Source organism: Pezoporus flaviventris, unplaced genomic scaffold (assembly GCF_033815535.1).
Source record: "Pezoporus flaviventris isolate CSIRO_AGI_PZ_B2104156 unplaced genomic scaffold, CSIRO_AGI_Pfla_v1 ptg000015l, whole genome shotgun sequence".
NCBI classification, from domain to species: Eukaryota; Metazoa; Chordata; class Aves; order Psittaciformes; family Psittacidae; genus Pezoporus; species Pezoporus flaviventris.
Window position 1 is genome coordinate 27,426,182 of NW_026892563.1, and position 278,284 is coordinate 27,704,465.

The window sequence follows — 278,284 nt, forward strand, 5'->3', positions numbered from 1 at the left end:
CAGCTCTTATCTACACATGGAATATAGTGAACCTAATAATGTAGCGAACTTTGGTACTCTTTGTGATGTGTAGGCTTTAAGGATTACAAAGTTTCTTGTTAACACTTTGGAAACACTAGAGAAGGGCTGAACCATCAGTACAAAGGTACGAAATATGAGTGGCAGAGAGTGTAATGGATGGAGAACTCCTGTTTTCAGGTTGCTTTCCTGTATTCTTAGAAGCAAAAGCACTTTTTTTGCATTGAAAATGACCCTATTATTTCAAATTTTTTTTCTAAAACTTATCAACCTCTTGAACCACACCCCCCTTCCTCATCTTTAATAGGGAAAATTCAGGAAATCAGTTTCAGATTCCTGTTTTTCCCCTTAGGTGGACAAGCACCTAATGTAAGGTGGGAGGCTGAGGGGGATAGCCTTGAGTGCCTGGAAGGACAGTCTGTCAGGGCAACGACTAATCGAGGACGGACACACTCTCAGCGTCATGCTGCCGGCATCTGGCGAGCACGCTGGAACTTTATGTCCGATTTTCCATTCCCGCACCGCCATCTTCTGCGGGCCCAAGGTGACGTTTCGAAACAAACCCCCTCTCACAGAAGACTCCTCTCACCCCAGAACCAGCTCACACACACCGTCCGCTCCCTGGGTGCCAAAGGCAGGCGCTCGGCCCGGTGAGGGAGGTGGAAGGGCTGGCCCTCCCTGACACTCACCAAACCCGCAACCCGCTCTGCCACAACTCCGCCAGCGCTGGGGCTGACGCGCTGGTCCACGGGAGAGGGAGGCGGGGCCGCGCTGCCGGAGCATGCGCGCTGCGGCGCTTGCCGCTGGAGTGCGCATGCGGATAGCTCGCGCAGGACCGGCAGTTGCAGCCGTTCCTGCAGCTCTTTCTTTTGCCTGCCACGTACGGGTGGTGGCGGCCGCGCCCGGCCTCCGATTCTGCCGGTGCCGGGGGTGTCCACCGGCGGGACCGCGGAGAAGCCAGAGTAAGAAAACGGGGCTGCTCACCCCGCGCTGTTGTCGGGGGAGCCGCTGCCGCGTGTGCGATAGGCGTCGGGAGGGGTGGCTGCGGGCTGGGGGTGAGCCTTCGCTTCCGCCCCTCGGTTCCAAGGGCAACGCGGTCCCTGGCAGAGAGGCGGGGAGACCCCTTGCTTCCCTCTGGGAGCGTCTGAGGCAGGCTGGAACTGCCGCCTGGGCTTTTCGGCCTGGGGACACGGGGTGAGGGCTGGCAGAGGTCTCCCGTCGCTCCCTCATGTCGCAAGGCTCTTGCATGTCAACCCCTGCTCACCAGGCCTTGTCCCCTTTGGGAGCCAGAGGAACTGCAGACTCCTCGCTTACCGACAGGGAATAGCTATGATTTCTGCTCCCCGCTGAGTCGGTCCTATGCTTTTCAGAACTAGAGAAAACCGTAAGAGCTCTTCTTTCTGCTCCCATCCCCTTTGCCCTTTGTCTTGGGAAAAGTCATCACTTTGGTGAGTGGGGTTTGGGATGCAGTGCTGCTTGGCCCTGTTTCTTGATGCTTCACCTTGTTCTTTTCCCTGTTTTGACAGAGGAGAAAGTGAAGCAGGAATGCCTGTTCTTCCCTTGCTTAAGCAAGGCTGATTTTCTCAGGCTGCAATGCAAAAAGGGTAGTGAAATCCAACATGGTTATGATGTCATGGCTTAAGAAAGGATCATGAAGTGACTGACATAGATTGGACAGTTACCATTTAGATTGGTGTGTGGTGTGAATAGAAAGTGAGCTGAGAGGAAACGATCTGTACCTCCAAAATGTACGTAGTACCTCAGGAAGGCTAGAAAGATGTCAGTGAGATTCTTATTAAAAATAGCCTCTCTGAAACAGGAAAATGATAGTGTATTATTTTTGTTTGTTTGGTGTTTTCCCCTCAATAAAGTAGACACAGTGATTGCTTCTGTCAAAAAGCTCATTTGTGTGTAATCTGGATGTCTTTGCTGGAAAACTCAAGTTATCCATTCATCTGTGTCACAGTGAGGGAAGCAAAGCTTGAGTGCTGTGTAATTTAATAAGTAGAACATTGTACATACTTCCCTGTAACAGTTGCAATGTTTAGAATCTGTCTCTTAAATTCTGAAGCCTTCAAGCAGAATGGAGAACAGCTGGACAAAAGTGCATTTAAATGCAACCTTTTCTTAATTATTGATAGACACAGTGGATTTCTGCAAGTAACACTGGTAAATAAGACATTATAGGTCTGCAAGTGCATTGTAGTAGTAGGTTTCCTTGCACAAAGATACAAGTTATGCATTTGGTCTGTTGAAAGGCCACAGGAGCTCAGGTATGTCCACAGAAATGTGTATCTTTAGGAATTACAGATGAGGTTCAATTCTTACTGTTGTCGGTTTCCAAGTAGCTTACACTGTAATGCTAAAGAAGCAATACCAGTACCCTGCTCGTAATGCTTAAACAACACAAGATGGTGGCTAAACGAACTCTCTAAGTTGAACCACTGTTAGGTACATTATCTATATCCTGTATTTGTGCATTGCAGTAAATTTTACCTGGACCTGTAGTGAGATTTGGCTGAAAGAGGCATCATCCTCATGCATTACTCATTCATAAAAGATGAGTGAGGAAACAGAAGAGTAGTCTCTTCCTGTTCACCTGGTTAGTATGTCACAACAGTCTTGCTCTCTCCCAGCCAGGAGTGAGTACAACTCCTTTTAAAGGTGAACATTTCATACCCAGGATGAGGGGAGCAGCTGCCAGCCTGTGAGAACCAGAGGAGAGGGGCTTTGTTCTCTGGGGTTTGCTTGTCTTGTATGTCATGTATCTATCTTGTATGTCTGTGTCTGACTTGTATGTCATGTATCTTCTATGTCAGGTGTCTGTCCCAGTTTGCTTCCAGTTAAGTTGAAAGAGGAGAGCTGGGAAGGCCAGTTCAATGTGGATGAGAGGAAGAGAGGAACTTACTTTTCTTCTTTGATTTTATATATATATATATGAGACAAGAGTGATGGTATATTGAAAAATGTGGGATCTGAGCATGACATGAATGGTATGGAATAAGGGGTAGATACTGTTGTGGGTTCAGCAGTAGCAGTCATTTTTCTCCTTCTTAGTAGCTGGTGCAGTGCTGTGTTTTTGACTTTTAGCCTGGGAACAAGGCTGGTAGCACCGATGTTCTTAGTTGTTGCTAAGTAATGTTTACTCATTTCTGGAACAACGTTATAGACACTTGGGCCAAAGAGCATGGCATTGAGTGGGTATATCACATCACCTACCATGCACCAGTCTCTGGGAAAATCAAAAACCAGTGAGGCTTACCTGCACAGGATAACGACAGACGCACTTGTGTGATTGCTTTTGCTCAGGGACCCGAATATACTTGGTGGGTAATGTGGGTTGTATACCTCAAGGGGATTTGGTTTTACGGTGAATGATCTAAGAATCATCTCATGGATGAGAGATTAAAATCATGTCATATATGCAAATGAGAGGCAAGAAGAAGAGTGCCAACTAGTGCCTGTTGTTTGGGAGGGAGGAGCACAATTACATTCTCCATTGGACTGTTCTGTTTACTAAATCATTGTCTTATAGTTCTGGATTTGTAGTAAAGAGGTGGATTGCAGAAACTTCATGCAGCTCATCACATTGGCTTTCCAGCAGAAAAAAAACTAAACTGATTTCAGTTTAAAGTGGTTATGTATTTTGGATTGCATTTCCTTTTTGCCCAGTTTGGTGGCTTTTCCTGTGGGAAGGTGGCATTACTAACTCTTTTCCTCTTGTCCTAATTCTGTGCAGACTTTCCTTGAAGACACACTACTTAATGCCACAGATGCTTCACCCTTAAGCTAAGAAATGAACTTCCAGATTTTTGTACTGCTAAATCAATGAAAGTTTATTTTTCTTAACCTGGGGTTTTAAGATGGAGGCCGTACAAATGAGTATTTTGAGACTGCCAAAGAGCATTGTCCTGTAAAGGGACACCTTACTGTTAGGAATTCCTACATGCTATTACAAAATTTAGGAAAAATAAGCTTCTGTTATGGAATTAAAACTCTTGTTCAAGATTTCTGTTTTAGTTAAACTTCAAACTCTATGCTACTCAAAATGTGATTGTTACATTATGGATAAAACAGTGACTTTTTAATCGTGTATATTCATTGCAATGTTCTAAAGTGAAACAATGATGTTAAATGTATAATTCTAAGGAACTGAAATGAAATAATGTTTTTATTTTTACTTTTATGTAGCTTCCTGTTTTCTGGCACTGATAGTGCATGGCGGTTTATCCTAACTCAGTTCTGAAGTGAGGTGGAAAATCTGTCCAATAATCCAGCATCAGTAAGACAGACAAGGTAATAGCAAATGTATGCTTTTGTAAAGGAGGTGAAAGAAAACCTGCGTATAGCTGCTGTTCTGTCTTTTTAATGCTTTCAATTAAAAAAATATCAAAACCAACAAACAAACAACTTCTGCAAAGCCCTATGCTTTTACAACCAACTTAGTGTTAATTAGACTGAGTTGATGTGCCTCCAGTCAATAGTCCTATGTTGCAAAACATGAATAATGTATTAGCAAGCATTAATGATACTATAAACTTCACTGTTTTGTTGTAATGTCTCAGCAACATGGCTGTGTTAATTGTAGGTCCCTTTTCTCTGCAGTGAGGCTGTATCTGCCTACCTCTGTTTTGTCTGGTTAGGAGAATGAGTTTTGTTCAATAGTTGCATGTATCTTTTTTTGGATGCTGTCCTGGGTTCAGCAGTAGCAGTCATTTTTTCTCCTTCTTAGTAGCTGGTGCAGTGCTGTGTTTTGACTTTTGGCCTGGGAACAGGCTGATAACACCGATGTTTTCAGTTGTTGCTAAGTAATGTTTACTCTGACCAAGGACTTTGTGAGTCTCATGCTCTGCCAGGGAGGAGGGGAAGTTGGGAGGAAGCGGAGACAGGACACCTGACCCAAACTAACCAAAGGGGTATTCCATACCACAACACGTCATGCCCAGTATATAAACTGGGGAAATTACCCCGAAGGGCTGGATCACTGGTTGGGTCAGTCTGGGCATTGATCGGCAGGTGGTGAGTGATTGTGTTCTCTTCCCTTGTTATTTCCCTTACCATTATTATTATTGGTGATAGCAGTAGTGGTTTTGTGTTACATGTTAGTTACTAGACTGTTCTTATCTCAACCCGTGGGAGTGAAATTCTTTTGATTCTCCTCCTCATCCCTCCGGGAGCAGGGAGAGGAAGGGGAGGGAGTGAGCGAGTGACTGCGTGATTCTGGGTTGCCGGCTGGGCTTAAACCATGACAGTTCTTTGTGGCACCCAACGTGGGGTGCAAAGGGTTGAGATAATGACACATCTGACCGGCATGTGTCTAATCGTATTTGTGATAAGCATTCATTGTTTCAGAGTAATAGTCACTCATCACAATGGTGATTTATTGACTCTCAAAGTTGTTGCTCTTGATCTTGGAGTTTCAGCATTACAGAAGGTATTTGCTGTTTTAGTGTTTATAGGCTGGGGGGCCTTGGCTAAGGTTCTTGTTTCACTGTACTTTATGGTAATGACTTGTAATACGACAGACTCACTGACCATGAAACTGTTCTGGCTTGCATTCCCAGTGTGGTCATCACCTCTATACTTTGAGAGGTATATAATGGAAATGTTTAGCAATTACACATCTTTTTTCACCTCCTTGGGTGGTCAGCCTGTGAAGGAGACAATCCCTTACGTTCCCAGCCTCCCCACCAGACTATTACAGCATCCTTTGAGAGTTCTGAAGGTTTTGAATGGCCTTTGGGTACCCTGAGACCTGCCTGCTGATTGTGATGGAGATCAGCATGTTGGCACACATACAGAGTGTGTTTTACCCATGACCATTTCATTTGATTTCAACAGTTAAGCAAAGTTGGGTTTGGGTGTTGTCTAGGGTTAGATGACGATACCGGAGGACCAAGAGATTTTCCCCAAGGCTGGGCAGTGATGAGTGGCAGGGTGTGTGGGATACTATGGGCAAGTATCTAGGCCAGTGGGCCCCTCCAGTGCTTTGGAACTTCACTGCTGAACAAGTGCAAAATCCAGAAAAATTAGTAAAACACTTAAATGCAGTGTGTTGTCATCCTGATCATACCAGAGAGGGACAAATCAAGGCAACATGCTGGGGCTTGGCCTAATCTTACAGAGCTCTCTTCAACATTATCCAGCACCTTCAAAGGGAAAAAAATGTCAGTGGATCTGATGGCAAAGCAACAGACAATGCAGCTACTCAAACTCCAAATACAGCAGCTACTCAAACTCTGACTATGACAGATGACGCAGCTACTCCAACTCCAAGCACAGCAACTACACCAACCCCAGCGACAGGTACAGCTCTACTCAAACTCTTGACTATAACAGACAACAGAGCTACTCCAATTCCAAGCACAGCAACTATACCAACCCCAGCAACAAGTACAGCAGCTACTCAAACTCTGACCACAACAAACATTGCAGCTACTCCAGCTCCAAGCACAGCAACTACACCAACCCCAGCAACAAGTACAGCAGCTACTCAAACTCTTGACTACAACAGACAGCGCAGCTAGTTCAATTCCAAGCACAGCCACTATACCAACCCCAGCGACAAGTACAGCAGCTACCCAAACCCTGACAACAGATACTGCAGCCACTCCAACCACAGCGATAATCACTGTAGCTAAACCAGAGGACCAATTTGTGCCAATAACAGTTGCCCCTGTACGCAGGGGGAAGAGCAAAAAAGAGGCAAGAAAGATGAAGAAACAATGCGCTTACTACACAGGACAGCATCTGATCAGGAGTTATTATTATCTGAATCAGAGGAAGAACAGGTGACTTCTCGACTCCAGACCTCAACTGAGCTACAGAATATGCAACAAGATTTTACCTGTCAACCAGGGATGCACATCATCGCCTGGTTGCTCCGATGCTGGCACAGTGGGGCTGACGGTCATAAACTAGAAGGTAGGGAAGCCAAGCAGCTGGGATCACTTGCTAGGGAAGGGGGAACTGACAGAGCAATTGCAAAAGAGAAGCAGTCCCTCAGCCTTTGGAGGCAGCCTTGGCAGCTGTGAAATAAAGGTTTCCATAGAAGGATGATGTTATGAGTTGTTTAGCCAAGTGGACTACTCTAGAGAAAGGCATCCAGTCTCTGAGGGAATCAGCTACTGTAGAGATGATCTGTCACAGGCCAGATGCCGGGAGTGCACCTGTAGATCCAGACGAGGTCGAATGTACATGACCCATGTGGCGGAAATTTACATGGAATGCACCATCATCATATGCCCACGCATTGGCAGCAATAACCTGGAATGACGTAGCACCATCAACAGTGAATGAAATGATTTGTCAACTCCGAGAGTTTGAAGACAATCTCACCCCTTCCATCATTTCAGCTGTGGAAAAACTGTCCCAGAACCTCAAACAATTGAGAGATGATCTGTCTGACCTATCCAGCTCCCCATGTGTACCAGCCCATGTCTCAGCTATTAACAAAAGGTGTCCTACTGCTCGAGAGAGAAGATATAGAAGGTATACACCATGGGCCACCCTATGGTTTTACCTGTGAAATCATGGAGAAGACATGAGGAAGTGGGATGGAAAACCTACCTCAGCTCTGGAGGAATGGGTGTGCGAATTGAGGAGGAGAACAAAGGTCAAGGATGATCATCACATGAAAGCTGTTGCTTCAGTCTCTGGTGAGCAGGTTCCCAGATGGAGTGAAAGAGCTGAATTTACTCCAGCTGATGTGATAAAGAAGACTATTCCCTTTCTACAAGATGTAGGTGTCCAATGTTGTGATCACTATTAGAGGGGCCCTGCCTCCAGCCAGGTGGAGGTTGGGGACAGTCGGATTTACTGGACTGTGTGGATCAGATGGCCTGGCACATCAGTCCCACAGAAGTTTAAGGCTCTAGTAGATAGTGGTGCACAGTGTACCCTGATGCCATCAAGCTGTCAAGGGGTGGAACCCATCTGTATTTCTGGAGTGACAGGAGCATCCCAAGGATTGACTGTACTGGAGGCTGAAATCAGCCTGACTGGGAGGAAGTGGCAAAAGAACCCTATTGTGACTGCTCAGAGGCTCCATGCATCCTTGGCATAGACTGTCTCAGGAGAGGGTACTTCAAAGACCCAGAAGGGTACAGATGAGCTTTCAGTATTGCTGCTTTGGAGACTGAGGAAATTGAGCAGCTGTCCACCTTGCCTGGTCTCTCAGAGGATCCTTCTGTTGTGGGGTTGCTGAAGGTTGAAGAACAGCATAGTGCCAGTCATGACCATAACAGTGCACCAGCGGCAATATCGCACCAACCGAGACTCCCTGATTCCTGTCCATAAGCTGATCCGTAGACTGGAGAGCGAAGGAGTGATCAGCAGGACCCGCTCACCCTTTAATAGCCCCATATGGCCAATGTGAAAGCCTAACAGAGTGTGGAGACTAACAGTAGACTATCGTGGTGGCCTCAATGAAGTCACACCACCATTGAGTGCTGCCGTACCAGACATGCTAGAACTTCAGTATGACCTAGAGTCAAAGACAGCCAAGTGGTATGCTGCAACCGATATTGCCAATGCATTTTTCTCAGTTCCTTTGGCAGCAGAGTGCAGGCCACAGTTTGCTTTTACTTGGAGGGGCATCCAGTACACTTGGAACCGACTGCCCCAGGGGTGGAAACACAGCCCTACCACCTGCTATGGACTGATCCAGACTGCACTGGAACAGGGGCAAGCTCCAGAACACCTGCAATACACTGATGACATTATCATGTGGGGTGATGCAGTGGAAGAAGTTTTTGAGAAAGGGAGGAAAATAATCCACATCCTGCTGAAAGCCGGTTTTGCCATAAAATGGAGTAAGGTCAAGGGACTTGCACAGGAGATTCGATTTTTGGGAATTAAAAAAAATGGCAAGATGGGTATCGCCAGATCCCCACAGATGTGATCAACAAGATAACAGCAATGTCTCCACCAACTAATCAGAAAGAAACGCAAGCTTTCTTAGGCGCTGTGGGGTTCTGGAGAATGCATATCCCAAATTACAGTTTGATTGTAAGCCCTCTCTATCATGTGACCCGGAAGAAGAGTGATTTTAAATGGGGCCCTGAGCAACGACAAGCCTTTGAACAAATTAAATGAGATATAGTTCATGCAGGAGCCCTTGGACCAGTCCAGACTGGGCGAGATGTAAACAGTGTACTGTACACTGCAGCTGGGGATAATGGTCCTACCTGGAGCCTCTGGCAGAAAGCTCCAGGGGAGACTCAAGGTCGACCCCTTGGCTTTTGGAGTTGTGGATACAGAGGATCTGAGGCCAGCTATACCCCAACTGAGAAAGAGATACTGGCAGGCTACGGAGGGGTTCGAGCTGTTTCAGAAGTGGTTGGCACTGAAGCACATCTTCTGGCACCTCGCTTGCCCGTGCAATGTTCAAAGGCAGGGTCTCCTCTACACATCATGCAACTGATGCTACATGGAGTAAGTGGGTTGCACTAGTTACACAACGAACTCGAGTAGGAAATCCCAGTTGTCCAGGAATTCTAGAGTCATCATGGACTGGCCAGAGGGCATAGATTTTGGAATATCACCAGAGGAGGAGGTGATGCTTGCTGGAGAGGCCCCACCATATAATAAACTGTCAGAAAGCGAAAAGCAATATGCCTTGTTTACTAATGGGTCCTGCTGTATTGTGGGAAAGCTTTGGAGATGGAAGGCAGCTGTATGGAGTCCTGGACGACAAGTTGCAGAAACTGCTGAAGGAGAGGATGAATCAAGTCAGTTTGCCGAGGAGAAAGCCATCCAAAGTCAGTTTGACTGAGACCAAAGATGAGGTTAGAGCCAGCTGGGCCTGGACATTGCCAAATGAGAAAAGTAGCCAGTACTTTATCACTATACTGACTCATGGATAGTGGCAAGTGCCCTGTGGGGGTGGTTGCCACAATGGAAGCAGAGCAACTGGCAGTGCAGAGGTAAACCCATCTGGGCTGCTGCACTGTGGCAAGATATCGCTGCCTGGGTGCAGAACCTGATGGTGAAGGTATGCCACATAGATGCTTATGTATCCAAGAACTGGGCCACCGAGGAGCACCAGAACAATCAACAAGTGGATAAAGCTGCTAAGATTGAAGTGGCTCAGGTGGACTTAGATTGGTAATATAAGGGTGAATTATTTTTGGCCCGGTGGGCCCATGACACTTCAGGCCATCAGGGCAGAGATGCAACATACAGATGGGCTCGTGATTGAGGGGTGGACTTAACAATGGACGCTAAGCCTCTTTGGTGTGGAGGATGATGGCTGAAGTACAAATACGGGGGGGAGGCCTGGCATATTGATTATATCACATTCCCACCAACCCACCAAGGCAAGCACCATGTGTTCACCATGGTGGAAGCAACCCCCGAATGGCTGGAAATATATGCTGTGCCCCACACCACTGCCCAGGACATGATCCCTCAGGGACTGGTGTTGAGACCGGTCTTGTTCAACATCTTTGTCAGTGACATGGACAGTGGGATTGAGTGCGCCCTCATCAAGTTTGCCAATGACACCAAGCTGTGTGGTTCGGTTGATATGCTGGAGGAAGGAATGCCATCCAGAGGGACCTTGCCACGCTTGTGAGGTGGGCTGATGCCAGCCTTATGGAGTTTAACCATGCCGAGTGCAAGGTCCTACGCTTGGGTTGGAGCAGTCCCAAGCACAGCTACAGGTTGGGCAGAGAAGAGATTCAGAGCAGCCCTGCGGAGAAAGACTTGGGGGTGTTGGTTGATGAGAAAATGAACATGAGCAGGCAGTGCGTGCTTGCAGCCCAGAAAGCCAGCTGTATCCTGGGCCGCATCAAAAGGAGCGTGAACAGCAGGTCGAATTAGGTGATCCTGCACCCTTACTCTGCTCTTGTGAGACCTCACCTGGAGTATTGTGTGCAGTTCTGGTGTCCTCAACATAAAAAGGACATGGAACTGTTGGAACAAGTCCAGAGAAGCGCCATGAGGATGATCAGGGGACTGGAGCACCTCCCGTATGAAGACAGGATGACAGAGTTGTGTCTGTTCAGCCTGGAGAAGAGAAGGCTGCGTGGAAACCTCATAGCAGCCTTTGAGTATCTGAAGGGGGCCAATAGGGATGCTGGTGAGGAGCTCTTCATTAGAGACTGTAGTGATAGGACAAGGGGTAACGGCTTAAAACTTAAACAAGGGAAGTTTAGATTGGATATAAGGAGGAAATTCTTTCCTGTTAGGGTGGTGAGGCACTGGAATAGGTTGCCCAGTGATGTTGTGAATGCTCCATCCCTGGCAATGTTCAAGACCAGGTTGGACGAGGCCTTGGGTGATATAGTTTAGTGTAAGTTGTCCCTGCCCACAGCAGGGGGGTTGGAACTAGATGATCTTAAGGTCCTTTCCAACACTAACGATTCTATGATTCTATGATCCTAGGCTTGAGAACAGATTTTGTGGCAACACAGCACCCCAGAGAGAACTGAGTCAGACAATGGGACTCATTTCCGGAACAACCTGATAGACACTTGGGCGAAAGAGCATGGCATTGAGTGGGTATATCACATCCCCTACCATGCACCAGCCTCTGGGAAAATTGAACGGTACAATGGGCTGTTAAAAACTACACTGAGAGCAGCAGGTGGTGGGACTTTCAAACACTGGGATACACGTTTACCCAAAGCCACGTGGTTGGTCAACACCAGAGGATCTGCCAACAGGGCTGGCCCAGCCCAGTCAGAACTGTTATGTACTGTAGAGGGGGATGAAGTTCCTGTGGTGCACAGAAAGAATTTGCTGGGGAAGACAGTCTGGGTTATTCCTACTTCAGGTAAAGGCAAGCCCACTGGTGGTATTGCTTTTGCTCAGGGACCTGTATATACTTGGTGAGTAATGTGGGAAGATGGGGAAGTCTCATGTGTACCTCGAGGGGATTTGATTTTAGGGGAAAACAGCTGATGAATTCAATTGTATGCTGTTGCCTGCTATGTAGCGCTTCTGTAGCCCACCAACTAGATGTCTGCAGGTCACCAGTAATTGGCCCTGACTTCGCTCTGACCATCATTCCAGCAAAGAATGAGCTTTGACGAAACCAGACGAGCTCAGCAGTGACCAGATGAGTTCCATGGTGTCATCAGCAGGCAACAGTCCAACACTGCACACCGTCTGACCTGCTCTGAGAGATTGTTAAAAGAGATGAAGCCTGACATCATGGACTGGATGAACTCAGCAGCTTTATAGGGATTTCTCCATGCACTAAGGAATGATATCTCTGTATGTGTGTGTGGACGTATATATGAGACAAGAGTGATGGTACATTGAAAAATGTGGGATCTGAGCATGACGTGAATGGTATGGAATAAGGGGTGGATACTGTCGTGGGTTCAGCAGTAGCAGTCATTTTTCTCCTTCTTAGTAGCTGGTGCAGTGCTGTGTTTTTGACTTTCAGCCTGGGAACAAAGCTGATAGCACTGATGTTTTTAGTTGTTGCTTAGTAATGTTTACTCTGACCAAGGACTTTTCTGGGTCTCATGCTCTGCCAGGGAGGGGAAGCTGGGAGGAAGTGGAGACAGGACACCTGACCCAGACTAGCCAAAGAGGTATTCCATACCACCACAGCACATTGTACCCAGTATATAAACTTGCGAAGTTACCCAGAAGGGCTAGATCCCTGCTCGGGTTGGGCTGGTTATCGGCAGGTGGTGAGCGGTTGTATTCCCTTCCCTTGTTATTTCCCTTACCAATATTATTATTATTGGTGACAGCAGTAGTGGTTTTGTGTTATACCTTAGTTACTGGCTGTTCTTATCTCAACCTGTGGGAGTTACATTCTTTCAGTTCTCCTTCCCATGCAGGGGGGGAGGAAGGGGAGGGAGTGAGTGAGTGGCTCCGTGGTTCTGGGTTGCCAGCTGGGCTTAAACTAGGACACATGCCATTAGGCTAAACAAAGGGATTTGCATGAAATGTTTGCTTTATATTAAGTTCATTATCCAACCCCCCCGAAATTGAATTGCAATCTAGAGATAACATACTTCATCTTTTTAATGCAAAACACACTGCCATTATAACAGCAGAGTTAAATATATACAGGTGCAGCAGTGTATGATGTATTAAAGGCTTTAGCTGAGTGTCTTGTTTCTGTGGTAGGAAAGAAGTAATTCTCAGTGCAGTACTTTAAAAATAGACTGACAAAGCAGTATTCAGTTTTCTCATAAAGCACTATGTTATAACATCGTTAAAGGTAGGCAAGAGGTACCTACATATCTCTACCAAGAATTCTTTTTGCACAAGAGAGTGAACAGCATGTTTGCCTGCACGTGGCTTTGGAAATGCCAGTTTTGATGTGTAGGGCTGCCTGCAGTTAAGATCTCCAATATTTGTGCTTCAGATGTTATGGTAACTGCTTCTTTAATTGCTCCTTATTCCAGGTCTATTGTTTTGGTCCTGTCCAAAACAGTGAAGAAAGAAGCGGACATTTGACTAGCTATCCATGTGTTTGTGGTTTTTTTTTTGTTGTTTTTTTTTTTGTTTTCATTCTTCTGCTCAGTAACTTCTCTGTAGTTTCTGATTTTCTTTTAACATATGGTCTTTGTGTTTTTTAACAAGAGAGATGCCTTATACAAAGTGATAATTTTTAAATTGTCTTACATAAAGCGTTAAAGATGCAACTGAAGTATATACTGTGTGCTGCTTTGGTACAAGATGGCTTTTTTGCACTTCCTTTGGGGTGGTTGTCCACCTCTCTTAAACCACAGAGTGTAAATGACTGTTCAGACTACTTGCATAACAAATCTGTGGCTCTGAGTCTAATGGGTAGCTAATATGTGGTTTATTAAGCAGCTTTTAAAAATCTGAAATCTTTGTTAAAACATCTCAGTCAAAATTTCAAAGAAAGGAAAAATTTTATCATCTTCCTTTCGGGAAAGATGTGTTCTAATCATGCTTATAATATACCGATGTTTAGCTCTTCATTTATTGTTCATGAAATAGTGCATGATTCAACTTCATCCCCTTAGTAAGCTCCCTTACTACCTGTAATCGTTGACATAAAAGATTTTATTATGGCAGTCTTTTCTTAAATGGGAAAAAAAAATGCACCCTTTGCTGGTTATCGTAATTATGGGGAATGTAAAAATAATTTAAAGAGTTGATAATGTAACAGATATAATGTTGCAAGGCTGACATCTTTTGCTGGAATTTCTCTTTTCCCAGGCGAGATGTATGCATATATCTCAAAAGCAAATCCCAGGGATTATTAGTTCCTTTATAGGTGTTTTTCATGGCAGTTTACAGCTGATACCTTACAGAAAAACCCACTCAAGTTTGACATTTGTAGATATCACACACATTTAAAAGCTGTATGACTTTAAAAAAAATCTTTACTCTTAAATTCTGAGCACTGGGAACTGTGGTAACTGTTCATTTGACATGTTGGATCTTAGAGAGGTATTCTTTGCCTTTGAGCTCAGTTAAAGTATTACGCACTTTATTGTTTGAGACATTTTTTCGAGAAAATGTGTCTGAGAGGGGTTCTATGGAGAGCTTCCTAACAGTAATGCTTTCCAAAGATGAAAAGCTTCGTAATTGTCATCAGATACATTTAAATAATGAACAGTTTAGTTTTCTAAAATGCTTTAAATGTTTTATTGTTAACAGGTCTGCAGGTGATAAGGAATTCACCATGAATGGGCAGCTGGATTTAAGTGGGAAGCTGATCATCAAAGCTCAGCTTGGGGAAGATATTAGGAGAATTCCTATTCATAATGAAGATATCACCTATGATGAATTGGTGCTAATGATGCAGAGAGTTTTTAGAGGAAAACTTCTGAGCAATGACGAAGTCACAATAAAATACAAAGATGAAGGTAATACTTGATTGCTGCTGTTAAGGTTTAATTACTTCTCTTGCTCTAGTATAATCTATGGACAGAAACTCTGAAATTCACCTCTTTAGAATTGTCCAAATTCATTGGCAATTGCAAGTGATTTCTTGTGAAATTCTTTGAGTCAGACAGTAGAAGCTGTATTTCTTGTGGTTATGCTGTCTTAACATAGCTGATCTTTCAGAAATAATGGAGGAAATACTATCTGAAATTTCATTTTTTGCTGTTACAGGAAGCTGGTGCAATCACAGTTTTCTGTCTACTTATTCTCTTGTGTTTTCAATGATAAAGTGGATTTGAAGTAGAGGAGGAAATAAACACATACGACTTAAACCAAGCTCTTACAGGTCTTGGAAAACTTCGCTTCTGTAGTAGTAATTCTTAATTACGTTTTTCCCTATCAGTAGAGATTACAAGACACTTTTAACCTGAAATATTTATTAAAAATAATCTTTTGCTTGAATAATGTTTGAATCTGTTGGACATTGGTTGTTGCAAAGAAAATCTTGATCATTAGTGTTAAATGCAACCTTAAGAAGAGCTTCCACAGAATGAAAAGGACCTTGTTTGAGATGTGTAGAAAGAGAATTGTAGATTGGAGGGTTTTCTTCTTGGAATGTCAGAAGGGTGTTTATATGGCTACGCGTGTTTTCCTCATAACGCTTTCCCACTCTCTCCTTTATGCTGCTTAATTTGTGTTCATTTAATCTATTAATAATCTATTGCATATGTTAAACCAGCAGAAAATCTGTCCTGCCAAAGAGAATAGTCTTGTTCTATCTGTAATCTTGTTGAGCAAGTAAAGATGTTAATGTGGATTTGTCTTGACTGAGCATAAAAACTGTCAAATGGGGGCTTGGTGTCTCTTTTGGGTATTAATAGTATTAAAGGTATTCAGTGCTTTATGCATAACCCTTTATATCTTAAGAATAAAGGATCCCATACAGTTCTAATACAGTACCTGTGACTGATGGCAATGTGCGCATTCATTAGGATGCATTGGTATGGGAGTTCCTCTGAAAAACCTGGCACATAAAAATAAATAACTTAAGTGTTGAGGCTTCATGTCAGATTCCTGGTTTGAGAGAAAAGTTTTATTCTGGCTACTTTGACATCTTCATGTCTTCATTCCTATTTGTGTGTAAAGCTGATAGATATTTCCACTGTACATTTTTACACTGGAACTTGACTATCATTCCCGTGTTAAAATTCAGTCTTGCACCTCAGTGTTCTGTGTAAAACCTGATAAAATGTTCTAGTCACTTAAAATTTTCCCTTGGTAGTGTGTGCGTTTCGTATTTTAAAAATTGATTTGGGATTGCCTTGTGCCATGTACCTTCAGCCTCCTCCTGTCTGTACATGAACAGCACAGTTTTGGAGCCAGTTGGAACAGGCATATAGCTTAACTGGCAGCATCATTCTTTCTGGTGTTGGACTTGTAGCTCCACTGTTTCATCCTGTATGTAAACAGACAAGAATGGTGAGTTCTATGAAACTTTCAAAGGGATGTCAGAAGACTCCCTTTTCTAGCCAGTCATGCTTCTATCTTACCTTCTGTGCATAAGTTCCCAGCACACTGATTCTTGGGCTAAAATAATAAACTTTTTTCCTAGTAACTTCAGAATCAAATAAGGAAAATTATTTTTGAGTAATGAAGTAACACTTCTGCCCTACCATGAAGGTCAGTAGTTAAAAGGCTTTGCTTTTAATGTAACTTTTTTTCATGTTCTTTTCAGATGGAGATCTTATAACAATTTTTGATAGCTCAGATCTTTCCTTTGCAATTCAATGCAGTAGGATACTTAAGCTGACATTGTTTGGTAAGTATAGATGCTTGTCTCTTCTTTTAATAATGCTTATCAAAATTCTGGCAGTGGATTTCACTGGAAAGTACTAAAAACTTTCAGCTTTCACCTTAGAAAAATGAAATCAGTAAATTAAAAATACGGTCTTAATACATGATATTAATTTCTGTTTCATATGACATCTGAACTTAGGGAAACTGAAACTATTTCTCTTTATAGGCTTACTTAAAGTATGTTATATGCATGTTATATATCCACACACGCACACACACACACACAGAATCACAGAATCCTAAGGGTTGGAAGGGACCTCAAAAGATCATCTAGTCCAACCCTCCTGCAAGAGCACGGTAACCTAGAGTACATCACACAGGAACTTGTCCAGGCGGTCCTTGAATATCTCCAACGTAGGAGACTCCACAACCCCCCTGGGCAACCTGTTCCAGTGCTCTGTCACTCTCACAGTAAAGAAATTTTTCCTGATGTTCACATGGAACCTCCTGTGCTCCAGTTTACACCCACTGCCCCTTGTCCTATCACTGGACATCCCTGAAAAAAACCTAGCTCCATCATCCTGACACTCACCCTTTACATATTTGTAGACATTGATGAAGTCACCCCTCAGTCTCCTCTTCTCCAAGCTAAAGAGTCCCAGCTCCCTCAGCCTCTCCTCGTAAGAGAGATGTTCCATTCCCTTAATCATCTTTGTACCTCTGCGCTGGACTCTTTCAAGCAATTCCCTGTCCTTCTTGAACTGTGGGGCCCAGAACTGGACACAATATTCCAGATGCGGCCTCACCAAGGCAAAGTAGAGGGGGAGGAGAACCTCTCTTGACCTATTAACCACACCCTTTCTAATGCCCCCTAGGATGCCATTGGCCTTCTTGGCCACAAGGGCACATTGCTGGCTCATGGTCATCCTCCTATCCACCAGGACCCCCAGGTCCCTTTCCCCTTCACTGCTCTCCAGCAGGTCAGCCCCCAACCTGTACTGGTACATGGGGTTGTTCTTCCCCAGATGCAAGACTCTACACTTGCCCTTGTTGAATTTCATCAAGTTCCTCTCCGCCCAACTCTCCAGCCTGTCCAGGTCTCGCTGAATGGCAACACAGCCCTCTGGTGTGTCAGCCACTCCTCCCAGTTTAGTATCATCAGCAGACTTGCTGAGGGTACATTCAGTTCCCTCATCCAGGTTGTTGATGAAAATATTAAACAGCACTGGTCCCAGCACTGACCCCTGAGGGACTCCACTAGTCACAGACCTCCAGCTAGATTCTGCCCCGTTGACCACAACTCTCTGCCTTCTTCTTTCCAACCAGTTCTTGATCCACCTCACTACCTGATCATCAAGCCCACACTTCCTTAGCTTATCTATGAGGATGCTGTGGGAGACGGTATCAAATGCCTTACTGAAATCAAGAAAAACCACATCTACCGCTCTACCATCATCCATCCACCTAGTTACTTGCTCATAGAAGGCTATAAGGTTGGTCAGACATGACTTCCCCTTGGTAAAGCCATGTTGGCTGCTCCTAATGACCCCCTCATCCTTGATATGTCTAGAGATGGTGTCAAGAATAAGTTGTTCCATCACCTTTCCAGGGATAGAGGTAAGGCTGACCGGTCTATAATTACCCGGGTCCTCCTTCTTGCCCTTCTTATAGACTGGTGTGACATTTGCCATCCTCCAATCCTCAGGCACCTCACCTGTTTCACACGACTTACCAAAGATGATGGAGAGTGGCTCAGCAGTAACCTCCACCAGCTCTCTCAGCACCCGCAGGTGTTTTCCATCCGGACCCATCGATTTATAGATGTCCAGATTACTTAACTGATCTCTAACTCAATCCTCATCTACCAAAGCAAACTCCTCCTTTATCCTGACTCCTTCCGGGGCTATAGGAATCTGGGTCCCCCAGGGAGAGTCTGCAGGAGTAAAGACAGAGGCAAAGAAGGCATTCAACACCTCTGCCTTCTTTATATCCTCTGTCTCCAGGGCACCCACCTTATTCAGCAGTGGGCCTATACTGCTTCTTGTGTTAGTTTTATTTGCTGTGTATTTGAAGAAGCCCTTTCTATTGTCCTTGACCCGACTGGCCGGATTAAGTTCCAAGGAGGCCTTAGCTGTCCTAACTGCTTCCCTGCATCCTCTAACAGCTGTCCTGTATTCCTCCCAAGTGGCCAGCCCCTCCTTCCATAATCCATAGATTCTCTTTTTCTGTATGAGTTTGCCCAGCAGTTCCTTGTTTAACCATGCTGGTCTCCTGGCTCCCCTACTTGACTTCTTACTCATTGGGACACTCTGATCCTGAGCTTTGAAGAAGTGGTCCTTGAATGCTGACCAACTATCTTGAGCCCCTTTACTGCCTAGTACCCTTTGCCATGATACTTCCCTTAGCAATTGATTGAAGAGGCCAAAGTTTGCCCTTCGGAAATCCAGAAACGTGGCCTTGCTAGTATTCTATTCCTCCCACACAAGATCCTAAACTTCACCATCTCTTGGTCACTGCAGCCCAGGCTGCCATTGACTGTCACTACTTCAACCAGACCCTCCTTGTTGGTGAGTACCAGATCCAGCAGCACTCCTCTCCTAGTTGGTTTGTCCACCATTTGCATTAAGAAGTTATCATCAATGCACTGGAGGAACCTCCTAGACTGTGAATGACTGGCTGTGTAAGTCTTCCAGCAAATATCCGGGTAGTTAAAATCCCCCATAAGGACCAAGGCATGTAGTCATGAGGCTGCTTTCAGTTGCCTGTAGAAAGCCTCATCAACTCCTTCATCCTGATCAGGAGGTCTATAATAGACCCCCACAACTCTGCCACCTGTACCAGCCTGTCCCTTAATTCGCACCCACAGACTTTCCACTTGGTCCTCATCTGCCCCTGGACAGAACTCAATACATTCTAGTCGCTCTTTCACATAAAGAGCAACTCCACCACCTCGCTTTGCTGATCTGTCTTTCCTAAAAAGGACATAGCCATCCATAACCACATTCCAGTCATGTGAGCTGTCCCACCATGTCTCTGTAATTGCCACCAGGTCATAACCTTTAGACCGCACACAGACTTCTAACTCCTCCTATTTATTCCCCATGCTGTGTGCATTGGTGTACAGGCATTTCAGGGAGCGAACAGAGCACGCTAGTGGCACCCTTGGAAGGCGGGAGGCCTTCTGGTATTCATTCATACTAGAACATTGCCCCACTAGTTCAGACCCAGCTACAACCCCCTTGCACTTCGAATCTAACCTAGAGCTCTGTGAGTGAGCTCTACTAACTCTTGCCCAGGTACACCCTTTTTCCCCTGCAGGACAGGGTTTAAACAACTACCCTTTCCCTCAAATGAAACAATAGATTGAGAGTTCTCCCTAGTCTGCCATTCTTCAAGCCCTAGCGTGTTTCTCTTGGGCTTGTCCCCAACAGGCCCAGTTATCTCCCCTTCCCCCTTCCTACCTAGTTTAAAGCCCTGTCAGTGAGCCCTGCTAACTCCTGCCCCAGAAACCTTCTCCGCCTCTGGGACTGATGAATCTCACCTGCCACCAGCAAACCAGGTGTCTCATATAGCAGCCTATGATTGAAAAACCCAAACCCCTGCCTTTGGCACCAGTCCTGTAGCCATACATTAATCTGCAGTCTCTTCCTATTTATCTCTTCACCTTTGCTTGTAACAGGTATGGAGGCAAACAACACTTGCGCTCCAGACCCTCTAACCAGCTGTCCCAAGGCCCTGAAGTCTCTCTTCATTGCCCTTGCCCTGCTTGTAATAATTTCATCACTGCCAACCATAATACAGACATAGTGTTTTTTTTCTTAATGTTATTTTCCATGTTAACCCCACTCTAGCATTTGTGATGTTTTCTTCACAGGTGCGTGAGAAATCTAAGATGACAGTCATTCTGCAGTGTTACTAGTCCACTGCTAAAAACTAACATTAATTGCTTAAAGCTGAATAGACTTCAATATTTATCTGTCAGCCTTTGTATAAAATAGTCCTTTATTTTCAAGCTACTATTGGTAAATTAGCATATAGTTCCAAGGAATAGCAAGCAGCTATTGGACACTGACCTTATTCATGAACTGCAGCAGTTGTGTTTACCTTAATTCTAAAGGCACTTTCTAAAGGGACAGCTTTCCACAACCAAGTATGATATTTGTATTGGTCAGGGTATGTTCCTGGAAATGAGGAAACAATGCAGAAGACTTTACTCTGCAGTTCTGGTACTGGGGATTATGTTGAACTGAGATAATATTAAAGGAACTGTAAACTCCAGAATGAGTTCAATCTGTGTTGACTAAACTTTAAAGTTTGTCACTTTAAACTCCACGGAGGATGATGATGCTACAAGCAAGTAAAAGTTGGGATTTTTAATTTTTTTTTAACTGGATTTCAAAATATTACTGCAGACTTAAATTTATCTAATTGCTGTTTTGCAGTGAATGGACAACCAAGACCCCTAGAATCTAATCAGGTGAAACACCTGCGTCGAGAGCTGATAGAACTTCGCAATAAAGTCAATCGTTTACTGGACTGTTTAGAACCACCAGCTGAACCAGGCCTTTCCACTAACCTGCCTGACAGTGGTAGGTAGCCTGGCAAAGCATTGTTTGGTTTGATTTGCAGAGTTGGGTGCTGTTTAACAAAGTAAAAAATGGAGTCTTGAATATTGGTTGTGATAATTTGTAGTTGTTGCTTGATGGTTCAGAACATAATTTTTAATGCTTTCTATTTGAGAGACAGAATTTTTATACAAATTACCTGGAGTAAAACACTAAGCTAATTTGGGAATAAAACTAAAGTCTTGAGTTTCTGTGCTGTGTATGAAAAGGCTTTAACTAACACTTTTGAGTCACAACATTTTGAGAGACCTTTGAGCTGAATTAATAGCTTGTTCCTGAATAGTTCTTGCTCCCAGCTTAGCACTCCCAGTGCTTACTCTGGGCTAGCTGTGGTGCTTATCTTGTCATGTTGCTGAGAGAGTTTGATTCACTAAAACAGTAAAAAGTGAATTCAGCGAAAATTATGTCTACTTTCTTTGCCAGGTTAGGAAATTGAATCCACGTATTTTGAGCTCATAGCTGTCTCAGGGTAAGGAGCACAAGTGTGTAGGTAGGGATGGGAAAGGCTTATCGGGAGAGAGCAGAATGGGAAAGGATTCTCCCAGTTACGAGGCGCTGATCTCCTAGCTTAGGGATGTTGTACTGTAAAAACTGTACCTCTGTGTGCTTAGCTACAGATTCTGGGTAATCTGGGCACAGAAAATAATCACACAAAGTCGTGGAGTACAGCATTCTGAGTAAAGAGGCAAATCAAGAACTCCAACCTTTCTTTTAGGAAATGCTGCTTTTGTATTTTAGAGTGTAAACAAAGCTAGCCAGTCTAAACCCTGTCTGCACTTGTTTTTAAGAGAAAAAGTGGCACCTGCTATGTAAGAGGTTTCTGAGTGCTTCACTGCTAGCCGTACAATTGCAAAATGTTAAATTTTACCTGTCAGTTTAGAAAGAATTCAGGGAGAAGGGGACAGAAGAAAAACAGCTTCCTATAATAAACTGGAACCTATACTATAAGTTATCTTAATTTTGAATTCTCTGTAGGCAGGATGTACCACAACAATACGTTTGAAGCAGAAAACTTGTATCTTTGAATTGAGAGTGATACAAGATACTCCGCAGTGTCAGTGTATCTTCAAGTAACTGTGTAATGAAACTTAAACTCTCTGATTCAGCACATTTTGAGATACAACACTGATTCATCACTGTTTTATTAACATAAGAATTTCAAAAGTTAAAATATTCCTCACCCCCCCAAACTATGCAATTCAAAGTTGCTGTAGTACAGTGCATACATATGATTGTATTTCAGATCTTGGGAATTAATAATGGGGCATTTTGTTTTGTAGATGCTGTAGATGGCAGGGAAGAAAAGCCTGCTGCTGCTGACTCTAGTGTTAAGCCATCTACTCAAGTCATAGCAGCAAGCATGTCTGCATTTGATCCGCTGAAGAACCAGGATGAAATCAGCAAGAATGTCATGTCAGCATTTGGCTTGACAGATGATCAGGTGTCAGGTAAGAATATGTCTTACAAAAAGGAAAGCAAAACCTGTTTGTAATCAGTGACTCGAATCTTGATTTGTAACAAAGCATTTTATTTTGGATATATTGAGCTGTCTTCAGTATTTGCTATTTCTTCTCAGAATTCCAAAACTTGGTATGTTAAGGTGTTATAAATGTGTTTGCTCACTTTTGTATAGGAAATGTTGAAATACTGCTTTTGTTTTTAGCAGTGTGCTTTAGCTTGGAGTAGAAAATGGCTTACTTATTTTACTAAAAACATATAAATACTTATTTAAATTTATTGTGTAGACTAATTTAACTGGTATCTGCCAGTGATAAGAAAAGAGTATCCACTGCTCTGCTTTGGGTTTGACCTTACAGTTCATTTTCTTGGCTTGTGTTTTGCTGTGTGGGTCAGTTGGAATGTTTTGTATGACCCTGCCTTTTCTCTGTTCCATTTCAAAAGTAAATAGTGTTCACTTCTTTACTGTTAACAAAAAGGAATGGTATACTTGTCTGAACTGTATTTATTCTTGAAGAGCTGCATGGCTGCTGGCCTTACCTAGTAGTAGAATGCTAAACATAGAAAAACTGATTATACTAAACAATGCAGTCAAGACAGGATAACTGAAGTTAAAAAAGCAATGTAGAATATAATTGGGAGTGATGCAGAATATAGAGAAGTGATTTTTCACAGAATCTGGGGGTCTGGCAAAGTTCAGTGTAGCATTGAAACCTGAAGATAAAACTGCTTTTAGCTAATGGGATGTACTCTCAACTTTAGGGCAAGTAAATTTTATGTGATGTATGAAGTGACAATGCAGGTGGGTAAAGGAATAGCAACTGGAGCTTTTTTCTGCAGTATAGCTGCCTTGGCAAAAGTGTGTGGTGGTAGGAAAGGAACTGCACTGTGTGATTGCAGCTGTGCAGGATCCAAAGTTGTACCCACAGACAGAGTGGCTGTCTTCAAGTTGGAGTACTGGTCTGTGGATCAGGCCTATTGTATGATGTTCCTCCATGGCATGTATTTTGTATTGTCACAACACAGTTATTTCACAAACCAGGTAAAGGTTTGATGTTTTTTGATAACTTACACTGGGTTGTCTCTGAACAATGAAGTGATGGAGTACAGCATTCAGTACAACTAGCGTAAAACTGGAGCTTACTGTTGAAGGAGTGGTTTTGTCTTGTTATAAAGCCTCAGTGTCACTTCATGCTTCAATCACAGCTTCAATGTTTATGTGTCTCCATAAATTTTTCTGATTGAGTGGGCTTGACCATGCTTCAAATGTACAAAGAGCTTCGCAGAGGATTAAGCAGGATATAAGAAATCCCGTTTCTAAAGCTATAATCCTGCAGTTATGTATATAAAGGCAAAACCAGAAGTAGGCAGATTTGATTCCTTTTCTCCCTGATAAGGGTACCATGAAAACACAATTAATGGCTTCTTAAAAGTGAACTTGTAGCAGTTCTAATGCTTGTGCTTAACTTTAGGCATGTATTTTAAAGTAGCATCTCATAGGTAGCATTCATATAGCTAGGAGCTGGGAAGATCTGTGTGGACCACAGTAAAACTCTAGTGCATTTGAACAGTTTCACACAGCCTTTCACCTTTGGTCCAGATGAGAAAGAATAGGTACGTAGGTGCATGTGCTGTCCAAACATAGCAAGTCTTCAGTGGACATATGCAAGGTTAATGCCTGAAGCAGTGGAAGAAGCATGTTATGGAGGGGTTTATCCCGCAGATGGGTCAGGTTTCTTGGAAAGATGAAATCTGAGTTGTCTAAAGACAGGTTGAAAATTCCCCCCCATATATTCACAGGAGAGTTTAGGTTTTGCAAATATATGTGCAGTTCTAGCTTGGGTGTGACTCTCAGATGGAAATCTATGGAAAACTGAAAAAAAGTTAAAAACTTTGCAAAGGAATGGTCTTGTGCCAGAGTTTTTTAATTCAAACTCTGTTAGTTTGAAGTGCTGTACATTGTCCTTGCTCCTCTAGGACCACCCAGTGCCCCTGCAGAAGAGAGATCGGGAACACCGGACAGCATTGCTTCTTCCTCTTCTGCAGCCCACCCACCTGGGGTTCAGACACACCAGCCACCCTACCCTGGCACACAGCCACAGACTGGTCAGGTGGAAGGTAAGGATCATGTTTTCTGCTGTGTAACGCATGAATGATGGTGTCTGAATCTGAGGGATCAGCAGTTATAACTTCGTATTAGCAGCCCAAAGTCAATATCAAACTACAAAATCATCTGTTCCAATCGGCAGAAAAGCTTTTTTCCTGAAGTGCTGTTCAGCATAGAAACAGCAGATGGAGCAACAGCTTTATGTAAAGGTAGGTGATGTGAGGCGAAGAGGATTTTCGTGGTACTGTTTTCTGCTTGTATCTGTGCTTACTTTACTGTAAGTCAGATTTATATAGGCTGCACAATACAGCTGAAGATCGTAGGTCCTGTCATGCTCTGTGTGCTGAATGAAGCTTTTACTCAGCTAAGTTTGTTGGCTTGCCTTCTGTGAATTAAAAATGTTGTTTACTCTTAATTTCTGTCTAACAAACCAGAGCCACTATTTCATTGCTTCTTTATTATGTACAGCTCTGGGCTAGTCAGGTTAAAGCTTGTGACTGTCTCACTGCTTTATAGTTTTTCTGTGTAACCCTTGAGAGCCTCAGCTGGCTCTCCTTTAAGGCTTAAGGTTTTAACTCTGGTGTGCAGATTCCTTTATACTATGCCCTTTTACACTTTTTTTTTTTTCTTCTAAAAATAAACCTGTTCAGAGGTTTGCAATGTTTGGGCATCATTGTTCTACTGATCTTTCTGAAGAGCACTTAGCCTTCAGGTCCGCATAGTTTTGGAGGAAACTGTCTGTGTAATGACTTTGGTATTTCTACCTCAGTATGAAGTACAATGTAAAGTTGTTTCTGTGCTAGTGTAGAAACAAGTTGCAGCCCTTTGATGCTTTCTGTACTGAGATAATGCTGAGACACTTGAGAGGCATTACTGAGGAGGATCACGGTATCCACAGTCACTTGGAATGTGTTGGCTGAAGGGCACTGTAACATTCTGACATTGTTGCAGAGCATTTGAACAATTCTTAGTTACAGATAATATTTAAGCAGGCATGAATGCTGTTGGTTGCAGTAAAGCTTATAAAACACTTATTTTGCTGCTTTCAGCTTTTGTGGTTTTTTTTTCCTTTTTTTTTTTTCCTTGCTTCTGTATAAATTATTCAGGTGATATGAAGAAACATCAAGAGACGTCTTTGTAGCTTAAAGATACAGTTCTTCTGTCAGTAACAAGAAAACTTAATATTAAAAAAATATATGCCCTCAGTTACTGAACTTGCATTTTATGAATTTAGTCTTTTTACTTCCGTACAGTAACGTACGAGGTTTTAACTGTCGATGTTAAACTAGACTGAAACAAATGAAATGCTCTAAAGCACTACCAGCACTAGGTTGGAATCCTGACTGGCTGCTAGCAGCAGGGAAGGGAAAAAATACTTGTTTCAGCAGAACTCACCGTACTTGGGAAAGAAGTTGTCAAGGCTCATGTTTCAGAGTAGATATAATGATTTTCTGAACTTGGGTTGAGGAAAGTAGAGTGCTTTTTTTTTTTTTTTCTGTTTGTATTTTTAAACACTGAACTGTGCTATGCCTTTGCCCAAGTCCTTTTTTATTTTTAGGTAAACGTACAACTGCAATAATTGTGAAGGTTTTGGTCTGCAGCTTATGCAGTCCTTATTATTGCCACTGAATACGTTAAGTATTGATTAGATTCACACTATGAATAAAATAGGTTCGGTTCTTGAAGAGATCAGAAGTCATTATTGCACTTTGTTCATTAGCAATACTAGTGGCAGGGCTTATGCTGTGCCTTTATGTGCATGGTAAATACTGGTCTCTTACCAAAGTTGTGTAATATGTGTGTAATTATCAACCTGAGATTTGATTTTTAATTAACTAAGTTGCTTTTACCCAAAGTGTAAAGACTTTACTTTGAAACAGGGAGTAGCTTTCCATACTTCACTGATAGCACCACAGTCCAGTGGTAATTTGGGGACCTGTGCTGTCCCATGAGAACCAGTGCAGGACCATGGCCCAGACAGATCTTTGGCTAAGTTTTGATGGTCAGGTTTTCAGCAGGATGGTCTGGTTTTCAACAGAACATGTTCTTGTTATAAACTAGTTTTAAAATACTAGTTCACTTCTGAAAAACCCAAAATACCCCAAGCTGTGCTTCTGCCCCATCTTCCCAGTGTTTGCTGAGGAAACTTCAAGAGAAAAAGGAGGCTTACGAAAGGTGGAAGCAAGGACAGGCAGCCTGGGAAAAACACAGGGATGTTGTCTGGGGAGCTAGGGACCAGGTTAGGAAACCTAAGGCCCAGTTAGAATTAAACTTGGCTAAGGATGTGACAGATAACAGGAAGGGATTCTGTAGTTACATTGCAAATAAAAGACAGACTAGTGACAATGTGGGCCTTCTTCGGAAGCTATCAGGAGAACTGGCTACCCTGGATTTGGAGCAGGCTGGGGTTCTTAATGACTTCTTTGCCTCAGTCTTCACTGGCAAATGCTCTGACCACACCACCCAAGCCTAGGAAGGGAGACGCAGGGACTGTGAGAATGAAGGCCATAGGCCTACTATAGGAGAGCATCTGGTTCAAGACCATCTTAAGAACCTGAATGTGCACAAGTCCATGGGACCTGATGAAATCCATCCACAGGTCCTGAAGGAGCCGGCAAATGAAGTTGCTAAGCCATCATATTTGAAAAACCATGGCAGTCAGGTGAAGTTCCTGATGACTGGAAAAAGGGAAATACAACCCCCATTTTCAAGAAGGAGAAAATGGATGACCCAGGGAACTACAGCCCAGTCAGTTTCATGTCCGTGCCTGGCAAAATCTTGGAGCAGATTCTCCTGGAAGGCATGCTAAGGCACATGAAAATCAACAAGGTACTTGGTGACAGCCAGCATGGCTTCACTAAGGGGAAATCCTGCCTGACCAATTTGGTGGCCTTCTATGATGGGGCTGCAGAACTGTTGGACAGGGGTAGTGCAGTTGATGTTACCCACCTAAACTTGTGTAAAGCGTTCGACACTGTCCCGCATGACATCCTTGTCTCTATATTGGAGAGACATCAATTTGATAGATGGACCACTTGGTGGATAAAGAGCTGACTGGATGGCCACACGCAAAGAGTTGTGGCTCGATGTCCAGCTGGAGACCAGTAACGAGTGGTGTTCCTCAGGGATTGGTGTTGGGACCGGTCTTGTTCAACATCTTTGTCAGTGACATGGACAGTGGGATTGAGTGCGCCCTCAGCAAGTTTGCCAATGACACCAAGCTGTGTGGTTTGGTTGATACCCTGGAGGGAAGGAATGCCATCCAGAAGGACCTTGACTCTCTTGTGAGGTGGGCTAATGCCAACCTCATGAAGTTTAACCGTGTCAACTGCAAGCTCCTACACCTGGGTCGGAGCAATCTAAGGCACAGCTACAGGTTGGGAAGAGAAGAAATTCAGAGCAGCCCTGCAGAGAAGGACTTGGGAATGTTGGTCGAGGAGAAGCTTAATATGAGCCAGTGGTGTGAGCTCGCAGCCCAGAAAGCCAACTGTAATCAAAAGGAGCATGACCAGCAGGTCGAAGGAGGTAATCCTGCCCCTCTACTCTGCTCTTGTGAGACCTCACTTGGAGTATGGTGTGCAGTTGTGGTGTCCTCAACATAAAAAGGACATGGAACTGTTGGAACAAGTCCAGAGGAGGGCCATGAGGATGATGAGGGGACTGGAGCACCTCCTGTATGAAGACAGGCTGAGAAAGTTGGGGCTGTTCAGCCTGGAAAAGGCTGTGTGGAGACCTCATAGCAGCCTTCCAGTATCTGAAGGGGGCCTATAGGGATGCTGGGGAAGGACTCTTCATTAGGGACTGTAGTGATAGGACAAGGGGTAACGGGTTAAAACTTAAACAGGGGAAGTTTAGATTGGATGTAAGGAAGAAGTTCTTTAAGGGTGTTGAGGCACTGGAATGAGTTGCCCAAGGAAGTTGTGAATGCTCCATCCCTGGCAGTGTTCAAGACCAGGTTGGACAGAGCCTTGGATGACATGGTTTTAGTGTGAGGTGTCCCTGCCCACAGCAGGGGGGTTGGAACTAGAGAATCTTAAGGTCCTTTCCAACCCTAACTATTTTATGATTCTATGATTCTGTTTTGAGGATACAAGTAAAAAGGTGATGCCCATCATGTGACAATCATTTTGGTTATTCCAGGGATTCTTTTTTTTTTAATGGCATTTTGGCAAATAGATGATACTGAAAAAGACATTTCAGCGTAGTGCTGTCTCATCCTGCATGCCTGTGCTTTTGTACCACTAAATACGCTCACTGAACAGAACCAGTTCTGTACAGATGTGAATGCTTTTTTAGTGTTTGCTGAAATGGGTGCGAAGTTCGTTCTTGTAAGCACTTCATGATCTCTAGGGAAGAGAATATTGTGTGAATACACCTATTTGTCTTTTTTTCTGAATCAGGCTAAAACGGCTGTTTCAGTGCACAGGAACAATGGTAAATGCTGGCAGGTCCTTGACTGCAGTTAAGCGCTGCTTAAGTACAAAACCAGACACTGATGCTGTAGCTCATCTTGGCTTCAGAGTAGAACTCCAGTGAGAGGGGAAAACTCTGTATTTAAGCACCAACTGGATCCCTGACTGCCGTCATGGCTGTAACAATGACGCTGGGACAATTCTCTGGTCCTCACTAAAGCTTCTACCCTGGTGAAGACAGGCAGCCTTCCCAGGTTTGGAAAAGCTCCCTGCTGTGACAGAGTGTTAGAGCAGGGCTGTCTTTCACAGCACTTTACTCGGAGAGTCCAGCAGGTGCCAGTGTGGTCATTGCCTTAGCCTGTAGGTAACCTGAGACAGGCAGCCTCTTGCTGCTTCTCCCAGAACGTCCTCTTCACAGCTGAGTTTAAGCAACAGAAAACATGCTTTCTGAGTCTCTCATTCTTAATTATCAAGCTAACAGGCTTAAATTCTTTCAAGCCTTGTGTTTAGCACTCTCTTCATCACACAATAGCTACATACCAAATAATATTTTGATCACTTTAGTGTGAATGTAAGATACCGTTGATAGGAGTCAATCTGCATATCACCGTTGCTTTCAAGCTGCAAGTAAGGCAGAGGAAAAAAAGAAACACAGAGTTCTTTTAAAGCAGTGTGCATAGGGTCTGGGAGGACTTGGAGCAGAGCTGAGTTGCATTTGTCTTGGTGCAGTTTAGAAGATAGGCTTTACAGTGTATTTATACCCATGCTGCTTTTTGCAGAATGAATAGCAGTAGAGTAATTCTTGAAGTTGCTAGAGTAATGGTGAAGTTTCCATGTCTGCTCCAGCTCAGCGAAGCTTTAATTGTGACAGATAATTGCTTTTGTTCTGTGACTGTTCCTGTTAACTAAATTGAAAAAGGGCAGAAGCATAAAGCCTGAACAAGGCCTATAGGTGAAGTCTGAACCAATATTCTGCCTCTTCTCGCCAAGAAGTTCGGAGCAGTGAGTTTAGGAAAACTTCACACTGAATTGGAATACCCAAGCTTAAGAATGATCTTTATTTCGGCTTTAGGGTGTATGCCCTAGCTCTCTTTACGAAAACCTGGCTTACAGCAAGTCAGATACTGAGAGACCAGTGACTTATCTGGAAGATGTGGTCAGAATAAATAATATACTACTCTGCTTCTAGTGCTTCGATGCAGAAATGGTCTTAAAAATCTAATATAAACAGACAATCCAAGGACATGTTAAACTTTTGAAGTACTTTAATTTACCATGCAAGTTCTGGAGCAGTTATCCAGATGCTCAAAGAGTCCTCCTCTGTTACCCACTAGAGTAGCGCTGATTAAGATGCATGTCTTCTGGCATCTTCTGAACATGTGAAATGGTCTCATGTGCTGAATTAGAACTATTTATTCAGTTGGAGATAGACAAGCAGCATTTAATTTTTAGAACAACATGGTTCAGAAGCTAAAATCTGTAGATGGATTTCAGTTGGTAACTGCTACAGCTAACACTCAGGTGGAACACGTATATTCAAACTTCACCCACCATGTTCAGGTTTCTTGAAAAGACATTTTTACATGTTGTAAGAGAGTTTGTTTCTGTGATTTTGAGTTGTTAGGATGTTGTTCATTGTGTGTTTGTAACATAGCTAGGGTGCTGGCCTTCAACTAAATACGTTTTTAATCCATAGGTCAGATGTATCAGCAGTACCAACAGCCTGGTTACCCTGCCCAGCAGCCGCAGGCTCAGCCTCAGCAGCAGTATGGTATGCAGTACCCAGGTAAGCAGCTTGCTCAGTTCCTGAGCCTGGGGCAGATCAGGATGCTGAGAAGCCACAGTACCCCTGGTTCTGACGGGAACTGGCACAATTCAGAAACCACTAGAAGAGAACACCGTAGCTGTCTATATTTTTTAATACACGTTTGGAGTTGCGGTGTCTATCCTACTTGGTTGTGACCCAGAGCAGACTTCATTATTAATCAGCAGAATGTGTTGTTAGAAAGGTAGGCAAAATTAATCACCTGAAGTATGAACCATTGTCAGGATTAACTTCTGCAGTCTTGGGATTCTGGCAAGTGACTGAAAGATCTTAATTTAGCTAACTTAAATACCATAGGTATATAAAGATGGCCCTTGTTTCTTGCATCTAGAATGATCTTCATGTACAAAATCTAGCAGGTTGAACACTGATTATAGCTGTCATTAACTCCTTAGCTATTATAAGTACTGTAAATTTCTGAGAAACTTTCAGGTGATAGGCTTTTTAGTTGTTGATTTTGCTGATGCCTCAGGTAAAGCTGCCAGTAGACTTTTAGCAGCAGTACTAAAAACTTTTGGTACACTGGTGGTTTATGTACAGTCAAATACGAAATTTTTGAATTTATTTATGAAGAAATTCCATTTCTTCATAAATTCCATTTCTTCTTTTCCATTTATGAAGCAATTCCATTTCTTCTTATGAAGAAATTCCATTTCTTCATAAAGAAATATATTCACTTATTTTGGATAGAAGAACCCTAGAAAACTTGGAACTGAAGGTTTAGGCCCCCACCCTTGTTCCTGTGCACTGTGTGAGAGCAGATTAATTTGGGTCTCTAAATGGTACCTTGTTCCCTGCAGATTTCTTGCCCCCTGCCCCCCCATGTATAATTAGAAGACAGTGACAGACTTTGTGAAGTGTAATTAGGAGGTAGCAAGCCTGTTGGAAGTAGAAGGGTCTGTCTGACGTTCTTTAGACTTAAAAACTGTGAGGGGGTAGTTTCCATCTGGTTTCTAGTCATATTCTACCATCACGCAATCTATTTTTTTTACTGGAGAAGTTCCTGTGAAAGCTGTAGTGCAGGGTGAGATTCTGCATTCTAACCTACGTCATCCTCACCTAAGAATGAAACACCACCATGACTGATCTCAGTGCCTCTGCTTCTCGTAACTTAGTTCTCAGTGAACTTGATCTTTCAGAAACAGCCTTTTTCCTTTGGAGGACGTAGCGACAGCAGCCTTTGGAGATCTTGCCTCAAAGGGTTTCTTGTTTGTTTTGCTGTTGTTCCCCTGAGTATTGTCTCCTTTGAAACCCCTGTTCCCCGAGAATGGGATCTATTCCCAACTCTTGTACATCTACCAGGAACAAAGTGGCAATTTACTCATGATAGTAAAAACAGACCCTTCAGAGGTTTGTCTCATGAGTAAATGTTGATCTGGGTTTCAAGGTGAGTTTATTTACTCCAGTGCATTGTTCAGTCCTTACTCTTTCTGTTCAGGGCTGTGCACTCTTAATAATTTGTGTGTCTGGTGTTTAATGCTGACAGGATTCCAGTCACTGGAGAGGTTTCATTGCAAGTAGCTGCAGGTGTGTTTCATGGTGGATGAAAGTAGCTGTTACTTTGTAAAAGCAGCTGTGTCATTTTGAAGCTTTCAATAAGGGAAATTTCCTCTGGGAAGCTGCTTTTATACATAAAAATCAAATTTGGGACTTGATGGACATGTTTAAATGGAAGTTCTGTGCTGAAGTATTGTGTTCTGCACAGCTTTCTCATATTGAGCTCTAAAGAACTGAAAAACACACATGATTTGATCAAAGGCATGACTTAAATTTACACCCTGACAATTTTTTCATGACAGAATAGTTTTGAGTTTTTATTTGGGGGAAAGGTTGCATTTTGTCTCATTTGCTAATGACAGCTTTTATTTTTCATGTGATGTGATGGTAAAATACTATTTGTTGGGGTTTTAATTTCTTGTCAGTCATGAGAAAACCGTTTTGTAGTGACTGTTTTCAGTGTTGCTGTGCTGCCAGGGTAGGGTCCTGACAACCAGGCAGTGTGCTTATGTGCAAGGCAGGAACAATTGCAGTTGCTTCTTGGTTTGCCCTCCCTGTGCTTCCTGCGTTGTTTTGTGTTTGTCACTGTAAACAAGTGGAAAACAAAAGCTCTTTCTGCTAGTGCCGCGGTTCGCTGCGCTCTCACCACTTTGCTCTTTGCCTTTTCAGCAGGCTACAGCCAGTCGCAGCCCCCCTCGCAGCAAGCCCAGCAGTTCCCGGCCTACACCCAGCCTGCGACCGCGACTGCGGCTCCGGCCCCGGCTGCCGCCGCCTTCCCGAGCCCGGCGCAGCAGGTGCCGCCGGCGGCACCGGCGGCGCAGTTCGCGGGGGGTGGTTACCCGCCGCAGGCATACGGCTCTGCGCCGCCTGCACAGCCCAGCCCTTATGGCGGCGGCGGCCCCGGCTCCCAGGCAGCGGCCGGCACCTACCAGCCGCGGCCCGGCTTCAGCCCCTCGCCCAGTGGGCCCAACCCCTACGCCCGCAGCCGGCCGCCCTTCGGCCCCCAGGGCTATGCCCAGCCTGGACCTGGCTACCGGTAAGGAGGTACTGGCCTGGGCAGCTGTAACTCCATCCTGAGCTACTCCAGGTATTTCAACTGAGGTTCCAAAACTGTAACAAGGCAAAACTGTAGCTGTTAATTCAGTTCTGCTGGGGGAGGGGAATGACCAATCTTTTCTGCTTCAAATTGTACCTGCTTCCTCATTTAATTTGGGGCTGGGTGGTTTTGAGGAAACACTTCCTAAGTGTCTGTAAAGTGATTGACATTCTAGCTTGCCTTTTGTGAAGGACAGGAACAGTAGCCCACTTACCAGGCTTGGTTTTACTAATACCATGATGTACTAAATTAGATTGATTCTGGAGGTAAAACTAGATGTATTATAAATTGTAATGCTCACATGGAAAACTAATAAAACCCCTGAATCTATTAAATGCCTGGTCTTGATTTGAGAGCTGAGAATGCTGAACACCGTAACTGGGCGCATGGTGGATCTGCAGCCACCAAGGTGAAGATCAGGCATGCCCAGGTTGGTAGGGGAAGAGACAAGAGTTTTAGGTGTGTAAATGGAGAAGGGGTTGTCCATAGAGCCTGCTCTTGCAGAGATTATGCAGCAGTAGGTGGTTTTGTTCTGTCTGCTGTTCCTAACTGCCATGTAGCCCTCGTACCAAATGAGTAGGAACCAATGCACATCTTAAAGCCCCATATCAATTTTGCTTTTAACAGGAGCAGGGGAGAACTGCTTTACTGCTTGAAAATTTAGGCCAAATACATATTTTTAAAACAGAACTCTTAAAAATGAACAACTTTCCACAGGTTCTTTGCCGCTCAGAAAAATCTGAGAATGCCATTCTAGTGACTTGATGTGGAGCCAAGAAAAAGCAGATCAAGAGCTGTAGCAGTTTCAGTGGCACATGCGACAGCAGAGGGCAAAGCATTCTCCCAGCTAATATTTTCCATCTTATGGATTCTAGGAATACATAAAACTAAGCAGGAAATCTAAAAACCAAAACTGGAGTAAGCTGCTTGAACTCTCATAAAGACAACTTAGGAATTAAGGAGTGAATAAATTTCCTTCCTTGAGGACCTCCCTGTTCCCCTGTAAGCTGCACCTCCTGCTGTTTATGCTCTCCTCAGCCCTAATGCCTATGGGGCTGGTCACACCAGTCCAGAACAAACTGCTTGCTGAAGTAAACAGCATTTGCCACAGGAGCTAGTATTTCTTTTCATGGAAAACTCTGAAGAAAACCACTTGATTAAAAAATACTTTATTAGGAGTACAGTGTACCTGCAATGTACTTTATAAGGCATTTTCTATAAATGACTATTTCTACTATATATATATCTGGCTGTTCCTGTTCATATTTTTCAAATACTTTAGTAATGTTGTGAATAACACCTTTAGAAAAACCTACATCTCTTTAGTTCATAAATGGTCAAGCAGTACAAGTAGCTTTGGGAGAGGTTTTAATTAACTGTAAGGCAGTTTTAAAGTTAAGTTATCACTATTTCCCCTTTGTCCCCAGTGAACACTTTCTTGTTTTAAATAAACCGATTATGCTGTAACAACAATAGCTTATTATTTTCCCATTTCATCTCTCTTTCCAAGCCCCCTGTATGTACACTTAGCTTTTGAGCCAGGAAGTCTCAGCCTCCAAAAACTACACTCCTACGAAAAGCTGGAGCCTTGAGGGGCATGTTTGTCACTCTCTGTCCATAAGTACCTGCCTGCTTTCAGGTAGCCCAACCACCCATTGCAGTCCAGCTCTGCAGCAAGGGGCTGAATGTGCTCTGCTGCTGGAGCTGGAGCCTTCGAAAAACCCACTAACCTGATGATGCAAAGCTGCATGTAGAGCAATCTCCCTCTTGTGTGCTGGCAGGAGTATAAACTGTTTGTATAACAGGTAAAGAGACAGCGATTCAAGTTTACTGGTTGCAGGATATTAACAATTGTAGTGTCTTCTCTATGACAGATCCATCTGGACAGGGAGCTTATGGCACTTGTGTTGTAGAAGACCAATGGATACTTAAGAACTAAAGCACGTTGTGTTCCATGACCAACTCTGCCATAACTGTGCCTTAAACATTTATTGCAACATTGTGATAAATAATATACACACCGTATCTTTTAAAATACCATATAAACCATACCTCAGGAATAGGGAGCCAGCTTCCCTACACAGTATCCTACAACATGGCCCTAGCCTGGCTGGAATTTATTTTTTAAATCTAAAACCAGGTCTGTAAAACTGGATAACTACATACAGTAAGCAGCCTACGCTATTACACAATTAATGTAGTATTGGCATTAGACTCATATAAACCCTTGCACATCAGCAAACTCAACTGCAGTGCCAGGTGTACTGTGGACATTGCCATCTCTGAGCCCATGCTGGGCAGAGGCGGGTGGGAAGTGGCTAGGCCTTGTTTCCACGTTCACGTAGCATCTACCATTTCCCAGGAATCGATGTTCCACACTCATACCAGCGAACATAGTTAATGTCGGTCTCTCCACCAATTTTTCCAAATTTGACAGGTTCCTGACGGACGGCCCTGAAAAATCCTACAACAGAGAACAGGGTTGGGTTTGCATAGAGCCTTCACAGGACAACTTCCTTTGATTACGCTGTGATGTCCGTGTGCAGCTCAAGTAAGGGCTACACTAGGCCCTGAGCTGTTAGCTTGCGTGCCACACACAGCACTGTGCTGCCCCTGCACGGAGGGCACGCTGGCATTTTCCACCGAACTCCCAACACAAGCAGCAGCCCTTGGGATGTCTGCAGTGCAGGAGAGGTGAAACCTCCCTCCCTTTGAGGACCCAGCACTCACCCATGGGTGGTGCTAGCAGGGCTGGGCCAAGACTCCTGCCTTAGTTTCCCCTTGGCTGCAGCTGCTGGTGGCTTCTCTAAACAAGAGATGGTTCTTCCTCACAAAGTTATAATGATTGAATGGTTCCCACTGCAGCAGCCTTGACACTGCAGTAAACCTAAATAAAACCTGACAGCTCGGGATATTTCACACTATCTCCCCATCCCCAGGTGAAAGAAATGCTACATATTCCAACTGTTCCATATGACAATTCACATGCTTGCCAGTCAAATGGTTAAAGTGAGGCATTAGTGCTGAACTTAACCTGATCATCAGGAATGTGTGTGTGGCTAAAGCATGCACCTGTGCTCACACACACACAAGTGACTGTTCTGCCACTAATACACAACAGTAGTCATCATTCACCCTGCACTTTGGGCAAATGGGTGTAGTTAGTTCCAGTTTGAACAGAGCTCGTCTTGCTGCAGCCAGGGAGGAACCCCACAACAACAATCTGTTCTTTCCTCTGTCCAGTTCATTGACTAGAAGACACGCTATGGCAGAAATAGGGTTTCTGTTGGTTGTTTTGTTGGCTTTTTTGCTTAGGCTTTTTTTTTTTTCTTTGTCTCTACAAAATTAATGTAGCTGATGAATTCACTCAATAAATCCAGTTGCAGAAAACAAATCGGTTTTAAATGTCTGGCGCAGATTCACTTAAATTAAAAAAAAAAAGCTTAAAAGACATTTTAGATTGGATTCAGACAATCCCTTACAACAAAGAAAGCACCTTTACAAATGGGCAACAGTGATGGGGAAAGGAAAAGCAAAGCCCTCTTAAATAAAAAAAAAAACACCCCCCCCCCCCCCCCCCCCCCCAGTAAAAAATCCCATGAGCAAACGCCCTTAAGCTCATTTACCTAACTCTCTTCAGGAAAACTTGTGAGAGATTTTGGCACTTTGGTCTCCCTCATCTAAGTCAGCACATTCCTGTACTTCCATAAGGTGCTTTATAAATCATAGAATCAGCTGAGTGGAAAAGTCCTTTTAGATCATGAAGTCCAACCATTACCCCAGCACTGCCAAGACCACCCACTAAGCCATGTCACTGAGGGCTTCATCAAAATGGTTTTTGAACACTTCCAGGGACAGTGCTTCTGTCACTTACCTGGGCAGCCTGTTCCAATGCCTGATCACCCTCTCGGTGAACAAATTTTTCTAAATATCCAGTCTAAACCTCCCCTGGCACAGCTTGAGGCCATTACCTCTTGTCCTGTCACTTGTTACTTGGGAGAAGAGACCAGCTACCTCCTTGCTATATTCTCTTTTCAGGTAGGCTTAGAGACCGATAAGGTCCCCCCTGAGCCTCCTTTTCTCCAGAATAAAGAAATTCAGATCCTTCAGCAGTTGCTCATAAGACTTGAAGCACTACCTTCAGGATGAAGCACTGCCTTCAGGAAGGTTTGGACAACACACTGATACCATACCAAAAACCGTTCTATCTTCCTTGGTAAAATACTCCCTGACACACTCAGCCATGCACATCAATGCTGCCTGTGTCCGTGCCCCCTCAAGGGCATGGAACCCTTCACAGCAGCATTGCTGCCAGCAAGCAAGGCAGGCACTCAGCTGACAGAAGGACAATCTTACGGTTTAGCCTCAGCAACATGTGAACCATAGCCATAGGCATGGGGCAGGCTGCATTTAGGACATCCAGTCCCATGCTCAGTCAGACCAGGCTGGAATTCTAGGCACTTGGTTCAAATGAGTGCACACAGAATTACTGCAGTGTGAATTATGTTTTCCAGTAATAACCTTTTGGTGTTTAATTAAGACTAAACAAAGCTGTTTAATGCCCAGCTGCTGATTTACTGCACTTTAAATCAACCTTACTAGTTTGAACATAACACTTCATGCCTCTCTGCAAACACAAATTTGTGGTTGGATTTAAGTATGTAACACCAGCTGTGAATAATCTGTTGGCATGTTTGAGACAGGCGGAAGGCTGTTTACTACCTGACAGAACCTGAGTCATAACCGTCTTTTGATAAGTCATTGTTCATCTTCAAAAGCCCCTCAAGCCTGTTCTGCCTGCAAAGCCAGTTCTCCCTTTACATCACCCGCCCTGGCAGTGGGCATTGCATCCACCGCAGGAAAAAGAAACATGCAAACAAAGGAATTGTCAAGGGTTGCTACACAGAGAGGCATAAGGAATTACCGTCTTTGACCGGCAGATCTTCTTGCTGTCCTGTCCTTCCATCTAAGAATGAGTCTACAAACTGACAGTGATCTTCTCCATGGCCCCGCTGGTCTCCTATGTTATAAAATTTTCCTGAAAGCAAACAAGCAGCAATGTTCAGTGAGGGCTATTTCCAACAACCACCGGAGGCCATGGGCTGTGAAATTTGCTCCGTGGGGAAACCAAGGTGAATGCTACGATTCTTTTCCTCCCAGGATCTGTAGCTGTAATTTGAATATTATGTGCATACTCCAAGTACAGTGCTCTTGGCTATAGAGAAAAGTGCCTAATTCATGGCCAAAACCTATACCTGAATGCATTTTTTCCCCACCTTACATTTCATACAGTAAGCAAAATTCTGTTATTACCTAGAACCTCATCCTGATACTACCAAAAATAAGGTGAGTTTTGCTAGTGATTTCAACATAAGGCAGATTTGGTTCCTTTCACAGAGCCCCCAGTACCTTCAAGGATGTTTTTGTGTCACCTCATAAGACACCCAAGCCTGTTTTATAAATCATCACATTTTTACAACATGTATGTGCAAGTGATAGCCTTTAAGGAATATATGACCCCAGTATAGTAACTGCTATCCAGAACATGAAGTGTGCCCTTGTATTTATTTGCAGGATTGCTTAACTTGACTGCAACTGAGTAGAAAACAAGGTCTCAAATGCCACATGGAGCATGTGCTGATATTGTGGGCTGTGCTTACCCTGTTAACAAGAGCACAGTGAAGGAATTCTGACGGAGGTGTTTTTACTTAACTGATTTGGTTTGCTGGACATTAGTAATAACTTAGTTCAGAAGATGGAGGAATTGATGCTACACTCTCTTTCCAAGCCCTGGCAGGAAATACTCTCAGATAAATGTACCTTTTTCTCTAAACTCCTTTCATAGCACTTCTTACTACGTTCAGCCTTTGGCTGTGAGGTTGAAAGGAAATGTGAGAGCCTTTAGATACAGGCTCAGTACTCAAGTGTGAGCTAAGCAGGAAGTCCAGTTAGATGCTGGGCGTCTTGAATCTGCGCCAGTCTGGCCATTTGAGGGATGGTGAGATGGCTTATGTTACTGCTCCCTAAGGTGCAATTAATAAAGTAGCAGACTACCAATAAACGTTCTTTTTCTCATATTATTTTTTTTATCTGATCAGTGCTTTGCCAAGAATCCTCACCTCCAGCTGATGGTGTCTGTGCACACAGTTCTTCCCTAGCTTTAGAAAATTATTTATGACTATCCAGTTCTGGCTGCAGGCATGTTTTTTTCCATAGGAGAACTGGTCAGAGGGAGTTCCTTTCAGCAATTCTTTGGTTTGAATTGCTGCCCAAACCAGCATTTTTTTTTCCATGGCGTTGAAGGTCACACTTAGAATTTTTTTTCCTCCCCTTAATAAATACTTTTTTCTTTAGGTGGCCTGCTTTTCTGAAATGCCTGCACTGACTGCTCTGGAGGACTGTTAAATGAGGTCAGCAGTAGATGCTGGTTTATAGAACAGTCCTGGCATGTGTAGCATAGATCAGTTTTTTCTTCATGAGACTGAATAAACCAGATATTTTTATGGCTAACACAAGAGCCATAACTTTCAGATATGCACACACTCTCCTGGCCCACAGCGTAACCTATGCATAATTCCAACAATTTCTATACATAAATTAGCAGTGTTCTCAGTAAATTTTTACTTCCCAACTCTTTCCATAATAAAGGAACACACTTAAAAATATTTAGCTGACAAATGGCTGGATTTATCTTTCTCATCTGGGGTTAGCAATTCCAGCATAAAGTAAATTTTTCTTTTTTTTTCCAGTGTTCCCATATGGGTGGTCTTAAGAAAATTAGTTACCATCTTTGTTTTATACATTATGAATTCTGCAACTGTAGACATAGAAATATATGCTAAAACCAGTTTGCAGTGATATGGTTGTTGGCTGCCTTGTAGAACAGCATCTGCACAATGCACCCAAAGTTCAAGATCACTGTGCTGCTTAAACAGCAAAGCTCCAGAAGGTATTTTCAGCATATGGTGGAACTGGGGACCTCAGCGCAGCCCCTCACTGCTGGCTGGCACTGGCAGGATTTCATCCTCTGGCCGTGGGGGCATGGTGAGATGAGGTATGACAGCGAAGCACATCTGAACAGAGTCTGGCTTCAAGCTGGAAACTTCCTCACTCACATACAGAGGCCCATGCCATGGCAGTCTCACTTAAGAAATGGGGGGATGGGACAGGACGCTTTCCTTCATCATAAATATTTCAGTTATTTCAACGACTGTTGACAACTGGTCAGCACTGGTTGTAACAACTCAAGGGCAAGAACCAGGCTTAGCAAGTATAACGAATACAATGTGGCTGCCATAATCTTTCTCCAGCAAGTTAAGTCACCACCCTTCCAGCAAGAACAAAAACAATCTGATGAAAATGGGAAAATGGGCTCCTAATACATTGAACTTTTCTTCTAAGAGTGAAGTAGCTTTCACTGCAGTGTTACCTCACTGATTTGGGGCTAAAATTGAGTCCTGCTAGATTAGCACTGCTATTTCCTCTACTGGCTGGTTTTGTGATACGCTGTGCCTCAGTGCCAGTGTTTGTCATTTGATCACGGTTAGTACAGCAACAGCTGAATGAATAATCTCTCTGTTCAAAACAGTTGCTTTTATTCACATAACTGCCAAGGTATTGTTTATGTATGAGGTATTGTACTTGCTTTCCTTCCTTGTCTGCTCATGGGAGCATGGTAGCAGGTTCAAGGCCGTACAGCTTAAAATTGTATTGGCATGGGCTGCCCTACCCTCTCCTGCTCTTTTCTTTCCATGTGTACAGAGAGCAGAGTCCTGCTCCTGTGAAGTGCTGAGCTCCAAGATGGGGCAACTTTGGATTACAAAGTCACAGTTTCTCCTAGTTAATGTAATTCAAAGTAATGAACATACTACCTCTAACTTACACTCAAAAGATATTTCCTGTGCACAGTTACATATACTCCTCCTACTCTGGCTGACATACTATTATTGTTGTGATAGAGTTGTCTATGCAGCTCTGATGAAAGACTGAAGAAAGCCAGGATCTTGGGATGGATTATAAGAAGTTAACATATTTCTAAATATAGGTTGTACAATCTGCATCAGACACAAAGTTCTGCTGAACTATCACCTACCCTGAAAAACACTTTATAGGCTGTCTCCCCAGCTTATACACAGCATATGTCACTTGATTCAGGTCTTAAAGACATCACACTCCAGTGACTTCAGACACTGAACAAAACTTGAGAAGATAAGGCCAGGAGGCTGCTGTTAGTAATTCAACAGAAGGCGGCAGAGTGGTGGAGCGGAGAAGAGAGAGCTTGTAAGCGAAATATGGAATGTGATAACAAAATAAAAATGTCAACACAGGTCAGTAAACCCTTGTTGACCAGAGTTGCAGCTATTTATTTATAAGTAATGAAGTAACCAGATGTTTATCAAATGGGATAGGAATGACTGAGTTCAGTCCTGGTATCAAATGAGGCCCTAATCCTCTAATTAAGAACTACTCCAGGCTACCCTTTAAATACAAATTTGGCACCTTCACTGGCAGAGATGTGATCTATCTCAATTTTCTGTATGACTGCTGGGATACTAACAGGTATTCAGATGAATAAAATCAAATGACTGTCAGAGAGAAGTAACTCTTGAGTCTGAAAATTCAGTATCAAACACATCAATGATTACTGAGCACAACCAATCTACTGTGCTCATTAGTCTGCCTATGGACCTGATTTAACACACATGATCACAATTCAGTAGAGCTTGTCTATATTAAACCTCTTAGTTCTGGAACCATGATATCTTTAAGAAGCATATCATATGGACAACACTGATTTGAATGTCTCTTACCCGTAAGTGAATCACTGAGGTATATCTTGTATCTCAAAGAGTTACACAGCTGCACACCTACAAACTTCTTATACCAAGTCCTCTTTACGTATTGTTTCCCTTTGCATTCTGAATAGGTGTCTGAATTGAATGGGATTTCAGTCCAGATAGCATCCTTTCCCACTGCAGGAGAAGAAAAAAAGAGGCTGAAGTATGATGCTGCACACAAAATTATGTACAACAAATACATTCAAATAAATAGAAATAGAAGCCTTGAGGGAGCAGAATGCACCATGGCACAAGTCACCTGCATTTTGAACATGAAAGATCTGTCAGGGAAGCATCAAAGGCTGCAGATATGACTGATGCAGTGAACTGCTGCTGCTCTCTGTGTGTGGTGCCAGTTTGGAATAAGCTCATACTAGGACCTTTTTAGGGGGACAGTGACTGTGTGTTGGCAAAACTCATTCACAAGGTTTGTGATACAGTCACTGTTTTTCAGTGTGTTCAAGCCAGGACAGTCAACTTGCAGCAAATTGTATATGATTTAGCAAAAATACACATAAAAATTTGTGTCATGAAGTACATGGAAAGTAATGGGTGTCTCAGTGTTTGTCAAAGTGATGCCCATTACAGATGCAAAAAGCAGCCCAATTTGCTTGAGTGATCTCAGCTTTTCTTCAAAACGTCGCACAAAAGACAGCAAGAGCCTCTTCTAAGTGTCCTGAAGCAGAGCTGGATCAAGCTTTCAGAAGTAGAAAACTTTTCTAAAGCACAATGGCAGATAAATAACATCCTCTGAGTTGTGCTCTGTTAACTCACTTAAAAAGCATGGAGTATCTTACTCATTTTACAGAGCTTTCTTTTGCCTTAGCGACAAGGCTGAGAAAATATGACGCTGTCCTTGGCTCATTTGTGTATATTGGTTTGAAGCCATCCCAGCTGCCATGGAAGCACCACATCACGTCGGCTGTGTTCCGCTCAGGTAAACAAGCAGCCTGGCATGAATTCCTTACCAGGGGTATGGGTGGAAGGAGTGAAATAATGTGCGAATGCTTCTTGATTCCATCACTCATTTAACTGGTGTAGGGCAGCCACCCCCCTCGTAAAATTATGCTATCTTATTTCTGACAAGCTTCCTGATCAGAAGACTCTATACTATACATAAAAGGCTTACTTGAAATTGGCTCGTTCACTCTTGGGTCCGCTGGGGGAAGAAAACAAACATTCAATCAGATGCTGTAAAAAGAACTTTCCCAGTGTTTCAATGGAAAAGCATTGGTAAGTGTTTTTCTACAGCTGACCTAAGCTGTAATTTGTGAAACAGAAAGAGTTTTGGAAGAAAAGTTGATTTTTTGTACCAAATTAAATAAAGGGAATATATTTTTATGTGAAACTACAATATCAATGGGCTTTTAGAAATTTCACCTATGGGACAATACCAGTCAAACACAGTTCTAGTAAAAACAAGAGCTTAAACCCATAACCAGCAAAACCCAATTCTACTGCATCTTTTTTAAAATTTCATTTCCAAAACTTAAAATAATAAAAAGGACCCCTCTGTAATACTTGCCACTCAAAAACTTGGCTATGAAAGCCCAAAAGTGAGAAATGGATGTGTGCAATTAAGAAAAAATAAAACTGACTGCATAATTCGTCCAAGCTAAATAGCAGACAGAACATAAGCCTTGTCATTCCTGAAAACTACACTTGGCACAAACATTTTTTTCAGTTTTAACAATTTAGGATTACAAAGAGTGCATTCACAATTTTTAAGTATGTGTGGCATAGTCTGAACTCCTCCCTGACTAATCCCTTGCTCAGCTAGATCTCCCATCATCAGTGGACTAGATGAGGACTAGATCTAGCACTAGATGAGGACTATAATATTACTACACCTGGCTCAAAATGCAGACTGAAAAAAAAGGCTAAATCTATTTTGTGTTTTATACGATCCTTAAGTACTACCAACCCATAAACACTTCTACACAAAAGATGGTATCATGCTTGTATAAAATCAACAAGTCAACTGTAGTTAGCCTTACTGGGATCTGGAACAGAGAAAGCAAAGGCAGTCTCCAATTCTCACCTCTGAGTCAGATAGGACTTAACTTGGGAACCGCCTACGGTCAAAACAGGCTTGTAGACACCTTTTTAACAGTTTCACAGGTGAGTAAACAGGACAGAAGGGGACATACTGGATCATCAGCTTTTCCCAACTGCTATATCTCAATCCTTATTTTAGCCAAAAGACATCACTATTATACAGCAGCCTTATTGAACAGGTAGCAAAGGTGCCCATAAACACACCAGCCCAAAGAAAAACCTTATGTTCCCCATCCAGAAGTCATTAATGAGTTTGATAGATACAAAAAGGTCAGGAATATTAATCTTAAATGACTGAGTCTTCTCTAAGGAATTAGGCTTCTTCATAATGAGCACCAAACTCTCTGTGCTCGTGTTTGTTTCTCCTGCATTCTGGCCATCTTACATCCTTACACAATACAGCCCTGAATGCAGCTGACCTTCCAGACACTACTGTAATATGTTCAGTAGTAAAATGGCAGTCTGGATATAGTGAAGAGCAAGACCAAATGCACAAAATGAAGCAAGAGAGCCTTTCATATATCCCCCAAACTTGAATACTAGAGCCACTGTAAATGACGGTCAGACCTTTGGAAGCTCTCACCTGATTCAGTACTGAAGGCCACAACATTGCTACTTGGACCTTCACCAAGAGGGTTTCTAGGTTTCACGTGGAATTCATAACTGCGGAATAAAATAGAAGAGATGATAATTTTGCAAACCAAGCATTCTTTCAGACTCTGGAGCAAGCAAACTGCCAACACGCACTTCGGTGCTACTTGCTCTGGGAGAGGAACAAAAAGGCCTCATTTCTTGGTCTGAAAACACTGAAATAGTCTTTGTCCTCACTGTATAAGGCCTCTCTGAACACATAATTTACCAGTCCTTTTGATAATTATTTGCACATGTAATATTAACGTTTGATTTAATGCACCACTGGTTTAAGCCGGTCTCCTCTCATGCATGCAGTTTCAGCTCTGGCAAAGGGAGAAGTTCAGGTGAGGTCAGAAATAATCTGATAAGTAGAGATTGAATAAAGCACATCATTGCTATTTATTTGCTTTTTTTTAATGCATAAGAACAAAAACCTCCAATTCAATGCCTCTCAGGCCCATCAACAGTAATAGACTGGGCCAGTAGTGAAACAGCATGTCTTCCAGATAGGAGCTCAGCCAAGGCAAAGATCCAATTACCTGAACATACATTAATAGTAAATATATGACGTAATGAGAGATGTTGTGCAGCACCTCTTTCTTATCTCTTTATAGTCATGTCACACACCAGTCTGTACTATAGATATCTCATAATCTCTTTTATTCATAAGTCAAACACAGTGCTATGAAAAAGGAATAGAATAATGAAGAAAATCCAAGCCAGGCTTCCCTGCTTAAGCTTCTCCCATGTCTTAATACTTTATTATTGGACAGTGGGATTGAGTGCGCCTCAGCAAGTTTGCCGATGACACCATGCTGTGTGGTTCGGTTGATACGCTGGAGGGAAGGAATGCCATCCAGAGGGATCTTGACATGCTTGTGAGGTGGGCTGATGCCAACCTCATGAAGTTTAACCATACCAAGTGCAAGGTCCTACACCTGGGTCGGAGCAATCCCAGGCACAGCTACAGGTTGGGCAGAGAAGAGATTCAGAGCAGCCCTGCGGAGAAGGACTTGGGGGTGCTGGTTGATGAGAAAATGAACATGAGGGGGCAGTGTGTGCTTGCAGCCCAGAAAGCCAACCTTATCCCAGGCTGCACCAAAAGGAGTGTAACCAGCAGGTCGAAGGAGGTGATCCTGCCCCTCTGCTCTCGTGAGACCTCATTTGGAGTACTGTGTGCGGTTCTGGTGTCCTCAACATAAAAAGGACATGGAACTGTTGGAACAAGTCCAGAGAAGGGCCACGAGGATGATCAGGGGACTGGAGCACCTCCTGTATGAAGACAGGCTGAGAAAGTTGTGTCTGTTCAGCCTGGAGAAGAGAAGGCTGCGTGGAGACCTCATAGCAGCCTTCCAGTATCTGAAGGGGATCTATAGGGATGCTGGGGAGGGACTCTTCATTAGGGACTGTGGTGACAGGACAAGGGGTAATGGGTTAAAACTTACACAGGGGAAATTTAGATTGGATATAAGGAGGAAATTCTTTCCTGTAAGGGTGGTGAGGCACTGGAACGGGTTGCCCAGGGAAGCTGTGAATGTTCCATCTCTGGCAGTGTTCAAGGCCAGGTTGGACGCAGCCTTGGGTGATATGGTTTAGTGTGAGGTGTCCCTGCCCACTGCAGGGGGGTTGGAACTTGATGATCTTAAGGTCCTTTCCAACCCTAACTATTCTGTGATTCTATGCTTCTATGATTATAGTCATGGACAGGCAAGATAAGACAGCTTCCTACTGCAGTTCAGCTCTAGGTAAACAGCTATTGACAGACAGTTGCAAAGCTAAAAAATATTACACAGAAGACACCGGACAGGTGAGGCAGAAAAGAGAGTTACAGGGTTGAACACTGGACACAGATAAGATCTTACATGAAGGGCAGACCTGGAAACAGACTGTTTCCCCTTCCTCCCAGCAGCAGACACTAACCCCAACCAACTGTTTCTCAGCTCTCCTGGCTGTAGGCTGGTAGGACCTGGGATTTTCTCACTACTCAGCAATGGCTCAGTGCCTCCCTGTAGGACCTGCATGCCTTCTATGCCAAAGCACCTTGATGAGTAACATGTATACACACCCAGATAACAGTACCCTCTTCACACCCCCGCCAAGAGCTGTAAGCAGTCATCTGTCCAATGCATGCCACCTGTAGAGACTTTTCATGTGCCTTGATTGAGTACATGGTGAACATCTCCTAACACAGTGTTTATACATCAGTGAGAGAGATCCATAGGACATGAGTCATGAGGACAGTAGGCCTGTAAAATGGGGCCCTACTTATAGACTAAACACAGAGCAACGTGAGAATCCCAGAAGTGTGCAATTAAATATCCAGCTCATGACTAGTGAAGGATTCCTTACCAATGAAAACTTGGTAGCTCATGACTATAACAGCATTGTAATGTATTGCTGAAACTGTTTCCAAACAGCAATTTTCTAAAGAAAAAAAACATACCACTCTCTGCACACGGTTGGAAATTTGTAAACTCCATTTCCAAGTCCCTGCAAGAGACAGAATAATTCAATCCAAACTTTGGATTACCTCTCATTGCTTCGTGGCTCCTGCAAAATGTGAACGGATAGCTAATTAACCTCAGTGGACTAATCATGCAGTACCAAGCAACTGTTTTCCATCCACAGTTCTTCTAAGACCATATTTAACTTTCAAATTGCTTACATAAGCAATTGCCTTTATTTCTAGAGTTTTCTTTTAAGGGAAATACTTACAAAATTTGGTATGCTGAACAGATGCATTGTGGATAATGCATGGATATTTCTAAATGAAAGATGGGCTTGTTTTGAGCTTTAAAAAGTCTGTTTGGAGTAATCTTACTATTTATTCAAACGTGCCACAAGACCACTTTGAGCAACTCAGATGATTATTGTGGAAGGGGGACATTAAATAAATAATAAGTTCTAGACACAAAATCTTCTTCATGATCAACTTGTTTAAACAAATACATGTTTTTAAAAATTGGATTTGAGCCATTAATATCCACATGCAGTACAGAAACTATTTTGGTCAAGCAGTATTCTCATCTGGTAAGAAAGGTTGTTACACAGAGCACTGCAGCAGGGCAGTTGGAGATTCCTCCTAAAGAATCACTGAAGCATAAATGAAGATTTGCTAATATGCTGGGTGTTTTAAAGTAATAAAGAGGATACATTTTGGGCAGTGTACAAATTAATGCATGTCTAGAGATAAAAGACTCCAAAGAAGTTTTCCTGCTTCCCACACTTGGGAAAATAATGGTAAGATTGAAATAAAGAACTCTACATACAGAGATTCCAGTTCATGTAAACAAAATTGGAGAAAAGGAAAGTAATAAAGAAATGCCCAAATTTTAGCTTCATGGTTTAGGGGAGCTTCTTATTAATAATTTTAAATATGAATTGTTTTAAACTAAAACTTATAAAATTTTATAGTTTCATGGTGGGTATTTTTACAGATGCCCAGTCATCATGGGCTCCTTTCCTCTGCCAAATTCAATCCTGAAACAATAGCAGTGGCTACAACCGTATGAGAACAACAAACAACCACTTTTGGAGATGAAGAGAAGTAGCTAGTTGAGTGAAAACTGAAAGGGAGAGAAAGGAAAAGTTAGACTGGGGTCACGATTTGATAGAGTTTACAGATCTAACTGTAATGTTAAAGCCATGGTGTGGTTCTCTTCATAAAAAAAAAACATTTAAAGTTTGCCTTTTTGTGTGTCGTGAAATATCTGAAAAATAAAAACAAAATGGTGAAAAAAGGTACCTCCTTCCATATTATGCACTTCTATACAAGCCACAAGGGAGGAGAAAAATGCTTAGAGATTCATGAAACTATGTAGGGCAAAGTTAATAAAAGGAAATAGGAAAGCTGTTTATCCCATGTCTATCTCTTAACTAGACATTCACAGGAACCTGGAGTCTATATTGTATCTTTACATATGTGTGCCTATGATGACAAAAACTCTGCTACCCTCTAACACCTAGAAGATTGATATCTTACAAAGTTTGGAGACTAGGCCTCCCAAATCCTCCCAAACTGCATAAGACAATAAAAGTCCTTGTTCAGATTAAATGGACTTGACTTCTGGTATTAATGTGCAGAGCATATTTTTCCACCATAAGAAATCACTATTCCACATGGAACTTTGGCAGACGCAGCTGCTCCCGTATTTTTCAAAGCATGCAAAAGGAGAAGACTGAAGATTGCAGAACTGAAAATAGATGAAGAGAGATTTTTACCATAGTAGGAGGACTGGAGCAGTTGAGTACAGTCCTGGGATTTCAGGTCATTGCTGGGGAGATGCTGGTGGTTAGATGACAATATCACACAGGGCTGTCTCAATGTATACATTGAGCTTCTCTGTTTCTGCAGTGTGTTTGTATAGCAGCATGATCTGACATAGCAAATAAAACTAGGTTTAAGAAACGGGAGGGAGGGAGTGAAGGAGGGATTGCTGGGCTTTTTTGGGGAGTCTTTCTCCTAATCAAGTTGGAAGAAGGGCGGGAGAAATAGGAAATGCTTACCCATGATCCTGTCATCAACAGCAATTTAGTACAAAAATCTGTTACTACTGTAATAATGAGTACAAAAAACTCCAGCATTTTTCTGCCACTTTGCATTTTTCTGCATTGCAGCTTTCACTGTAGTGCCCATTTCTTAACTGTTAACAAAAGCTAAGCTCTTTGCATCAGTAGATTTTTTTAACTTGCATGTGATTAGCAAAGTTTAGATGCTAACTGCAATACAAACCAATACTAGATAATGGCAATAACAGCATGAACTGTTATTGTGAATTATTTATTCGTATGGTATGAATTATTGTGTATAAGTGCACAAAAAACGTATTCAGTAGAGGGCTGTAGACTTACTTGGTATGGCCTTTGAGTAAATTATAGCAACATTCTCTTTTTTTGTCTCGTACCTTTTGTAAGAAGTATAAAAAAAAATTTTGAAGAAAATCATCTACACACATTATAAAAGCAGTTTGGTACATGCATATATCCTACACATTTCACATGCACTGCACAGTTCTGGTTGGTGGTTGGATTGTTTGCTTTTGTTTTCTGAGGGCCTTGGATTTTATTTTTCTTATAACATTTTTGTTATTTATATTCCTTAACAGACCTCATGGCTGGAAATATACTTTGCCTCGGGACATAATCTAACCCAAAAATCCAAAAGAGACCACTCAAAATTATTTTAAAAAGGAGAAAAGTAGATTTGAAATCACCAAACTGCTTAACCAGGCAAAGGGTCAGTATATAAAGGGAGGTTTTACAAAGCTGTGCAATGCAAGAATCACAGCCCTTTTTTTCCTTATTGATACTTTTTTTTTCTATTAAAAAGCTACACCAGCAGGCTGGTGGGACACATCCTCTAATGGCTAACTGAACTTGGCACATCTCTGACTGCAGTCTTAGTATTTTTCTTTACTACCTTCCAATTACTGCCAACGCAAACATGAATGAGAGCTGTTTTCAAAGCTATTCAGACACTTTTTTGAAGGCTTGTATAGAAATTAGTGCTGCAGATCTTCCTGGACACTAGTGGTATGTGCTATGAACTGAACTGCCATTAAACAAGCCACCAGAATGAAAGAGGAAATGTACACCTAATAAAAAAAGTATTTCAAGATAGGGCAGGGATACAGAAATAAAAACTACATATTTTTTTCAGAAAAAAAACAGGAGAAATAGCATAAAAAGTTAAAATGATATTATAGCAGACAACTGGAAGACTTAAAAAAAACCCCAAAAATATCAATTTTCAGGAGTTATAAAAATCCAAAACTAGTAAAAAAAAGCCCCAACTTAAAATTCCTTTGGAAATGGGAAAATAGAATTGGAAGCAAAAAAAACCAACATCTGCATTTAATATTCTAGCCTAGGAAAGTTCCATGAAAAAAGTGCAGGACAGTGAAACTAATTTCAGTGAAGGAGAGGATGCAGATGAGCACCATTTTATTACTACACAGGAGACAGAGTGAAGAAAACAAAACCCACAGGAAGCCCATTTCTATCTCAGGCCACTCAAGATTTATTACAAACAAGCACTTCAAGGAGGGAAATACTGAAAATTGTGGATAATGACCTTACCTTGAATCACACATGGAAGGTCTTGCTTGACTATTATCACCAGAGAAGTTACTGCAATACTTTCTTTTTAAGGGTAGTTTAATGTAAAACTAAGAATATATAAAGAGCACAGAGTCCCAAGTATGCCAATGAAACCAGGGGTTCCACTGTGAGCAGTGTGAGCAGCATTGTGAGGAAACTCAAAAACAAAAGACCTGTATGACAAATGAGATGAATTATTACAGGTCTTACTCCTCAAATGACTGCTTGGAAGCTAGATTTTAATTGCTCTGACCAAAATGATCATTCTTGTAGCTTTGACTATTTTCCAAGTGGAATAAATAGTATATTTTCCCCCAAACCTGTGACAGAATCTCCATGTGGAGGATGAAAAATTATATTGACAGATTAATTCATAGTGGTGTATCCCTTTCTCCCATTTTGCTTTGCTAAGAAATCAATGGCATTTGTATTAGCATACAAAACCAACTTGGCCTGCATTAAAGAAAATAGGCAAAATTGAGATTTTCAAGATCAGAAGCTACCCATAAAATACTGTGATACAATAATTTATGATGGAAGGGACTTATGAAAGTCATCTGGTCCAGGCCCCTTTTCACGCTTATTTTAAAGCTACATTAGGTTGCTCAGGGTCAATCAACAAGCACAGTAGTTACAGACACTCACTGCTTGAATAACAGTAAAAACTGAGTACCTCAGTGCTTGGTTCAAACTAAGTACAAGAAAGAAGGATGAATGGAATTTAACTATTTCACTCATTTAACGAGTGAAGGACTGATGGAAGAATGAAAATGGCAAAAACTGCAGAAAAAATGGTGTGTGTTTAAGTGTGATATTGAAAAGAGGGCTGAGTGAAATGTGACCTGGATCCACTCTAAAATTCTTAGAAATAGTGTAAAGGTAACAAAAGCTAACTAAATCACAAAGCTGTAACCAACAGCTGTGATTAGGTGATTATTCGATCACAGAAGTGCATCTGTAACAAAAATTCTTAAGCAGAAGATGTTCATAAAGCAAGAAAAAGTTTGCCTTGTCAGGCACCAGTTATATCCAATATATATTCATCCTATAAGGAAAAATCCTTTAATAACTGTGATATTGTCAACTGTCAGGCATGCCTTACTATGAGAGAATGACATGGATACAGCGTGCCTTTTCTTGGGGAAAAAAATATAGGGATCTCAGCACTCCAACAAAATCAAGCCATACAGGAGACTTTAGAACCTTAAAAAAAAAACCCCACCCCCCCCCAAAAAAACCCAACCCCCAAACCCAGCAACAACAACATAAAAAAACCCCAACAAAAGTCCAAGCAGTTTTGTTGCAAAGCAGCTGACTGTACCCCACTTTTAAAGGGTGTATGTCCTTACAGACAGATTTTCAGATCACTACATTCTTCTCACAGTCTTGACGTCTTGCAGTCAAGTCACCAAGAACTTGATGCTAGCATATATATTGTAAGACAATCAAGATGTATGACCAACTGCCATAATATATACAACCTTATTCATTTAAAAGTAATCCTCACAACTTGTATGCCTATGAAAGTGCATTTTCATTTCCATTTTAGCATGGTATGTGTCTGTTAAAACCAAATACTTGATAATTGTACTGAATATCAGAACTCCTTTTTCAGCCAGTACATTTTTAATGGATCTAGTCACCTTTCAGACAGCTAAATGGACACACAGAATACTACATGATAATCCTCTGATTCAGAGAAATTTGCATTCATTTAACGTTTATGTTTGTACTTACTGACAGCTGCAGTCATACATGCAATTTTTCATGAGAGACTGTAAGAGACTCTCATTGCTGCCTCACTAACACTGTCCAAATATCTTAAATGGAAATCTGAGTCTGGCCATTAGCTTCTAATCTTTCAAAGCTGCCTTGTCAAATACCAGCTCAAATGAATATGAATGTCTGGCTTACTGCAGAGCTTCCCAGAGGTGTAGTAGTATGACCAATTTGAAAGAAGAATGTAAAAAGAAAAGTAAACAAACAGCATGATCTAGCAGGCACAGATGCACCGTTTTCCCCTGCTGCTCCTTCTGCCCTCTTCACACTGAGGAGTTGTTTGTCTTGCTTCTCTCTTGCTGGATGTGGGTAATTAACTCTTTAGCTTTTGGGCAAGGCTAACATATCCTACCTGATTTACCTCAACAGGATGATAGACAGTGGGCAAACTGACTGCAGACTATCTTTGTCATGTACTGCTTCTCAAGAACATACATCCAGAGAATTGCAGACTTGAACTATCTTGCTGCTATAGGATCTTTCTGGTTTGAATTTACTCATGGAGACTGAGATACCACATTTACAAACATTTTTATTCATTTTGAAAAGTCTCTGCTTAGGTCTGTCTGTTTTAGATCCACCCTGAACTGTCTTCAGTTCTGGATGCACTGAACCTTCGGAGCAGCATAGGTATTCACACAGCCTCACTGATGGCTTCAGGGAAGCTGGAAAAAATAGACTCAAATTCAGCTTGTCAGCTTCTCCAAAGTGCTTGAAGGCCAAGAAGCTCTTCCCCAGTTAATCCACCTTCTGCTATTGAGCATCTCTCTTTCCATATACTTGCTGGTAGTTTTGCAAATGTTGATCATTTTCCGAAAGGGATTTATTTTCTCTTCTAAGTTTCTTTTCCAGCTCCACCTCTTCTACAGCTCTTTCCTTTAAAGCTAGTTATGGAAAAGTCTGCTTCCCAGTCTTAATCTCCTACTTGATGAATTTGTGGACATTTCAGGGACCCAATTAATTTACCAAGCTGTGTTTTATTGTCTCTTTTAATCCTATTTTCAGTCAATTTTGTCCACAGGTCAATTTTCTTCATTTATTGAGCAATTGGCTCCTGACAGATGGGAGGTTTTATTATGACATTCCTTGCAACACTGATACTGTCTATATGATGCCAGCTGTCTTCATAACTTTCTTATTTTACCCTAATTTAGTGTGCCAACAAACCTGGATTCAGATGGTAACAGCAACCTTTTCCTGTGCTGCTACCGAAGCCCTCAAGGTGTCCTCAAAATTAGGAAACATTTTGAAATGGGAGTTTAATTGAATAGAGCCACTCAGAGAAGGATTTTATGTCCTTTAAATCCTGTGAGACTAAAAATGACATGCACCACAGCCATTTCTGTCAAAGGTTTTCAATTTCAGGAATAGTCTCCTGAATCCAGACAGACTTTCACTGTCTTTCGCTTTTGAGGTTGGGGATGAGAGGAATAACATCTTAAGTCAGTCTCCACCAGTCAGTAGCGATCTCATATCTAGCTTCCAAAATCCTTGCTGCAAAAGACAGCTTTTCTCCACGGTTTCCACTGTCTTTGGTCTGGACTTGTTTACCAAAACCCAACAGTCCTCTCATACAATTGATGGAATTGTTACTAATTAAAGTTAAAAACCATCTCGTCTGCTTTCTCCTTCCTTATGACCCTTCCAATGGTTCTAGCTAGGTCTGCCTGACTTCATCTTGCCTCCTTTCTGAACAAACAGCAATCTAAATATACTTTTCTCTCAATATCAAAGCCTTTTCTTTGCTTCCATGTTTTTTTCTACACTTAACTAAATTCATCCCATTTCTGTTACCATATATGACACAGAGTTTGAGTGTGTAATGGAAGAGAATTTCACTAATAACACACTGTTCTTATCAAAGATTCAACTGTATTATTTTAAAGCATTATTCAGAACTAAAATGAAAACACAAACAGTACAGCCTGGCGTGTTTAGGAGCACCTACAGCATTTTGTGTTCACCACTCCAGAATTACATTGCTTTACAATGTATTTCTTCTAAGCTTTCTCAACTGATTGAGGAAACTGATGCTTGGTCTCCTATTGTATTGCCAACATATCCTAGTTGCCTCTTAACAAGACAGAACAACCTAGCTTCAGTTCACCCTTTCACAAGACACATGCCCTTAAGAAGTAAGACAGATATTCTTGATGCAATACACAGAAATGCTAGCCCTTCTTAAGAGTTTTGGAGTCTGTCAAAGAAACTGGTTTTGGGTATCACAGTTTCCTCTAGCCTTTCTTTTCCACTTCTCTTCTCTTCCCCTTCACTTTCTGCAACAGTTCCTCATTCCTCAAATACATGATCTAAGAAACAACACCCCAGATTAAACCACACATTGCCTAAAAATAGAGGTTCAAGTTGGGTTCTATGCAGAATTTTGTGCTGTGCTTAAACTGCTACCAATTTAAGGACAGTAATAGAAAAGGGCAATTTGTCTGAAACAGAAAAATCCAGTCACCAAAGTCAAATGGATGATTTTACAGGAAGAAAAACATGTCATTCATTAGCTTTCTGATGCAATCAATAAGCAACACAAAGAACGAGTGGTTTCATCTCATCTCTGAATTTTACCACAAAACCAGAAGAATAATTTTTTAAGAGATACTTTTTTTAATAATATTTATTTGGGCTGCATGAGATGCACGCCATCAATTGGAATTCACTGACCCATTTTTAACTTTCCAGGTGTTTCAAGACACTGAAAGAAAACTACATACACAGCACAAATGCATCTTTCATTTCCATGGGCCATGCATAGTCGAACTTTGTACAGTGCCCAACTTGCACTGCAGTATTTGAATGAACATCTCTAAATAAGCAAGCAGGCCAAGTCAGTTGCGCAAAGTATCCTGGAAAGAGACAGCTGTGCATATAAATCTTTATCTTACATATGAGGTTAATATTTCTTGTGTTCACCTTGTTGCTTTATCTGCCAAATTCAAGAGATATGCTGATAAAAAGCAGTACCTTTTCTTACATTGGACTGTTAATCCAATGTCTTTCTGATAGAACAGGTCACTTCTGCAGTTTGTCCAGACCATACTCTTGGAAATTTCCTAAAGATTCCTCAAATGCCTATTATCTGTTAATTTACAAGAAAGCAAACCAAAGCATACCTTTTTCCTATCAGAACAGGAGCAAAACTGATTTGGTCTCATATACGTATGGATTTTCAATTGAATTGGCAGGCAGTTTACAGTCAAAAGTACTTGGATTAACTTAGAAAATTATTTTATTTAGTTACCTTGTGTCAGGTTTTAGGTTTTCCACAGTAGAATGAGTTTGATTTGTAGTGATAATCGATTTCTCCTTTTCACCATCAGTTACTCCATTTTCAGTTGACACAACCTCATACTCTGGAAAAATATAGTACAGAAAAATGTGCTTAAATAACAGCTTACTTGAGCTTCTTCACTGTTCTCTCTTTTCTCATCTGATTTCCACTCCTACTGTCTACTAGGCTGTAAAGACAACTTGGGTGAATCAGTCTGGACATTACTATGCTAAAATTGTTAAGAGAAGGAAAGATCCAATTCCAGATTTCCAATTGCCTAGCCCCTCATACTTCCTTATAATTCAGTTATGGGATGGAAGGTATTCAACCTCTCACCTATGTCCAAAGGTACAGTAGTGACAAAATTCCAAACACAAATAAGTATTCTGCAGTTTGAATAAAAAAATTATCAAAAATAAAAGTAGAGTTTCTAAATGCTTAAAACTCGATTAAGACCTAATCCAGACCTAATGTTTTTAAGATTTCCAAAGGAAACTGCTCAACTAACTTGGACTGTGCACTTAGAGAATCTGCCAGTTTAGAATGAAATAATTTTGCATAAATATATTTCTGTATTTATATGATTTATAGAGTCTAACTACTTTCTTTTCATCTCACTGGGATGTATCATCAAGCACAAGCCATGCGCTAAACAGGGAATTAACAACAGATGTTTGGGAAGAAGGTACCCCTTCAGTCATAGCACTGCTGAGACACAGTCTCTAGCAGCAACCTTTGTCCTATACACCTTTTCCTATATAGCCTCCAAGGGCTGAGTAAACCATGGGAAAAAAAACACCAAACTATGCAAAAGCCTTTATTTTCCCTAGTTAAGCCTCATTTGAGAAATTATGTTTACTAGGAAGCATGGAAGGAAATGTGGATATCCACTGCCTTAGGTGCATCCAGATAGAGTATGAGTAGGAAACTTCACAGGAATTCTATTTTTCTGTGTTCTGCCTGCCCCAGGTCAATATGTCATGTGATTTTTTTATGAATTATTTAATTCATTTAAATGAATAAATGTGAATGGACATGCAAACACGTGCATGCACAGACGCAAAGCACTGTTGAGCACATCTAGTACCTGCATGTTACTCAGTGCGTAAGTCTTGGTGCACAAGTCAACAAACTTTTCTGTGGCAACACAAAGTAGCAGAGAACCAGCAAAATAGTTTTTGCTCCTGACCTTTGCAGCCTTTATGAAAATAAGGATGTAAGCTTGATTACTGTTTGTTTTTAGGAATACCAACACAATGAAACCCCTTGAACATAGCTGAAAGTCAAGCATAGTAACCAGCAAATGACATTTTGTTTCCACAATTCTATCTGAAACAGTGCATTAAAAAAATAAAATAAATAAATGTGATGCCTAAATCAAATAATTGAAAAAACATGTATAAACTACAAAAATAAAAAGAGATGACAGAAAACTTGATTTAAGTCTGTCTAACCAAGTAATGTCATACTGGTGCCAATATGAAGTAATCACTGTTTTCAGAAAATGGGATTCGATGCCTTCTCTTGAATTCACAAAATGTCCTTGGATGAGTCATTAACAGAGCAATTTTTTGAAGTTAAAAAGGAGACAAGCTCAGTAAGTTTATTTGTAAAACACAGAGTTCAAACATTTGTATTACTTATTGAAGTTAAAAAGAATGAAGGTGGTATTGCGGGAAAGCTGTTACATCTAGATAGGAAGATAGCTAGATTGAAAAATAAAGTTTCTCTCATTGAAGGAAAATGAATATTAGTCACATATTCTGCAGAAGATTTTAATCTTTCCTGGTATGGGGAAGGCTATGCCACATGTCTCAGTTATCACAGAATACTCTTACAGAAGAGAGGAAACTTCATGGAAAGTTAACTTTTACAAATGCTGATTACAAATGAACAGAGAAAAGATTCATATTGCATATGAACTGTGCATATTGCTTGCTCTATATTTCACAACACGTATTAGAACAGAAAATGAATAGTATCAGAAGGCAATTAGGTCTTGCTCTCATCATTAGAGATGTGCGCTGACAGTTTTACCAGCTATAACAGAAATGTTTTTATATTTTTGCAATACAAATGGGTGTGTTGCGGTGGGTTCATTAACATGCCCAAGAAAAATGGCAGGTCTACTTCCAAGAAAACATGCAGACTAAATGGTGTTATCTAATCTAATCGAGCTAACGGCTGGTCTGTGGAGGAGACAACAGTAGCAAAAAGGCTTTTACTTGAACGAAAAGAAGCATTGCAGAGCTGCCTGGAAAATGAAGTGTTCACAGAAAGCCTTTACTCAGTCTAATTTTGAGGTCAGCAATATTCCTTCAAAATTCCTTTTCTTCCAGGATGAAGCACATTGTGGAAGACAAGCCAAGTAATCAATCTGTTATATTGTTGGTACTTTTTAATTGCCTACAGTATCTTGTTATTCCCCTTTTAATCCACCAGAAATGCTAAGTTTCTTCCTCTTTCCCAGAAGTAAAAAAATGCAAGTTAATTTCTGTGTTGAGTGTCCTTTTGGTTTTGCGTTTACTACTTTTCAAAAAGAAAGAATAGAGGCTAAACCTAGTAATTATTTCTAGAAAGTCAAGGAAGGACTAATTTGGGGAAGAGAGTGGCCTTGCTTGTGACAGTCACCTAATTATATCCCTTGAGACACGGGGGAGCACAAAATTACAAAATGAAATATATAAAACTTTAGAATCAGTTTTAAGTAGTGTTAAGTTTGATGGCTTTGTAACAGTAGCAATGGAAAATTACTGAGGTGCATGATACACAGAAAAAAACCCCAACAGTAGAGTACAGCTAGAGAACATACTGAGAATTCCTGTACAAGATAAAGCATTATAGTTGACATAGTTTTAAGAAAAACAGTCTAGAAGAACAGGACACAGGGATAAGGAGTATCTGGGAATGGCAGGTGTCCAGGATGGGCTGCAGTTAAACTAACTGATAAGAGGAGGACAGTAGGATTATTATATCTGTGGTGCTAATGAACCAATTAAGCTGGTAGAAGCATCTACTGCGCGTGCTCCAAAGGCTGCCAGAAGCGATGAAGATTGTTGGAAGAAGTAATTGACCCTCAGAGACCACCACCACAATTCTGTACGTATGCGGGGAACTTTCTGGAAAATGATGTAATCCATATGTAGCCTCATGAATATGTATGTATGCCCAGTGACTATATAAGGGCGGCTTGTGTAGCAATACGGAGACACGTTAGGAGGAGCTATCCCCCATGTCTCCTGGCACCCAAATAAAGAATACCTGCTTGTCAGCCTGAAAACTTTGTTGGCAAGTTTGTTCCTGGAGTTTTCTCCGAATCACCCTGCACTTAAATCTCTCATGACATGCATACACAACATCTGAAAAAATCCCACTTAAATGATAAAGTGAATGGCTAAGATCAAGTCTTAGTCCTCACAGTCCTGAGTCTTACCTGTTCTACTCCCCTGTAAAGCAACACAGCCAAATCCACTTGGTCATGGCTGTGATAAGCCAGTGATTTTGCAAATCAAAGTTCTATGTCCAGCATAAAAAAAAAAAAAAAAAAAAAAGCCTGTTTTCCTAACAGACCAGAACAACCATAATTTTCAGTTGTTAATTTGGTAAACTTGTGTTGAGACATAGAAGATGACAGAAAAACTATGAATGGTCATCTTGCATGCTTACCTGTCTATGTACTGATTCCTGCATGACTCACAAGGGTTTATTCTCAATACAAAACATTTCTTTGGAAATGAAAAAAACAGATTATTTTAACATAGAGAACTTGGTGACCCTATGCTGAGTACTGCAAGTATTACACTGGCAGAGTTCTACTGTCTTACTAGATGGATGTAAGGTTTCATTGTGTCTGGCCCACTGATCAACAATATCCTCAAGTCAAGAAAGATGTGTGTCTACATGTGTATGCATTTATGTGATAAAGACTACTGTCACATTCCTAGAACTTCTTGACTAGATCTTACCAGATTCTGTACACAGAGAAGCCAGAGAAGATACTATAGCATCAGGACAGTCATACTACTTAAATATCTTATTGTGCCATCACTGACACCAATGATACAGTTGTGAAAATCTTGCTTTAATCTAGTAGCACTGTCTTACCCACACTGGAGTTTACAGTAGCACAAAATAGAGGCACTGGGACTCCCTTGGGATTAAAATATCTTTTAAATGGTATAAAACCACTGTGAAAGCATAAATAAGCTGGAAATACTGTATTCTGATACAATGGAGGAAAGAAATAAAACCAACCAGTAACAGTGTCATTGTCTGGTTTCTCCCAGTCCAATATGACGAAAGTTGGACAGCCCTCAACAGTCACCACTGTGAGGTTTGTTGGAGGATTTTGCGGAGGACGAGTAGGTTCTTCCTTGCTGTTAGCTTCCTCTTGTGGAAAATGTTCAAGAGAGCTTGTGATTGAGCAAGGCACATCATCATCTTTCTTCATGTACTTGACATGGGGGGCTAAGAGCAACAGGAAAGAGTTGTTATTCAATACAAGGTGTTTTTACAAAATGCCAATGCCACTTTTCACTTCTGGCACAACTTCCATCTTGTGGTATAGATTTTTACTTGGTGCTCCAAGTCAAACATAAATGTTTAAGAATGAAAATCAAATATTCAATATTAAGCTGCTTGTTGGTTTTATTATTCTTGCTATACCTGGAATGTGCCCTTCACCCCCTTCTCATTGACACCACTGATGAATTACCACTCTGAAGTGATTAGTGGCTGATATGCACTGTTTGAAAGAATTAACTTCTGTCATAAAATGAGATAATCAATTATTAATATTCTCTAGTAAAATGACACTACAATTCCATTTGCAGCTTTTGAGTGCTATGCTAACACAAAGATGTAAAGCCCATCATCACTTTGTTTCACCAGAAACAGTAACAAGTATAGTCCAGAGTCATCCCATCATTAAACTTGCAGTTATTAAAGTGACTGTCAAAATCTTAAACATTTTCTGTGGTACAGGACCAAAGCTTGAAACAAACTTTGAGGGAAACCTTGCTCTCAGCATCAAATATAGGAAGACTACTGAAGACAAACACATTAGTTCTAAAATTAGAACTTCTACTGTAAACAATATGCTGTTGGAAGAAAGATAGTCTTCAGAAATGCAGTATCTTTTACGAGACAAAAGAAAAAAACAAAAAAACAAAACCCTGAAAAATCTTTTAGTACAAAAGCACTTCTTCCTGTTGTCTCACCTTGCTAAACTCTCTAGGTTACAACAGCAATAACTTTATCATCTAGTCTACTATATGTTATCGTTTCAGACTATCTGAATATGCACAGCCTGGAATGAGAGGTGAGGTATATATGGGGAGTAGACATCTATTACGGTAAGTTGCACTGGGATTGCTTGCAAGTCCACAGGATGACTTCTGTTTGGTTTGGTGGAATGTGAACAGAGTGCAGTGGTACTACTGCTAGTGTACAGGAAGAGCCACAATGTTTATGGGCAAGACTGCAAAGTAGGAGGTGGTAGCAGAGAAGAAAGCAGAAGTAAAATTTAGTCAAGAATATGCTGATGGTCTGCACTACAGCCCTTTCGCCTGACATTAAAGTGAAAGGGAATCAAATGGTGTTTTGGCCTTTAGATAACCAAACAAGCTAATTTTGATGCAAGATAAGTCAGCCTTCATATATTCCCTCAAATAAAAATACCATATGCATTAAAATCCTACCTTGGTACCTTGGTTTGCCTGAAGAATCTGTTTCTGATGTAGGACTTGAGCTGAAGACAGTTGCATCAACTGTGGGAAACATAGTTATAATTTAATTTGCAATAAATAATACTTTTCAGTGTTAGAACTGTATCATTTCACAGTTCATTTGGCATTTTACATCATGGTAAAGCTGTTCCATAGTAGACCTTTGATGCCAGATCTGTCTTTTCCTTTTGAGGACTCCATTTTGGCTGTGATGCCAGGTAAACACCATACTTACCTGCTAGTATAAATATAGCCATAACCAACCACAGACTTAACGACTGCTGCTGGATTCAGTTTATGCAGTACATGAAAAATACTCTTGACCTTTTAAAAAGGATCTTTTTGCACTGTAGTAGCTGTTCAGCTGGAAGCTTTTTTCATGTTCACAGATTATATAGCACTGTTACATTGGCAAATGAACTTCTCCAAAAATAGCAATGAGGAAATCACAAATTCTGTCTTCAGAGTGTACAACTTCTACAAAATTTGAAGGAAACTGAAGGCAAATACACTGGTGAACAGAAATGTGCTAAAGCAGTCAGGATTCACGATACCAGTATTCTATTAAGTAGCCACTATACTGAACATTACATGTATATATAAATATATATATATAATGAACAACTCAAACATTACAATGGACTTCAACAGACAAATCACAACATGTTCACAAGCATTTCTTCATAAATCAATGTCCTGGGTTCAGCAGTAGCAGTCATGTTTCCCCTTCTTGGTAGCTGGTGCAGTGCTGTGTTTTGACTTCCAGCCTGGGAACAGTGCTGGTGATACCGATGTTTTCGGTTGTTGCTAAGTGATGTTTACCCTGACCAAGTACTTTGTGAGTCTCATGCTCTGCCAGGGAGGAAGGGAAGCCAGGAAGAAGCAGAGACAGGACGCCTGACCCAGACTAGCCAAAGAGGTATTCCATACCACAGCACATCATGCCCGGGGTGAGGGTGTGTGTGTGTGTGTAACTGGGAGTTACCCGGAAGGACAAGGGCTTCTGGGTGGGACTCGTTTCCTGGCAGGTGGTTTTGTATTCTCTTCCCTTGTTATTTTCTCTTATCATTGTTGTCATTTGGTGTTAGCTTTGGTGATTGTTCTTATACATTGGTTGCTGGACTGTTCTTGTCTCAGCCCGTGGGAGTTGCACTCTTTCGATCCTCCTCCCCATCCCTCCGGGAGTGGGGAAGGGAAGAGCCTGGTGGGGGAGGGGGAGGGGGGGGGCCTCGATTGCTCTCAGCCCGGCACCACTCACTGGGAGTGAGTGGACAAGCTGTCTGGCTAGGGTTTAAACCATGACAATCTAGTACCCAGCTTGCTTTACTGAGCACTAAGGTTCACAGTAAGTTCATGATAATTATAAGGAGACAAGATTTTCTGTGTTACTATAAATCCAGGAAAACTAGAAACAGCATAATTCATGACAGTACACCTAGAGCTGCATCTCTTAGCTCAAAAATTTTAAGCATACCCTCCATCAAACCCATTCCTGTATGACACTTTGAGGAGATCTGGTCGAAACTTGTGAAGTTGAAAATTTATGAAGAGCGAATTAACAACTAACCACTATGTTTACTCCATCACATATTTTTTCTTCTTAAATGGTGGCAGTTTGATCAGATGTGGAGCGCTATCAGTCACTGTTGAATAACAATTTGAACTTATGATCTCTGCAAAAAGAAATATCTAGGAAAAGAAGTGCCTTCTCTATTCACTTCACAGGTTTAAAGTAGCTACTGAATGGTATTGAAAGCTTACTAAACACAAATTGATTTCTACGAAGATGGAAGGATCACCATGCTCTCATTTACCAAGGTGTGTATCAGAAGACAGCCAGGTGAACTCAGTTAAGTTAGGAAAGTTGCAAAGTGGCATAAAGAAAATGAAATTCAACCCAGACAGAACACATTAAATATACAATGCATAAATACGGTTTAGGGAAAGGAAGTAAAGGAAAACATGAAAACCTTTACATAAATGAAAAAAAAAAAAAAAAAAGAAGAAAAAATAAAAGAAACCAGAACTGTCTTAATATGCTTACCATAATAGTCTGGGGTTGCAAAAGCTGTTGGTATCTTATATGACGTTCCTATCCTCACAGGTGTTGTTGGTCCAGCGGGTTTAGCTATAGTGACAGAAAGAGGAACTTGTGGCAACTAGATATCTTAAGGTCCTTTCCAGCCCTAACCATCCTATGATTCTATGGTAAAGGATGCATTGATTGTTTTCAAAATAGCTGTAAAAGACAAGAACTACATTCATAAAACATGCACATACCCCCAGATAACCATTGCATGACTGTGAAATCATAATCATAATGTTGTTGCCTTCCCTGCATATATAAGACAGAAGAATGTGGTAACTGAAGTCAGAACTCTGGTGAACCAAGTCTAAACCAACAAAAATCCCTATTATCCATTAATTTCTTTCAAAGTGAAAATTTATTAAAATTCTCATAATAAAGATTCTCTCCTAATTTCCTTATTAAAGACTAAATTTATTAGGATTCTCACTAGAGTCCAGTTTCACAAAGGTTCTGGAACTCTCTTGTTTCCTTTTTTCCATCCAGAAGGCTTTTAATGTTGGCATAGAAACCTGCCCATAATACTCACCCACTGCTTTAGTAAGAAAGATACAAATAAGGAATTAATCACAGTGTTAATGAGAAAAAGAAACAAGACGGAATTATGAAAGGGAAAATCCAAGAACATTGAGGTAAATTTTTCCTGTCAGCATTGTGGAACAATGTCTCCAGGGAACCGGAAGAAACTCAATTATGATAATTAAAACTAAGCTGGATAAAATACTAGTGAACACAGGGAGAAAGGGAAACCTGCCACTGGCCTCACAGGGAAGAACCAGATCATCTAACCAGAATATTCCATCTTGAATGCCTAGGAAGGTATAATACCACATAACCTGACCCCTAGTATATGGAAAAGGTGAAATTTCAAAACACTGGTGAATTAATTTGACACTTAATGTTGAAAATTAGCATATACCCTATTAAAAGCAAAGTAAAATGTATCAAGTCAACATTATTTTTAATGCTACAGCTTAGGACTGATAGTATCTTATGTTCTGTTGTAACAATATCTTATGTTCTATTACTAAGGAAACATCATTGAACAACAGCAAGTATAGACATAACATTTCAATCTTGGCTCTGCTGTTGAGTAAATATACAGCTTGTTTCATCCAGATTGAGGATTCTTGCTTCTAATCTGCTGCAAAAAAAAATATTAAGGAATTATTTAGGCCTTTAGTGCCTTAATAGCATACAAGAACCCAAATGAAACAAACCAAAAAAAGCCAACAAGAAATACAGCAGAATTGAGACCTTTATATTACCAGTGAACTACAGAGAGAAATATGAAGAGGGAAGCATTTCTTATGTTGCCAAGCATAATGAGATAGTAGTTTCTGACTACTTGAAATAATGAGTGCCTAAGAATTCTTACATAGAATCCACAGACAAAACACACATTAGGATACTTAGTATTGGCTTCAGGATAAAATTAAAATAAAATAGGAAATGTGAAGGTTTCAGTGTGCTCTTATACTGATACCAAGAGTAGGAATATTGTAGCATAGGAATGAAGCTAAACTCCGCATGTGAAATAACTCAGCTTGCCCTGCCTACCATGAGGTTAGTTTCCTGAGTGCCTGTTAGCTCGCTATTTGTAGGGGTTAATGGATGTGTTGTATATATGGGACAGAATTTCTTTACAAATAACCAGATGGGAGGATGCATTGAAGCATAATAGTTAATATCTCCCATCTGATATGCACATTAAGTAACTGCAAATGCTGTTAGCAGACACAAAATGTTCTTAAGGTTGATCTTCTTAAAGGATGACTTGCATTATGCTACTTTGCTTTCAGCTTCCTTACTAGGGATGATTTTGACATAACTATGTTAGGAAAATGAAAGGAAAACAGATTTTATGTATGAAAACAAAAGACACAAGACCTGCATGTTCCAGAAGACTAATTTCTGCAGATATCCCAGATTAAAGAAAAATAATCTATACTATAAAATTTTCCTATACCCTGCTAGTCACTTCAGTATTCTTTCATACATAATACGATATTTATGCTGAAAAGGCTGAGATACCTGGCATCCCTGGTTTACCAATCACAGTGTTTGGAGGCAGAGGTTTCCTTCGCATTTGTGTAGGCTTGACAGGAGGAGGCATAGGAGGATGCTGAGGGCCAGGTGACATGGTTACTAAATAACAAGACAATATTATTAATTATTTAACCTCAAATTTCATACAATCACAAACCCATTACAAGTTATATTCTGACTTCTCAAACTATGTTTCATGTCTGATTTAGCATCAGAAGTGGTGAGGTGAGGTTGGAAGCTGTTGTATGAGTTGTATTTTCAGCCTTAAATTCTTTGGGAAGTGTGTGCCATAGAGTGTTAAATCAAGCTTACACTGAAATTACGTAGCTGCTTTGGGATTTTGTACAAGTGTTTCAGCGACTCATTTTCTGTGTAGTTTATTTCTGTCAACAGTATTTTTTTGGCAGACAATAAGATACTTCTTCCCACAATAAATACCATCTCACTGTACTCAGAAACACCTTCAGTATCCTACTCAAAAGATTTCTGATCTTCTGTACTTTCTAGCAGATAAAACTGGCCATGCTCAGCTTGAAGCAAAAGATGTAGCAAAAGGGAAATTGTCATTAAGGACAGTTTATCCTATGCTGTACAAAAGTGAAAAATGAAGAAGTTACTGTCACTTCATGCACTGATATAGATAAAGACCGTTACTAGTAGAAACTCCTGGAGCCCTCAACTAGGTTGTTTCAATGTGCATCTCCAGCCAATATCTATTAAATTTATCTGGCAAAGTCCCTTGACAGTGAGGAGGAAAGGAGAACCTAAACCTGAAAGGAGAACATAAGTCTGAAAGGAGAACCTAAGCCTCTTAATTCATACTTACAAAACATATAATTGCCTATATTTTCCAGGCAATTATGAAGGATTTTATTATACAAAGGAAAGGCAAAGATTTTTCTTCCATTATTCACCTTTGCACTTCTGAAGAACAGGAGATATGTGCAACACATTTATGTAACAAAAGATTCCTTGTACCGTACAGGGGAAAATCCTTAAGAATAATGTAATTCTTATAATGCTGCCAGTGTCAACAAATACACAAGTTGCCTGATACTGAATTACTGGCCACACAGAGTACTTTGGGTCCTACGTATCGGACCTTAGTTTACTCTAAAAAAATAGCATGACTATGGACAAGAAGAGAGCAGATTCAAAGACTCACTGGGAGAGCCTTTTTAGAAATACTTAAAATATACAAACAGGAACATGTCCATCTTTCCATGTTCCCTTTTCCTTTTAGACTTCTGTAGTCACTTATAAACATTTTTTGTTTTTTTTTAAATCCCTCAGATCCAGACAGGAAACAATGCTCTATCTATTTCAGGAAGATGTAATGGTTTTGAAGAGAGCATTTATAGGTTTCATATTCATTCGTAATCCCCAGAGGGAGATGAAAAAAAAAAGCCTAAAGACCTAAAAAAGGATAATGAATTTTTGTATATACTACTACATGGCAGTATCTGATTAATTTTCCCTTTGACCATGGAGGACAGCATTGTCTAAGATACTTAGCGGGTGAAAACATGCAAGTATTTACTCACCAGTGTTTTCTACCTAATCTTCTGAACAACACAACCGCAATAGTTACATGCAAGCCAAAACATCACATTCACTGGACTGTGTCACACTTGAATCTACTACACGGCACTCCGGAAAAACAATAATCCCTACTCTTCCCTTCTACAAATTCCACAATGATTTGGGTAATGGTCTGTAATGATAACAGATCTAATTAATAATGTGTGGAGACTCAGCTTGTAACCTAGGACACACAAGAGTATTTAGGGATTTTGTGATAGTGTAGATTCTTGCAAGGAATGGTAAACTATTGGGATTTATTTAATGTTGGGGATCTTTATGGATTGGGAAGGTATTTCCTTGACTGTGCCCCTCTTCATGAAAGAGGAGTGCATGCAAGTCTCTTAGCACACAAGTGTCTTAACACATCAAGGTTAATTCTTCTGTGCTGTAAACTATCTTTTTAATTTCTTTTAAGTGGTGTAAGTTTGGGTAAAACCAAAAAGACTTTCTTTTCAGTCAATTTTTATGACAGTAAAAAAGCACAGCTAAAGCAAGCCCTATTCTTGGTGATGCATATGAAACAATGGAATTCTCTACCTGAAAGGTTGTTTACATGTTTGTATGTATGTCTGTGTGTATACATGTGGTATACAAAAACTCTACAACTTTTCAGTTGAAACAAATTTTTAAGAAGCTGACTAGGAAAAAGTGAAACAAAGAAAGTCTGTTTTTGAAGGCTTCTTTGTGGAAGCTGTTTGTCAGTAAAAATATATTGATTGTTTTAAAAATATAACAGCAAGACTTGAAAGAAAAAAAAACCTGACAAGCCTGGTACAGCACAGATAAAAAACCCTGTAACTTGTTAGTATAACAACTGCATTGTTGTTTTTTTTTTTTCCAAGCCTAATTTTCCCAACAATCCTGACATGACATCCTTGTCTCTAAATTGGAAAGACATCAATTTGATAGGTGGACCACTCGGTGGATAAAGAACTGGCCGGATGGCTGAACGCAAAGAGTTGTGGTCAATGGCTCAATGTCCAGCTGGAGACCAGTAATGAGTGGTGTCCCTCAGGGATCAGTGTTGGGACCGGTCTTGCTCAACATCTTTGTCAGTGACATGGACAGTGGGATTGAGTGCACCCTCAGCAAGTTTGCCAATGACACCAAGCTGTGTGGTTCGGTTGATATGCTGGAGGGAAGGAATGCCATCCAGAGGGACCTTGACACACTTGTGAGGTGGGCTGATGCCAACCTCAGGAAGTTTAACCATGTCAACTGCAAGGTCCTACACCTGGGTCAGAGCAATCTGAGTCACAGCTACAGGTTGGGCAGAGAAGAGATTCAGAGCAGCCCTGCAGAGAGGGACTTGGGGGTGTTGGTTGATGAGAAAATGAACATGAGCCAGCAGTGTGCACTCACATCCCAGAAAGCCAACTGTATCCTGGGCTGCATCAAAAGGAGCATGACCAGGAGGTCAAAGGAGGTGATCCTGCCCCTCTACTCTGCTCTTGTGAGACCTCACTTCAAGTATTGTGTACAGTTCTGGTGTCCTCAACATAAAAAGGGCATGGAGCTGTTGGAACAAGTCCAGAGAAGGGCCATGAGGATGACGAGGGGGCTGGAGTACCTCACATATGAAGACAGGCTGAGAAAGTTGTGTCTGTTCAGCCTGGAGGAGAGAAGGCTGTGTGGAGACCTCATAGCAGCCTTCGAGTATCTGAAGGGGGCCTGTAAGGATGCTGGGGAGGGACTCTTCATTAGGAGCTGTAGTGATAGGACAAGGGGTAAGGAGTTAAAACTTAAACAGGGGAAATTTAGATTGGATATAAGGAGGAAGTTTTTTCCTGTTAGGGTGTTGACGCACTGGAATGGGTTTCCCAGAGGGGTTGTGAATGTTCCATCCCTGGCAGTGTTCAAGGCCAGGTTGGACAAGGCCTTGGGTGGTATGATTTAGATAAGGTGTCCCTGCTTATGGCAGGGGGGTTGGAACTAGGTGATCTTAAGGTCCTTTCCAACCCTAACTATTCTATGATTCTATGATATTCAACAAAACTTCCTCATAAATGGGAAGACAAATTGGTTATGCATTTACCTTATTCTTCCTTTGCTATGTAGAAACTGTTGATATGAAAAAAGTCAATGCTCACAGTATTCTGGGTGTCATAAGGATATAACACTGTTGGCTGTAGTTTTTAATACATAGTGTATGTTAGTGACTAAGTAGTGACCATGAAATCTTCTTACTTTTATCTTTGTTAGTAGCATCCTGAAGGCAAGAGGTGTATTGGTGAGAATGAATAATAGTTTCTCTTTTTAATGGAGGTGCTTTTTGTGTAGGAATGGTCATGTTTTTATTCTTTCATAACTGTTAAAATTTGCTATATTGTCTTATTTTATTAACCTTACCAGAAATTGCCTTTTCCCAGGTATCAATATATTCCAAAGGTTTTTGTATATCAATGCCAGTTTGTCTGTCAGTATCCTCATGTGTATGTGCATCATCTGGAAAAAAAGGAAATGAAATAACTATCTACAGTTCTGTGTACCAAATTACGGAATACTGATACATTGTGTACGTTCAAACTCTATGTAACACTAAGCGAAAAACTAGCATATAAGACCCACCTATGTTTTACAGATTACTTACTGATATTCGTTATCTTCCTATTCAAGTAAACAGAAAGTGATCTGGGTCTAGAAAGTGTGCGATTAAATTTTTAACGTTACTTGCAAAAAGTCTGCCTAGAAAGAGAACGTTAGTAAGATTAAGAGAGAGCAGATCAGTTAAACCAAGATTGTATGTAGAAAGATGAGTACAGAGAACATTCTATTTTTTCAGCATACAGAATAAAATACCCATTGATACTTGCAAAGGGCAAAGTTCTCCTTCTCCCATATGTAAGATCTTCAGTTTTCCTCCATTTTTAATGACTAGAGCAATTCTGAACCAAACATACACTGCATTTGGAGGGCAAAGTGTACATAAAATCAAGTTTGTATATAAAAGAAAGTTCTACTTAAATGTTACATAAAGACATTTTAAAAATACTGAAGTAAATGGCATTAAAAAGATCAACACAACTATGGCTGGTACAGAACAACTGTCTCTCATAATGATATCTATAGAGCAGTCAAACTGTTAAATTAATACGTTTTCCCTATACAAAATAAGTATATTTACTTTATAAAAACTCTATATATGCTGGAGTGAGAAGATGCATTGCAATTTCATCATGGTGGCAAGGGGGTAGGGGAGGAATACCACTCCTTCCTCTGACATATGACCCCCCCTGAAAATTAATGTTTTAAGAAAACACCAACCAAACCAAACCTCAAATTTAAATTAATTATCAAATTCCAACATGATCTAAACCCTTCAACCACAGATTTCACTGGTTTATAATCTGGTGCTCAGTTTCTTTTGAGATTAAATTGGTATTTTAACACCACAAAGCAAATAATTTTCCAGTTATTTTAGTATTTGGCCATTCTTGCTAAGCATACCTTAGGAATCCAGAGTCCATAGTATGGACACATCAAACGTTTTACTTAAGACTGAAGTAATGAAACCTGTAGTAAGCTGGGAGCAGGATGCAGGTCACCCGATCCCTGTGATCAGAGTTTCCGAGCGCATCATGTGGTTTTATATAACTGCAATTTGTCTTCAGGTAACTAAAGTGGTTTATTAGATCTTCAGATATACTAAGTACCAGAGTACTAATCAGTGTTTCACATTATGGTGTTTGAGGAAGAAGAGGCATGATAAGACCAGCACCAGCTTTAAAAAGAAAAAATTTACCGTGTACACCACAGGTCATAGTCAGAGTATTTAGTTTCATTAGCTTCATCTCACATTAAATGCATCAACAAAATGTAGTAGCACATGGACTAAATCACACTAAATCACCCAAGTATCCGTTACAACTCCAATCTAGCTTAGTCCGATCTTAGTGTCTATAGAAAAGCCTGCTCCTTACAATCTAATTTAGAATCACAATCTTTTCTGAGTTAATGCTGTTCTGTCATTAGTAAAGTAGTAATGAAAAATACATCAAAGTTTCAGGGAAAATGTTCACACCACAACATTTCCCTGTTGACAAAAAAATCTCCCTTTTGAATGATTCATGGACTTTGAAGTTACATAAAAGTTTGTATTTTCACTGAAGGTCCCTCCTCTATCAAGCAGCTTGCTACATCTATCATAATATTTGCCTTATGCTAGCAAACATAATTTGCTTATTATAAGCATTTTGGCTTACCACATTCATCTAAGCTTTTAACAAAACTGAAAATACATGTACTACTTGCATGTGTGTTTGTGTCTTGTTTTACTTCTATCTTTTTTCCTGAAAACATTCATGGGGGTCTGGAGCACCTTAAAACTAACTACTGCATCTTTAATAGCAGGCATACAATTAGAAGGGTGGATCATTTTAAGGGAAGAACTGGAAAAATTGCCTTTGATAAAGCAAATTGAAATACCTTAAATCTCGAGTTTCTCTAGAACTTGGCTTTACAGCCACACTTTCAAAAATAAAAAATAAAAATTAGCACAAAGTTAATGGCTATATGACTATAATGAAACCCAACCTCTCTTTCACAAGGGAAACGGAAATGTTGCTCTAAACAAAGAAGTTTGTTTGCTGGTGGTTGTCTGGAAGCTTAATAGATCAGGAGCAGTTTTTAAATGCTTAAGACTAAATAAAAAAATAACTAAGTTATACACACTAAGAGAAATATGAAAAGCCATCTCAATAAAATGAACTAAATAAAATGGCTAAGGCATGGTTGAAAGCTAGAAGAAATGTTAGTCATGAGGAGGCAATCCCTGCCTTTTTCCCGCAGTCAAGTTTACCATCTGGCACTATAGCTAGCCAGGAGACCAAAAAGCCTGCCAGGAAACCAGTCACAATCCCATGTGCTGCTGCTGGAAAAAAACAAATTCCACTGCTTATCATCTGGGCCTTGCAGCTGCCAAGTGTACTCTGCATGAGGTGAAACGTCTTTGCACAATCAGGAAGAACTGGAGTACATTTAACAGCAGTGCCAGCTCAGCAAGGGACTGGTCTTGAAACAAGTGTCCATGGCTCTTCAGTGAATGTGCTTTTCTTCAGAGAAAGAAAAAAATGAAGTAATGTCTAGAAGTAAGTCTGAAAATATACTGTTCCTTAAAGTCCAATAAAGGCATCTGATCACATTTTAAGGGTTCTGATAAGCTAACCACAGAAAATAAGATATTTTCATAATGGAAGAAATCAATTTCCCTACACGGAAAAATCATCCGGATACCTTAAAATGTTAAAATATTTGTAAGATATCACCCACTGAAAAAGAAGAAAGATTTAGGTTAGTAGAGTTAGTAGAGTTCTCTTTTCCAAGTCTCTTCTGCAGACTCAGGAATTCTGTCTGCAATATGTAATTTCACATTTCTTCAGAGAGATACAGGTGATTTAATTGGTTACCTGAACTCCCTCTTTTTGTGAAAAGTTTTTTATGAGCAGAGAGTCCTGTAGGCTCAGACACTGCATTTGTCACAATACTGTGATGTACCTGCTTTACAGAAGACTTGGGATTCCACTTATGGATCACCAAGGAGAGTAGACTGAGAAACTGTGAAAAGCTGCAGTCCTCTCTCAATGTCATGAACGTATAAAATTCATTGGTGATTTCCTTACACTACTGAGAAGAAAGGTGCAGACTCACAGAGAGCTATGCTATGTCAGGAGGGTTGGAAGAGCAATGGAAAATATTACTTGAAGTATTGTTTTCCAGAAGAATTCTAAAAGGCACTTACTCGCCTTTTAGTATACATGGTATGCACAGCAAGGCAGTAGTCTTGTGATGATCTTTGACATGATCTACCACAATGAAGCTCTAGCTCTTCCTGGCAATTTGCACTACTATAAAGACATGGAAATAATGAGAACTAGTGGGCATCCAACAGGAGCATTTGAAACAAGATTGCTTAAAACAATACCTTAGCAGTCACCCAAAAAAACATTAAGCACAATAAACTACATTTAGGAATTTATGTCTACTATTATGCTTATACTGCTGATTTACTTAGCATGATTTTTTTTTCGTTCTTTTTAATCTACAAATGCCTCTGCAAAGGTTACTACTATATGGGAAAAGGGAAAAGCATAATATACTGTTTAACATAATTGTGTATTTGCGCATGATTTCATAAGGTGCTTTCAAAAGCCACCTACTCCTGGAGACCTGTGTGAGTTCTGCCTGTTTTGGTTATCAGACATTAGAAAGCTCACTTATAAGCAGACTGCCAACAAAATAAAAGAATAAAACTTTCTAACCCACAACTACTGACACAGGTCATTTAATACTGTCTCTGATGTCCTGGAATTTGATGGGCTCATTTTATTTATCAGAAGGACTATGAAAGGTCAAAGAGCACATACCTCCAATGAAGGCGCCCACTCTGTATGTAATACAGAAGAGTATGTCATGTTCTAAACAGGCTATTTCGAATTCAATTTAAATATTCAACTTTAAATATACAACCTCTTTTGAGATTTTGCATTCCTAAAAACATGGTGGGCTTCTCAGAAGTATATACAGGAATGAGTAGTTCAAATCATACTGAATTCAACAACATGTATTAAATTGACAAACATACACTGGAAGAAGTACAGAGAAACATTATATGGATAAAAAAGGAATGTTTACAGTACACATTGCTCAGGTTATCCTAACCTACCTAGCACAGAACAATAATATGGGATAGTAGCACTGTTAGTAGAGGGTGAACAGCCAAAATTTGCTTTGAATATGCATTTTATTTATCTATATTATTTTTTAAGCCTGCATCATTGATGAAGAATCCCCAAATTCTTTATTTAATTAACCTTTGTCTGTATTTAAAAAAAAAGCAATATTTGTATTGATAGAATAAATTAATGCTTTATTAAATAAAATGTATGGATTCATTATAAATTAGCACCGAAAACATTATTTTGATTGGATAAAAAATCAAGTACAATTGACAAAGGATGAATGATTTTTTTCAACAAACAAACCAGTATTCTGAATAAATCTTTGTGGTTAGGGATGTATGTTATCTGTGTGTGTAAGGACATGTAAATTGAAGTGTTAGCTCTCACTCTATCACCCACCAACCTGGAATTTTCTTCATGCTGAAGTATTTAAGTATGAATACTGCACAGTCCAAATACTGCAGTCTGAGTATGAGTATGTTTAACATGAACATACTGTGTGCATAGCTAGTAGCTAGCAAGATAACTGGCCTTAAGGCTTTCTTACCAAGTCTTCTGACTTGGATTTAAGCAACTGGGTAACCCTTTTCAACAAAGTGTTTTCCCGTATTTATGTAAAGTACTCACAAGGAATTAATTTCAGTAATCAAACACAATAAAATATTTTGCAGGATTCAACATGATTTAAGGTTCATGTGTCTTACCGACAAGTTAAAAACCACCCAAAACTTTAGCTCTACCTGTTGTTGGCACAATCCACTTTGGCAGTCCAGGTGCTTTTGTTCTAGCTGGTGCTAGTGTGATACTGCTAAGAACTGTGAGAGAGTTTAAAAAAGAAAATAGGTTCCATGAGAAGAAAACCCAACACACTTTTATGTGATGCCACCAATTCCACATTAGAGAAGGAAAAAAAACACCTGGTTTCTTTCTTTTTTTTTCTGATTTGGAAAAGCTTTACCTCTAATCGAAAGAAAAATACTTTTTTTTTCTTTCCCCAGCAACACTCAAAATTCTACTGAGAATAGGTGAAATTAATTAACTAATTAATTAACTTCCACCCCATCCTAAATTGAATAAACAATTATTACCTGGTCTGGTCTGTGATTTATCAGATGGCTTTGGTCTTGCAGAAGTGAGATGTGTTTTATGGGGTGCTAAAAGAAATAATGTTCAGTTTAAATATTATGTGTCAACAGAACATCAATACTGCAGTGTAATTTGCCAGAAAAGGCCCATGCACCAGTGCGATACAGCAAAATATACGTATGAGAATTGTATGAGTTCCAATCTGAAATGCACACTGAAAATGCTAGTTTTTTTAGTGGTCAGATGACTCCATCATGCAGCCTGACCAGCTACATTCATGTTTAGGCTTAGGAAAAGATATGTAATATTTACAGCCAGTTACCCAACTGTACATGGATATAGAGTTAGCTCTGCAAGGTATCCATGGCCTTAAGACATTTAATTAGGCTCTGTAAAAAACAATCAAACGAAAAACCTCAAAATAAAACACCAAACTAAACCTTCCCTAAATCAAATATTCATATAAAAACATAACACATCAAAAACTGAGAAAACAACTGGAATTATTCAGTGCAGACAATGTGTAAGGCTGCTGAAACATAGTGGCATCATCAAGGTTAAAATCAGAAGTGTTCAGCCTTTTCTTATTGTCACCTTTCACTTGCCAAATGATTTTGATATTGTAGTTGTTACAGAATTTGTATGAATCACACTGAAAGCTGAAAGCATAAGTAGTAATCACTGACATCTTGCGCCAAATTATCAACCTCTGTAAATCAATATTTTAAATGAGTTGAGCTGGCTATTTGATAGTCAAATCTAATAACCACTCTATACCCAACACTTAATGCAGCGTCAGAGAAAATACTTATGCAGGAAAGAACATATTACTCATTTTCGACACTTAAATTTGGTAAAAGCTTTACAGATTTAGATTTACTGTTTTATAAAGAAAAAGGCAAAAGTCAGTTTCATCTATGTTTGCCACACTGTACATCTGAGGATCCAATACACAGCAGTAATGTTTAAAGCTTCGTATCATCTTTGAGGCAATACTGATTACACCTTGATTTTCAGAGCAATGAGTAAAACCCCCACTTGATAAGGAGAAAAGCGAATTTTCATTTTATATATTTGAAATAGTTTAAACGTAATAATGAACAGACCATTAAACGTTAAACTGTTCTGATTTTACTTGAGATCTACAAACTCTCAAGATAACAACTTAAGAAAGTCTTAAAAATTACCTGTACTGAAGTGTGGAATTTCAGTTGCTAAAGCAGTTTTGGACTTGGGTGAAATCTGGTATGTTTCACTGGGAGCTGAAAGTGGAGATATTATTGCTTACCAAATGCAAACTATTTCCTTTTAAACATAAGACACCACAGGGGGAAACGGAAAAACTGTCCTTGTGCTAGAATCAGTGCTAGAAACCTGGCTGAAAATCATGCTTCTATACAAATAGAAGACTTTTCAAGACTGGGAAGATATAGTCGGACAAAAGAAAAAAAGATGACCCAGTAATGCCTTTACATATGACTCCTTAGCTTTGTACATGAAGTACTTATTTCTAGAAAGAATTGTATGAAAGAAGAAATGGCTGGAAAATTAAAACTAGCAACATTTTGTACATGCAGTGGAATGTGACTAACAAGTGAACACAACATGAAGATATATTAAGGTGGTTCTGTTGATTAAAGAGTAAATATAGTCATATAGCAAAGGCAGAGGAACTCAAGTTTTATGAAAAATACACTGACATTACATTCTCATTACCCAAAGTCATTTTGGACCCATCAACAACATGAACTGTTACAAGGTTAATCGATCCCAGGTGTGTTGCTCTTGGAGCTACAAGAAATAGAACATTGCTCTGTGAGAAATGAAATTGAAAATGTTGGATTTCATTAAGGATCTGTGTTCTTTGTTTCCTAAAGAGCTATCACCACATCTACTACAACAATTTTAACAGATGTGAGACAGATACATGTTCTAATTAGGCTGGATGTATTTTAATGATGGCAGCCACACATTGCAACTATTTTGCTGGCCTCCCCCCAACTTCAGTAGAAATGCCCTGAAAGTGGAGTTCTGACAGTCTTTGGTCTTTCTCATTCTGGTTATGTTAATTTGCACTTCCTAAAATTTTTCTAAAAGCTTATAGTAGTGGTTTTATCTTTCTGATATTCTTCCCTTACTCAAATATGATTGAATTTAGTGAAAGATATCTAAGTTACTGGATTAAAAGGAGAGACTGGCAGCCAGAGGCACACACTACATATCTCTTTCTCTTTCAGAAATAAGGCTAAAATAAGGAAGCTGGAAAGAAACCTACTTAGTGGCATAAACAGCAGTAGCTAAATAGTGTCGTTTATTTTTAACAACTTTCTTAACAGCAATTTTGCATATGCATTGTTATAATGATTTCAAAGTCAGAGAATAAACCTATAAATTCTGTTTTCTAAAATTCTTTGCCTAAAGCTAATTTTTTAGTGGCACCAAAACATGGTACTTGTCAGCTATGACATGACTGGATTATAACTATGCATCCCTAAATCTGCTGTAGTTACTACAAAAATAACTGATAAAAAGAAGGTATCTATACTCTTAGCATCTAGCTATCTTGGAGTAAGATTCTGACGCAAGAGTTTCAAAAGTACTTGAGAAATTGAAGCAAATGTATATAGAGTAATAAAATCCCCCCAAAGAAAAGAACACATTGACGCTGGCTACAGCAGCGTATTTTTATTAAAATTAATCTAATTCATAGTATTTTTCAAGGCTACTACCCACTAGTTCAAGACAACCAACCAGCTTCTGCTCCCCATGGAAATAGATGCAATTCATGGGCATTCTCTTTGATATAATTTATTAACATACTCTGATCTGAGCAATGAAGCTAATTTCTGTCCACAAATGAAGGATGTCACATGACTGCAGTACTGAATGACAGAAGACAGTGTAACTAAAGCAGTGCCACAGTAACACTTTTAAAGTTAAAAGCTTTAAATTACCAGGTTTAGTCTGTGGTACCTCTGGCATGAGCAGTGTTTCTTTTGGAGCTGAAAGAAAAGGAAAAAGATTATTACTGTATTTTTCAGGAGTCATGATCCAATGTCATACTTAGCCCACAGAGAATTCATGCCTCAAATGCCTGAAAAAAAGACAATAATAATTCCATGGCTTTCTGGAACCTGAAATAAAGTGGCTATCCAAACCACAGAAAAATCTTAGCGCAGTTCTGTAGGATAAATTGAGTTAGAGGCTAAAATTCTTGCTCTAAAAGAAAAATTTGACCACTGAATTTGGTTGGAGATTTGACAAATACAGTCTTCTGACCAGACATGAGCTGTAGGCTATTTCTGCTTTACTTCTAGGATAGAACTGAAACTCATCTGTATTAAGAAACATGCATGTGTGTAAGCAGAATGAAGTATAAGTGGAATGATGTTTCACAAAGTACCACACTGGAGCATGTTCTCTAGGGATTTCTTCACTGAAAAAATAAGAATACCTGTGTCTTAACATTAAGGAAACTTATTTACCCATTGTTGCCCTTGAATGGTTGCTGGTAGTAGATTTTGTAATAATTGGTTGTGGAGTTGCCTGATGTACTGCTGTTAAGGAGAGAATGTGAAGAATCTTAGAATATTAAACTGTAATAGAAACAAAGTAGAAATGCTACTTTAGAAATGCACTATTTCTAAAACTTTAAAAATGCCCCGAACTAAAGTGTAGCAGAATACTTTAAAAATCAGCTGCCGAAAGATAGTTAACTTCTGTACTTTCCTTCTGTAACAGAAATGGAAAGAGACTCAGCCCCCTGTAACTATTTTAAAGACTTCTTTTCTTTCAGGATAGCACACAATGTCAGTTGTCAATTGTACAAGCACATTGCAAAGGAATTCTGCTGCATTTTATGGATGGAAACTGAAAAAGTGCTTGTAGCGTTGCATCTCTGATGACTAGGAAGTAATCAGGGAGAACATATTCTATCCAGCCACTGAAATTTGTCAGCATCCACGTTATTACATTTTAGTCATCATTTGCTGTATTTAACAGAAAGGAGGAAAACCATTTTCGATGCATGCTAGAAATCGTCCTGTTATTTTTAGTGTAGTTTCGGCATATTTTGGATAAAGTGTAATGCCTTTCTTTGAGCACAAAGCCAGCTGTGAACAATTCCATTAAAAAGAACAAAACCCAAGGCTAAGGGAAGGAATTATTAAACACAAACACACAAAGTTAAAGGAAGGATTCCATTACCAGGTTTGGTGTGTGGCACTCTTGGTTTTTCAGATGTTTTTGGTTTGGTATGAATGAACTGTTTTTCAGTTGGAGCTGAAATAAAAACAAACAGCACCCATAACAATAATTGAAACCCAAGCTTCTTTCATAGCACAGAAGGAACATAAGTACGATCTGATCTATAATAAGGCAAACTATGTAAGAGTAAAGCTGAAAATCAAACAGCTGGAATTCCTGGAAAGAAAGAGAAACAAGTTAAATGGCCACTGACGCAGACTTCATTATATTCAAATTTGTAGCTTAGGACGAAGCAGTGAATCATATAGTCACGGACAGCATACAGTGATGGAAAAGAAATAGACAGTTGCATCTTACATCTTCCACATCTGCCATACATGAGTATCTGAGGACAGGATCTGCTTTTCAGTGGACCCTTAGTATCAGACTTGATTTATGAATTAAACACTTTGTTTTTATGTGGGAACTATTCAATCTGGTCTTCATACTGCTCAGTTAAAATTGTTGCCATGTAGGAATCATTTACTGGAAAAAGTTATCTTGGCACCAGGTAGTCTGATCTACACCAGTGGAAACGATCTTCAAAATATCTGCCTGTGCATTCTTCACCCTCCTAGCTCTGACGAACCATTTTCTACACATGAATATTCCATCAGGTAGCCCCAGATACATATACAATAGAGCACATAAACTTCATAAAGCTATACAGGGATATCAAATGAATATTAACCTAAATAATTCGTGCATACAGGGGATATATGTTGAAATAGGAACACAAAAGTTTTTTTCATTTCCTATTCCTCAGAAAGAAAAGGCATACTTCAAAGATTACTGATTGCCTATTAATACTTCATTAGTGATACCATTTCATTCTCAGAAAATTGTGGTCAGTGTTGGCCTCTGAAACTGGGGATAGAGAACTGATTATTAACAGAGTTTACTCAAGCAATACTCCTGCTGCCCAATACTGCTTGGATTTATTGATCTTTATTTGGTCCACATCTGACACTTAAGAATAAAGAATTCTCAGCTAATGTTTCATATAATTTAGCAAGTTTTCCCAATGTGAATGACTAGAAGTTAGCAGAGAAGATGGTTTTAAGAACTAGTATTTGATTTGGAGGGTCACATATCTGGTCCATTTTGGTATATGTTATGCTATGGCTGATAACTTATAGTTTCCTTGCAGTGAAGCAGAAAAGTATTTTAGGATGGCAGTACCCATACCTCATGTGCAGAAGTTACAGGATTCACTACATACTCTTTAAATAAAGTCTATTTTTATTGCAAAATATGTAAGATTTTAAAGAATTACACCATCCTGACTGGAAAGGCTATGAGATGAGGAAAAGAACCTTCAAAAGTAAATGAGCTCATGCATTATTACCCTTGTCAAGACCAGAGGGCAAACAAGTATCTGGAAGCAGAGCAAAACTTCATCATTAGTTTTTAATGTATATAATGAGAAATCCCTAAGAAGATCTTCTTTAACAAGAATAGAAAATAGATTATTATTTATGAAATACACATTATTACCCAATGTTGCCTTTGTTCTTTCAGAAACGTGAGGAATCGCAGTAGCATCTGGTTCATGGAAGGCTGGAATGATTTCTGTTGGAAGAAATGTTGATAACGCTCAGAATAATAGACTCTCTCTTTCCCTCCCTCCCCTTCAAAAAACACTTCAGCACTATACAATATACAACAGAAAAGGGATGTTTTAAAACAACAATGGGCATTTACCCTCAGAGATTTATAGCTACAGAGAGTTCAGGTGTTTTGTTTGCTTGGGGTTTTATTTCATAGATATTAAAAAAAAAAAAAGAATAATAGTCCTTCGGTGAAATCAGCGATTATCTTATACAGTTCAGTCACATTTATGGTGGGGAATCTCCTAACCCAAATACAACTGAAGGGAATCCTTAGTCTGATCTGGATGAATATATGCATATAAAGGAAAACCACAGCTTTAAGAGGCTTCTCTCACAACAGGTTCAAAATGTGGTGCAAACAACTGAAGTCTGTTGCATGGATACAAGCTGTGGATAACTTTTTATCATTGATTTAAACATACAGGTCACTACCGTTTCTTCTGGTAACATCAACAATATAAAAAAAAAATAATCTTGAATTGTTGCAGTTTCCATCAATGGTATGAGTTAACTGCAGCATTGCAGAAAATTTTTTAAGTTACCCGGATACCCAGGTAATGGCAAATGCACTGTTGATAACTCCCCCCACTACCCTAGCCTAGTGTTCAATTATCTACTGCAGCTTGACAAAAAAATCTGATAATTTACCAGGCTTCCTGTGTGAAGCATCTGGGATGGGATCTGCTTTAGGTTTAAAGGGAGTATGTTGTGGTTCTTGACGAGCTGAAAGAAAAGTCCTGTTTTAAGGGTTTATAGTCTTCAGACATAGACAGGTTTATTTCACAAACACTGCATGCCTTGTGCTTGCAAGGAAAAATAAGATCCTTACGTGAGTCTGAAAAATTGAGTGTCAGATGCATAGAGTAATTTCAAAAGAAAAGAAAATCCTGAATTAAAATGGGTGGAAAATTGATCAAGTAAGCAAAATCTGGAGTCAAGCAACAGAACCTGAAAGAACATAGACAACTACAGTAGACATGTTTCCCTCTGTATGTCAGAGCTCACAACTGCAATACCCATGACATGCTTGTCTCCTACAAGTGTCAAAGAATTACAGTGTGTATGAGAATGAAAGAAACTTACTGTGAAGACAACAAAACAGCTAGGAATCTTTCAATATCTAGAACACAGTAAAATTAAGATGGCATGTGAAAAACAGACTAATAATATATAATTGGTCCAAGGAGCAGCAGGGAAGAAATAATGACCAGCGCAAGGTAACATCTTTACCTGTTGCTGTCCTTTATTGTACAATTGTATACACAGTAGGTGCCAAAACTTCATAAAAACAAGAACATACACAGAATTAGCAATAAGTGCATGCAAAAGGGTGAAAATACTCCCTTTTACATAACTGATTTCAAATTTGAACACATATTTAAATTTATTTTTAAAAATTATTATTTATCGGCAAAATTAGTGAATATATACTCACTCAAAAGGAAGGTTCAACTGATGCTTTCCCAACCATCAGGAGTTACAGAGGTTTCGTGGTTCACTACCAAACTATTAAAATCCCTATTAAGTATATACTTTTAAGGGTCAAATTCTATTACCAAGGCACACAAACATAAAAGTGGTTTGATGTAGATATTTAGAGTCATACACAAAGGACCTCAAATATGTTTTTCTCTAAGAACTTTTGATTGGCACAAAAGATGAAATTTCTTCCAAGAACATTCTTATAATGTTTGCATGTTGTCCACCACGATATGCAGATTATTCATCAGTGACAGCTTTCATGCAGTTGAAAAGCATACACAACTCATCAAAATTCAGCCATTAAAAATACAAATCAGCTCTATCTACCTTTAAAAATGTGATCATTAGAAAACCTATTTGTCTGTAATAAGAAGAGATGTTAATCAACACTTGATTCATTGAGGAAAGACAACCCATAATAAACCCTGGATTTTCAAACGCAACAAAACAACAGTGTATTTACCAGTTTTTGTGTATGTTATGCCTGGACCTGGTGATGCTCTAGGTTTGGAAGAGACTCGCCGATTTTCTTTTGGACCTGTAGATGTGCAAAATTTTGAATATGTTACTGAGAATAACAATTCAATATAAACCTTTTGATTTTCCTGACAAGATTCACTTTCGGCCAAATTTTTTTTTTAGAAAGTATTTCCATTTGAAAGTAATTGCAAAGAGATCTCCTGACAATGCTCATGCAGAGACTAAAGACAAAGTGACAGTGCAGTGTTGGATTAACTCTCCACTCCTTTCAGCTCTATCACACAGAGCTTTCTACAGAGTAAACTGCTGTAGTTCTAACACTTAACCTTGTTGTGTTTCTTAAGCGTTTCATATGCCAAAAATCCATTGCTTATTTTACTCAGCTGTGCATTAGAAAAACCTCCAGCAAAGAAGAAACGTGGAAATTTACCACTAATTTTCAAATGGACAGAAGTATTTTCAAAGTTTTGGCAACAGGAAAGTAGCGTAATTCTACACTTGTAAATAAGTAACTGGAAAATATAAATACTTCTGCCACATTTTGTGGAAATTAAGACACTAATTTTCTGATGTGCAAAGGCTCAAGATGAATGTTGACCCTCATTTCCCTACCATTCCCGACAAGTTATTGACATGTATAATATTTAGTGGATTATCTTGTTCCATGACAGCTATATAGCAAAAAGCAATAACAACAGTAAATCACAGCATACGCTGTGTACTTTCAGAGAACTAGTAGATTTTGACAATTTTCAAACTGATAAAACTTTCATGCAGTAAAGGCAAAATATTGATAAGCTTACTTGCTCTAGTTGGAGGAACACGTGGACTGGGTGATGTTTTAGGTTCAGAAGTCCCATGATGTATATCATTAGGAGCTGAAAGAAAGAAATCCTGTTACACCATGCTAAAATTTTCTGAGGTATCAGTGTCCACTACCACTCATAACAGCTAAAAAAAGAAAAAAAAAAAACAAACCAAAACCTCAAACTGATCAAAAATTTAAATCAAAAATATTATATGGAAGCGATGCAGAAGAGAAGAGCTTTTTTAAATAAAATTGGTCTACAGAGAAAAAAAGATAACTTTCTGAGGCATACTATCAACTAAGCATGTGACAGAATTACTGGTTCTATTTAAGAAGAGGACTTAAAATAACAGAAGAGAACAAGTAGCTTCAAATACAAAGGCACCACTAGATTGTAATGGAGGTTGTACTGGAATGATTCGCAGTACCAGATCAAAATGCTAAAAATGCCTTACTCAAAGAGATCTGACTCAAGGAATCATATGACCCAAACATCACTGAAGCAATTTTTTTTCAGCAATGGAATTGAGGTTTGAGTGAAACAGAATTATTTTTCAGTCCTCTATGAAGGATTAAATATCATCTAGTAAAACTGGAGAGGAAAGGAAGTAGAGAAAGAAAACTTGCAACATGCAGCTCTGCTCACCTAAACTGTATGACTAATGAGAAGAGTGCCACCTCTACTTGTATGACTTCGAACATGCAAGTTAGAATCCTCTTCTGATCTTCCCTCCGCCTCTTACCATTAAATACTGAAGGAAATTGCCCTATGTTATGTGCATAACAACTTGAAAGGAAAGGATCCTCCTCAAATCTTTTGTAGAAAATAAGAAAAGAGACAGAGAATCTTGACTGATAAATTAAGGCTCACACAAAGAAAGGTGACAAATTTTTGCAGGTCTACTCTTAATGATTTCTGTTGAAGAGGAAAGACAACATAACTGTTCAAGTAAGAAAATATCATTACCTACTGTTGACTTTGGTTTCTCAGTTCTAAATGTGATTGGTTCCAGAACTGCATTAGTGTGATAAAAAAAACAAAACAAACAAAAAACAACAAAAGCAAGTATTACCAAGAATAATCAAAACAATGACTACTTCCACAATGATCATACAACCATCCTGCTACAGGCAATGACAGACTGTCACTCCTCTCTGAAGCTCAACACATGTCAGTATCCTCAAAATGGCCTCCAGTTCAAGGCAATAGCTGTAATACAGAACAGGGCCCAAATATCAATCTGAAGCTTTTATAATAAACCACAAAGAAATTGTGGGTGTTTTTTCACCTTCAACTTTGTTCACTTTCCTGACTTATGTCAAGGTTTTGATTCAAGCAACAGGCACAGATTTACTGGGGGGAAAAGGAAACTTAGTTGTCATTTTTCTGCCCATTTCTCCAGCAGCACTATCTAATACTGCATATACTCTGGATACCTGTACTGGGTCTGGTTGGGACAGAGTTTACTTTCTTCCCAGCAGCTCCTGTGGTATTCTGTTTTGGATTCATGAACGTTGATAACACACCAATGTTTTAGCTATTGCTGAATCATGCTTGCTACACCATCAAGGACTTCTTCATTTTTAACTCTACCCCCAAGCAAGTAGACTGGAGATGATAAAGATGCTAGGAGAGGACACAGCAGGGATAGCTGAAACAAACTGACCAAATGAATATTTCACCTCACATAATGTCATGCTTAATAGGAAAACTTTCCAAAGGGCCCATTGCTCCTAGAGTGACACTGGTCTGCTGGTGGGAAGTAGCATGTGGTTACCTTTGTATCACTTTGGTTTTCTCTCTGTCCTTGTTGAATCTGTCTTTATCTTGAACTATGATTTTTATTTTTTTTTCCTCTGCTTTGCTCTTCTGATTCTCTCCAAGGTGGAATGATCAAGGGGCTAGTGGGCTAATGACTTGGGTCAACCCACCACACTATCGAATACAGTTATTCGTGTGAGTTGTGTAACTTTCTTCCTTTATCTTTAATTAGCTCAGGGTTGTATAATGCTCTCTACCAAGCTGTGTAAACAACATTATAGAAAGTATTACACATTCTTAAATCTCTTAACATCATAAGGGAGGTGCAAAAGTGAACTGAAAAGTATAAATGAACAACTGTGCCTGATAAAGAAAAAACAAGTACACAATTGCACAATTTGAGAAATACAGAAAAAATCCTTCCTCTTTGCAATGACGCAACTCCTATCTCACCTTCACTTTTCCCAAACCCAAATTCACACAGAAAAGACCTATTTTCATTGACAACTGCACAGAAAATGCCCACTGTTGCAGTGACTTGGTTGATTATAAATCCCCTGAGTGTATATTCTTCAACATATACACTCAAGGGATACATGTTTATCTGAAGCTCCACAGCAAAGTAAGACACTGTCCTGGGTTCAGCAGTAGCAGTCATGTTTCCCCTTCTTGGTAGCTGGTGCAGTGCTGTGTTTTGACTTCCAGCCTGGGAACAGTGCTGGTGATACCGATGTTTTCGGTTGTTGCTAAGTGATGTTTACCCTGACCAAGTACTTTGTGAGTCTCATGCTCTGCCAGGGAGGAAGGGAAGCCAGGAGGAAGCAGAGACAGGGCGCCTGACCCAGGCTAGCCAAAGAGGTATTCCATACCACAGCACATCATGCCCGGGGTGAGGGTGTGTGTGTGTGTGTGTAACTGGGAGTTACCCGGAAGGACAAGGGCTTCTGGGTGGGACTCGTTTCCTGGCTGGTGGTTTTGTATTCTCTTCCCTTGTTATTTTCTCTTACAATTGTTGTCGTTGGTGGTAGTGGTGGCGATTTGTGCTGTACATTGGTTGCTGGACTGTTCTTGTCTCAGCCCGTGGGAGTTGCACTCTTTCGATCCTCCTCCCCATCCCCCCAGGAGCAGGGAAGGGAAGAGCCCCGGGGGAGGGGGCCTCGATTGCTCTCAGCCCGGCACCACTCACTGGGAGTGAGTGAACAAGCTGTCTGGCTAGGGTTTAAACCATGACAGATCTTTTTGGCGCCCAACGTGGGGCTCGAGGGGTTGAGATAACGACAGATCTGGCCGGATTAATAGCCACTCGTCACAATGCTGATTTATTGGCTCTCAGGGTTGTTCCTCTTGATCTCACAGTTTCAGTATATCGTACCTTACGTCCATCCGGTATTTGCTGTATTAGTGTTTTTCAAGTGTGGGGCTTGGTTTTTGTCTCATTGTACTTTATGGTAATGACTTGCAATACAATAGACTCATTGATCATGAAACTGATCTGGCTTATGTTCCCAGTGTGGTAACCACCTTTATACTTTGGGAGGTATATAATAGAAGTGCTTAGCAATTACACATCTTTTTTCTCCTTCTCAGGTGGTCAACCTGTGAAGGAGACATCCTTTTACCCTCCCGGTCCTCCCCCCAGACCATTTACATTTGAGAGTTTTTAAATTTTTGAATGGCCTTTTAATGCTGTTGAGACTTATTTGCTGATCGTGATGGGGATCACCATGTTGGCACGCATACAGAGTGTGTTTTGCCCACGACTGATTTCAAGAGTTAAGCAGAGTCAGGTTTGGGTCTTGTCTGGGGTCAAACGATGATATAGGAGGACCAAGAGATTTTCCCTGAGGCTGGACAGTCATGAGTGGCAGGGTGTGTGGGATAGTATGGGCAAGTATCTAGGTCAGTGGGCCCCTCCAGTACTTTGGAATTTCACCACCAAACAACTGCAAAATCCAGAAGAAGTAGTAACACACTTAAATGAGGTGTGTGGTCATTCTGGCCATACCAGAGACGGACAAATCATGGCAACGTGCTGGGGCTTGGCCTATGCTTACAGGGCCTTGTTCAACACTATCCAGCACCTTCAAAAGGAAAAAAATGTTGGTGGATCTGAGGGCAAAGCAACAGTCAGTGCAGCTACTCCAGCCCCAAGCACAGCAGCCTCACCACCCCCAGCGACAAGTAGAGTCGCTACTCAAACTTTGGCTGCAGTGAACAGTGCAGCTACCCCAGTGGCAAGTACAGCAGCTGCTCAAACTTCGACTGCAACAGACAGCACGGCGACCTCAGCTCCAAGCAGAGGAGCTACACCACCCCCAGCAACAAGCACAGTCGCTACTCAAACCACAGTGATAATTACTGCAGCCAAACCAGAGGACCAATTCGTACCAATATCGGTTGCCCCTGTACGCAAGAGAAAAAGCAAAAAAGAAGCAAGAAGGGTGAAGCAAGGTGAAGAAACAGTGTATTCACCATCCGGGCTAGCATCTGATCAGGAGTCATCATCACATGATGAAGAAGAAGAAGAGGTGACTTCTCGACCTCGGACCTCAACTGAGCTACGGAATATGCGAAAAGATTTTACCCGTCAACCAGGGGAGCACATCATCACCTGGTTGCTCCGATGCTGGGACAATGGGGCCGATGGTCACAAACTAGAAGGTACAGAAGCCAAGCAGCTGGGATCACTTGCTAGAGAAGGGTGAATTGACAAAGCAATTGCAAGAGAGAAAAAGTCTTTGGTATTGCTGCTTTGGAGACTGAGGAAATTGAGCAGCTGTCCACCTTGCCTGGTCTCTCAGAGGATCCTTCTGTTGTGGGGTTGCTGAAAGTCGAAGAACAGCAAGTGCCAATTGCGACCACAACAGTGCACCGGCGGCAATATTGCACCAACCGAGACTCCCTGATTCCCATCCATCGGCTGATCCGTAGACTGGAGAGTCAGGGAGTGATCAGCAGGACCCGCTCACCCTTTAATAGCCCCATATGGCCAGTGCGAAAGTCTAATGGAGAATGGAGACTAGACTATTGTGGCACCATTGAGTGCTGCCGTACCGGACATGCTAGAACTTCAGTATGAACTAGAGTCAAAGGCAGCCAAGTGGTATGCCACGATTGATATTGCCAGTGCATTTTTCTCAATTCCTTTGGCAGCAGAGTGCAGGCCACAGTTTGCTTTTACTTGGAGGGGTGTCCAGTTCACTTGGAGCCGACTGCCCCAGGGGTGGAAACACAGCCCTACCATCTGCTATGGACTGATCCAGACTGCACTGGAACAGGGGCAAGCTCCAGAACACCTGCAATACATTGATGACATTATTGTGTGGGGCGATACAGCGGAAGAAGTCTTTGAGAAAGGGAGGAAAATAATCCACATCCTGCTGAAAGCTGGTTTTGCCATAAAACGGAGTAAGGTCAAGGGACCTGCACAGGAGAATCAATTTTGGGGAATAAAATGGCAAGATGGGTATTGCCAGATCCCCACAGATGTGATCAACAAGATAACAGCAATGTCTCCACCAACTAATAAGAAAGAAACGCAAGCTTTCTTAGGCGCTGTGGGGTTCTGGAGAATGCACATCCCAAATTACAGTTCGATTGTAAGCCCTCTCTATCATGTGACCCGGAAGAAGAATGATTTTAAATGGGGCCCTGAGCAACAACAAGCCTTTAAGCAAATTAAATGTGAGATAGTTCACGCAGCAGCCCTTGGACCTGTCTGGACCGGGCCAGATGTACTGTACACCACGGCTGGGGAGGATGGTCCTACCTGGAGCCTCTGGCAGAAAGCTCCAGGGGAGACTCAAGGTCGACCCCTCGGCTTTTGGAGTGGGGGATACAAAGGATCTGAGGCCAGCTATACCCCAGCTGAGAAAGAGATACTGGCAGCCTATGAAGGGGTTTGAGCTGCTTTGGAAGTGATTGGCACTGAAGCACAGCTCCTCCTGGCACCTCGCTTGCCCGTGCTGGGCTGGATGTTCAAAGGCAGGATCTCCTCTACACATCATGCAACTGATGCTACATGGAGTAAGTGGGCTGCACTAATTACACAACGAACTCGAATAGGAAATCTCAGTTGTCTGGGCATTCTAGAAGTCATCATGGACTGGCCAGAGGGCAAAGATTTCGGAATGTCACCAGAGGAGGAGGTGATGCGTGCTGAAGAGGCCCCACCATATAATAAACTGTCAGAAAGCGAAAAGCAGTATGCCTTGTTTACTGATGGGTCCTGCCATACTGTGGGAAAGCTTTGGAGATGGAAGGCAGCTGTATGGAGTCCTGGACGACAAGTTGCAGAAACTGCTGAAGGAGAGGGTGAATCGAGTCAGTTTGCCAAGGTGAAAGCCATCCAGCTGGCCCTGGACATTGCTGAACGAGAAAAGTGGCCATAATTTATCTCTATACTGACTCATGGATGGTGGCAAATGCCCTGTGGGGGTGGTTGAAGCAATGGAAAGAGAGCAGCTGGCCATGCAGCGGTAAACCCACCTGGGCTGCTGCACTGTGGAAAGATATTGCTGCCTGGGTGCAGAACATGAAGGTACGTCATGTAGACGCCCATGTACCCAAGAGTCGGGCCACTGAGGAGCACCAGAGCAACCAACAAGTGGATAAAGCGGCTAAGATTGAAGTGGCTCAGATGGACTTAGATTGGCAACACAAAGGTGAATTATTTTTGGCCCGGTGGGTCCATGACACTTCAGGCCATCAGGGCAGAGATACAACATATAGATGGGCTCGTGATCGAGGGGTGGACTTAACAATGGACACTATTGCCCAGGTTATTCATGAGTGTGAAACATGTGCTGCAATTAAACAAGCCAAGCCGTTAAAGCCTCTTTGGTATGGAGGACAATGGCTGAAGTATAACTATGTGGAGGCCTGGCAGATTGACTATATCACACTGCCTACAACCCGCCAGGGCAAGCGCCATGTGCTTACCATGGTGGAAGCAACCATGGTTGCTGGAAACACACTCTGTGTCCCATGCCACTGCCCAGAACACTATCCTGGGCCTTGAGAAACAGATTTTGTGGCGACACGGCACCCCAGAGAGAATCGAGCCGGACAGTGGGACTCACTTCCGGAATAACCTTATAGATATTTGGGCGAAAGAGCATGGCATTGAGTGGGTATATCACATCCCCTACCATGCACCAGCCTCTGGGAAAATCGAACGGTACAATGGGCTGTTAAAAACTACACTGAGAGCAATGGGTGGGGGAACTTTCAAGCACTGGGATACACACTTACCAAAGGCCACCTGGTTGGTCAACACCAGAGGATCTGCCAACAGGGCTGGCCCAGCCCAGTCAGAACTTTTACATATTGTAGAGGGAGACAAAGTTCCCGTGGTGCATATGAAGAATTTGCTGGGGAAGACAGTCTGGGTTATTCGTGCTTCAGGTAAAGGCAAACCCACTGGTGGGATTGCTTTTGCTCAGGGACCTAGATATACTTGGTGGGTAATGCGGGAAGATGGGGAAGCCCGATGTATACCTCAAGGGGATTTGATTTTAGGGGAAAACAGCCAATGAACTTAATTGTATGCTGTTGCCTGCTGTGTAATACTTTTATAGCCCATCAGCTAGATGTCTTCAGGTCACCAGCGACTAGCCCTGACTTCACAGTATCACAGTATCACAGTATGCTAGATATTGGAAGGGACCTCGAAAGATCATCTACTCCAATCCCCCTGCCGGAGCAGGAACACCTAGATAATGTTACACAGGAATGTGTCCAGGCGGGTTTTGAATGTCTCCAGGGAAGGAGACTCCACAACCTCCCTGGGCAGCCTGTTCCAGTGTTCCGTCACCCTCACTGAGAAGAAGTTTCTTCTCAAGTTTAAGTGGAACCTCTTGTGTTCCAGTTTGTACCCATTACCCCTTGTCCTATCATTGTTTGCCACTGAGTAGAGCCTGGCTCCATCCTCATGACACTCCCCCTTTATATATTTATATACACTAATAAGGTCACCCCTCAGTCTCCTCTTCTCCAAACTATAGAGACCCCGCTCCCTCAGTCTTTCCTCATAAGGGAGATGCTCCACTCCCTTAATCATCTTAGTTGCCCTGTGCTGGACTCTCTCCAGCAGCTCCCTGTCCTTCTTGAACTGTGGGGCCCAGAACTGGACACGATATTCCAGATGCGGTCTCACCAGGGCGGAGTAGAGGGGAAGGAGGACCTCTCTCGACCTACTAACCACCCCCCTTCTAATACACCCCAGGATGACATTGGCCTTCTTAGCCACAAGGGCACAGTGTTGGCTCATGGTCATCCTGTCGTCCACTAGGACCCCCAGGTCCCTCTCCCCTACACTGCTCTCTAACAGGTCGTTTCCCAACCTATACTGGAACCTGGGGTTGTTCCTGCCCAGGTGCAGGACTCTACACTTTCCCTTGTTATATTTCATCAAGTTATTCCCTGCCCAACTCTCCAGCCTGTCCAGGTCTCGCTGGATGGCAGCACAGCCTTCTGGCGTGTCAGCCACTCCTCCCAGCTTAGTGTCATCAGCAAACTTGCTGACAGTATACTCAATTCCCTCATCTAAATCATTGATGAATATATTAAATAATACTGGTCACAGTACTGACCCTTGAGGCACTCCACTAGTTACAGGCCTCCAACTAGACTCAGCCCCACAGACTACAACTCTCTGGCTTCTCTCCTTCAGCCAGTTCGCAGTCCACCTCACTACCTGATCATCCAGACCACACTTCCTCAATTTAGCTGTGAGGATGCTGTGGGAGACTGTGTCAAATGCTTTGCTGAAGTCAAGGTAGACCACATCCACCGCTCTGCCGTCATCCATCCACCGTCTTATTTCCTCATAAAAGGCTATGAGATTGGTCAAGCATGATTTACCCTTGGTGAAGCCATGTTGACTGCCCCTCATAACCCTCTTATCCTTGATACGCCTTAAGATGGCACCAAGGATAAGGTGTTCCATCACTTTCCCAGGGATGGAGGTGAGGCTGACTGGTCTGTAGTTACCCGGGTCGTCCTTCTTGCCCTTTTCGAAGACTGGAGTGACATTTGCTTTCCTCCAGTCCTCAGGCACCTCTCCCATTTCCCAAGACTTGGTAAAGATGATGGAGAGTGGTCTAGCAATGACTTCCGCCAGTTCCCTCAGCATCCGCGGGTGCATCCCATCTGGACCCATGGATTTATGGATGTCCAGATTGCTCAACTGGTCTCTAACCCATTCCTCATTGACTAAGGCAAACCGCTCCGTTGACCTGACTTCATCTAAGGTCTCAGGGGTACAGGGCTCTTCAGGACTGCCTGCAGCAGAGTAGACAGAGACAAAGAAGGCATTCAGTAACTCTGCCATCTCTGTATCTTCTGTCACCAGGGCACCCATCCCGTTCATCAGTGGGCCTACATTGCCTCTGGTGTTAGTTTTATCTGCCATGTATTTGAAAAAGCTCTTTTTGCTGTCCTTGACCCTTCTCGCCAGGTTTAATTCTAAGGAGGCCTTAGTCATCCTAGCTGCCTTCCTACATCCTCTAGCAGCAGCCTTATATTCCTCCCAAGTGACTTCCCTCCAACCATCAACCCAACAGAGAATGAACTTTGATAGAGCCGGATGAGTTCCGCAGTAAAGGAACGACCAGCATCAGCAGCAACGATCCAATACTGCACACAGTCTATCCTGCCCTGAAAGATTGTTACAAGAGATGGAACCTGACATCATGGACCGAATGGACTCAGCAACATTATAGGGATTGGTCCATGCACTAAGAAAATGATCTCTTTCTCTTGGTCTGTGTGTATATGGATGTATATATGTGGGAGAGCAATGGTATATTGAAAATGTGGGATCTGAGCATGACGTGAATGGTATGGAATAAGGGGTGGATAATGTCCTGGGTTCAGCAGTAGCAGCCATTTTCTCCTTCTTGGTAGCTGGTGCAGTGCTGTGTTTTGACTTCCAGCCTGGGAACAGTGCTGGTGATACCAATGTTTTTGGTTGTTGCTAAGTGATTTTTACCCTGACCAAGGACTTTGTGAGGCTCATGCTATGCCAGGGAGGAGGGGAGGCCGGGAGGAAGCAGAAACGGGACGCCTGACCCAGACTAGCCAGCTATGTCATGCCCGGGGGGGGGGAGGGGGTGGGGGGTGTAACTGGGAGTTACCCGGAAGGACAAGGGCTTCTGGGTGGGACTCGTTTCCTGGCAGGTGGTTTTGTATTCTCTTCCCTTGTTATTTTCTCTTACAATTGTTGTCATTTGGTGTTAGCTTTGGTGATTGTTCTTATACATTGGTTGCTGGACTGTTCTTGTCTCAACCCGTGGGAGTTGCACTCTTTCGATCCTCCTCCCCACCCTTTTGGGAGCGGGGAAGGGAAGAGCCCGGTGTTGGGGGGGGGGGCCTCGATTGCTCTCAGCCTGGCACCACTCACTGGGAGTGAGTGGACAAGCTGTCTGGCTAGGGTTTAAACCATGACAGACACACATACAAGTTTAATAAGTAAAAGTAACAGTGTACTTACCAGCTTTGGTTTGTGGCACCTCTGAGCCTGGTGATGTTTTAGGTTTGGAGGTAAAATGCTGTGTTTCTTTTGGAACTGAAATTCAAAAAAAGAAAAAAGCAACTATTAAAATCTTTCAAAAACTGAGACTAACAGTGCATAATATTAAAAAAAAAATTACATGCCTCTGGAACCCTCTGGAAACACAAAAAGCTTGTATGAGAAATGAAGAAGTATGAATGTCTGGTACACAGAGAAGTAGTGCTGATGGAGAACTTCTGTAGCAGGGTAACATAAAGCAAGGCCAGTATGGATGAACCAATTTGAAAGATGAAGCATCACAGGACAGAAACTCAGTACAGAGACATGTAGTGAGAGGAAGATTGTTGTGCTTCCATCCACTTTATAGAAGACATTTGTGTAAGAAAAAACAAACAAGACGATTATGAATTGTTAGTGTAAAATCACACACAGCCCCCCTCCCCAACCTAAAGACTAAATTTAATAGCAAAAAATTATGACAGTGGAGCACAATGAAGATGTATTTATGATGATCTGTGTATACTGAGGAAAAAGCTAAATGTGATGGTCTCTGTAGGTAAAGTTGTTACCTATTGCTGGTTTTAGTTGATCAGTTCTAAGTGTTACAGATTTCAGGACTGTATCAGAAACAAAACGTAAAAGCTATTACAAAAATTGAAGTGAGAAACTGCATTTACAATTAGCATTACTTGTTCAATAACTGTATTTTGAATTATGTAATACGTACACAGCCTCATACAAAACCCATTATATTAAATGAAGTCTCTGAGAAAGTAGCGTAAGCTGAAACATAATGTGAATGTAGCTCTCCCATGGGCTTCAATGAGATATCCAGTATATATCACTCCCTTATTCACATGGCTTTTTAAGGACACAAATCTCTTCCCTTTGTGGTGTATTTCAAATGCAATTTATATATACAGTTGGAATCAGAGACTACTTGCTTGTTTACTGGATGCTATATTATTAAAGAGAATTACAGTGTACTGATCATGTATTTCAGTTATAAACTGGTATGTATCTAAAATTAAACTGGGTGTTTAAGGGGCATAAGGATTTAAAGTTTATGCTGCTTTCTTGCATTTCCCTCATTATAAGCAGAGGCATAACAGAAATGGTATCCCTCTCTGTGTCAATTCTTCTGCAGGGGTGACAATAACCAAATCTTTTAAGACAATCACAAGATAAGTGGATAGCGCTGTAAAAAAAGTTCTGTGTATTATAGATTATGAGAGAATAAGGATTTTGACCATTTTCTGCATGAGGAACTCATATCTAATACATAACATCAGATTTCAAAAATATTGCTTTATGTACAATTTACAGATCTTCAGTAAAGTGATTACCATGATTTTTTTCACATTTATCAAAAGATAGCTTACATTGATATTCAATACCCTTGTAATTTTCTGTTGACATTACCTGCACTCACGTTTAATGACACAGTAGAAAAATGCATTTTTTTTGAATACAGCATAAATGATAATCAATGCTAAAAAATATCAATACTTATAAACAAATAGTAGCTATTTACCAAGTAATTTACTTGCTCATGCAGGAAATAATAATGTAATGAAAGTAAGTAATTGTGACTTAAAAAGGAAATGTATTTATTCTAACAAAACAAAGCAGTGTGAGGAAGAACTGTACCACCTAAGTAGCCATAATACACGCTTCAATTGTTAGGTGTTTCCTTTAGTTACCACTGTAATCTGAGTTTATCAACAATATCCTCTTTCTGCTGCCATGAAGTAGCAGAGATTTATTCTTCTGCACGATGAAAAATATCTAGTGAATGCTACAACATCTGAAAACTGCAAGCAAATCACTGAACACACAGCAGAAGAGAACCCCATTATGTTTTAATTTTCTCAGTTACCTAAACAGCTGTTCAAGAAATATATTTCAATCCAATACAAGCTGTATTAGAAATAATCACACAAAGCAGTTTACCATCTTCGGCTTGTGGGATATGAGTTTTGGGTGAAGTTTTAGGTATAGAAGGAATATGCTCAATCTCCGTTGGAGCTGGAAGAGAAAATGTGGGTAATAAGTTGGTTAAATTTCACAGTAATTAGAATCTAGTATCATGTTGAACATAGAAACCTCACACCTGCAACAGAGAAAAAATGGTTCTTCATAGAAAGTAGGAAAGTCAGGTAATACTCTCCATGTGTTTATAGCAATATAAGCCAGAGAGTGGAATTTTAGTCATTTTTGAAGCTTGGGTTTTATTTTTTTAAAATAAAAAGCTGGGACAAGCACAGACAAGCAGAATTATAAGAAAGGTTATCCAGAGCTGCCAGAATAATTTTCTTGAAAAAAAAAAAAGGAAAAAAAGAGAGACATTCCAGCTCTGAAGAGAGCAACATACACAGCTGCCATGGATGTCAAGCAAGAGAATTACCTAGAAGAAAAATGGAGTTTAATGAAACAATCCTAAGGCATAAGGTGATTAACTTCGATGATGCTTTCTGTGATGAAAAAAGCAAATATGACAGCTTGCCAAGGAAACATCATTACCTATTGTTGACCTTGGTGGTTCAGTTCTAAGTGTAATAGGTTCCAAGACTGCACCAGGAACGGTGTGAGAAGGTAAGCATGGAAGAAGTAAAAAAAACCTTTAGAATTACTCCACTGGGAAGTATAAAAGCAGGTGCTAATACTATACCACAGTGACACAGATCTTCAAATTAACTTTTTAAAACCATGGACAATTGAACTTCCTAATAATACAGGTTCAATAAGAAGAACATAATAGCGCAAACTTGATGGCAACAGAAGCAAAAATGTTAATAGAAATCAGTAAATCCTAGAACAAGCAAGGGCAGAGATCACACATCTTAAAGGGAGCAAGGGACTCTTGATATACAAAAACGGAAGATGTCCTCAAACTGAGGTCTGCTAGTCCTTGAAAGCGGCATGCTGACCATGACAAAACAGTTAAAATTTTCCACTAAGGTGACCTTTCTATTTTCAGGTTGCCTCTGAAAAAGCAGTGAGTACTTAAAAAGAAAAAAAATACTTAAGATATTAAAAATGAAAATAAATGTCTGCAAATTGTTTTCTGAAGCAATTTGATTTCCCTTTGTATAAATATTATCCCAAAATAATGAATGACTTCCTTCTCCCTGTTCGAGGAAAAACGAGTTGACATTTTAAACTTTTTTTACTTTCTGCACAAATAGCAAGCCTCAAAATAGAAAATTTCAAAAGAAGTACCCTATCAGATTTAGCTTGAGGGTTATGGTCTTAGCAGATGATTTGGGCTTCAAATGTGTGGACTGTGATTTTGGACACTGGTTTGTAAAAAACAGTATTTAAACTGAAATTAAATGGTGTACCATAGAAAAATCGCATTCGCATTTATCAATAAATAAAGTCTAGGAAATTACTGTCAGCATATATCAATGAATAAACACAGAAAAAAAATGATGCTATGGGTTTGATGCATTGAGTGTTACTGGTTATGGGCAAAACAAGCAGAGGGAGGCTTTGAAGAAAGGGATAATTAAAAAGTTGGATGCTATTCTGCAAGAAAACTAGGTTTGAAAATTTTAACCAAAAGCCAAAGAAAAGAGAGCTGAGAAATGATGCTTAGAAAACATTATTATCTAATGTTGACTTTGGCAAATCAAGGTCATTGGAAGAGTTTTGAAAGTCATTTACGAAGTAGAACTTAAATTTACTGCTTCAAACTGCAGTGATTTGTTGCTAATTAACCAAAACAAATTGATTCCATTTAATCAAATCATTTAAGCACTTTAAGCACAGACTTCAAGCCATCTTTGTCCAGAAAAGTATCATATGTGTAATTAGCTTCATCCAAGTTTCAAGGAGCAAAGCTATACCTCTTAAAACATCTTAAAACACTTCACAGAGTACAATCTGCACAGTAAATGCAAACAGTGACTCAACTTTTTGAATTAGATATAATATTTCAAGAATCACTGCAAAGGACATCTTTGTTCTTAGTCTACATTAAAACATACTTATTAAACACATCACCAAATATATACTCCCCTATCAAAAAAGATAGCTATCATGTATTACCTTATATAAACTTTCCTCCTCACTAAAACTAGAAACACATAATTTTTTTTTCATCAATTGAACACAAGTTTCCATTGATCAAATGAAAAGATGAAATATTTTCCATAAATTTGAGAAATTATCAATACAATGCTCATTTATGTGCAACAAAGCACTTTCCCTTCTGCAGAAATTGTTCAGCAATTTGTACTAGAAATATGATTTTTAGATTATGTTATTTTTATATTTCATAAAGTCTTTACTGTTGCAAAAATTCTTACACTTTCTTCTTCTAATGTAATTGAAGCTTCTAATCAGACATCTTTGAAGTGATACCCTGTCATTTAGAAGGCGGTATCTCCATGCTAGAGGCATGGAAAAATAAAGCACCAAGAGTATATTTCCATTGTTGGGTTTGGACCACATATGAATAAGCAAGATGCCTACAGGAAATGATGTTTTCAACTGCACATATTATCAAACCAGTGAAAAGAAGAATGGCTAAAGATGACTTGCAATCATTACCCTCTGCAGTCTTTGGGCATTCGTATATATAGGGACTCCTAGTAGTGACTGACACCAGAATAGTTGCTGATGGAATAAAGAGGATCTTCTTGAGCAAAGTACAGGCATCTATATTTCTCAACTTCTAGTACGCCTCAGCTGCTCTCATTTCCCAATTAAAATCTACCTCCTCTCCATTATTCAAATGGAAATGCTGAAAAAGTAATATATTTACTGAATGCTTTTAAGCAACAGTAGCTACCCTGTGAGGTTTTTGCTGCTCTTTGAAAATAAAAGGTGCATTTATGCTAAAGGAACACCACTGGCAGAGGAGCTCCACAAGTCTTCATCTTGTTTTCCTGTCAATCTTGTTTGATTCTTTAGGTCTGTAGACCACTAAAAAGAAAGAGTGCCAGAGAAATCCACTGTCTTTGGTAAATCTTTCTATTATTTTTCCTGAATTTCTTCCACAGTATTCTTCCACAATAAAGGTTAGATGTGAAATATTTCAGGCGAAAATCCTAGTGTTCTTCCGCAATAAAGGTTAGATGTGAAATATTTCAGGTGAAAATCCTGAAGAGATTCAAAGTCTCTGTTACTGATAGTCCATTTAAAATATTCACATTTGATGTAGACTTTTCAAGATTAAAAGGTAGAGCGGGAAGGTGGATTTCTCAGAATGATGATGAGAGGAGAATAACATTGGGAGAAAATAAAATTACTTTCAAATCCTTTGAACCTTCTGAAAGTAGAGCATCTAATTATAACTGCCAGACAACATAAGAGGAATTTGACATAAAAGTTACTCTTGAAAGCATTGACCAATTTACCAGATTACTGAGTTATAAGTACTGAGCAGCCAGGTAACCTAGACTTTGAAGGGCAGAAAATAGTAAGACAGACATGCACCAAGTTATCAATCAGGGTTTTCATAGGCTGAGAATGTATGGTTCTCTGGTATGACTGTATTTCTGAAGATGCATGTTCAGAAGTCCCTCCAGGACCTTCATAGTCCTAGTAAGGGAGAGAAGATTGTAAAAGGAAAAACTACATATATGCACCTATCTATCTAACATTATGCTCTCCTTAGTACTGTGCTAAGACTGTGGAAGTTTACAGTCATTAGTAAGTCAGTGATCAAGTATAAATTTGGCACATATTTTTCATTATTTAGATTCGCTGTTAAGGAAAGGTGACACTTGGAGTATTGTGTGCAGTTCTGGGGTCCTCAACATAAAAAGGACATGGAACTGTTGGAACAAGTCCAGAGAAGGGCCACGAGGATGATCAGGGGACTGGAGCACCTCCCGAATGAAGACAGGCTGAGGAATTTGGGGCTGTTCAGCCTGGAGAAGAGAAGGCTGCGTGGAGACCTCATAGCAGCCTTCGAGTATCTGAAGGGGGCCTATAGGGATGCTGGGGAAGGACTCTTCATTAGGGACTGTAGTGATAGGACAAGGGGTAACGGGTTAAAACTTAAACAGGGGAAATTTAGATTGGATGTAAGGAGGAAATTCTTTCCTGTAAGGGTGGTGAGGCACTGGAATAGGTTGCCCAGGGAGGTTGTGAATGCTCCATCCCTGGCAGTGGTCAAGACCAGGTTGGACGAGGCCTTAGGTGATATGATTTAGCGTAAGGTGTCCCTGCCCACGGCAGGGGGGTTGTAACTAGATGATCTTAAGGTTGTTTCCAACCCTAACGATTCTATGATTCTATGATTCTATGATACAAGTTTAGAATTTAAACTGATCTCCCAAGTGGCCCTGAAATACAGAGGAGATCCTTGCTCTTTGACCATTTTGCCACCTATCCAAAAGCAAGGTTATCCCCATCCACTGCATATTTTGTGCCTCAGTAATTTCTGAACAAGAATATAATAATTTTTCCAACCAAAAAAATGCCAAATTCACAAATATTACAGGAAGATCATTACAAGCTTAATTATGATTAAAAAGTGTTTCTTATTATTCCATCTGACCAACCAGTGAAACCACTAATAGGGAAAGAACAAACAAGAGGCATCTGTACAAATACAGAATCATGCCACCTCCTACATAGAAACTCTTTATATAGTCATTCAGTGTGGTAACATCAACATACAGTGTTTATCTTGGCAGTTCAAGGCTGTAAAACAATTTTATACAACAGTTTCCAAATGAGGGTTTTTTTTTGTTTTTTTCTTTTTCTCTGCTGTTTCAGAAAACAACATGCAGGATTTGAATCTATATTCAGACATAGATATCTACAGCACAGTAATTATTCTAGTAATACAATACTGGATTTCCTACAATAAAATTTCGTAGGAACTGTAATCACCATGAAAAACTAATTTTACACACTATTTTGAGACTGTTCCAGGTCATAAGAACCATTTAGTTACAAGCTCCACAAGGAGTTATTTGGTCTGAAGAGAGTAATTCTTTTTATGCACAAAAAAATCTTCAAAGATAATCTGGAAAGAATTTACGAATATTGCCTGATCCCTTCCAGGATTAAGTAATACATTCTTACGATTATGCATTTTTAAGATTTCTAGTTTCATTATAGACCTTGTAGTGCTAGAAATATTTTTGTAACTGCATTCACTTGTTCCTCAGGTCCAGAAAGTGCTGGGCGTCCTTTCTCTCAGATACACATCACAAATCAAACTCAACCCCAGTGCAAAGGTGCAATTTCATTTGCTTTCATAAAATATGCCTTTACTAAATTCCAGAGCAGAAATTACTCACTCTTATTTTCACTGTTTCAGGTATGTCTACATATGCATTAATGATCACTGAATCAGTACAAATCTTATTGATTTAGTAAGGTGCTACAACCATCAACAAAGCAGGAGAATTTGCATTTTGTGGCATCTGTGCTGCACTAAGTTGGAAAACTTGTTATTTTGTAATGAAAAGCAGGAAAACAATTTGTTTCAATGCCAGGCCATGTGACTTGGGGATTTGGGCTGTAAAAGTTAAAATCTTTCTGGCTGTGCTTCAGAATTTTTTGGTTCAATACAAAAATAATACTCTTCAAGGAGCACAGTTCCCTCGGTGCTCATCTTTCTGATGGCTAATGCTGAGTTTCACAGAGAATAAAATTAAACGGAGGTATCTTATTTAAGTGATATAACAAATATTTGTTATGGAAGTCAGGTACCAGGTTTAGTTCGTGGCTTCTTGGGTCTGCCAGATGGTCTACATTTAGATACAGACGGTTTGAGTTTTGCTTCTTTTGGAGCTGAAAGAAATACACTGGATTACAACATTATCCTTTCTACTGTATCACATGAAAATCACATTCTTCATGGCTGAAATGAAGCAACAGAGGGCTACTGGGAACAAATGCAAATGGTGAAATCAGACTTGCTAAGAAGGCTTCTCAAAAATCTTCCTAAGACTTCACTACCAAACAGCAAAACCCCTGCTTGTTCTTTGCTGTAGTAGTCAGTAATAAAATTTAAAATACACAATTGTAGCTTTCAATCACGTCAAAATGTTCCTCTCACTAAGTTAGCAATTCATTATTGCAAGACACCTAACAGGTAAAATAATAATGCTGTTTATTCTTTTGAACTCCAGGTTGATTTTAAGCATTCGAAAGACATATGTAGAAAAGTAAGCAAAAACATCCTGTATTTTCAACACTGTAAAGAAATTACTGGTAGTTAGATGGAAAAACATGGACTGCAAAGAAGAGTGGCCAACAGCTATGAAACCATGTATTACCTAGTGATGTTTTTGGTTTTTCAACAGTCTGAGAAGCTTTAGGCTCCAAAAGTGACAGTTTAGGGGCTAGAAAAGAAAAATTCATGTATGATCAAACAATCAGTAGCCTTATCAGCAGTAAACTTTAGCATTACAAGGGTTCAGGGTATGTGTTTTTAAACCAGCTAGATAAGCATGCAACTACTTCCTGCTCTTACACATAATACTCTTTACTCCTTTTAGGTTTGTTTCCTATGAAATTACACACTGTATGCTTGTGGTTAAGTGTGAGAGTCTGCTTCTGAGGCTTCTTCCCCATATTTACATCCTCAGGGCATTTTCAATCCATTGTTTGATTCAGTCAACAGACAAGGGCTCTGACTGAAGAAAAGACTGCAGTCTATAAGAAATACCAGAGAATCTATACCAAAGAGGAAACCTCTACATGCCAAAATCTTGCTGAGATGAGAACAGAAATATTTTAGTATTGGTCTAGTAATGTACACCATAATATTTATTGATCCAGTACCTGAATCACTAAAGACACAAATTCAGCTCCCTTTAACCCCCAAAAGAAGAAAATTAGTAGAGATACCTATTGTTTGATCAAAAAGCAGAAAAGGAAAAAAATGCATGACATGTTGATAACGTTCCCATGGTCAAAGAATGAATTGCATGTATATGAAATTTTCCCCTTCCCCTATAAGAAAGCTCTCCTATCTCCACTAAAATGGCAATCCTTTCAATTGAGTTCCCTGCAGGAGGACTAACTGATCATGAGTAGTACTTTACTTCAATCAACAAACTTTTGCAACTAGTAAAGGTGCCATCTTTGCCATAGTATGCCTGTGTGAAAGGGCAAGATGGGGACTAGCAAAAGAGATGATAGAAATAATAATCACATATATTTTTTTATATATGTGACATAAAAAAATACTTCTGTGACACCCAGAAGTAGTTTTTTTTCCCTTCAAGTCCTTTTAGAAGGTTAAAAACTAGAGAACTTATTTATATTTTTATCATTGGAACCAAACGAGTAGAAGTGATGAGCTTGACTCTCATTCCTCCTGTCAGACAACATCAAATGACTGATTTTAGAATGCTGAGTTAGTCAAGATGCACAGATCCTGGCCCTTTTAGGAAGTTCTATTTAGATTATTTGTAGTGAATATATCTCTCTGCATACTAACTTACAAAAATAGTGCGCAAAATTACCAGGTTTCACATGCTGCACTTCTGGGGTAGCAGATGGCTTCAGTTTAGAAGGAATAAGCGGTATTTCTTTTGGAGCTGAAAGAAAGAGCTCAGATGGCAATCAAGAATTGTTTAACAAGGGTTTTCCACAACAAACACCACATGCCTTAAGTTTATACTGAAGAAAAGACCACTTAGTATGGAAAGTCAAAGACACCTGATTAAATCAGTGCGGAATGGAGATGATATTGAAATGCCATGCACTGATCAGAAATAGATCCTATGTCTCCAAAACAATGAAACTTTCCACAGTGAAAGCTCTACATATCCCAGACAAAGACAGCACATGCGTGTGCATGAATGTAAAAGGGATAGACAGAACATTTAATAACAGGACGATGGTGTTTTTCATGCAAGAGGCAAGTTTTACTTCTCTGAGGACAGTAAAACCATCCTGAACTATGTTTTCATTCAGAGATATGTCAAGAACAAGTCTAATGACAATGGAAGAACAAAACTCTATAACCAGGAAGAAGAATAATTATGCATGTGAAATGATATACTAGAAGAAATGCTTTCATATGGATGAAATGCTCAAAACAAAGACAGAGCTTTTCACTAGGTGAAAACAACAAGATTACCTAATGTTACCCTTGGCCATTGAAAAGGATGAGAAGTTTTAGGTGTGAAAGATTCCAGAATGGATTCACTTGTTGCTGTCGGAGAAAATGGTAACAGTCATAAGAGAGCAATGAGGTCATAGCGGAAATTCTTCTTTCATAAGCAAAACCAAATTTGTTTCTATAAGAACAACAAATACTTCAACTATGTTTGGACACATCATTTTAGTATGCATTTGACAGAAATTCTGTCTTTTGAACACCACAGAGCTTCCGTGACTATAAATCATCGTATTTGTGAAGCGTAGAAATACTGGATGTTCATTTCCTCCTGCCCTCAGTGCAACTGGTCTAGATCTGAACCACTGCCAAGTAAGATTTTAAGTTGAGCATCTGAAAATTTTGAGGTTTCGTCCGCCACTTAAGGGAGATGGTATGGTGTAAATTGTAGGAATTTAATAAAGAGGACATGTTGAACAATCAATTATCAGATATTAAAAGCAAACAGAATCTGGAGTAGAAAGCTGACAAGCGATATAACTGTGGTTTCAGTCCAAAAGCATTGAGTGTCTGTAACTGTTAACCAATTTCATGCTTCATATCCTTTCAATATCCAATTTCACTCCTTCATATTTATAAGAAGGCTACAGCAGTAGAATGCAGCCTACAGCACACACAGAAGTATTTTCATCAGCATAACTGGACAAAAAATACTGTTTCTTTAATTATCTGTGGCATAGTTTTCAAAATACTGAAGGAGAACTATGTGACTATGAGTTACCATATGCATCGTAAGTGTTAAAAAGCACCAATTTTAAACCACTAACAGAAATCTAAATTCAAATTTCAGGTGTTAGGGTCTTATCCAAATGTGCACTGAAAGCGAGGATTATCAGTGAACTCACTTCAGTGAGTTTAAGAGCATGGTTTGAGCTACTGAATTAAGAACAAGCTAGAGATTATTGTACCTTGTCTAGCATCTGCTATTTCAAGCTTACTAGGTGTCACATGGCTTGAAAGAACAGCTGAATGCCATTGAAAGCTATAAAAATCCCAGGTTACAGTACCTGTGATTACTAGTTCTACACACAGGTTCTTCAGTTTAGAAAAAAAGTAAAATATTACAGGTTATAACATATTTAAATTTGCAGTGAAGAGGTCAACCCACAGTAAGCATGTCTTACCTTGACAATGGAGCAGTACTGTTTAGAGGGGGAGCTGACAAATAGAAGTGTAACCCAATCAAAGCTAGAAATACTTTAGATAGCATGGTCCACATAGTTTAAAGCTTAAGCGCAGAAAAAATAAAGGTAAAAGAACAAAAGTACTTCTAACACCATGCCTGTAAGAATGAAGTGCTCCAAAAAAGGCAGAAAAAAACCCCAACCCTACAAAACTAAAAAGCACTGCAAATATATTTCTGTAAAAAAGACTGCCTTAATTCTCCTCAGTACTTTGCTTTCTGTTAAGATTTGTTAGTGAATTTTAATTTATGAGTACATACACACATAGAAAACAATGGTAAAATAAAGAAAACCAAACTCCACTGCACAGTAAGAAATACTAAGAAGCTTACTATGCTGACATAAATAACAGTATACAAATGTGTATATCCATCAGAGTGTAACAATTAAGCTTGAAAGAAAAAAAAACAAGTAATTTTAAGATTTGTATCACACTTAAGGCATAATAATAATTAGGAAAAAAAAATTACTTCATTTAAGTATTCTCAGAATAGCCCTAGTAGCATTCTGAGAGACAAATGTAAGATCAGAAACACTATCAGATGAGTTTCTCAGCAGTAAACACAAGTTATCATGTAAAAAAGGGTACTTTTTCTATACTGATGGTCATGACTCAAGCAGAAAACTAGTATGGCAGATGATCAAAATATCTGGGATGAACAGAATTACCAAAATTACTATCAAAAGATAGTGGTTTAACTGAAGTGGTTTAACTGAAAAGCTAATACATTACTATTACCCGTAGTTGTTGTTAGCACATGAGGTGTTCTGGAAAGTGGAGACACACATTTTTCCAGGTCAGCTGAACTTGTAACTGCAGAAAAAGGTAAATAACCTTGAGAGATAGATTCATATTGGTGCAGACACAGGGGGGAGGAGGGGTACCAGGTGCGGGGGAGGAGGGCGAAAGCTGGAGGAGAGATCAGAAAAAGATTGCTTTACATTGATGTGCAAGATGGCAACACCACTATACTACAGTTTCAGAAGATTTCCAACTTGAAAATAAATGAACAAACCCCTAAAGTTTTGAAAAAGTCACACGTCCCTAACAGACACAACAGGACTCCCAATTGATCTGTGTATGTCTAACATCAAAAACACTGCGATTTGACTTCACCTGAAAAAGAGACCTACATATTTATATTACATGCAAATATGAATTTCTACAACCAGCTATTCCTAATACCAACACTTTGCTTGTTTCAGCTGAACAGATATTAGTAGTTTGAGTTAGAGGTTTTACTATATTACTACACATTATGTCATTAAAAATAAATTGTGGTATTTTATATAATAGACATAACATAAATTGACATAGATTTTGTAACATAGTGAAGAGCTAGGAAGTGACACAGAAAATTCAAAACAATACTACTGAAACATTGACTGTCAGGTTTAGGATAATTTTCCTTCACGTATTTTGCACATTAAAATCTTGGCTGTGAATACAAATTTAATCTTAGATATATATGAACCCAGTAAGAAAAGTTCCAAGGTGAAATAATAACATAACTTGGACAAAAATCTTAGTAACAGAGAAAACTGCAAAGTAAAGTGCATAGTATGACTAACAAGATATTTCCCAGGGTAAAACGTCCCAGTCAAGAGTATGTTTTCATAACTGATAATGACACTATATAACTGGTGGACCTTATAGCTGAAAGATTAAAACCACCCAAACCAATATTGATTCCTGTGGGTTTCATATTTGATCCTATGACACAGAATATCATCATGTAGCTATATAGCCTAACTACCAACACTGCAGACAACACCAAGCAACCAGAGCAAACAGCATGTAACTGTAACATCCTTGACACACAAACAAATTCTAAGCTATGGAAGAAACAAATACAATTTTCCAGACTCTATTTTTGATATTTCTGCAGATGCAGGCATTTGGGATGGGAAAGTAATATGATCAGAGTCCAGTGAAGCTGGAAAACAAAACAAAACAAAGAACTGTTTTCGGCAGCATCTGAACCTACAGACTGAACTAATTTCAGGCCACTACTAAGGAACTAGGGACTTGAGTCAGGAAAAAATCTCTGGTGCAGATAGAATGGATTTTCTAATGTCAATGTGCAAAGATGCACTGGTGATTTAAATGATAAAGAAGCTGTTGCAAGAAACATGAAGAGATAATCAAAGACATAAGACACCATAATGAAAAAATATGAAAAAAGAACATAAAAAGTAACTAAAAAAAGGGGGGAAATGCAAAGAAAGATTGCTTATGCCTTGCAGCACAAGATGTTACATAAAAAACATAGTTTGAAAACATTATTTAAAAATAGAAATAACAGAGATGTACAATTTCTGAACACAGAAAATATTCTCTTGCAGAAGAGAAGGCAGAAGGATCATAAAAGGATTAATATATGTAAAGAACCCCAGCATCATGGGAAAAGACCCTAAAGTACATGACATACAGATAACAAAAATATAATATTTTTCCAGTGCCATAAAAACACCCTTCAGAATCAGTTTCTGCTTCTTAGGTGGAGACACCAAGAAACACTGACAGCACATCTCTACGATCCAACTGTGTCTCAGTGGGAAGGATACATTAATAAAGAAGGATACATTAATACAGTTCATTACAATACTAACTTGCACTTGACTTCAAGTCTGGGGACTTACCAGCCTGCCCATATCATGCTTTTATTACCTCATGGGCCAAAAATTACTGCCAAGCCGCATAACTGGTCTTGCACACCTGCCAGTGTGAAAGCAGCTATCGCCACGAGCATCTCCACCCATTGCCATCAACTGCCATAGCCAATGCTTAAGTAAATACAGCTTTTCTGTGAACAGCAGTTTCAACCATACACTTATGCTTCACCCTTACACAGGCCAAAGAAAAACAATGGTTTGGCTAAAAGCACAGCAATAGCTCCTGAGAGAGCACTTCCCATCTGCACTGTGACCAGTTCTGCAAGAAATGCAGCATGGCCAGGCACCAAAGGCTGCCGGTGTTTCAGAGAAACATGCTGTGATTCACCAGAAGCTGAAAAGAGGCATCGTCCTTACAACCTTACATCCCTGATGTGACCCCAAAACCAGCAGTAGAGCAGAGCGCTCCCACTCCCAGGTACTGGCAACATAAAGGTGTGGGCAGATGACAATGGGCTGCCTTCAAAGTCAGCAGTGAAGCAACCAGTGGCTGCACCCTTGGACCTGCAAACACTGGTGGGCAGCTGAACCACAGAGCTGTCCTCTTGTGCCAACCCAGATCAGCACAGCCAGGATTTGCACCTTAAGAACGCTGTCGTATTTGAATGTGTCAGAGAAAGGAAGGTCTGCTACCAAAACAAATGAAGCAGGGCAATGGCAGACAAAGGCAAGGTGCAGTAATGTGTTCTCTACGCAAGCTGCCATTCAGTCCCCACAGAAAATGCTTGTCAGAAATGGAGAAGCGTGGGATGAAACAACAGAATCACAGAACAAGTGAGGTGAGCGCTTTGGCAAGCCAAGCTGCACCAAGTCTTCGTACTCTCCATGGAAGATGAGACGGATGCCAGGTGTTTTGAGGTGGGAGGCATGATAGGAAGAGACAAAGGGGAAAATGGAAAAAGAAGGGGGTTTGCTAGTTACCCATCACAGTTGGATGCGTTGTCAAGGAGGAAGGAGTGGTGGACTTCAGCCTGGGTCTTCGAGTAGCTAAGATCAAACACAGAAACCACCTTCAGGTCCTCACACAGGATGCTGTTGCATGGTTGGTATCAAGACAGAGCTATAAACAAGGAAATGCGGACCTGCTTGGAGCAGGCTTCCATGTCACGGCATCACTCCTGTAGTGTGCATGATGCCATGTTTCAACTGGCATAGGTAGCCTGAGGCAACAGAGTAAACCTAGAAGTGGAATCTCAGAAAAAGCAGCAGAAAAGCTTACAGGTGGAGCAATTTCTAATCAGGAGCCATAAAGGAACAACCGCATCATTGACCCACTCTTTTGGACACCAAAAAATCTGAACTGGCTCACTGCTGCAGAGAAAAGCATTGCCAAAGTAATCAGCGGAGGAAAGGAACCACTGACACTGACTATTTACCCTTCACAGTCCGTGTGGTTTTCAATGAAGCAGACGAGGTGGATTTCAGCTCCGGTCTCTGGGTTGCTGCAGTCAGACACAGAAACGACCTTGAGACACTCACACGGTTTTGCCACAGCAGCACAAGCAGCACTAGTTCACAGCACCCCAAAGGTCCATATTTAGGTTAACACACCCCTTCTCCTTGGAGTACCTTGTGACTCAGTGATCAAATCAGCAGGTAATTGTCTTGCTGTGGTTGCAACTAGCACAATACTGTTAAACTCAGTAGCTAAATGACTCTCCATCATCAGAAAAATGTCTAAATGTCTACTTTACCAACACACGTCTGACACTTTCCCAAAAGATGTTACAAGACCAGTTGTTGCAGACTGAACGTGGAGCAAAGAGACCTACTTTTGGACTCAGAATTCAAGATGACACGTCATGCGTTCATCTCAAATGCAAGGAAATACGAATTCTAAATTCTTCCATATTCCAGCTCTAAAGAATAAAATGCACATTATCATTTGAACACTCAGTCATAACTCCAGCTCTCTTTGAAGCTCAATAACTTCACCACAATTTTTTTCCTTACTGTTCTTGTCACTAATATTATTATTTTTTCAAAGAACAGACTGTGTAAGTCCTCACCATTCCCCTGAAAGGCTTCATCTTTCCCCATGTCATATAAAAGTTCCCATTCTTTCTTTAGGTTAGTCACTGAATCATAGAATCAGCTATGTTGGAAAAGACCTCTAAGATCATCAGGTCCAAAAATAACATGCCTATTCATCAAGCTTGAACTTCATTGTGGAATGAAACAGGGAAAAATTGTTTATGTCCTATAAGTAAACTATGAGACAGCTATACCACATCAATAGCAAGACTAAGAGGTAATAACACTATGCTGCTTATACATTGGAATTTTTCATTCTAGAAAGAATTTTCAAAATAAAAACTACATCTACAGACACACAGGAATTTAATGACAAATACTTTTCCCCCTCTGTCCCTGCAAAAAGTGATGGAAAAAAGCATAGGTTCAAACATCAGACTCACATCATTAGCATGTCAAGTGTTTTCACAAGCCAAAGTGCATTAACAAACCTAGTATTGCTCAAAGCAGATGAAAGTTTTGTCAAGTGATAGCAGGGGAAAAGAAACAAATATGAAATACCATATTTACCCTCCAATGTTCTTTGACTTGCAAGGTAAAGAGAGGTAGATTTCAGCTTTGGTCTCTGGGTAACTAAGATTAAACCAGAAAACTGCCTTCAGATATTACAGATGAACATTCCTTTTTCAAAGCAGTGTCAGTACAGAGTTTTAAATGAACGAAGCCCATATTCCATTCAGCTTTTACATAAATATCTGCATTCATTACAGCATTATTCTTTTTTTAAATGAGGGTGACCTAGCTGAGTTAGTGTAGAATACAGACAGTTAGCCTTTTAGTGAACTAGACCTATAAAACAGAAGATTACAGAGGGGGATTGAGAAGCTTAACAGTTATCTCATTGTCATTATTTATAGAAATGACTGACCACTAACACATTTGGCATTGCCACTAAAAGGGGGAAAAGGAAAATTCAAAAGTTATTGATTAAAATAATGCTTTTCATATATAAGTATTGCCAAAAAGAAATCATGCTGGAATATTGTTTACCCTTTACTGTCTTCCTGGTTTCCAGTGAAGAAAAAGATGTGGGCTCCAGTACTGGTCTTGGAAGAGCTAAGGTTAGAGACGGAAACTATCTTGAGATGTTACAGCAGTCTCTCTATAACAGCATCACTTTAATCGCATCCAGAAAAATCAGTATTTAAATTGTGGCTTATCAAGTATACTTTTCCTACCAAATAAATCATACAGCAATTTTTTGTCACTCCCTATAACCAAAAACCCCAACCACTAGTTGAACACTGTTCCTAGAAGACAATAATGGCAGTCATGATGTTCCAGAGCTGCATTTTAACTGCAGTAAATAACAGATCCACCAACTAATTTTCAGGCATCAAATATTTTCAAACTATTAATTGAGAAGTGGTCAACAAATATGTAACCAGAATCCCTGCCTGCTTCAAAGATACGGGCAAGTTTTTGAAATGACCACCTTATTTTAAATCTGAAAAAAACCCTAACCCCAAACTAAAACCCAGCAATTAACTAGCTCTGATTACTATACTTTTCACTATCCTAAAAAATCTGAACTTTGAGGTTAAAGTAACATATGCCTGGAAGAAACAATAGCTTCTCTGCAGAAAGATGCATACAGATGAACTTTAGGATTTTCATCAAGAGCTGAGCCAAATACTAGAAGAAATACTTGTTCCTTCTTAACCAAAATCTGTATGCATCTTTAATGGAACAACAGGAAAATGATCTTTTTACATGTTGGTATGAAATACTGGTCTTTTAGCACTTTGTACCAAAAATCCTTTATAGCTTCTGACCAAGGAGCGGTAGACACGAAGTAGTTCTTTAACAGGCTTGCCATTTAGACTCAGAAGCAAATGTGTTAACAGAAGAAAAAAAGCAAGCAAGTGGCAATGTGATGAAAACTAAAATGTAATCCCACATTGCTCACCCATCAATTTTTGTCTATAGTTTCCAAAAGGATGAAATGTAGACTTGAAGACTAATCATTGTGTAGCTAAATTATAATATGAAAGTCATAATGAAATAAGCAGTCTCTGCATAAGTGATAACACTGTGGTTTTAAAAGAAAAAAGTAAGTCTCGGTTGAAAGTGGTTTTCATTACTTGAATAACCACATCAGTTTTTTAGGTTCTGTAGAGCACAATATTAATCAGTCTTCAAGAGGCAGAGTTCAAACAGGCTTGAAGAACTTTTGCAAGTAAACATTTGCTAGAAACAGTGAACAAATGACCAACTAAACAATAGATTCTTAAGGGAGATCATTAAGTTCATTCAAGGACCCACTCCAGGGGAAATAACATATAAGCAAGTATTTCATTGCAGGCTTCACTGGGTGGCTGAGCAGCCTCACCCTCCTTTAGTTGAAAGGTTCTTCTATTTGCTCTCTTTTCTTCCTTCCCCTTCCTTCCTCCCTAACATGCACATGCAAAACTAAATCCCAGAATTCCTTAGGTTATTCCAAGGAAGTCCTTTAAGTACAAACAACATAACATTCTAATGGTTCCCATCTCACACATACGTTAATTAAACATTATTGTCATATCTAATTACATTTTTAACTCTCCTTCAAATCTGGGACTTATTTTTGCATGTTTACTTTGAATTCCAGACTAGATCACACACTATTTTCTCAATTCTCCCAAACACTGAAAGTGTTGGGAAACTGATCCCTCTGGTTTGAAAAGAGAGCAGTGTAACTTTCTTTATTGGCAAAGCATGAGAATGAATAATTGAACTTGGATGTGCTATTATACAAATACATAGAAAACCATCACCGAAACTTTCTGTTAAGGCACTTGATTGTAAGTTATTGATCAGTATGAAAGATGCATAATCATAAATACTTACTAAAAACTCTGAAGAATAAATGCATAAAACTTCAAACATCTCCATTTATTGAATTTAAGAATATTTACTTGAATCGAAAAGCTTTGCCATTAACCCACAACTATAGGCAGTTGGACAGTTACTTAAAGTTTCCTGCAAAATACCCCTTTAGCCCACTTTTTACTGCAAAGGAGCTCTAGCAGCAACTTGAAACAGACTTTGGATGGAATTATTATTGAAAAGAAATTAAATATTTCTTCATATAGAGTCAGTAAAAGCAGATCTGTAAGCACTAATAAAATTGTATTTGTTCAGTGTCATTTTATAAGACATTGGTAAATTTTAGCTTATTTTCTGAAGACAGGAAGAAGAATAATACTAAAGAATAAATGTTGGCAAGGAAGAACAAGAAAATTATATAATTTAGATTATGATATATCAATAAGTGTAATTTAAATGTAAAAAAATACCATCTTCCAACCAGTTTAATTTTACTGGAGTCTGATATAACAGGTATCAAAAGTGTGTTTGAAAAGCATCTCGTCTACCATAGATGCACCAGCTCAAGATCAAGTCGCAAATATTTTCCTTAATTGCAATGCTGTGCAGTTTAGTTTAAATATGTGCACACATGTGATAAGCAAGCTTTTATTTCTTTTAGTCTTGGACATATGCTGTTGCATTTACTGGCAGCAAAATGTCTACCTTAAATAACTGCTTTAAATATATTCAAATGAAAGGACTTAAGGGTGCATTTTCCAGTATTTTGAAGCCTACATATTCACTGTTACTGATCCTGTTATTTCTATGGGACATACTCAACACTATCAACCATTAGAACAGTTTCATTGAGGGGTTTAAACAAAACTTATATTAGCTTTCACTCTCACCCATATGCAGTATTGCAACGTAAAAAATGAGAACACTACTAGATTTAATAAGACACATCAAAGCCTATTATCATCAAGGACAGCAATATAGACTTGTAAATGTATTAAGAATGATGACCAAAATTAGAAGAGAGTATTTAGTCTGGTATTCAAGAGAGCAAATTAATTATGACAGTTCTGTAATTATTCTGATTAATTTCAAACTTAACTAACAATATACCATAAGTAAGATGAAATCTCTGTGAGAATTTCTATTTTAAAATAACATTTTCAAGTATTACCAGGTACAACTGGTGGCATTTCTTGGATGCTAGATGTTTCAGCTCTTGAAGAAATGGGTTGCTTTTCATCAAAAGCTGAAAGTAAACCTGGAGTTAAAATGTGAACTGACTTCAGAGCCACAGGATTTTGACAGCAGCTGTTGGAGAGTTCAAGACAACACCTATGTGAGATCAAGCAAGATGTCAGCAGCTTTAAGGATGAGCTGTGAAATGCGGTGTCAAATAAACAACATAAACACTGAAACTGGTGTGAAATGAAGTAGGGTCAATTCTTCTATCTCATGCTAGGTAGAATTCTCAATGTTTTGGGAGGGGAGTTTGGTTGTTTTTTTGTGTGTTTATTTGGGTTTTGGTTTGTTTTTTTTAAGTACTTATGCTTAGAAAAAAAAATGCAACTACCAGAAGAAAATTAAAGGCAACATATGTTAGCAGAGGTCTTTTTGTAGACTATTTAGTCAGTGTGGTTAGTTATTTTTCAGCTTTGATTAGACAGAAATGGCCAAGTTGTGGATGGACAGACAAACAAGACTAACATCAAGTAGTTTTCAAAGCAACGTACCTGAATGAATCTTAGCATTATCCACAGCTAATGGAAGTGATGGCAAGGGATGGAAAAGCTAATGGAATTACATGCTATTTACCCATCATGCTCCCTCTGGTTTCCACGGAGGGATGAGATGTGAATTTCAGGCCTGGTCCCTGAGTAGCTAAGATCAAATAAGAAAACAATCTTGAAACAATGAGTGAGATTGGTCTTTAGATAAGATAACCTTTGGCCCTTTATTGACAGGTCCAAAAGATCTAAATTTATATTAGATTTCTTGTATAGATAACTCTAACAGATATTTGTAGTAGCCTGCTCCATTCTTTGTCTTAGGGGTTGGTGGTTTTGGGGTTTCTTTGGATACATGACAACTAATTTTGCCACATTTACTACAAGGCCAGCTGGCTGCATGTGATTTCAGAATTCTGTTCAATAGCAGCAGCTGCCAGGAACCCCCTTGCCCCCACACTCTAGTTTACATGTTCCAGATAAGTCTTTTAAATAAGGAGCTGCAAATGTTTAATGCTGTTTTGATACAGCATATGCCTTCACATTATAAATTAGGCATAAGTTATGAATCAGGGCTTACTTCAACCTGAACCTCACCCCCCCACCCCCCCCCCCACCCCCCCCACCCCCCCTTTATGCACATGAAGTTGGAAATTGTATACATCCAGCATGGACAAAAGCCTGTACATGACTTCTTTAGGCAAAGAGACAGAGTAAATTAACAGCTCAAATAAAAAGAAGCATTGTTTTTCTGCACACAAAAGCCCACTATTTGACATCAAAGGTAGAAACTTTATAATTTAGTTTCTAAACACATTTGATACAATGTGGGATTACACATTAAATCCAGCTGGCCTGCATTTTGGAAAGTCATGTGGGAAGAGTTCACTGTGTTAAAAAAAAGCAGGTGGTATCAACCTAAAAGAATATCACAGAATAAGTGAAACAGCGTAACTGAGGAGGGCATCAAGCATGTTGGATGCTGAAGAGAGTTCCATCAAATGAACATTTACAGTGCAAAAACTTGAAACAGTATGAACTTGTATTAAAATTTTCAGCTTTAGAAAGACATGATTCCATTCACACAAAGACAGAAAATACATCAGAATCACAAAAAACTTGATCACACTATATATGTGTTCTGTAAAACATGAAGTGTTGAGATGCTTTAGAATTTTTCCTAAAGTCTGAAACAAAAGAGGCTGAAGAGTAAGTTTTCACAACCAGAAGTCATTAAAAGAAAATATATTGGTGTTTGTCTGAGAAATTATCATATTAGACATCCAGAAAACATAATAATTTACCAAGTTCCACTTTACTTGGTTGCAAAGGTATTTGAACAGTTATTGTAAAAAAAACCCTAACCAAACAAATACCATGTTCAGCTTGAACCTGTCAAATCACCCTTTATCACAATAATTATTTATGTAATCATAATTTTGAAGTATAGGATTTTAGGGAAATTACACTACACAAATAGGGTATTATGAGTGAAATAGTACTGTCATTTATTTATTTGAATAAAGTACCACCATTTATTTATTTGAATAACTACCCACTGATGGCTGCTGGTAGTTACATTTAATTCAGGGAATCTGTTGATATGGCACTTTTGCAAAATCATAGACTCATAGAATCATAGAATTGTTAGGGTTGGAAATCAGGATAAATGACTTGGGGCAGGGCTAAATATTGATGTAAATCAGTAATTATATTATGAGTAAATTCACATTGAAGCAAATTACACATAAACAATTATAATCTGAGTCATCTCTTAAAACTTTCAGAAAAATCATAATTTGTGTATAATATAGAATTACAAAAAAAAAAAAAAGCTATAATACTCCATTATTCTGTCATGAGAATCCTAAAAGCCAACTGTTTCAATGTTGTAATCCCAAATGCAGCAATGTATCACCTTCCTCCTGTAATAATATTAACCCCAAGGTAAAGAAATGTAAATTAACAATACAACCAAAAGCAGGACATTCCTTGTGAGAATTCCTAACACTAATAAAATTACATTTTCAAGAAACATCATTACCAGATTTTGTTGATAGCATTTCTGGGATAGCAAATGTTGTGGTTCTTGAAGAAATAAGCTGTGTTTCATCAGAAGCTGAAAAAAGAATCTGAGTTTTAAAACTTGCAGCGGCATCAAAGCCACTAAAATACTATGCAGAAGCTGTTCTGTAAAAAGAAACGATACAAATAAAAATCCAGACAGAAAATGGATTAAGAGTCAGCTGTAGGATGATTGATAGAACAGCAAACAAACTGACATCTCCTATGGCATGGATACAACACGAGTTTGATCAGAGTGGTATTCTCGCAGCTGTTACATTTCCAAGACACAGAATTTGTATCTTTTGGAAGATCTTGGGTAGAGAAAATTTCAAATATGAACTAAATCTACGTAAGTTGCCTACAGTAATACAAGAGTATGTTCCTCAGTTAGTCAGAGTAGAGTGTTTTCAACTTCCTTAATAAAAAGAAATAATTGACATGAAAGTACTGCAAAAGAAACTCAAGAGACACATTTTGCTTAAAGATAATGACTTCTGGTCTTACCTCACTGCCACAAAGCTACTTTGGTATAAACAGGATTACTGACAAAGACCACCCTTTGGTGGAAAATGGTTTAAAAATAACTTGATGTTTTTATGACAATATTTTAATGAAAATAAACACAACAAAATTCAGATTCTATCAGATAACTAAGACCACCATTAGAAAAATTATGCAGCCAGCATGAAAGAAACATGCTCTGTTTCTACAGGCAGTGGTATATAAAAAACTGGAGTAGGTGCTCTTGATGTTAAGAATCTATGTGGCCTCATTTTTACGTCAAGAGAGTTATTGATGTGGTAGTTCTGAGAGAACATGCCATAGAGAGCAGTAGTGCCACACTGACTAGCTGCTAAAAGTTTTCCATATAGTGAAGATGTTTTGACTGAAATGACCTTGGACAAAATTAAGTTCTCAGCTCTAAAAGGATACAAAAATATTGCATTCATACAGAGGCAGGATAAATGTTAGTACCAACCATGGAGTATTAACACAGCTGGGTCATGTTTGTGTTCAGTATGAATACTGCGATAGACAAAAGCTAAGACTTTACTAAATTTATTTGTGATGAGAAATAAAAGGACCACTGACCAAAGTTTAACAAGTAAGACTAGGGAAAACATGCATAGTGTATATATGCATGTTGTAATGAGGTGTTCTCCAGATGACAAAAAACATTAATGATCATTTACCCAATTACACTTCAATGTTGTCAGGTGTAATAGGTTTGAAAGGTGCTTGAATATTTACTGTAATAGAGACATATTTTCATCTGTTAGGATTTTAGATCACATCGCCTTTCACAAATACGTTGCTAACAAATTCACTTTTTCTGTAGCTGTGTTTCCTAATTCGCACTTAAGCAATACAGGACCACATGCAAGAAGATATCCATTAAGGAAGTTTTGGACTTATTAAAATAAAAAAACATCAGCACTGAGATGGTATGTACAACTTGAAAGGACCAAAAAATAAACATCTATTTTATACCAAAGAATTCAAGGTCTGATAAACCACTGCTTTGTGCCTTCGGCAGCTACTCAGCCCTGCACACAGTGAATAACCAACCAAACTGATTTCAGAGGAATTTATCCACGTATTCTACTAATAATACATCAACAAAATAAGAGTACGAAAGTGCAAGTGAGTTTAAAACCCAGGCTGGAAATAATATTACATTATTTACAGTATTATTCTAGTTTGAACATTCTGATCAGCGAAGTATAGACTTGCTATTCTTGAAGTTATTTTGCAGTTTATACCTTAAGTGTGCACTTTTTAACATGCACACTTAAATGATGAACCATCACAACATGACATCATCTGCAACCATAGACTTGAAGGTTAAGTGTCTGAAGAGTAAAGAACTGAAAAAACATAAAAACATATTCTGCAAAATTTTATAAAAAGAGGTTAATGTACAAAGATGTGTAAACACACACATATGATGCACAAAATGAAATAGAATGTCATGAGTAGAATGGAAAAACCTTTTGACAGTTAATAGGAATGTAGGACTGAAAATGCGCAAAACCACTGCATAAAGGGAGGCAAAGGGAAAGCAAATTTTCTAGATGATGATACTGAAACAATTCCAATTATAAAACCTGGCACAATTAAAACAATATAGAAAGGGATCCAGACATCACCAGAGAGCAAAGGGGAAGGCAATACCCTTACACCAGTAACTTTATGAGTTTTATTATAATAACAAGTGTCCAATTTCTCCACCATGAAAACAAGAAAGTTAAGAAAAGTCCCTTAAGTGATGCAAAGCAAGGAATGTAACTTCCCTGGAAAACACCATGAAACATGTGACACATCTAAGATGATAGGAAAGGAAATCAAGCATCTACAGACAGACGCGTCACAATAACATTGCAAGAAACTCAATATTCATTGCAATTTTAACTTGCATCCAATTTTAAGTCTGGGGGCTTACCAGCCTGCCCATATCATGCTTTTATTACCTCATGGGCCAAAAATTACTGCCAAGCCGCATAACTGGTCTTGCACACCTGCCAGTGTGAAAGCAGCTATCGCCACGAGCATCTCCACCCATTGCCATCAACTGCCATAGCCAATGCTTAAGTAAATACAGCTTTTCTGTGAACAGCAGTTTCAACCATACACTTATGCTTCACCCTTACACAGGCCAAAGAAAAACAATGGTTTGGCTAAAAGCACAGCAATAGCTCCTGAGAGAGCACTTCCCATCTGCACTGTGACCAGTTCTGCAAGAAATGCAGCATGGCCAGGCACCAAAGGCTGCCGGTGTTTCAGAGAAACATGCTGTGATTCACCAGAAGCTGAAAAGAGGCATCGTCCTTACAACCTTACATCCCTGATGTGACCCCAAAACCAGCAGTAGAGCAGAGCGCTCCCACTCCCAGGTACTGGCAACATAAAGGTGTGGGCAGATGACAATGGGCTGCCTTCAAAGTCAGCAGTGAAGCAACCAGTGGCTGCACCCTTGGACCTGCAAACACTGGTGGGCAGCTGAACCACAGAGCTGTCCTCTTGTGCCAACCCAGATCAGCACAGCCAGGATTTGCACCTTAAGAACGCTGTCGTATTTGAATGTGTCAGAGAAAGGAAGGTCTGCTACCAAAACAAATGAAGCAGGGCAATGGCAGACAAAGGCAAGGTGCAGTAATGTGTTCTCTACGCAAGCTGCCATTCAGTCCCCACAGAAAATGCTTGTCAGAAATGGAGAAGCGTGGGATGAAACAACAGAATCACAGAACAAGTGAGGTGAGCGCTTTGGCAAGCCAAGCTGCACCAAGTCTTCGTACTCTCCATGGAAGATGAGACGGATGCCAGGTGTTTTGAGGTGGGAGGCATGATAGGAAGAGACAAAGGGGAAAATGGAAAAAGAAGGGGGTTTGCTAGTTACCCATCACAGTTGGATGCGTTGTCAAGGAGGAAGGAGTGGTGGACTTCAGCCTGGGTCTTCGAGTAGCTAAGATCAAACACAGAAACCACCTTCAGGTCCTCACACAGGATGCTGTTGCATGGTTGGTATCAAGACAGAGCTATAAACAAGGAAATGCGGACCTGCTTGGAGCAGGCTTCCATGTCACGGCATCACTCCTGTAGTGTGCATGATGCCATGTTTCAACTGGCATAGGTAGCCTGAGGCAACAGAGTAAACCTAGAAGTGGAATCTCAGAAAAAGCAGCAGAAAAGCTTACAGGTGGAGCAATTTCTAATCAGGAGCCATAAAGGAACAACCGCATCATTGACCCACTCTTTTGGACACCAAAAAATCTGAACTGGCTCACTGCTGCAGAGAAAAGCATTGCCAAAGTAATCAGCGGAGGAAAGGAACCACTGACACTGACTATTTACCCTTCACAGTCCGTGTGGTTTTCAATGAAGCAGACGAGGTGGATTTCAGCTCCGGTCTCTGGGTTGCTGCAGTCAGACACAGAAACGACCTTGAGACACTCACACGGTTTTGCCACAGCAGCACAAGCAGCACTAGTTCACAGCACCCCAAAGGTCCATATTTAGGTTAACACACCCCTTCTCCTTGGAGTACCTTGTGACTCAGTGATCAAATCAGCAGGTAATTGTCTTGCTGTGGTTGCAACTAGCACAATACTGTTAAACTCAGTAGCTAAATGACTCTCCATCATCAGAAAAATGTCTAAATGTCTACTTTACCAACACACGTCTGACACTTTCCCAAAAGATGTTACAAGACCAGTTGTTGCAGACTGAACGTGGAGCAAAGAGACCTACTTTTGGACTCAGAATTCAAGATGACACGTCATGCGTTCATCTCAAATGCAAGGAAATACGAATTCTAAATTCTTCCATATTCCAGCTCTAAAGAATAAAATGCACATTATCATTTGAACACTCAGTCATAACTCCAGCTCTCTTTGAAGCTCAATAACTTCACCACAATTTTTTTCCTTACTGTTCTTGTCACTAATATTATTATTTTTTCAAAGAACAGACTGTGTAAGTCCTCACCATTCCCCTGAAAGGCTTCATCTTTCCCCATGTCATATAAAAGTTCCCATTCTTTCTTTAGGTTAGTCACTGAATCATAGAATCAGCTATGTTGGAAAAGACCTCTAAGATCATCAGGTCCAAAAATAACATGCCTATTCATCAAGCTTGAACTTCATTGTGGAATGAAACAGGGAAAAATTGTTTATGTCCTATAAGTAAACTATGAGACAGCTATACCACATCAATAGCAAGACTAAGAGGTAATAACACTATGCTGCTTATACATTGGAATTTTTCATTCTAGAAAGAATTTTCAAAATAAAAACTACATCTACAGACACACAGGAATTTAATGACAAATACTTTTCCCCCTCTGTCCCTGCAAAAAGTGATGGAAAAAAGCATAGGTTCAAACATCAGACTCACATCATTAGCATGTCAAGTGTTTTCACAAGCCAAAGTGCATTAACAAACCTAGTATTGCTCAAAGCAGATGAAAGTTTTGTCAAGTGATAGCAGGGGAAAAGAAACAAATATGAAATACCATATTTACCCTCCAATGTTCTTTGACTTGCAAGGTAAAGAGAGGTAGATTTCAGCTTTGGTCTCTGGGTAACTAAGATTAAACCAGAAAACTGCCTTCAGATATTACAGATGAACATTCCTTTTTCAAAGCAGTGTCAGTACAGAGTTTTAAATGAACGAAGCCCATATTCCATTCAGCTTTTACATAAATATCTGCATTCATTACAGCATTATTCTTTTTTTAAATGAGGGTGACCTAGCTGAGTTAGTGTAGAATACAGACAGTTAGCCTTTTAGTGAACTAGACCTATAAAACAGAAGATTACAGAGGGGGATTGAGAAGCTTAACAGTTATCTCATTGTCATTATTTATAGAAATGACTGACCACTAACACATTTGGCATTGCCACTAAAAGGGGGAAAAGGAAAATTCAAAAGTTATTGATTAAAATAATGCTTTTCATATATAAGTATTGCCAAAAAGAAATCATGCTGGAATATTGTTTACCCTTTACTGTCTTCCTGGTTTCCAGTGAAGAAAAAGATGTGGGCTCCAGTACTGGTCTTGGAAGAGCTAAGGTTAGAGACGGAAACTATCTTGAGATGTTACAGCAGTCTCTCTATAACAGCATCACTTTAATCGCATCCAGAAAAATCAGTATTTAAATTGTGGCTTATCAAGTATACTTTTCCTACCAAATAAATCATACAGCAATTTTTTGTCACTCCCTATAACCAAAAACCCCAACCACTAGTTGAACACTGTTCCTAGAAGACAATAATGGCAGTCATGATGTTCCAGAGCTGCATTTTAACTGCAGTAAATAACAGATCCACCAACTAATTTTCAGGCATCAAATATTTTCAAACTATTAATTGAGAAGTGGTCAACAAATATGTAACCAGAATCCCTGCCTGCTTCAAAGATACGGGCAAGTTTTTGAAATGACCACCTTATTTTATTTTTCTGATCTCTTCTACATTACCCTCTTCTAGCAACATTTAATGATTCACTAACCAAATCAATAACTGCCATTTCCTGTGATTAAAAATTCATGAGGTATTCTTAAGAACAGCAGCTAAATCTGTTTCCACCTATGGAGAAGCTTTTGTATCCAATATAAAAGAACCTGATATGCATAAAAGTAGCAGATTTGACATGTTAGCACTTAACCACTTCGAATAACAGGCCTCCATAAACATACAATCCTTCATGAAAAAAAAACCAACAACCCCACAAGACAATCTGTCCTATTGCTTACAAACATAAGAAAAAAAAAATCTTATCATTCCAGCATTTCATTCTCAGTATCTCAAATGTTGTAGCAGATGTAACTGCTATCTCTTCAGTTACGCTTTTATACAGAGCAACTTAGAGTAAACTCTCCGTTTAGGAAAGCATCACTGTGACTTTGAGAGACCGACTAGATGTCAGAACTACAGTGAAGAGAGATATCATTACCAGCTGAGATTGGTGACATTTCTGGCATGCTAGATGTTGTGGATTTTGAAGAAAAAGCCTTCCTTTCACCTAAATCCAAAAGGAATCTTGTATTAAAAGGCTTAATTGCCTCAGATCTACTATGGATAGCACAGGACTCAGCAGACAAATGCTGCATTGGTAAAACTGAAGTACAGGGAAATTTGCTTGCAAATCAGCTAGGCATTACTGGTCTTATGAACCGTTAGGGGGTGTGGACTCAACGTGGAAACCATGTGACTGAATTATTCAAACTAAAGAGGATCATAGAATGGTTACAGTTGGAAGGGACCATAAAGATCATCTAGTTCCAACCCCCCTGTCATGAGCAGAGACACCTTTCACTAGACCAGGCTGCTCCAAGCCCCATCCAACCTGGCCTTGAACATTGCCAGCGATAGGTCAGCCACAACTTCTCTGGGCAACCTGTTTCAGTGCCTCACCAACCCTCACAGTGAAGAACTTCTTCCTAATATCTAACATAGGAAAAATATCTTATTACTAGGAAAGAAATCTTATCACTACTTACTTATTTTAACATAATAAGAATTATAAGTTGTAAGAAAACACCTTTTGATCCAGAAAACAGTCAGTGGGTCAGCCAATGTAAAAGCTAGTCAAAACAACCTTTTCACAAGATTACACAAAACCAACCTGTTGAGTGCTTAATTCCCTCTCACAGTTAAGTTCTCCCAGCATAAAAAATACCCCAACTAAACCAAACAACAACCCCCCTTCCCCCACCCCCCCCAAAGAAAACCAAACCCAAACCCCAAACTGAGAAAGGCAGGTACATGGCTGGGAACCTCAATAATGAGAAAACCAAACCCAAGAAACTAAAGGGAACCCACATCTATGACCCCAGTCTTCCATCTACAAAGATGAAGGATGAGTGCAGATGAGATCCTGGTTAGTGGCAGCAGTAAGTGGGGAGGAGGCCCAGTTAGAATTTCTAAGGCCCGGTTAGAATTACTAAGGCCCAGCTAGAATTAAACTTTGCTAGGGATGTGAAAGATAACAGGAAGGGGGGGTTGGAACTAAATGATCTTAAGGTCCTTTCCAACCCTAGCTATTCTATGATTCTATGAATTACATTGCAAATAAAAGACAGACTAAGGACAATGTGGGCCCCCTCCGGAAGCTATAGAGAGAACTGGCTACCCTGGATTTGGAGAAGGCTGAGGTTCCTAATGACTTCTTTGCCTCAGTCTTTACTGGCAAAGGCTCTGACCACACCACCCAGGTCTTGGAAGGGAGATGAAGGGACTGTGAGAATGAAGACCCTAGGCCCACTGTAGAAGAGCATCAGGCTCGAGACCATCTTAAGAACCTGAACATGCACAAGTCCATGGGACCTGGTGAAATCCATCCACGGGTCCTGAAGGAGCTGGCAAATGAAGTTGCTAAGCCGCTGGCCATCATATTTGAAAAATCATGGCAGTCAGGTGAAGTTCCCAACAACTGGAAAAAGGGAAATATAACCCCCATTTTCAAGAAGGGAAAAATGGATGACCTGGGGAATTACAGACCAGTCAGTCTCACCTCTGTGCCTGGCAAAATCTTGGAGCAGATTCTCCTGGATGGCATGCTAAGGCACATGAAAATCAACAAGGTGCTTGGTGACAGCCAGCATGGCTTCACTATCTGAAGGAGGACTATAAGGATGCTGGGGAGGGACTATTCATTAGGGACTGTAGTGACAGGTAATGGGTTAAAACTTAAACAGGGGAAGTTTAGATTGAATATAAGGAAGAAGTTCTTTACTGTAAGGGTGGTGAGGCAGTGGAATGAGTTGCTCAAGGAAGTTGTGAATGCTCCATCCCTGGTGGTGTTCAAGGCCAGGCTGGACAGAGCCTTGGGTAACATGGTTTAGTGTGAGGTGTCCCCACCCATGGCAGGGGGTTGGAACTAGATAATCTTAACGTCCTTTCCAACCATAACTAATCTATAATTCAATGAATTAGTGGGATGGTGATAACTAAAGCAACACAAAGCTTCCAAAACCAGCAGCAAGGATAAAAAAAAGGGGGGGGAGGGAAGGGGGGGAGAAAAAAATTTGCAACTAAATAAAGTCATCTTATCAATTTTATCCAGTGCTGTTTCTAATAAGTGAGGTTCTGTAGTAATTTTGGGCATGGATATTTCCAACTCAGTATATCTCCAGCTGCAGGGTGTGAAAAGGGGTAAGTAAATACCCCTGAGAAATAACTTTATGTAAATAAATTCAGAAGGAAGATGAGAAATTTTACCCTTGACTGCTCTGCAGAGTATTTTTAAAAATTGCTGTTTATTTATTTATGAACTCAAACTTCTTTTTCCAAGTATTTTCAATACCTTCACTAACTAGTTAGCTGAAGATAATAGTCTAGTTTTTGCAAGTGTGCAAATGTTCACAAAAATTTTGATAAACAATGCATATATAGTTTTACATGTACTTAAATAGCACCTGAAAAAACAGCTGTACAACTTACTGTACCACTTAAAACACATCTTTCCAGGAAGTTAAGAATTCTTCAAAAAATTTAGGAAAAAAATGTGATCTGGGGAGGTTAAAGTCTCTTGGTACCACTTCATTAACTCAACTCTCAATTTCTGTCCCAGGTATCCCATGTAACAAAATGAACGAAGTTGATTTGAAAATCATTGCCTGGGAATAAGATGCAGTGTAGCAGGTTTGAACTCTTGAAAACTGTACTGCAATGCCAAGAACCAGTAGGTTATACAGCAGAGGACTTAATAAACTATAGTTGCATTACTCAGAGTAAAGTGTTGGGCAAGGAACTGCTTTCCTTCCCCCTTCACCACCTCCTACCCCTTCCTCATTACCCTCATCTCTTCTGCACATACTTGTTCATATTCAAGCTTAAAAAAATTAAGCATCCTCACATCTCAAAGGTTACAGAAAAAAACAACTACCTATCTCCAAAGCTGAAATCTAAAGTATACCTTAGTCAGAAAAGGTCTGGACTGAGATATGTTTACTTTCTTATTTCAAGACAATACATCAGAAAAATCACAGCAAAAATGTGTATGGGCATTGAAAAACAGACAGAAAGAAGGAGAATGAAAACAATTTCATCAGTAAAAAAACTGTAACCGTCTTAAGCTTTGAAAATTTTAAATCTTTTCCTGACACATCCATTTTATCAATACTATAGTCTTTGTTTAAACTTGTTCTGTGAGGATGCTGTTACAGGACTTGAAAAACTAACACATGGGGCAACACACATTGCAAGCAAGAAGGAATAACTGTCTGAAATCATAAACATGGAAGTAGCACCAACCAACCAAACAGAAGGGTATGTTTCTGAAATAATAGCACTATAATTTACCAGTGCCTCGTATTTCTGAAGCTGTAAAAGTTTGGGGAGTAGAAGTAACATGAAGAAAGTCACGTGAAGCTGGAAAACAAAACCAAAAATAATGTTGTATCGTTTTGAAGTGGTAAGAACCATCATCCAACAGCACCATATTATTTTATGAGCTGAAGAAACTTCTAGGTAATATTTAGCACATTGTGTTCTGCAGAAAAATAAGACTCTGAAATGTACAATAACCAAGTAAGTATGACTTGAAAAAAGTTCCAAAACCATACATAAATGCACAGATACATAAGGCAACGAATTACCAAACTGTCAGCAGAATCACACAAAAAGAAGCTGAACTATAGAGTTAAAAAGAAAAATATAAAGCTGCTCAAAAAAGAACAAATTACAAAAAATAGTAGCAAATTGGGACTGCATGGAATTTTTTTCTAGAATTCCAAGAATCAAGAAGGAAGACATATTGGTGCTGAAACTGGGAAAGGATGACAAAGCAGGAACTGTACCAAATGAAACATACAATATGTCTGTTGTCAAACATGAGAATGGCTGATAGTTGCAATCAAGCCCTCCTTTATTAATGGATTTTCTTCAAAAATTAATTTCTTCCAAAAACGTATTCGTCAGGCATGTTAATGAAGTGAAATCTTTCCAACTGGCTCTCATCTTACTTTGTTTTTTTTTCTTCTTTTGGATAACTGTCAGTGGCCCCAGGTAAATAACTAGCTATTACAAACTCATCTATAAAATAAAAGAAACCCGTCACAGAAATTATCAAAGGACCAAGTAGTCAGTGTCTGAATCTTCAATGACATGTTTTCATAGTGCTAGTTTTGAAATCTGGGAACTTACAGTTGTGCCTATGCTTACATAAAAAGGCTAAACACAGAGCTACATTTTTAAAAGATGTTGGAATTTCTGCAGTTTCCATTCATTTTTTAGGACTGAGTACTTCAGCAAATCAGGATATTACACTTATGAAACTCAGGTGTGGACAGGCCTATTTAAATTTAGTATTTACTGTAAGCCCAATTGAATTTTAAAGCTAAGAATTACAGGCTGTAGCCAAACTACATGTAAAATCCTCCAAACTACTAGTTCAGTTTGTCATATAAAATGTTATAAACAAACCTGCTATTTGATACAGCACTTTCATACCTTCAGTTACTCTTCATTTGCTGAACAAACTGTCAAACTGAACAAACTGTTTAATGAGAGGCACTGTCTCTGAAAATTCCTATCTGCCAAGAGGATTAATCTTATGAAAAATTGTTACCAGATCTGGTTGGTTGCACTTCTGTGGTATAAGATGTTCTGGATCCTGAAGAAATAGGCTGTGTTTCCTCAAAAGCTGAAAAAAGAATCTGAGTTTAAAATGCTGAGACCTGTGATTTAATGGATTAACATCAAGAAGCTTAGTGAAGGCTGTTCAACTTCAGATGATGCTAATGCAAAGCTAAGCAAGATGGTAGATGGCCTGAGACACAAGACAATTGTGTCATGGCAAGAAGACATGACGGCTGGCAATACAGACTTCGGACCCTGAAATTTGACTTTCACATGCCTGAAGGAATTCTTATCAGCAAGGAATTTTATCTTATTAAATTTTCTGGGATCAGTGGCAGCTATACAAAAAGAAATAAGCTAACAGTGAGATACGACAACACTGTATTTAAAGCTGTCTTTAAATCAGTAACAAATATGTTTTTCAGCTGGTCACACAGACACAAGAATGGTGAATAAGCAGCTCTCTGCGAGTGTTGGTAGTCAAGATTCTAAAGCAGATCTCAAAATTACCATTTGCAGATCTACGTGATGCTAAGAAAATTGAAAAAAAGTCACAGAACTAATCTGCTGATTACCCATCTCCATCTCTCTGGTTTGTGAAGAAGGTAGAGATACGGATTTCAAGGCTGGACTCTGAGTAGCTAAAAGCAAACATGAAAAAAAAAATATCATGATATCAAGACAGTGGTACAAAAATCTTATTTTTAACTGTAATGAGGAATTTTTTGTTTGGTTTGAAGGTCTCTTCTTTCTACTAATTTTTACCCTAATCAAGCTTTGACATATATTATCTTATAAAGCTGAATCCATATTACTTAAGAGGTTTCTCTTCTCAGAGGAGCAGCTCCAACCCCAACTCTCCAATCAAAACACATTTGATCTTCACAGCAGTCACAGGTCTGCATAAACTGTTTACTGTTATACTATGTATAACTATTTTAAAAGGAGATGTAATGGGAAAAGATAAAAATAGAGTACAATGAAGTCAGTGAAACAATCATGAAAGTAAACAGCATCCTTTACCAGTTATGTTGTAATGACAACTATTACAAAAACCTTACGGTTATTTCAGTTTGAAGTATGGATAACCTGAAGTGTACTTTAACGAAAACAATGAATCAAGGCAGAATTGGGCATTCTTATCTAAAGACTATCATGAATGTGTTTCCACCATGTGCCAGTTTTGCACTACTGTCCTGCTTCTAAGAACCAGATCCTATTCAAATGTGTGTACAGGTCAGTAAGTACCATTCTTTCCCGTAAACTTATTTGCACCAGTCACTTATGCTTATTTAGGTTATGATATATTTGAAAGAGAAAATTTCCATCTTTGTTTTTAGTAGGTCTTTATCTAGATGAGTTTTCCTGAAAAGCAGTTATACCGGAATTTTAAAAACAAACTTCTCTGAATGCTTGGGATTGAGAAAAACATTCTCAGCTAGGTGTAGGTTTCATTTCTAACACAGGCAATATAAATATAACCCAAAACATGAACAGACTTTTATATTTTGTATTTTATATTGGATCTGCTTTCCTATTTACTTTCAATACAGCTTATCACATTAACAAATATGATCTCAGTTTACTACCCTGGTATAGCTGGACTCAGCAGTTGGACCAGATGATCATTGTAGGTCCTTCCAACTGAAACTATTCTTTTCTGTATTTATAGAAAAAAAAAATACCAACTAAAGCTGTATGATTCACAGCTTTTGGCAAAAGCTTCCATTGATGCATTTATATCCAGTAAGAACTATGAAAGATCTCCCAAAGACATAAGAGCATTAAAGGCATGTTAACAAAGTTATCTTTTCAAAAAAAGACTGAATTCAAAATACAGCGACCACACAGATAGTTTATAAAACAAAGGAGATGTCTCCCTCTGGTACAATCAAGATAGAAAAATAGAGGAAAAAAAAGCCATGAGGGGAACTAGGGCAGAATACAGGTCACACACGCTTAAACTTCAGAAATTAAATTTTGCTTTCTTTCCTGATTTTGTGACAGCAGGTCATCAAGGCGTGAAGAGGCAGAGTGCAGAGAAATCTAATCCATATGAACCTCACCTTTGCTCTCACAAAATATTTTTGACTTCAGTACTGATTTCATGGGCAGCACAGATGCTCCAGCTGACCCAATGGCTGGGCCCAGCTTCACATAATTAAATAACACTTTTGCTAAGTGAAACAATTTGGCAAAAATGGAAGACATGAAAACAAAACCAGAATAAATACTTGAAAGAAACATGTACTGTGACTCAGCTATTACTATTTTACTTTTATCCCTGAGACAAACACAGATTAGGTTATTGTGCCCCTGTAGAAAGCAAAAATGCTTCTCATCCCTAATAATCTTCAGGTTTTCAGCCACATTATAGCAAATAGGTCTTTAAATCATTGTATCTCTCTCTCTCTTTCTCCAGTGCTGCCTCTAACTGGATTTGACCAAACTTCTTTCACCACAGTGAAAACAAATATGTATCTCCATCCCCACAAACGTATCTGGAAAAGAGCCATTAAAAATTGTAGTAAATTAAAAAAAAAGATAGTTAAAAGGATTTTCACATTCTTGAGAATTTGTTTCAAATACTCATTTCAAGAAATAAGGGAAGTAAGGGTTCCTGGAAATTATTTTAAAATTCGGCAGACTGCAGTAAGTAAAAGTATGCTGCCTAAATAAAGCAGCACTACTACATAATAACTTCTTGACTAATGTTGAATGAAATATAAGTCCACACTGATTCAAGGTCACTTGTTAACTAGTGTAATAGCTATTTATATAGATAGCAGCAACAAGCAGTTTCAGTAGAATGAGACATTTAGGACTAACACAATGACTCAGTGTAGAGAAATAGAGGTCTGTTATGTAAGCACAGGTCTTGAGAAGGGGAGACATAGGAAACAGCAAAGAAGAGTACAAGCGTGGGATAATAAGAGATGGGGAGTAGGAATTGGAGACCCAATGCCATAAACAACTCGGTGATGATGTATTATAAAAACTGCACACCTGAAGCTGGACAAAATTTACTTTGAGTTAACAACAAGAACAGAGAAATAGCATCTAACATACACAAAAGGCACCATATATGCTAAAATCAGATGTAAGTTGTCTCTCAGCAGAGGGGAGAGAGAGGGAGAAATCATCAACATGAATGTCATATTCCTCCCAGCACAGGACTCCAGATGCTTATAACTTGCTGAAATATCACCACTCACCACCGACACAAGCATGAATGCGCCAAGCTTAGGACCCAGAGATAGTGAGTGGAAGGGTGAGCAAAACACCAGGAAAAAGGGTAGAAGCTAAGAAGGTTTTCTATTACTGTTTTAACTACGTTACTGCTATTATTGAGGCTTTCTGTATGGAAGGACTCCACCTGCATTAATATTCTTTGTTTTACTCTAAGAATCAAATCTAAACTAATGATGATTGTTGAACTATATAGTCCATTAAGGCGTGTTCCCTCTTTGCCCATATGAAGATTTTGACCCTAACATTTTGACTCTAACACAGGTAAAACTATTTTGAAAATGTGAGCAGTGCCATACTTTCTCAAACATCAGGCGTTTCCAAAGTGTTCTGAAGTTCATCACCAAACAACTGATGAGAAATAAGCAGATTTATGTATATTTAAACTGCAACATCTTCTACAAATTATGGCACTATTTAAACAGAACATACAAGTATTTGGCAAACTGCATGAAAATCCACAGAACTCACGTTCACTGCAACAACACTCCAACTGTGAAATGCAGTCTCAGAAGCTCATGGTGTACAGTACTTCTAAGAACATTACAAAACTAAGAGTACAGATTTTAGCTAAATATAAACTGCCGTCATCAGACTGTAGATAAAAGTTATCCCATATTCTCACAAGATTTTGTTTGGTTGGTTGGTTTTTAAAATGAAGCATTAATCTGGAGAATCCTGTCATAAAAATAAAGCAAAACCAGGCTTATAATGAAAGAAGAAATTTGCAAATTCTGTGAAGAAAAAGCTAAAGCCTACCACATTTTATAGACAGAATATTATTGCAGCTGAAGAATTAAAACCTACTGACCACAGAATCAAAAAATTAGATAATTTTCTGCTGACATTTACAAAGAAAGCAATTACCGAGCTCTGTCAGTGGACTTTTTGGAGCATCAGAGATTCTGGATCCAGAAGGAAGAGGCTGTATTTCATTAGAAGCTATAATAAAAGAAATAATCAAGACTTTAATTGATTAAGAACATTACAAGGCACAGCATGGATCTATACTTTGGCTTATAGACCACTCACTCCTGAACCCAATGATATTTAATAAAAAAAGAAAAAAAAAATTAGTTCCAACCTAGGAAAAAAATATCCACACAGCTTTCTCATTTAAAAGGATGTGTGGAATTACAGAAAGAAATCATCTTTCCCCTAATAGTAATATTAAGATCCATCAATCACAGGGATTTAGTAATGAACATCCATCACTAACTATGATCACTTAGTTTGAAATTAATCACTGACCCGTCTTGATTAAATTTTGTATTTTAATCTTTAAAAGTATGGCAGAAAACCAAGCAAGGTTCATTATCCTTAAAAAGAAATTGATCAAAGTTATAAAATTTGATTGGCCGATGACTGAGCTTCAGGAATTACTGAAAATCCACTTGTGACTGTAAAGGAAAAAAGACAAGAGAATATGTAATTAACATGAATCAATAGGATTAAGTAAAAATACATTTATTGAGAAGCATTAGCAGTCCTCTTCATGGGAAGATCTGTATTTCAGTCCTGCAAATGCTGATGATCTTTTCCTTTATCGTATATCATCCTGTGTGTATGTCATCTGGGCCTTAAAGAAATCTAAGCAAAGTTTAAAAAAAAAAAAAAATACAACCTCAAGTTTAGATTTGTGTTCAGAATTTTACACCATTTGGGGGTTAAAATACAGGCAACAAAATCAACATTGGAGAATTTAGAATTCTGAATGCAAAGAAGTAAGTAGATGCTGGTTGAAATCCCAGAACTACTACTTCAATCAGAAATCTCTCATTCTGAGACACTCTGAAAAAAATCAGTAAAGTTCTTTTTTCCTCCAGGAACAAATACAATTATATCATGTCACATGCAATACAAAACTTTACTTTTGCATCACTATTGATGCTACCTAGATGAACCTGTCAACAGAAGAAAAACAAGGAGGTAATTATTTCAGTTTAATCACTGAAGTTAATTTTACTGATGGAAATTTTATGTGATGTCAATCATACAGACCACATAGACAGAAAACATTGAATCACCTCATCAAATCTGCTAGTAATAATCGTACGTATAACAGCCACAGTTCAGCCAGAGCTAGATGCATCCTAATTTACATTTCATGTGTGAATTGCTGGAAACACAAAGGGAACCAGAAATCACTAATTAGGACTTCTTTTGGAGCAATAAAAAGGGAGTGTAGCAAGTAGCAGAAAAGGTGTGCTGAGGGGAAAAAAGCATTTAATACACAAACAAGGTAAAAAGCAGCAAAACTAGTTACCCAGTATGTTTTGAGTTTGCACCAATTTGGGTTTAGGCGTTGATTTAAATTCCTCAAGTCCATGTTTTTTCTCAGCCTGAGCTAGAAGAAAGAAGCTTTATTTACTTTAGAATCCCTTTAAACTTTTCTTTACCTACTGGTGACCAGCAGCATCAATATAGCAAAAAGTTTCAGTATTCATTAAGTTTAATAAAAGACCATTTTAATTTTAAAACACAATAGAAGAGAGTTTTGTTTATTCCAGCATGGTCTCCATGCTTTTTCCACAATCTACTGAGCATGGTTTAAGCAAGAACTGATCACGTAGGTTTATAAGGTTCTTCTTGCATTTCCTAAAGAGAACATACCATTTTCCACATTATGCATAGTTACATAAATGCCACTACAGCTACAAGTGTTACACTATTTTCTGCTTTTCAATGCCACAAAAGCTGGAATCTCCACAGGTGCTGCCTTGTTGGGATCAAATTCAGTTTCTACTACATCAGTTACAGTGCTGTTACTTTCCAGTGGAAGGCGTTTTTTGTTCTAGAGTGAAGTTAAAGGAATTTATCCTTATGAAGCAGTGGATGAAAATTCATCCAGAAAAGCTCCACAGTTAACAAACCTCAGAAGTACTTCAAAAGCTAGCATTTCTTATTGGTGAAATGCAACCATAAAAAAAATAAACAAACCAACAACAGGAACAAAACAAAAACCTCAACAAAAAAAGCTAATACAGAAAGTTAGAACTCATTATTCTTTGGGCTCTTTTTAGGGGTCAGATGGCTTACACTCATATGTGTATGTCTCTTGTCAGCTAAGTTAGCTGAGCAAGCTGAACAAAAAATAGCATGCCTACAATTGGGATAAAAGAAAGCAAGGTCTCCTGTGGTCTGCACAGGACATTGAGGGATGATATGAAATAACATCAGACATTTTTGTAAAAAAAGATACAAGAGGCAGAAAGTTTAGGATTTAAATGTAAAGAAAGAAATGCCTCTATTGTCACAGCATGGAATACAGCAAGAATGATTTCAGAAAACATTTCTTAAACAATTTTTCCTCTAACTTCTCTTAACCTTCTCATTCATGTTCCTCTATTCCTCCACAACTAGAATTAAGATATTCTGAGGGAATCAATAATCTCACTCCTTCCCATACCCCACATGAACACAAGAAGAAGCCTTCAGGAGCCAGAAGGACAATAGAAGGAGCAGAACTTGGGGAAACATGTCAACAAATGAATTATTGCCACTAAACATTAACTCTAGATAATTTTTCATTTCAAGCCTATTCTCTATTTGACAAAGGTATTTTGATAGATTTCTGATATAATCTGTTACATAAAGAAATAACTTGCTCTTTTATAATTTTTTTTTTAATTTAAAACAGTTCTTCCATGTCCTAGACAGCTGTGCTGTTATTTCTAGCTGTTATTTTATTTCAGTTTCCCTGTGAAGTGCTGTTATTTCTAGCTGTTATTTTATTTCAGTTTCCCTGTGAAGTTAATGAAAGGGCTCACAATTCAACTGAGAGAAAAAAAAAGCAGTGGTAGTTTGAGTTATATTAGACAGCATTTTAAAGATTGAAGGGGGGTGGGGAAGCATTTTGAATTTGTGCTGTTGTGTTAAGGATAAATTTGTCCTAAGCGGAAAATATCATAACAAGTCTGGAAAAAACAAAGCATGAAAGAGCTCACTAACCAGTCTTTCCATGGAAGTGCATGCCAAGGGAGGGGAGGCCTGAAATTAAGAAAATGATGGGATGCCTGGCTGACAAATACACCAAAACCAGTTACTGAACTATGTCACACCACAAAACACTCCCTTTGACAAAGGCCCAGTGGAATAGAGGCCCAGCTCACTGAACATTTCAGCTTGTTGAAATAATTCAAGCTCCTTTCTTCCCTTCTTGCCTGACTGATGACACAATGGCTGCTACAGCACATGGCTCCTTTTAAATCAGTGTTCCATTGTCAATTCTGGCACAAGTTCTTAAAACTTTCATAGCAAATAATTGCTATGCCTTAACTTTCAAATAGTGAAGCCTGGATGAAATATAATGAAGTAGATCCTATTGCTAAACTCAATTAATTGTGCCCATGTATCACCCTGTCCTTCAAACACAACCCTTGCAAAATGCTGGTGCTCAGATCTCTCACTCAAAGTCTGGCTCAAATGCTTAAGTATTCAAGTTATTTTTGCATATGCAATGACCAGACTGAAATGACACTTGAAGAACTTACTTTGTCTTTTAAATGATTTACTTTTACTTCTCTATTTCCTGCCCCCTTTTTTTTTTCTCTTTAACTGAAATATTGTAACCACAATGAACACATTCTTTAATGTAAATAGTGTCATACTCTTACATCAGCACTGTGATCAAGAAAGAATGACTGAAAGGAATGGTTACCACAGCAAAAGATACGGAAGTAAAATCACAGAGGAAGCATGGAGAGGAAGATGAAAATTATTCTAAACATTTCAGTAAACAAATAATGGTATAGTAGCTGTAAGAATATATTAAATTTCAACAAATGCTTCTATATCGCTTGGCACTAAAAAGACTCTGCTTGCTCAATTATCATGCAAAATGAAACACACCAGCAACTTAAAAAACATATAATTCTGTGTTTATGGTTAGAAATACTGCATGCCAGGTACATAAACATCATTATAGAACACAAAGGAACTGGAATGGACTGATTCTCTCTTCCCCAGGTGATGTATCATTTCTGGCATCACATTTCACAGCATTTACCTGATTAACCAGTAAATTCCAGCACAAGGATGAATTATTTTGGTTAGATGAATGCATTCTTGAGGATTACAATTTTGCAGGAGAGCCAATTATAAATTATCTTTCATTTCTAATTTTCACAAAATGGCAAATTCTGTGAAATGTATTTGTAGATTGCAGTTACTCAGACAAGGCAATTAATTCAGTAAAATAACTGCAGAATCTAAGTCTACAAGAGACCACAAACTATAAATCAAAAAAATTTGAACAAAAAAAATTATTTACAGTTTTTTAAAAAGTATTCACATTTTCAAATGTGAGGCAGTCTGTTTGTTACACAAATGCTAAACTTGTCATGTTCAGAGCTCCCTTTGAGAATAAATTCCTTTGGGCGCATCTTTGTTTTCCTCTTAATAATTAGGATGAACAGAAAAGAGCTATTCATATGAAGGTTCTGCAGCAAGTAATTGATGGTTAAAACTAGAATTTAGCAAACACATATCTACTGAATGAAAAATAAAATTCCACAAACATTTTCAGAGAGAAAAAAAAAGATGGTTTGTTTAGTCTAAAAGATGGTTGCCAATCATTACATGAGTTTGCTGCATTATTTCATCCCACACTTCTTTTACTCCCAAATATTCTTTGGGAGGGTTTTTGTCTACTTGTTTGCTTTAATTAAAGACTGAGTTGGTCTCACGACATAAAGTATCGTATCTTTGATATACATATGGAATAAAAATATCCACAGTCATGTTTAAGGGCAGTATCTGTGTGAATTGTGTGATATCAAAAGAATAATGTGCTACACAATTTCAACCAGCCAGGAAATACTTTCTGTATGGAATAGCATAATGCCAGCAAGACAACATAATATGACTAAGCTAATCCAAAGCACACCATCACTATATTGTTTCCACAAATTCCTTTTTATTTTTAAGACTTGCCACTGTTTAAGCCTTCTTTCTCCCTTTCAGCAAAGAAGTTGACAGAAGTCAACTACTGTCTCTAATGACAGCAAAATCAAGACAGCAAGCATAATGAAGTCTCAATTATAGGATAAAAGCCAAACGACAAAAAATGAAGGTAGGTATATGACTACTGAAGCAATTTTAGATGTGGGTTGATAAAGAAGATAGTGAGTCTCTCTTCATCATTTGACACAAAATAATTGAGTTCTGTCCAATCTTTTTCTCAGATCACAAATGTTAAGCCATAGGGCTATACTTGTCTTATGACTTGATAAAGTAGTCTATGTTGCACTTACTTGTTCCCTAAGCAAAGGAAGCCAGTAGATCATGTGAGTTTTAAAACATCACTTCGTGTTTTTTAACAGTATAAGAAATTAGCATCTGAGTAAGTCCTTTTAAATAAATGATATTTTTTCAGCCACAAGTAGATGATAAAAGACTTCAGTCTTCAAAATATACAAGGTAAGATACATTTCACAGTCATATAACCTTGAATATGAGTCTAGAACCAAATTTTATATCCCTTTCCCATATATGTGAACAGCTTCCACTTACATTAATAAGACCAGTAAGTCCACAAAGACAGTGTGGTCAAGATTAATGTGATCAAAACTGAACTTAAATGGATCATCATGTTGTTATCCTCTAAGCCTCTGAGCTTGATACAGTGATCATTCCATCTTAAGGTCACGCATGCATTTTGCATAATCATACTATTATCTCTAATTTGCTTCTTCACATATTTCATGGAAGTTAGAAGTTCAAGGCGCATCACCAGAAAACTCATTTTGCCATGCTTCACAATTTCAAGGTATCCAGCACCCCACAACGATACGGTTGTAAGTTTTTTATAAACCTAACAACTTTCCCCTCAAATTCAGATTTTATTCAGACTTTTATCTACACCTGCCACTCATGGTTACTAATTCAGCCACATTATCCTCCTGTTTTCCCATTACCGCCTTTAACCGCAGATTGAGCAACACAAAGATGAAGTTAATTTTAGCTAATATATTTGGAAAAAATATTCCACAGTTTCTAAAAACAGAATTTTCATTACCTGGGAGAGACTCTGGAGAGATTTCTTGAACTGCTGGTGTTTTGGATTCAGCAGGCCACACTCGAGTTTCATTCTTAGCTAAAGGACAAAATGTAAGAGAGTAATTGCAAATCTGCTCTATTCTACTACAGATTTATTTTTATCCTACTTCAGTTTGCCAAAGTAAAATGAAATGGACAAATGTGGAAAGCTGAATACCTTTAGGAATCAATGAACTTCCACTGTAAGCTCAGTACAAACATCTATCTAGGTATGTTAAACACGTGCTTTTTTGAATTTGTTTTGTTCATTAAATGATTCCTTAAAAATAAAATTTACAGCATGGAAATTAATGCCTTATGAATCATTACTTTCATAGTGCAAAATAGTCCTCAGGGTTTTTCATTTTCTAGCATTTCAAGCATTAACAGCAAAAATGCTTTTCAAAAGTCAAAGATGCAATATAGCTCTAAGCATTATAAAAGAATAGTCTAATAAATTTTCAAATACAATGGAAATTTCATACTAGTCATGTCCTTATTTTCAGTTACATTACTTCTAAAAATTACAGTAGTATGACAATAGCCTTCTATTTCAACAGATAGAAAGATATTTCAGCAGTGGATATAAGAAAATTAATTAATTTTGACTTGAATAATACACTTGTGGGGTTTTTTTTCCACTGAGGACTAACGCAATACACTTTGTATAGTAAGATTTTTACTAGTTTTTATAGAAAAAAAAAAACAACAAAAAAGCCTTTGAGAATTCAATCAGTATGATATTCTTTGATGCATTATTTTGACTTTTCTAAATAATACAGAATTAGAGTAGTTGCAGCGTGTCAGCAAACTATAATTAGTCATAACTCCGCACACAGATAAGTCTTATTGCATTTTATTGTAGACATACATCATTCCCAGACATCAGTGAAAGGTATCTGTATAGATTTGGATAGTATGTCTTCTTGTCAATTATATTATACATTTAAACTCTTTCTCAGAGTACTTTTGCTTTACAAGCAATGATGCTTCCATGTTTTACACTCCTTTGAAATCCAGTAGTTATTTGTGTGTATACCAATGTACTTCACATTCTCTATTAAGGAACACATAGTAAGTAGAACAGAACAAAACATCACCTCTCTGCTCTGGTTATTTTCACAAAGGTGTCTGTGTAAACTACCATAAAAAGTAGCTCCAAACTGGCATTGCACCAGCTATCTATTTTAGACATATCTGAGCATTCAAATTTAGAAGTCCAAGTTCTACAGTCAGCCTGCTGAAGAAGCTTGACATCTCTAGGTCAACTGAAGTTACCTTTGTCTTTTTTCCTGTCTTTTGCTCATTGTCACATTCTCCCATTTTTACTGTGCATACTTCTTATGACCTTATACCTTCTACCTTCTTATACTGTATGACCTATCTGAAAAAACAGTATTGTTTTCCTGCATAATATTATTTCTACTTCTTACTCAAACACATTCAAATATTTTCCTACTATCTAACTCTACCCTCACATGTACACTGTATCTTAACAGGAACAAGCACTGCTGTTTAATTACTGCAAGGCAAGCCAGCCTGAGAATATGCCATGGCCATCAATGGAGTAACAGAATAAATTAAACAAAGCAGAAATAAGAAAGGAAAAAAAAAAGAATAAAATCTGATGCAGTTGTTTGTAGTTCAAATCAAGTATTAAGCCAAGCCAAAAGTCACCAGCTCCAGAACTCTAGTCTGTGAAAGAAGTACTGTGAAAACGTTAGAGGTGACCTTATAAGTGTCTATAAATATATAAAAGGGGAATGTCACGAGGATGGAGCCAGGCTCTACTCAGTGGCAAACAATGATAGGACAAGGGGTAATGGGTACAAACTGGAACACAAGAGGTTCCACTTAAACTTGAGAAGAAACTTCTCAGTGAGGGTGACGGAACACTGGAACAGGCTGCCCAGGGAGGTTGTGGAGTCTCCTTCCCTGGAGACATTCAAAACCCGCCTGGACACATTCCTGTGTAACATTATCTAGGTGTTCCTGCTCCGGCAGGGGGATTGGAGTAGATGATCTTTCGAGGTCCCTTCCAATCTCTAGCATACTGTGATACTGTGATACTGTGATACTGGAGGCATTATTAAGGTTTGTGATGATAGTCGAATGCTAGTTTGCAGATCTTAAACAAAAGCCTCAATTAATCTTGTTCCTGTGGTTTTCAGGCATATTCAAAAGATCCACATGAAACCTGTACTGGAATGTTCTAATTTCTGGTTACCATTTTTCATTGATTTTTCATTGATTTAATTACAGATAATAAATAAGACTCTCTTCATGAAACAATTTCTCACATACACTCAAGCCAGGACTCATATAATTAAAATTCACTGAAAATCCAGTCTTTCAAATTGACACACAGACTTTCATTTTTAAAGACATATATTGAAAGATATAACCTAGGAAAAAAAAAAAAAAAGAAAAAGCATAGACTGTAAAACAAAACAAACCCCCTGAATTCCATAAAAATAACTAGATTACTCTTCTCCATGTATCAAAGCTACTTCAAATGGCTGTGAAATACCTTAAAACCCCATTGAGATGTTTTAAAATAAGTAGATTTCTATGAATTTTTATAAGTGCAAGCTAATCATTAATTAGACAAGTAGAAAAAAATAAGGTAAAGGAGGAAAAAGAAGGACTTTTCTTTTTGCACATATGATCTCACTTTGTTACACTTCTGATACTGCTCATGAACAATACAAGCTTAGTTCATTTCTGCTTACCCATTTTTTTTGTGGATGCTTGATGTATGTCATCTATTGGCAGGAGAGGGGGAAGTTTTTGCTGAGTTTCATTGAGACCCGGAACAATGAGATGCACTACACAGAAAGATGAGTGTCATTAATTCCAGAAGGGATGAAAAATACAGTCTACCCTCTGAGATAGGTGAGCAAGTACTACTGAACCACTGGGAGTTTAGTCTGATTATCTGACACATTAGTTAGTCTTATTCAGTAATTATCAATCCTATTTGGTGCTATTTCCTCTTTATATCACTCTTTGTATTACCATTTCACAATTAATCAGAAATGAAAACATTCAGTCGTGGAGTTCTGCTGTATAACAAATGCTTGGACATTCTGTCTGGTGGGCCTGGAGGATGCAACACTAAATATGGTTAGTGAGTATCTCAGTCATAGAAATATGTTAAAACTCTCACAAAGCAAACTTAAGCCAAAGTTATGCAGCTCTATAAAGTATGTCCATATGTACAAAGGACTAAACACCTTCCTGAATCCAGGAATAAATTGGTCATGAGGGACATGATGCTGTGAGCCTTTCCTATCTACTTCAGACAGACCAGTAGTTCACCACGCTAAGCACAATGATAGTCCTTTCCCTATGATAGTCTTTTCCCTATTTTTTCCCTGGTTTTCCCTATCTGTTCTTATAGGTCAAACACAAACAGAAAGCATGAAAATGAATGCCTTCATAGAAACAGTTATGGCCGAGATCTAACGTTAAGCTCTAGTTACAAGGAAAGTTACAATACACACAACTATAACCTAATATATCAGAGGTTTGCCTGTATGTATACTACCTTAAAACCAAAAAGAAATAAAAAGAACCCCTCATCTCAGTAAGATCTTTGCCACAGAACTTTATTGAATTATGAAAGAAGTTCTTGGCTTAATCAATGATAATATCTTCTTTTAAATACTATGATAATAACATGATTCTATTTCTCTTAGGCTACATCATCCTTGAACCATAGGTACCAGCTGCAAAATACCCTTTGATATGCAAGAAAAGAACTATCAAGATCAAGAAAACTGAAAGTATTTACACAGTTCTAATTTTCAGCCAAAGATGAGAAAAATAATAAAAATATCTTCTAGTCACCTAATATTGCTCCTGGGAGCGAAGAATTACCTGAAGTCTTTGACTGCGTCCGGTTTTGAATAACTGTGGAGACAACAGAGGGATATTAGAAGATAAATTTTAAAAACCAAAAAACAAGAAACAAAACCATACATGAGACAAGCTTCAACATTCCAAAAATCTTCTTTCAACATAATAACTGGAGATGAGGACACCATCCTAATCTTGTCTGTATTTACACTGAGTTCAAGGGACTTCAAACTGCTTTTCCTCTACATCACCTCTTAACTGTGCATCTCTCTCTCCCTTAGTGTATCAGGTTTATATCCTTGCTGAAGAATGACATTCTATGCTTATATTAATATAGGGCCAGCTCCAGGCCATCTTATTACCCTGCTATTCACAAGCCTTCAAAAAAAAAAAGTATGTATGCCAATACAGTCATATTTTACTTGTAATACTGTATTTTGCTTTCACTCCACCCTCCAGTGTTTTCCTTTTCCTGAACTGTCAACTACCTTCAAAGACAATTTGCTTAATTTTATTAGTTAAAATTATTCTCTATACAGTTTCTGTTACCAAGTTTTAATTGCAGTTTAGCTTCTACTAGCTATATTTCAGTACTTAATTTTCAAAGATTACTACTATGCTACCTCTCCCTACTAGAGAAACAAGCATTTCTAAAGGACAGTATGTGTAAGTCTACTGTAGATATCTCCACTGACCAGGGAAAGGAGAAGAAGGGAGTCTAAGTCGAAGACTTAGCTGAAGATACCCACAAAAATGTTGATAGCATGAATCTTATCCATACTGCTGCCCTTCACACCTGACTATCAATTTATGCATATCTGGGAGATCAACATACCTGGACAATCCAGTCGAAAAATCAGCACTGATCTGTGTCCTTTTAATGACTCAATTAAGTCATTGTTTATAATGCAATGTAGTAGCTCACTTTATTAACACAGTTAGGTAATAGCTTAATAGTACTTGCAATTAAAATACATGGTAGTTTGTAATGTTCCACCTATTCTAAAAGGAAACTTTCATGACATTCACATCCAAGTCAGAGGTTCAGAGGTTTGGTTTATTTTTTATTTTAATGTTAAGTTACTCTTGCACAGTGTAAGAATCAAATAAATAAAAAAAGGCATACAAATTTACCTTGTTTGATTATTGTGACAGGGACCAACCTCTTATTATCACGCAGTTTAAGCTGAGAGGAAAGAAGAAAAAAAGCCTTGGGATAACTGCCAGAATTGAACTTTCTTAGCAATAAAAACAGAGGGCTTCAATCCAATACCATGACTGCCCCAAGTTAACACTGGATATGGCCCTCGCCCTGGCCACTATTGCTTCAATTCCCATGGGCTAGTATAGTAATACAGCATTTTTATCTCCTTCTTTTTCAGCTTAAGACATTTTGCTTCACAAAACCAGTGTTTGGCAGCTTAGGAATCCTGAATCCTTTTTTCTTTTGAGAATCTCTTGAGCACTCACTGGGGAATAGACCAGAAGACTTTGAAATGCTGAAATTTTAACTACAACAAAACATCTGAAACATACGCATATACAAATTTGGTCACAGGATATATATATATTCTCAGTAATATATATTTAGAACACAAACTATTCCAGAAACAGGTGCACATTTGTAAACTATCAGCAGTCTTGGGTGCTTAAAGGAGATTAACTCAAAGTAATTTTATTTGGTGAAATTATTTCCAAAGTATAATTGGCCAGCCACCCATATTCTCACATCTTTATGCTAAATACTCGGACTTTCCTGCTGCTCACTTGTCTTTAACCCAGATTACCTTTTGCTTAAGTGTGGATCTTTTCCAGCGTTTAATACCACAAACATAAGAAACACATGAATGGACCCCACATTTATTAAAAGTAAGAAAACAGCTGATCCCAAAGATTATATATCACTATTCACTACCACCCATGGGCACTGGGAACAACTTCTGAAAGCTTAGTAATACACTTGGGCGATGAGAAGAGGTAGACTGTTAATGACAGCAATACAAAACTAATAAATACAATTAAAGTGGATTTTTTTTTTTTCCAGTTCTATCTGAGTTACAAGAATGAAAGGAACTCAGACAATTACCCTTCTGTGTTAAATGTACACCACTAATGTCTGAATCAGTTAATGTTCATTTTGGATTTCATGACATCTGGTCTATTTCATGTGAAAGAACACTTCCACGAAAATTAAGCATTTGAAGACAAAGCTTTAATTATTTACCTAAGGTTTACTACTTTTGCTCTATTCTAAATATATACATATATATAAAAAGCTTTAAAAGCAATGGCTGGGTACACATCAGACACATTGCAAAGTCTAAGAAGCTGGAAAAAAGCAAATCTCAGCAAGTAGGATGGCCCTTTCCTCAGGGAAATGGAGCGAGGCTGCTTGTTCTGTGGAAGGCATTACTCTCTGCTGCCTAGTAACGGTTTCACATTGGCATGAACATGATATGAAATTAACTGGAGGTTTCAATCATTGACATTAATGAAGGATAAAAAATAATCTTCCTTTTACATTAGTTACTTTCCCTTTATTTCTTAACCTTTGTTTATTAACCTTGTTTATATTTCTATTGTGCCTTCAAATGAAAAAAAATCTGCAGCAGATGATCAGCTTTAGAAGTAACCCTGCTTTTCATATGACTGAGAAGAGGGATGAAATGCATTTATCAGAAGGAGGTGTTCATTTTACTGTATTTATCATCAGAAGCCCTACAACCAATATACAAATCAAATCAAAGAAACAGCTCTCAAGCTGTAGTGACATGAAATCCATTTCCACAGCTGATATTATTACACTGCTCACTTGCACGAATCTGAAAGTGTTGCTTTTGAAATCTACCAATGTTTCATCAATCCTCTCCTTTTGGTCTGGAAAAAAGTGTCTATTTTAGATATTTCTATGTCTAATAGAATCTACTACTTGGACAAACAATTTCAGAAACATCAGAATGTCATTTGTAGGAATAACACTATTATATATTATACAATTACATTATTTTCCAAACAGACAACATAAAGCATATAGGTATTAGGAACAGTAGTTATTAAAATTAGTGTGGCATCTCCACGAATGAAGAAAGATGGTAAGTAAGGTATTTATTAATTTCAGAGGAAAATTAGGGTTGTAAATTATATCATAAATCAGGCACCTTAACTTCTGACCATAATCCTATGGTATAATATAAAGGACTGAAGTTCTCAGACATGCTCTCAAACGGCATATGGCAACATTACTTTAAGAGATACTTGTTCTTTCTGCCTCTCATATCCAAATATCCACAAATAACTGTCATACACATAAGAGAATCCTCAAGGAAGCATTACGATCAATCTGGATTGATTAAGTTTTCGAAGGGCGGGCACGTTTTCTTCTAGAGTTTTACAACTGATAGAAGCTGTGAGTCCTGCTTTTTGGCTGGGGAAAAAATAAATATATATATCCAAGAGGACCCCACCTTTCAAACTGCCATTATGAAATTACAGAAACCTAATCAGACAGAAGAGGAAATAAATTTCTACTGCATTTTCCCCACCCTACCACCACCCATTATTTATGGGAAAAAGAATGACCAACTCTAGAACTCTCCTTTTCTTCCCTCCTCTCACTAGTTGGAGCTTACACAGCCCCAGGAGCTTAGTCAAACTTAAAGGATGAACCTGCCAAAAGAAACACAAGCTGATATGTGACTAATGTTGAAAGGGCAGAATGACTAGATAGATCTGTAATGTTGCTTTAATAAACACCCTTTAAAAATGTCTCTTCACAGAGAAGAGTTCGGACCATGCTGATAGGAGCCAGTTGTGTCTCTGGAGCAAAATAAGGCACAAACAAAGCTTGGCCTAAATAGCACTCATGCTGGCTTTGCACTTATGATGTGATTGCATCCCCGAAACATACCCCACCTAATACCTTTGAAGCTGAAATAATAACGTAACTTAAGAGCTTGCCAGTATCTGCTTCCCAGCCTCAGTTTTGTGGCTTTTTGTACCACTAAAGTGAGAAGGATAAGAGATTTTTTAGAATAATCTATGAAATGTTTTCGTATTTCTGTGGAGGCTGATAAAACAGTACTGCTCTGGAGCTAAGCCCTGTGAAGCTAACTAAAAAGACTAGATGTTGGCTCTAGTCCTCCTCTCATGCTTGAGCTGTGCAAATATTTGGAAAACGGTTTTAGCTTACTTTCTCAGGACTTCTCTTGCATAAATAGAATCCCTACTTCCACAGAAGCAGCATAACAGAGTCAGCATCCTGGCACACAGGGTTTGCTAAGAAGAGTAAAGTAACTCAGCTTGCACTCTGTATGTCAGAATGAATTTACCTGGCCTTGGGATGTTGTGTGTAACTTTAAATATGCTAATGGGACCAATGGGAACAACAGTAAGGTTGAGTTTATCACCAACATAATGAGATGAGCACCTTCTTGAATAAATAATCAATTGGCTTCATATTACTTACAGATAAAAGAGGTTGTCTTGAATGTGAGACACAACTGTGCTTCCAATAATCTAAGCATTATGCTGCTCTAACTCTGTATGTAATGCTATAATCAAAGTATTACTGTCCTAAATGAATACCTAATTATTTCTACAGGAAAATGCATGTAATGGACTGTGATTTGATTCATGAAGGAATTACAGGTTTGGTAATTAAAGACCATTGAAAATATTGCACAATATGAAGAAAGAATAGTGAGAAACCATACAGGACCAGTGCCTACCAAGAATGTATTTGGAAAATTAGGCAGAAGAGAACTGTGAAGAATGGATTGTTCCCTCATAACAATCATTACTCATGAGTCAATCCTTTAAAATGTCTGAAGTAACAAGGATTTCTAAAACTTTCCTCGGGAAGTTATCCCATAGTCTAGTCAGGGACAGTACCTTAAAAAAAAAGCAAAACCACAACAAAAAAACAAAACAAAGCAAAACACAGAAGATTAGCTGCTGAAATTTTCACTCTGATGAAAAATTAAGCAAAGGAAATAAGAAGAAATTTTAACCTCATAGTAGAGGTGGTAACGCTCGAAAGTTATGAATAAAATGTCTCTTTTTCACTGTATTAAAACTAGTCCACTAACAGGTTCAGCTGACATACAAATGCTACATTTCTGCTTCGGCTCTTGGAAGCGAAAAGTATCTGCGTGTGTGAATCCACAAACATATGAAAACGCACCCATGATTGCTTGACAGCTGTTCTGGCAAATACCAGATGGGGGGGGGGGGGGGGGAAGCAAACAAAAAAGGTGGAAATTAATAAATATTGGTATTTATGTATTTATTTACAATAATCTTGGAATGCTGTGATGAAACAGTTAAAAATTCTACTTTGCCACTTGCAAGGATTTAATGAACTGCCTACCAATTTTGATAAGCACATTAAATTGCCCCTTCCAGCTTCCTCTGGTTCTACAGTTTCCTCACACGTAAGAACCACTAGTGAATCCAGTAGGATGACTAAGGATTTCAGAAAATCTGAGTATTCACAAGATTACTCTATGAAATAAAAGCACTACCTTATCACAAAATGAACTGACCGCCACAAATACCAAAGGTTAACAAACCTGACTAGCACAAAGAGATAAGCAAATTTTTATGTTTAGAATTCACACACAGAACACCATCAGTACCATGTTCGTTAAACCAGAATCAGTTTATGTCATCATCTCAGCTGAAGTTCCCAATCATTTAATCAATTCACATATATAAACACTTCTTCATAGAGTTACCTAGTTTCAGATTTAATAGTTTTTTTTTTTTTTTATATTGGCAATCTGTGGCCAAAATGTCTTTCTCACTTTAACAGAGAAGCAAACATTTCACCATACAAAATATAAACATGGTATAAAATAAAAAGACTGTTTCTCATACCTGTGTCTGGGAATTAGGTACCAACTTGTACACATTCTGGAGCTGTCCATTTACCTTTTTGCCTGATTTAACAGAAAGATAATTACATAGAATTATTTTTGTTTTGTCCAAAGCAAAGTAAACCAAATGTATTCACCTTTTTCAATAGCTAGGAAAGTTAGGAGGCTTAAATACTATGTATAAAAACACACTGTGTAACAGTTTATTTGGTCTCATCTCCAGATTAATCAAATCACCTGCAAAACCTCCTTTTAACATTTTTACAGAGAGAAAATTAAATGTATTCTTCTTATTCTACAGCAGGAAGTAGAAGAACTGAAGTCATCATTGGGCCCTACTAAGAACTCAGAGGTGCCTTCTTGAATAAATTTAACGTAACCACAACATTAATACGCAAGGAAGAAACTTGAAAGGGGAATTTCTGCATCCCATCTCTCAGGCTGGTACTAGGACTGGCTAAAGGCAGCATGTTTTAAAGTCTCCAATAGTCTTGTGCTCTTTAAGTGCTCTTCTAAAAGAAATACAGATTTACCACTGGTAGCACAGCACAAGCGTATCACTTCGCTTTGGGTCTGACATGATTTCCTTTATCTCAGAATATAAACAAAGTGACCCAGGGATTTAATACCTGAAATTTTTCTCTTATGTTTTTTTTCCTAGCTTCTTAGTATTAGAAACTTCTTGTAATGCAGATGCAGGAGAAACCTCCCAGCACCTCTTATATTCTAACATGATACTTCACACTTCATCTACATCTTCCACCTTTACACCTTACTGCTCCTTTTGTGAACAGGCATGTAAAGACGAGTCAAGTTAAACATTACCATATTTCTTCATACTTCCATCCAAAACAGATAAACATTAGGAACAAATCAACTATAAAGAAATATCAATTGAAACACATTTAAGTTGGCAAGCTATCCTGAAAAATCAATCTTTCAAAGTGCTTGATACTTCTCAGGAACTATTTGCTTAACCACAAGGCAAAGCTGACAAATGTTTCACACTGATTTAATGAGAAAATCATGCTGAGATGGTCAGAAATAAGACACTTTCATCTCCTTTGATAATTTTTGGTTAAGTAAATGTAGAACCTTTGCCATGTCTTTTATGTCTTCCTTGAATAATGAATTAAAACCAGATTTTCCTCCCAATTCCTCCCAACATGTTTAGTATATAACAAAAATTTGGTCTGTGGAGTCAATAAATACAAGAACATGCAAGAGGAATTTCAGTTTATAGTCATTTATATATTCTACAGTAAAGAAAGAAAATCTATAGTGATGGATGTGTGTTTTAGTTTGAAATGCTTCTTAATATATAAAAAAAAACTTGAATTGCTACATGACAGTAGTTAAAACAGGCTAAAAATTGGACATTTTTGCTGACAGGTAAGCTCCTATGCAGAAAGATGGCTACAAATGAATAATAAATGTTCACTCTTTGTTTACTGCCTGCAGCTTATCTACCTACTATGCCCTGACAATATGAAAGGCTTGAATCTGAAAGTGCTTACAACTTTCTGATTAGAAGATAATTTATCAGTAGAACAGAATGCAGATAATACAGGGTAATAGTAAGCTCCTTGGATTTAGGTGCTTCAGAAGCATCCGCCAAATACACAAGTCTACATTCTAGTAAAAAGAAATCTCATTTCATAGAATATGAACTCTTACCAGAAAGTATCTTTCAACCAAACTCTATCTGTCTCCATAACTTACAAGAACCATTCTTCTAGCCTATTAAAAATGTATAGTCTATAAAAAATAGCATTTAGAAATACATTCCATACAAACAGGTCTGTTGATGACAGTGGACATTTCAATTATTCTTGAACACTGCATTAAACTATAAACACAATGCACTCTTCACTGCCTCCTGCTCAAATATAGTCTAGCACTTGATGTACAGATTGCTTTAAAATGTTTAAATGTAGGAAAAAAAGCCATTTAGTAAGCCCTCTTTAGAGCTATACAGCAGTTCCTTCTTGTGAGGCAGGTATGGGAAAAGACTATCATGCTTCTCCACATTAAGTTCATGGTTTAACAATGGCATTATTCTGGACTGCAAAAATGACTCTATGAGTACTGAGCAGGTACTTAAAAGTTATAGCTTTCTAGTTCATGAAGAAGGCTTGAAAAGTTCTTTATTAGGGAGTATGAGGGCTTTTGCAATGTTACAAGCTCTTATCCCTTCTCCTCAAGTATATCGAGCTGTGTAACTTGCCTACAACTTGAAAATGGAAACTTCATATGCATAACGGTCTCATGAGAATTCCCATTTTTCACATTTTGAGTCAAGCTAGAAGTACCAAGAACAGGTGTTCGCAGCATCTTCTGACCAACATCCTGCTCATAAACACCTTTATGTAAATGTCTGAGGAAAATGAATGAAATCAGACAGCGTCTGTTAAGACAGCTCTTCCTCTTGTTAAAAGGGGGAAGCTGCCTATTTCCTTCAGCAGTACATGATGGGGTTAATTTGGTGTCAGTTTGCCTGCATTGTCTTGGGACTTTGGAGAAAAAGCTTAAAATATGACTGAGAGAACAGCCAGAGATGCTGTACACAGCTTCTGTGAAAACCCAAATAAAAACATGCATGACAATGCATGTTTCAAACTCAATTTATGTAATTCTCTGACTGAAAATTATCTTCAAATACAACTTTCCAGCAAGGCAATAAAGAGCCCAATCTGCTGCAGATAGTCTACTATTTGCAATGAGTAGAGAACAACTCTTCGAAGAGTAGCTGGCAGTTTTTCAAACACAAAATATTTCTAGTTATACCAGTTTCTAAAGAATTTATTAGGGACATAAGGAATAGCATTTAAACCTGATCAGTAGCTTACTCTACTGCAGTAGAGGAAAAAATACTGTCAAACTAAGTAGCTGTTTGATTAATTAATGTCAAATACTTACTAGACAGAACTGTCTTATGATTGGAAGTCTTGCTCCAAATACTATCTTCTAGATTGTCTTTAACTCCAAATTCATAAAGTGTGTTTGGCTTCAGATTGTCCACCACTGTCTCTGTAACTGGGCAAAGCTGAAAAACCCATTTCTTGTCTTTACCCTTTTCTCTGTACCGAACTGTATAGAACCTGCTCAACAGAAAAATAAAATAAAAAATAGTATTCTGCACAAAGAAATGTATTACAACCATTTTTGTTAGGAATTACTAGAAAAGTTTCTACCCACCATTGTTCTTGTTCTTTCTGGACCCTTATTGTTATCAAATATCAGAAAAGCCAGTATACCTTCCCTGCAAAAGCAGTACCAGCCCTGTCATCTTCTAGATATATGTATGTTCCCCATGATACAGGCCCCAACAATATGACTGTTATACAAAGAGCAAAAGAACAGTCTCCTTATTAACAACCAACCATGTGTGTGAGGTTCTGACCACAAACTGCAAGCTCATTTTGCAAGCAGTTCCTTTGATTCTGACATAACGCAGAACTAGTTAACCGAATCATGAGTCAAGGACAGTAAGGAAGCCTCAACCAGGTTCTCAAATTCTTCTATATTCACCCAGGGGAAAGTGTTCCCCTCAGAATTAGTCCAAAAATGTACTAAAGGGAAAGCCAGTAATAGTTGGCATTTATATTATAAATGTGATCTCATTCTGTGATTCCGTTATGTACTGCCCACACTTCAAACAAGAAAGTAAACCGCAACATTACTTTCAGCAGTTTAAATTAGTAACATGATGAATTGCTAACAGATTATGAAAATAAAAATATTTTTATAGAAATTTCCCAATTCAGTCAAGCAGCATCTCTCTAAAAATGTATGACTGCAATGTTAACCAGTAAATAACAACACGACATAAATGGTGAGAATTATGGCACAAGAGCTCCACTGCTTACTAGCATCTCACTTTCCATATATGTGCTGAATCACTGCCAGAGTGGGGCAGAAAAAAATCTCAGAGAAGTTTCACAACTTTTTAATCCAAATATTACTGAGATGTTTTACACATAACTTTAATAAAGCATATCTATTGTCCATATCCATCTTATATTTACATCAGCTAAAAAAAAAGAATGAATTCCATCCAATTGCATTTTTCCACACATCAATAGAGCAAATTAAGGCCATAAATCAAACACAACTCTAAACAACCAGATACATGCCCAGTAATCGTTCAGGAGCAAAAAGAAGAAGGGATTTGGCTTGTGAGATTTAAGCCAGATATTATATAGGGAAATACATGTAGGGAAAGGGAGGCACTTTAAGAGAACAACAAAAATGTCTTGTAATCAACTCAAAAGTTATCAAAGGTCCAGATTAAAATGACTTTATGGACCAAACATAATACTGCCAATGCATAAAGCTGCTTTTGCCAAAGCTACAGAAATGCACCTCCAGACTAGCACGTATGTGGAAAATGACTGTCAAGGACACGAAAATTCCTCCTTCATTATTAAAACACAACCTAAGACAAGTGCCAATCATGGAAAATAATTTCAAACACAAAGTTTCACTTTGTTTACATATTTTATCTCATAATAGTCAAATTTGTTTTCTTGGCACCAAAAATACAGGTTCTCCTGGTTTAGTTGCTACAATTCAGCTCATTCAGGTATTTTACCAGGTTATGAAATTAATATTTATCTTGCTTACATAATGCTTTTCATCAGCTCTACTACTTTGCATTCAAAGCAAGCCATAGTTTAACCCAAAAGTTGGAAAGGAAAGAAATATGACAAGTAGTAACTCTTCTCTCTCATCTTATTAATTCCTGGGCTACCAAGTAAAAATTTGCATCCTTATTTCAGGGGGCTGTGATCTACTCACATTTCAGGTGCCTATGTATCAGTTGGACTGACAAAGAATCTTTAAGAAGAAATTATTACTAGCATCAAAATGAAAATTTCTTCTCCTTTATCCTCTTAATCTGTTCATACATAATCACACAGACATTAACAGACAAGAAAAACTTACTTGAAATCTCTGTCACTATCTTGCAAAGGATGTAACATTAATAAGCAAATCCATCTGCAATATAAATGCATCTTGCTGGACCTCATACAGTCTCTTGGCAAGGGGTTTAGAATTGGCAGACAGATCTATCATGAAAATGTGAATCATGAGTAGAAAAAATTTCCTTCTCAGCTTGCCCAAAAGAGGAAATTTTGTTTTCATTTTCATCCTTAGATTTTCCTACCTGTTCTAGTTGAATGTGATAGAAATAAAGTGATTGTATGTGATGGAAAGAAACCAGTGTACTGATCCATTGTGGTTATTGAACAGTCTAAATTAATACGTGCATCTGAAATTATGAGGAAAAAAACCTGACCAAAAACGTGCCCATAATGGATAGGCTTTTAAGTGGCTTCTCCCACTTGCTTCTACTGTTAAAAATATTATATTACACTGTGTCCACACCTGCAGCCTCCTTCTCCCTGTTTGTTGGGTTTTTGTTTTTTTTTTTAAATTAAATAACTGAATTTAATTAATGAATTAAAATATGGAGAACACCTGCATTCCAAAAAATATCTTTCATTACAAATCAAAACTATTAAAAATCTGACAAGATGTGCCACACTATGACATTAGAAATAGAAACATATAGCATAGAAGAAATGTGCTCTCAACTCCCAAGATTTCCAAGACCATAAAAACTTCACCAAGGGTGTAATTATTTCAATGGAAGCTTGTCACCAACACTAAACACACTGACTGTGGTGACAGAATTTCCTTAACAATTTCAATAAAAGCAACCAAATGCAGTTCCATTTACCAACTTGTAAGTCACAATTGTTTGAGTATTAATAATATCCAAATTGTAAACAACATGCACTTTTGGGGAAATGCAGTCATTTGTTTATAGAGTATGAATACAGAAATGCCAAGTTTTGTCATCAAAGAATAACAATTCATTGTTAACCTGACCAACAAGCTGCCAAATAAAGCTCAATTTCAGTGCCTGCCTGAGAACATTCTAGTGATTAAATTCTGTTATCATTTTAATTTCTTCCTTTTACAAACCTTCCTTTCAGAAAAAGATACAACATCAACCAATCAATATATATAACTGAAAACATGAAAAAGTAATAAAATCCAGTTACTGCTCACATATTGCTACTAAGAGAAGCAAAATTGTATGATGGATAAGAAAAACATTAAGTTTTCATGACACTGCCTTGATAAGAATTCCACCGCAATTTTTCCAATTTAACCAAATCTCTTCCTAGCCAGATTCCCAGAAAATGCTTGTACATGCAAATATTTGTGCACAAAAATTAGATACTGGAAATCTTATAAGGCAGATGGTTTTATGAGAGTTCCAGAGTAGTACAGTTTATATAAATATCATGAGTTTATTTGGAACCATATCCAAACCAAAACTCCAAACAATTTAATCATGACGATTTTAGTCACACATAACAGAAAACAAACAATGAAGCCTTGGAGATATAAGAACATTCCTTTTCTGTGTTTTTTTGTTGCCATAGATAAAAGATTATAAAACTTATTTCACTTTAGTGCAGAGGAATGTAATCAGACATACACACGTACATATTTATTTCTTTATAGTTCATTAGAAGACTTCATTAGAAGCACAGTATCCATTTAGTGTTAGAAAGTACTAAAAGAAATTGTTCCAACTATGATTCTTCATATACTGAGTGTTTCACAAATTGGCATACGAAATTAATTATACCATTTCCTTTTTATTGCCAAGTTTACTTTAAAGTAACGTATAAAAAGATGGAAAGAATTACATCACTGATGGTTACCAGTTAAGTCTCTAAAGCACTAATTTAGTTTTCACTGTTACATGATCTCTAACATTCACTTTTTTCACTTCTATTTTTTAGTAGAACAACTGAAATGAATAGTTAGAGGTTCTGAAGAATAAGATGCTGGCCACCAACAAATCTTCCCATGTTTAAACAAGCTTTTAGCATGTACTCCCACAGCAGTAATTCAAAAGCATCTGAAACTCAGTTATCTGCTGCAGTAGGTTTTCCTTAAGGAATTCTGGTAAGTTTAAAATACGTTTTCTATGACATTTGCAACAGATATTGTGATTAATCTGGCAGCTGCACAGTGACAAAGATTTGTGGACAGGCACAAAAGGAGATGTGTGTACATACCTTTCTGAATTTAGGGTTTAAAAAGCCCTACTTGTGTGCTGTGCAACATAAAGATTAAATATGGATTCTTCTGTCTTCCATCTCTTTTTTTCTTACTTTTTTTTTTTTTTTAAAGCCTCGGATATAAATTAAGTAAACCATAAAATCCATACTCCTTGCAAATATTAGGACATGAGGACGTTTAAATCATGGGCAAATAAATTTAAACAATATAAATGCAAATTTGTCAAAGTTCTTAACTGAGATGTATTTCATGAAAAAACAAACTTCTTGGTTTTAAATTTCTATTTCATATTTATTTGGAAGCATGCTTTTTTTCTTCTATACAATCTACTTGATAGAGTAAAATATAGTCTTCTCTCAACAAAACCTGGTTTTGTCGTGCATGGAAAAAATACCTTGTGCTCCTTCCCTCAACTCTCTCTCCTAAAGACCTGAAAGTCTGCTTCTTCAACACCCTGCTCTGTTTTGGCATCTGTAGAATTACTCTAACCTAAGCAAAGCCCCCCAAAAGTTTATGCAGCAGTCTATACTCTCTTTTTCAGACCTACATGGACTGTAAGCAGCCACAGTATGTTTATTATGAAAGTTCTGTCCACTATTGGCTGTTTGAACATTGAAAGAAAGAGAAGAAAGAATTTTACCTACTGCCTCGGAAATAAAAAAAAAAAGAGGAATGTGACTGTGCAGCAGGTTATTAACTACCTCATACTGGCATCAGAAAATAGAAGACATGGAGAAAGCTAACTCCACATTGGTGGAGCCTTTCTGGTATTACATAATTTTCATCAGCTACATAAAACTAACCACTTGAGGTTTTCTGTTGGTCTTTTTGTTTTGTTCTGTGTTCTAGTGCTAAGGCTCTGGCCAAGGATTATAGCCACTTCAAGGAAGTTTTAAAATTTCACACAAACAGCAGTGATTATCTTTGCTTCCACAAAGAATTAGGGTTTGGAGTTATTTTCAGCAAATACATAGCACTCTCTTGGCTTATGCCCTTAATCTCTAGAGAGTTAAGCAACCAAAGAATGGTTTGTCAGGAAATGGGATGGGAACCTTTTCTTCATTGGAGATTTGTGTAAAATACTTCATAGGTACAGAATAATACAGAAATTATGTGTTACTTACTTATCCAATAATTAAGCAATAATTTGACTGAAGCAATAAAATATACCATTGCTTTTTGAGAACATGGCACCTTTCACTCAAAACTTATTTCCTCACAAAACCAGATCTTCTAAGGAATACCCCACTGAGGTCAGATTCTCACTAGACAAAATCTTGGCCAGCATATCCATGCTGTTCCATGTGGTTTGAATCATCTGAGTCAGCAACATATTCAACTAGCTTACATTATGCAAGATTTGTACAGAAGCTTAATGTCCATCCAGAGATGGTAGAACTTGAGGCTGAGAACAGTGACTCCATTGCAGGTCCTGAAGAATTACAAATCTAAAACTTGGTGAGATATTAACTGAAATAAGTGGTCATACATGCCACATACTGCCAATGTCAAAGATTACAGGTCATGGCTGTACAGCAGTCTTAAAGATGATTAACAGTACATTTCAACAGGTCTCAGTAAGGAGAACCTGCCAGATGAAAAAGGACCAAGTGGACTGCCTCTGCAATAGATACAAATGTTGATGAATCTGTTATCTGACTTCAAGTCTTGAGCTTTTCTTACCATAATCTACATTTGACATAGAGTTGAATGGTATCAATGGGAGTTTCATTATATATGTCCTGGGTTCAGCAGTAGCAGTCATTTTTCTCCTTCTTAGTACCTGGTGCAGTGCTGTGTTCTGACTTTCGGCCTGGGAACAGACCGGATAACACTGATGTTTTAGTCTGGCCAAGGACTTTCTGAGCCTCATGCTCTGCCAGGGAGGAGGAGAAGCTGGGAGGAAGTAGAGAGAGGACACCTGACCCAAACAGACCAAAGAGGTATTCCATACCACAGCACGTCATGCCCAGGACGTAACAGAGAGTTATCCGGAAGGGCCAGGGCACTGAGGTGTTGAAGGAGGTATCAGTCAGTGCTTGGTCAGGCTGGGGGGAGGGGGGGGGGGGGGACACACGACACGTTATTGGTCGGCTGGTGGTGAGGTGTTGTATTCTCTTCCCTTGTTATTTCCTTTATCATTAGTATTATTGGTGGTAGCAGTAGTGATTTGTGTTATACCTTAGTTACTAAACTGTTCTTATCTCAACCTGTGGGAGTTGCATTCTTTTCAATTCTCCTCTCCTTCCCTCTGGGAGTAGGGGGAAGGCAAGAAGGGGGGGGGGAGGGGGGTGTGTGAGTGAACAAGCTGCCTGGCTGGTTTTAAACCATGACAATACCAAAGTAAGCAGATTCATGTCTAAATTGACAGATAGAAATTAGGAAAGAAAATCAGAAAGATGGAAAAAAAAAAAAGTGTTCTCAGAACACTTATTAGAAAAATAAAAGATGATAGTTGCAAACCAGATGTAGATGCATTCCAAACATGGGTGCACGAAGTTTCTTGGTTTTACAAAACACTGCCGAGTTGAATGGAGCTTCACATAACATAAATGAAGAAAAAAAAATCTCTTCTGTCATAAAAGGAAGAATACAAAGAACACCAAATGACAGAGCAGGGAAACATCTGTATTAACTATTTCAATAATGGAAGCTGATGAATTTTACTCATCTGCCAAGACTTGCCTAAAATGTAATGGTGTGCTGAGAAGCTACTCAGCACTATGACTTCTCTTGAAACTGCTACTTGGCAAGTCTTCCTGACCTTCACACCTATTGTACCACTCATTAAATAAATTACAGCAACACAAAAAATATTATAGTAGAAGAGATCTTCTTATAATTAAAATAGAAAATTAATGAAAGCTGTACTGTATCAGCACCGGGAAAGCAGTGTCGTGATAAGACCAAATAACAGGAAACAAAAGTCAAATAGCATTAAAACACGGCATAGTAGAACAAAAGATTTACTTTATTTCTACTTGGCCAACATTAAACCAATAAATTACCTATGGTTTAACAAAGTTTCTTTCAATTGACTCAGACACAAACAAAAGTAGAGCCAAGGGTATTGGTTTAAGAAGAACAAAGATCTAGTGTGAAATAGCAAGATTTGTACTTCAACATTTAGCTGTCTGAATAAATTTGCACTCAATTTGAAACTTATTTAAGTAAATGAGAAAACTTACTTCATGTTCAGAATATTGCTTCCAACTTTTTATTTTCCACTGTCAAACTTTTTTCAGCCATACCACATAAGTACACCGATTTAAATTATGATCATAATAAAAAAAGGTTTTCAGTTATGTTACCTGTCACTAGCACAGTTAGTAGTTGCTGTCCAGTCACGCTGAGGGTTGACTAGGATGCCCCAGGAGAGAAACACAGAGGTTGGGGTGAGAGTGCCAACTACCAGCTGCAGAGGCTTTTGATTCTTGGTCCGACCTACATAAGAAACATATAGTTCCAACTAAAAGTTAGTTTCTTTCTCCTGCATTATGTAGGGTAAAGTTTTTGCAGTATGCTTAACATAAGAATTAGATATATGTAGAGTAGGTTTGAAGCTCTGGCTGTCTTGGACTGCATCACAGAAAGCATTGCACAGAGTTTAGGGCATCAGGAAGTCTCTCTGAATGCGACAGAAACAGTAACTTCTTGGCAGGATTCTTAGTAGCACTGAAATTACTTCCACAGATAAGTCATGCTTTCTAAAGCATTCTTCATCAAGGGTTAAATTGAACCTACAAAAATTATTTTCCTTTTCAGTCTAGGCAGATCAGAGTTAGTATCTGGATCTAGGGGCATTTTTTGTTTTAGCCACCTACTACACTGAAAATGTTCAGCTTTTGCGTGATACTTAACTTTACCTTTGATTTGTATGAGCTAGCACAACTCTCATACAGAGAAAGAGCTTTCTTTAAAGAAAGTTTAAAAGCTAACATTTGAAAATGAAGAAATTATCTAGAGCAACCATTTTGAACCTGTAGCTTGTGGACTGCTACAAGCCCAAGGAGAACCTTTGGTGTTTGGAAGATGATTAATTAAAGGAAATCCCTATATTCTTCACAACACGTTACATATCTCAAAAATCTAAAGTATCTGTATCACCTCAAAATCTACAGGTGACCACAAATTCCCTAAAAGTTTATAAGCCACTGATCTAAGGGTCATATTTTTTACTATTGTGAAACAGATCTGACTTTCTTTTCATGCCTTTTGAACCCTAGTAGCTTTTCATTTAACAAGCCCCAGTGAAAGTCTGATTTATACTTTCAACCAATGTGTAAGTGTGCATTTAGAAATGTTAACCATGGGGGTTTTTACTTTATATTGATGATGAGTATGTTGACACCCCTCCCCAAACAAAACCAAAAAAAGCACTCTGTACCATTTGAAATACTGTGGAACATATGATATTTCCAGAAGAGCAAATGCCCAAAGAATTTTCTTGTTTTCTGGACTAGTTCCTACACTGTTTCTCCATTTTTAAAGAAAAAGTAAAACCCAACAGCTTGGTCATTCAGCAAACTGCCTGGCAAATCTGCTATCTATAGCAAAATCCCTTTCTTGATCACTTGCTGAGAAAACATGGAAAATATGTGAAGTTTAAGGAAAAAAAACCCAAGCTCTCATATAACTTGAAATCACACTGGCTTTTGGGAGGACCTATATATGATTTTGATTAAGACTTATTACGCCATTAGTTCCCACTTAGACACTGCAATGATCTATACACCGTAAAACCAGGAATTACCTTGGTGATCATCTATGCTGATCTGTATGAATACAAAACATACAACTGCTCTGTATTAATCACAGTATGCACTAGAGTGTCTCTTCCAGAAATGCAACCAGTTTTCATTTTTAAATTTAAAATTGCAGCAACTCAGAACCTACCACAATTATTGGTGATTTTCATAGTGTAACTATTCTCATTACTAAAAAGACCTGCCATATATGTAGCTAGCATTAAAGCAACAGCTGTTCTTACATCTTTGTCTGCTGGAGTGAAAAGTCAATTATCTGAATCCTGTTCCACAGGATTTGCTTTTTTTGCGTTTTTTTTTTTATATATGTGTATGCATATATACATATGCACATGTATATGTATATGTATATATATACATATATATATGTTGCATCTGAAAACTAATTCACCTTTCAAAATCTTTCCAGACGTACAGTTTTACATCTGGCCAAGAGCAAGAAATTAATTCCAAGCAGTTATCGGGAACTAGAAAAAGGCCAAACCCCATGCAATGAGCAGGGACATCTTCAATTAGATCAGGTTGCTCAGGGCCCTATCCAACCTTACCTTGAATATTTCCAGGGCTGGGGCATTTACAGCCTCTGGGTAGACTCTTCCAGTGTTTCACCACCCCCACAGTAAAAAAAAATTCTTCCTTATATCTAGGCTGAATCTCCACTCTTTAAGTTTAAAAGCATTACCCCCTTGTCCTACTAAAACAGGCCCTGCTAAATACTATATAGTATACACGTATCAGTTTATTCTTCAGAACAGTCCAGTGATCCTGAAAATCATCTCCATATTAAATTAAGGAATTAAAATCTAACAACAATATTAATGACATGATTGAGCTAATGCAGAAAGTCATGGGAACAGATGAGAATCAAATCCAGATTTCTACTTTGCTATGTACAGTTTAAACTAGAAACATCCCACTTTCCTTAACCCAATGCATCAGCAAACTTAGTGGTAATACTGACTTACAGATATATACAGATACATACATATATATACAGATATATATATGTGTATATATATACACATATATATGTATATACACACACACAAACACACACACACAGACACACACACGGTACCATTTTCCAATGAGAAAAAAAGAGCATCAACATGTACATGAATGAAGAAATCCTTACTGGTACCTTATAGAATCATAGAATCATAGAATAGTTAGCGTTGGAAAGGACCTTAAGATCAACAAGTTCCAACCCCCCTGCCACGGGCAGGGACACCTCATGCTAAAGCATATCACCCTTAGCAAGACTAGCTTCAGTACACTAGATTACTGTATGCAAAACTTTTACTTTTTTTCCATGCACTTGTGACCTCTTTAGACATCAGAAATTAGCATTCTAAATTCAGTTTTCATTTGTAATAACTTTTTACAAGAACAATCTTTAGGTACCTCTTCATATTTTGACCACCACATTTTTGACCAATTACTGACTAGGAAATACTGTCCTACATTTTATCTTCCTGCTTATGGAATTTGTGCATCCCAGTCAAGCATCTACAGTTACTAATATCTTTTCAGAGAAACCCAGTAAAAGATTCTGTTTTTCTTCAACTACCTTAAGAAAGATATGCAGTAATGGTAAAATACCTGAACAAGATTTCTTGTTACTTGAAACACGTGATGGTCTTACTGAAACCAAATAGCGTGGCTCAGCATCTGTAAATGAAGAAAGCATCAATTAGTACAGATGTGCTATTTATTTAAGAAAGGGATTAACCTATAATTAATAAGTCCAATATTCAGTCAATGCTTGACACATTATCCAATCTTTGTGATTTCCAGGCATGTTTGCTTTAAGCTTATTGGCCAATCATTCAGAAATACTCTAGCATTAGGAAAAATAATACACCCATGCAGAAAATATTTGGCAATTCTTTTTGACTGTAACACAACAAACAGGTGAACATGGCAGGACATACATGTAACACTTCAACTCAAATATTAAGTGGAAAGTGAATGGGAATGAAAACCTGGACAAAGAGGAAGACATCACAGAATCACAGAACGGTTTGTGTTGGAAAGGACCTTAAGATCATCTAGTTCCAATCCTCTGCCCTGGGAAGGGACACCTCACCCTAAACCATGTTGCCCAAGGCTCTCTCCAACCTGGCCTTGAAGACTGTCACAGGTGGAGCATTTGCCACTTCTTTGAACAACCTGTTCCAGTGCCTCACCACCAGCACAGTAAAATGATACCAAAATAGAAAAGCAAAACATGTAAAGTAATAAGAGGGCAAAGCCTAAAGAGTACAACCAGAGATATCTACTCTCCTGACAGGAGCTGGAGGAACTTCTCCTACAATATTTTCTATGCTCTGTTTCAAGCCATGCACCTTAGATTTCATGTTGTAAGGCTGGAAGTAAGCAGACTCTCATAAAGAGCTGCCCGATTGTAAAAAGAATAAACAATATTTTAGGTGTGCATACACCAATAGACCAATACTAAATAATTCAAGATTTGCATGATAGTCTGGTCACAGGAAACACCACAATGTCATATAAGTTTAGCACAGTCTCCAAATCAGTTACTGTCTTATTTTATAATTAGGTTTACATACTTCTTCCAGGGTCAATTTAGGAGATTAATTAGACTATTAGGTGCTTTGACAGTTTTGAATAGTCTTTATGAAAGCAAAATTATTACTAACAGTTAAGAGCAAGGGACTTATATTTGTGTAAAACCCACAAAGGGCTGTGACTTTGACTGAAATTTCTGGGTAATGTTACACTAGAAATAATGATGCATGTAATAGGACAGCAACAATTTAAGTGATTTTCTTATTCAATAAATTAATCTCAGAGACAAATTGCATTTTTCAGACTTTCTGACATTTACACTTCTTTTAATTTTACCCCCTATTCATTTTCTCCCAGGAAAAATAAACCTTTGCGAAATTGTTTTTAAATTAATTAAAATAATAATTTAAATTATTATATTTATCTTAACTCCAGTCCAAATGTATTTGTACCACTTCCCATAAGAGGTTCAATTGCTTCACTTCAAAAAGGTAACAGAAATGACTGTTTTACACAGCAGGGAAAAAAAAAAAAAAAAGCCAAAGCAAAACCAGCCCTACCAAAGAAGAATTTTTGCATTTAAATTCATTCCCATGGAAATGGCCTCAGTTTCTTTAAAAGTACACAAGAACTGCAGCCATTCTAAAGGATGCAGAGTCATCACTAGCTGGGTGTCAGTGTGAATCAGCTTGGAAAATTTCTGGCAATACTAGTCTTCATAGGAAATAATGAAATTAAGTGAACTGAATTTTATATGAACTCTTAATACATTTCAGAGACACTGAATGCAGTTTGGATAACCTGAGGACATTGTGGTAAGAGGCCATAACCTCAGATGCATTCCCGTTTCTGGCAATGAAAGGCACATAACTTCACCCTGCAGCTTAAAATAGGAAATATTTTGATTAAAACAATGTTGAGATGGTGATTTTAGTTTGGGGAATTCATCTTTAGAAAGATCTTATGCTTGACATCAGATGTCAGAGATTTTTGCCCTTCTGAACTGTTTAAAACCCAGCTCTATTCTCACTGAAGAAAGAGCAACACTAAAAGCTGTAAGAGCTTCCAAAGATATATCCATGGGCAGAATTTGGCGCACCATAGATTCATCAAAACTACTTTAGCTACATTTTTTCTTCTAAGAAAATTCCTCTGTAAAATTCCTATATCTAGTTTAGACACATATATTTTCATCTGTATCTATGGATGAGATACTGAATTTCCTGTCTATCTCAGTGTAACAGATACCTTGAAGTCTACCAATTAAACAGAACCACTGAGAAATCATTCAAATTTTTTATTAAATTCAGAAGCCCACTAGGTTTTCACACTGTTTGGTCTTCTTGCTAAGAAATGTATGCACTGATCATCACCACAAAATGGAAATCACTGGATGCTACCACAACTCAGTTAATTTTCAGGGGCTTAAAATATTGCCTTATCCATGTATTAAACTTTATCAAGCTGCAAGAACTGTTTTCCTGTGTTCCTTTATGATGCCTATATATATGCATAATCCTCTCTATGCATCCATGTCTATAAGAAGCAGGAATCTTGGGGAGAGGTAATATAGAAGGAGAAAAAGGAAATGCTGTTAAATACTGAAACCTAAATAAAATCATAATTTAGCTTGTGCTACTTCCTCTTAATGCTTAAGATAAATTAAACTGACTGCTGAAATAAAAGATAGGCAGCAGAAAGGTGACCATTCCGACCCATAAAAATATGAGGTTCTGACTGTGTGTCATTATGATTCACAGAATATATCAACTATTTACACTGGCTTTGGAAATCTTAGCGGTTCCTTGCTCCTTAGCACGTTCTTGAAGGCCTGTTACTGTAAGACTAACCTGCTACTGCCTAGTCCCCTTTATTAAGGCTGGAATGACAAATGTAATGGATAACAACTCTTTCAGCTGGCACACAACTATTGCTGCAGATCAGAAATAAAGACCATATAGTGACAATCTTCAATTCTTTAGCTATGAAGTACTACAGGGTGAGGAAGTTGACGAGGCCTTCTACAGGCAGCTGAGAGCGGCCTCACAGTCACAGGCCATGGTTGTCGTGGGGGATTTTAACTTCCCTGATGTTTGCTGGAAGGACCACTCAGCAACCCAGCCACAGTCCAGGAGTTCCTCCAGTGTATGGATGATAACTTCCTCCTGCAAATGGTGGATGAGCCAACCAGGAGAGGAGCGCTGCTGGATCTCATCCTCACTAACAAGGAGGATCCAGTCGAAGCAGTAAGGGTTGAGGGCTGCCTTGGTTGCAGCGACCACGAGATGGTGGAATTCAGGATCTTGTGTGGTAGGACCAGTAGAATAGCAAGTAGAATTGCAACCCTGGACTTTAGCAGGGCAAACTTTGGCCTTTTCAAGCAATTGCTAGGGGAAATCCCATGGGCAAGGCTGCTTGAAGGTAAAGGGGCCCAAGATAGTTGGTTGGCATTCAAGGATTGCTTTTTCCGAGCTCAAGATCAGAGCATCCCGGCACATAGGAAGTCAAGGAAGAGGGCCAGGAGACCTGCATGGCTAAATAGGGAATTGCTGGGTATGCTCAAGTGGAAGAGGAGAGTTTACAGGTGATGGAAGGAGGGGCTGGCCACTTGGGAGGAATATAAGGCTGCTGCTAGAGGATGTAGGAAGGCAGCTAGGAGGACTAAGGCCTCCTTAGAATTAAATCTGGCGAGAGGGGTCAAGGACAGCAGAAAGAGCTTTTTCAAATACATGGCAGATAAAATTAACACCAGAGGCAATGTAGGCCCACTTATGAACGGGATGGGTGCCCTGGTGACAGAAGATACAGAGATGGCAGAGTTACTGAATGCCTTCTTTGTCTCTGTCTACTCTGCCGGAGGCAGTCCTGAAGAGTCCTTTACCCCTGAGACCTCAGATGAAGTCAGGTCAATGGAGCGGTTTGCCTTAGTCGATAAGGAATGGGTTAGAGACCAGTTGAGCAATCTGGACATCCATAAATCCATGGGTCCAGATGGGATGCACCCGCGGATGCTGAGGGAACTGGCGGAAGTCATTGCTAGACCACTCTCCATCATCTTTACCAAGTCTTGGGAAACGGGAGAGGTGCCTGAGGACTGGAGGAAAGCAAATGTCACTCCAGTCTTCAAAAAGGGCAAGAAGGATGACCTGGGTAACTATAGACCAGTCAGCCTCACCTCCATCCCTGGGAAAGTGATGGAACACCTTATCCTTGGTGCCATCTTAAGGCATATCAAGGATAAGAGGGTTATGAGGGGCAGTCAACATGGCTTCACCAAGGGGAAGTCATGCTTGACCAATCTCATAGCCTTTTATGAGGAAATAAGACGGTGGATGGATGATGGCAGAGCGGTGGATGTGGTCTACCTTGACTTCAGCAAAGCATTTGACACAGTCTCCCACAGCATCCTCACAGCTAAATTGAGGAAGTGTGGTCTGGATGATCAGGTAGTGAGGTGGACTGTGAACTGGCTGAAGGAGAGAAGCCAGAGAGTTGTAGTCTATGGGGGCGGAGTCTAGTTGGAGGCCTGTATCTAGTGGAGTGCCTCAAGGGTCAGTACTGGGACCGGTATTATTTAATATATTCATCAACGATTTAGATGAGGGAATTGAGTGTACTATCAGCAAGTTTGCTGATGACACTAAGCTGGGAGGAGTGGCTGACACGCCAGAAGGCTGTGCTGCCATCCAGCGAGACCTGGACACGTTGGAGAGTTGGGCAGGGAATAACTTGATGAAATATAACAAGGGAAAGTGTAGAGTCCTGCACCTGGGCAGGAACAACCCCAGGTTCCAGTATAGGCTGTGAAACGACCTGTTAGAGAGCAGTGTAGGGGAGAGGGACCTGGGGGTCCTAGTGGACGACAGGATGACCATGAGCCAACACTGTGCCCTTGTGGCTAAGAAAGCCAATGTCATCCTGGGGTGTATTAGAAGGGGGGTGGTTAGTAGGTCGAGAGAGGTCCTCCTTCCCCTCTACTCTGCCCTGGTGAGACCGCATCTGGAATACTGTGTCCAGTTCTGGGCCCCTCAGTTCAAGAAGGACAGGGACCTGCTGGAGAGAGTCCAGCGCAGGGCAATGAAGATGATTAAGGGAGGGCAGCATCTCCCTTATGAGGAAAGACCGAGGGAGCTGGGTCTCTATAGTTTGGAGGAGACTGAGGGGTGACCTTATTAGTTTATATAAATATATAAAGGGGGAGTGTCATGAGGATGGAGCCAGGCTCTACTCAGTGGCAAACAATGATAGGACAAGGGGTAATGGGTACAAACTGGAACACAAGAGGTTCCACTTAAACTTGAGAAGAAACTTCTTCTCAGTGAGGGTGACGGAACACTGTAACAGGCTGCCCAGGGAGGTTGTGGAGTCTCCTTCCCTGGAGACATTCAAAACCCGCCTGGACGCATTCCTGTGTAACATTATCTAGGTGTTCCTGCTCCGGCAGGGGGATTGGACAAGATGATCTTTCGAGGTCCCTTCCAATATCTAGCATACTGTGATACTGTGATACTGTGATACTACAGGAAAATGCCCAGATTTACCAGAAAAGTGCTAGTCTACAAATCCATGACTTAGTGCTATAATTCCTCAAACATAGGTTTTTTTGACAATTCAATGAGAAGGGCCAATACAACATGGGAATTGCTTTTCCAAGTTTAAATACTCGCAGCTGACTAAAGCAATGCTACTTTGGACCAAAGAACAACACTCCTGCAGGAACACAGACCTAACCAAATGATCTTCGAAGCAGAAGGGAAGACTAGTCACACCCTGAGGCACTAGTAATTGTAATGCAATAGTATTTCTTTCTATAGCAGTTGATACATGCAGCAGACACATGTATTTGCATTCAGTATATATTCTTACACCCTTTCGGCCCACTTCTTAAAAATATGAGAAGCATTTAGTCATCTTGTTTTAGCTTTTAAACATCAAGGCTACTACAGCTCAATGAACTGTCACCAATTAGATGAAATATTTTTCTGCACTCCGTCAATATTCAGTATTTTTTTCACCTGGACAGAGTAAAACACACACTACATGTTCACACAGGTATGTCTACAACTTAACCACAGAAGAAACATTCCAAAGACTGCAAAGTTGCACAGAAGTAAGCCAGTATTCTGGTGTCATTATAAAAGAAAAGAAGACTAAGATTCTGTAATGTTAATTATAAAAACTTATTAAAAAATACTTTTATTACCCACCTTAACAGCTTCAGGTGGCAACCAGAACATAACAAAAATACATATCATTGACACATCAACTTAATATAGGAGAACTTACTTCCATAGGCAATGAACTAGGCTATCAAATGAGCAGCAGAAGGCAACTAATCTGCACTGCAAAATGCTAGCAATTTCTGCTTATATTCAACCATACTATTTTAATTCATTTTAATTTAGTTCAGCTAACACAGAAATGCAACTAAAAGCAAAAGAACAATGGACTACTGAAATTAGAATAAATTTTAAAGGAAGATGTTTTCTCCTTCCTTTAGAATTCAATAGACCATCAGCTTCAGAAATCAAAACAAAGGATTTTTTATCTTCAGGCTACAATTCCCTAATCTGAATTTAGGATTGCTAAAGACTCACTGCAGGATGCTGTTAAGGGCAAAGGCCAATGGTGGAGAAAGTGAAGTATCAAAATTATTGTAGTGTAACAAGCATGGGAAAAGATACAGAAGGAGGACATAAGGGGCTGTTGTGAATTAACATGCTGCTGGTCAGCACACTTAGCTAGCTGAAAGTGCAGCTGCTGACCTCCTCCAGATCCTCCAGTCCACTAGGCTCAACTAACATTACCAATAAGAATCTGGGGTTTTGGTAAGTTATTAGGAAACAAAATATTTCTGAATTAATGTTCACATTATTTGGCATCTTGAAAACCATGCGGTTAGTACACCTGCACATTCCTGGTAATTGGTTTGTTATAAGAAACTGCGCAGCAAGGTGTTTTAGCTAAGCACTGCTCTAGCACACATCCCTAAAATACAGTTTTAGAAACGTTTTCAGTGTGGCACTAGAATTCTTGTATATATATATATATACACACACATATATATATGTGTGTATATATATATATCTGCAAAATTCACCCATCACTTATTATGGTTATTATAAAGCAGGATTGCCAATACATTCTCTTCTTACGCTGTACAATCTGGTTCAGGTAAAGGACAGGCAAAAGCATGGTCAAACTCTGAACTGGTTTTAGGAACAGAAAAGGAAATCAGTTTTATTTACTGTTACCCTATTGCTGTTCATTCTCACAAAATTTTCCCTTCTACACCCAACTTTTGGGATTTCTCCAACAGTATCAATAAATTCAATGAGGCTGACTTGCAATCTTCCTAACCAAGCTAGAAAAAAACTAGCAGAAATTTGTCAAGGAAATACTTTTTCTTTATGAGTCATGCAGACTGAACAGATTTAGATAAAGGTTTACATCAAGCTCACAATTTTGGATGGGTTTATTCACTTTATTTATAACTCCAGCTGAATTTACACTTTGATACATTTTGACACACTCTGAATACCTTCCACAATCAATAATAATGTTGCTTACTGTCATGTAAAGTCATAAAGTACATTAATCAGAAGACACATCTTGTATCCTGGTAGAGGATATACTTCTTTGAACCAAACTTTGATGCTGCTTCATAATTGTCATTTACCCTTCACTGTGATTTGAATTCATCTATCTAGCAGTGCACGAAGCTGTTCAAGAGTTTCTTGCCAGCAAGAGCTCATTACAAGTTCAGGAAATCCAACAGAATCTTTTTCTGTTTGTCCATGCCCTCTGCATGCAGTTCCCAATTCATGGATAATGTTACACAATTGCTGGCTCAGTTATTCTATTAGTTGCAAAAGAAACAAAAAGCAAATATTTTAAGGTAAGAATCACTGCAACGAGGTGCTGAACATTTTAATGGATGAAACATAGGCAGATGTCACACTTCTTACAAAGCCATATATGTCTGCTGGAAATCCTAGAAAATATCACTTCCTTACTAATTTATTTTGAAAAATTTGCCCATATACACATGTAATGTCATAAATTCATAAATCTGCTGATTTCAAGTTTATTGTTAACAAGGTCAGAAGAGGTGTGTGACCCACCAGAAATACATGACAATGAATTTTATCTTAACAGTGACAGCGTTGGGAATATGAAAATCATGGGCTTTAGATATATCTGGTTTTGTGTATATTATGTCATCTCTTAAAAAATATAAGTTAGGCATTGCTTCATTCCCCATACTCCAGTTCCAAATGGGGACAGTTATCTCAAGCAAAATACCGATTATGCTGCTCCATTAACAAAACCAGGCATGCAGAGCTAAATCAAGCAAATGTCTGCAATGCACTTCATTCTGCTATGTGAATCTACGCTGTTAGAAAGGACATAGGACATTTTAAAGGATTGATGCATTTTAGGGAAGGAATCATGACTTACATGCAAAGTCTGTATTTTTTCTTACATTGGCTAACTACTAAATTATTAATGAAATAACGTTTTTTCTTTGAGTAGGTTCTACAGTTGACTGCGTATCTGTACCATTTTCACTTACAAATCTTCATGGAATAGACAATTTTAATCCTAACAGGGGATCCACTTTTGTCAAGATACAGAGATTCTCCTGAAGCAAGTCACTCTCTTATGAGGTTGTAGTCTAAAGCAACGTTTCTTAATCCAATGGGAAAACATACCTTTTAGTAACAAACAAATGTTAAATCCTAAAAATTGGATAAGCCAAAGCATGAGAGGATCAAGGAGTTCTCAGGGTGAATGTGAGTATTTCTGTATAAATCTAGCTGATCTGATTGTGGAAAAATGTGTGGAACCCACTGAAGACCTTTTGCAAAGTGACCATTGGTATTTGAATCACCAGAGTATCTATAACATGGAATTTAACATGGAATATAACACAATTTTTAGTGTGAAATTTCGAAAATACATTGGTTTAATATGAAGATATCACAGTAGGCCAACCTTATCACATATGAAATGTTCTCGGAGTACAAAGATAATGCAAGATTTTTCAGCAATAGGGTCTAGGGGTTTTGTATCTTTGGAAAGAATCTGGAGAGCATTTCTATTGCTCTTATACAATACCTTGTTTTTCTAACATCCTCATGAAGTGTATGCTGAGTCAAGTTCTCTGGCAACCAGAATAAAACCTAACCATTGTTCCTTAAACTACAAACCATCCTGCAATTCCCCCAGATTGTGTCAGCAAGGCAGTCACTGAAACTGGGGGAAGGGTAGGGGGGGATGTGCTAGCAGCCACCACTGTCTTCACCTCTGGCACCAAAGTCACTCTAACACAGAGTGTCCTGGGTTCAGCAGTAGCAGTCATTTTTCTCATTCTTAGTAGCGGGTGCAGCGCTGTGTTTTGACTTTTGGCCTGGGAACAGACCTGATAACACTGTTCTAGTCTGGCCAAGGACTTTGTGAGCCTCATGCTCTGCCAGGGAGGAGGGGAAGCCGGGAGGATGCGGAGACAGGACACCTGACCCAAACAGACCAAAGAAGTATTCCATACCACATGCCCAGGACGTAACAGAGAGATATCCGGAAGGGCCAGGGCACTGTGGTGTTGGACAAGGTATCGGTTGGTGCTTGGTCAGGCTGGGGGGGTTGAGTTATCGGTCGGCTGGTAATGAGGTGTTGCATTCTTTCCCCTTGTTATTTCCCTTATCATTATTATTACTGGTGGTAGCAGTAGTGATTTGTGTTATACCTTAGTTACTAAACTGTTCTTATCTCAACCTGTGGGAGTTGCATTCTTTTCGATTCTCCTCTCCTTCCCTCCAGGAGTAGGGGGAGGGCAAGAAAGGGGGGAGTGAGCGAACAAGCTGTCTGGCTGGGTTAAAACCATGACACAGAGCCAAAAGCAAACAGATGTTCTTGGTTTAGCTCATATTCTTTGCACACCTGGCAAGTACAGTAAAAGCTGCATTTTAATGTGGTGTTTAATATTAATGAAATGGGAAAGATGATGCACTCATTGTTAAACAAACAGAAAGAAACCCTGAGCAACAAGTCAATAAAAACAACAATTAAGAAGCCCAAAGGTTTATATTCTTACTCTCCCTCCGTAAGTCATGACAATAGCATGCAAAGCAAATATGCCTTACCAAGTTCTGTTACGTAGTTTTTTCCTTCTGAAGGTAAAGGAATGTACTGATTAGAAAAGAAACTGCTTCCATAACCCAGGACAAAACCTTCTAGTCTGGTGTTTTGACTTGCTCGAAGATACCTCATGCAAATGGTGTCATCTGTTGCATTGATCTGAACTTTTAGACTCTGCCTTTTCACTGGGGAAGAAGTGAAAAAGAGAGAAGATCAGAATGTATTATCTTGTAATCATATAATTAGTAACGGACTATGACAATATAATAATATAGGTCTGTTTAATTTGCTAGTTGCAAGAGACTGAACAATTGCTTAAACATGGATTCTTCTGGAAGCTCAGTGTATTTTAAAAAAAGAAGCTAATAGTCATGCAAAATCGTGGTTTCCAATACTTTCATTAGCTTAGTATTATCATTAGGTGCAACATATTTTACAACTGCAGTAGAAAAGGAGAAGTGCATGAAGTAACTGGAAAAAAAATACAAGTATTTTTTCCTTTAAATCTTTAAATGCGAGACTTACAGTAAACCTAGCCAGTCACAGGAGCCATAGGTAAAAAAAATTTCAAGTTTTTTTCTTGTTAGTAAAAACCATAGATTTTTAACATAAAGCTAATCACACAGCCAAATTAGGGAAGAGGATAAGTAGTAACTATATCTAAATTAAAATGCTACAATTTTTTTTTTTCCTCCCACATTGGGCTGAAATGTAATTTTCTAGTTGGAATTACAGCAGGACACCTCACTAGCATATATAGGTTACTCAAAATTACCAAGAAACCTTTTTTCTTAGAACAACACAGAATGACTTCATAACAGACTAAACAATTTTTTTTAGGCTACAAGAAGGTGTTTTGTCTTGCCTTGGTGGGGTGAGGGAGGATGGTATTTTCATTCCTTGTACATACAATTTTAATATTACCTTGTCTCCTGGGTTTGGCAGTTGTCACTGTTAAGCTTATCATATTTTCAGAATATGAGAAACTGTTAAATGTCAATGATAAAAGAAGTAATGACTTTCCCCAAAACTTATGACACTAGCACTAGAATTATATGTTTTGGGTTATTATTTCCCTTCTCATTCTCAAAATACAGATTTTTATTCCCAACAGATTTTCAAGCATCTCTCCAATCATGAGAGCTGAAATTAAGTTTTCAGAAAAAAAACAGAAATTTGCACAAAATCATTTTACTTCAGGAGCTAAATCCTGAAGAAGAACAATGAGATGTATGATCTGTCATTACTTAACAAGGAGAGTGATGTTGAACTTCTTTGTCATTCCTGTCCCTCACTCTAAACCCTTCTTTCCTTTTTTTTTCTCTCTCTGTAATTGCATACTGATATTCAAAATTTCTCTAGACAAGTACATATTCACTGTCTGGTATCACCCCATAACCTCTCTTGTTTTCTTTTGGAGAAATTATAATGACAGGAGTTGCCAAGAGGCCACAATCCCCGGTTTGTGAAAGTGATTTAGTAGTACTGTTGATCGCCTGCAGTTGGCTGCATGCCAAATATAAAGATCCACGCCAAACATTTTATGCCTCTTCCCTTTATAGAAAGAAGCATACAAGTAAAACTGATGGAAAACACGTGCCTCTGAGGAGATCCGTCTTTTATCTAAAGACTGATCAAGCAAAAGCACTCAGCCAGGAAAAAGTCACGGTTTTCCAAAGGCAAATCTGCCAGGTTCCAGAAGACTGAAAGACTTCTATAAAACTCAACTCTCTGACATTTTCAGCAATACAATACCATCACAGGGAAAGGTGTGGCAGTTGCCTTGTTATCTGGGAGACATCCTCACTTCTTTTATATTCAGTATATGGAGCTGCTGTGGGTATGCAACTTTGGATATCAAGAAGTTTCCAAATAGCAAAAAAACAGGAAGCCCAAGACTTCAAAACCCCTTAATATACTTCATAAAGATGCCTAGTAAAAAGTGTTCCATGCCAAAAAAGTTTAAGATATTATTCTTGATTGACAGTGAACTAGATTTGTTAAAATTACATAGTCTGCAAAACTCCAACCTAACTTTGGAGAGATGAGTATAAATGAAAAGATGGTCTCCTGGTTCCACTGAATATACATGTCTAAGAACAGAGCAAGACTTACAGTACTCGATTCAAATATGATAATTCTATTCCTGTATTAAAACTCTTAAAACTGGATTTTTGAAAAAATATTTAAATTTAGAAAAAATTCAAGAGTTTGTTTTTGTTTTGCTTGGGGTTTTTTAACACAATTGTTGCTATATACCTCAGTTTTACTTTACATTAATTTGAAGACTTAATTCTAATTCAAGATTGAATTCAAGTGGGTTTGATTCCAATTAGATTGATACTGTGTTTTATTCATAAGTAGTCAATTCAAATTACAAGATGTCTTGATGTTTTTTAAGCCGTGAATTAAGCTCTCCGTGAATTTTCTGAAACCAGAAATGGGATTTAAATGGGATCCCAATACAGCAATAGCTTTGAGGTAGGATACTTTAGATCTTTTCTTTGTAGCTAGCATATCAAAAACACAAGACAGCTTTTAAACTCGAAGCCAGTTCTAGCAGAATAAAAATAGGAATAATGTATTTTTAAGAATAGAGAATAAGGCAAAAGAAAAGGAGATTAACTTCAAATATAAAACATAAATCCTTGTCCTCCCCAACTTGTCTTGACATGGCAGTTTTTTTTCCTCTACTTCGCTGTTAAGTACAGGATGTTTTCAGTGGATTTGTGGCCTGGATGGCCAAAAATAGTGCAGGGTCCCCTACAGTTCTTAGGAAAAAAAGATCATATAGTCACAGAATCATCAAGGTTGGAAAGACCTATAGATTGTATATAAGGAAAAAGTTCTTTACAGTAGCGGTGTTGAGGCAGTGGAATGGGTTGCCCAGGGAAGCTATGAATGCTTCATCCCTGGCTTTGCTCAAGGCTAGCTTGGACAGCGCCTTGGGTGACATGGTTTAGTGTGAGGTGTCCCTGCCCATGGCAGGGGGGGTGGAACTAGATGATCTTAAGGTCCTTTCCAACCCTAACTATTCTATGATTCTATGAATTAGTGGGATGGTGATAACTAAAGCAACATAAAGCTTCCAAAAACAACAGCAAGGATAAAAAGGGGGAAAAAAAAAAAAAAGAAAAAAATAATTACAACTAAATAAAGTCATCTTATCAATTTTATCCAGTGCTGTTTCTAATAAGGAAGGATCTGTAGTAATTTTGGGCATGGATATTTCCAACTCGGTATATCTCCAGCTGCATTGGTGTTATAGTGGTTAGCATAGGTGCTTACGGCCACACACCCTGCCACTCACGACTGTCCAGCCTTGGGGAAAATCTCTTGGTACTCCTGTATCGTCGTCTAACCCTAGACAAGACCCAAACCTGACTGATTAACTTTCGAGATCAGACAAAATAGTAGTGGGTAAAACACACTCTGTATGTGTGCCAACATGGTGATCCCCATCACAATCAGCAGGCAGGTCTCAAGGGTACCCAAAGGCCATTCAAAACCTTCTGAACTCTCAAAGGATGCTGTACATGGTCTGGGGGGGGGGGGGGGGGGGGGTTGGGGGTGCACTGGGAAGGTAAAGGAATGTCTCCTTCACAGGTTGACCATCCGAGGAGGGGAAAAAAGATGTGTAATTGCTAAACACTTCTGTTATATACCTCCTGAAGTACAGAGGTGGTGACCACAATGGGAACGCAAGCCAAATATGAGACAAGAGTGATGGCATATTTAAAATGTGAGATGTCAGCATGACATGAATGGTATGGAATAAGGGGTGGATACTGTCCCGGGTTAAGCAGTAGTAGTCATTTTTCTCCTTCTTAGTAGCTGGTGCAGTGCTGTGTTTTTGACTTTCAGTCTGGGAACAACGCTGATAACACCAATGTTTTTAGTTGCTGCTTAGTAATGTTTACTCTGACCAAGGACTTTCTGATTCTCATGCTCTGCCAGGGAAGGAAGAGGGGAAGCCAGGAGGAAGGAGAAACAGGACACCTGACCCAAACTGACCAAGGAGGTATTCCATACCACAAGCACGTCATGCCCACTATATAAAATGGGGGTAGTTACCCAGAAGGGTTAGATCACTGCTCGGGTAGGGCTGGGTATCAGTGGTGAGCAGTTGTATTCTCTTCCCTTGTTATTTCCTTTATCATTAATATTATTGGTGGCAGCAGTAGTGGTTTGTGTTATACCTTGGTTACTGGGCTGTTCTTATCTCAACCCGTGGGAGTTACATTCTTTCGATTCTCCTCCCCATCCTTCCAGGAGCGGGGGAGGAGGAAGTGGGGGAGGAGTGAGAGAGCAGCTGTGTGGTTCTGGGTTGCCGGCTGGGCTTAAACCATGACACCAAGGTAAGAGAGGCCATTACGCTGAATCACCTTCTCTCTTCTACCACTAGTGCTACAACAAAGGTTCTCTATTGAAGTTAGAAGAATCCAAGTTTACTGGGAATCATAGCTGTTGAGTGAGAGCACTTGGGATCCAGAGAGTGAAAGGCTACATAGGAGACAAAACCAAAGAACAATGAGGACAGAAGGAAGCCAGCAAGCACAGGAAGTGCTGTCTGTTGTGGCAGACCTACCACTGCACAGTAGTGGACTCTTTGTAGGGAATACAAACTGTCTATGGATTCTTTGCATGGAATAACATCTCTCCCCAAATCAGGTCAGTGTGCTACATAGTCACAAATCCAGATCTTCATCCTGTCAAAAGATCAGTACTCCAACATCTTCCCAGAAGCCCTTGCACTCTTATAGCACCCCACTTTTGTGCCCACGTACACACAGTATACTTCTTAGCAACACGCTATAAAAATACAAACACAAAAGGATGTGAATCAACCCTCTTTTTTTTACAGATGAGTACATTATAAATAAATAGTTCTTAAAAAATAAAAAAAACAGTTAAAATGTTCCAGACTCAAGGAGGTCACATGATCACATGAGTTCAAAGGAGACCTGGACCCTTATCAACAAATTCAAGCATTTCCCAAGTCTAAAAGGAAAAGACAGTTTTGTGCAGGAGACTGTAACTCCACTATGTTGGTCTGAATTAAAAACAAACAAAAAAGCTCCAATGAAAACATAAGAAATTGCAACTCATGTTAAGACCTATGAGGAAGGCCCACATGGTCTCTCATAATTGCTGGAGCAATCAAGAGGAGTACACAGTAGCAGAGGGGCCTCTGCAGCCAGATGAGGAGACCTCCACTCTGTGTACTCCAAAGACACTGCCAGTCTAGTCAAGACAAGGCCAGCCTAAAGCAGTACAAATGTAAAGGACTTTGCATCAATTAGTTTGGTAAATGGGGACTGCTCTCAGAAACACATTGGTAAAACAGATTTTGCTTGTGTTCTGAACAACTAACAGGGAAAGCAGGTATTCCCATTCTGAGTAATATCTCTATCTTGGCCACAATTCAGACAAACATTCATTAAATATGATTGAAAGGGCAAGGGAAGTCACAGGAATTCAGCTGTCATTATTCTGTGATAAGAATGCATTTGATTTTGAGAAAATAACTTTGTCATATTATCATTTTATGAAAGAGTCGAATGATAAACTAAACACCTAACTCCAACATAAAGAGATTCTGAAAATACCTTACAAACAGAAAAGAACAATTGCAAGCACAGAGCGAGGCAAGGGTAAACCTTCCTAATGCATATTCACTTTTATTAGCTTTTGACACGTGTTACTGAAACTCTGGTCTTAAGTATTTGCATTTGTAGCATAATTCTCACACATTGAGGCTGTCTCCAAATGCAAGTCTCTGGGACCTGTAGGTACCTCTGAAAAACAATCTTTCCCTTCATGCTTGCCAACAGGAATTCCACACTGATCTGCAAGCATTCTCCTCAAAAAAAGTCAGTTGATGACCAAAAGCAGCAGGACAAATGGCGCACAGCATACCTGAACTAAAAGCACTACACTGAGTTCATTAGATCACTTGCGGTATTAGAATCACTCTAAGGAAAGCACTCTTACAAGGGGAAAGGCTGTTAAAGACAGCTTAATGAATCAGCTGCGTCATAACGGAACCAGCCACCAATAACTCTTCAGAAAGAACAGCTACAAATGGATTGAAGAATCCAGCTGGGAGCATCACAGTTTGACACTTGTTCAAGCTTTGGATCCACCAGGGATTAGGTGAAGTATCTTCTCCTTATCACTTTAATCATGGAGTAACAGAGGAAGAGAAAGGAGAATTCATAACCACTGCTACCATCTCTGATTCTTACTAGCTACTTCTAAGCAATGATTCATATTTAGCTACAAGGCAAACAGAGAAGTCCAGTTTTTAATTTCTACTTTCACACCGAAAGTTCAGTCAAAGCCCTTTGGTTTAGGTCTAACATCCCCAAAGAAATCACCATCGCAAAGCATACTGAAGAGGCGAACCAGTAATTACTAAGAAGAGTTTTTTTTATTCCTTTGATACTTAATAAGTGAAAATAACTAAGATGAAAAGAAATGGTTCACTGGGCTAGTTGCATTAAAGCACTATTCGTTCTGTAATTCATTGTTGGGGACAGCAGTATTCCCAACCTATACAAGCAAATAAAACCACCTGAAAGTTCACTTCCCAAAAGAACAAATAACAGAATTTTGTTTCAGTAATAGAGATTTAAAGCCTTTGAAATTCTGTGTCCAGTGTGCCACTGTATCATTACAGCATTGTTGGTAACTATAGACGTAAAGTTAAAATGGCCAGCTGATTTTCCTCTGTTTCAAGGAACATGAGAGAACTTGGGTGATGAAGTGACTGGAATGTGGATTAACTGTTTCTTTTCTGTTTCTAACCAAACCCCAAAATATATCTTGGCTCTGTCAAATAAAGTATCTTCAGCTGAAGAGCACTCTATTTCTTTCTTCAACTTCAGAAGATATGTCAACAGCTGGCTGATAATGTATCAGCTAGTAATTATCACATTCAGTAGCAACCCTGAGGTGTTGGTATAGCAACAAATTTAAAGAATGAAGCACAAATGAAAAAGACACCACGTTTTGTCCTGAAATAAATTCATCTTGGCAACTTAAATTTAGAGCTATCTCCTCATATGCTTCACTGAAGGCTCAGCAAAACCAATACTGGGACAAAGTATTCCTTTCACTTATTCTGTGATTCTACTGATGTGCTTTAAGTGTGTATGGTACCATATGATCAGATACTGTCCTACTTTTTGTTTTTACCCATAGAGTGAAAAGCCTTGAACTCTGCCCACAAGACTAGAGGGTGAATACAGCTGTACTGTATTACAGTAAATTTGGCTTTGTCACCAGAATTCCTTTTGCCTTACATTGAAATTGCTTGTTTTTCACCATTTCAAAGATTTTTAGAGGGCATGAAGGCAAGAGCCAGCATTGCCTCGCAGAGTGCTAGATAAATTAAGTGTGCCCTAAGAAAATTTATTAGCAACATCTATTTGGGAACACCACTTCTCAACATTCAAATCATTCACAGCAGCACTTTCATTTTCCAAATCCAGTGCCATTGTACCACCAGCCAAAATTTCAATGATAATCTAACACTACACAACTTTTATTTTTGCTATTTCATATTTTTGTATTTACTTTGGCTCCCAAACATGGAGAAATGTTGGTTGTTTGGCTCAAAACCAAATACAGCTTAAAATGTGAAACATTTATAAACAGTTCTGTTTCTCTGCAGTAGAATAAACAAGACGCACTTCTAAGACAGCCACAGTCACAAAATAATTTAGGGTGGAAGGGACTTCTGTGAAACATTTAGCTCAACCCGCTGCTTGAAGCAGACCTAATCAGATCAGGTTGCTCAGGGTCATGTCTAGCTAAGTCTTGAAAACCTCTAAGGACAGAGAATCTGTAATGCCTTTAGGTAACCTGTTCCAGTATTTCTCATCTTTGTGGTATAAAAATCAAATTACCATGTTCCAAATAGTGCCCAGTGTCATATTGCTGTGCACTTCTGTTGAAAATCTGCCTCCATGTATCCTGCTGTCAGGTAGCTGTAGTCAATATCAGATCATCTTTCTCATCACAGATTACATAAAACACCAACTAGCTACAAAATACACATTAATAAGTACTCTGAATGAAGAAAATAGGTGCCATATAGACCATATCCTTAAAAAGGGTAACAAAGAATACCTTATTAAGACAGCATAACCTAAAAGTATTGCACAGTTTTGTCATTTACAGCTGAAATTTCCCGATTAAACCTTTATTTTTCAAAATATTTGTATGCCTACACTGTGTACACAAGTCTAACATTACTTCAGAAAAACAGGCTGTCAACATGCAGCAGTTAACTGGCAAAACACATACATGCACATCTATCTACAAAAGTAGCCTAACTCATAAGCTTTCAACTTACACTCACAGGATCTCTTTGCTCAGACAGCTTCCAAAAAAGATGGAACAAAAGAAATGTTACTCTAACCTATGGACCAACATTTGCTACGCTGAGGTCCACTGACACATTTTTAGAGATCAGCAGAGAAGTTTCAGCAGTACAACTGCTGGTCCAGTCCCAACACTCCTTAAGTTGGGTTTCTCTGCCCCCAGGCTATTGATTCTGTTAATTTCAAAGCCATTCTGTTGGTTCAAGGAATCAACTGAGGAGCAGAAGCAATTGTTTCATATTGAAATGCTTCTTTTTTCACTTATAACTGCACTGTTTAATATAGAAATGGTAGATTCTTCTCATTTTGACTATGGCCCTTGATAGACAAAGCTTGCTATTTTGAGGCTTATTATCAAGGTTTATTACTTTATCAATAACCTGAAACTAGTAATTGATTCTGCATTATTAAGTTTTGAAGTCAGCACTTCTTTTCAACTCCCGCTGTAACTGAGTCGATGTCATAGCATGGTTAAGCACAACCTGTCCTATAAGTTGCAGTAATTTAAGAGAACAAAAGATATCATCAAAGAAAGATCTAGACAACATAAATTCAATCTATCTTCTGATGTCTAGTAAGAGAACTGGATATCTCTATGGAGGATCTATGTGTTAAAGAGGTAGCCACTTATGTCAGGAAATACAGAATTTCAATTACATCTTTGTGGAAAATGAACCAGAACAAGCTGTCACATGTTAACTTCAAGGCCAACAAAACCCCAAAACTCTTTTCATGTAACCCTCCATACCATATTTTCTAAGTTCTCTTGATGCCAAAATTCTTTCAGCCAGTACAACAGAAACACTTGGCCCATTTACTTCTGAACTACAGTTCAGAACTGAATTAATATGCTGTAGCTTGCTATTAAGTTAGGATCAATAAGGACAAGGCAGATATAAAGATGTAGTTGCCAGAAATTCTATGTATCTACCTAAAGTGATGTACAAAAAAGTATTCATTACTTTGCTGTCATCTCTCTCATCTGTTTTCAGATCATTCAAGCACTTCTTTCTGTGTTCTACTTCCATCCTTTTCACTCTCTCTCTCTCAAGGCTCCTTCCACATGTTGGCCTAATTTTTTTTTTTATTTATTGGACTAAGTACAGTAGCTATCTATTTTTAGGATACAAAGCTGAAATTTTTTACATATTTAAACTCAGCATCCCACTTCAGTGATTCAACCACCATTTCCAGCTTCAATTCTGCAGCTCATTTCCTGTCATTTATTAAAATACTGAACAAAATTGAAAATAAGCAAGAAAACTGCTGTTTGAGAATAACCAAGTCTACAGCTCTGATGATAAAGAGAACAGGAGTTCTTTGGACAGAGTTTGAACGAACTGTCCCTGGCTGCTGTCATAAGATATTACTTTCTCTTTAATCTTAGAAAATTCCACTCCTTTCTTTACTCAGTCATTTAACAGCTAAAATTTGAACTTAAATGAAGTCCTATTTAATGAATTTAAATAAAATTCAACATTGAGCAACATTTTTGAAGGATAGAGACAGAACAAAGCCTATCCATTATTTTTAATGCATAACACCCCCTGAAACTCCTTCAAGTTGAACTATTTTTTATAGATGCTTCTTTTCAAATCAATAGCACCCAAACAAAAAAAAAAAAAAAGGGGCATTATTTTTCCATGAGAAAGAAATCTTGTTAATAAAAGGAACCTCAACCCTTATTTTAATTTAAATTATGGCCACTTATTTGCATGAGGACAAAGCTAGCTTATAATTACAATCTCCAGGGCATTGTTCCCTTGGCTTCATTCTCAGAGCTAATTGTTGTTGTTTTCTTCTAGGCTGGTCTGGAATGTCTTTTTCTGGGCTGATGCAGCTCTACCTGAATAGAGCTGATGACACAGCAACTGCAACTTGCCCAAAAGAGCTGTTCTTTCTGATTGTGCTTCTTTCTCCTGTCCAAGGAAATAGGTCCAAGGCAACTCCACCCAGGCTGCACTATGAAAAAAACTGTAACTTGGTCAAAGAACCTAACACATTCTGCTTAAAGATATACAATAAAGGCACGTAGAAGACTCTGGGGAACAAGAAAATTCTCCCAAGTTTTCTAGGCCTAACTCCCTTTTAAGCTTTCAAAGAGCATCATGTAACACAAACACCAAAAGAGAAATGTGGTCTTCAGACATGGCTGCATACAGGGTAGTCATATTTTAAGGATGATCAGCTGAATAAAAGCATGGATTTTGTTTAACAACAGCTCCTCAATAGGGAATCCTCAACAAGATACTAAGGACTTAAGCAGGTGAGGAATTCAGATGCTGTTGGTCTGGCTCTGCCCACAGGTAACAAATATATTGAAGTGATCAGCATTAAAGACTGTGGACCTTAAAGCTACAAGTTTCTTAAGAATATGTTCACTAACAGGCAGTGCCTAACACTACTCCCATTACGTATTCAATGGCAGGCAGTGTTCAGCATCACCACTCCCTCAATCCACTTCTCATCTATAAATATCAATGCATTTTTGAAGAATCAAAAAATCAAAGGTATAATGAAAAACAGTGTCTGGAACTACAATTGCAACTGCTTCTGAGAGAAGAGTGAACAAATTTTCCAAGGCCAGACTGCGTCTGGCCAATCCTGCTGACTTTTGTAATGCAATTACTGGCTTTGCATACAAGGGAAAAGCGGTGAATATAATTTACTCGGACTTTGACACTATCTCCACAGATATCTTTCCAGCCAAACTGGTGACATGGAGACTGGATGGGCAGATGACAAGACAAATGGAAAACTGGGCTGAAAGAACAGCAGTTAGTAGTTAAAAGTCTGAAGTCCCCATTGATAAGTCTTTCTGGTTCTTGAGCAATTTCCACAGTAATTCCTAAACTCATTTTGGTGAGGGAGAATGTTTTGTGATTTGTGTACACTTGAGAAAAACTTTGTCAAATAAAAGAAGATGAGTTGTACAGTATGATCTGCTTTCAAGTTGAAGGGAAACAAACTATATCGAGACACCCATTCAGAAATAGGTACCCATCAAGCTACCTTCTGCAACTGGCAAGATGGACACTGCCGCACACTTCACACACCAGTGAGTTTGAATGGTTTGTTTCCCTGTCAAGATTTAATATTAAAATAAACACACCCGTACCCATCTTGTGAGAACCACAGTTCAGTCTGTGGTTTAGTTCACAAGCTCTCAGAAGATCAAATAAAAAGTATCTAAAATAACATATCCTTGAACAGAAACAAGTATTTCATCAGAAGGTAACACAATAATCTATTTCTTGCAGAAACATCTAGAAACAGAAAAAAACAATCTGCCTGTCACATTGACATTTATATACAGGCACCATGCCCATGGCAGCACAAGACATTTATCAATTTTTAAATATACACAAGCTTATAAGAAAGTACTTAGTACCTTACTACTGTCTAATGGGATTTATTTTCTATTTTGAATCCCCCATTACACTATGTATAGTTGAAATAATACACAACAAAAGATAAAAACTGAACAGGATCATCCCTTCTCCAAAGTCATGATGGTTTTTTACTTCCAACATTGTAACCATTTTATGATCACACAAAGTAGCCAAGTTCTCTGTTCAAAATCACCTTCTAACATCCAAGACATACAGGACTTCAAATAGTGCAAAGGATCAATAGCTTTGGATGTGCACCTGGCAACTGTACTTGCAATATTCTGTGATTTAACTTTGGAGTATGTTCCCCATTTTTCAGAGGCAGACAACTGATAAAGCAATTAAATATCTGACGCATACATAAGAATTTTTAGGCGTTGCTGTATATTATGTGCTAAACTCAGAATAAGCAAACTTAATCAGTTAACAAAACCAGTAGTCACATATGAAACGCTGTTATGCTTTGAGAACTGCAATTTGGGCTTGTCAATGTATTTAAGTCTACCAATAAAGATTTTAACCAGCTTTTCCTATTTAGTTTAGAAAGCTAGAGACACAAACAAAAACAAAAAGCAAAAAAAAAAAGAGAATTGCTCAGTGTTTTCAACAGAACACTCAAAATAAAGTGGTTTCACCTAGTTCTTGGTCTCCAAACTGAACATCCTCACATATGTCGACGACACTACCTGAAGACAGACTAGTCCTATAAGGGTTGATTCCAACTGCATATAGTTTTTCCAGATGGAAAATGTATCTCATCTTGTACCATTAGATGAGATGGATCTCAAGACTGATGACCTGGCTTATTAAGAAAAAAAAAGTAACCAATTAAGAAAAATCACAGGTGACCCTTTTCATCTTCTATATTGCCCCACATTGTGAACTTGAAGAGATCAAAGGGAAGCTTCCACAGTTCACGCAAATGTCTGAAAAAGGAAGCAACAGACTTCCAGGAAGTCTTCAGTTAAAGAGTGTGAAAAAAGAAACCACTAAGATAACTACTTGATGATTTTTGGAAGCAATATCAAATTCCAAAATTTGGCAGAAATTCTTTGTTTCAGCACTGTGAACAACGTGTGAAGCAGAGGCATTGTCCACTTGTCTTCAGAAAGCTGAAAGATGGAATTGTTTTAAAACAATGGATTAGAGGAAAAAAAGGGAAAAAAATACATTTATAGTAAGTATACAATATGTAAAATAATAGCTAAGTGTATGATTAAGGGATCACCAAGACCAATCGCAAATACTCTTGCCACTAAAGGTGTTTCATCTGTTCTCTCATCTATTTCCTTCCTACCCAGGATATGGCAGACAATACAGAGTTTATGTTTTCTGACTAGATATCCAAATTCTACATCCATTACATCACCTGCTCCATTTCAGCACATTGTCTTTTATCTACAGAGCTGAAAGCAAGCAGTGGGGAATAATCTCAATTTCTAACCCACCTTTTTAGGTCCATATTTACTTTTTTAAGAATTCTCCATCCAGTGTTTTATTAAAAGAAAACAAAAAATGCCAATAAAGAAAACTATCAGCTGCATAAAAGTAAGGCTTATGTTAATTCTGGGGCATGTGCACCTATATACAGACCCATTGGCTAGGCAATCTGTGTACAACTGACTTCTCATATTTACTTTTACTTCACTCAGGCATGTGTTCAATTGCTCATGGAGAATTTATGGTATGTAGAAAATTATGTTTCTCTCATCACTAATCTTGTAACTCAGTGTGCAGTGAGAAGATTAATTCCAAAGGAATGTTCTTTGACATATTAAGTACATCAACACTGCTGAACATGTTTAGAGTTTTAAAATGAGATCATCTTTCCTGTGCCAGTTTTGTTTGACAACTGACAAACTTTTTAACACTACAAAAGCAAATTACTGAGGAAAAACAAAACAAACAAACAAAAAACACCCCCCCCCAAAAAAAAAAAACCACAACAAAAAATCCAAACAAACAAAAAAAACCCAAAAACAACAAACCACCCCAAATAACCTAGGAAAGCCAGGTCTTCACAATGCCCAAGATTTCTACACTGAAATAGGGCATAAATAAGAGTATCAATTTCCTTTCTATGGTGGAGCATCTGTAATTTTTCTCCAGCCTTAATACTATAAACAACCTTCCATTCCCTTCAAATGAATATACTAATAGCATCTGATGTTCATTGCTAAATTCTGTAAATACTTCCAAGTGGAACAGAACATAATAAACATCTGTTACATTATTGAGAAACTTCACTTTCTAAGAATTCACTACTGCACACTAACAACATACTAACATTTCTACCAACTGCTATTTGACCATGTTACTAGAACTGAGAGAGTATAGGGGGATTGATAAAAGCTTGGTAAGACTAAAACAAATAAATTACCAAAAATGAATCCCACAGTGATTTTGTGTGCATACGCATGCCTCTGCGTGCTAGACAGTCTTTATGAAATTACTCTCATAACTTGCTTACTTGCGTGCAAGTTTAGTTTAAGTATAAATCTTTCATTGGAGCAAAAATCACAAAACCTGTCTGAATCCAAAACAAGTTCTTTAGCCTAAAAACTTTATATAGTTTCCATCTTTTTTAAAAAATCTTCTTTATGATGTTTATACAAGACTTGATAAGCAGACAACATAAATTACCTGCTACACCATCACCAACTGAGTCACAGCAGATTTACCACCTACTAAGGAGCACTGAATAATCAACACCAACAGGGAAGCATTTTTATTAGACTTGCCAGATTTTGCCTTCAGTGTTTCTTCCTGCTTTTTGTTTTAATTATGAGGAAAAGATGCAGTATTTATGCTTGTCATAGCATTGCTAAAGCTGGTTTTACTCAGGAAGGGAGCAAATAACAGGCTACCAATGTGGAGCAAGTTCATAGTCGTGTTCATAACAGTAAATAGCTGTTAACAAACTTTATGACAAAGGAAGGAGACCTATGGATTCAAGCTGAATGCACAACCCCCTCACTTTTAACTAAGACAGCTTTTCACCAAACTAAGAGAATCCACAGTTCTCAAAACGGACTGCAGCCATTTCTCTACCTATGAAGCTATGCTTCAACATACACTGTGCTATAAATAAAAACTCTGCCCTGCCATTTAATCCAGCCACTTCAGTGTTTGTGTGAGCCAGAGATAATGGAACTCAGCCAAAATTTCCAGGTCAGATAATACAGTTTTCTTCCTATTATTTCTGTCCCAAAGCTCAATTTCTTACCACCTTTCATTTCTTCATTTTCAGCATATGCGTGTGTACAGACAAGAAAAGTGATAAATGGTAAGGTCTGAAGTCCTGCATTTTCTTGCTGTACATTTTTCTTGTTCATATGTAGGTTTGAACTGTAGTAATGAGGGAGTCAAGACTGCCAGAAAATACTTTCACTTCACAGAAAACAACCTGCTGGGACATTCCAAGTTCATATATTTTTATTTTTGAAACAAACACTGCTTTATGTGCTTTTAATTACTCCAGACTTTTACATCATAGAAAGAAAAATTAAAATGAATAATTAATATAAAACAGAGGCAAGCAGCTGACAGAGGGAAAAAAGTTTTTTCCCCATGCAAGTTTAAAAATTTTATCCCATATACACTGCCAGTCCTTTAAAATTGGCCGGGTTTCCAAAGCATTAATTATGTAAAGCCGTATCAAGCAGTCTGTGGCCATTTATAGATTCACAAACTAATGGCACAACTGCTGGCAGCAGGAAAGAATATTACAATCTCTTACTGCTTTATTGAATCATGCTTTTCCTAAGCAGATTTCAAGAATAATGCAAAAACTCAGATCTACACAAAAATGCAGAAATAGCCCTATTAAAATAATTCCCTCACACTTTAAGAATCCATTTTGCCATTGAATCTCCAGCTTGAAATGACAGCACTGAATTACAATCCCTTACTAAGTATGGCAGTAACGCTCTAGTGTTAGCACACTACACAGATAAATAAATATAAGTAAAACCACATGCAGAGGCTTAGGTACTTCATTATGTGGGGGTTTACTGAAGTGGATTTATTCACTTGGAGCCCTGCAGTCTTGACATATTTGTTGAAGGTAAACAGGATTTGTGCAAAAAAAAAAAAAAAACAAATGGCTACAATTACCCTAAGAAAACATGGTAGATTCACTTGCGCACACAAAGAGTTGTCATCAATGGCTCAATGTCCAGCTGGAGACCAGTAACAAATGGTGTCCCTCAGGGATCGGTGTTGGGACCTGTCTTGTTCAACATCTTCATCGCTGACATGGACAGTGGGATTGAGTGCGCCCTCAGCAAGTTTGCCAATGATACCAAGCTGTGTGGTTTGGTTGATACACTGGAGGGAAGGAATGCCATCCAGAGGGACCTTGACACACTTGTGAGGTGGGCTGATGCCAACCTCATGAAGTTTAACCATGCCAAGTGCAAGGTCCTACACCTGGGTTGGAGCAATCCAAGCACAGCTACAGGTTGGGCAGAGATTCAGAGCAGCCCTGCGGAGAAGGACTTGGGGGTGTTGGTCAATGAGAAACTGAACATGAGCCAGCAGTGTGCACTCACAGTCTAGAAAGCCAACCGTATCCTGGGCTGCATCAAAAGGAGCGTGAACAGCATGTTGAAGGAGGTGATCCGGCCCCTCTACTCTGCTCTTGTGAGACCTCACTTGGAGTATTGTGTGCAGTTCTGGTGTCCTCAACATAAAAAGGGCATGGAACTGTTGGAACAAGTCCAGAGAAGGGCCACAAGAATGATCAGGGGACTGGAGCACCTCCCGTATGAAGACAGGCTGAGAAAGTTGTGTCTGTTCAGCCTGGAGAAGAGAAGGCTGCGTGGAGACCTCATAGCAGCCTTCCAGTATCTGAAGGGGGCCTATAGGGATGCTGGGGAGGGACTCTTCATTAGGGACTGTAGTGATAGGACAAGGGGTAAAGGGTTAAAACTTAAACAGGGGAAGTTTAGATTGGATATAAGGAGGAAATTCTTTCCTGTTAGAGTGGTGAGGCACTGGAATGGTTTGCCCAGGGAGGTTGTGAATGCTCCATCCCTGGCAGTGCTCAAGACCAGGCTGGATGAGGCCTTGGGTGATATGATTTAGCATGAGGTGTCCCTGCCCATGGCAGGGGGGTTGGAACTAGATGATCTTAAGGCCCTTTCCAACCCTAACTATTCTATGATTCTATGATTTATTCTCCCTCCAGAAACACTCTAAATAATATTAACTCATTATGGAATGATGGATCTCAGCAACTTGAAAGTATTTTACAAAACAGAGGTTACATTTTGTCTACCAATCTCTGAAAAAGTATAGCAAATGCTCCCTCCAGAGTGGGAGAAAATTATCTGCCTACTAATAAAAAGTGGAGACTTAGGGTTGATTTGGCCAGACTATAGTGGCATATGACTGGTATGTTTTGAGGAACAGCTGTGCTGGGGAAGTTGGCCCAGCCCTTGCCTAAACAAAGGCCACACATTCATGATGCTGCCAGTTATTTTCATTAACACTATCCTCACAACAAAATAAGACAAATATATTTCAAAAAGGAAACTTGTATTACACACATGCTGGCCTTTCTTGTAGAAAAGCCAGTTTTTAACTACAGGCAGTTAAATTATGACTGTCAGGTGAGTTCAGGTGGCATCCAGCCTTCTTCCAGTTGCCCTTTTCCCTACTTGGGACTGGGCTGTTTTGCTAATGCCACCTATTTTAGGCCACTGCCTTTCCAGAACACTAATACCCACCTCTCTTCACACCAAGATTTAATGTGACATTGATGCACAGTCCATGCCAACGAGTAAGTCTCGGATGATGTCCCGCAAAAGGCAGTAGTCAAGAATACTCCACAACAACAATCTTATACTGCTTACCAACAATTCAGGTCTGCACTTGAATTTCCTGAAGGAAAAGAAATCCACTAGGAGCTGTATAAACAGTTTTGACTGTGGCAGGTCACTGCTAGCCATTTTTTCCCTTGGAGCACACAGAGCTTTCTGTTTGCACATGCAATGCACAGTACGCACCTGGTGAGTCCAAGTATTCCAAAGAAGCCTCAGACCCATTAATCATTCACAGTACCAACAGTCAATAGCTATACAGACTATACTATCCATATACAGTAGGTCTGGCCAAATAGTAGCAGCAGGATTTACCCCAGGATTTCTCCCCTCAGGCAAATTATGTAGCTCGTCTGTTGTAATGGCTAGGTACAAAAGATTATATGGAAAAGAACTGAAAATTTTCAGAGAGAAATACTTGGGAACATTAAAATTAAAATGAAGAGGCTTAAGGCTATACATATTACCCATCAGTGAGATCATTTGAGAGGCATTTGTATGCTATGGAATGTAATTCTGGCAGAATCCACCATATGTATCATAACACTGCCAAACCACTGCCTGTGCCAGTATAAAAATTGAATTCTGGTATTACAGATTATCTTTGAACTCTGAAGTCTGACACTCAATACTGAGTTTTCATATTTTTTTGAGCAATCCTAGGACACAACTGTCTGTATGATAAATTAACTTTGATTAAATGAGCTGCTATAATGGCAACATTCTTATGGGTTTTTTTAATTTTCAGCGAAGAATAAGCCAAATTTGCCATGACATATCTACTGACTGAAATCCTTTGCCTCTCTATTATACCAGCTAGAAGGATCCTTTTGAAATTTCTTATAGGACTTTACTGTCATTTTTATGCCATTAAACATAAAAGAAGTATTTTGCACAAATCAAATTAACTTTGCACTTCTCTTTCTAGACACTAAAAAAAAAATTAACTTCAATAACTGGACCTGCTTCATTAGAATATGTTTTTTGAAGGTTAATGCATTGTGTAATTTGAAAAATAGTTCCCAGAAAGATGTTCCATAAACCATGGAGAAAGTAACATATAAACCACATGTCATTTCACTCCTTTTGTGATATTCTGATATGCCAGCTTTATTCTATGTTAAAAAAACTCTCCAACATTCAGGACACTTTTTCCTGTCTTATGATTTCTACCCTGCTATTCTACAGCTACCAAAGGGGTGCTTCTGGGGAGCTGGGGGACAGCACACTAAAGTTTAAAGACTAAGGTTTGGCTGTTGCAGTATAGCAACTGAGATAGACTGAAATAACTATATTGTTTTAACTGCTCGACTCCAGTAAGTGAAAACACATGCCGAGTTTAACCTCCGCCTAAGAAGAAGTATTACACAACATAGCATAGCCAGCAAATTTAGCTGAGAATATAATTAGCCTATTCCTTTCACAAAAGTCAACAAAAGTTTGGAAGTATACTGTAAATACAGCATTCACTCTCAAAGAGATGTCAGTTATAATTACCATAAGTACAAATCTTAACTAGTAGTTACCTACAGTATTTTCTAACATTCCTGTATACTTACCAAAGAAACCAAAAAACCTTATTATTTTTCCCACTTATCCCCACAATTGACAACTATAGAAACAAGAAAGTTTGGATCTGGTTTTCCCTACATGAGTCTGTAAATCAGGCTCTTTCATGTGCTTCCATAAGGAATGTTTCCCTAAGAAGGCAGCTACTAGGAATAAGGTGAATTAAGGTTTCCTGAGCTCTTCCTGGAAAGCAGAACAGGATAGGCCTGAGTTCTGGAAAGTAGAACAAGGATGTACCCTAAATGCAATCCACTTGATGATTAATTCAAATAGAAAAACAGAGAGATCAAAGGTGGGGGGAACAATGGATTGGGGGGGGGGGGGGGGGAACAGGGACAACACCAAAAAAAGGAAAAAAATATAAAAGGACAGCGTTCAGACTCTTAAAGGCAAGTTTATATCAACCCCAAATTTTCTCCACTCTAACAAAGAAAAACAGAACATGAAGATACACAAAAGCTATCAGAAAGAGATTATAGTGAAAAAAAAAGTGCATTTCTAGGTACATCTGGAAAGTCAAGTGGCAAAATCAAAAACATCAAATGCTGTTACCAAACACTAAGAATTTGTTCCACAACTGTTGCTTTCAACAACATTTGTATCAGGTCTGGCTGGAAAGATGCCAGTGAAACACCGTGTACAATCTAGTGGATTTTGTCCTGTAACATGTTTATTCTTGGTCTCTGCATTGCTCTTTCATCTGTCCCTAAGATTCAGGATGGTCTGTTTACCAGCTCCTTCTCTAAAGACAAGACTTTTTTGTTTGTCCTCAATTCCTGTCTAGAAAGACAATGATGCATTCTTCAAGGATGAAACATTTCAGTTATGCAGAACCATAAAAAATTAGAGAAAGTATGACAAGTTACAATTCTGACACCTATGCATTGCAATTGTTTCCACACCTCATTAAAATATTTCATGTTTGACAGTGCTGAACTGAAGTATTATATGTTGGATGGCACAAGCATAGTGGCATAATGGAAGAGACAAAAATAAGTACAAAATGTCCAAGTCTCTCTCCCTTCTGATGAAAAAGAAAAAAGCTTTAGAAGCTGACATAGTCAAAGGGACAGTGGCTCCATTACTTGATAAAAGACCATCCCTAATCTTACCATCATCTCCTGCCCTGTTCTTCTGTGACTCTTCACGATCTCCATAGGCCCCAACTACTGAATTTTCTTAGCAGCTGATCCCTCAGAGACTCATGAAACACAATATAATTAGAAAAAGGCACTGTCTGCACAGTAAAACACAATACCCACCAAGCTCCCTTTCCAATTCCATTGCTTTTATTTGTAACTGTAAAATCTTAATGTAGAGAGTCAGAATTATGACACAGCTTGCAACTGCTTCAACACTTGTCATTTACTATAGTAAATGTGACAACTGCAAGAGAAAGGGTGTTCACCTGCATTTAGGGCGCTACACTAGAACCAGATGTAAGTAAAGACCTATTTTCTATGCAAACAAAATTATTATAATGCAGGATATATAGAAGCAGCATAAAGTTCCCACTGGATATTTTAACTGATATTTCCACGATTTTGACTCCTTGAGTGTTGATAGTGCTTCCAAATTATTCCCCCAACAGTGCCCTAATTTTTGAAGTCGAAATAATTAAAGAATTGAATTTGTTAATAAGAACACTCTTTTGAGAATACCAATAACATTTTCTTTGTCATTCTAGTCAAACACACACTTGTGGAAGTGAAAGTATAAAAACACACAGGAAAAGGGAAACCATGTGTCCTCCAGCCTCCTGAACAGCATTATTTGCACACAATCTCTCACACAGCTCTGGAAGTTACTGACATCCAAAGGGTGTGCTGGCTCTGCTCCTTTGCAGCTGTAGGAGGCAAGATGTTCTTTCCACCTCGGATCACTTAAAGGAAATCCCAGTCCACAAGACCAGTGATCAGTGTGTTTCACCTCCTGGAGAGAAGACTTGAGAGAACTCCAAAGTGCTAGTAAGAAGAATAAGATTTACATCGATAACCTGTTCACAGGAATACCTGTACCACCAAAAAAATTTGTCTAGATTGTTCTCCCTTAAGTTATAAAATTGATTCCATGGTTCCCATCAGAGCAGGAGTCACCCTCGAACCTTAGTTACATAGTTTATGACTTAAAGAGTACAGGAATTCACTAGAATTAAAGTTTGCTTAGCAGGGCAGAGTAGCCCTCTTAACAGAATACTACCACTACATATCCTCATTTTAAAAATACTTTAAGATACAAATATGCTCTTTTGCTTGTGAAAAACATCTGTACTCCATTTCAAACAAGAGACTGTTGACAGAAAGACAGTCCTCTGAACATTTCCAGGTAACAGCTAGGTACCAGTATATTTGCTTTTTCAATGCAGAGCAATGTAAATAATACCCTTAGAGGCAACTGCAAACAAAAGAATTAGACTGGTGTTTCAACAATGCAAAGTGGGAATCTTTAAAAAGCTATTTCACTGAAAACAAATGAATTTTCCACCTGCAGCTTTCTGTAGGTTTCTGCATTTGGCAAACAGAACTTCACTTCTGCAATGTTATTTTAGGACGTGAAAAGATGCATCCCAGAGTTACTCCTCTACTGACTGCAGTGGATCAATAGCTTTGTCTGAATTTCACACTTAACATAAATTTACAGCCACTATTCTATGGCAGATGAGCACTAGAGAAGCTCCTCCTTCAAAGCAGGCAATACATAGAATCATAGAAAAGTTAAGGTTGGAAAGGACCTTAAGATCATCAAGTTCCAACCGCCCTGCCATGGGCAGGGACGCCTCACACTAAACCATCTCACCCAAGGCTCTGTCCAACCTGGCCTTGAGCACCGCCAGGGATGGAATATTTACAGCTTCCCTGAGCAACCCATTCCAGTGCCTCACCACCCTTAACAGTAAAGAACTTCCTCCTTATATCCAATCTAAACTTCCCCTGTTTAAGTTTTAACCCATTACCCTTGTCAGTCAACTTTCAGTTGATTTTTGTACAAGGTTTCTCTTTGTCCTATGAAAACTGCTACAATAGTTTACTCACAGGCTGCTTTTTTTTTTTTTTTTTTGTAAAACTAAGGTTTTACAGTCTGCTTGACTTGAAAAACTGCATATCTGACTACACATTGCCCCATTGCAGAAAACTCCACACTGGCTCAAGAAGAGGAGGTTAAAAGAAAGCCACCTCCAAAAGAACATCACCAGAGGGGTGGGAGGAGGGGGGATGAAAAAAAAAGTAATCTTTAAAAAAAAAAAAGTCTCCTGAGGAGGGGCGAGGGGGAAAAAAATCACCTCTTCTCCTGAAAACACTTTTAGGTTCCACATCTATGAACCAGAATCTCCTAGGAAGCCCTTAAACTGCTGATCTCTTAATAAATGTTCTCATAAGGAACTAAATCACAGCTCCCTTTCTAAATGTTACTGGTTTCAGGAGACTGCAGATGTAAAATGCATTATTGTAAAATGCATTATAAAGCACAATGGACTCAGGCAAGCGCTTCTACAAAGTGAGAGCAATGCGTGCAGTACAGAAACAGTTGTGAAAGTGCTGTTTTAATGCCAAAGTACTACAATCTAGATACACAAATATTCTTTTCATTTTAAGCTGTGACTATTGTTCCTGCAGTAATAAAATACATGTCAATGTGACATTAGCAAGGAAAAGAACAGACCCCTGCCAGATTTGCAAATCTACTGTACTTCCAGACTCCAGCAGAAAGGAATAGTTAAAGAAATATTCACACAGGTTTGGAGGGTGGAAATTTCAATAAATGCATACAACCTGACCTACAAAAGTCAATTTCTACTGAATTGTTAAGGATGGATATAAAGGTAAAGCATAAAAGTTATTTCAAGACAGAACTGAAATTTTCCAACAATAACACAGGATGCTTCTAAGTCACATTTTCTTTAAGATCTTAAACCACAAACCTGCACGATGCTGTCTACATCCTTACAAAATCATTAAATACAGTTACTTTGTTTCATGGTAACCTCTCAGTAAAGTCACAAGATACCTGAAGACATTTCAGCTTGTTTTATTAAAGGTCTTTACTCTCTTGTACCTGCACCCCATCCTGTCGACTGTTCTTTCATCTTTTCCATTATTTTTTATCATTCTTAACATGCTGAAAGTAAACTTCCATGCCAAAACACAAGCATTAAAAAGAAAAAAAAAAGCCCCACAACAGCAAAACAAACAAAACCCCAGAAAGTTGTCATAGCTACTTGCCTCTTGGCAGTTTCTGAGCATTTCCCAGGTTTAGTGCAATATATCCACAGAAAAGGAGAAAAACCGATCTTGCCATCATAGTCACAAACCCAGCCTTGCACTGGGAATGATTGTGACAGGTAACACACAGAAGTACTGCAGCTGCATTTAAGTGAACTGTTCTCTCTGTGGCAAGAGGCAGGAACACTTTGACACGAGCTTAGTTTACACAGTGGGAGGAGACAGGATGACATCACTTACTCCCACTGCAAAAGGAGAATTAGCATTAAAAAAAAAAAAAAAAGGAAAAAAGGATTATCAGGCTCCTCCTACAATAATCTTCTGGGGTTTGTTACAAGGTCCTTCCACCACTCAGAGTAAGAGATTACCATTTTATGTTTTAAATTTCAAGCAAATAAAACCAGGGATATCAAAACTTCTATTAACTGAAAACTGATGTGCGAGACATTTTCACTGTTTTATCCAAGAAAGCTGGACTTGAAATACAAAAATAACACTTGCAGTACTCAGAAAACTGTTTGCCATATTGAACTCAGTATTTCTGCAATCTCGAGACTTTGCTTAAGGTTAGTTTGAGCTAGACATGGCTTTCATCCAGGCAAAACAATTACTACTTCCACTTGACACAACATCATAAACTTATAAATATCTGTGTTTAAAAAAAACAAATGTCATTTTTTCATTTGTATCTGATTTGGCAATTAAAAAATATTTTATATTTTCCCCTTTCATAAGAGTCTGGTGAGACAATGAGCACAGTGCCCATGTGAAAGCAAAAAGGCAATGCATCTCCTTACAGAGGCTGGATCCTCTCGCCAGTTACATAACTGCAAATGAGTAAGAAATTCCATTATTCCATTTAAAGCTGTTTCACTCAAATGAGTTGACCAAGCACAGAATTTGGTCCTATCCACAACTGGGAATGTGGGAATAAAGGGGTGAAGCAGAAGAAATAGGTTGCAACAGAATAAGGAAGAATTTAGACTTAGTATCTGGAAAACATTCCCAAAGAGATTACATCTATTCAGTGTGTACTCCCCAACAAACACCAAACCACCACGAAAAACCACATCAACAACCAAACCCAAACATATTCTCTGCTTGTAATATGCAAAGCTCTTCAGCATGTATGGTCTGTTGCCCCTCCCCACTTGCCTGGGACCTGACATCATCCTACTTTCATACAGTGTTCTGTAAGCAGAGAGAAGTCACAGTATTAGTGCCTGCTCTGGGTAGAAACAAAGTAATTTCAAAAAAAAGTTAATATATTAAAGCATACAGGAGTGTTTCTTAAAAAACAGATTAATACTTTATTTAAAAGACCCCATGTACTCTATACTTCAGAAAGAGCTTCAAAACAGAAGCTGAGTAATGGTCCTAGAAAAAACAACCAAGGAATTTCAAGGTCTTCTAATCAATATGGAGAACACACAGCTATAACAAAACCATTTTGACAATGGAAATGTTTTCCAGCCTGATCACACCCTCTTAATTCTGACATATGGGAACCTTTTTTTGATTCATTAACTGAAAGCTGGGAATAACAAGTTGGAAGTCAATATTATTGACAGACCACAAAAAGATCCCCAAACACTATTACCTTAAAGGTCTTTGGGAGGATTCACATCCTGAATGTGAACACTATGAACAGATACATGCAACAGGTACAATGTTTAGAAGGCCATACAGTTGGACAGGAGTCTCCCAAAACACTGACCACACATAATGGCAAAAGAGTTTCAAACGACAGAAAGCTGGATGCACAGAGCAAATGTGACATTCTTCTTTCCATGGTGAAATACTGTTTTCAAAAATGCCCCAGAAAGCACACTCTATTTTTTCCTGTTCAAAATTAAAAATAAGAAATTAAGCATTTGAAGGAGCAGTCTCTCAGGAGAAGTAATGGGAAAAAAACACTTCTTGGTTACACACAGCTGTCTTTGTATTATTGTAAAGTGGACTCTTGGTTTGTCTTATGGCAAATTCACTCTCCTTTTAAAGAGCATACAAAAAGCATATACAAAGGCCAACTTTATTCAGAAAAACCTCTGTGAAACATATTAATCATTTATTAAGAGATAGTAATATTCCCATTACTGCTTTCAGAACCACTTGCTTTTCTGCTGCCAGGTACACCTTTCCTCTCCCTCCCGTGCATTTTCCAAACACTTCTTTGGTACACCATAGAGACATGTAGCCTTCTCCTTGAAATCCTGGCAGACTATCCAGGTCCCTTTCCCTCTGAATATTCCTGTAGAAAAAAGCTCTGCTCAGCCCAGCATTAAAAAATCCACATCGTGATGCATTTCACATTCTGTCTTATCAAGCATATGCTTCATCAGAGGCAATTACGGCTTGATAAGCAGAAACAAGTGCAAAGACTCAAAAAAGTTTTAATATAAAATTCTGTTACGCTTTTCCAGTATACTCTCAGCACAGAATCATAGAACCATAGAATATTTAGGGCTCAAAAGGACCTTAAGATCATCTAACTCTGCCGCATCTTTGTCATCAGTGATTTCCTCCACTTATTTTCTTACAGGACTGACTTTTCTTAGGAAACCTGTTACACAAAAAAGAAAAAACAAACCAGCTTCTGCTTTCCTTCTTCCTAAAGCCTTCTGCTATTCACTGGATACTGACTACTGCAAACATGGGAGCAGAGGGAGCTTCTGGGATTTCAAGCACTATCCTACACTACTGGATGCTTCTGTAATGCTGTTCAGGTTTTAGATTTCTCCTTTTGATGAAGGGACGCTCCACAAACTCCATTTAACTAGAGACAGCATTTGGTTTCAGTTCACACAAATAAAATCTGTACATCACACTTCACAGCAGAAATCATCCAACCCAGAAGTTCCTCAGGTTTCTTTCATCCATTCAAAACTGGAATTATACTACTCAGCTGTCATGGTTTAAGCCCAGCCATAAATCAGACCACACAGTCTCTGTCTCACTCCCCCCCCCGTTCTCACCTGCCCCCTCCCAGATGGATGGGGAGGAGAATTGAAAGAATGTAAATCCCACAGGTTGAAATAAGAACAGTCCAGTAACTAAGGTAGAACACAAACCACTGCTGCTGCCACCAATAATAATAATAATAAGGGAAATAACAAGGGAAGAGAATACAACCGCTCACCACCCGCTGACCAATACCCTGCCCAACCCTGGCAGTGATCTAGCCCTTCTGAGTAACCGCCCCCAGTTCTCATCTTGGGCATGACGTGCTGTGGTATGGAATACCTCTTTGGCTAGTTTGGGTCAGGTGTCCTGTCTCTGCTTCCTTTCGGCTTCCCCTCCTCCCTGACAGAGCATGAGACTGAGAAAGTCCTTGGTCAGATTAAACATGGCTTAGCAACAGCTGAATACATTGGTGTTATCAATGCTGTTCCCAGGCTGAAAATCAAAACCACAGCACTACACCAGGTACGAAGAAGGAGAAAAACGGCTGCTACTGCTGAACCCAGGACACCATCCTTTGTCCCATCACAGAAGGAAAAGATGAAATAAAGAAGATTCAGTTAATGACAGGTTTGTGTTAGTTTACTTTTACCTTAAAAGGCAAGAAAAACAGGGCAAGTGCAGTTATGAAAAATCTCAAACAGATAAAATTTGAAGTCAAAACCTCTCATGTCCCTAAATCCTCCAATTCAGCACTAAATTAATGCTTAAGTAACAAAGTCAAGTACTCAAAAGCTTACTTCTTTATCTCAACTTCAACAGAACCTCTCTGGGGTAGATCTCAAAAACAGAGACTCCAACAAGATAGTATCACAGCAAGTCTGGGAGCAGAACTGTGTTTTTACAGTTCTATTTTAATAATTATCAGGCCAAAAAGTGCAGTGAAAACAAGAGTATGGGAAGGCAAATAAAATGTCAGAGGGGTCTGGGGGGAGAACAGCACATTTTGTTTCCAAATACAAATATGCTTTTGTTGAGATCTGGGCTCAGTTCTAATTCACCTGTCATTCCTGATTATTTTGACAAGCAAAAGCCAAGGTGACTCAACTCCTTACTGTTCTAATTTAAAGCAGGAAGAATGTGTAAAGCATAATCTTAAAAACCAAAATCCTATTTTCACTCTTAAAAGCATAAAAATGCTCTATGGAACTCTAAGAGTAAGGACATACTTGCAGTACACTTGGTCTGTCTTTCTTCACAGCACTGCTGATTGGTACTCTACCTTTCACCAGTGCTGACATTTATTTGAGAAATGCCGTTGCTTAAAAATGTAAATGTTAATAATAATTATCATTCTTTTGTGTGTGGCTCAGTTATTGGACTCTTTTTCTTGTAAATCTCAGGGGATCTCCTCTGAAGGCCTTCAGGAAAAGACAGATGCCAAAGAACATTCTTTCAGATGTGTTGCTTAACAAAGAAAAGGAAGAAAAAAGAAAATCTTAACTCTATTTTCTGAAAGTCTGCAATTGCTTCTTCTTTCTCACACTCCCACTGTCAATTCGATAAGCAAACATTTGAACTCTCATGCTATCAAAAACACATGGTCACATACTAATCTATTAGTCTAAAGGTAAGGCATATTTCATTTGACACAATAAAAATGACAGACAATGTCAGTGCATTCCAATATCCTGATCCCAAGCTGAGTTCCAGATCTCCAGATGAATGGGATCAGAGACAAATTGAAAGAAATCAGTCAAATGGATGCTCAGAACAGCTTTTTTTTGAGACATTTTGTTACATAGTTTGTCACACTGTTCCAGTACTCACTCCTCTGACACCTGTGATTTCAGACAGTGACATCTTTATTAATGGACTGTACATCTCATCAAAGTTCTCCTGACTGAACAAATATCATCCCTCAGCCTGTCTTCACAGGGCAAGTGAAGACCACCTTGGCTGCCCTTCACTGGGCTTGCTCCAGTTCATTCACTTCTGTCCTGTATTTGGGGGTGGGGTGAGAGAACAATATTAGACACAACCTAAGCATGTGGTGCAGCAAGTGGCAAGTAGCAAGGGACAATTACATCCTCCACCACTGGCCAAGCTCCTGTTCAAGCGGGACACTTCTGACCTGCCTCGCTCCTAGGGCCCGTTGCTGGCTCCTGTGCAGCCTTTTGTCCACCAAGATCCCCAAGTTCTTTTCAGCAGAGCTGCTCCCCAGCCCATCAAACCCCAGCCTGTATCATTGCAGGGGTTATTCCCACACAGATACAGGACTTTGCAGTTGTCCTTATTGAATTTCAAGAGATTCCTGTCAGCCCATTCCTCCAGCCTGCCTAGGTCCCTCAAGAATAGCCCTGCCCTCAAGCATATCAAGTGGTCACCTCAATTGTGTGTCACCTGAAAACTTGGAAGAGTCCACACTGTTACCTTCTCCTCCTATAGCAAAACCCTAGCCTGTCATTTGAAGCAATACATAACTACTCAATACTGAATACACTTCCATCTGCAGAAAAATACCTTAATCTTTTCTATCATCAAAACATCTGTGCCACATGAGATAACTAACACAGATGATAGAGACTCCCTATGACTGGATTACTCTGCAACATTCCTTCAAACATGTTCTGTCTATGTCTCCCCTGCCATCATACCTATAAATACTTATCACTGTCTGTTTAAACAGAATCTGATTAAGCTGAAATGCAGGCAGAGGCAATGAGTAAAACATAGCAAGGCATGTGACAGGAATGAGTCTCCAAGACAGCAATTATACAAATCAAAAATATCTTAGTATGTATCAGTTTTCCTGGGATTAGAATTAATTTAGGATATCCAAAATTATCCTGGATTAATTTAAGCACTGGTTCTATCTTAGATAGATTCCTTTGGAAGATAGGCTTCATAACCCACTCTGTACTAAGCCTCAGTCTTTCAATATTCCATTACAGTCTTCCACTGAAGAAGTCTGAGTCTCCTGGTCTCTTTCAGTGCCTCTCCAGAGTATGCTCTGATTTGTGAAAATACTTTAAAATCACAGTCCAGATTCGAGAACTCAGATGTGAAGTCTGGAGTCTCTTACTACACGCTAGGATAGGAAACAGAATGTTTGTTTTTACATTTAGAACATGAATGTTGATGCCAATGGTAATTTTATCGTGAAGAGGTGTCTATCTTTAGCACAGATCAGCAGGAGTATCCATCTCGGAAGATAACAATGAAGCATTAATGAATGACTGCTCTGATGTTTCTCAAGTTATAGTATAGCCGATTTGTACATGAATGAATACATCTCTCTGTTACAGATTTAGTTTATTTCAAATTACTGCCAATCCAACACTCCGCATCAGCGATTCCACTTTTCGGCACTAGGGCGCATCCTCGAGACAATTTTTAGCCACCCAAGCGTCTTCCACCCTCTGCTGAGCCGAAACCACCCCTCGAATCAACACAATAATTAATTACACGAAAATCTTTGAAGAGACCAAAGCTGAGTGGGAAAATAGTTCTCTCAGTGCCTGTCACCACAATTCGGCACAGAAAAAAAAACAAACCAAAACAAAAACAAAACATCAAACCAAAACGTCAGAGTTGAACTCAAATTTGCCTCACTACAGCTGGGGCACAGAACTAAATGTAAATGCCCATTCCAGGGACAGCAGGTGCATCCTTGAGCTGTGCTTATTTTCCTCTCCCCTACATCAACCATTCTGAACAGAAAGCAAGGGGAAGTCCTAAAAGTAACTAGAGCAAATATTAAAAAGCAAAACCTTGTTAACTGCCATGAAGAGTAGTGAAGTCATCTCAAAGTTAGGTGGAGGAAGACAACCACATTCTTAGTTTTATTAAAGGATACTTATTTTCTTGGCATAAGAAAATTATTTCTTTGGCTAGGATATGGATATATGGTCAATGCATGTAAAGATAGGAGGGAAATAGTTCATGTTTGTTCCCCTCTCCTTATGAGTCATTTTGGCCTAAAACACATCTTCCAGAAACTTTTTGGCTGCATTTCATTATGTTAGTTTAAAATCAACACCAGCAGGCTTATCTGTTTCAGAGTACTGTGCATAACTTTGAAGTGTGACTGCTTGTAACAATTTAAACACGTAAAAGACACTATAAACTCTACACTTCATTTTAAGCTGATAAAGGCAGCTAATGATCAACCTAATTACATTATTCTGAAGTACATAGCAAAATTATTGAAAATAATTTATAATGTACATATTCATACCTTTAGTTGTCCTAATTATCTACTGTACACAGGGACAAAATAAAAAGAAGGTATTTTATATGAATATTAAACTATTTAAAGCTAACTAAATCCAAGATTAAAGAATAAACTCTGCATGCAGACATTCTCCTTTAAAACCAAATTATTTGCATACTGATCTTAGAGCAAATATTTTACAACTATAAGTCTAATCAAAGCAACTCTAAAACATTGCAGCCCACATAATGACAAAGCGTATTATGTGCAGAAGAAAGGGATTACATTTCACTTCACAACTGAACAGCAACTTCAGAGGTAGTTTCCTGTTTCCAGCAGGTAGCTCTGAAATGTCTGAAGATTATTTTTTTTAATGTCATAGAATCATAGACTAGTTTGGGTTGGAAAGGATCTTAAGATCATTTAGTTCCAATCCCCCAGCCATGTGCAGGGACACCTCACACTAGACCATGTCACTCAAGACTCCATCCCACCTTGCCTTGAACACTGCCAGGGATGGAGCTTTTAAATATTTAATGTCAGGAACAGAAGAAAAAAATGCATCATACATAACATTCTTGGTTTATATTATTTCAGGAGAGAAGGGGAATTACATAATACTAGTCTTAACCTGGTCCCATGGACCAAATGGCCACTAGTGGCTACAGTGGGTTTACATACACATGTGGACCTTACCTTCCAGTTCAGTTCTATCTGAAAATAGTTCCAGTTGTGCTATCCAAGACATCCCCATGACATCAACAAAAATGTAAGTGGGGGTGATCAGGAGATTCTCTTTCAAGACATTGTCGTGATCTCAAATAAGGTATGAATGTACATATGTAAAATAGAAACCAGACTTAACGTGAAAAGTAAATACTGCTATAGAGAACAGTCCTCCCATAATTCACCAATCTAACATACTATCAACAGCTAAAGAAAATTCCCTTCCACTGAATGAAAAAGTACCACATTAGACTCTACAACGCAAGATAGTTATAACATCACACATTCTAGAAGAAACCCCGTTTGCTCACTGTGTAACACTGTTTAATCCTTTGTTATGCTATTATTGTCAGATGCCAGGAAAAAGGGTTCTTAATTCATCTCTTAGCATCAGTGAACTCACCAAGTTTAAACTTAACACTTTTTGCTTGACTTTGAAAACCAATGAACTGAATTTACCAGTTTTCCTTCAAAAATTCTTAGTGTTTGGGAGACAGAGTTTGGAAAGTGTCTCATAATGCAGAGTGCATGGAAACTGAATTCTGAGCTGCTTGCTTTTATAAAAAGCTTGTAAGATTGTTTTTTTTTTCCCATATAAAACTGGATTCTGTTTTGTGCAGTAAGATATGTAGAATGTCTTGAACCTACCTGCTTGTGCCTCAGCATCTTGAAATCAACTATCAAGGAACATAAATAGGTATCCAAAGTGCAGGTAGTGCAAAGTTCAAGAGCTCAGTGAGTCTGTAAAAGCTGGGAACTGCAACAGATACATGGACACAATCTGGAGTACAGGCAGGGTTAATATTACATTTTGTAAGTCTCGGTTTTTGTGCAAGTTGGGTTTTTTTTTAAGAGCTGCTACTACTGTTCATCAAATACTATCAGCATCGATGTTTCTACTATGCCAAACACAGGCAAACAGACAGAAACAAGCACCAGAACTCAGAGCTCATTTCAAAGCCATTTCTCTCAAAATTACTCTTTCTATTTTCAAGTGAGAGGTCAACTGGACAGTTTTGGAACATTCCTGAATTAAACTCAAAGTGCCAAATGACCCTCAATTATGAACTGCTGTTTAGTCACAAGACAAATACATTACTACTTCAACAACTAGTATTCTGCCAGTTTGCATCAATCATAAAATGTAAGGATATTCTCCAAGACAAGAGACTTCTCCAAACCATTAACCTTTGGTACCACAGCAGATAAGGTTACTGAGAGCTTGGAGCATCCTGCATGTTTCAGTGTATGTTTGACAACTGTCTGCAGTTGCTATCAGTTCATCACAGACATGTTTGCAGAGGACCCTGAGCTGCTCTCAAATTAAAACAAAACACTGTAAAAACAAGTCTTCTGGATAAGATGACTTCTCATGAAATCCTCATTGCCAAGGTACAAAAAGCCACATAATCACTGCATATACAATTATTCCATAACACGAAAATGAGAAATTTGGAACACTTCATAGATGCCCAATTCCATTTATTCCAAATAAAAAACAAACAACTTAATAAATTTACATCAATATAAAAAAACCCACACAAGCTGGGTTTTATTTGTTTTTTTAAATAAGCTCTGTATGTGCTACACCAATGAAAGAGCACAAGTACTTAATGATGAGAAATAGTAGTTGAAGACATATGGACTAAACATTAACATATGCCTATTCACCACTGCACTGATTTTCAATTTTTATTTTTTTATATCATAAATAAGAGAGAACATGAAGCCAGTTCTGGGGTTTGATTCATTCAAGTGCTATCTTTTCCATCCCACATTACAAAGAGCTTGCTATACCATGTCCAGTGGACTGGAAAAACATTCTCACTTTTTACTTTAGTCCTAAACCAGATCTACACCCCCCTTCATTCACAGCAACATACCTATGAATCTGGAATAATATTTTGATATCTCGTAACCCATTGTTATCTTCACAAGCAGGCATTAAAATGTTTTTGAAAAAAAAGAGCCTTAAAAATAAGTAAAAATCTTGGAAGAGAGGACATTTCATACTTTGAATCTGATAGAAGATGAATCATCAAAATTTAGGAACAAAAGAATATCATTTGGAAAGAAAACTCTTCGAGGACAGAAAAGGATTACAATACTTTTCTTACCTTAATTGGATAAGAAAGAAACAAGACAGGTGTGCAGAATAATTGGTATTCACAGAAATTATGGTTTGTCAGAAGCAAATGGATCCCATTCTCATCATATTCCAAAATCACTTATCATAAAGCCATGTATGTGCTTCCTTATGGATGCAAGTTGCCCATGCCAACTCAGAAAAGCACTCAAAACTTCAAATACTACTGGGATATGTCTGGCCTTTGGACAGTATCAGAAGAGAAAACAGCTGAACAGCTTGCATTCCCCTGTATAACTTGCATCAACTCTGGTAATACCAGGAGATTATGAAAAATTTGGAACATAAAAGGCCATCAAAAACTGTCAGCAAAGAGAACTCCAGGAATGGTACAACATGTTACAGACCTAAATTATTAACATCAATTTTGGCACTGTACAGAATTACCACCCAGTCTCGACGACAGGGATCATTTAATCAACAGAAATAAACTTGTGATCTACTATACATGTATACAAGTACACCTCTTGTAACAGCCTTTCCTGTAAGAGCTATTTTGTCATCTGTCACCTCCCCTAAAAATTTGCCTTCAATTTATAAAATGAGTCCAAGTATTTTCAGGGAAAACCCCACAGCACCAGTGGTATCATTAAACGATATGTAAGCTGTACAAACACGGAGTTAATCTACTGAATCAACTCAATCACTCAATTTGTTGGCACACCCATAGTGAACCAGTGACAAGGAAACGTGCTACAGGTGTAGTGTGGTCCAAAAAAAAAAAGGGAAAAATAGCAGAAAGGGAGAAAAGCAGCTTCTTGATACTATCAGTGTATGCAGAAACCAAAACTAGCTCAGTAGCTCAGTCCTGGTTCAGAGGCTTCTCTCTTACTTCTCTGCCACCCTCCCCCCTTTTCATTTTTTCTTCTGTAGAAGAACTGAAAAAAGTCAAACATGACATGGACTTTAGTTCGCAGAAATTCCTCAGGCATTGGTTATACATTTCCACAGATGTTAGATGTTTTCACATGGAAATTACAGTGCCAGACATTATTTTCTCAGAAAAACAGTTTTAAGCTCTTTTGATCAGAAGAGATTTAGCTCAGTTTCATATGAGTCAGGGCAAACAGTTTCTAGATGGCCCTCTGGGAACAGCATTTGGATGTGAAAAGACCAAAGTGCTTCAAGCAACATGACAATAGAAAAACTGGAGGTATCTCCTGTAGTACGAAAGTAGCGGAAGGGAAAGGTGCGAAGAAATGCATGAGGACTATAGGGATTTTCCAGAAGAGCATGTGAGAAAGCAGCCAATAAACTGACAAAGCATAAAACACCACTTACTTCCCAAACAGCATTTAGTCTCTATGGTACAAAAAGGAGTTTTCTAGCTTTCAAAACAACTAACAAAGCTGCCAACTGTTACTCAACGCATAATCAAGCTGGGGTGTGGGAGAGGAGAGACACAGTAAAAGCTTTCATCTTTTACAGTACTGACAGCAAAGTTAAAAGTAAAGTTCTCTCCTGCAGGGCTGTGCATCGCTGGATGAGTGTTAAAATCAGTGCATAAAAATGTGCATGAAACAAGTGCCTTGAGGTCTTGGTAGCACAATCTTTCAAAGGAAAGACTATAAATGGGGTAGAAAGCCAGGAAGTGTCTGTGTTTTAGCTTTCTAGTAACTGGACAAAAGAAACACAATACCTGACTGAATGATGTGATGTTCATACCAGCACACTTACATCAATGGTGGAAGAAGTTTCTCAACAAATACATTTAAAGGAGGTGGATGGTTTGTTATTAACACTGGGCATGCCTGGGTTTGGTCAAATTATTATTCATTATAAATTAGTTTCTGAATTAATCTGAAGAGAGAACTACCAAAAAGTATTTCCTGGATATTTTTAAATGCTACATATTTTTATACCATTTATTCTTTAAAGTCTTTGCATATGGGATTACACCTTTACACACATAAAACCAGAAGTATGCCATTAAAAGCCTTAGGCAGCTTTTTTCAAGCAAAAGAACGAATGATCAGATTGCCTATTAACTTAAAATGGAGAAAAACTATTTAAAATAAATAAATTATTCTGTCAAAGGTTAACTATGTCCTTTCTCTCCTTTCACAGAAAGGCCTGGTACTATACGAGACCAAAGAAAACCTGATAACGAAGACCAAAACCAGGGACCAAGTACTGCAGAACCCATATGAAGAATACCGTTTCTTGCAACTCCTAGCTGATCATAACATCATACATTCAAAATTCCACTTAAACTCTACAAAGTTGAGAGCTGGCCAAAATAAATCTTCACATGCTCTTTGGCAAATCTCCTGATTTGAACAGCACCATCACTTAGTGGCCTTTAGCACTCGTGCTATTTGCCACCACCAGGACTCTTATTTTGTACAAACTTCGTTGTTATGGTTCAGTATTCAGAATATCAGAAAAGCCACAATCCTGATCATTACCTTTTAAAAATTTTCCTTGTAAACATACAAAGGACTTGAGGTTTTAAATAAGTCCAGTTATAATACAGGCTGCAAAAACACAGCAATTGACAGATGTTCCTGCAAGCAGTTTACAGGTTGAAAGCCTCAGTATGTAGCCCCCTCCAGTTCTGCAGGAGGATCAGTAAAAAGGATGTATGTATTCAGTGGCTTGCAGCTTTTGAGGGATGATCTTATTCTGCACCACCTTTTTTGCAACAACAAGAAAACCATTGATAATGAGCATTTCACAAGTTAAAATGCAAAAGGAACTCTTTTATCCAGGTGGTTAGGTGATACCACATTCATCTTTTTCATTCATCTTCTTTCCTTATCTAAAAGCAAAGGAAAAATTCCATTTAGACACCGGTGTATCCCCTACATGCTGTATTCACAGCATTAATTTTATGCTTGCTCTACTTTATTGACATTATGGCAACAGAAGGTTTGTCCAGTTGTGAAATTTTTGCTACTTCCTTTTTTAATACTGTGATGAAAAAGTTTTTAAACATTTTAGAATATTGACCTTGCAAGTTGCCAAGAGTCAAAATTATCTGAACAAACTTCAATAAAGATTCTCCTGGTTTAGAATATAATGTTTAATTCCATCTGCCTTCATCCAATGAACAACTGTGTGTACAACTATACTTCGAATCCCGTGTTCAGTTATGGGCCCCTCCCTACAAGAGAGAAATTGAGGTGCTGGAGTGGGTCCATAGGAGGGCAACAAAGCTGGTGAAGAGTCTGGAGCACAAGTCTGATGGGGAACAGCTGAGGGAACTGTGGTGGTTTAGTCTGGAGAAGGCTTGGAGGGACCTTATTGCTCTCTACAACTATCTGACAAGAGGTTGTAGTAAGATGTGTGTCAGTCTTCTTGTAAGTAACAAGTGATAGGACAAGAGGTAACTGCCTCAGGCTTTGCCAGGGAATGTTTAGACTGGCTATTAGGAAAAATTTCTTCACCAAAAGGGTGATCAGGCATTGGAACAGGCTGCCCAGGGAAGTGGAAGGAGTTCAAAAAAAGTGTAGATGAGGCCCTCAGTGACAAGGCTCAGTGGTGGATTTAGCAGTCCTGGGGTAAGAGTTGGACTTGATGATCTTAAAGGTCTTTTCCAAACCTAGTTGATGCTATGACTCTGTGATTCAAGGCCAGACTATAAAAATTCACACGAGTTCAGCCAGTTTTCAATTCACCTCACTATCCACTTATCTAACCCTTGTGAGGTTGTCTATGAGGATTTCATGTGAGACAGTGTCAAAAGCCTTACTCAAGTTAAAGTAAACATTCACTGCTCTTCCCTCATCTACCAAGCTGGTCACCTCATTGTAGAAGGCTATCAGGTTGATTAAGCATGATTTCTCCTCTGTAAATCTACATTGCATACTCCTAATATTCTTCTTGTCCTTCACAGTCTGGAAATGATTTCCAAGATTACTTCCTCCACTATCTTCTTTTGGACTGAGAGGGGGCCAACTAGACTTCTGCTCCCCAGATTGTCCTTCTTGCCTTTCTTGAAGACAGGAGTGGCACATTCTTTCTTTTGATCATCAGGAACCTCTCCTGATCACCACAGCCTTTCAAAGATATGCAGAAGTGGTCTTGCATCTTCATCAGCCAGCTTGCTGGGTTCATTTTGTGATGCTCCATGGACTTACATACATTCAGTTTCAGTGTTCCCTAACCCCATTCTCTTCCACTGAGATTAAGTCTTCCTTAGAAAGAAGAAAAAAGACCACCATTTGGGATTCAAACAGTACCTGTACAGGACCTTGCCATTCAAAAATCTTTCATTAAAGGCAATTTTAGAAAATTTAGATTATGTTACTAACATAATTTAACACAATTAGTATTGGTGTCCAGATCAGAAAGGTCACACAAGTTGTACCACTGCTTTTGGCTTTTACTCAAAATTGAAAATGGCTTGCAATACACAAGAGGTAGGACTACAGGATGAAACAGTCTCTTGTCTTAGAGACCATATGACTACATAACAACTGTGATATTGTTTATCCATTTTCTGCAAAACACTCCTGAAATCCAGGATATATTGTGACTAAGCTAGACAAATGCCAGAAATTCTTACATGAGATTATATGGACACATGACTCTTATGCAGGCCCCTTACAGCAATCAGAATGATGGGAAAATTTTAAAAACAAACAAATAAAAAACAATCTTGAGGAAATCTGAAAACAATGGCAGCAAGACAGGGATACTAGACTGTTTGCCAGGAAAATTTATTTATTTATACACACCCATTATGACATCAGCTGTTGTGCTGCAAGTCACTATTGATGAGCTTTGAGAACGGTGGTTTTGTCATTGACTGAGATGATTGCAAGCTTTAAAACGTCTTTCTAATGTTAAACTGGTACTCAGTAGCTCTAAAATCCACACATAAGAAAAACATCAATGAAGTCATGAACCTTACCAAGTTTACAGAGTGATTCAACCATCTGCAATTTTGTAAGGCAAAGATTTTAAATACCAACACCTGCTTTTGGAGGCAGAAACTTGGTACTGCAGAGAAAGACTAGCAGCTATTCTAAGAAAGAAAAGAATATATAAACAGCAAACATTATGCACTTGTAAAGCAACAACAAATTCTGTGGACAAACCTATCTAGCAGTTAAAAATAATCATTAGAAAAAATAATCAGTAGTAAAATAATATGCTTCTTGAGATTAAATAGTTAGCACTTGTTTAGAAAGAAAACTAAGCTACAGGTATACAGCAGGTATGGCTGTTAGCATTTTCTTCAGAGAATCTTTACATCCAAGTAACCATAGAGAAAGAATAAATGGCAAATACTCAAGACTTTTAAAAGACCTAGGCACTTACTAAAGGGAAGGCAGACAACTAAGTTCTTTGAAAAGAAAGTACTACAGTAGTTGCTTGTTTCAAAACACCAGCAAGAAAAACTTATTTTTTACTTTAACAGCTGAAAAATCCCCAAATTAAATTCATGGCTGGGTAGTACAAGTTGCTCTAGTAATAGTCAAACACAGCACAATCGGCACCCTACATTCCATCTCACTGGCACATCACTATCACTCTCATTTCCTGAAGTCTTCCTCTACCATAAAGTATCAAATTCATCCTTGCAACCTTTTTAACTTTTCAAATGAAGTTGGAGCTCTCACATTTGTGCTGTGAAAGGCACCATAGCTCTATTGCTGTTGCCAAACTACGTATGTGCTTACTGGCTGGCTCACTTCTAGGCGTGCCAGGTATCTACTCATCGGGCTAAGTAATATAGGTAATTGCTTAGTTCATGTTGATGCCTATTTTTTTTTGCAAAAGCATTAAATCAGAGTCTTTTCTTGCCTCAGTAGCTGCTTATTTTCACATAAGCCACTTATTCAGAGACTATGAAATATTTTTATTTGTAAACAATAACTAGAAGTGGAAAATGTATATGTAATGTATATGGACAAATTACCTCTCGAATGAGCTTCTGATGCATGGATAGCCTCCACAACTTGCTAAAGTTATAAAGTAGGTATGCTTTATTCAGCGCTGAGACGCATGGGGGATAGCTCCTCCAAAGGCACCTCAGCGTCATTTCCCTCCACATTTATTCTCTAAAGTTATACATATGCATGAGGTTGCACAACATGCCTATACATATTCATGTCCTATCCCCGCTTCGTATTATGAGCTAAAAGATCCTTTGTGCTTGCGCAGTGCCTCCTGGTGGTCATGGGCGAGGGTCTCAAGATGAAGTAAACGACTCTTCCTCTAGCCTGAACTTCTCACCTCTAGTCATTATGCATGCTCCCTGGAGGCTTGGTCATTGTCCAAACCACAGAGCCAATTTCAGCCAGCTTGGGTGTCCAAAGGACTGGAACCAAGTCATGGTCCCTACCTCTTAACAATAGCCATGTCCTTACATCTTGTTCTAGCATACACAGCGAGTATGATAAGTATGAATAATCAGTTAAATTGTCAGGCAAGCGGCTTAACCTACCCCCTTGTACACCTCAAGTACCATAAGCATGAACGAGCAGTAACATTGTCAGGCAAGCAGTTTAACCTACTCCCCTGTACATCAGTTAACCCTTCGCATCACTTCAAATAATTTTACCTTTCAGCACCAGTTTGGTTTTTAAGTAAATGAATCAACCCAAAATAAAATCCCACTGGGAATAGGAATATTTTATCAGTCTTAAATGATCAGTAACAGGGGTTAAAAAACATAATGCAGAAAAATACTCAGGAATTCCATTTGAGAAGTGGAGAAAAGAAAAAAAGAAAAATATTTTTAAAAAATTGCACTAGCAGACATAGTGTATTAATTACTCCTGATATAAGACAAGAAAAATGCTTCTTCCTTCACTTTTTTCTAATACATTATGAAACATCAGATCTAGTGCTATGGTTATTTTTCCATCAAAACATCCCGTTGCTCATCATCTGTGCATCTTTTCTTTTGAAGAGGTTATGCCAGTGACCAGCAGAAGCAAAAGCAAGGGGGACAAAGGCCTTCTACATCTCCAGGGAGAGCCTCAAATCAGCTTTTCAAGCTTTTCTAACCTTAGTCATCAGGTTTAAGTGATAAACCCCCACACTCAATAATTTCTTGAACTAATTATCAGGGGAAAGAGTGACATAAAAGACAAAAAAAACCTTCTTGAGCAAAATCAGCCAAAAAAACATAAGCATACTCCTGAAATGGCTAAATCATGAGCATCATTTATATATCCTACAAGATAGCCCAACCAGAGGCAAACACCGAATTTCAAATTATTGTTGAAAAATATTATTGCTATAGTTCTGTATTTCATGGCTCATTATCAAATGCTTACAAAAGCTACTTCACAGGCAATTTATTTAACATACCTCATTAACTACATGCCTGCTTAGGATTTTTGATTGACACTGTTACCCACCCTGAGGCCACGCAATTGTGACAAAATAAGGTAATTATAAAGTACAGGAAAGCACGTCTAATCTGTTGCCTCAGATGAAATGCATGCTTCTCCATAACAAATTTCAAAGTATAGTAAGATCCCAGCACTACATTATGGGCAAATTAAAAGTAAATTTGGAAAGTGATAATACATAATATAAATGAAAATACTTTTGCGTGCAACAAAATATCATACGTATGCACAGTATAATTTCTTGTGTACATGGAGGTAATAACAGCACAATTCTCAGATAAATGGACAGGACACTAGACAGGAATTTTGCTACACAAAAAGGTAAAATACTCAGCATTAGCTTGCAAAGCCAAGAAATTAGTATCTACGAGTCCTCAGCACCCTTTATCTATCTAACTTGCATGATAGCCATGATTAGGTACCACTATTCTCACAGGAGTCCTGCAAACAAGCTCAAGAGGAACATGCTACCTTCTTGTAACTCCCCAGATAGTACAAGACACATAACAAAGCTTCCCAACTATTTTTAATCAAACTTCTGGAGAACAATCAGAAGTTGGTTTTCCCAGCTGTCAATGGGAAAACCTGGCCTGTAAAAATGCTGTGCTAGACACAATAGCATGATGCCATTTCTATGATGCATGATATTAACAGTTGGTAAAGAGTTTTCTAATGATTTTTGACAGATTTTATATTAGAAAATGTCATCAGTCCCACAAAAACACTCCCATGCCCCATCTCTCTGGTGTGCAAAATGTCAAAAAGGAGAAAACAGAGAAGATGGTTCTTACCATTTTAAGCCTTCCCTACAGGCTGCCAAACAATCAAAAAAGTCCATTTAAAATCTTTCCAGATTTTTTCTGAAAGCAGAGAAATGCTGTGGTTTTAACTGTCCACTACAGCTTCATCACTTTCTTCTTCCCTCAAATATATTAAAGATACATATATTTCCAATTGTGAGTTACATCAGAGTGATTCATGTCAACAACTCAGGGGTCCTAGTGATCATTACACTTTGTGTGGAGATGGAATCCCTTGTGATCATTGTGCTATGTGCAAAGGGTATGATAAGTGTCCCTGTCAATACCACAGTGAGGAGGAAGAAGAAACAAGGGAATAATTCCCCTGGGTCAGCCGCAATATCCTGCAAAGAAATGTTTTGTTCATTGTTTAAATTGCATGAATGTTCTTAGAAAAGGAGGAGGTAGGTAACTTAGAGATATGTCCTGTTACAGAAAGTTGTGAAATCTGTGCGCTGAACAAATAAACACATAAGGAGTGGAATTTATGGGGGCTAAGATGGTGGTTAGACTTGTGATAGACATAATATTTCTTCACCTGGAGACAAGACCCAACAACAGGTGGAGAAGCCCAGGAAAAGAAGACAACAGGATTGGCTGAAGCAGCCTGGGAAAAGAAGACAACAGGATTGGCTGAAGAAGCCCAGGAAAAGAAGACAACCGGATTGGCTGAAACCCAAGAAGCCTGGGAAACCAAAAAGTATAAGAGACTATCCCCAGAAGTTCCCCGTGTGCGTCTCGGGCGGAGCGGAGACTCCCCGGTGCACCCAGTGCTGCTTGCTTATTGTCTCTCGATAATAATTATAATAAAAATCAATTAAAACAGATATTGGCTAGGTTTTTATAACACAATGAGACATCTATTTTCTAACCAGCTTTAAAAATGCAACCTGTATAGACAGAAAGGAAGCAGTGTCTTATTAGGCGGGAATTAAAGAAAGATTGTCTCTTCTTACAAGATACAGAAACAGCAGTCAGTCTTCCCCAGAAAAAAACAGCCTCAATAAAAGAAAGCAGCACCACCAGTAAAATCTTATGCAGTCAGAAAGTAAAGTGATGCCTGTCCAAGCTCATGAACGTTTATTTCAGCATTATGTTATATAAATTCTATTAAAAAATAAATTATAATTTTTCCTACATTTTCAATGAATGCTGTATTACCACAAGAGAATGATTTTGTCAAGCCTGCTAGTAAATTCCATTACCTTAGTTGTGATCATAAAGCCACAAGATGTTTTTTTCAGATGGTCATTTCATTACATGTGCTCTTCTTTCTTATCTTAGGCTAAAGTCATTTGGCATTGCAACAATAAAAGTCAAGGAATTTTAGCTTACTGGAAATTATTCTAACAATTCTATTTTTTATTAACATACGTAGAGCTAATCATCAGTCTTTTAGCTGCTTGCACAATCCTTTAACCTGTGGCTTACTCATGCACAGTGCATATAATACAAGAGAATCATAAACATCATCATCCTGGTACAAAGAGTTGTCAAAAGCAAGGAAACTCATTTTAGAGCATCTGTTTATCTTCTTGACTCAAATGAATGTCTCAAATGATTAATGCCTAAAAGATGAGAAGGTTTTTTTAAAAAAAAAAACAAAACACACACACACAAAAAAAAAACCAAACCAACAACAAAACACCACAAATTTCTACATTAGGCTGGGATTTTTTTTTTTTAATTATTAATTCTTTTCTAGCGCATACCTCTGGCACACCTACCTCTTCTACAAAGCAGATGAAAACCAAGGGAAGAATACTGAATAATGTCCATCTTAATAAATCCTAAAAGAAGCAACAAAAAGTAATTACATAGTTGGAGAAGTAACAAAATTACATAGCTGGAAAGTCCAGCCATGCTTATCTGCTTGAAAGGTGCAGGCACTTCACAGATAATACTTTTGAAGTCCAAATACCAAAACAATCTTCATTACACAGACTAAAATACTGCTGAAGCTTGACAGAAAAGCAGAGGATAAGAAAATTCACTTTGTTTTGCTGACATGGCTGCTTGCTTATCTGACCAGACTGTGAACAAATCTTGTTTAGTCTAGCATCAAACTCATCCTCTTGCCAGCTTGCGCTCAAGCAGTTGACCCCGATGCAATCTAAAAATAGTATCCACTGTTAGACGTAACACTCAAAAAAAAAAATAAAGCATGCTGAAATGAAAAAAAAACACCACCACAACCAAAAAAATTTCAATAATTAACATCTGAGTAACATTCAAATAGTTTCCCACCCATATGAAAAAAAAAATCTGTTCAAGTTCAAGCCTACAGAAAGCTGCACTCTTTAAAGAAAATGCTGAAAAGGAACTAGTCGTTGACAAGGGCCCACATTTTCACTGCATTCTGTGGACTGCAGTTCTGGTGTGCAAAAGGACCTTAACCCATGTGAAGATTTGCACAGAGACTAGACTGGCAAATAAGGAAGATGAAGTTATTTGACCTTACATAGAAGTGATCACTGAGTCTAGTGTTTCTGTCTCAGAAGCTTGGGCTCCTTTTGGGTGAGCGCAGATATGAAGGAGTTTTGTTTCTTTCAAAATTTACTTTCAGGGCTGGTAACTACAAATACTTCAGAAATGCATAACCAGTAAGATACTGAGACAGCCTCTTCAGAAAATATGAAAAAAGATATTTATTTTCTGTTCAGTAACACTGCAGTAACACTGACAAATTTGGGAAACCTGTGTTTTCATAGAATACATTTAAAGTAAAGTGAGTAAATTTATCTTATTTCTGAGTAAAGCAGATTCACAGAAGACATTTTGTCTCCTTTTGCCCACCCAGTTTAGGGATCTGTTGGTTTGGTTTTTATGCCGATTGTTAAGTTGAATAAAACCAACAATTCTACAGCTTTCATACTTCTCAAGTAATACATATGACAGAAAAGAAACAGTTTATAATAAATTAACAATTTTTATTATCTATTTACATTATTTTTTTTAAGGTGGAAATGTATTTTGCTTTGGGAAACTTGCTAGTGTGGCTCATTTAAAGAGCGCATGATATTAGAAAAATTGCATTGAAAGTCCACAGCAGTGGAACTATATGCATCAATTCAAAACACCACAACTTTTAGTCTGCCCTTTGTGGAGATAACAGCAGTTGTGTAAATCAGTGCCACTTCCACACTGAAACATTCATATCTTAGAGAGCAGAGAGCAGGGGAACTATCTATCCTGACTAGAGAAAATTTTCAGGCATAAAGTTATCTGTAGGAATAGTCTAAACAACTAAAAAGAAATGGTAAGCTTTTTGGCCCCAGTATTCAGGACAAAGTCAAAATGTTCAGGGAGAAATTAAACCATGGGGAACCACATTTGCCAAAAAAAAAATGGGCACCACTTCACAGATTTTACATGCTTATCCAGAAAATTACATTTGTCTTCAAAGATACCGCGTGCAAGAATGACGATGTATGTTTAAAAATCCCAAATAAATACATTAATTTGTCCATGCATATAAAATAAGTATGCCAATAACCCCTTTCATAGGTTTATTTCCCTCCAGCTCTAGGCTTGCATCAATAGGGCTTCTCTCCTTTTAGCTTGTCTCAACTTCCAACAGTTTTGTCTGCAATAACCACATGTAATAAACCATAAGCACACATATCTAGATATAAACTACAATTTGATGATCAGAATATTGTTTGAATTATTTAATTTGAATCATTAATGCTAATTGCATCTAACTGCACATGGCTATTCTCTCTTTAAATACAGGTAGTAGGATCTCAGCTCTTTTTCCTCATCACTGCTGCAGCAACTGGCATGGCCTACAAATCACAGTGGAGAATACCCAGAAGTTTTTCACACCAGTGCTGTTAGTAGAAAGCTACAATCTTCATTAATATTTCCTGACAGTACCAACAGCTTCAGTCCTGAACTAATAAGGGTCAATTACTAGAATAAACCCACAATTCAGAAATTATAACACAGCATAATTCCATTGCTATCCAACTTCCACATGGGAAAAGAAAGAACTTTTTGGCAAAGACCAAGTACTTTACAGAGTAAAAGTCTCATCATTTACTTTCCCCCTTTCAACTCTAGGCAGTTACCAAGCCTGCTATGCTTGGACAATTGCCTGGTGGTTTACTCAGCCTGAGGCAAGCAGAGTTGCTTCAGAGCTCGTTCAGATACACTTGTGATACCACAGTCATTGCTCATTTTCTTCATAATGCACAACTGCCTTTTTCTTCAGTTACTTATTTTAGGTTTTTATGCTTACTGAATCTTTTTCTCTGTCTTCTTTCAGGTGTTCAACTAAAGGAGAATATATGAAAATCATTTTTTTTTCTGCTCTGGCAGACTCAGGTATTTGTTATAGCTCTTGTTCCAAAATGTCCTAATGTGGACAGCGCATTTACTTGAAGGAGAATACAAGTTTATGTCACATTCTGCTGAATTAGACTGAGCAGTTTTTCAATGATTTATACTTTTTCCATTATTACAAGGTTTCAGCAGTCCAAAAGTTTTCCTAACCCACCTGTTCTTTAAATAAATATGCCCTCAGCAGAAGAAAACAAGTCTGAAGTCAGGCCCAGATCGAGGGTAAAATGTACACCATTTAAAGTCACTTCCTTAAAGAGATGTCAGAGTCTTTATTTAGGGGAATATGCCTATACCTCCATTTCTGCTTTCAGCTTTCTGTTACAATTATTTTATTTTTGGGGCATACAGAATAATTTCCACTCATAAATTAAACATTTCCACATTACAAACATTTTACTTTTCACTCTCAAAAACTTTTCATTTCATTCCTGAATAATTTTAAGCGGATGAGTGTTACCAAATTCCAAAAAAAACCCCAAGATGCTCCCCTCCAACTTCTCCCATTATAATTGTCAAGGGAAAACATAGGTGTGAGTCTTTTGGTAGGTTTTTGCCTTTAGATAAAACAGTAATGAGTGCCGAAAACATCCATAATTCATAGAAATAGCTGACATTTTTGTCTGACTTGGCTCTATATAGGACTGGGACAGATTCATTACAAGAAAAAAAAGGAACAAAAATACTCCCAAGAAGTTTCATTTTCAGGTATTTCTTTCTGGAGCAAGTGCAGGAATTGTGTTGCTCTGCTGTCTGATGTAAAGGGTTCTTAAAGCCACTATAGCCCTTCACTTAGAACTTCTGAGTATTCAATACACTTTTGTTTCTAAGCTGATAATGCATTTAAGTGATTTACAACAACAAAAAAGCAATTCTCAGTTCTGTAAGTGGTTAATTTTTGGTAGTCAAAGCCTCTTTAACTGTTCTGTGAACTAGAGTGAAATCTTCTAGCCACAGAGCAGGGAAGTAGTTCTACTGGTGCAGTCTTGAGAGAATTACTAAAATCATAATATTATATGTCAAATCTGAACATTCATATATGTAGAGACATTGTTCTCACAGGAGAATGGATATTTTGGTACATGAACTCTGAATAATCCCAAAAGATACAGCAAGGCCATGAGAGGCCTGAGGAAGCTTAAGCAAGAAGATAAGAAGAAGCTGGAATTCACCGAGTTATGAAACCATGGACTGCTTGTGGAGACAGCGTTCTCACGGGAGAATGCATAAACTCTGAATAATCCTGAAAGATATAGCAAGGCCATGAAAGGCCTGAAGAAGCTTAAGCAAGCAAGATAAGAAGCTGGAATTCACTGAGTTAATGAGAACTGTGGACTGTTGGCAAGCTTTTGAGGTCAAGTTCTCACACCTGTGCTTAACCAATTATATGTTAGTCACTAAGGGTCTTCAAGACATGTATCCAATCATAATATGCCAGATCACTGTAACTGCATGTAAGAAATAGTATATAAGGAGTTAAGGCTTTGTAATAAATCTGGCAATCGCTTGATCACATTGGTCGTCTCCATGTTGTCCGTGACTCCCGCGTCAACAACTGCTGGCAAGCTTTCAGGGTCAAGTTCTCATAAATGTGCCTGACCAATTATATGTTAGTTACTAGGGGTCTTAAGGACATATATCCAATCATAATGTGCAAAATCAGTGTGAGCAAATGTAAGCAACAGTATAAGATGCTTTGTAATAAACGGCTGTAGTCTGATCACATTGATCTCTGACTGAGTCCATTCCGTGGCAAATGGCACCTGAACAGGGACCCTCTATATTTTCACATTGAAACTGAAGAAATATTTTCACATTGAAACTGAAGAAATTGAAATGCGGGAAATCGGCTGGATACGATATGGCAGGACCAGGATCGGGAGGTAGACACCTCGAAATGGAGCCTTGTGAGCCCGGAAGATATAGAGCCTTGTGAGCCCGGAAGACATGGAGCCTTGTGAGCCTGGAAGACACTGCACAGTACAAACAAGGTAACAGCCGACGCAGGTGGAAGAGGAATTAAAAAAAAAAACAAACCAAAAAAACCGGGGTAATCAAATGAACAAAGAAGAAACAGCAATACTTAAACTCTTCCAACATATCCTCTCTATGAGAGGGATAGAGTATGATGAAGCTATGCTAAAAAGATTGTTGCTCTGGAGTAAGGAGGAGTTAATCCAGGGGGTTGGCGAAGCCTTTGAGCTTGGGAAAAAATCGCTAAGGAAGAAGCCTCCGTTTTATGGCTGTCTTCAGCCCTTCTGAAGGTGAAGGGAGCAACCTTTAAAGAGACAGACTTAAATTTAATGTTGAAATGGTCGAAGACACGCTATTCAGAGACTGATGAGTCTACCGTATTTGAGGTCTCTTTGTGGAATGGGGCAGGAGTTAAATTGTGGGATGCAACCACAAAAGGCAATGACACTATGAAAAATTTGTTAGTCATTTGGAGAACTATTTTAGTGACATTAAAGTCAAAAAGTGAAATCGTGGAGCACAGTGTCCCCCCCACCCACCCCCTCCCCAAACCTCTGCCGGTTGCTGCCACGGCTGCGAAGACTGAGGACAGAGATGAAGATGATCCTTTTGACTCAGGCCCTATTGACCCCAAGAAGGAGCCTGTGCACATCCATCGGACTGCTGTTATTGCTGCTCCTGAGGTTCTGATGCCTGATAATTCTGATGCTGACCTGGATGGTCCTTTTGACCCAGGGCCTATTGATCCAGTAAAGGAGCCTGATTTATATCGCCCAGATCCTCATGATAAATGGGCAGCTGTAGAGGAAGAAGCGAGATGGGTGGGGAAGCAGATGTATTGTGTGCTTTCCCAGTGATATATGTGCCGGATCAAGACCCATGGTGGGAAGGTCTCTCCTATGCTCTTATCAGGGGTATCGGGCAGACTGTGGTGGACCGTGGACTTGGGACCCCATATACAACTCATTTGATACAGTCTCTCTGTGATACTCATGTACTAGAAGTTGGCAAATGTAAGTATGTCCATGTTTCTATCGACCCTTGGAGACCTTTATCGATATTGCTGGCCACTTCTTCTGACGTAGGCTGGCCACCTGTGTCGGAATGAGTGTGCATTTTGGTCAGTATAAAAGCCCAAGCCTCATGGGACGTGGGGCAGGCAGAGCCTCTGCAGGGACTCCCGCTAAGGTTGAGCCTGCCACCTTGCACTGCAATGATGCTTCTCAGAGCTGGTTTCCTGATAGTCTTCACAGGGTCCTTGTGCCACATTCTGTACGTGGGACTGTGTAGTGGGAGTAATGATTGTCTGGATTTTGTGTTTCAAATACTGTAGTTGTGTGGAGTGTGTTTGTGGGATCCCATATGTGTGTGTGTGTGTGTGTGTGTGTGTGTTGAGGGCAGATGGTGTTCTGTGTATTTTTTGTTGTTGGGTTCATGTAAAAGTTTTTAACAGGTAGCAGTTTAACATTTTGGGCAAGAAAGTGTTAATGTAAAAGTGCAGTTGTCGGCAGGTATTTATGGTTGCTGCTGAAGCAGGCAGGCAGCTGTAGCTGCTGTTGAAGCAGGCAGGCAGCTGTAGCTGCTGCCGAGCAGGCAGGCATCTATAGCCATCCCAGATCTTGATGTGAGGGATGGCCTCCCCTGTTATCAGAGAGCCATCCAGGAGAAAAAGGGCAGGCCAAGCAGCCTGTGATTGGCATATGTAGGAGATATGATCTAGTCCAAATCCCCTGCTCAAGTAGGGTCATCTAAAGCAGGTATTGATAGTAGATAAAAAAACAAAAACAAACAAAATCCCCCCCAAATAATAATAAAAAAAAGTTTTTAGTAAAACAAAAAAGGGGGAATGATAGGGGAGACCCCAAATGCATGAATCAATAAAGCACTGTTTGTCTTAAATTTTCTAACATTATCCAGTTCTGATTTACACACGGGCACAAATGTCCCCCCAGTGATTAGGCATTTTTCTACACTAACCCATGTAGGCCCAGATCTGATACCAGGGAAAGAACCCTTTATGGTAATGGTAAAGTCTTTGGAAAATCATAACTGGGAAGGTCCTTTTAGGTTAATAATTTAGGGAAGAGGCTATGCTTGTGTCTCTACAGAACGAGGACCCCGATGGATCCCAGCATGATGTACCCGTCCATTCATACGGGCGACGACTGCCAATGAAGATAGATGCCGATTCATCGCTGGTTTGAAGTTAACCCGTGGGAACTGGTCAAAGTTAACCAGTCTCTTTTTGGAGAATCAGTCAGCAGAAAGCGTATCCATGCGGGAGCATATTGCAACTGGACTTTCCAGCCACTAGGACTGCAAACATTTAAGCCTGGAAAGGGTATCACTGGACAACAGGGTTGCTTTTAGACATTGATTCTGTGAGGCACACCTTCAGGAAGATGGGGGACTGAATTGGTTGAACAAAGTGTTTTCTGGCTTGAGCATTACAGAATGGCTTTACTTAATCATTTTGTTAGCACTTTTAGATATTCTAGTCTGTGTGCCTTAGTCTTTTTAGGTATTCTAACCTGTGTGCCTTGTTTGGATTAATCATTCTGTTAGTCTTTTTAGGTATTTTTAATTTGTGTGCTGTGCTTACAACAACTTATTGATACACCTATAGGGACTGTCTTTTAGTAAAACTAAAAGGGGGAGATGTGGAGAGACAGTGTTCTTACAGGAGAATGGATATTTGGTACATGAACTCTGAATAATCCCAAAAGATACAGCAAGGCCATGAGAGGCCCAAGGAAGCTTAAGCAAGCAAGATAAGAAGAAGCTGGAATTCACCGAGTTATGAAACTATGGACTGCTGGCAAGCTTTCAGGGTCAAGTTCTCATAAATGTGCCTGACCAATTATATGTTAGTTACTAGGGGTCTTAAGGACATATATCCAATCATAATGTGCCAAATCAGTGTGAGCAAATGTAAGCAACAGTATATAAAGAGTTGATGCTTTGTAATAAACGGCTGTAGTCTGATCACATTGATCTCTGACTGAGCCCATTCTGCGGCACATATGAATTAATTAAACTATTAGGATTCTAGGAATATACAGGCCCTTTCAATGAATTTGAACACGTTTTGAGAAACACCATTCACAGTTTTTCTTTAAAACAGATCACACAAACCCAGCTGAGAACAACATCCCAATCATGCCCACCAGCAAAGTGCTGCTTTAACTCTGCAATCATGACTCTTCAGCCAGCACCACCTTGGTTCACAGTCAGTATTATGTGCAATTTCCCAAAGAACTACTACTACAAGTGGAAAGATCACCAATTCCCGGAGGCACTTGCAATGCGCCTCACAGACCACACCCTCACTGAGTGCATTCACAACTTCTACAAACACTATCTCCCCTCATAGCGCACAGAAATACTAATCCCCAAATAGCCAACACCCACATGAACTTTTAAACTGTCTTTTTAAAAACAGCACATTTACTACTAAGTTTTTACCTTGCCTATTTCTAATGACTGAAAAGAAAATACTGAATTAAACCAGAATGCAAGAAACATGACAAATAGGAATTACATTAAATGGATTACAGATTTAAATATGTAAGGTAAAGCTGAACACTATTGATATCAAGTGAAAATATTTAATACTTCAATGTCTATTTTAACCTGTTTAGAGAATGTTACCTGTAGAAGTCTGTCTATCTTTTTTCCCCAAGTTAAATATCCAGATATGTGTCTCTTCAAAAAAGCCTGCAAATAGGAACAACACGGGTTGGTTGTATTTTTTACGGGGAAAGAAAGTAATTAATTTACCATATGCATCTATCTGTCCTTCAGCTTGTACTGCTCAAAATACACATATGTCGGCTTGTGAAAAAACCAAGCAAACATCAATGCAATAAAGTGTGCTGATGACCTGGTTACACAAATCAACAAAAAAAAGAAAAAAAAAAAAAAAAGAGGGCTGAATGAGTCAAAATCATTATGAAAGAGTAAACAAAACAAAGAACATGACTGTGCTACTGTATAAAGCCAGCATATAACTGACACAACTGTGGACAGTTCCGATCCCTACACCACACCCCAAACTGAATAAAAGGGAGACGGTAGAACCAGCCAAAACTTTTCAGCACAAACAGGCACTGAAGGTTCTTACACTAGACATATAAATCACTAGTGGAATAGAAAAAATGAATGGGAAGCAATTGTTTCCTATTTCCCCAAACGCAAGGCCAGAAAGCATTAAGTAACAAAGGAAGAAACTGATCTTACTCTCGAAATACTTTTCAATAAACATGTGGGATTCAATCACATAGGATGTATATAGCAGTTTCTCTCTGTCACTCCTTCCATCTTAACTCTTTCCCCCTGCGCCAACACACTCCAGCCTTGTCCTCCCCGCTCGGGGTTCCCTCCATTGCCTTGTTTTGCAGGTTTGGGTTTTTTCTCCTCCCTCTCCTCTACCTGGCTAGCATGCTCTGATCTTCTTTAAATAGGTTTTCCCAGAAGCACCCCACCGGTGGCCACGGGGTCCGGCCATGCCCCACAGTCAGGAGCCGGCTGTGACCGGAGGGCACACCCTCCCCAAACCCCCTTTCCTCCCCACTGCTATGCACAAGAGGCAAAATGCAGGCGTGTCCCTGGCAGGGGGTTGCCTCCTCCCTAATGAAATGAGATCTTCGGTTATGGAGTTTCCTTAAGATTGTGGCCTCAAAAGTACAGTGAAACAAGAAACTTAGCCCAGGCCCCCCAGCTGATAAACACTAAGACAGCAAATACCGGCTGTAAGTAAGGTATGACATGCTGAAACTCTGAGATCAAGAGCAACAACTGTGAGAGCCAATAAATCAGCATGGTGACAAGTGACTATGAATCTGAAACAATGAATGCTTATCACAAATACCATCAGACACACTGGTCAGATGTGTCTTTATCTCTACCCTTGGTGCCCCACGTTGGGTGCCAAAAGGAACTGTCATGGTTTAAGCCCAGCTGGTAATTCAGAACCATGCAGCCTCTCTCTCACTCCTCCCCCCACTTCCGGAGGGATGGGGAGGAGAATCGAAAGAATGTAATTCCCACGTGTTGAGGTAAGAGCATTCCAGTAACTAAGGTATAACACAAACCACTACTGCTGCCACCAATAATAATAAAGATAAGGGAAATAACAAGGGAAGAGAATACGACCGCTCACCACCTGCCAACCGATACCCAGCCTGACTCCAGCTCAGGCTGGGGGGCCAGGGCTAAGTTTCTTGTTTCACTGTACTTTACGGTAGTGACATGTAATACAATAGACTCATTGATCATGAAACTGGTCTGGCCTGCGTTCCCAGTGTAGTCATCACCTCTATACTTTGGGAGGTATATAATAGAAGTGTATAGCAATTACACATCTTTTTTCCCCTCTGTGGGTGGTCAGCCTATGAGTGAGACATTCCCACACACCCTAGTGGCAAGTACAGCAGCTACTCAGACTCTGCCTACTACAGATAATGTAGCTACTCCAACTCCAAGCACAGCAGCTACACCAGCCCCTGCAACACGTACAGCAGCTACTCAAACTCCAACCGCAGCAGACAGGGCAGTTCGAACTCCAGTTCGAAGCACAGCAGCTACACCAGCCCCAGTGACAAGTACAGCAGCATCGTTTGAGAGTTCTGAAGGTTTTGAATGGCCTTTGGGTATCCTTGGGACCTGCCTGCTGATTGTGATGGGGATCAGCATGTTGGCACACATACAGAGTGTGTTTTACCCACCACCATTTTGTCTGATCTCGAAAGTTAAGTGGAGTTGTGTTTGGGCTTTGTCTAGGATTACACAACAATCTAGGAGGACCAAGAGATTTCCCCTGAGGCTGGACAGTCATGAGTGGCAGGGTGTGTGGGACAGTATGGGCAAGTACCTAGTCCACTGGGCCCCTCCAGTGCTTTGAAAGCATTGGGGATGGAAGGCAGCTGTATGAAGTCCCCAGTGACAAGTTACAGAAACTGCTGAAGGGGAGGGTGAATTATTTTGAGCCTGGTGGGCCCATGACACCACAGGTCATCAAGGCAGAGATGCAACATATAGTTGGACTTGTGATCGAGGGGTGGACTTAGCAATGGACACTATTGCCCAGGTTATTCACGAGTGTGAAACGTGCTGCAATTAAGCAAGCCAAGCGTTTAAAGCCTCTTTGGTATGGAGGACAATGGCTGAAGCATAAATATGAGGAGGCCTGGCAGATCGACTACATCACACTCTCTCTCCTGCTCTGAGAGACTGTTACAAGAGATAGAGCCCAATATCATGGAACGGATGGAAAAAGCAGCCTTATAGGTATTGGTCCATGCACTAAGGAATGATCTCTCTCTGTCTCTCTCTGTAGATGTATATATATGAATATATATGAGATAAGAGTGATGGCATATTGAAAATGTGGGATCTGAACATGACATTAATGGTATGGAATAAAGGGTGGATACTGTCCTGGGTTCAGCAGAAGCAGTCATTTTTCTCTTTCTTAGTAGCTGGTGCAGCGCTGTGGTTTTGACTTTTGGGCTGGGAACAGCGCTGATAACACCAATGTTTTTAGTTACTGGTCAGAATGTTTAGTCTGACCAAGGACTTTCTGAGTCTCATGCTCTGTCAGGGAGGAGGGGAAGCCGGGAGGAAGCAGAGACAAGACACCTGACCCAAACTAACCAAAGAGGTATTCCATACCACAGCACGTCATGCCCACTATATAAACTGGGGGCAGTTACCCGGAAGGGTTAGATCACTGCTCAGTCGGGCTGGGTATCAGTCGAGGGGTGGTGAGCGGTCGTATTCTTTTCCCTTGTTATTTCCCTTATCATTATTACTATTGGTGGCAGCAGTAGTAGTTTGTGCTATACCTTAGTTACTGGACTGTTCTTATCTCAACCCATGGAAGTTACATTCTTTTGATTCTCCTCCCCATCCCTCTGGGAGCAGTGGGGGAGGAAGTGGGGGGGAGTGAGAGAGCGGCGGCGTGGTTCTGAATTACTGGCTGGGCTTAAACCACAACAAAAGGATAGTAGAAAGTAGTTTAAACAAAAGCAATACTTCACAGAAGAGATTCACGGAAAAGTAGTAACGGAAACTTAAACATAATGCAGAGCCTACTGTTACCTACACAGGAAGGTCTTTACAGGAGGGGAATATAAGCAAAGCAATTTTTCATTCCAAAATGAAAAAAAAAGCCCCTGTTCAATAACCAGAAAAACAATGTGCACCAATAACAAAAGAGCAGGGTATACTACATGCTTGTTATAAATAGCAGAGACTTTTTAGAAGACATCACAATTTCTTATTCAGATGCATAGGAAAATCTTACTTGAGACTAGTGACAAGGACACTTGCCAGAAGTGGGAGACAAACAGAAGTAATTTTTAATCAGACTGAGATTATGGGCTAATCAAAAATACCTCACCTTATAATTGTACTTCAAAGTCATTAATGAATCATGAATTTTGCTCATCTATGCAGCAGACACTTTAAAGAGTAGAATAAAAACTTGAAGATGCCTACCAGCACCTCACACAGTATCTCCTTTCTAAACTTTTACATTAAAATCCTTTTTATTGCATAAAGGGAATTTGATTCTAGAGAAGAATACAGTCTTATATACAGCGTTATTAACAGATTTCACGTGCATAACCTTAGATTGATCAAACTACTAAGAACACACCAACTCTGTATGTAAATTACTGCTAAGTACTGTTTACTATTCGTGACTTACTTACATTTTTATAGACAATCTATTTTGTGACAGCTGGAAGAATCAAGGGAAGAAAAAAACCTCACCTCCAGAAAAAAAAAAAAAATCCACACAACAAAAACAAAAACAAAAACACCCAAACCAAAATGCATTCATGAACTAAACAAGAGGCAGACCTCACAGCAATCCATTAAAAATAGAAGAGGAAATGGCAACAGTATATGACTGTAAAGAGATTTCACATGGAAAATTATCTCTGCTCACTTCTATTTAAACAGGGTTTTTTAAATAACAAGGAAAAGAAGAAAAATGTACTACCCTGCTCCCCATCTGCAATACCCAAGAAAATAATATTTTTAAAATTACTGTTAGGATTTAATCATTAAAGAAATTTTGAAACTGACAAAAGCTGCCACATTGGTAGGATTTTTACAGTGCATTTAGAGCCGTCAGACACAGAAGTCAAGTTGCACGGTAGGATTTTTACAAGAAGCTTGTAAGCATCCTTAGAGATTAACTGAATACATTATGTTGTAGATGAGTTTTGTACCTAACAGTGTTAGCTTACACACTCAATCATAAAGTAATAATCCTGATAATCTAAAGGCCATATTGCTTCTAATGTCAAAGGTAGTTGGTACCTACAACAAAATATAACCTGTGGCTCTTGATTCTTTCTCAGCATCTGGAAACCAGATGCTAACCTCAGAGAAGAATGTAGGCAGAAAAGCAGTGCAGGTCATTTCACACTGGGAGAGAGATCTATTTTAATGAAACATCAATTACTAGGGAGTCTGGAGACTCTTTCAATCTGACACCACGACCAAAGACCAAAAAGACAAGTTCTTGGAGAACACCGAAGTTGTAAAACAGAGTAGACTATGTCAGACAGAGTGAAAGTATCTGAGGTTCATATACACATTTTAAAAGGAAACGAATTCTTGAAGACCTAGGCCATAAATAATCTAACTGCAAAGAATATCTACTAATGCTACAAAGAATCATTGCATTTTTTCTCACAAAATGTACAAATACGTATTCAATCTAAGCAATGAATCAATACCAGCTTTTACTTCAGAACATCTAAACTCGAAATAGATTTGTTGTCAATAAATAATGTTTGTAAACATAACATGTGGCCTTACCACAGCAGACAGCACTATCCAAAAAGCAAAAGTTGGAACTGACACATGAAGTAACAGAAAAACAGAACAAAAGGGAAGCCTTTCCCCAAAGAAAAATTAAGCATAAGAAAAACTGTGTTAATTTCAACAAAACCAGATGCAGAAGTTTCAGGATGATAAGAGGTACAAATGTGAAACTCAACAAGACACCAAAAAAAATTATCAGCTGTTGTTTGTATCAGATAAGGAGAACACATCCACCCATCTCTCTTTTTGAAATGAAGATAAAAACATTATGTAGTCAAAGAGCAAATCAACTAAGCAGAAATTCCTCAGGAAAAATTTAATTGTACCTTTCCATCAGAGTCTGTTTTGTATTCATACTTAGAGTGACTGGTAAAAGTCGATACCCACAACAATCAGCTTAACCTAGTCTGGAATTACAAACATATTATTGTTCTCATTATTGCATGGGGTTTGCATTATACAATCTGTACAAAGGAATAAGGCAGCTCAGAAAAGCTGTCTTAACATAGCTTTCAACTCTTAAAGTTCTGCTATCCCCAAACATATTCTTCAATTCACTGATCCAGGATTTACAGATTACATTCTTTCTTTCTACCTTCCTGGTAACACAAGCCTTTGGAAGGTAAAGAAGAAAATTTTCAGTTTGGTTTTATGTGAAGAGACACTTTTAGGAATTCAAGATTATGGCTTGATATATGTAGTCTTCTATGGCTTTTTAATGAAGGATTGCAGCCAATAGAAAACTAAGACAGCAACCTAAACATATTAATACAATTTTTTTCTAACTTTATAGGTGATATTTATTATTGCTGTTTTAGTCTAAAGACTAAAAATTGGTCTGCATACCAAAATATCTTAACAGCTTGCTAACACCCTCCTCAAAATCTGGGGTGGTGCAAAGGGACAATACATGGTCTTTTCAACTCATGACTGAGATTTATCTGTTCAGTGCACTGTAACTACATAAGCTATCCTGAGCAGTACAAAAATAAACGAAAAAACATGGTCCCTGCCACCTGTCATTACAATCCACCAATGTTGATAACTCAGTTCATTTCTAAATTTAAACTTATTACACTTCCTACTTGGAACATAAACACTAGCTGAACAGTTTTTTCAACATGTAATTAGCTAAGTCTGCAGACAAAGTCAATGTATTTTACAATAAAGATTTCACTTACTGAATCAGAGAGATAAAATACCCTGCTTGACTCATATCTTTCTGCAGGAAAGTAAGTCGAAGTGAAGCATTCAAAAGTTTGGGGTTTTTGGTTCGGTTTGGTTTGGTTTTGTTTGGTTGGGGATTTTTGTTGTTTGTGGGGTTGTTGGTTTTTTTGTTTGTTTTTGGTGGGTTTTTTTGGTTTTGACAGCATTCCAGACTTTTAAAGTCTAGTTTAAAGAAAGAAAAAAAAGAAAAAAACCCTAAAACACACACACAAAAAAAATACCCCCTTCACTTTCCCCAACACCCCCCCCCAAAAGAACCCAAAAAAATCCAAAAGCCATCTTCACTGTGCCAAAAGAGATTCTAGACTTGCCAAAACCATCTCTTTTGCACTATTTCCTGCAGAATTTCTACACTGTCCTAATTCAGGATTAAAATAATTCTCAGAAGACAGAAAATGTGCTGTTTGGGCCATTTAAGAGCAGCTATAAAACAATAGACAATATACTTTATTAGCTAAACTACAGATAGATCACATATAACCATGTTTCAGTCCTTGGCCATGCACTTCATTTGAAAGGTCTGTTGAATTATATTATGCAGGACTGGTGGAATCTGTTGGAGTACATGGATTATCTTCTTTTTCCATTAATATGTTTTGCTGAATATGACATTTGCATGAAGATACATATGCATGAAGATGCACACTTGAGAAGATACAGCAGAGAAGCTGATACAGAAAGAATAAATGCAGTGTTAATAAAAGCACTTCCAGAATATCTCATCACAGCACTACCTGTTTTACAGGCAAGCCAAGTTTAAGGCCCAAACCAGTTCAGCTCTTGATTACTTCGTAAAAGCCGCCAACAAAGATACCAGCACCATTAGAAGTAGTTATTTATGCAGTTTGAAAGATTGCTCTCTGGGAGTAGAAATGATGCACACAGACATTACACAGATTATGAAATAAGCATCAGTAGGCAGTTTTAGATCTAAATTGGTATTTGCATGCAGTTACACGTATATTCATTGCTATTACAAGGCTGAATCAATTTAAACACTCCAAGGTGTAGTAAAGCAAACATTAATAGTTTATGGAAGTTCACCATTATTTGGTGAACCAGTAACTGAGGAGGCTGAATTATTCCAGTCTTTTAATTTATAGTGCTTAATTGTATGAACATTTCTGTATTCTCCAGTGAATCTGCTGTCCATATCACACCTCATTTGCTCTCATTAAAATGGATGTAGTTAACAATGTATGAATGAACTAAATTATTTTAACATTGTCTCCAAATCAGTGCACAAGCACTTGTGCACAAACACAATACATAATGCAACTTCTACATGCGAAAAGGGAAAAACTCCACTATTGCTGCTCAGGTTAGCTTGTAGAAAGCTGCAAGTCTCTCAAAGGTTAAAGTCATTGAGGTCTTCAAAAGTCAACAATTCTGACTATTGCTGGAACCACATTACACTGTATCAGAAGAGTATAATACAGCCCTATCTGGGATGTAAAGTAGCTACTATAAAGAGAGCAAAGTGAATGGAAGCTTGCCATTAGGTGGTGAGCTGACAAATCTCAGAAGTCAGACGTTCCACTTTGGACTGATCTCTCATCTTTCTTAAGGCTGCTACTTATTCTTTCAGGACTTTTTTCTATTAGTTCAGCATGTCAAGAGAACAAAGTTTAGAGCAGTAAGAAATGGCCATCAGGCCTTGGAACCTTGAGTCCTTCCCAAAAGAAACAAGACCTCTATGTTATTTTTTGATTGCTTTTATAATGAAATAACTATGCAACTTTAAAACAATACTCAAATATATACCTTATAATTAAGAAAGCAAAAACAAAAAGAGTAAGTTCTTCATTAGTTCAATCAGCACTCTAAGGGACTGGCTGTGGTGACAAGGGCAGTGTCCAAAAAAAGATACGCTATATGCATAAATCCCTCTGCCTCCAATTCATCTCCTACCCAAAATATCACAGTATTTCCCAACCACTGTACATCACCATATCATAATTTAATGGGAAATCGATTTATTACCTAAAAATGAGCAAAACGGTTTTGAAGATATTGGAAAGCAAGTTGGAAAAACAGAAAAAGATGTCACACCTTACTCCATTTAGAGCAGACATTAAAAACTCCAATCTACAAAGCATGGCAAATGTTATTACTCCAATGTGGCAATTTTTTACTGTCAACATCTATCATTTCCTTTGCCACAGTATGGCCCCAATTCTACTATTCATATATTACAGCCAAAAATATTACAACAGCCATGGTTTCATAGCTTTATTACCTGAGGTTGAGTAAAGTATTCCAAAATTCACCCTCAAAATCACAGACTGAAATAACATACTGAGTCCATAAAATAACAACTTTAAATCCAGCCAAAAGCACCGACCTGTAATAGAAAGAGGCAAAAAATATCTCTACTTCTACCATTTTTTTTTCCTTCATCCTTCCTTGTACTTCTAAACCCTGGACAGAAGTCATTCATTAAAATGAACTTTCTTTACTTGCAGCTTTGTCAACATCTTGGTCAGATGACAGTAATATACTGCTTTACAGACTGTTTTGCTTGGTTATAAGGGAATCCAAACGTAGGCATAGCTTACATTTGGAGTAAATTTAGCTCTGATTACTTAATAAGGAAAGAACAGAGAAAACCGAGTCCTTTCTCGTCATAGTTTATGCATTACCCCAAGCATCATATACCATCTGTAGGTGAGAAGTATCAATGCTGTCGCATCTTTGATGTCCAAAAACTTTCTTTCAAGAGAAAGCAGCTGGTAAATTCAGCTTGGGTGTATTAAAGCCATGAGGGTGCCAACGTGCAGGATATTCTCAGAAGCAAGACAAAGCTCAGTAAATGCATTAAGAAGAATCTTAAGATGACTTGGCTCTTTTACTATCTTCACTATCAACAACTGGGACACGCCAAAGACATTAGATTAATCATCTGTACTATATTTGTACAAAATGAATTCCCAGAGAACAGATGTTTTCTGTATTTGGCACGAGCTTTCTCAGCTGAACTAGCCAGATTATGCATCAACAGACAAGCTGAAAGTGTTGTTAGAAAAGCATAGAAACAAGCAGGGTCCTTAGGTGTTCCTTACCTTTCCTGCTACTAATCCTTACAGGGTTTTTTAGCCTATTGTATTTTAAAAAGCAAAGTAACACAAAGCTAAAGAAATAAACAAAACCCCAAACAATACAACAAAAACTCCACCAAAAAAAGAAAAAAGTAAAAAACACGAAACAAGTTAACTGGGCAAGATTTGTTTTCTCAGCAGTTCACAAAGTTAGTTTTCCCATCTCTACTGAGGGTACAAAGCAAAATGTAAATCAGAACTCTCAACAGTCACTAGAACAACAGAAAACGGTTTTCCCATCATCACGCAACAGCATGTCCCCACATCAAAATTTCATCATACCACAGGTATGCCACTATGTTGCATTCCTGTTGAAGTGCCTCCTGCAGACACTTCTTATCAGTTACAGATTCCGGAAGCATGTTAAAGGCATTGAAAATCTATTCAAGTTGGTCAAAGGGATCTTGCTCTGTTCTGCTGCTGTACCATACTCTTGAAAAAAAGCATGTTACATCATCATAAGGGTAGCAACAGCTGCATTTGCACAGCTGTTCCCATGTTAATGAAGCAAGATGACAGAAAAAGTAAAATCATGACCAACTTTTCAAAGATTTCCATTAGTTGAATCACTGCTGCTGGCTCTGCCTCAAAGCATTGTGCCAAATGTAGAAAGTGACCTAGAAATTACTGCACCAAAAATATTGTAATGCTGCCCATACAAAACCTCCCTGCAGTGTATACTAGATCAATTGTTCAATTTTAGGGTCATTTTATAAACATTATAAAACAACTTCAGCTCTTTAAACCAATCCATTATAATGTTGTCTTGAGTATTATTAAAAGAAGGCAGTCTGGCAGTTCTGTGGTCATTTTTAGATTCTTGCAATCACCTTCGCTAACCTTATCATGTTGTTGCTAATAAATGTAAGCGATCATCTTTCAAATTTCATCCAAGAAAGAAACCACAAATCATTCTGAAACATCAATGATATCCAGTAATATAATCCTATGCCATGCCAGTATCAAATATCCCTGTGTTCTGACAGAATATATGAGCTAGATAGTTAGCTCTTTTTGCCAAAAAGAATAAAGAAACTGAATTCTGTTAGTTAGAGAGGATGAACTAAGTAAAGCAGTTACATCAGAGAAACACATACACAAAAGAGCTGGAGACTGCCACTAGATTGGATAGAGGATGGAAAACAGATGACTAATAAACAACCAACGACAACATCAGATATTAAAACTGTCAACCAAGATATCACCTCCTTTTACAGAGTTCCAGTCAAACTTGACTATTAACAAACATATCTCTAGTGCCTCCTGCCAACTGGAAAACAAGAATGATGGAGCACAACTTAATTTGCCTGGCACTCTATGAAAATCATTCCATTCACAAAGTTTCCTGGAGCAGCAAGCACATGCTCAAGAAAACCCTCGAAAGGTTAAAGATGCTGAATCCCGCCCAACTACATCATTTTACAGATAGTAAGATTTCTTTCTACTATATATGTAAGCAAGCTTATTACACTATCACCAACAAGCACTTCATAGTAATTTGCCATGACCTGAGGAGGTCAGAAGAACACATCAGGACTGATGAGTTTTGCTTGGCTTCAAACCCAGCACATTCACACACAAAGTACAATTTAACAAGATTCCCATTAGGTCAGGATACATGTGCTATAAACAGATTTAATTAAGTTTTAATCACCTTAGAGCCTTTATTGTGCCTCAATATTAAGAATAACATGTATAGAAATAGCTCTCACATCCCACTGGGAAAATATGTATTTAGGGATACATCTCAGGGATTTCATCATTCTTTATATAGAAAAATCTGCTGAAAAAACAGCTGCAGAAATTACAAGAATCAGTCTATCCTGTGTGTGGAGAAGCAGCCCTTCAACAGTTGATTACTTTAAGGTAATCCTTATTACGAAGCCCCAGTATTGTACTTCCTCCAACTGCAAAGGAATCTTGCTATTACAGTACCATATTACTTTCAGCTTAACTTTTTGAAACAGATTGGACTCCCTAGCAATGAAAGCTCATGCAATATTCCTGTTAAAGAACTTACAACAAGATGAAAACATTGTTGATCTTGGATCTAAACCTGTTTTTTCAGAAAACAGTTTAGGTTTAATTCTTTCTAGTGGTATTTGAAACATCAATAATCTCATTTCAAACCACAGTGTAGAAATTCAAGAAATTTTCCCTCTTGCAGAATCATTACTACTTATGATTTAGAGTGTATATTAAAGCTATTCCAGTCATATTTCCTATTTTGGCTTCCATATTTCACCCTCTTGTATTACAAGCTGTGCTGTAGGGATTTTCCTGTTTTTTTTCTTAGTGAAGCTGAGCAAGAAATAGATTCCTTAGGTAAAGATGGATAAAAATATTATGCAATCAATGTCATAGTTGCCTGAAATTGAGAGAAGAAAATAAAGGTCTAAGACGTCTTTTTTATTAAAACTGCATTTTTATGTAATTAATACATGTTCAGAACATTAAACCAGGAAGTAGCCTGTATATACTGAATATTCTATCACTGTGCATTAATATTGATTATGTATATTCCAACCACATAATTATATCCTTACTTTTAATCCAAAATTTTCTGTTTGTGTTTGCCACCTAAAAACTAACTGTAGTGCCTTTCAGTTCCAAGAACCTTGCAAAGAACATATGGACCTCTATGTCCAGCAGCATATAGCTCCTCAGGATACTTCTCACCAACTGTCCCAGTTTGGAATTGGTGCTGGCTTATCTATGTAAGTTATAAAGTACATCAGGACAAATTATACATTTTCTTTCTCATTCACAAATATTAGAAGCTCCTTCTAAGCAATATCACTGCCTTACAAGGAAAGTATTATTCACATCAGATTCTGGAATTGGGAAGAGAGTGGGGGCGGGGGGGAACCCAAACCAACCAAAAAGAGGTTGAAGTACATTGCTCCCTTATAGCTTGGGAGCAATGGCACAATGGCACAAGCCTTAACTTACTTAGATTAAGTTAGAATATGTGAATTGGACCTTTCATGCCTTTAGCAAACCAGGTATTCTGGAAGCAAGACAATCTCCCAGAAGACAACCTTGTTCTCTTCCTTGTTCTAATGCAGAAAGAGCCCAGAAGAGAAACCATCATTATTTTCATGGGAAACACAGGACATACCACTTTTTCCTGTCTAAAACAACAGAAAGCCTCTTCTCTAAAGTCTCTCAGTCATTCTACCCCCACAGAAAGTTCCTTTCAGGGATGGTGAAAATGGCGAGATCTGAGCTTTTGAGCAAGGTTGAATCAGAATCCATAGATGTAGAAAAAAAAAAATAAACAACAAACACTTCTCCTAACAAATATTAAATTTGGTGTACATAATATGTCTGTTGCACTTGCTCTCCTTTCTCTCTCATCAACCTTGTGGTCTTCTGTTATCAGGTACTATATAGCTACTGACCACCATTAAAATGTCCTAAGTATTAAAAGGCTGAAGCCTGGACACTAGACTCTTCCCTAAATTGAATGCTGTTCTCTACAATAAAACAATGCTAAAATTCTATGATTCTAAAATATAGAATGTGAAGAGTTACTCAGATTAGGATTCTAGAAAGCCTCTTTTCTGTATTTATACAAACTCTATTCCATATACATGTCTCCTGGATTATTACTAACTGGCTCAGCAACATTTTACAGTATTTCTTTAGAGGAAGCTACCACACAACCTATCTCGTCATGTCACTAGATATGATCTTCAACAAACTAACCTCAAATTTAGCTGTATTTTGAGTGAGAGGTTGAATCAGATGGCTTCATCAAGGCCACTAGCATAGGTCCATCAAGGTCTAACATAAATTATCGTATGTTTCAGCATCTACATGCAAAAGAGTCAGAAGGCAGCAGTGGCAATTTCAGAGTACAAATAGTAGTAATAAGTAGTATTATCAGCTGTTCAAGTAAAGCCATGTTCAAACTAGCAGTTACTTGCATGCCTCTAGCGGATAAGAGTATTTCTCATAGATTACATAGCTAATTTAGCTCATACAAAATCACAGAATTTTGCCAATAAGTAGAAAAACAAGGCCTTGACAGTTTATTCATTAACTTTCTGCCCACTTTCACAACTGTTAACTATAATGAAGTATTTGGACTGTCACCTTTCTGGAACAGGGAAGTGTGCTTAAGTGTACTATATCTTTTTTTCAGGATAAACATGAAATGCAATTTGAGACAAAAGTGAAATTTATCACTATTTACTGTCAGTTAAATGGAATTTATCAAATGGTTTGGTGTCCCTTCAGATCTTTATCTACAGTTAGCAATGCTTATAGTATTTGACATCTATGACCCAAAGCTAAGAACTATCATACAACATTTGTTTCAGAACTTCTAGCAGCCCAGTGTGGAAATGGCAGATAGAATTAACTGCACAATATTTAAAAGGTTTGATCAGTGACAATTTGTTAAAACCCACCTCTTTCATCAATGTATTTAGTAACTCAGCTGCCCAAACTACCAAAGAGAAACACATTTATGGTGTTTGTTTTAAACATTCTTACGAAATATCTAAGGCAGAGGCTTAAGGATTTAGTCTATTTACAAAGATTACCATGCTATAAACAAATTAACATTTGCATCCAGCATGATTTCTTCAGTAGTTTATAGTCTAAGTCTCTGTTTTAGGAAGTATGTTTCCTCAAATTCAATTGCACACTTTGCATTCATTATGGTTGTCCTAACATTCCCTAGAAACCAACACATATAACAATACTGAACTAAAGAGCAACCTGGATTTAATGGCATGAGTTCAAGTTTGCTTATTAACTAGATTTTGAGTGTTTTATTTAAACAGAGTCGTTGTATAGGAGTACGGTATATACTAGACAACTTTCATCATGGCTGTCAACTTTATTAGGTACACAAGGCTATTAAACAGGGAGTTCACCTCTGACTTTAAAACTGTGTTTTCCACATGACAAAATAACTTCTCAAGATTGTCACAAAATGGATAAACAGAAACGAAGAGGAAAAAAACAAACCCATACCAACTTCTTTATTAACAAAAGTGCTATATGCACTTTTATAACTAAGTACACAATTCTAAGTGAAAATAATGTGGATCATGTTCATTCAGTATTCTATTGTTAAAGAGTCGAAAGCACACTGGGGAAAACCCAACATCCCTTAGGATGTTGACTCAAATGTAAAGACATGAATGGAGGAACAGATGAGTAGAATACATAGCAATGACTAAACCAATAAACAGCAGCTGTTTTACAGGAAAGTAAAACTTTCATAAACCTAACACTAAATTGAAGCCATTCAGGCACAGCACTTACCCCAGTTAGTCGTCCCTTCTATATAAAGAGCACTTTCCAGAAAATGGGCAGGGCAGTGACCCCTTCAGCTGTTCATACTGTAATGGAATAGAAGCTATGGGAAACTAACAAAACAAAGTAATTCTAGATGACACCTTTCAAAGATTCGACAACAAAAATTTGCAAGCTGCTAGTTGTACATATAGAAGCAAAAGCACAAATAAACATGAGAAAAACAGAGGGATGTACAGCCCTATAAACAAAGCTGATGAGATGCTCAACTTCAGAAATCATACCTCAATTATCCAGTAAAGAAGGAGACACAAAGCAGCTTAGGGATGTTACATGTTACAGACAATCCATTATCAAGACAAGCTGAATAAATGTTGGCATACTCTACCAAATGGAGAACATACATCACTGAGTTCAGCAGTCCTATCAAATTTCCTTGCAAGAACTGTATGTAAACAGGAAAGAACAGCACATTCTGCTTATTTCCTTCACCAGCCAGAATAGCAAAAATGTTCTCTTAGGAGCAGAATCTCTCCTTTTCATGCCAAAACCTTTCAGTTCTTTTAAGCTCTGTCATGCATTCATTTTATACTGCTGTTCTTTATTTCTATTATATTAATTTTATTTCATACTCCGGGAAACACTTGTCTTGGGTCCTCACAGTATAACAAGAACAAGTTTTGTATTTATAGTTTAGTTTTACAAGTTTTGCCAGACAACCAATTTTTGAGGCCAAACACAGACACTAGAACAGTAATATCAGAGAGATTTTATAGACTCTTTACAAATATTGTTATCCCTACATGCAATCATTAATGAGTTTAATTCTCATTAGGTAAAATAGTAACCTGAAGCACAAGATGTATTAAATTAGAACCTAAAGATAAACTACAGTCAACATTAGGACTACCAAAAGGAACACTCAGGTAACTCTTCTGCTAAGAAAAGGATTTGGGAAACACATTTTCTGAAAAACACTACTGTTTTGGTCTTCCCACACCCTTTGGTATCTGCGTATTAATAGTATTATATTCACAGTGCTCATACAGAAAACAGTTTATTGGTACATGCATAAGTAAAACCACTTAAGATTCCACATTCTGTGATGCGATCAGTGTCTTTAAAGCAATTAGTTTGTGACGGAAATATGTACGTCAGGTCATACAGAACTGGCATGAGGAAGACTGCATCTAAGAAAGCAGCATGATCATACAAGCTTTTATAAGCAAGCTTCTCTCAGAAACACCATGAAAATTGCAAAGAATAGTAAGGCACTCAGTTAATATTAAACTGCAGAAAATAAGCTTGAATATTCAAATAATAATTTTAAAATAATTTCATAGGATGTTATCTACTGTTCCTTATATGGTGTGACAGCGAATGACCCAGATTAATCTCTGTTGAAGCAGCTTCTCTAGAGTATGCAGTTCTGCACTGATGCTTTTCAGGTCACTCCCTCCAATTTATTGTTTTTGCATTTTTAAAAAGAAAGCCCAGCACATTCCAACAACCATCATAGCATTAGCAAGAATATTACAAGTCACTGCAGCTGAAGTGCCAGTCCTCCAATGTTCTTGTTTTTTCTTTCCAGTCTCTCTGAATGATGTTTCCAGTAAAATCTCACACAGAGAAAAACGGAGCTCATCAGACAAGTCATACATGCCTCTTTCACAATTCTGAAATTGTTCTGTCTGTGACTGCATTACTGAAGTGATAAGGCAATTTTTCAGACTAAACTGAATATACCGTCTGTAGTATTTAGAAGATGCAGTCTGCAAAATAAAATCCAGACAAGTTTCCTTGGTGGAATTCATCTAAGAAACTGCCTTCATAAAATATACTTGAAAATAGCCTGTACCTGTAATAATTAAAGAGAGATCACATACCTATGTTTCAGTTATGGCAGGAATGACATTATTCTGGGAGAAAAACAAAAAGGAAAAAGTTTAAATAGTTCTCATCAAAGCTTTCTTAACATTGCACTAACTAAAAAGAAGCCTTATTCATATATAAATATTATTTTTGTTAGACTGTTAGTACAAAACAAATGCCATCTTCAAGGCCTAACATTATCAAAAAAGTATCACATATTAAGTAAGGTCCTGTAACTGCTATTAGTTGATACTTCTCATTCTGAGTTGATTCAAATCAATTTTAGCAAGAGCATTACTTTTAAAAATCTCTGCTGCATGCAGAAAGACACACTAAATGGCAGCCTTCAAAAGCCACCATGGCTGTACTGTAACTGCAGTTCTATTGGTAATTTTTTAGAGCTGTTGCCTAATACCAGGCCCATGATCCATGATATTTGGGTAATAACATGATCTATAGGCCTATGCAGTCTGCTAAAAGGAAAAGCTAGGGAGTTTTCTTCTCTCTATTTTCTCTATATAATTGAGTATAGAAAGCCGGCCTACACTTCTGATTTAAGCCTTCTGCCAGTTTCTGGTATTTACATTGAAGAAAAAAGTTTTACTGTGCTGCGTACTTTACCATGCCTCCACAAAATCCCTGCTAAGCACTTTTGCAGTCCCAAAATAACAAAAAGGCTACAAAATTCCATTACATTATCGAATACAGATCCTCAACTGTTTTCCCCCTAAACTCAGTCCCTAATTCAGAAAGGCTTTAGATGTTTTGCAAAAATGTATATTTTATCCTCATTAACAAATGGCTCAAAAACTGTTTCTGGTCATTTTCAGGATTGGTTCTGATCAGTGGAGAGTTGTTGTAATCAATAAATCAATTTTCCCCTTTGAGCTGGAGACACTTTTCTACCACAGTGCAGCTCAGGCATCTGTATTTTAACTTACGCCACAACTCTACCCACATTCCAGCTCTCATTTTATTTATTAAAACTATTTTCATGTATTCTATTCACAAAGCAGGATTACCTTTCCTCCAGATTCTAGCACAACTACTACAAGACTAGGTGATTCTACCATCAATGGTCTATTTCACCATGGCGTTAGTTTCATGTCACCTAGAAAATGATAACACTCAGGAAAGAAGACTTCAATCTATTACACTTTTAACTTTAATTTTTTTTTTACTGAGAATATTCACAGATCTTGAGGCCCTGGGTGTTTAGCCTCACACAGACCCAAACATAGACTCCTACAACTCCTACCTCACACTTCCCTGGTCTATAAGCACACTAGGATTGCTGGTATGCCAGTGACCCTTATTTTAAATAGTATTTCCAGCATAAAATGTGTAATATAAATGTGTTATGGAATGTTAAATTAGGACAATGAAGACTGAAAGTTCTCACAGTACCTGATCTAAACCCCTGTGAAACACTACTCAGCTCTTTACCAGAGACTCTGGTATAGTCCCCCTGATATTTTCATTGAAGTGGTAATACATAAGCAACATCATCCAGGCAGTAGCCTCCAAGTGCCTTGTCTCCCTCAGAGTAGCTGAACCCAGAAGCTGGTCACTCCAGATAACTGTTTTTTCAGTTTTGTCATTGAAAATAAAACGAACAACATGACAGCAACAACTTGCCTTTTTCATTAAAACAACTCTGTACCAACATAAAAAACACAAAAAAACAAGCCCACATAAAACTCACAGCTTTCTCACACTTAATATGTTGGTATGTGTGATGCGAACCACAGACAAGATCAGTGGCTGCCCTCATGGCCTGGGATGGTAGGCAGCCGCAAGTGCTGCACTGGCAGGGCAATGTGTGCTCCAAGGGCAGGGGCGAGGGTGGGGTCGTTGCCTGTGGAGAAGCAGACAGGGTGGCCATTTCCCAGGTGAGCGGGAACGCCCGCAGCATGGCTGCAGCATACACTGCCGAAGGGAGCGGGTGTGCTCTGTAGGGCCAGTTGCCTTAGTAAAATACGAAAATAATGCCATCAGTCTCAGCTCTGTAACAAGTTTTCCTTGGTCTGCCATAATTTTGTCTGAGCTTTTCTCCATTAAGTGATTGCCCACTGCCCCACTGCCATCTTGCAGTGGGAGCACCGCAGGGAGCACCACTTCCCCTTCTGCCCTTGGCCTATGCCTGTGCCCATTCCTGATTCAGCTTTCCATCAGGCAGGCCTGAGCTTTTCCTGTTCTCCCTGATGATTTTGACAGACATCTTCCTTACAGCTTGAACAGGCTTGGGTGGGGTTAATAAATATGAGAACCAGGGTGAGCTTTTTAACACCTTGTGTAACTGATGTCCCTCAGCTCATAGCTGGCTGCTGGAAGGAATCCATCTGACAGCCTGAATTTGTTTTGAGATGTGTATGTCCGTGAAGTGGCAACTACCATCACTGATATTCTTTAGGCACCATGGGGAGAAGAAAGAGAAGCACTCTTGGTGGCAGCAAGTGGGTTTTTATGCGGTGACGCAAGATGGCTGCACTAGCGTATGCTGGGAAGAAGGTGATCATGGTGCACAGGTGAGTACAGGGTATGCTGGTGCTGGTTTTTTGTCCTTAGGGGAGTAATACTTACTTTTTTGATTGGTACCATATTTTCCTGGTTTCAGGATTACCAAACTGTTCCCTAGCCTCTCTCTGTTAGAAACAGGGGAGAGTGGACTCAGTCTGGAAAATGGGTGAGGAGTTGCATTTTTTCTATGTTGCATATCATGTTATACAGTATAACTATGGACGCCAGTTTCTGTTGATGTTATAATTCTAACAGAAAAATATTTTTGAGTATTGCATCAGTGCGATATGATTGCTTATGATATGCTTGGGAAATTCTGTACCTACTTGTTTTATTCCATATAGCTGAGTATTATTTATATTAAACTTCCTGAATTTCCCTTACTTTGAAATGCTTTTTTACTTTTTGCTTCAAGTGGTAAAAAGCCAAACTGTTTTTACTTCTTGCAGTTGCTGTTCTCTGCATTCTTTTTAAGAGGAAAGGTAATTTCCATTATGTTCCTTGTGGATGGAAACCAGGCTGAGCATGAGACCTGTGCATGTTGCTTAATAGCTGCTTGGGGTGGAGCAGAGCCTGGGGGATTGGAAAACCCAACTATATTGTATGAGAGGTGAAGGGAGGTGAAGGGAGAAAGAAAAACAAAAAGAAAGAATAAAAAGCAGAGGTAGGGATAGAGGGAGACTTATCATACTGCTAGAGTGTGGTCTGGGGAAAGAGAAACAAAACTGAGACCAGGTATTGTAAAAAGAGTTAAGTGACAAAACAGAAAGATGTGCCCTATGTGCCACCTCATAGGGGAGTTGCTTTCTCATCACCTACTTGAGAGGCCTCTTTTCTTTTTAAGGTGTATTTGCAGGCTGTATTTGAAATTTGAATGCATACATGTGCTTTTATGGTTGAAATGTAAAGGCATATTCTCACTGTACATATAAAAAAGAAACTATATAGATTTTTTAAAACTCTTATTTTTCTTTTCCACCTGTATGCTACCATTTCTAATGCCTGCCTGTAAAATATTTATCCATTTTATAAAATGCAGGTCCAATAGAAACTTCTATGAGAGTCTTTGAAAATAGGCTGTTACTTTATGATATAGATTGCAAATCTCAGTTGGAAGACTAGTTCTTTGCTTGAATGCCTAAACAGGTAGTGTTTAAAAAAATTGAATATACTGCTGTTTATATATCTCACAGTGTTTAGAGAGTCTGACTTCAGTCTTATGCAGGTCACTGGCATACCTGAGCTAATTTCTATGCTTTACTTTTAGACATACAGAGTTTTAAGAGTGATTGAGGGTTTAAGAATCTTTACAAAAGTGTAGAGAATAAAGAGAACATTATTTTTTTTCTAAATATTAATAGTATCTTCTATTCATATTCAAATTATTTACAGTATTTTATGTATTCTAAAGTAGATAAATATCTAAAAAAATAACTTCTACAGATATTTTAACATATTTAAATTTTATATTAAAATCAGTTTTATTCTAGCAGCTTCTGTGGAGAGTTAATGGTCTAAAATTTTATGACAATTCACAATATATAAAACCATTTCAAGTTGATTTCTGTAATGGAAATTAAGATCATATGGAAGTAATAAAGATTTTATTTGGTTACTGTAGAGGTAAGGTGAAAGATTTGTGCTGTTCTATAAAGATAATTTCTAGTACATTCAAAAGCTTCAGTGGCAATGTTTAAATTACAGGAAATTCTGTTCAGCATCCCATGTGGTATGGCCTCTGGCAAAAGAACTCCAGGCACAAATCAGTAATGATATTCTAGGATCATTTTGGTATTTCCATGCCACCAGATTACCGTATCAGTATTTTGCTTACAATTATTACCTTACCCAGCAAAAAGTAATGAATTTCCTGGCTTTATCTTGCTACCCTGTTATATTGTAACAAGATGCTTTTGACCAACTGCAAAGGTAGGTGCATGAAAGTTGCCATGCTGAGCTTAGCACTATGTCAGGAAAAAGTCCAGCCTGAATTCCTGAAAGCCAGCCACACTTTCAGAGAAGTTAAAGTGAATATCAAATTTGTGCTTTTAAATATCAAAACACTTGTCTCTGTGGGTTTGGTGGGTTGTTTTTCTTTTTGTCTGTTTGTTTCTTTTTGTTGTTTTGTTTGTTTGCTTTGGTTTCGGTTGTGGTTTTTTTACTATTGTTTTGTTTTCTTACCTGAGCTGTAGATCACTTATATTCTTGAACATGTCTTTTCTTTTATGTATCTCTTTCTGCTATATATGTTTCCAAATGGCAAACCAATGACTGCATGGTGTCTGTGTCCTGGGTTCAGCAGTAGCAGTTATGCTACTGCTGAACCCAGGACAGTCTGGTACAGTGTAACGGCCTTTGCTCTTGCATATATTGAGTTAAATTCTGCATATGCAGCTCTTTGAGAGCCCAAACTCTTATGATGCAAACTTAATAACCTTTCTGCCTATAGCATAATATTTATAATTAGTTTCATTGTGTTTAATATACATAGTTTTTGTCCACTGGGAAGAACAGACATGGATGTCATTTGCAATCTTCAGAATAGGAGGAATACTTCACAAATGTGCTTTGCCTGCCAAGTGTTAGAATTTTGAACATGCATTATATTTTCACAAAAAAAAAAAAAACAAACAGAATTTACTACAATACCATGATATCACTGGGACTTTGAAACTGTGTTTAGTATTAATAAAAAACCTGTAGTTTATCAGAGGCTTCACAGCTGCCTACATTGCCCAAATGTTAACACTTAGAATCATAGAATCGTTAGGGTTGGAAAGGACCTTAAGATCACCCAGTACCAACCCCCCTGCCATGGGCAGGGACACCTCACACTAAATCATATCACCCAAGGCTGCGTCCAACCTGGCCTTGAACGCTGCCAGGGATGGAGCATTCACAGCCTCCCTGGGCAACCTATTCCAGTGCCTCACCACCCTAACAGGAAAGAACTTCTGTCTTATATCCAATCTAAACTTCCCCTGTTTAAGTTTTAACCCGTTACCCCTTGTCCTATCACTACAGTCCCTAATGAAGAGTCCCTTCCCAGCATTCCTGTAGCCCCCACTCAGATACTGGAAGGCTGCTATGAGGTCTCCACACAGCCTTCTCTTCTCCAGGCTGAACAGACACAACTTTCTCAGCCTGTCTTCATGTGGGAGGTGCTTCAGTCCCCTGATCATCCTCGTGGCCCTTCTCTGGACTTGTTCCAACAGTTCCATGTCCTTTTTATGTTGAGGACACCAGAACTGCACACAATACTCCAGGTGAGGTCTCACAAGAGCAGAGTAGAGGGGCAGGATCACCTCCTTCGACCTGCTGGTCATGCTCCTTTTGATGCAGCCCAGGATACGGTTGGCTTTCTGGGCTGCAAGGGCACACTGCCAGCTCATGTTCATTTTCTCATCGACCAGCACCCCCAAGTCCTTCTCCGCAGGGCTGCTCTGAATCTCTTCTCTTCCCAACCTGTAGCTGTGCCTCAGATTGCTCCGACCCAGGTGTAGAACCTTGCACTTGTCATGGTTAAACCTCATGAAGTTGGCATCAGCCCACCTCACAAGTGTGTCAAGGTCCCTTTGGATGGCATTCCTTCCCTCCAGCGTATCAACCAAACCACATAGCTTGGTGTCATCTGCAAACTTGCTGAGGGCGCACTCAATCCCACTGTCCACCTCAGCGACGAAGATGTTACACAAGACAGGTCCCAACACCGATCCCTGAGGGACACCACTCGTTACTGGTCTCCAGCTGGACATCGAGCCATTGACCAAAACTCTTTGCGTGTGGCCATCCAGCCAGTTCTTTATCCACCGAGTGGATCCATCCATCAAATTGATGTCTCTCCAATTTAGAGACAAGGATGTCATGTGGGACAGTGTTGAATGCTTTGCACAAGTCCAGGTAGATGACATCAACTGCTCTACCCCTGTCCATCAGTTCTGTAGCCCCATCATAGAAGGCCACCAAATTGGTTAGGCAGGATTTCCCCTTAGTGAAGCCATGCTGGCTGTCACCAAGCACTTTGTTGATTTTCATGCGCCTTAGCATGCCTTCCAGGAGAATCTGCTCCAAGATTTTGCCAGGCACAGAGGTGAGACTGACCAGTCTGTAATACCCTGGGTCATCCATTTTCCCCTTCTTGAAAATGGGGGTTATATTTCCCTTTTTCCAGTCATCAGGAACTTCACCTGACTGCCATGATTTCTCAAATATGATGGCCAGCGGCTTCGCAGCTTCATTTGCCAGCTCCTTCAGGACCCGCAGATGGATCTCATCAGGACCCATGGACTTGTGCATGTTCAGATTTTTAAGATGGTCTTGAACCAGATCCTCTCCTACAGTGGGCGCAACGTCTTCATTCTCACAGTCCCTGCATCTGCCTTCCAAGACTTGGGTGGTTTGGTCAGACCCTTTGGCAGTGAAGACTGAAGCAAAGAAGTCATTTAGAACCTCAGCCTTCTCCAAATCCTGTGTAGCCAGTTCTCCTGAGAGCTTCCTGAGGGGGCCTACATTCTCCCTAGTCTGTTTTTTATTTGCTATGTACCTGTAGAATCCCTTCCTGTTATCTTTAATACCTCTAGCTAAGTTTAATTCTAACTGAGCCTTAGCTTTCCTAACCTGGTCCCTAGCTTCTCGGACAACATCTCTGTACTCTTCCCATGCCGCCTGTCCTTGCTTCCCCTTATTATAAGCCTCTTTTTTTCATTTGAATTTTCCTCAGGAGCTCCTTATCCATCCAAAGAGGTCTCCTGGCCCTCCTGCTGCACTTCCTTCTGGTTGGGATGCAACACTCCTGAGCTTGCAGCAGGTGATCCTTGAATATCAACCAACAGTCTTGGGCCCCTCTGCCCTCTAGGGCTGTATCTCATGGAACCTTCCGAAGCAGGTTCCTGAAGAGGCCAAAGTCTGCTCTTTTGAAGTCTAGGGCAGTGAGCTTGCTGCACGCTCTTCTCACTGTCCTGAGGATCTCAAATTCGACCATCTCGTGATCGCTGCATCCAAGGCTGCCCTGGAGCATCACATTTCCAACAAGCACTTCCCTGTTGGTGAGCACGAGGTCAAGAACGGCACCTCTCCGTGTCGGCTCCTCTGTTACTTGCAGAAGGAAGTTGTCTTCCACACAACCGAGGAACCTCCTGGATTGCTTGTGCTGGGCCGTACCGTCCTTCCGACAGATGTCAGGGTGGTTGAAGTCACCCATGAGAACAAGGGTCTGAGAGCGTGAGGCTTTACCTATCTGTCTATAGAGTGCTTCATTCGCAGGTTCTCCTTGATGAGGCGGTCTGTAACAGATGCCCACAGTAATGTCTCCCATAGCTATATTCCCTTTAACCCTGAGCCACAAACTCTCTGTGGACTGCTCACCTGTCCCCAGACAGAGTTGCATACTCTCCAGCCTATCCCTAACATAAAGGGCAACTCCCCCTGCCCGCCTGCCAGGCCTGTCCTTCCTAAAGGGCCTGTAACCTTCTATTCCAACACTGCAGTCGTAGGAGCCATCCCACCATGTTTCTGTGATGCTATTATATCATACCCCCGTAGACGTGCCCACATCTCTAATTCCTCTTGTTCGTTCCCCATGCTACGGGCATTTGTATAGAGGCATCTGAGCTGAGCTCCAACTGAAGCTGACTCATTGGCTGGAGCAGCTGGGATATCTCTACATTGCTCCAGGAATTTATTATAGGTTCTGGCAACTGACTGGGTGTGTTGGAATGGAATGATGCCCCCCTCCCCCAACACATCTAGTTTAAAGCCTCCTTGACCAGTCTGGCAAGCCTCCTACCAAAACTGCTCTTCCCCTTCTTTAGAGCAGCTCCACCAGCCCCCACTAGACCTGGCCTACAAACTTGGGTCTCGTATTCAAGACACCCAAACCCCTGACTATGACACCACCCTTTTAACCAGTTATTAACCTGGCTAATCCTCCTAGCTTTTTTAAGGTCCTCCCCTGTACCCTGGAGAATTGATGAAAAGACAATCTGAGCTCCAGAGCCCCTAACCACCTCCCCCAGGGCTCTGTAGTCCTTCTTTATGTTCCCCAGGCTACTACTATCTATGTCCCTAGCACCCACATGTATCACCAGGAGTGGGTAATAATCCGTGGGACTTACCAGAGCAGGCAGCCTCTCTGCCACATCCCTGATCCGTGCCCCCGGTAGGCAACACACCTCCCTTGAGACAGGGTCTGGCTGGCAGACAAGTGCTTCTGTCCCTTTCAGTGTAGAGTCCCCTACTACTACAACTCGCCGCTTTTTCCTGGCAGCACCAGTAGAGATCTTCTTTAGCAGTGCATCAGCCGGCTGTTTCTGGCTCGAGTGCGTTTCCTCATTAGCCCCCTGAAGGACAGCAAAGCGGTTCTACGTGGAGACAGGGGATTTAGGGGGAAGCCCCTCGCTTTTGGTTTTCCTTTTCCTTCTTTTTTTTTTGTTGTTTGTTTTTTTGTCAGTAATTCACAGCTTCTCGGGTTAACGGCCTCCTTCTTTCCTTCATGAGGTAGAGGTGAAGCTCGAGGCCCCTGCACAGTTTGGGCCTGGAGCAACCATTCCTGCTTCCTCTCAGCTTCCCTGACATCTCGCAGTCTATTAACAGCATCCCGCAGCTCAGCCACCTGCGGCAGGAGCACCTCCGCCAGGGAGCACCGAGTGCAGCCCTGCCCACTGTGCACCCTCCCCTCACCAAACCAGTGCAGGCACTCTCTACACTCAAGAGCTCTGCACTGCAGCCTCCTCTCTCATCGGCTCTGTCTGGGTGCCTACGCTAGCCACCGCCGAAGCAGCCAGAGCAGAGTTCCCGGACCGGGCCCTGATCATAAGACGAGTGCTCACCGTCCCGCTTGCTTGCCTGCCTGCCTGCCCGCCCGAACTGCCGCGCGAACTGCCTCGACCCCCTCTGTTTAACTGCCTCAACGCGCTCTGTTCGCTGCGCTCCCTGGGGCAGGTTTTTACCCAGTCAGGGCTGGTGCCGCTGCTTCAGGCTCCGCCCCCTGTGAGTCAGCTGCTCGCTCTCGTCAGCTGAGCTGCAGGCTCCCGGGCAGGTCCTGTCGAGGACTTGAGGCTCCCTCGGTGTCTCTTGTCGCTCTGAGTTCAGGCTCCTGGACGCTGATCTCCCCCCCCACTCCGGTGTTGAAGGCGTCCTCTCTCGAGCTACTCACCTCAACACTTACACTGGCAGAAGCAAGCAATGCACAAATTTGCAAATTGCAGATGATTTATGGTTAATGAAGTACATTTTTGAGCAGAACAGTTAATGAAATCTGTGTTTTGGATTTGTTATGAGTTAACTTACAGCTATTTTGTTGGAAAGATTATTATAAAGCTTTTCAGCTGTGAATCACAGCTACAGGCAAACAACATAACGGAGCTTGCAGATGTCTGTAAATGATGATTCATTGTGTATGGGCTCAAGTAACCAATTTTGTATTTCTTTGAACTTGCTCCTGTGCAGACTAAAAAGACTTCCCAAATGGGTGCAAGCAGTTAAAATGTCCCATAAGGAAAAATGGGCTATGTAGCTTAACAACTCCAGCAATGAAGCTAATGCCCTTATCTGCAATTCTGAGAAAATTTCAGGGCTGAGCATTTTCAGAGAGATACTTATGCAGTTTCAGAGAGATACGCATGCAGATGTATACATATGGCCTACATAGTTTGACTATATCTACGCACTATATGTCTGAGAGCTAGTTGGATGCTTGAGTGTGAAAGTTTGCTCATTACTTGTCAAACTTGATGGTAAAACTCCAAAGCAAGAGGAGATTTGAGACCAGTCCCACTTTGCTGTGACTTTCAACATGCTGCTAATCTGTTGGTTTTCCCTTATAATATGAGGAAACCATCACCACTGTAAATGCGCTCTGGCATATCTCTGTGGCCTCCTGCTGGATGCTTTTCCTTCTACATCGTATGGCCATGTAATGGCCTTTTCATTTGCATTGTGGTTTTCAACCAGTTTGTTACATGTGTTAGTTTGTATTACAGTTCTGTTAGGGGATAAACCTTAGCCCATCTAATTCACTGCAGGTTTTAGGAGGCCTCTTTTACTGACATGAATGCTTATGTTTTCACTGCCCTGTTTCTTCACTGTGATTTTACTGCTGAATAGTGTTTCATTTAAAAAATAATTTTATAAGATAGTGAGGTAACTGTTATAGTATATTACTTTTCTGTGTCATGGCATGATAAAGAATTCCCATAATGTCTTAGAGTAAATCTACAGCCTTTCTTAACTTAGTAATGTCTTGCTGTAATCCTGAAGAATCCTGAGAGCACCAAAAACAGGAGTATGTCTTTATAAGCCTCATTTATTTTCTGAAGTGTTCTATTAGATTCTTTTTCTTGATCTAGAAAATGTATTTATTTCATGGAAACAAACATTGTGTTTACTGATCATTCCAAGTTATGTTCTGATTTTAAACAGATAAAAATATGACCTGGGAAATAACATAAACGTCTAAGAAGTTAGGCTTCTTAATTATATTTTTTTTCTCCCTGCTTCTTTGTTTTTAGGAATCCGTATAGACAAGCTACCCCCAGATAGGTTTGGCAGAGAATGATGACTAGACTAAATGCTAGTTTGATCCGAATAGTTTTCTGGCCCTACAATGGTAAATGAACATTGGGTTGAAGATTCCTCTCTCTCTGTTTGTTGTGTCCATTTAGATCTTTGTGTGAAGGAAACAGACTATGATATTGGCTTAGGAGATTTATGGAAAGCTGTGTAACTTCAAAGGCAATTTTAAAAAAAACTAGTCACTTTCAGAAAGTCAAACAATAATGTTTATCCAAAAGTGTTTGGAAGTACAATCCTCGTTTGATGAACGGCTAACCACCAGTAGAGGCAGCTGAAGACATTTCTTTGAGAAGCTCAGATTGTCACTCAGTGAAAACGAGTATCTTTGTTGCAAAACAGTAGGTAACACAGCAAGACTCTTGTGGTTTCCAAATTAATATTCACAGGGTCATAGCAAGTCTGATCAAAGAAATCTGAAAAATTATATGTTCTCTCTGCTTCTTACAATGCAGTGACATAATGACATACTCAAGATACATGCTTACCCTTAATGCTGCATGGAAATCCAGATGAAACAAAAATTGGGGATTAGTTTCTGTTCTTCATGAATACGGTCTTGTATTAATAGTTATATAGCCAATTGAATTGGTGTGAGATAAGAAAGAAAGGAACAGAAGGGAAGAAACCTGCAAAAAGTTCCTTTTCCAGTATTGAAATGAAGGAGCAATACTGGCCCTTAAAGCCTGGGGTAAATATCCTAAAGAAAAACATATTTATTTTATTCAGTTTCAAACGTTTTAGGAACATACTCCTTTATTGTATTAAAGAGAATACTTGAAAACTCAGTCCAAATACAGTAAAATACACAAGTATTAGGCAGTATTATTGGAGACAGATATCTTTAAAGACATATAAGGACAAATATGGTTAATAATTTTCTTTGTAAAATTACATTGTGCTAGTAAGTTTATTTTAAAAAATTGAAAGACCTAGGTTAGGGCTTTTGGATATTTGACCATCATTTATTTTGCTGTTACAATTTCCCTGTGCTCTTGCATATCTCATCAGCGTTGCCTTGTTTTACATAACAATTGCTTTTTCCTTTTGGGCAAAACCCAACAGAACTCTGTTCAGCTTCTGCCTTACTTCACAGATGTTACCCCTGGAGAACTGGTTTTTATATTTAATTATGTTTATATTCTAGTCTTACTGTCTTTTTCTCTACAGCAGGTAGTTTTGAAATAAGTTAGTAGAATGGCATGAATGTAATAAAGCAGAATATAACTTTGTGCTGTAGACCCAGCAGTTGTTCTCTGTCTACCTAATAACAGCTTCCTGGGCAGTTAACAGCATTTGGCTGTCTTTCATCACCTGAAGCTTTTGCTCTGCCAACTTGAGGTCCGAGTGTCAGGATGTAGGTCTTGGTATTGTAAGGTGTAGATCATGCATGTAAATGCATACCTTCTTATGAAGAACTAGTTTACAGTTGGTGTAATGACTGTATCTGCTGGCCATACATAGTGTATCTGTCATTATTCTTGGATTTGTAAACGTACCTAAAATGAGGAACAAATAATTATTTGAAGTTTACTTACTAATACTTATTCTTGGCAGACAATTTTATTACCTATAACTAGACTTCTTGAAGTTTTATAAATCTTCTTTATTTTCTAAACTAATGCTCTGCCTAGCACCAGTTTAGGCTAACAATTGTGATATAGAATTTGGACAAATTAATAATTAAGTCAGTTCAGAACTTCTGAAATTCAGATTGTTCCTGGAAGTAAGCTTTGCTTCCTTACTGACTTGCCCCACTGGCATCAGGTTACCTTTAAATTTCAGATATAATTAGGAAAGACATTATTGTCAGTTCTTCCCGACTTCATTACTTTTCAGCCTCATAGTAAACTTCCAATCCAAACTTGCTCAAAGTAGTAGAATCCTTGGTTTACAATTGAGTTCAATATTCTGGTTATGAGAAAGAATAACAAACTTGTAATAAGTTGTTTTTATTTTTCTCTCACCTTCAGTGTTGCCAGTACATTGTGTGTGCTTTTACTTCATGCACTTCCTTTAATAAAAGAGCTAATGAAATACAAAAATATAAGAGTCTTCATTCTTTGCTGAGTTTGGAATAAGCAAGTCACGCATGCCTGTGATGGTTAGCAAAGATGGGTATGATTCACTTCAACTTTTACTTCTCTTAGGGTCCTCTTCTTACTTTTATTCTTCTTTTACTTAATTTTTTATTTTTATTTAAAGTTTATTTTTATATATATTTATAAATATAATATATAATAAATATAGTATATTTTATATTTGTAAACTTTATTTAATTTTTTTATTTAAATTTGTATTTTTTATTCTTTTATTCTTACTTTTATTTAGAGAGACAAAATGGGAATGTTTCTCTGCTTTTCAGTCCTTTTGACTTTTGCCCGGTATGCTTTCGTAGGAAATCCTGTCCTGGTATGTTCTGCTTCTGCCTGCCTGACTCACAGCATGCCCTGACAGACAGTGGTGTGCTGTGAAAAGCTTAGAAATGCCATTCTGCAAATTTCAGTTTCGTGATTGGCTCCAGGATTTAAAATAAGCTGCATCTAAGGTTGTAATTATTTTTTTTTTCAGTCCTGTTATAACCGAGTGACTTTCCAAATATAGGTGTCTCAACTTGGAATTAGGAAAGTTGCTTTTTATTCTGTATGACTGGCAACCAGTAAAGAAATGCTTTATTAACATGGGTTAAATAAAAGATCTGTTTAACTGTCTAATCCATGATAATTAAAATGGGCCATTGTAGGTGCTGATGCAGTAACTTTTTCTAACAATGTATCTCTAATTGACACCTTTTGTCTTAATGTATTTGTACATAGTATTTCCCTCTACAAATGCAAACAGGACTGCTCTTGTATTTATGGTTAGTTCTCCCATAGAAGGCTGTAAATCATAGGGTTCATAACTAATAAATACTTTGAGTCTCCTTATGGAAGCATTTTTGGTTCTGATATCCACAGCAAGCTGTAAAGTACAGCTGACAGTGCTAATGTTTGTTTATGGGAAGATCATTTACAGATTAATCTGATTCCCTCTACTCAGCCCTTAAATTAATAAATTGGAGGTCTTGCTACATATACAGGCCAAAGATGTTGCAAGTACTTGAAGGGAAACATTTTCAGCAATATTTTTACATTATTTGAACCTAGTAGGCCCTCTTTAAATAAATATTTAGCAAAACTATAATGGCTAACCATGTATTGATAATAAAATGTATTTAAGTACTACCTATATCTCTATACTGATATTTCACGGATTTATAAGGAAATTAAAAGCAGAACTTCTTATTAGAGGACCTTGCAGAAATCCATTCCAAAATGGTTTAACAGTAATCAGCTTATGTAAAATTGGGCTTAGTTACAACAGAAGAATAGAGGAAGGAAGAGTATCTGGCCAAGTATACTTGGCCATGTATGTATCTGGAAAACTGTCTTGCACTAAACCTGACTGGTTTGGACAAAGGCAGTAAATGACTATCCCATCTGGTATAGTTTTAAAGAAAAGCAAGCCCTGTCTTTTCTGAGCGGCTGTACTCTTGTACTCAGTGGCAGGCACAAAAGGAAAATAAGCAAACAAATTCAGTACTGGCAGGATTTTGGAAGAAGTAATGGAGATTCCAACATCTGCAGTATTTATTGAACCTGTTGAGAATTTGTATACCGCACTTGTGTTGTCCTTTCACCTTCCCTGTCTTCTACTACAGCCCTTTGTGTTCATTTGCCCCGACAAGTTGTTCACAGAAAGATGGCTGTGTATGATCAAATCAGAAGAAGCAGTATAAAGTACTTTCATTAGAAGACAATATGATAACGGTAAATTGAGAAGATTTACCTTAGTAAAGCTTTACGTTTTTTGCACTAGCTGAGAAAGCCATTGTAATTAGGACATTTTAAGTCCTTGGTTTAAGCCAGTGAAACCTTTGTGCTTATATTGAACATATTATCAAGTGTTAAGTGTAGTTACAAAGACCAGTAGCCAATACTTGTGTTCTAACTATAATATTTAAGAAGGTTGATTTTATGTGATGGTAGTACCAGACTGGGCAAGTCTCACCTTGGTGCTGGCAAGATCATGGAGCAGATCCTTCTGAAAGCTACGCTAAGACATATAGAAAATGAGGAGGTGATTGGTGACAGCCAACACGGTTTCACTGAGGGCAAATCTTGCCTCCTATGATGGGACAGCATTGGTGATTAAGAAGGAGCAACTCAGCAAGTTTACTGACGACACCAAGCTGTGTAGTGCTGTCAACACACTGCAGGGAAGGGCTGCCATCCAGAGGGACCTTGACATGCTTGAGAAGTGGGCCAACACAAGCTTCATGAAGTTCCACAAGGCCAAGTGCAAGGTCCTGCACCTTTATCAGCACAATCCCAAGCACAGCGACAAGCTGGGTGGAGAATGGTCACCATTCAAGTCATAAAGTTTTGTAACTTATAACCCGTAACACTATCACAGACCAATGAGCCAAATAAGAGAATTAGCTACCTAGCCAGCAGTGAGAGTGCTCATCCCTCCTCCTCTGTCAGGGTGCAGGCATCCCCTGTATTGCACCAGGAAGCATGAAAGCCTTAGCAGTCCAGCTGCTGTTGCATCTGTTTCAAAAGCTTTTGGGGTACCTGTTTTTTATACCCTCCAGCTTGGAGACTTGGCCTATACAGTTCAAGTAAGCGTGGATTCGGAGGAAACTGCCAGACAAAAAACAGTGCCTGACAGAGGCAGCAGTTTGCTGCTGATCATGGCTGCATAATGGCCCTTTTGCTCCTTCTGCACTTGTATTGGTCATGTGCCAGGAAAGAATGTTTGTGGGGCACCTAACACCACTGCTGTCCTTGCATTCAAAGCCTGGAAGGAAGCTGAACTGAATGGGCTGGGCTTGGCCAGGGCTTTCCAGAGTGTCCCCACACTCCTTCTCCAGCCCAAACCTGCCCTGCCTCTTTTGGGTCAGAGATGCTTCTTATTTTCTTCCCTTTGTTTCTTCAACATGAATATACAGGAATGTAATGACCAAGTATAAAAAAAACAAGGGCACAACATATGTAACTATATAACTTTTGTACCTGCAACTGGGGGCAAGGGTATGAAATTTTACTTTTGATACCAGCAATTGTCTATCAACAAGGATGGCTTCAGGTATTGCTAATGTTTCTTAGCACAGGTTGACTCTAGCAGTAGGATTGTCACTGAGAGACTGCTAGTATGTTGTTTCTGGCTTAATAGCTTGTCCATGTGAGAAAGACCAAGTTCTAAGGTTAAGTCAGATCCTGACTTCGTTAACTGAAGACTAACTGGACATCACTATACCTGATAGGTGGATTTTACACATTTTATAAGGTTACTGTCAGACCCACAGTCTGATTAAGCAGTTTTGAAGCAGACTAATAGATTGGCAAACCCACACTGTAGCCCTAAGCAGAAGGTGAGGTCTGAAAACTAAAAATGACATTTTTTAATATGGTGGGGGAGCTGTTTGGTCCAGCTTTTCAAATAGCAGTAACTCCTTCAGTGTCTCATAGTAACTATTATCTTCAGTCACTCTTTTATGGCTTCAGTCAGACCTTCGATTCATGGGTTTTTATTGGGATGATAAGAGGCTGCCTGATTAATCTGATTGGTGATTGGGACAATTATTTAAAGTAGAATTTCTAGGTAGGATTAGAGAATAGATGCATAATCTGTCTCTTAATAAGGTCTGCTTAACAACTTTCTGCAGTTTATAATAATATGTAAGCTCAGAAAATGTATGAAGTCTTCTTTCAGTATCCATGTCTTTCCAGAAAGATTGCACGATTTGAGCATGGGGATATTGCAGTTTGTTAAATGAACTATGAAGGGCTGACCCTGTAGGAAAAAAATTTGTTCTGGCTACACAGACCAAAGACCAAAACATTCGGAATGTACAAACTGGGTCAGCCTAACTTAGAGGGGGTTTGTTTGTCTTTTTCTTACTTACTAAAAGCATTTTTATGGAGAGTCTTCATTGACAGAAAAGGCTGCTCTTGTGAAAGTGTTGGCTGCTTGGAACTTGATCTGGAAAGCCAGCTGACACACTTACAAGCAGGTTTCTGTTTTAACAGCTGTAAGACTTATATCTCTTGCAGCAGAAAAAAATAGTCAAGTGTAGGTTCATCAATATGGTTTCTACTAATCATGCTAACAGCCACATAGGAAATTGTCGTGGTTTAAAACTAGGCAGAGGGCTCGTTCACTCACTCCCCCCCCCTTCTTGCTCTCCCCCTACTCCCGGAGGGACGGAGAGGAGAATCGAAACAAATGCAGCTCCCATGGGTTGAGTAAGAACAGTTTAGTAACTAAGGTATAACATGAATCACTACTGCTACCACCAATAATAACAGTGATAAAGGAAATAACAAGGGAAGAGAATACAACATCTCACCACCAGCTGACCGATAACTCGCCCCCCCCCAGCCCAACCAAGCTCTGACCGATGCCTCCTCCAACGCCGCAGTCCCAGCCCTTCCGGGTAACTCTCAGTTACATCCTGGGCATGACGTGCTGTGGTATGGAATACCTCTTTGGCTAGCTTGGGTCAGGTGTCCTGTCTCTGCTTCCTCCCGGCTTCCCCTCCTCTCTGGCAGAGCATGAGGCTCACAAAGTCCTTGGCCAAACCAAAACATCATTGTTTTCAGCTCTGTTCCCGAGCTGAAAGTCAAAACACTGCACTGCACCAGCTACCAAGGAGGAGAAAAATGACTGCTACTGCTAAACCCAGGACAGAAATTTATTTGAAGATTCACTTGAGGCATACTTACGTATATGAGTAATACTGTGACATAGTTAACTTGGCTTACTTTTAAAAGTATTTCAAGCCTAAAGTCAGGTGAACACTGATAGTCTGTTACATCTACACTTGGAATTGCACAAAAAACTTCGGAGTACGACTGTGATCCGTTGGGTCCATTCTGGATGTATTGCGTCCTCCCCAGATAAGGAGAGTAAGGTGTCATTGCTCTGAGCTGACTGTTGAGACCTTTGACTCGTAAGGCATCTTACCAGAGTCACCATTGTGAAAAATCACTCTGGCTAAGTGAAACAACACCTCAATATTGTAGTTGTGTTACTTAAAGCCTTTGCAAAGGCCATCTGTATGGAAAAGCTGTTTGCAAGCTAAAATGTCCTAAGAGGATGCTTAAACATTTGAAATATCTTGAGTTGGCCAGGAATGGACTACAGCCAGTGGGCCTCTTGGTCCCAGTTCTGTGAAGGGGTGGCAGATAGCTAAATACATGGGTGTGCACATGAATGGTGCTGTATAGGAAAAAAAGAAAAATAAAAAAAAATTTGCTGGGATCTACTGATACCAAGGGAATTTTGAGATGCATTCAGCATGGTTTTATCCAAACTCAGAAGCTACAGTCATTTCCTTCCTTGTCTCATGGAAGTAAATCAGGTTAATATGATATCTGGCTGTTCAAAAGGAATTACATAACGTCTATTCCTAGTGTTTTTTAAGAAAACTTGGTATTAACTGCTTGAACTGGTACAGAGCTCTAAAATTTACTTTATAACTTTCCTGCACCCATTCTTAAGAATAACTCTATGGAAGGGACAATTAACTTTGGAACTAAACATGACCAGGTACTCAATCGTTATTATCTGTAGGAGTCTGTGATATTTCCCTTTGGTTGCTTTAAAAATGACCAGGAATCACATCTTCAGGTATTTGGGAATGTGTTTGGGAACAGTGTAGTTCCACATCAAATCAAAGTCTTCTGACAAGCTCTGTGTTTTTAGCCATGTCTCCTGTCACTAACAATTAGAGGCATCTGGATAAGAACAGAATGGAACTGAAGGTGCACATGAGTTTAAAATAATTGTGGGTAACCTTTTAATCACAAGTTTATTTCAGAGAGAGCAAGTAGTGCATGTTAAGAAATAACATTTGGTGCCTTGTGGGTGATAAAAGTGCTTTAGAATTATCCATGAGACCTGCTTCAGTTTAACTTAACAGGTAACAGTTTGGAGTGTAACATACTTGTATTTTGATGTATTAACTGAGGTGGATTTCAAAGCCAGTAAGCTATAAGATCATGTATGTTGACAGAATACTTGTGTGCATGCACAGTCAGGTGAATGACAATTAGCATTCATATTGAACATGCACAGACTTGATACACACAGAGGGGTGCATGTTAGAAAGTTTGGCTGCTTGAGCTGGGGCATAGCTTTACTGACAAAGATGTTCCTCTTAGTAATTTTTTACTGGAGATTATGGGCATGTGCTCCCACTTTTATCATTGCTAGATAAGTTCCAGCTGCAGATTTCTTTCTGTGACTTTTAAGAAACAAGTGAGAAATATTACAGCTTGGCATTCAAGGTCCTCTGCTGTAATTTTAGGGCTGTTTAATATGCATCCACTTGTAAACTGATCTAGTAAAAAGTCATTAAGCAGGAAGAGTAATGAATTCCAGAACATTGTTCCAACTATCTTAGCAAAACCCCCTCAATGTTTTACTTGGTGAGGAAGAAGCAAGAAATAGCAGGTGGGTTGCCAAACACTCCCAGATGATGCCAGCTCTGACTAATATTAGTACTTCTTATCTTCCTAAAATGCCCAATTGTCTTCACAATTGTTTTGTCTGTAACTGTAGCCATTTAAGTATGTATTCATAAACTTTGGAGGTCATGAAACAAGCAAGTGGAAACTTTGAGAAATGGAAATAGGATTATATAGAGGGGACTGTGTTTCAGTATGGAGATCACTTCTCATGGACGCTGTGCAGTATGCTGAAGAGCTTCATTTTGGTAACTAATGACAAGTCAAATACAACCCTATTAGATGAAGTCTGATGGAAGCATGGTGAAAGGAACTTTTTTAGTTGTGTTAGTGGGAAAATAGACAGCTCTGGGAGGTGCCCTCACCTTCCTCCCAGGTGGGTATCTTGTTAACAATCTGATAGCAAACTGTTTAAAAGGCAGCATGCAGTTGAGGACTCATAGTAAGCCAGTGCAAATGCTGTGGGCTGTGGGCTTGCAAGCAGCTCAGCAAACAGCCTTTCTTGCTTTCTTGTGTTTCTCTAGCAGGTCTATGGCTGTGGCATGAAGTCAGTAACTTCCTAGCGTTGTGAGGGCTATGAAGGGACTTGAGGATTGTGGACTAATTATGGTCCAAGATTTGTTTTCCTTCTGACACATGGATCCTAAATAAAAACAGAGCTTTTTCCTCAATATTATTAGCAGTACAGGACAGTAAGACAGGAAGAAGCAACTCTTTGGTAGATTGAGATAGAAGAATCTTCTTTACTTGCTTATCCCTGTCTTATAGTGCTTTAGTGGGTGACTGTTTAGTAGGTGCTCTAGAAACATTTAAGATAAAGATGAGATTCTAAAGTCTTCTTAGAAACCTTTGCTTGTATGAGTGTATTCAGAACTGTAGTCATAGTGGCAGTTTTTCTGAAGTGTGTGTGGTGAGGTTAGTTGCAATGGGCTAATAACAACTTGGAGTTTCCATTCATGTACCATTTAATTTTCCTTTCCAACTTAGTGAGTGTTCACTTTTTACCCCAGAGTGTAAAATTAGTTAAAACAGTATTGATATAAATGTCACTATGCCTGTGATGCTTGCTGATAAATCTGCATTAAACTTCTAAAACACACAGTAGTATAGAGCAATACTATACAAATCATGATTCTTCCCCATAGCTTCTTCATGAGTAACAAAAAAGCAGGCACTAATTGCTTCTGTTCATTCATTCGTTCATGGAGATACACTGAGACACATAGCATCTTCCTAGCTCTTCCCCATCTGTCTTGAATAACTAGGTGCTGTTGTAGACAAATTACAGTTAATCTCTCTGTATACAGTGCATAGCACTTTGGCATGTAATACAAAGCATTAAATATGCTTCATGGCAGGCCATGAAGGCTTAACGTAAGTCTGTGAAATGCATATACACTATATTCTGAATCTGAAGAGCAAAACAGTTTAAAAACATGATCATGTTAAGCCTTATGCCTATTCAGAGATTTTGGTTTTGTTGTAGTTTTACCAACTTTAGGTTTCCTTTTAGGGCTGAGTAGTTTATTTCAGTATCCCATTCTTACAAGGGGTTTATTTTACTTCCTTAAAGAGTACTGGGGCTTTCTTAGAACAAAACAGTTGCTGGCTTTTGGTAAAACTTAACCATTGAATGGAGTTTTTTGCCTAAAGTTTGGGATTATTAATTTGCTAAACTGTACTGCACGTTTTAGTTTCATAAATTTCAGTTAAGGATAATGATACTAAATACACTTTTTTCACGCATTTAAGATCTATTCTAACCCTTCTGGGGTACATATGATTTTTGTTCATGGCCTACATGTCTCCAGTTTTCACATTACTTTCATGTCCTGAATAGTTCTTTAAAGATAAACAAATTTCTTGTATTTCATGCATATTTGTTCCTGTTATCATACGGTTTTTGTAGGTGTCTCCTGTTACTTCTTTTGGTTTAAGTATCAACAGTAATAATAACTGTTTAATTATAAACAGTAATATTAACATGAGATGTTGAATGAAGAATAGAATAATACTGCAGCTGGATTGGAACACATCTTCTGGTTTTACTAAAGAAAAAAACGGCTTAAATTTCTATTACTGTTAAGTGTAAAAAAGAAAAAAAGCTGAACCTCCTTTAATGGAAAACTGGGCTTCTCAGATGAGAAAATGTTGGACAGTGTGATTATTATTTTGTTTTGTCAAAATGAAAACTTCTGAGAAAAAAACTTGTTTTGAAAGGATCTGTCCCAATGATATTAGTCTTTTGACATTAAACTGTGTAGTGTAAAATGGCCATCTGCTTTGTGAGATTTTCATTCAAGATGTCTCATGCCTATATTTCCTTCTGGATTTTCAGTTCATTTTGAGGCAGACATTTTTGGGGGTTTTGCTTTTTTTGTCAAAGAAGCTCATGAACAGAATGACAGGCTTATTTGTGGTTTATAGTATCAAATTTTGAATGACCTCTTGTCTGATCTCTGCTGTCTGTTTACATAGTGTTTTTATATCCCAAAAGGCTACTATGGAATCTCTTCTATCACTGGAACCAGTGTTCATCCCCAATTTTGACATATGGATATTCTTGTTCATTTACTCCCTCTTGAACCTTTCTGGATGTTACCTGCACTTTCTGTTTGGTGTCTGTTTTCTGAGGTTCTGCTATTGGCCAGTCTCTGTCCTTCTCTAGTTCTTGCAGAATATTTTCCACTTTCTTTCCTCACTGCTTCAGCAAGAATTAGTTTTTTATGTTTTCCTTCCTTGTGTTCCCTTCAAAACAGCTTGAATTCTTTTGAGGTCTGCCAATATCTGGTTATCACAGAGAATACGCAGACTTTATGAACATTCTTTTTTAAGACAGTCAATGTCTTTTTACGTAAATAGTGGCCTGTATTTCATGCGCAGGATGTCCTTGTGGATAGGAGATGAAATATGGAATATCTTCCTATCATCTATTTATGAGTGTTATGGCTGTCTATACAGAGCTGTATCAACTGGACAGAACTAATTTGTCTTCTGTCTTTCTGTATACCCAGCACTACTGGTTGTGACTGCTTGTTCCAATCTGTTGTCTTCCCTTAGTGTTGCTGAAACAACTCTCAAAGTTTCCCATGAAGTTTTCCAGGTAAAAATTTAAAAGTGGCGTTTCACTCTTCTCCTTGTTTTATCTTTTGCTTTTAATACTGTCAGCATAGTATTCCTGAAATGTTGCATTCATTTTCTTGGCTGATGACTGTGTTGTTTGAGTTTCTACATCTCTAATCACTCTTCAATCAAAGGATTGTGTTTTCCTCCAATTTGTGTCACTTTCCAATACAAATTCAGCTTCCTCCTCTCATAACAAGTCATAGATTTACCTTTAAACCAGAGATCTGTGTCCTTGTCAGTATTGAAATCTTACCCCATTACTTCATTAGTTTTTCACGAGTGGGCCACAGAAACATGTGTAAACCTGAGGTCTTTCATCCACTGCCTCTCTGACCGATGGCACACATTCACTTTCACATTTAAGGTATTTTTCTTTCTTTAGTGAAAACCTTTTGCCAGGACCTTACATCTAGGTTTCATCTGTCATCTGTCCTTTATATACCCAGTCGCTGAAGACAGACTGAGAAAATTGGATGCGTTCAACCTGGAGAAGAAATGGCTGTGTGGAGACCTCATAGCAGCCTTCCAGTACCTCAAGGGGGCCTACAAGGATGCCGGAGAGGAACTCTTCATGAGGGATTGCAGCGATAGAACAAGGGGTAATGGGTTTAAACTTAAACAGGGGAAGTTCAGGTTAGATATAAGGAAGAAGTTCTTTACTGTGAGGGTGGTGAGGCCCTGGAAAAGATTTTCCAAAGAAGTGGTAAATACTCCATCCCTGGCAGTGCTCAAGGCCAGGATGGACAGAGCCTTGGGCGACATGGTCTAGTGTGAGGTGTCCCTGCCCATGGCAGGAGGGCTGGAACTAGATAATCTTAAGGTCCTTTCCAACCCAAACCATTCTGTGATTCTATACAGTTTTCCTAATTCAGTTGTACAGATCTGCTCTTCTTTAGGCTCTCATTATTTTGTCTTGGTTACTAGAACATTCGTTTTTACAGACTCTGAGAGATGGGAATCTTTGTGCTTATATTAATGCAAAATGCAGCTTTGAAAACAATTCCTGGGGACACTGTTTGATCCCATTACCCTTTTATTAGTGTCCTTCCTTTGCTTCCATGCTATAGTCATACCCAGGCTGCTTGTCTCCACCTTCATAGCCCTTTCTAGCTAGTTCTTGTGTTTTACTTAATTTTTAAAGTTTGTTTCCTCCTTTGGGAGTGAACTAGCCTAAAAATACAGTGATATAAACATAGTTATATTACTATTTTAGAAAGTACACCTAATAACTATGCTAGTGAAACTTTTAAAACTAGACTTGACTTAGGACAATGTGGATTTGTGGAGGTGGAGGGAAACACAGGGAAACAGGCAGCACTGGTCAGTGTGATTTCATTAGCTGTCTGACCTGAGATTCAAGACAACCTGACAAGTCTTGTTGGTTGCTGACTGGGTGTTTTGAATTAATCGTACATGCTTTTAAGTGGGTGCCTGGTTACGTTTTGGACCTTTGTGATAGGCAAATATATGTTTAGTTTTTGTTGTATAGGTGATTAATACATTTCCAACAGAAAAATTCCTAGCCATAACTTTCATTTTCACAACATTGAGAACTGGCTTCAGGTTTCCAGTATGCTTTAATGCAAAGCACAAGCTTGGTCCTGAGTTACTTTTTTTCTTTTTTTTTTTTAGTACATCTGACCTGGGTTAGCCATGACTCTTACTGGAACAGCAGTGCTAACAGATGTTATCACTTGTGTAATTTCCAAAGACAGCCACGGTGACTGACACTTTCAAATAATAAAAACAAAGCCAGTCATGCTAAGATATTAGCCATCTTAAAACTGAACGTAACACAGCTATGTAGAAGGAAGAGAGGTTTTCTTTAAGTATGCTCACATAATCTAATGGGAAGTTACTACAGCAATAATTTACTTTGGGGACAATAATTGTGTTTGCTGTCAGACTTATGGAATATCATAATAACAAGTTGTTTTCAGTAGTCATTCCTGTTTATCAAGCATAAATAATGAAAGCATATTCTTTTTCTACATACAAGACACCTTACACTTTTATAGCTGTGAATATACTTCTGAAAGTAGATTTTTCTGACATAGTGATTATCTCTTAGGACTCAAAGTAACCAGGGATCTGTGTTTGTATCTGTGAAGGTTTTGCTGGCTTTTACTGCTAGGTCCATATTTTACTGAAGTATTGCCCAGATTTGATTGATGAAATGTGACGTTTCTGTTGTTTTCTGCTGATTTTTTGATGCTGGCAATTGTCAGCCAATATTCCAGATTAAATAGTCCATTTCTGTATTTATTTGTCTGTACCTGGTGTGGTACGTCAATCAGAAAGTAGTTTGGCTTCCAAAACACTATTCTAGCTTAAAAAAGAAACTGATCCTGTTCAGAGCAGACAGGATTTTTTTTCAACGCTAACCAAGATTTGTTTTGGCTGCATCACTTTGGCTGTATAACTTATTAAGCCATAGCACTTCTCTCTCAAGGCCACCACCTCAAGACTTTAATGTGAATGAAATTCCAGTGTTATAGCTCACATTTTATTTCCTACCCACAAGGAAGAGAATGATTTAATTATAGAATGGTTTGGGTTGGAAGGGACCTTAAAGGTCATCTATTTCCAACCCCCCTGCCATTGGCAGAAATAGCTCTCTTTCCCTGCTTCTCATTGTGGGACAAACAATCTGTAGTTCATTGTGTGTAAAGCACCATGATCAAAGAAAATTCAATTTGAAAAGAATAAACCTTGCAGAAGGCTTATTATTCTGGAGTACTGCAGCAACTGGACTTGAGATTTCTGTGAAGTTGCTTTCTTAACATCTGTAGGACAGGGTAAAGAGAGTAGTACATCCAAATGGCATGCCTAAGAAAGGAAACTGTCCTTTCTGTTTATTTACCTTTAAAGCCTGTCTGCTAAAGTTCTGAGCATTCAGATACTCCTGTGATAGGTGTATTATAAGTAATACCTTTTTACATTTCTAGTAAAAATTGAATGTGTCCTCACCATCTTCAAATTTATCCAAATGCTAATGTTCTACAGAAGCATAAAAGACCAAATAAACAACAGATTTGGAAAGTTGATGACATTACCGATATTTAATGAAAAGGGTGAGTTTTGTGTTTAGTAAGGCCCATTCCTCCTGAGCAATGTTTTTCTGAAGTATGTGTGGGTTTGAGTAGTCCTTTGTTTCTTCCGGATGATGTTAGTTATTACTTAATTTTCACCTGCTCACAAGACAAGTTTTTAAACCTGACTGAAAAATAGTAGTTTAACTATGAAGCTCAAGTTGGTTTGGGTTAATTGACACAACTAAGATTATTATTTTCATTTATCTGGTCACTGCTTCTCTATCTATGACAGCTTGGGTGACATCTTCAAAAGATACAACAAGAAGGAATGTAGAAAAGAAGATCTCAAACTGAGTGGTATCAAGATTAATTCAATTTCTTGTTAAACCTTTACTTTTTATGTGAGAATATCAGGGTTACTCAGGACTGAGCATGAGATGTTTTTAAGCTTTGGTTTAACTGAAAGGGTTTAGAAATGTATGGTATTTATTGGAGGGAGCAGTTGTCCTCTCCTTTTTAAGGAGTAGTGAAGTGAGGGCCGAGATTTCCCTGACTTTTGTCTAATACCACAGCTTGGGCATGAGGAACTCAAAATTGTGGTGTCTGCAAAAAACGTTTCCTACCTCACAACAGGAATGAACTTCCTAGTATTTTTTTTTTTAGCTGTATTCTTTTTTTAGCTGTCCTACTGCTACTGAGGAGGCTTATCTTTACAAATTACCACATGCAGAGGAGATTCCCTCGTGAAATGTCATTTGAAGTGACATTATGTATTTACTTGACAGCACTTCTTTCAATTCTGCTGTCACAGGTGAATGCATTGAGTAACTTATCCACATGAAGTTTCACAGGCAAATCAGGTTTATTTTCAATTAAATATTTTCATGTTATAAAAGAGTATGTATAGTCCATGTGCTCATTTGTGTACACTGAGCAGTAGTGCTTGATGGGCTTTTTGCACAGGTAGGACAAATTAAGTAGAATTCTGTCCCAGAAATAGAAAAACAAAGGTGATTAAGTAATGGTGATAGAAATGTTACGAGGCTTGAAAGAATGAAAATATTGCAAAGAAATGGGAATACAGCTTTCTGGAGCTGGGCAACATAGAGGAGTGTATGTAGTCTGTAGCTGTTGTAGGAAGATAGGTAATGACTTTGCATGTCTTCACATTGCAAAGACTTTTAGTCAGACATGAGTTAAGACTTCATGTCATTTTACTTTTTACCAAGTTAAATAACCTTTGGAGTTCAATACCATGAAATACTTGGTGCCAAAAGTTTCTTACAGAAAAACTGCTCTGGAGCAGGTGGTATTGCCAAATGAGCAGGTAGGATAGGGAGTTGAAGTTTTGACTCCTATGAAAGCATGATTTCATAAGAAATTATTAAATATATAGTAGTTTTTTATAATTACATACAAAAAAAATTATTAAAAGGTATTTTAATATGTAGTTAATATGTAAATATTGCTAGTGGTACTTACGTAATGCAGTATATTTGGCACTTTGCACTGGAAAAGACTTTTCAGCCCTGTGGCCGAGAACGTGGAGCTCCCTTAACCAGCACTGCGTACCTTCTCTGCCCTGTGCTGCGGGGTCGAGGCACGGAGCAGCCCCGCGGGCGGGGGCCCGCCTCGGCCACGCCTGGCGCTCCTCGGCCTCGTCCGCCCTCTGGCGGCTGGAGCGCGGCACCGCAGGGAATTTGCGGCGGGCTCGGCCCTAGGGCGAGCCCGGCTGCCGGGGGCTTGGTCCAGCCGGGCCCAACCCCCAAGGGTGAGTTTCCTCGTGGGCAACCTCCGCCGTTGCTTGGCTGTGAGGGGTGGCAGCTGTCCGGCCGCCGCCACCTGCCCTCGATGGGGAAGGTTCCTGCAGGCTGAGATGACCAGGACACTACAGCTTTTGGTTCAGGCTTGGCCATTCTAGGCACCTCTGTGTCGATGTCTGATTCTGAGGACACCATGTTACTGCTCCAGCTTTGTGTGCATGTTGTTTCTGTTTCAAAGATAATTGAAGCAGCAGTAATGAGGTGTGTGCTCAAGTGTCTCCAACACACAGTCTGGATTAGACATTAGGAAAAGGCGCCTCACTGAGACTGTGGTCCGTCACTGGAGCATGTTTCCCCAGGGAGGCAGGCACAGCACCAAGCCTGTCAGAGTTCAAGAAGCATCTGGATGATGCTCTTAGACAGATGGTTTAGTTCTAGGTAGTCTTGTGAGGAGCTGGGATTTGGACTTGATGACACTTATGGGTCACTTCCAACTTGAGCTATTTAGTGTTTCTATTCCTAGTTGAAATCAAACGTGTTTCACCTTTCATAGCAGAATCGGGAGGAGCACAATTAATGTAGGAGAGGTAACTTAGAGAAAGTTCTGGTGTTGAATGTGACTGGGGTAACCGCAAATGAAGAGAGGTCCAGATAAACTGCAAGGTAAATTTGTTTTGCATGGCTGCCAGGTGTACATTTGTTCTAACAAACAACTTTTTACCCGATAGGCAGGCATATACATGTGTGACACTGCTCAATGTAGAATATGATGAGAAGGCAAGAAGTAATTGGAACAGAAACTGCCAGAAACAAACCAGTGGCCAATAATAGAGCAAAAATACACACATACATTAATACCAGAATTCTCAACTACTTGTCATTCCAGCCTTTCTTGGCTTAAATCTTAGGTTGGGAGAGAAAAACCAAGTTTGAAAAAACTTGTTTTTTTCAAAAAGAAAAACCAAGACCTCGGTTTAACCTATCATGCTAGGAGTCATTCCACAGGAGTTTCCTCCTTAAGATTTTCTGTCACTCACGGGAATGTCACAGGTGGGCAAGGGATTCTCCTGAGTAGTTACAGTTCATTTAGGACTTTATAGGTCAAAACTGCTAAGCATGTTGCACTGGCACTACATCTGACAATGCTGTGGTAAAGCAGTGCTGCCCTTCTTTTGACTTGTGTGAAAGTTACAGTGGTTTGAGCTCCCATGCTGTTTACACCTTGGTTAAATATCTTTTTTGAAATACATAGGATGCACTGCTCACCTTCATACATCAATATGAAGAGTGTTTCTTGGTTCTGTCCTTGCAATCTGTCAAACATACTGTCCTTGACTAGCTTGCAGTTAAGGTGAGCCTTACTCACTGAAAAGCTTCAGTGAAATCAAAGCAGGGATTCCCTTCAGTTCTATTTTGTTAAGTTTGGGGTTTTTGTGGTGTTTGTTGTTGGGTTTTTCTTAACCAGAATAAATGAAATTGGATCAATGCAGTGTCAATACCAGCACAAAGGGAATAATTTAATGAATGCAGGCAAAGTGAGAGTGATGGGTAATTCAGCTAATTTTGAGGAAGAAAACAGGAAATAGCAAAGGCAGACACTTTTTTTTTTTTTGATAGGGTGAACATGTTTGAGGTAACTTGTTTTATGGGCTGGCAGAAATGCTACATCTGGTTGGGCTTAATACACTTCAAGAAGTTGCAGGGAGAAAACATACTGCTTTCTGAGTGTGTGTTGAATGCTTTTTTTCCTTTTTTTCTTAACTACTATGACAAAATGAAGCTCAGCGAGTATGAGGGAAAGACTCTTCATCTTATTGTGGAAGATGTTAGAGCTTTGAGTCTGCAGAAGGCAGAAGCTGGGTCAATAAACCTTGGAAAAGAATTTGAAGCAAACTTAGCAGTCTTGGAGCAGAGAGAAGGTGGTGAGAACGGTGGTGGTTTTGAGAATTACAACAGCATCTCTACATTCTAGGGAGGACAGTCAGAAGGATGAAACTGCAGGGAACAAAAAGAGATGAGTCTTTTAAGAGAGGTAGCAGGAGTGGGACTTCGTCCCTTTATTACCATACTTTCAGTGACATGTATTTCTGAAGTCTCAGTCCCTGTGTGCAACTGGAAACTGTGAAGAAATTTCCCAGTACTTGAACATCTTCAAGTGGCCAGAACCAGGGCTGATTTGTGTATTCTTCACATGATGTTTTAACTCAACAAAATAGGTTGTTTGGTTTTGTCCTGAAAGCCTGTGCTTTTAATCCCTAATTTGGGGGGGGTTGGATTAAGATCTGAATCATGAGGTTTCTTTTCTGTCTGGTGCTTTGTTGCTGCAATGACAGGTGACTTGGTGAGTTGGGTCAGAGGCTTTGTTTGCTGAGCCTGGCTGAGTACCTGGCATCCCAGTAGGCAAGAGTGTATCACGCTGTGGGGGCACTGTGTTCCCACTCAGGTGGAGACAGTACCCATTTTGGAGGTGGATGCACACTCTCTGTTAGTAAGCCCCAGATGTTACACTTTGCTGTTCTGAAACTTCGTGCAGTCTCTCTGTTTGGGTGAGAGCTGCAGTCTGGCAATGGTACAGCACCACTTTGTCCAGAAGGGCCAGGTATTTCTGCACTGGGCTTTGTTGTGTAGTACAGGCCTAGTGAATAGTCCAGTGAATAAGAGCCCTTTTATTGCCCTTGAATATGTAAAAATATGATCTGAGCCTCATAAAAATGTCTTGGGTTAATAAAAAACAGTGAAGCTTAAAGACAGGAGTCATTTTTCAATTACAAGAAAGGTGTAATAGAGTCCTTTGCCATACTAGGATTTCCTGTTCTTTCAACTACAATGTGACAGCAAAATTTCTTGGTTGTTCGGGTTTTTTTTCATGTTGTGGGTTTATTTAATAATTTTTTTATATTTGTGTGTGTCAGTTACAAGAACAATTTGGCTGCCAGCATTTTGAGAAAAACCAGAAGAAATGTAACCAGTATGAGGCTGTGGAGCAATGACTGCCCTGGTGTGTAATTATGTAGGAGCTAAATGCTGCTTCTGTGTTGATATTGGCCCTGAATGACCAACAGACATGTAGAACTTCTTGGAAAGTAAAGTAAACCTCCCAGTTTTCATGGAAAGTAGATCTATAGGTCAGCAAGGCATTATCTCAAGTGCTACTTCAAACACATCCTTTTGAAATAATAACAAGTTTAAGCTCTACGTTACTTGATCAGGGGCTTATACATTGCCAGGCTGCCATGTAGGCTTCCTAGGCTATTCTGTAATGGAAGTTACTGAACTTCAGTTTCTCGCGCATCAGAAAATGACCCAGGCTGATGACAGGAGATGTTCCTTGTAATAGATCTTTTTGTCCAGCCACTAAATGATGGTCACTCAGACTGAGAAGGAAAAGGTTAGTGGTCAGTCTGAACTAGAAGCTCAGCTTTGCTTGAAAAGGATAAAACTCTCTCAATTGTTCTTACTTGTATGGCCATCAGACACATACCTTCCACTCTCAGCTGCCTATCAAAGCCTATTGGTGGGCGCAGCTTTGAGAACTGGTGGAAAGCACAAACCCTTCACGCCCACCCCCCCCCCCAAAAAGAAAAAAAAAAATAGGTGCTAAAAGAAAACAGAAAAAGCAGCAGTAGGACACTGCTGAAAGCTGAGAACATGTTACAGTCAACAAATCACATATCCCATCTTCTCGGGCTAGGAGACAGTTATGACTCAAGTTCTCATGCCAGCGTTTGCGTTTCAGTAAATCCTTGCAGTTTATACTTGTTTAGGTTAACTGACATCAGTTGTTCAAATCCAGTATGCCAGCACTCGTTTCCCATAAACACACTGTCATACTCTGCTATAATTAGCTCAGTGGCTACAGGGTTTTTTTACCCTACATGTTCATTTGATCCTCTTCAAATGCAGTAATTTAGTTTGACTGCATGCAGCCCCACAACTAGGATGAATAGTCCTTGCTGCTCTTAAAAGGAAAAGCATCGTGAGGAGGAGGCTTCCAACTAATGGAAAATATATACTATAGTAATCCTAAAGTTGCCTTTCTTCTAACAGATTAGAGTAGCATATAAAGAACAGGGAAACTCCCATTTTGCTGTGATCTGAACATCTCTTTGAATATATACATTTGCTCTTTACAGCTTTCCCTCTTCTAGGCAGCAAAATGGGATTATTGGAAGAAAATTATGAAGACACTCCTTTTTTGGTATCCCAATTAAAAAAAAAATGTATATATGGACCAAGAATTAATCACTACATTTAAAAAGAAGTAAGTTTGAACTTTGCATGTCTGCTCTGGAATCTCAGGACATGTTTTCTGCAAGATCTGAAGCATCATTCAATAAAATAACATGGGGAGTAGGCAGAGTAGGGAGAATATAAATTTATTGTTTGCAACAAACCAGTTGTTACTTCAATAGAGGACTGAAAGATACATGTTTTTCTCTGTAATCTACATTGTTCTAAGATACTATAAGTACATGATAGTTTTCTGGAGAGGTGTTGAATTAATTGTTCGCCTAGTCTTTTTGAGGACCATGGCATGTCTTCAAGGTGGTCTACTAATAGGGGAGTGGGTGATAGTAACAGTTGTTAGGAACTTTCTTCTATCCACTCTTCCCCTCAAGTGTGGATTGTGGTGTGACATAAATGAATTAAATGAACACTGAATTAAAATGAATTAAATCTCCTAATTTCTCTGGGAAACTCTCATATCTAATATAGCAATTTTTAAAATTTTTCTTGAAAGGTGTCACTGAAGTGGAGTTTCCCATAGTAATTTAGAGATAGCAGTCTAGGGGTAACAATCTGGCCTGTGGTCTGTCTGTAAGGCAGTACATATTGACTACTTCCTTGAACTTTTCATTCCCTGATGCACCCATACTTATGCTACTTCCTAGCTAAAATAATATGCTGGTTCTTTGAAGTGCAGGTACCGCACCTAAAGGCACTTCTGGGGCAAAATAATAACACTCAAAAATATAAGACTTTTTATTATAATTATTGCTTATAGAAGTATAAAAGTAAATTTCTTGGAGAAGAATGAGCAAACAAACATTGCAGTTTCTCAGTTAAATATCAGGCCAGAAATTCCAGCAGAGATAACGGTGTGCTGTAGGTTATCTGCTTAAATACACTTGACAGCGAAGAAGTAGAAGCAGCATTAGAAAGGCAGGTGAGTGTTTCTCTCTGGTCCAAAATGTAGAGTTCAGATAGTGAAGCATTACATTAATGAATTATGCTCTGTATATACTCACATAAAAAATTTCTCTGAGAGTACGCTTTGAAATTGTTTGAGTTTGTTAGTTGTAAAGTCATTCTTCTCAGCTACCACAAATTTTTATTTGGCCCAAAGTAATAGAATAGATTCAAACATCATCATGTCAGCAGAGTTGCACTCATTTAACTTCTTTCGTCAAGGTTACCCAGTTCAAAAGACTAAACTGATGAAATATGTGCTCACCAGAAAGGAGGAGTCTCTTTCACTTCAGTTACTTTATTTACTCTTTTTAGCTTATATTAATGATTGATTTTTTAATGATTTAATTTTTTTTAATTTATTTTAGACAGAAAAAGTTTCTATCAATGAAACCAAAATACTGTCAGTACTGTTAGGTACCATGAAATATTTTACTATCAGAAAAACTGATCCATATTTGTCCTATTACCCTCCTAGTAGCCAAGAATAGTAATTCCTGGATGCTAGTCTGGCAGACTAGTATGTGTTACATCAAACAGTCTTTACATAGAAATCTTTTAAGCCTTCTGAACTATCTTTGCTTTTTAGTTTGTTGCCTTTTCTTGTTCACTTTGTCCAAAAAGTGAAAGGGGAGAGAGAAGCACAAAAAGTGAAAATATTTCTACACAGAACTCCAAGAGAAGGCTCGAGTTAACAAGCCTTCTGTAAAAATAGGGAAGCTATAGTATAGCCACTCCAAAAAGAAACAAACCCCAAAAAACCAAAAAACCCACAAAGCCAATGTTTGCTTTCAGTTTTGTTTTACTGTGCTATTGAAAGAAATCTCATATGCTTCACCAGCAATCATAAGGTGTTGCTGGAAAAGCATCAGGTGATTAACTAATATTCAGATCAGTTGCATACCAGCATGTGTCTTTCAGTTTCACAGTTGCTTAGTCAGATTGCAGTCTATTTTTATCCAAGGTTTGTCGCCAAATGGGATAAAGGGGCTCATCTGACTGACAGGAAAGTTTTAGTTTTTCCAGGCCTGTCAGGAAAGCATTCTTGTAATAAGGGGAAACCTTACAATATGCCATTTCCCAAACACAGGGCTGGCAGGAGATAAGACTCTTAAATAAATGGATCAGCTCAGCTCTCTTTACTCAGAAGCTGTGCAGAAATGGTGAACCATCTGCTCTCCTGATTGTCCTTAAAGGGTAAATGAAAATTGAAGAGAAGTTTGGCCAGGTTTGATGTGGGTTTGTGGGAATGACTCAGAGTTCCCGGTACCTCCAGTAGCTCCTGGTTTATCTTTTGCTAGAGTAGTCCAAGCTTGTGGTGTTTTGTGGTCCTTTTCAAGCAAACTTTGTCCCTTTACCTCTTTTTCAGGAGTCTGTCTAGTTTCAGCAAGCTTGTAATTGCATTTAAACATGTGTCAAATGGCTGGCGCTTCTTTTGTCCTTCTCCTGGGGAGGCACACTGCATCAGTCCACCAGCTGACAAAGAGAAGCTATTCATTTTGATGAGAGACAGGAAACCTGTCAGGACTGACAAGGAAGGTTATCTGAAAGCAAGGCTCAAATTAAGGAGCCTTACCTTCTGTCTGTGCCACAAATACACAGAAGAATCTAAAGGATAAAGGATGTGGATTAAAATCTTAAATGGTTAAGTGCCAAGCAAATCCTAAACTGGGTTAAGTCTTTCTAGCAGGCAGAGACTGACATGACAGCATCTGGGTCTGTGAAATTCTGGTCCTTTTGAAATTCTTGAGTAACTGTTACACATTGCACTTAGTTTCAGAGAAAGCATCCCTTGAAACCTTATCATTAATTCACCCAGCGTTTGCCCTATGGTTCAGCAGCTGTGTAATCAGAAACATACAAAAAAACAGAAGTGAATGGAGAAGTTGTTACAGAGACCTAGGTGTTTGAACTAGGGCCTGGAGCTTGGTCATTTTGAAGTGATGCAAACTGTCCTCTGTTGTATAGGGCAACGTTTGGCCCTGGAGGTTTAGTGACTTAGTGGTCACCAGTGCTTTATTTTAGTATGTGTTTATTTGGCAGAGAAAGGATAAAAGCTCAAAGAAACCTTGAAAGTCTTATAGATGCATGAAAATTTGCCCTGGGGAGCCCTGCCAGACAGTGCATCCAGACACGGGTTGTAAGACAGGGAGCTAGTATGACTGGTGTATGAAAAGACAAAATATGATTTGTAGGATGATGCTTCTTAGCAGATCTTTGATTTAACAAATCTCTCTCAGTTATTTCTAGCTCTTAGTTGAGTGTTAATCATACTGATAGAACAGTCAAGGGAGGAATAGTAGAAAGGCTTTGGTTTGTGCTCCCATGCCTTTGATCTGTAGCATTTAAAGTATTATGTGGGGTAATGAAATGAGAATGCTTTTTGATTGTGAGGCTACAAAACAACAGGTGCGGATTTGTCAAGGAAACTTGAGAGATTTCTCTGATGTGATTTGTGCTTCTGGTCATTGCATGATATGAAAGTAGCTGCATTCAGCCTTAGCCAAAAAAACACTACTTGCTCCAGGATAAAAATAGAGCTTTAAAGAGGGCAAACAAATTATCTTCTGGCTCTTCCAGTCTCCAATTATTCAGAGAAGCTTCCATATGTCACTAACAAAGATAAGATGTATTAAAGAGCCAGTAAATTCTGCTATGCAAAAAGTCATTACCACATAAATTGAGAAGAGGAAAATCAGACGATATTTCTTTACCTGTTGCTATTAACTTTAATAGTAGCTGCTTGCATGTTTCATACAATACTACTACTAATAATAATAATAATAATATAGCCTTTCTAACTCATGGGGAGAATTTGGAGCATGGGAGAGCAAGCTGATAAACAAACCAAGTAACGGCACTCAGTATTCTGGAATAAAAAAGGATAATGTTCAAATGAACTCACTGAAGTATGGATGCCGATTACTACAGGCTTCCTTGTTGAGATGCTAAATGTGAAATATTTTATAGTAGAGCTGTCATAGCAGTGGTGGTCTAAGAATATAAGCAAGGTAAAGCTTGTAGGGAGGGAGAATATTGTTACACCTGCTGCTTCAGGGTGGGGAGGGAAGGGGGAGCAGCAGATGAGATTTCTATTTGAAAGCCATAAATCATCCTGTTCTCTGGAAAATGCTATTGCTGGAAACATGGTAGATCATATTTTAATTTCTGATAGTGGGTGGTGGTAGTATTTGGCATCCAGCTGTCCTCACTCCTCACATAGACTATTTGTACTAGTTGTGGGGAAAGAGAAGAGTATTCTGACCTTCTTTGATCTCTCTACTGAGAAAGCCAACAAAACTTACAGTGATGGTGGTGGATTTTGTGTGAGTGCGAGAGGTACAAACACCTGTTTATTTTCCATAATGTAATAAGTCACCAGATGGTAAAGGTTTTTATCCAAGCTGCTCTAGCTGGATTTGTACCAGTAACTTGGAGGTGAAAGGTGCCATAAGGTACTGTTAATCCCCAAAGCATTCATTATTCCTAAAATAATTTTCAACACCTTTTAGTGTTCGCATCTCTCTTTCATGGATGTCCATGCTTATTTATGCGGACAATGTTCAGATGAAGTGTAACTTAGAGTAGTTGGGTTCATGTTCTTTTTATGTGAGTGTTCCTGAGATTCAGTGCCAACTAGAAAATTAGTTGTCCTTGGATAGCAAGCTGGGGGCTTCTGTGAAATGAGTTGGTCATCTCATTGCAGTCTCCCGTGGATATGGACTGCCGCTAGCAGCCTCTCCAGAGAGGCAAACTGCAGTTGTGATAACATGGGAAGCATCCTGGTGGATAATACTAATTACTATAAAAATGTTTTACTGTGAATAATGGCCAGTGCTTATTGGCAGTGCTGGCAAGAATCTGCCAGATTGGGTTGAGACTGTTCTGAGACTCTGGGAACAGGGTTTATTTAAGATACAGGATTGGACCTTGGTGACTGCTTGGGTGGGTGGCAGTTTTGGAGAGATGCTAAGGAAAAGATCAGCATTGAAGGAGTTCACTCAGACCACAAGATTTTGAGACTGGCCAGTGATCAACTCTGGAGCAACAGGACACATTCAGGGATTTAATGGCTTGATGTTCTTCAGGCTACTAAATGTCCAGAGGGGGAAATTCAGCCAGCTTTCTGCAGAAATCATCCTGGATGCAATGCACTAGCTCTAGAATGGGGCTGAAGCATGTTTAATTTGATTGTAATGAGGAAATATTTTTAACATGGCTGCATCACCACTGAAACAGCTTCTACTTCAGCAGATACTGCAGTGGTAGCTGCAAAACACTAGTGTTTGAATTAAGACTGTTTGGCTGAACAACTCTGTCTTCTGGGGAATGTTTTATATTATAAAAGCATAGTCATAAATACCATTTATGTGTAAAGAAACAGAACCAGAAGCTTTTAATCTTAAGAAACACCTTGCAGCAGGTATTTTAGAAATATGTCAGTATCTGAGTTGACATTAAAGTTGTTTATTAAAAGCTTATTAAAAGATAGGCCTAAGCATTCCAGTATGATTTTAAGAAATAATTACAAAGCAAAAAAATTGTCAGAGCTTATGCTGACACTTTGAATAGAACTGCATTTATTCAGTCTTCCTTTAAGAAACAAGGGCTGTACGAGTAGTTACTGTCTTGTGCAGGACAGCCAGTCATAGAAGCAGTCTCTGTAGTAAGCTATGAGGAGAGCTGTCCTCAGACCCTGAAACCAGAGAACACTTTTGTCTTTGTAGTTCTGTTTGCTCAGGAGAGACTGGAAAATGTCAGTTTTGCAGCTGCTGGTTCACAGTTACCGTCCTTGGCAGTGAGCAGTGCCCAGCACCCTTCCAGCCTGCCCTGTCTGGAGAAGCAGCACAGCACTGTAAGTTTGCCAAGTGCAAGTACCCACAAACATATAGCACCCACCAAAGCTAGCACACCACTTCCCAGCCAAACTGAACTGGGGAAGCAGGCTTGGCCTCCATACTCAAGGGAGGGCGTAGATAAGGGGTCTTGTTGAGAGGACACCCATTGTCAGTGTTGGTGCAATGAGGTAGATGCTGACTGTCCTGTGGGATCACCCTCTCCAGTCCAGCAGTTGCCAGCTGCTCCAGCAGTTGCCGCCACCAGTCTGGTTTTCCAGAGCTCTGTAGCTGATCAAGAGAATGAATCATCACTGATCAAGCTATTGCTTACATTGCCCTGTGTGCTCCCCTGCTACAGGCCTGGAGCCAGCTTTGCTGTACAGACTTAGCTCAGCACTGGAAGCAGCTCGAGTGGCCTCAGAGTCCATGTAGAATAGCTTACCCAAGAAGGCAAATTACCCTGCACTGAACTTCTGTGCGCTGTCCTGCACAGGATTTTTACCTGGATCATGGGCCTGAATCCAAGCTAAGCTAGTAGTCTTCACTTTTAGTGTGGTGGTGACTGCTTGTGGTTCGCATATTTTATGGCAGCTTTACTGAGCTGACAGTTGCTTGGCAGGCTGCGATTGATTCTGGCTCTCTTGCTGATGCTCAGGAGAACCACTTATGTCCATAAGGTATTTTGGAGACAGCTGCAAATGAGATTTAGTCAGTTTGAGTCAACCAAACACCTTGTAACTGAAGTAGGTTGATACATCTCTTCTTACTTCTTGGGATGGAGAATGCGACTCCACACATGACTATTTGGTCACCTTTTGGTACCATAAAAAGTGGACAAAGTATAGTATCTCTTCCTCACATCAACAAGTGCAGAGTGTCAACCA

At 39.0% G+C, this 278,284-nt stretch overlaps 2 protein-coding genes across 7 annotated transcripts; one reads left to right on the forward strand and one right to left on the reverse strand.

Moving 5' to 3' along the window:
* Positions 1–829: 829 nt before the first annotated feature.
* TFG (trafficking from ER to golgi regulator) lies at positions 830–34,002 on the forward strand. 6 transcript variants are annotated; one of them, XM_061453901.1, is made up of 9 exons: positions 849–980; positions 4,210–4,314; positions 14,623–14,831; positions 16,586–16,669; positions 21,090–21,236; positions 22,553–22,720; positions 24,708–24,848; positions 30,946–31,035; positions 33,241–34,002. In XM_061453901.1, exons 3-9 carry the CDS (start codon positions 14,648–14,650, stop codon positions 33,609–33,611), a joined length of 1,185 nt encoding a protein of 394 aa, XP_061309885.1. In that variant the 5' UTR covers positions 849–980; positions 4,210–4,314; positions 14,623–14,647; the 3' UTR covers positions 33,612–34,002. The 6 variants fall into 6 exon arrangements, with proteins under 6 accessions (XP_061309891.1, XP_061309885.1, XP_061309889.1 ...); XM_061453905.1 differs by having other exon boundaries at positions 33,244–34,002; XM_061453902.1 differs by lacking the exon at positions 849–980 and adding an exon at positions 2,119–2,620.
* A 1,988-nt stretch (positions 34,003–35,990) lies between these two features.
* Positions 35,991–195,299, reverse strand: ABI3BP (ABI family member 3 binding protein). Its single transcript, XM_061453908.1, is given in 55 exon segments — positions 35,991–36,131; positions 38,592–38,705; positions 42,478–42,639; positions 43,634–43,663; positions 45,146–45,225; positions 56,324–56,435; positions 60,608–60,820; positions 62,053–62,121; positions 64,124–64,207; positions 66,200–66,313; positions 70,148–70,243; positions 75,216–75,290; positions 75,564–75,629; positions 76,749–76,823; positions 77,278–77,352; positions 78,516–78,563; positions 79,047–79,118; positions 79,768–79,842; positions 81,304–81,378; positions 82,068–82,142; positions 83,365–83,439; positions 84,185–84,259; positions 85,157–85,204; positions 94,446–94,520; positions 95,036–95,083; positions 96,420–96,494; positions 96,990–97,037; positions 102,147–102,227; positions 102,716–102,781; positions 103,910–103,984; positions 104,530–104,604; positions 106,492–106,566; positions 109,350–109,415; positions 109,805–109,870; positions 110,973–111,035; positions 111,453–111,518; positions 114,442–114,528; positions 120,459–120,524; positions 120,914–120,979; positions 122,082–122,149; positions 125,629–125,691; positions 126,856–126,934; positions 128,133–128,207; positions 132,260–132,334; positions 133,659–133,739; positions 138,411–138,488; positions 141,163–141,258; positions 142,283–142,345; positions 143,426–143,477; positions 148,169–148,230; positions 151,087–151,268; positions 158,589–158,721; positions 161,646–161,714; positions 171,722–171,901; positions 195,113–195,299. Coding segments are annotated over 55 exon segments (4,557 nt in total). The 5' UTR covers positions 195,192–195,299; the 3' UTR covers positions 35,991–36,015.
* Between the last annotated feature and the right edge of the window lie 82,985 nt (positions 195,300–278,284).

Coding starts and splice junctions, on each gene's coding strand:
- TFG (XM_061453907.1), top strand. CDS start 14,648: ATGAATGGGCAGCTGGATTTAAGTGGGAAGCTGATCATCAAAGCTCAG. Junction 22,721..24,707: donor GACAGATGATCAGGTGTCAG/GTAAGAATATGT, acceptor TTGCTCCTCTAG/GACCACCCAGTGCCCCTGCA. Junction 31,036..33,240: donor GTATGGTATGCAGTACCCAG/GTAAGCAGCTTG, acceptor TTGCCTTTTCAG/CAGGCTACAGCCAGTCGCAG.